Source organism: Artibeus jamaicensis, unplaced genomic scaffold (genome assembly GCF_021234435.1).
Source record: "Artibeus jamaicensis isolate MK-2021 breed Jamaican fruit bat unplaced genomic scaffold, CSHL_Jam_final contig_3192, whole genome shotgun sequence".
In the NCBI taxonomy this organism is placed as follows: domain Eukaryota; kingdom Metazoa; phylum Chordata; class Mammalia; order Chiroptera; family Phyllostomidae; genus Artibeus; species Artibeus jamaicensis.
Window position 1 is genome coordinate 63,402 of NW_026521748.1, and position 220,268 is coordinate 283,669.

Consider the following 220,268-nt stretch of genomic DNA (forward strand, 5'->3'; position numbering starts at 1 on the left):
TTTCTTTAACTTCTTTTTCTTAGATAAGTCCCTTTAACATTTCATATAATAAGGGCTTGGTGATGATGAACTCCTTGAATTTGATCTTATCTGAGAAGCACCTTATCTGTCCTTCCATTCTAAATGAAAGTTTTGCTGGATAGAGCAATGTTGGTTGTAGGTCTTTGGATTTCATGACTTGGAATACCTCTTTCCAGCCCCTTCTTGCCTGGAAGGTCTCTTTTGAGAAATCTGCTGACAGTCTGATGGGGACTCCTTTGTAGGTGACTGTCCCCTTAGCTCTTGCTGCTTCTAGGATTCTCTCCTTCATTTTAATTTTGGCTAATGTAATTATGATGTGCCTTGGTGTGTTCCTTCTTGGGTCCAACTTCTTTGGTACTCTCTGAGCTTGCTGGATTTCCTGGAAGTCTATTTCCTTTGCCAGATTGGGGAAATTCTCCTTTATTATTTGTTCAAATAAGTTTTCCACTCATGGCTGTGCCTTTCCCCCTTCTGGTACCCCTAACATTCGGATGTTGGAGCATTTAAAGATGTCCTGGAGGTTCCTAAGACTCTCCTCATTTCTTTGAATTCTTGCTTCTTGACTCTTTTCTGTTTGGCCATTATTTGCTTTCTTCTGGTCCACTCCATTGATTTGAGTCCCAGTTTCCTTTTCATTGCTATTGGTGTCCTGTGCAATTCCATTCATTTCAATTAGTTTCGCCTTCATATATTTGTCTAATTTGTGGCTATAATCAACCAGTTCTGTGAGGATCCTGATGACCAGTGTTTTAAACTGTGCATCTGAGAGTTTTGCTATTTCTTCATTGCTTAGATCTATGGGCTGTGGGGCTTTTAGTCTGTTCGTGCCCTTTAAGTGTGAGAAGTGGCACCTTGGACTCCCAGGTCGCTGGGTTGTGACACTGCATGTGGGGGCGCGGTCAGAGTGGGGAAATAGCGACCCGCTCTGCTGTTTCTTACAGCTGGGTGAGGAGCAGCGCCTTAGGTGGTTCACCTGGGTCGGGCCACTCAGAGTCGCTGGGTTATGACACTGTATGTGGAGGTGGGGTCAGAGCAGGGAAATGGCAGCGCCCTCCACTGCCGCTTGCCGCGGGGACCCACCGGGCCCTGGTCCAACCGCCCACTCCCTCGCCTGTCCACCCGCGCGCAAATGCGCGACCACAGTCAACACACAGCACCGCTCCCCCGCTGTCTCCCCCGTGGTCGCTCACTAGGTCCAACCCTGCGCCTGGATTCTGGGTGCCTGGATTCCGCGCGTCTGGATTCTGCGTGCCTGAGTCCGTCTGACCGAGTCCTCCTGTGCAACCCCGCTTCACCAGCCACTGGTTTCGCCCCTTACCGGTCAGGCTGAAGAATTTGTTGTTAACGGACTTCCGAAAAGTTCAATTTTCTGTGTTCTGGCTATGTTTTCTGTTGCTAATATTTAGTTGTCTCTAAACTTGGTTGTGTGAGAAGGCACGGCACATCCACCTATGCCTCCATCTTGGCAGAAGTCTCCTATATCTTCATTAATTTCTTTCTTCAGTGTTCTGTAGTTTTCCCAGTATAGGACTTTTATCTCCTTGGCTAAGTTTACTCCTAGGTATTTATTGTTTTTCTTGTTGCTGTAATAAATGGAATTTTTTCTTGTTGCTGTAATAAATGGAATTTTTCTTGTTGCTGTAATAAATGGATTTTTTTCTTGCTTCTTTTTATGATATTTTACTGTTAGTGTACAAAAACACCATTGATTTCTGAATATTGACTTTTTATCCCACTATTTTGCCAAATTCACTTATTAGGTCAACTAGTTTTTTAGCAGAGACTATTGGGATGTCTGTGTATACTATCATGTCATCTGTGAATAATGATACTTCTTCCTTTCCAATTTGGATGCCTTTTATTTTTTTTCTTATGTGATCACTGTGGCAAGCTAGCAATTCCAGTACTATGTTGAATAAGAATGGTGAAAGCAGACACCCTTGTCTTGTTCCTATCTTAAGAGGACAACTTTTAATTTTTGCCTGTTGAGTATAATGTTGGCTGCAGCTTTCTCATATATGGCTTTTACTATGTTGAGGAATGCTCCCTCCAATCCCACTTTGCTGAGTGTTTTCATCATAAATTGATACTGGATCTTATCAAATGCCTTTTCCCCTTCTATTGAAATGGCCATGTGGTTTTTGAGCTTCATTTTGTTTATGAGGTGTATTATGTTTATTGATTTGCAAATATTGTACCATCTTTGAACCCCTGGGATGAGTCCTACTTCATTATGGTGAATGATATCTTTAATGTATTGCTGAATCCTGATTGCCAATATTTTGTTTAGCATTATAGCACTTGTGTTCATTAACAATACTGTAGTTTTCTTTCTTTGTTGTGTCTTTATCTAATTTTGGATATAGGGTGATACTGCCCTTGTAAAAGAGTTTGGAAGTCTTCCCTCTTCTTGAATCTACTTTTTGCAGTAGTTTGAGAAGGATAGGAGTTAGTTCTTCCTTAAATGATGGGCAAAATTCACCTGTGAATCTATCCGGTCCAGGACCTTTTATGCTGAGAATTTTTTGATTACTGCTTCAGTTTCACTAGTTATTGGTCTATTCAGGCTTTCTGCTTTGTCTTGATTCAATTTTAGAAGATTGTTTCTAGAAATTTTTTCATTTCACCCAGGTTGCTCAATTTCTTGGACAACTACTATGTATATAGTTGTTCATAATAGTTTCTTACAATCCTTTATATTTGTGTGGAATCAATTAACTTGTCCTCTTTCATTTCTGATTTTATATATTTGGGGACCTCTATTTTTTTCTTTGTTAGTCTGGTTGAAGGCTTGTCAGTTTTGTATATCTTTTCAAAAAGGACCAGCTCTTGGATTTATTGATCCTTTGAATTGTTCTCATATTCTCTATACCATTTAATTCTCCTCTGATCTTGATTATTTTTTTTCCTACTTGCTCTGGGATTGTGTTTGTTTTTGTTCCTCTAGTTCTTACAGATGTAGGATTAGGTTGTTTGAGATCTTTCTATATTCTTTAGGTGGGCCTCTACTGCTATGAACTTCACTCTCAGTAATGTCTTTGTTGTGTCCCATAGATTTTGGGTTGCATGTTCATTTTCATTTGTTTCCTGATATTTTTTGATACCTTCCTTGATCTCATTTTGACCTGCACATTACTTAATAACATGCTATTCTGTCTCCCTGTCTTTGAATGTTTTTGAGTTTTTTCATTGAGGTTGGTGTCTAGTTTCAGTTCATTTTGATCTAAGCACATGCTTGATATGATTTCATTTTTCTTGAGTTTGTTGAGTCTTGTGTCCTACCATGTGGTCTATCTTTGAAAATGTTCCATGCGTATTGGAGAAGAATGTATGTATATTTCTCTTTTTTGGGGTGGAGGTTTTATATGTATATAAAAATATATAATTTATATATATATATATAAATTACCTATATAAATTATAGCCATAATATATATTATATGAAGATTATATATCTTAATATATAAATTTACATATGTGTGCATATATATACATAAAGATATTAACTTCATTTGTTCTTGAGTGTCGTTCAGTGCCACAATATCCTTTTGATTCTTTGTTTAAAAGATCTATCTGTTGTTGGCAGTGGGGTAATAAAATCCCCTGTGATGACTGTGTTGTTGTCAATATCTTCTTGAAGACCTCCAAGATTTTCTTTATATATTTAGGGGGGCTATATTGGGTACATATATGTTTACAAGGGTTATATCATTCTATTGGACCACTCCCTTAAGTATTCTGTGGTGACCTTCTTTGTCCCTTTATATGGCTTTTCTTTTGAAGCCCACTTTTTCTGATATAAGTATTACTATCCCGACTTTTTATTAGTGTCCATTTGTTTGGGATGTTCTTTTCCATCACTTTCAGTCTGTGTAGATCTTTTGTTCTGAGCTGGGTCTCGTAGATAGCATATATGCAGGTCACGTTTTGTTATTCATTCAGCTACCCTATGTCTTTTAATTGTAGCTCTTAATCCATTTACATTTAAGGTTATTATTGATAGGTACTTTTATTCATTGCCATTTTTACCATACCTTTGTTTCTCTTTCCTCCTCCTCCTCCTCCCCTCCTCCTCTTCTTCCCCCACCCCCTCTTTATTGTTCTTGTCTTCTTCTCCCCTCCTCCTCCTCATCTTCCTCCTCCTTTCTAATAGTCCTTTTAGCATCTCTTGCAGTGCTGGCTTAATGGAGATGTAATCTTTTAGCCCTCTTTTGTCTGGGAAGCTCTTTATTTTTTTTTCCATTTTAAATGAGAGCTTTGCTGGATAAAGTCTTGGATGTAGTTTTTCCCTCTTCATTACAAGGGAAGAAGAGAGGGAGAGAAATATCAATGTATGATTGCCTCTTGTGCATCCCCTGATTTTAAATGAGAGCTTTGCTGGATAAAGTAGTCTTGGATGTAGTTTTTCCCTCTTCATTACAAGGGAAGAAGAGAGGGAGAGAAATATCAATGTATGATTGCCTCTTGTGCATCCCCTTCTGGGAACTGGCCTGCAACCCAGGCATGTGTCCTGACTGAGAATCAAACCTTAATCCATTGGTTCTCAGGCCTGAGCTCAATCCACTGAGCTACACCAGCCAGGGCTGCCTCTGGTGTTTTATCAGCTCAGATAAGGTGATACTTGAGCAGAAATCTCCAGGGATGTGAAAATGAGGTAGGACACCATTCAATGTGTGGTGGATCATAAAAATGGCCACAGTTTTTTGTAGCTGCTTCCATCAAGAAATGGAGTTTATTTCTCCAACCCTTGAATTTGAGTAGGTCTTGTGAATTGCTTTGACCAATAGGATGTGGTCGATGTGACACTGTACCAGATCCAAGCATTGGCCTCATGAAGACATGTGACTTTCATGCTTGCTCTGCTTGAAATCACCTCCTATCCTGTGAAAAAGCCTGACTGGCCTAGTGGAGGATAAGAAATGTGTGGCTCAGCATTGCCAGTTAACAGAGGCAGAGCCACCTAGATGGCCAGCAGCTGACTGCAGTCATATGAGTAAGTCCCCAAGGACATCAGCAGAAGAGCCACTTCACTGGGCTTAGTCCAAATGCTGACTCACAGAGTCATGGGATAAGGAAATGAGTGTTGCTTCTAGCAATGCAGTTCCAGGTGTTTTTTCATGCAGCAAAAGGTAAGTGCTACAGACGGTTTTAAGGAATGAAATGCTGGAATCAATGTTTAAGTGTGGAAATTAGATTACAGCGGCATGACCTGAAGCAAGAACATCAGTAGGAGGTTGCTCCTCTAAATCAGATAAAAGAACAAAGTGATAGGGGTGAAAGTGATGAGGATTGATTTTTTTCTGAACATTTTTTGAAGTAGAACTGTTAAGATTTGCTGATGGATTAGGTATGGCATGTGAGAGAAAGAAAGGAATAGAGAATAAATTCCTTTGTTTGGCTTGAACCACTGGAAGACTGCAATTACCATTTCATGAGATTAAGAAGCTAGTATAAGTTGGGAGAGAAAATTGAGTGGGCTACTTTGTATATATAAAATTTGAAATACCTAATAAGCATTCGACATAAAGATATCAAGGAGACATATTCATAGGTGGATTAAGGAGAGAGATCCAGGATGAAGATGTAAATTTGTGTATCATCTCCACTGAAGGTATTTAAGGCCATCACCCTGGATGATGTCAATTAAGACATCTGTAGAGGAGAGGTGCAGACTAAGGAGAGGCCCTAAGCACTGCTGTTGCTTTGAGAATGGGGAGATAGGGAAAAGCCAGCAGAGGTAAGTGAGGAGAACCAGTTGAGTGATGTCCTGGAAGTCAAATGTAGGAAGAGACTTTAAGGAGAAAGGCATTGTCCAACTGTGCCACATGCTCTGTAAAATGAGAACTAAAGACTGACCCCTGGATTTGTCAACATGGAGGTCATTGGTGATCTTGATGTAAACCATTTGCTGGGGGAGAGCTCAGGGCAGAAGCCTAACTTGAGTGAGATCCAAGGAGAGAGGGTGGAGACAGTGGAAAAGAAAGTATAGACAGGTCTTTCAGAGTGTTTGCAGAAATAGAACCACCAGAGAAAATAGTATGCAACCTTCTGTGTGCTGATGGGAATTTCCAACACAGAAAGAAAAATATAAAAATGGAGGGATAAAGGAACAACAATTACAGCAACACCTTAAGTAAGTTAGAGAGGATGAAAATCCATGTGTTAGAGGATCCTATACACTGTTCATCCTTAAGTCTGAATCACTAGATATATTCCCATTCAGATAAAGAATAATTCATCACCTGACATCACTACTGTTTTTTAATTGTGTAAGAAGTTTTGTGTAATGCACTATAGCAGGGATTAAGCACAAATATTGCAAAGGCAAGGACCAAATTGTTTTTATTTTTAGATAATATACATGATAAGACTTTAAAATAATTATATATTAAAACTTCTTGAAAAGTTTTTTGTTAATAGAAAGCAAGAGCAGGAGGTTCATTCATTTTACTTCAAAAAACATTCTAAGGAACTAATTAAGAGTGACTAATGGGAGGCATTAGTGTTCTTCACAAATATTGAGGTCTTTTTGCCTTCCCAACACACAGAAAACTGCACTTTTGAATCTTCTTGCAAGTGATAGAGACATATGACTAATTCTGGCTAATGAGGTATGAGGGAAAGTGAAGTGTGTCACTGCTGAACCAGACTATTTAATGGCTAGAATGAGATATTTTTTCCAATCTCTTCTCCAGTCTGGCAAAGTAACCAACAATATTTGAGAGGGTGCTACTCTGCCTGCTTGGAACCCTGAGTGACTGCAATGAGTAGAGACCCTCCACTGCTCTTCAATGAACATGTGGCTAAAGCAAGGAAGAAATCTTTGCTGATAGTTCAGGGCTGTTTGTTGACATAGTTTAGCCTGAGTGCTACAATGATAGATGGTTATTGCTCTGGCCATAATTTATAATAAAACTATATTATATATTTTGAAGAAACCAAAATATCAAACAGTAAAGAGTTTAATAATTATAAACCCTGTCCATTCCAACATCATTTTTATTAACAAATATGATTATCACCCTTTTATATCCTCCAACAAGATTAATAGAGTATATTACCAACCTATGCACATAAACTAAACAAAATTAATACATTGCTCTCACTTTAATATAAAGAAGAAATAAAGGAAATTTTTTAAAATAAAATAAAATGTGGATCAATATGTAGGTAGTGGGAGAGCTGAGATTCTACCCAGACTCTGGAGTACTATTATGAATTCCAGATTTTGGTCACAACAACCACCAAATCAGGGGATTCAATTGAAAAGTAAGCAAGAATTGATCAGGGCCTGTCTAGGAGAGCTCATGTGCTTTGGGCCCAGCCCATTAAAGGCTCCAAGGACAGACTTTTTAAAAAAAATTGTGGTAAAACACACCTAATGGAAAACTTGCCATCTTAACCACTTTTAAGTGTACTGTTCAGTAGCATGAAGTGCATTCACAATGCTGTGTGAACATCACCATCCATCCACAGGCCTTTTTCATCTTCCCAAGCATGGGCTTAGTAGCAATGATAAATGAAGTGACTCAGAAAACTGAGATATCGCTCATAGAAGGGGAAAATTGCATATTATGCAACTTTAAATACCTGCCCTTTTACTACAAAGTACACGGCAATTTAGAATTTTTTAAAAACCTGCAATGATTTAATCCTAGCATAGTTATGTTACATTATACTTTGAGCATCAATGTATTCCATATTGAAAGTTCTGTACCCAATGGGGGGGTGGTGTGGAGGGAGGTGTCAGGACACCACTTGGATACCAGCTGCATATCAATTTCAACTCAGTTCTGCACTGTTAACCTAGAGATAGTGTCAGATCCCACAGATTAAGAGCTCAGTCCCACAAAACTGCCCTCCCTCACCTGTACTTCAGGTGCCAATTGCAAGCCCAGGTTATCACCTGTGCTTCTGCACGGACCAGCTGGAGATCCTCCCAGGTTTGATTAATTTGCTATAGCAGGTCACAGAACTCAGAGAAACATTTATAGGCTACTAGTTTATTTCTGTGCTGCTCCAGCATGCCATTATCCCTCAACTTCCATGTGTTCACCAGTGCAGAAGCTCTCTGAACCCTGTCCCATTTGGGTTTTATGGAGGCTTCATTACGTGAACAGAAACATCTAAAATGGAACCGCTAATATCAAGAGGCCCTAAAATAGGGTCAGGAGGCCATTAGGGAATTCAAATTTAAGCACATCAACACCTGAAGGAGTTTGAACTTTTGAACTTGAGCACTTGCTGTAGACTCACATGATGGACTTTGCATACCTCAGCGTTTCACCATCAGGACCTGACCAGACCTTTTATCAGCACACTGTATTAGAAGCAGTAGGAAAAGTTTTCTGTTACAATGTTATAGGAAAATGAAGCAACCAGACACCGAGGGATTCTGGAGTACGTGGTTTATTAGTTAACGTGCACAAACCCAGAGGAGTCAGTCTCCAAATTCTGAGCCTCGAACAAAGGATTCTTGGGGAATATATAGATTAGGGGTCTTTCTGTCTACGTGACAAACGTGGGATACAGAAGCAGAATGTGATCATTGTCCTATCAGCGGGGGTGCTAGTTCCAGTCCTACTGACTATCCAGCTATTTGCTTTCCCAGCAGGGTGCTAGTTCCAGTCCTGACTATCTGGCCACCCGTCCTCCCAGATGGCCCCATCATTCTCCCTAGGGCACCTGGGGCCTGGGCAAATAAAGGTTAAACAGAGGTTTTTCAAAGTTTCCCATATCATTCCCCCCTTTTATGCTAAGCAGCACTAGTTGCTTGTTTAAGCATAATATATTTTTGTAGGAATAAACAAGTCCCCCCTTTTCCTGGATTTAGAGTATTAATGAGGTTTCTTTCCTCATCATTTTTCTCCTCCTGTGATCTACTATCAGGGAGGGGTTCTGAGGCCTATATTGCAACTAATCACTCATAGGCATAGGCAGGTCATAGGCATATGCCCTATTAAAACAGAAGAACACACAAGTTAATTCACACAACAATCCCCAAACCAGTCTTTGCGCCTGTGAGACTGTCTTTTGGGAAGACATTCCATTGCAAGGTCCTTTGCACCTGTAGTACATCTTCAGTAACATCACAAACCTGGTTTTAACTTTCAAATGAAAGCAAACTTTCAAGACAGTTAGCCGCGCCATTCTGATGTCCAATACTGAGCATTGTGATTTTCCTTGAACTACAATTTTTCTCCTCAAGATCACCCTCACTGTCATTACAGGGACTCCTTTGGGTCCCGCTTTTGATTTTTGATTGTTTGTTTGCATAAACACACCAAGAGCAGTCTGGATCACTTATGATCCTTAAGTCTGCTTTGCTGGAACTCACACAGGGAACCCTTAGATTGACTTCTCAGTCCGCCCCTCAGGGCACAGAAGCAGAATCACACACCTGCCATCAGGCTTCGCCTGTACCAGTTGTTTCACTCAAGTCCTTGAGCCTCCATTGTGCCTTCAGGTTCTTTTTAACCATCTTTCAGAAAAGCAACCTCCGTTCCTTCCCTGGAAAGACTGGTACGAACTGCACAACTAACCAGAGTACGAGGCTTTTCTTGTGGGCTTTCACTAGCTTCACAGGTCAATCCCAGTTCCTCAGGGCTTTCTGGTAATGACCAGAACCTATGTATGCCTCCTTCAGGCGTGACATTCCAGTCAAAGTCCTGGTTAACAAAACTACTATTGACTGGTCTTATTGGTTTTATGCAAAGAAACCTTACAGTGGCATTATTCCTTCAGAATGTCAAATTCTGGAGGAATCAGGTAGGGAGAAAAATACAAAGCATGATGGAAAATCCTTTTCCTTCTGATACCTACTAAGATTGCATCTCCATGCCTTATACCTTCTATTACTAACCCTACATAATTTCTTTCTAAAACTTTCACATCTCTATTTCTTTTTATAACTTCTCACAGACTTTCTGCAATATTCACAAACCTTTTATAGCCTTTTTACCTATCTATATAATTTACTTTTAATCTCTGTTCTTTTCTTACACTGGGAAGGACTCTACTTAAACTCAGTATCTGGCAGCTAAAAGTCCCTAGTAGTATAGGCATTTTCTATAGGCATCTTCTACTAAAAGTCCCTAGATTTGCAGGGACATTTTTTTTTTTACCTTTCTGAAGCTTAGACTTTACAAACACCCTATAAATCAGATGGTCAGCCTTGGACCTCAGTTTATGACTTTCAAAACTAGAGCTATTCCTATCAGAACCAGTTACACAGAGAACCTGACTGCTGCAGTGTCCACACAGCAGCAGCATACAGCTCATAATCGGAAAAGAAGCCTTAGCCAGTTCTAAGATGGTGATGCCCATGAATGCTCTGTCCTCCAGGTGGTTCACTCACATGGCTCATCTATTTTACCTAAAATAGCAGTACTCTGACTCTGGTTCTGCCTACCTGCAAAGGTCCTAGGACTCCGATTTAAGGAATCCCGGAAGCCCCCAAGGCCCCTTCTACCTGTGGGTGTAGAGACACCACAAAGCTACCCTCCACCCACTGGGGTGGTTTACTGAGGCTGCAGTCACCAGTGGAGGCAGGGCAGAGGTCCCGCTGGACTCTGAAGCTGGGGGCCCTGCAGCTCGGTTGTCGGGAGTCAAGGAAGACTGGGTTAGTTTTCCTCCCTGTGAACGACTCCAGATCTCTGGCCAGTCCCCACCCCAGGGGAGTGGGAGAGTCTCTGAAGCCCTGTGGCAGTCTGGTCTGGGTCCAAGACAGCTAGGCTGAGGGCTGTAGGCGCCTGTAACCCTGGCTTTTGTCACCTGCTAGTGGGCTCCTTCTTTTTCCTTTCAGAGTAGACATAGAGCAAAATCCAAAACACAGTTTCAAAACAACATATAGGTAGAGGCACTCTCTTGCACCAATGGGTTCACTGGTGCCTTGCAGAGGCGTGCTGCTTTGTCTCTGGCTGAAGCACACAGCAGACCCAATTAATCCTTCCTGGGCAGCAAAGATTAAACAGTAGATAATGTTTCAAAGAGGTCTGTGGGAATGTCTGTCAGGAAGAGAGTTGCAGAAACCCTGGGAGATGCACCCATCCACCCTGGGACCCTTATCATATCAATGAAAGCACTCCTAGCAGAGCAGATTTTACAGGTTTATCAGCAAGTCTTTGTGATACTAGATTTTCCCCAGGAGCTGCACTTCTCCCAGAGTACATGGGTACTCAGGGCTTTGTCAAAGCTGGGGGCGGGGGGCGAGAGTCCATTGCTCTTTGTTGTAGCCCTCCTGAGTCCCTCCATGAAGGCCTCCCAGGTGATCAAGCCTGACCCAGGCTGCCCCCCCACCCCCTGCCCCAAGGTGAGGGGTCTCACCCGCCACCAACTTCCGACCAAGCTCTGGGGGCAGGGAGAGGGACCCGAGGCGGCACCTGACACCAGGGACAAGCCCCGTCTCCTGCTGCCGGCATTCTAGAGGTTGTCTCTCGCCCTTAGCCCCAAGGGGTAGAGGTACAATTCCTGAAATCAGACAGAGCGGTCAGCAATATCTCTCTATTCTTGTTTATAAAATTAAATCAAAATAGGCCTGTGAAATCTGTTATTTGTTATTCTTGAATGCAATTACAAGGAACAACTTCTATATACATCACAGAGTACAAACAGGAATTAAAATAAGGCATTCCCGGGTTGTTATAACTCAAACTCTTAAATTCAGTCAGTTGAAAAATGATATAAACACATGGGATAGACAAAAGTAACAGGTCTGGTTACATTTCAATTTTGGAAAGAATTAGCACAGACTTTACAAAGTTACTTTCAACATGAAGAATCTGAAAAAACTCCTGCTTGGTTAAGTGTTAAATGTCCTGCAGCATTAATTTAGTCCCTTTAAGTTGGTAGGAAAAGTCTCTCTTAGGTGACCACTCCAGGGGTGTTGGTTGGAATTCCACACAGCTTGGAGAAATATGGATCAGGAGAATTTAATGTGTGGAGTTCCGTCACCCGTTGGTGAAGCCTTTTCTGTGATATGGCTTCACTCTCATCGCCTGCAGTTCTAAAGGTCATTCTGAAAAGCAAATAGCATACCCTCTTCTTCAAGTTAAGAGTTAAAATGGCCAATAAAATTAAACTTGGGGGAAAGGCTCAAGACTCTTTTAAAAGTATGATGAGCCCGTTTTACAATTGCCAGACTAGTTGGATTGTAAGTCTTTATTGGCAAATATCTTAGAACTCAAAATTTCTCACACCGCAAGTCGCGGAGCTTGGAAAACCAGCTTCAATGCTACCAGCTCCTCCCACTGGCTGAAATCTTACCTGTTGCTAGGAAACAGCTAGCGGGAGTCGCTGACCAAAGCAGCGTTCTAAATCTCTTTGGTAGTAGCCCTCAGGGGCTGCGGTTGGCGCGCTGAAGTTGCGCCAGGACCCCGAGAGGCAGCGGGTCACCACCGGGCCCACCCAGGCGCAACCAGCACAGTGGGGGTCCACAGTGCAGCGCTCGAAGTGGAGGGCACTCCCAAAGAAGACCGAGGCCTCGAGGCCTCGAGCCAGTGGGGAAACCTCCTCCTGATCTAGGCCGACAGCGCGACCAGCTGGTGCGCACTGCGGACAGTCCACCCTGCCCCCAGCAGCGCCGGGCCCCTGGCTCCCCCCCACCGACCCTATCTCGGGGCCGGGGGTGGGAGAGCAGTAGCGCCAGGAGGGGCGGCCGGCCCTTTGGCAATCTCGACTGTCCAGCCTCTTGACCTGAGGAGATAGCCCCTCTCCCAGCCTGCCCTTGCTCCGGGTGCGCGCACTTTTCCAATCAAAGAAATTCTTTTCTGAGTTTCGGGTTTACTTATACAGCTGAGAGGGCTCGAAGCGCTGGATATGCACTTACCCACCGAGCCCCGAGATTGGGTGCAGACACACAAAGGACAGGGCCACATTCACTCATACTTTCACTCTCAAGCACTCTGAGTTTAAACAATCCCTCCCCAAGTGAGGGTCAAATGGTTGGACTCAGCATGAATCCGACCCAAATTTCTGATTTGAGGTGATCAGCCTCTCTCCAGTCTCGGGTCAAGTCCCCAGGGCACTTACCGATTTTGGCGCCTCTGGTCTTGGGTCAGGTCGTAGTCCAAATCCCTCGCTTCCCGCCTGGAGTTTGGGCTGGCGGCCGTTGCCCCAACTGGCTGAGGCCTGAGAAATCTCAGGGCATGTGCACCCCCGCTTCCCCAGTTGGACCTCCGGCTGCCTCCCTGCTTACCCAGTTGGTGGCCAGTCGCCCGAATTTGTGAAAGGTCGCCTCCTGGCCAACGCACCAAACGTTATAGGAAAATGAAGCAACCAGACACCGAGGGATTCTGGAGTACGTGGTTTATTAGTTAACGTGCACAAACCCAGAGGAGTCAGTCTCCAAATTCTGAGCCCTGAACAAAGGATTCTTGGGGAATATATACATTAGGGGTCTTCCTGTCTATGTGACAAACATGGGATACAGAAGCAGAATGTGATCATTGTCCTATCAGCGGGGGTGCTAGTTCCAGTCCTACTGACTATCCGGCTATTTGCTTTCCCAGCAGGGTGCTAGTTCCAGTCCTGACTATCTGGCCACCCGCCCTCCCAGATGGCCCCATCATTCTCCCTAGGGCGCCTGGGGCCTGGGCAAATAAAGGTTAAACAGAGGTTTTTCAAAGTTTCCCATATCAACAACTTGGAGTTTTTTACTTTTTAAGCTCTGGCTTTCTTTGTTTTCACAAGAGAATGCTTCAGATCTTTTCTGAATGTGTCTCCAGCATTCAAATCTTTTAAGACCCCAAATAAACTTTCCATTTCTTTTACAACCTTAGTTTTTTAATGGTTGACCATTACATAGGCAGATTGATTAAATCATTGGTCACTGGCAATTGATTCATACTCCAGCTCCTCCCTGCTTCCTGGAGCTTCATGGAGGTAGTGCTGAAAGTTCTAACCTTCTACTTATATGATTAGTTCTTCTGGCAACCAGCCCCCATCCTTAGGTGGGAGTCCAAAAGTTAACTCATTAACATAACAAAAAACTTTAATGCTCTCATTTCAGGAAATTCCAGGGGTTTTAGGTATTCTGTGACAGAAACAATGGACAAAAAACAAATATGTATTTCTCTTTATTGTGGATGAAAAAGGGACCACATGCTAAACCTGACAAGCCCAGGGGAAGCCTGCATGGTGGGCCTTACAAACCCAGAGACCAAAAGTAACCAGAAGGGATGGTCTGAATATAAAAATTCCTCACTAAAAGCTGGCAATGGCAGGTACATCCTAGCCCTGTAGCTTCCTTGACAAAGGTCAGTTTTTATGTTAAGTGACCCTGTCTACTGTATTTTTGCATCTAATATATTTTTTAAATGTCAGAATAATTTTCTTCAGACCCCCAGGGTACAACCCTAGGCACTAGAGTTCAAGACCATAGAACCCCTCATGGTTTCTTATTGACTGCATACTATCTTTATGTGCTGTAAATGTTAATTATTAACTATCCTGTACCCACCAATGTGAAAGAAACATATGTTTCTCCATTTTTCTTTTTATTCAGTCCCAGAGATTTCCTCACTTTGCTTTCTCCTGCTTTCTTAATTTACAATCAAGGGATTTCATGTAACCCTTTTTATGTTTCCTCCTTTTATTCAAATGTATAAAATAAGCTGCAAAACTGCCATTGTCTGGAGCATTTTCTTAATCCCTGAGATATTGATTCTTGGCAGTTGTTGTCAGTTTGACTTTAATAAACTAAAAAAAATTCTCTATAGGTTTGAACATTTTTATAAATCACAATGTCACATTAGTTGACATTTAAAATGCACCACAAGTTTTGTTAGCTCATTTTGACTTCTTCATCTTCTTAATATCTACTAACCTCCCAAGCATGGCAGTGCTCAAGGCTTCTTGAGCCTTTGGAAGTGCTGGGGAGGAAGCAACCTGCACCTTACAGGTAAGGAGACAGATTTTCTTCAGGCTTACCTGCCTGATGAGTGGCTGACTCTGGAACTGAAAAGTCAGCATTCATGCTGCCTGTCACCACCAGAACTAATAAGTAGAGGCAAAAATTGAATCTTTTTTTAAAATTTATTTATCTTTAGAGGGGAAGGGAAGGAGAGAGGGAGAGAAACATCAATGTATGGTTGCCTTTTGTGCGTCCCCTGCTGGGCACTGGCCCGCAACCCAGGCATGTGCCCTGACTGGGAATTGAACCATGATTGGTTCGCAGGCCCGTGCTCAATCTACTGAGCTACACCAGCCAGGGCAAAAAATTGAATCTTTATGGATGCTTTATTTAGATGGCTGGTAATATGAAAAGATGGCAGTTATGTACGCTACACACTATCTTACATTTCATTTCAAACCAACCTTTTTTATAAGAAAAGTATGGGTAAGTGATACAGGGTGCAGCCGTGGGGGGGGGGGCAAAAAAATATTTGGAATGGTGTCCAGAATTCAAAGTGTACAGGAATAATGGAGAGACATATAAGATGTCCTCACCCCTTCCTCCCCCCACAGGTGTGAGTTGTGGGGAAGGGACACATGGAGCAGGAACATGCAGGGCTGTTTTGTACAGCCACAGCCTTGCAGCTAATCCATGGCATTGTCTTTTAACATACCTATAGCCTTTGGCGGTCACTTGGATATGTTAAATGGCTGTGGCCAGGCTTGGAGCTAGGGGGATGAAGTCACTTCCCCCAAGATGTAACTGGGGGCAGGTCCCCCAAGTTACAGCGCCTGCATAGGGGCTTGGAGAAGATTGGCTCAAGGACATGGGATGATTACTGCCCAGACTAACGATGGCAGCCCAGTAAACTTGTATTGATACAGAAATACTGGCAGGTGTAACTGATCTTGGGAGGAGTCAGAAATAGGGGTACAGAGGAAGATGGGTACAAGGATTTAAAAGCCAGACACAGCAGCCACTGAGGGAGAGAGCCACACAGTTTCAGCAGAGTGAGGACCCCCTCTTTGTGAGGTGAAAGAGGGAGCCACGTGGTTTTGGCAGAGTGCGGACCCCCTCTTTCCCAGGTGAAAGGGAAAAACAGCTTTGCCAGAATGGAGATCCCTGCAGCTAGGTGAAGAAGAAAGCCACATGCTTTTGGTGGAGTGTGGACCCCTGCAGCTTTGGTAGAAGAGGCCCACACGGCTTAACGGTGCCCCCTTTGGCCGCGGGGCCTGAAAAGTAAGAGAGACTTTGACTAGAACTTGGTAGAAAGAACTCTTGCCAGTGGACCATGAGAAGGTGCCACATGACTGGATTAACTCGAGATCCTGCCTACATGGTGATACAGCTGATGGTGCCAGCAGCCTGAAAAAGGGACGTGTGCTCTTTTCCTGATTTACGGTACCCAGAGTTGGGACAGTGGGAGAAGAGCTGTGTGGGTGTAGGTGTATACCCTAAAGGACTTTGATATTTTAGTGGAGGCATTAGGCCTGAGTAGCATTAAATAAACATTTTGTTTCCTTTTCACAAATCTCTGGCATTGAGAGATGTCTTTCCAATTGGTGGCAGACAGAAGAGCCCAGCAGATATTAGTATTTTGTCCTTGGGAGGGGCCCATGTTGTATAACAGTTTTTGGCATCCCTGGGTGGGCCAGATATATTGCCCCCTCCCTCGGACCTCTTGTTCTGTAACATAAGGGGTTCGGAATTCAGGGAATAGCTTAATCAGATCAAAGCTACAGTCCAGCAATTTCTCTAGCATCCTTTTATTTGTTGACCTGTGATTCTTTACCTGAGTCCTGGGCAGTGGAGGTCTCTCCCTGGAGCACAATGGCTCAGATCCACCTTGATATCTTGCAGTCCTCCTGGGACACAAAAGTGGAATTGCTTGATGGTCTCCTGGAGTGAGGGTGGGCCATGCCTTCAGTTTCTGGAATAATAGCTTTTTACATGCATTAATTACTAAGTTGTTCCCCCACCAATCCCAAATCTCTTCCCTTTTGCCAGCTTCCCTTCAAATCAAAACCTACATGGCTATTTTTAGCAGTTGGCTCAGTCACCACAGGCCCTCCAGGTCTAGGTGTCTTCCCAGAAGCTGTGGGAGATGTCTAGTTCTTGGGGATCCAGAAAACATTTGTGTGGCAGTAGCTGGGTACACACTAGCTGTCCTCTTTCACAGGGCTGCTATGGCCCTTCTGTGGCCCTGGGTCCTAGAAAGTTAGATCAGTTGCTCCTGACATTCCTACCTCAAGGGAGACCCAGCAGCTTCACTGAGGGGCAACCCCATGCGTATGCCCCTACATGAGTGCTATACGTCTTTCTATGTGTACCTGAACAAAAAACTCAGCTCCTGGCTGTTAAGCAATTTGAGGGTGGAGAAGACCTCCAAGTATGCTGGAAGGAGGTTTTCTAACAGAGGCAAGAGTGTCCCTCACATCCTATGTTCGATACTGCCAGACACTCCCTAGTGGGAAATCTTAGTTGTCACATGTAAGAAAGAGAATGACCTATCCCCCAGGCCTGTCATGATGATTCTGTGACATCACAAATATGAACATGTGTTGGAAAGTCCTCATAAAATGCGAGGTGCTATTTCCAATTCAGTATGTTCATGGTTCTGCAAATTACAGGAGGGTTTTAGTGGTGGCACTGTTTTCCTTTCTGGCAGCTCTGAGCCAGGATGCACAAAAGTGGTATGGTCTGGGTTTAGGGTGAGATGAATTGCTGAAGGCCTGCCCCACCTTGAGGCCCCATGTAGCTCCTACTAGCATCACTGAGTCTCTGTAAGTTCTCTGCAGAGCTCCTGGATGGGGTTCCTGATTTGGCAGGACAAACAATAACAACTTCTCTGTGTAACTGAGTGAAGCATAGGACAGATGAGGGAAAGCTAAACCAGCCCTGGCTTATTCAGCATGCCAAGGGGGAATGTGAGGGACAGGGCCCTGGTTATCCTGAAATATTTTTGTCAACATCAGAAACCAAATTCTATTCCTTGGAATTTTACTGTTTCATGTCAATAAATTTTGATATTACAAATTTGATATAAAAAAGCAGATAATCCACAGAGCAGTCAGTCATCTTTTAACAGAAACACTGAATTAGTCAGAGCATCTCTTTTTAAGCACACATTCTTCCATTCACTGGTTTCCTTGTTCAAGAGAGGTAGCCCAATGCAATGGAAAGTGTCATCTTTAGTCTCAATCAGAACAGAGTTTGAAGCCCAGCTCTACCACTCAAAGCTGTGACCTTGGGCAAGTAGAGTAATTCTTTGAGACTTAAGTTTCCTCATCTATAAAAAAGGCATGGAGATAGTAACCTCACAGTCTTGCCCTGAGGGTTAGCAACTATGTTGCAGAAAGAACATTGCATCCAGAGTGGTGCTGGGAAGTTGCACTTTTACTCTTCATCGTTGCACTTACTCATTTATTTCTCTGATCAGCAAATCTCTTTCCATTGCTGCAGTGGTCCCTACCACTCCCCTGCCTACCTCTCCCTTCCAGGGGCACACCTGCCTGACTTCTTAATGCAGTGATCCCCAAGAGGGCTTCTCTGCCCGTTGTAGCCACTTGGCCCACATCCCCTGAGGATGTGATCAGGCCTGAAGAGCCAGAGCACTATTGTCCACCCAGAAACATCCCTCATATAAAGAGTTGCCAAAGTCAGGGTTACCCACCCTTCAGATAGGATATGTCTGAGGCTCTCAGAAGTCCTGGCAAGACTGAGCTCCTAGCACCTATGGTGGTGACTTGCTTGACAAAGAAATTTATTGGCTCCCTTTCATTCTCTGTCTCATCTCCTCACTCTTCTGTGACTGTTTTCTGGGATCATGTCCCAAATAAACTACTTGCATTTGAATCCTCATCTCAAGGTCCATTCCAGGGACTGGAGAGCAACATAAAGTAAGTGTCTATTATGTACTAGCTGTAACAGTAGGGAACTGTAATCCACCCCGCCATTTTTTGCTCACTTTTTCTGTAAATGTTGACTCTTGACTACCATGTAGCTTATAGATAAATAGCAAGTTTTTATAAGAATATTAGGAACTAACTTTGAAAGATACAGACCCCAACCTTCAGGCATCCCAGCTCTAGCAGATTTGCTGACCTTTAAATGTGAAGCCAGAATGACTAAACCAGTATGATGCACACCAGACTATCACCTGCCTTATAGGAATGGACAGCACTTATCAGCTGTAGAGAACTTTTACCCCCCCATTTGATCTCTTTTTTTCTGCTTCCCCTCTCCCTCCTTACAAAAACCTCTGCTTGCCTGAAATGTTAATATGGGCTTTGAGACAAGAGTTCCCCATCTTCTAGGTTGCTGGCACCTGAAAATAAATCACTTTCCTTTACATCCACACCTGTCCTCAAGTATTGACTTTTGAAGCAGCAGGTTGTTGGACCTGCATTTGGTTACTCAGTGATGTGCCAGGAATCCAGAGATGAACATACAAGGTCCATTGGAGAATTCATAGTCTAAGAGGCAAAAATATCCAATCTAATAGAGCACAGTGACACAGTTAAAAGATGTTGGGGATTATGAGTAAGGAGGCCAAGAAACATGTGCTTGACACTTCCAGGGGAGGACAATCTCAAGTAAAGTCTAACAGGCCTTGAAGAGGGCAACTTCTTCAGGGATACAGCTGGGTAGGAGGCTGACCTCAATAAAAATGGTCTCTGAAGGGATAGTTGTATGGCAGCACAGGGATAAGTGGCTTTGTTGTAGAAGAAGCTGAGGACCTAAAACTCCAAAGACATTTTGTGGGATCAGTCTGTGAAACCTGTCCACATACCTTCACTCAGTGCAGAGGTAATGGTAGGGCTTGGCCACCCCATCCCAAGGGCCTCTGCCCAGCAGAATTGTCTCACAGTCTCTGAGATGTTTGTTGGGCAGTGGAGGTACAGGAGGAAGGGAGGGAAGACTGATAAGCTATGATCTGGGGGTGTTGCCACCAAGATGAAGGCCATTTAGGAAGGATAAGGACTGGCCAGGAATTCAGGGTGGATGCTACAGAAGCAGAGTGATAGCACGAGACTGGGACAGACAAGAGAAAAGGCATGGTCAGTGTCAGGCCTGCCTGGATGCCCATGTCCACCTAACTGACAGGCCCTTCTTGTGTCCCCAAACCTCACCCAATGGGCAATCCAGGTGCCTGTAACCACCCCTTCAATGGCCCTTTCTCGTGTTAGAACTTTAACAGTAATAATGGAAAAAATAAAGCAAGAATTGCTAAGAGAATTACTCAAAAATAGAGCCAGGACACTATGAAGGTAGTAGAGCTGATGCACATCTTGTGCCTGAGTTCTCAGAGCTGGAATTAAGTTGTTAACCTATTATAAACTCAGCTCAAGGCTGAGCCATAAACATTCTGGTACAACAGCTGCTACATATATGGATTTGACTTCCTCCAGTAGTTTTCAACTCCCTCATTTGCATATTGCATCTAACCAGCAGTCCTTAATTTTCATGAAAGAATCACATTTTGTGGGTTTTGCCTTAAAATCCATTTTTCAGAGTTCTAGCTGAGATGCAGATGAGTAAATGCTGTGCTTGCTGCCTCCAATGACCACAACAAAACTACAAACAAATTCTAGAACAATCAACCCAGACAACCATCTAAAGACTAGTTGAACAGAAGGTATATCAAGGCTGATATGAGGGGAAGAGACATGAAACAGCTTGATTCCACACCCACATGTTGAGGTTGAAAATTGGGGGGGATTCTCAGCTGCAGTGGTTCCCCTGTAACCTGAGGAATGAGTGGTACCAGCCACACATGGGGCTGTCCTGCCCAGAGCACCAGTGTGAGTAAGGGGAGTCCCCACAACATCTGGTTGTAAAAATCAGTGGGGATTCTCTCTGGGTGAGACTGAATGCTACTGGAAACCCAGGCATTTCTTAAAGCCAATGCACAAACTTGCTTGCTTGTAGGCACTCACTCTGGGCTCTAACAAAGAAATAGCAGCTCAGGGGAACCAAAGACATACAGGGAGAAACTGATTTGTGTGGCCTCAGGGTGAGGGCAGGAGAGACAGCTGCCATTATCCCTCTGTTGAGCCAGGAGGAATATGCCATCTGTACTGTGTTGAGTTCTCTCCCTACATGACCAAATCTAAATCTACATTAGCCTGGTGAAATCCACTAGTTCCACCCTATAATGAATCTCTGAGACCCTGTGCCACCCGACACTCAAAGCACCAGAACTCTTTTCATGACAAGTAGCTGGGCTTAGCCTGAGTTGTCTTGTAAAAACACTCACGGGTCTACAGGCCCCAGGTAGGCAGTGGCTGGCCCCGGGGTTCTTGTGCCTTTTGCTGAGTGACCCCAGTCTCAACACTAGTGCTATGTTGGAATCTGCATTAACCTGGTGAACACTACTTTCCCCACCCTGGTCACTCCCCAAGAACCTGCTTCACCCAATTCACATACTTCCTGAGGCTCTCTCAACTGCTGAGCCTTAAAGCTAGCAGGCAGTGGCAGGCCTCAAATGACCTGTGCCTTCTGCTGAGTGGCCTCAGGCCCAGTACTGGTATTAGCCACCCTCTGTTTGAAGTGTGTCCTTTTCCTCATACTTCCTGGCCCAGCACAGGCAGCTACCAACATCTAACAATTTTGTAGCTCCTAGTAAGTAGCAAAAGCCCTGTCATAGGGAGCAGCTAAACTTGGCCTGGAGGATTCTGCCATGCACTTCTGAGGGCTAGATTCTGGCCTTCTGGCTGCGTGCCTCTTCACTCAGAACCAGCACTTCCTTCTGGACTTCTCTCTCCAGGAGACCATCTTTTGAATGATTTCAACATTTTAAAAGTAATATTGAGATGACTTCCAGTCAAGATGGAAGCATAGGTAAACACAGCTCACTTCCTCATGTTACTGAACAGCAAGTGGGGTCCTGCAGCCCCCTACCACCCTCTGGGCAAAATTTAGGAGGCAAAGTTTTGGAGATAAAGGAAAGGAATCTTTATCCAAGAGCTACAGAGTTTTGGAATAACAGCTTTCCACATGCATTAGTCACTTAAGTCTATCAACTGAGGCTAAAATCTTCAACTCTTGAGTTCCAGCTCTAATCACTTAAGCCTATTAGTTAGGGCAAAACCTTTAACTCCTGAGTTCCCCTATTATTCCCCTTGTTAGTTTTTAATTATCTTATTTCTACAGGATTAATTAAAAATTAAAATGACATAAGATACAAAAGCTACACAATTTTAGAAGAATAGAAGCCTTCTGACCCAGAGCCTGTCCCTTCTAGAACACCCAAAGAAGCATGACCCTGCCACGCTCTCCCAGGCCAGCCTGATTCTAGTCTGTTCCTGGTGCTTCTTCTTCCATCCAAATCATCCCAAATACAGTCTTGTGGGAAATTCAGGTAGCTACAGCACAATTATCCAGGCATCCTCAAGGAAGAGAGATAGAGCCAGTCTCTGCCCTATTTTCAGTTTAAATCTTATGGCCCATAATTCCATGTGCTCCAGAGGCATTCAGCTTCTCAGCCAATCCTGTCCTAGGCTGTTTACCTCCTTCTATGGCCCCTCCTTACTCCTCTCCAGTGATCTGATCAGATCTCTTTATATCACTCCCTGTAACATCAAAATTACAACTAAACTATAAAATACCCATCCAGAACCATGGAAAATTGAGTTGAATAGAAATCCAAAAACTATGGAATTAAAGAAACCACATCCATAGAGACTAGTAGAAGGGGCAGAGAGAGACAAGGAAATGCAGAAAAGGCTGGCCCCAGATCCACATGTATTGGGTCATAATTCAAGAGGGATATCTCAGCAGTGAGGGGTCCCAGCTCCACAGCAGGCCCCCCCAACCCAGGGTTCCAGTGTCAGGACGATAAGTCCCCATAGCTCTGGCTGCCAAAGCCACTGGGAATTGAGTCAGTGGCAGAAACTCCTGGATTGCCACATAGCTCCTCATAAAGGACCCACACACAGACTTACTGAAATTCACTCCCTCTGAAGTCCAGCAACAGGGTAGCAACTTTAAAGGCACCAGTGGTTACAGGATGGAACTAAAATTTTTGGCATCAGGCTAAGAACTGGGAACAGCTTCCTACTAGAGAGAACCATGGGCAGAGCCCATTGTTCCTTTGCTGAACCATCCCCCGACAGAGCAACAGACCGGCAAGTTGAGTGCCATATCAGAAACTCCATCAACCTGGCGCACACTGTTTACCATGCCAAGCTGATTCCCAGAGGCTCCTCCCCACCCAACTTTCAGGCCAACCCAACCTGTTAACAGTGGCTTTTTTATATGAATGGCTTGTTTTGGTTCATGCTTCACATCTTCTTTTTTTTTCTTTTATTGATTATGCCATTACATTTGTTCTATTTCCCCTCCTCCATTCCCCTCCACCCTGCACACCCCTCCCCCACCATTCTCTCCCTTTAGTTCATGAACATATGTGTCAAGTTCTTTAGATTCTATATTTCCCATACTATTCTTACCCTCCCCCTATCTATTTTCTATCTACTGTCTATGCTACTTATTTTCTGTACCTTCTCCCCCCTTCTCCTTCTCCCACTCCCCTGTTGCTAACCCTCCATGTGATCTGCATTTCTATGGTTCACTCCTGATCTAGCTCTCCTCTTAATTTGCTTTTGTTTTAGGTGTGGTTGTTGATAACTGTGAGTTTGCTGTCCTTTCACTGTTCATCTTTTTTATCTTCTTTTTCTTAAGTAAGTCCCTCTAACATTTCATATAGTAAGGGCTTGGTGATGATGAACTCCTTGAATTTGACCTTTTCTGAGAAGCACTTTTATCTGTCCTTTTATTCTAAATGAAAACTTTGCTGGATAGAGCAATTTTGGTTGTAGGTCCTTTGCCTTTCATGACTTGGAATACTTCTTTCCAGCCCTTTCTTGCCTGTAAGGTCTCTTTTGAGAAATCAGCTGACAGTCTGATGGGCACTCCTTTGTAGGTGACAGTTCCCTTATCTCTTGCTGCTTCTAAGATTCTCTCTTTCATTTTAATCTTGTGTGATGTAATGATGATGTGCCTTGGTGTGTTCCTTCTTGGGTCCAATGTCTTTGGCACTCTCTGAGCTTCCTGGATTTCCTGGAAGTCTATTGCCTTTGCCAGATTGGAGAAATTCTCTTTTATTATTTGTTCAAATAAGTGTTCCACTCATGGGTGTTCCTCTTCCCCTTCTGGTACCCCTATAATTCGGATGTTGGAACATTTAAAGATGTCCTGGAGGTTCCTAAGCCTCTCCTCATTTTTTCTGAATTCTTGTTTCTTTATCCTTTTCTGTTTGGTCGTTTTTTTCCTGTATCTGGTCCACTCCTTTGATTTGAGTTCCAGTTTCCTTTCCATTACTATTGGTTCTATTCATTTCAATTAGTTTAGCCTTCCTGTGCATTTACATTCATTTCAATTAGTTTAGCCTTCCTATGTTGCTGTAATTTGTGACTATAATCAACCAGTTCTGTGAGCATCCTGATCACCAGTGTTTTGAACTGTGAATCTGAAAGTTTGGCTATTTCTTCATTGCTTAGATTTATCAGCTCTGGGGCTCTGAGTTGTTCTTGAGCCATGTTTTGTTCTGTTAGTGCTTGTTACATATGAGGGGAGGTGACTTGGTGTTTACTGGGGCGGGGCCACCCAGGTTGCATGTTTGTGAGGCTGTATGTGGGGGCAGGGTCAGAGAGGGACGATGGCGGTCCTCTCTGCTCGCCCAGTCCGCCTCACTGCTCACCCCCTCCTGCTTATCCGAGTGCAAATGTGTGAGTCTGCCACCCTGTGCCAGTCGCTGGGGCCTGCGAGATCTGTCTCAACGCTCACCTCTTCACTGGTTTATCTGCGTGCAAATGTGTGACTGACTGCAGACAGCCAGCAGCACCTCTTCCCTGGGTTCCGCCCATAGCTAGCCCACACCTGGGATCTGTGGCCCTGGCTGCCTGTGCACCACCTGGATCTTTTTTGCCTGACCAGCTCTGCTGCTGGTTTCACCCCTCTCACTGGTTTAGCTGAGTGGTCCGTTGTTTCTGGACTCTGTATTCAATTTTCTGTGTGGTTTCATTATGTTTATTATTGTTAAAACTTTGTTGTTTTTAGATTTGGTTGTGTAAGGACAAAAAGTGTTCCCACCTATGCCTCCATCTTGGCGGAAGTCCACATCTTCTTAAATACTCTCAAACAAGCAACAGCCAGCATCTGTGAGCCTCTAGCCCCTGTACCTCTTGCTAAATGGCCCCAGGGTCAGCACTAGCAGCAGGCAGCCTAGGTTCACAGCTTTGTTTTGCCTGGGAGCATTCAAGCCCAGCAAAAATAGCTGCCATCTGCAGATTGCTTTGTAGCTCATGCTGGATGGCCCCTCGCAAAACACAAGTGGGGGCTGATGTTGGCCAGCATGACCTGGCAAACTGCAGAGTCTGCACACCCAGTGGACAGTTATAGGCCATGTAGGAGCACCACCACCCCACCCCTGCACAGGTGATCCTTCTTGAAAGGCAGGGGTTAGAAGTTAGTGATCATAGCCAGTACATGCAGATGTCTGACTGAGATAAATCCCTCCCATAGACCTGCCAACAGCATTCAAGTCTAAACTATAAGAGGAGGGTGTACTCAGCCTGTATGGAGGGTGCACCTTGAGTACTCAGCCTGGATAGTAAGGGATGCTGTGGCACTGGACCTTATAGGATATCTACTATGTTAGGCCACACTAACAAGACAGGGAGTCATAGTAGTTTGGCCTAATACATAGAAAAAAAAACATAGGAAGACTGACAAAATGAGGAGATAAAGAAACATATCCCAAATGAAAAGACAAGCAAACTCCAGAAAAGAACTAAACAAATGAGATAAGCAAACTATCATGCCGCATTCAAAACACTGGTTATAAGGATGCTCAGGAAACTTAGTGAGAACCTCAACAGCATAAAAATTATTCAGTCAGAAACAAAAAATACACTAATTGAAATAAAGAACAATTTACATGGAATCAAGAGTAGATTGGATGAAGCTGAATATCAAATCAGTGATTTGGAACATAAGACAGCAAAAACAACCAATCAGAACAACATGAAGAAAAAAGAATTCAAACTAATGAGGACAGTGTAAGAAGCCTCTGGGACAACTTCAAGAATTCTAACATTCACATCATAGAGGTGCCAGAAGGAAAAGAGAAAGAGTAAGCAATTGGAAATCTTTTTGGAAAGATAATGAAAGAAAATTTCCCTAGTTTGGTGAGGGAAATGGACAAGCAAGTTCAGGAAGCACAGAGTCCCAAACAAGATGGATGCAAAGAGGTTCACTCCAAGACATATCATTATTAAAATGCCAAAGGTTAAATATAAAGAGAGAATCTTAAAAGCAGCAAGAGAAAAGGAATTAGTTACCTACAGGGGAATTCCCATAAGATTGTCAGCTGGATTTTTAAAAGGAACTTTGCAATCTAGCAGAGATTGGGAAGAAATATTCAAAATCATGAAAAGTGGGGACCTACAGCCAAGATTGCTGTACCCAGCAAAGATATCATTTAGAATCAAAGAGCAGATAAGAGCTTCCCAGACAAGAAAAAAAATACTAAAGGAGTTAATCACCACCCATCCATTATTATATGAAATGCAGAGGGACTTATTTAAGAAAAAGAAGAAAATGAAAACTATGAACAACAAAATGGCAATAAATACATAACCATCAATAACTGAATCTACAAAACAAAGGAAACAGGAAGAGCAGAGACAGAATCATGGATATAGAGAGCATTTTGATGGTTGCTTGATGGGAGGTGACCTTGGAGGAATTGGTGAAGAGGTGAGAGGATCAAGAAGTTCAAATCAGGGGATTCAGAAGATGGGGGCCAAGTGGGTGGGAGCCTAGTCTATTTGCTCTTGCACTCAACTCGGACACTTAGCTGATCTTCCAAAAATAAAGTGAACAGTCAAACGAATCTTAGCTGATAAGGAGTTTGGAAGCTAAAGAGTAGAGAAGATGCTTCAAAATAGGCAATAAGGAGGTTTTATAGGTGAATGGGACAGGTCCTAGAACATGCCCCCAGCAGCCATACCTGCTGTGGAGCCTGCAGCCCTCACACCTGCATCCATGCAGAGCCTTATCAGACATATCAGCCTAGTGGGAATCCCCAGCCCCAGGCTGGAAGCAACTTGAAAATGCAAAGTAGTCAGAAAGAACCAGTCTACACACACACACACACAGATAGTGTCACAGCTATAGTGTGGTGGTGGGTGCCAACCAGGAGAGTGCCAGAGAGTGAGAGAAATACTGTCTGCTCCTGGATATGATGGAGGAAGAGGGCCATGGCTGGCCATGACTGTGATAGACTCGACTTTTTTGAGAGGTGGAGTGTGTGGAAAGCCAGACAGTGGTTTGGTGCTGCAGTGGGAGTGCCTAGAGAGACTTATTTTAAAAGGGGGACTTTCAGCCAGGATGGAGGTATAGGTAAAACACACTGTACCTCGTCACACAACCAAAATAAGGACAACAACAATTTAGAAACAAAATAGCAACCAGAACTCACAGAAAATTGAACTGTATGGAAGTCTGACAACCAAGGAGTTAAAATAGACACATTCATCCAGACCAGTAGGTGGGGCAGAGTCGGATGGCAGGCAGAGAGGGGTTGTGGCACAAAAAGCAGTGGCACTGGACATGCAAGTCACCCTGGGAGCACAAGACCACAGTGGGAGGATCCTGGGTGCACAGGTGGCAGCTGGCTGACCCCAGGTGCGGGCTGGCAACAGGCAGACCCGTTGGGGTGGTGATTGTGAAGTAAGGCACTGCATGCCAGGAGGCTGGCTGACCAGTGGTCCCACATTTGTGTACAGAAAAACCAGGCAAAACTGGGAAGTGAAACAGACTGTGCAGCCCAGGGTCCCAGCGCCAGGGAATAAGGCCTTGAAACACCAATTGATAACACCTGTGGGGGTTGAGGCACAGGGAGAGACTCCCAGCCTCACAGGAGAGTTCGTTGGAGAGACTCACAGTGTCCTAGAATGTACACAGGCCCACCATGTGGGAATCAGTGCCAGAAGGGCCCAATTTGCATCGGGGAAGTGGCAGAGGTGACTGGGATCCCACAGAGAGCAGAACAGGCGCCATTGTTCCCTCTCAGAACCCTCCCCCCCATATATAGCATCACAACTCAGCAACTGGATTGCCCCACCCTGGTGAACACTTAAGGTTCCTCCCCTCATATGTAACAGGCACGTCAAGACAAAAAAAAAAAAAAAGGCCCAAAAGGAGGAGCAGATCAAAGCTCCATAGCAAATATAACTAAGCTACGAAGAGATAGCCAAACTATTAGATACACAGTTCAAAGCACTGCTGATCAGGATACTTGCAGAATTGGTTGAATTTGGTCACAAATTAAATGAACAAATAAAGGCTATGCTAAGTGAAATGAAGGGAAATGCACAGGGAACCAATAGCGATGGGAAGGAAACTGGGATTCAAATCAATGCGGTGGATCAGAAGGAAGACAGAAACAACCAAACAGAAAAGAAGGAAGAAACAAGAATTTAAAAAAATGAAGAGAGGCTTAGGAACCTCCAGGATATCTTTAAACGTTCCAGCATCTGAATTATAGGGGTACCAGAAGGGGACGAGAAAGAGCAACAAGTGGGAAACTTATTTGAACAAATAATAAATGTGAACTTCCCCAATCCGGCAAAGGAAATAGACTTCAAGGAAATCCAGGAAGCTCAGAGAGTCCCAAAGAAGTTGGACCCAAGAAGGAACACACCAAGGCACACCATAAGAATATTAGCTAAGATGAAAATGAAGGAGAGAATCCTAGAAGCAGCAAGAGATAAGGAGGCAGTTACCTACAAAGGAGTTCCCATCAGACTGTCAGTTGATTTCTCAAAAGAGACCTTGCAGGCAAGAAGGGGCTGGAAAGAAGTATTCCAAGTCATGAAAGACAAGGACCTACATCCAAAATTGCTCTATCCAGCAAAGCTTTCATTTAGAATGGAAGGGCAGATAAAGTGCTTCTCAGATAAGATCAAATTCAAGGAGTTCATCATCACCAAGCCCTTATTATATGAAATGTTAAAGGGACTTATCTAAGAAAAAGAAGATAAAAAACATGTATACTAAAATGACAGGAAACTAACAATTATTAACAACTACATCTAAAACAAAAACAAAAACAGACTAAGGAAACAACTAGAACAGGAACAGAAACACAGAAATGCAGACCACATGGAGGGTTAGCAACAGGGGAGTAGGAGGAGGAGGGGGGATAGGTACAGAGAGTAAGTAGCATAGATGGTAGGTAGAAAATAGTGGGAGCGCAAGAATAATATGGGAAATGTAGAAGCTAAAGAACTTATGACACATGGACATGAACTAAAGGGAATGTGGGTGGGAGGGGGTGTGCAGAGTAGAGGGGAATGAAGGGGGGAAATGGGATAACTGTAATAGCATAATCAATAAAATATATTTAAAGAAATTAAGAATAAAAAGGGGAGCTAGGGCACGCTTGGCAGGGACCTCATGTGCACAGCTGCACTGCCAACAAGGAGGGAGCAATGTAGGTGTGAATTGCTACCACTCAGTACAGCTGGACAAATTGATCAGGGTAGTTTATCTGCCCTAGCCCAGTGCAGCAGCGTAGAGGGCAGAGTGCAGGCCACAGAGTGCTATGAGGGTTGTTAGCTGAGAATTGTGCACCTGAGATTATTTGAGGCCAGACTGGGTCCCTTTCTTTGCCAGAACCTCTAGGAAGGGAAAGTTGTGGCCCTACCCATGTCCTACAAGGGCAGGGAAAATCTGCAAAACTGAGTGAGCAGGCTCAACAGCCCCACAGGGGGCATTTCCACAGGAGAAAGACAGGAAAATGGCAGTCCAAAAGGGCCTATTTTGAACTCCTCACAGGGAGACAAAGTACACTGGTTCCTAGGGACTTATTCCACTGAGGCCATCAAAGCAGGAAGTTCAGAAAATGTGCGGCAAGGGGGATTCAGGGCTCTGCCCAACATTGGCTTGCAGACACAGCTGCTGCCTACACCAAGCAGGAGAGAGCGGACACTCTTATACAGATTGTTCCAGTCACCCCCATGAAATGAACAGCTATTTAATCAGAAGCTATACATTACTGGAAATAAACTGAGACAGACTACAATGGGAGGTATAGGGGAAGGAAATGCACCCACAATTTTCCCAGAAGACTGAACAGTGCCTCCCAGGGGAAACACAGAAGACCTACCCTCTTGATCACAACAGAAGCTTTCTTTAGAGGCAAGTGAAGAAGATACAGGCAGGGTTGCCAGAAGTTGGATGACATACCCTGGGATCTTGAGCTGATTAAAAAATCAGAGATGGATGTAGAAAGAAGTCAGAAGGCAAACACCAACAGCTGAGTTTCACCACACTCTTCCTCAGAATTTGCATGTTGTTTTTTCTTTCTTCTTTTTTCCTTTCATATAGCCTTTTAATATTTCTTGTTTTAGCCCAAAGCAAGTAGAAGGAAGGAAATAACTAAGATCAGAGCAGAACTAAATGACATAGAGACTAAAAGTACAATTCTAAAGATCAATGAATCCAGGAGTTGGTTCTTTGAAAAAATAAACAAAATAGACAAGCCTTTAAGTAGGCTCATCAAGAAAAGAAGGGAACGGACACAAATAAACACAATCAGAAATGAAAGAGGAGAGATTACAACTGATATCACAGAAATAGAGAGGATTGTAAGAAATTACTATGAAGAACTGTATGCCAAGAAATTTGAGAACCTAGGGGAAATGGACACATTTCTAGAAAAATATAATCTCCCAAAACTCAATGAAAAAGAAGTAGAACACCTGAATAGACCAATAACAGCAAAAGAAATTGAAGCAGTAATCAAAAAACTCCCATCACACAAAAGCCCTGGACCAGATGGATTCACAGGAGAATTCTACAAAGCATTTAAGGAAGAGCTAACCCCCATTCTTCACAGACTATTCCAAAAAATCCAAAAGGATGGAAAACTCCCTAACTCCTTTTATGAAGCCAGCATCATCCTAATTCCAAAACCAGATAGAGACACAACAAAAAAAGAAAACTTCAGGCCAATATCGCTGATGAACATAGACGCTAAAATCTTCAACAAAATATTAGCAAATCGCATCCAACAATATATCCAAAAGATTATACACCCTGACCAAGTGGGATTCATCCCAGGGATGCAAGGATGGTTCAACATTCGCAAAACAGTAAATGTAATTCATCACATAAACAAAAGCAAAGACAAAAACCACATGATCATATCAATAGACGCAGAAAAAGCTTTCGATAAGGTACAACACCCATTTATGATAAAAACACTCAGCAAAATGGGAATAGAGGGAACATTCCTCAATATAATAAAGGCCATTTATGAGAAACCTACAGCCAATATCATACTCAATGGACAAAAACTAAAAGCTTTTCCACTAAGATCAGGAACAAGACAAGGATGTCCACTTTCACCACTTCTATTCAATATAGTATTGGAAGTTTTGGCCACAGCGATCAGGCAGGAAAAGGAAATAAAAGGCATCCAAATAGGAAAGGAGGAAACAAAATTGTCACTGCAGATGACATGATAGTGTACATGGAAAATCCTATAGACTCTACCCAAAAACTGCTCAAACTAATTAATGAATTTGGCAAAACAGCAGGATACAAAGTCAATATCCAGAAATCAAAGGCATTTTTGTATACAAACAATGAATCAGCAGAAGCAGAAATCAAGGAAAAAATCCCATTCCATATAGCAAAAACAAAAATAAAATATCTGGGAATAAACCTAACCAAAGAGGTAAAAGACCTGTATGCAGAAAACTACACAGCACTGAAGAAAGAAATCAAGGAAGACACAAATAAATGGAAACATATACCGTGTTCATGGATTGGAAGAATTAACATCATCAAAATGTCCATACTACCCAAAGCAATATACAGATTCAATGCAATACCTATTAAAGTACCAATGGCGTATTTCACAGACATAGAACAAACACTTCAAAAATTTATATGGAATCATAAACGAGCCCGAATAGCAGCTTCTCTTTTGAGAAAGAAGAACAAAGTAGGAGGGATCACAATACCTGATATCAAACTGTATTACAAAGCCACTGTAATCAAAACAGCCTGGTACTGGCATAAAAACAGGCACATAGACCAATGGAACAGAACAGAGAGCCCAGAAATCAACCCAACCCTCTACAGTCAATTAATATTCGACAAAGGGGGCAGTAACATAAAATGGAGTAAAGATAGCCTCTTCAGCAAATGGTGTTGGGAGAACTGGACAGCTACATGCAAAAAAATGAAACTTGAGCACCAACTTACACCATACACCAAAATAAATTCAAGGTGGATAAAAGACTTAAATATAAGCCATGACACCATTAAAGTCCTAGAGGAGAACATTGGCAAGAAAATCTCAGATATTCCACGCAGCAACATTTTTACGGATATGTGCCCTAGAGCAAGGAATATAAAGGAAAGAATAAACAAATGGGATCTCATCAAAATAAAAAGCTTCTGCATGGCTAAAGAAAACAGTATTAAATTAAAAAGACAACCAACTGTATGGGAAAACATATTTGCCAATGATACCTCAGACAAAGGTTTAATCTCCAAAATATACAAAGAACTTACACAACTCCACTCTAGGAAGACATCGAACCCAATTAAAAAGTGGGAAAAGGACTTGAACAGACACTTCTCTAAAGAGGACATACAGAATATCCAGAGACACATGAAGAGATGCTCAATATCGTTAGCTATCAGAGAGATGCAAATTAAAACCACAATGAGATACCACTTCACACCAGTCAGGATGGCTGTAATAGACAAAGCAACAAACAACAAATGTTGGAGAGGGTGTGGGGAAAAGGGGACCTTAGTTCACTGTTGGTGGGATTGTAGACTGGTACAACCATTATGGAAAACAGTATGGAATTTTCTCAGAAAAATAAAAATTGACCTGCCTTTTGACCCAGCAATTCCACTGCTAGGGTTATACCCCAAGAATCCTAAAACATCAATTTCAAAGAACCTATGCACCACAATGTTCATAGCAGCACTATTTACAATAGAGTTGGAAGCAACCTAGGTGCCCATCAGTAAACGAATGGATCCAAAAATTGTGGTACATATACACCATGGAATTTTATGCAGCAGAGAGAAAGAAGGAGCTACTACCTTTTGCAACAACATGGATGGAACTGGAAAGCATTATGCTGAGTGAAATAGGCCAGGCATTGAAGGACAAATACCATAGGATCTCACCTTTGACAGGAAGCTAAAGAATAAAACAAACAAGCAAACAGAATAAAAACAAAGACGCTGAAATAGAGAATAAGTGGGCAGCGACCAGAGGGGAGAGGGAAGGGAACTTAAGGGGAAAAAGGGGGAGGGATTTTGAGGAACAAGTATGAAAGACACAGAGATGAGGACTGGGGGGGGGAATGGGAGGGAGTGGGGAGACCGGGCGGGGGGGGAGAGAAAAAAAATGTACTTGAAAAGTAACTAAATAAAATTTAATATTTAAAAAAAACTGAGAGGAAAAAAATATTTCTTGTTTTGCTTCATTGTATTCCAACTAACTCACTGTTCTTGGTCTTTTTTAATTCAAATTATATATTTTTTCATATTATTTCAAATCCCCCATAGCACCCTTTCTTGGCCTTACTCCATTTAGCCTTCTTCCTGACTTTTCCTATTGTTGTAAACTTTATTTCCTCTTACACTATGCCATGTTCCTATGCATCACTCTTAGTATTTCTCCTCAACTTACCCCTGCAAAAGCATTCTTTCTTCCTTAAGTCAGCTCATATTCTTCTTTCCCCTCTTATAATAGTCTTACTTCCTTTCCACCTTTAAAAATTGTGGCTAGTTGGGGAAGGATATCAATGTTATTGCTGTTATTCTCCAATGGAATTACTATTTGTTTACTATTTGTTTGTACTTTAAATCTCATAGGATACTCTCCTCCTACCTTACTCCATTTTGCCTTCCCCCTCCCCTTGAACAGTTGAGTTAGAAATTTTATTTTAATTTCTGCCATTTTTACTTTGGGTTCTATTTCTTAATCTTACTAGTTTTCCTCCCTCACCCTCGCCAAATCACTTTTTAAACTGTAGACATCTCATATTCACTTTTCTCTTTTGTACAATATTTTATTCCCTTTCCACCTTTATTAATCTTTGCTCAGCTGTCATTATTGACCCTGTTGTGTTTCTTCTCATTTTGTTCCCATTGGTTCAATACCTTTTTGATTTTACTGCAAACCTATAGTATACTCTTCCCCTTTCTTAATCCATTTTTTGCCATTACCCTCCCCTATTTTACTTATGTTTTAAACTTTATTATCTTTCTTCACCTCATTTATGTACCCTACCTTTATTATTTATCCTCCCTCTTCCCACTCAAAAACATTTTTCTTTTAGTAATCTCATATTCCCTCTTTCCTATCTTAAATATTCTTAATCTCCACCCACTTTTATTAATCTTTGCTCAATTGCTATTGATATTACTGATGTGATGGGGGTATATTTTGCTAGTATGAGTTTGGTTTTCTGGTAATGTTGTCTTGTTAACCAACTAATGTACAATAGCATACAAGATACAAATGGGAGTTGTGACTACCAGTCAGCCAGGCAGAGGGGAAAATTCAACATGATGAGCCACCCAATGAATGAGCTACCAACAAGCAAAGCCCCAGTACAACAAGGGAGCCCACACAAACTGAATAAAGGGCAACCCTAAAACATCCAGATCAGTAGATCAATGAGACTGCACCACTGAGTCCCTATGACAGAAGCCTACCCCACAAAGACAAGCAGGCAAGGAAGAGCACCCTGAGATGCAGAAACTAACAAAAAGATTCACCTAAAATGGGGAGACAAAGAAAGAATGCCCAATTGAAATGAATAGAATAATCCCCAGAAAAAGAGCTAAATGAAATTGAAGTAAGCAATGTATCAGATATAGAATTCAACAAAATTGTTATAAGGATGCTCAAAGAACTAAATGACAACTATAAAGAACTTAGTGGGAACTACAACAACATAAAAAAGAAAATAGAAAGTATGAGCAAGAACCAAGAAAAATGAAGAGCACAATGCCTGAAATGAAAAATACCCTGGGAGGAATTAAAAGCAGGCTGGATGAAGCAGAGGACCAAATCAGTGAATTTTAAGACAAGGTAGAAGGAAATACCCAGGCAGAGCAACAAAATGAAAAAAGACTGAAAAACAATGAGCATAGTTTAAGAGAGCGTCAGACAACATGAAACATCACACTTGCATTATAGGAATATCAAAAGTATACAAAAAGAAGCAAGGGATAGAAAATCTGTTTTAAAAATAATGGCAGTAATCTTCCCTAATTAGTGAGGGGAAAAGTCACACAAATTTAGGAAGCAAAGAGGGTCCCAATAAAGATGAACCCAAAGAGGCCTACTTCAAGACATATCATAATTAAATTACCCAATGTTAAAGACAAAGAGAGAGCTTTAAGGGTAGCAAGGGAGAAACAGCAAGTAACACACAAGGTAGCTCCAATAAGGCTATCAGTGTATTTTTCAACAGAAACACTATAAGCCAGAAGGAATAGGCATGAAATATTCCAGATAATGAAAAACAATGACCTACAACCAAGACTACTCTATCCAGCAAGGCCCCTATTTAAATTAGATGGTGAAATAAAGAGCTTCCCAGAAGAAAGAAAGCTAAAAGAGGATGTCTCCAGCAAGCCACTATGGCAAGAGATGCTAAAGGGATTGCTATATAAAGAATAATAAAGAGAGAGAGAGAGAGAGAGACAGACAGACAGGAAGAGAGCTAGAGAAAGAGACAAAGAGAGAGCAACACAGAGATAAAAACACAGGTATGGAAAAATGGCTAGGAATAAGTATCTATTAACAATAACTTTAAATGAGAAGGGATTAAATGCTCCCTTCAAATGATACAGGGGAGCTAAATGAATGAGAAAACATGACCCTCATATATGCTGTCTGCAAGAAACTCACCTCAGGAAAAAAGATCTACACAGACTGAAAGGGAAAGGCTGGATAAAATATTCCAAGCAAATGGACATGAATAAAAAGGTAGGGTAGCAATACTTATATCAGATAAAATAGATTTCAAAACAAAGGCTACAAAATGAGACCCAGAGGTACACTTCATAATAATTAGGGGAAGCACCCATCAAGAAGATATAACCATTGTAAACATATATGTACCCAACATAGAAGTACCCAAATATATAAGGAAAATCTTGGACGACTTCAAGAAACATGTAGACAGCAACACTATTATAGTAGGGGATTTTAACTCCCCACTTTCAACAATGGATAGATCTTAAACAAAATATCAACAAGGATATTGTGGCACTGAATGACATTCTAGATCATATGGACTTAATTATATACAGGACCTTTTGCCCCAAATAAGCAAAATATACATTCTTTTCAAACACATGGCACATTTTCAAAGATAGACCACATGGTAGGACACAAAAGAAGACTCAACAAATACAAGAAAATTGAAATCATGTGAAACATTTTCTCAGATCACAATGGCTTGCAACTAGAACCAACCTCAAGGAGAAAACTAAAAAACATTCAAATTCATGGAGATTAAATAGCATGCTATTAAACAATGAATGGGTTAATAATTAGATCAAGGAAGAAATAAAAAAACTTTCTAGAAACAAATGAAAATAGACATAGAAGAGCCCTAAACTTATGGGATGCAACAAAGGTAGTTCTGAGAGGGAAGTCCATAGCAGTAGAGGCCTACCTAAAAATGATATGCATTATGAAGGGCAATATATGGTAAATGACAGACCAAAAGAACAATTCAAAGGATCAATAAATACAGGAGCTGTTTCTTTGAAGAGATAAACAAAATCAACAAGCCTTTAAGCAGGCTCATCAAGAAAAAAAGAGAGAAGACCCAAATATATAAAATCAAAAGTGAAAGAGGAGAGATTACAGCTGATATCCCAGAAATACAAAGGATTGTAAGCAATTACTATCAACAACTATATGCCAAGAGATTTGACAACCTGGATGAAATGGGCAAATTACTAGAAATAGTCTTCCAAAACTAAATCAAGAAGAAGCACAAAGCCTGACTAGACAAATAACAGCTAGTGAAACTGAATTAGTCATCAAAAAACCCTCAGCACACAAAAACCCTGGACTGGATGGCTGCACAAGAGAATTTTAGCAAATGTTTAGGGAAGTGCTAACTCCTATCTTTCTTAAACTATTCCAAAAAATTCAAGAAGAAGGAAGACTCCCAAACTCTTTTTATGAGGCCAGTATTATCCTAATTCCAAAACCAGGTAAAGATGCAATTAATAAAGAAAACTACAGGACAATATTGCTGATGAGTATAGATGCTAAAATCTCAACAAAATATTGGAAAACCAAGTCCAGCAATACATTAAAAAGATCATACACCATGATCAAATGGGATTCATTCCAGGGATGCAAGGATGGTACCATATTCACAAATGAATAAATATAATACATCACATAAACAAAGGCAAAGACAAAAATCACATGATCATATCAATAGATGTGGAAAAAGTATTTGATAAAGTACAGTACCATTTATGATTTAAAAAAAAAACTCTCAACAAAGTGGGAATAGGAGAAGCATACCTCAACATATTGAGACCATATACAGAAAACCTACATTCAACATCATACTCACTAACCAAAAACTAAAAGTCTTCCACTAAGATCAGGAACAAGACAAGGATGTTCACTTTCACTACTTTTATCAACATTGTATTGGAAGTCCTACATACAGCAATTAAACAAGAAATCAAAATAAAAGACATCCAAATTGGAAAGGAAGAAGTGAAACTATCTTTATTTGCAGATGACATGATACTGTATAAAGGGGACCCTAAAGATTCCACCAGAAACCTATCAGAACTGATAAGTGAATTCACTAAAGTAGCAGGATAAAAAGTTACTATTCAGAACTTGGTTGCATTTTTATACACTAATAACAAACTATCAGAAAGAAAAACTAAAAAAAATAACATTTTCAAGTGCATACAAAAAATGAAATAAAATAACTAGCAATACATTGAACTAAACTCTTAAACAACCTGTACTTGGAAAATTGTAAGACATTAAGAAATAAATTAAAGAAGATACAAAGAAAAGGAAGTATACACTATGCTCATGTATTGAAAGAAGTAACATCTATAAATGTCCCTAATACTACAGATTCATTAAACCCCTATCAAAATACCATGACATTTTTCACAACCAAAACAAATAATTCTAAAATTTATATGGAACTACAAAAGACTCCCAATGGCCACAGCAGTTTTGAGAAAGATTTAAAAGTTTGTGGTATTACACTACCTGATACCAAACTATTACCTGATATCAAAATGGCATGGTACTGGTATAAAAACAGACACATAGCCCAGAAATAAACCCATGGTTGTATGGTCAATTAATCTATTACAAAATGGCAAGAATATACAATGGAGTGAAGACAGTCTTTCAATGAGTAGTGTTTGGAATAGTGGAGAAAATATGCAAAAGAATTATACTGGATTTCTTTCTTAGACCATATACAAGAATAGACTAAAAATGGAAGAAAGATTTAATTGTAAGACCTGAGACTTCTGGCCAAGATGGAGGCATAGATAGATAGACTTTGCCTGCTTACACTACCAAAAGAAGGAGAAGAAATTTAAAAACAAAAAATAACCAGAAATGCCAAAAATTGAACAGTATGGAAGTCCAACAACCAAGGAGTTATAAAAAAGCATGCATTCAGACTGGTAGGAGGGGGCGGAGATGGGTCGCTGGGGAAGAGTGGAGTTGTGGCAAGGCAGTAACTGGCAGACCAAACAGGCAAGGTGGTGGTTGGTGGACCAGGCAAGCCCACATTTGCATGAGGATAACTGGGAGAAACAACTGGTGAATGAGAAAGACCATGCAACCCTGGGTTCCAGCACCAAGAAATAAATCCTCTACACCCTGGCAGTAAAAATCTGTGGGGGTTGCAGTGGCAGGAGAAACTCCCTCAAAGAGAGTTTGTTGGAGAGATCCACAGGTCCTAGAATTTACACAGACACATCCACCTGGGATTCAGCACCAGAAGGCACCAATTTGCTTGTGGGTAGTGGGAGAAGTGACTGAAAGCCTTCCAAGAGCCAACTAAGTGGCATTGTTCCTTCTCTTAATGCTCCCCCACATATAGCAGCACCACAACACAGCAAAGTGGATTGCCCCACCCTGGCAAATACCTAAGGCTCTACCCCTTACAACATCACGGCTGTGCATGAGGCAAATAAATATGGCCCTAATGAAAAACAGTTGAAAGCTTCAAAAATACAACTAAGGGATGAACAGAAAGCTAACTTATCAGATGCAGAGTTCACAACACTGGTAATCAGGATGCTCACAGAAATGGTCGAGTATGGTCACAAAATGGAGGAAAAGGTGAAGGCTATGCAAAGTGAAATGAAAATGTACAGGGAACCAAGGGTTATAGGAAGGAAACTGGGACTTGAATAAATGATTTGGACCAAAAGGAAGAAATAAACATTCAATCTGAACACAATGAAGAAACAAGATTTAAAAAAAAATAAGAGGCTTAGGAACCTTCAGGACATCTTTAATTGTTTCAACATCCAAATCATAGGGTTGCCATAAGGAGAGGAGGAAGAGCAAGAAATTGAGAGCTTATCTGAAAAAATAATGAAGAACTTCCCCAATCTGGCAAAGGAAATAGACTTCCAGGAAGTCCAGGAAGCTCAGAGAGTCCCAAAGAACTTGCACCCAAGGAGGAACACACCAAGGCACATCATAATTACATTACTCAAGATTAAACTGAAGGAGAGAATTCTAGAAGCAGCAAGAGATAAGGGGACAGTCACCTTATCAGACTTTCCCATCAGACTTTCAGCTGATTTCTCAAAAGAGACCTTACAGGCAAGAAGGGGCTGGAAAGAAGTATTCCAAGTCATAAAAGGCAAGGGCCTACATCCAAGATTACTCTACATAGCAAAGCTATCATTTAGAATGGAAGGGCAGATAAAGTTCTTCGCAGATAAGGTCAAGTTAAAGGAGTCCATCATCACCAAACACTTATTATATGAAATGTTTAAGGGACTTATGTAATAAAAAGAAGATGATCAAAAATATGCACAGGAAAATGATAACAAACACAACTATCAACAGCTGAACCTAAAAACAAAAACAAACTAAGCAAACAACTAGGATAGGAAGAGAATCATGGAAATGGAGATCACATGGAGGATTATCAGAGGGGAGGGTGAAGGGAGGAGATTTGGGGAAAGGTACGGGGAATAAGAAGCATAAGTGGTTGGTACATAATTGAAAGGGGGAAGTTAAGAAGAGTATGGGAAATGGAGAAGTCAGAGAACTTATATGTATGACCCATGGACATGAACTAAGGTGGGGGGGAATGTGGGTAGAAGGGCAAGTGTAGGGCAGAGGGGAATAAAGTGGGGAAAAATCAGACAACTGTAATATCATAATCAATAAAATATATTTTTCAAAAATAATTGTAAGAGTTAAAACCATAAAACTCCAGAAGAAAACATAAATAGTAAACATTTTGACATTACTCTTAAGTAATATTTTTTCTGATCCCTTTCTCCTGGCAAAGGAAAGAAAACAAAATATTAAAAAAATGAGACAACATCAAACTAAAAAGTTTTTGCATAGGAAAGAAAACCATCAGCAAAACAAAAAGACATAGCATATGGAAGACAATATTCACCAATAATAAATCTAATAATGAGTTAATATCCAAAATGTATAAAGAACTTTTGGTACTTAACACCAAAACCCCACAAACAATCCAATTAAAAATGTGCAAAAGACCTGAATAGACATTTTTTATGGTGGTTTCTCCTCCATAAAAAAATATACTAGAACAACCTTATTTTAACCAAAATGCAGGCTGTCTGCTGCAACAAAAGCCAAACTCATGAGACAAGTGATGTTTTGAAGGAAGGGAGGAAGGGAGGGAGAGAGGGAAGGAAGAAGAAAAAGAAAGAAAGAAAAGAGGTTGATTCTCATTTCAAACAACTTCCTTTTTTCCTGTTCAAACCCATGGATCTTATAGTGTTATGGAGGGGGAGGCTTGTTTTCTATCTTATTATCTTGCTAGCTTTTGATAGGCTCTAGTCTTGTCCATAAATCTTTCTAGTTTTTGGTGCACTGAGTGTAAGAACATCCCCCTGGGCCATCTTCACCAATGGGGGAGGCTCACTGTCTCTACAATATCAGATTCAGTGGGAAGGAATGCTGCAAAAACAACTTTTAGGAAGCCTGGAGGTGCCACAGCCCTCAGCCTGTCTCCCAATTCAGGACATGGTGTGCATCCTTTGTGTAGCCCCTGCATGGCCGGCACCTGTGAAGTGGCCAGCTGGTCTGTACTCAGCCTGCCACTGGCTGCATACACTCTGATTAACTGTCTACAGTAACAGTTCTCCCCTTCAAAGCTCTGAATCTTTTATAATCTTACAAGGGTGAATGAATGGAGGTCTCATTTTCTGTAGTTTCTTACTGCTGCCAAAAGATACAGTCTTACCTATCCCCAGGTCCAGAGATTCTTGTTATTTAGTAAAGGAAAAGTGGGGGGGTGGATTTTATGCAAGAAAGGATTGCTGTCGTTAGAAGATGGTATAGGCAGTGTCTAGAGCAGAGATGTCAAACTCATTTTTACCAGGGGCCACATCAGTCTTGCAGTTGCCTTCAAAGGGCTGAAATAATTTTAGGACTATATAAATGTAACTACTCCTTAACTATTAAGGAGTTGAAATTACATTTGGCCACTTGAAGGCAATCGCAAGGCTGATGTGGCAATGGTGAAAATGAGTTTGACACCCCTGGTATAGAGGATGGTACTGCTGAGGAAGTAAACTGGTAGAGGGCTTCATATTTCAAGAGGCAGGGTTGCAGACAGGCTTCCAAAGAGAGACCTATTGTGTAAACAAGCAATCATGTATTTAGGGAGGGCTATGCGTAGTAGTGCAGGGGGAATTGTAGTAAAACCAGAAACTAGAGAGACTAAAAGATATCCATGATCGAATCCTGAATGAGGTATTGAGTGGCACATCCAATAGTAGAATAAATTTGCTGAGGAAGCCACTGTCTGAGAAACGTGAACAAAGGTAGTATCAATTCAAGCATGGGCATAAAGTATAGCAATTGTCAAAAAATAAATGTTAACATTGTCATGTAGCTTTGGGAGGCACTGTCCCTTTCCAAAAGAGAAATTTTAAATCTCTTTCAGAAGTGCAGTTCCACCTTTCCCTTGGAGTATCAACAGTAGCAGCAAGATCCAAAATCTCCTTGGATGGTGCCTGCTTTATCTGTGTGTCGTGAATCTAAGGCTTGATTCGTGAGCTTTAGTAAAGAGTGTGTTGTCAGAAGGATGTCATGGGGATGAGTACACTGCTCAGCTAACTGTTGTTCAAGACCTTGAGTCTTCTTCCAGGTCTTTAGTAAGACTGAGTCTCCCAGCCAGAATAGGTGAAAGGGTTTGGTAGATGGGTAGGTAGGCCAGCAATAAGCAAATGTATGTAAAGTTTAGTGTTTGCCCTAAATATTGCATATATCATCTGATTTTTGATTCATGTTCTAAATCTAAAGGGAGTGTCCCTGAATCAAAAACTTGGAAGGGTATCCCATAAACTATTTCAAAAGGGTTTAATAAAAAAAAAAAGATTTTCTTTATATACTTTTAGAGAGAGGGCAAGGGAGGGAGAAAGAGGGAGAGAAACACCAATGTGTGGTGGCCTCTCACGTGCCTCCCACTGGGGACCTGGCCTGCAACCCAGGTATGTGCCCTGAATGGGAATTGAACCAGCGACCCTTCAGTTCGCAGGCTGGCACCCAATCCACTGAGCCACACCAGCGAGAGCTCAAAAGGACTTAATTTAAGTGCACTCCAGGGTTGTAGCCTGATCTGGGTCTTCTTTGTTGTGTGGTTCATTTTCTCAGTCTTTCTTGTATATTGAGGTCTCCAAGATGCATGTAGTTTCCATTGAATCTGTAGTGCCTTTCCTATCTTCTGGGAGATTTCTGAAGTGAATGACAGTCCACTGTTGCTTGGAATGCTATAAAAATGTCCAAACCTAGGGGTTATTTCTTAGAGTAGTTTTGATACCTCAGTTGCCTTCTCAATTCTGGTAGGGTATGCCTCTACCATCCAGAAAAGGTGTCTATAAGAACTAATGAAAATTTAAGTTTCCTGTTTTTAGGCATCTGTGTAAAGTCATTGTCCTTCTGTTGTCCTGGGCATTGAATCATGGCAATCTGGTTTGGTAGATTCACTGCATCTTGCAATTTTAAAATCTCTTTTGCATGTTTGCTTTGAGAGATAGGCTCTGTGTTGAGGTATACTTCCCACGGACTGGGTTAGTACTCCAAGTCAAATTCCTTGCCTTTCATGAATGTATAATTGAAACGTTTATGTAATTTGGCTCCTAGAACAAGGGCTAAAACTAGTGTTTCCTTCAAGGTGTCAAATGCTGCCTGACAAGTCTCTCATCCATTCAAGGGGTGTAGAATCTACAATGACTTCACTATAAGGCCAAAGTGTAAAATCCAAATTTAGCAAAATCCTGTAATCCCTAAGAATCCATGAAGCTGCCTCTGGATCTCTGGGATTTTTATATTCGTGATGGCTTGTTTATCACGCTCCTAGTGCCTTGTTTCAATTGGAATTCTAGGTATGCCAAATTTTGTTTGCATACTGGGCCATGTGAGGCAATAACTCTATTATCTTCTTTTTGCTAAAAATTCAGGACCACGATGGTGTTGAGCAAACAGTCTTCCTAAGTATTGCTAGCAATTTGCAAATTGTCTATATATTGTAGAAGAATTCCCAATTTCAATGCAATATTCCTTAATTTTTTTGGCTAATATTTCCCCAAATATGGTTGGGGAATGCTTAAATCCTTGCAGCAATGCAGTCAAACAGTATTGGAGCATGGCTTTAGTTTTTGGGCCCTGCCATTCAAAGGCAAATAATAGTTGAATCTGTTCATCTATTGAGATGTAGAAAATAGTATTCTTCAAGTCTAGGACTGCAAACCATTTGCTACACCCATGCAACATGGTCAACAAAGTATAAGGGTTGGGCACTGTAGGACAAATGCCCTGGCCAATATCATTTATGGCCCATTTTTCCAGTACAAATGGATATTCATCCAAATAAGCCTTTTTGACTGACAAAATGAGGGTGTTATAAAGGAGACTGGCATGGTCAAATGAATCCTGATTTTAAGAATTTCTGCAATATTGGTTGAATTCCCTCCATAGTTTCTTTTTTAAGGGGATCCACAATTCTTCTTTTAGGTTTATTGTCATGGGTTGGATGTTAACTGCCCTACCTGGGGTTCCTTCAGCCCAAACAGTTTCATCAATCTATTCATAGATCTTGGGTGGGAATAGTTCAGCTCTGGGTATTTCCAGGCATCAGGAGCTCTGAGAGCTGGATTTCCAGGCATCAGGAGCTCTGAGAGCTGGAGAGCATGTTTTGGCAGGACTCCTAAACATAATTGCTGCTCCTTAGGGGCAAAGTTATTTGTGGATGTAATTTACAAAGTAAATCTCAGCCCAAGAATGCAGTGAGGCAGTCTGGCATGTAGAGAAAACAATGTGTAAGTTTTGATCACCAAGTTGGCATTCTTTAATCTAGAGATTAAAGAAATGCTTGTTTTTATAATTGTGCTATCACTACAGTAACCAACTCTGCAGCTGAACTTTTCTTGGTTAGTTTTGTATTTAGCGCTGAGTATGTAGCTCCCATATCTACAAGGAAATTAACTGGCTTAGCTTATTCTCCGCTGTCAGTTGTAACCAGGGCTTTGCGGGAAAATAGTAGTAGGTCAGGAGTTGTCTACAAGAGCCTGTGGGTCTCCTCATTCATCATCAGATTCATCATTTCTTTCTAACATTTCTCAGTGAGGGTTTCTATCCTTTTATTTTTCTTTTTGAGTTCCAGAAAGTCTTTATTCAATGGTCTTCCTCTTTGCAATAGGGACACTGATTGGTGCCTAGTGGGCCTTTCCCTTTTCCTTTAGGGTCCAGACTCTCCTTATGGTTCCCCGTGTTGTTTCTAAGAAAACAGTGGTCTGATTTAATTTCCTTGTTTCCAGGGCATGGTAAACTTAATTTTAAAAATATATATTTTATTGATTATGCTATTATAGTTGTCCCATTTTTTTCTCCCTTTTACTCTCCTCTGCCCTGTGCTCCCCTCCCACCATCATTTCCTGACCTTAGTTAATATCCATGGGTCATACATATAAGTTTTTTTGGTTCTCCATTTCCCATACTATTCTTAACCCCTCCCTGTCTATTTTGTACCTACCATTTATGCTTCTTATTCTCTGTACCTTTTCTCCCATTTTCTCCTTTCCCCTCCCTGCTGATAACCTTCCATGTGATCTCCATTTCTTTGATTCTTTTCCTATTCTAGTTGTTTGCTTAGTTTGTGTTTGTTTTTGTTTTTTAGGTTCAGTTGTTGATAGCTGTGAATTTGTTGTCATTTCACTGTGTATAGTTTTGATCATCTTCTTTTTCTTAGATAAGTCCCTTTAACATTTCATATAATAAGGGCTTGGTGATGATGAATTCCTTTAACTTGACCTTACCTGGGAAGCACTTTATCTGCCTTCCATTCTAAATGATAGCTTTGCTGGATAGAGTAATCTTGGATATAGGCACTTGCCTTTAAACACTTCTTTTTTAAATATAGTTTATTGATTATGCTATTACAGTTCTCCAATTTTCCCCCTTCACTCCCCTCCACCTTGTACACCCTCTCCCTCCCACATTCCCCTCCTTTAGTTCATGTCCATGTGTGTTTAGTTCTTTAGCTTTTACATTCCCCATACTATTCTTGCCCTCCCTGTCTATTTTCTGCTTGCCATCTATACTACTTATTCTCTGTACCTTTCCCCCTTCCCCTCCTCCCACTCCCCTGTTGCTAACCCTCCATGTGATCTCCATCTGTGGTTCTGTTCCTGTTCTAGCTGTTTCCTTAGTTTGTTTTTATTTAGGTGATTGTTAGTAATTGTGAGTTTGCTGTCATTTCAGTATACATGTTTTTTATCTTCTTTTTTCTTAGATAAGTCCCTTTCACATTTCATATAATAAGGGCTTGGTGATGATGGATTCCTTCAACTTGACCTTATCTGGGAAGCACTTTATCTGCCCTTCCATTCTAAATGAAAGCTTTGCTGGATAGAGCAATCTTGGATGTAGGTCTTTGTCTTTCATGACTTGGAACACTTCTTTCCAGCCCCTTCTTGCCTACAAGGTCTCTTTTGAGAAATCAACTGACAGTCTGATGGGAACTCCTTTGTAGGTAACTGCCTCCTTATCTCTTGTTGCTTCTAGGATTCTCTCCTCCATTTTTATCTTGGCTAATGTTCTTATGATGTGCCTTAGTGTGTTCTTCATTGGCTGCAAGTTCTTTGGGACTGTCTGAGCTTCCTGGACTTCCTAGAAGTCTATTTCCTTTGCCAGATTGGGGAAGTTCTCCTTTATTATTTGTTCAAGTAACTTTTCCACTTGTTGCTCTTTTTCTTCTCCTCTGTCTATAATTTTGATGTTGGAACCCCTATAATTTGGAACCCCCATAATTTGGATGTTGGAATGTTTAAAAATGTCCTGGAGTTTCCTAAGCCTCTCCTCATTTTTTGGAATTCTTGTTTATTCCTCCTTTTCTGTTTGGTTGTCTCTTTCTTCCTTCTGGTCCACTCCATTGATTTGAGTCACAGTTTCCTTCCCATCACTATTGGTTCTCTGCACATTTTCCTTTACTTCACTTAGCATAATCTTTATTTGTCCATCTAATTTGTGACCAAATTCAACCAAGTCTGTGAGCATCCTGATTAACAGTGCTTTGCACTGTGCATTTGATAGGTTGGCTATCTCTTCATCACTTAGTTCTATTATTTCTGTTCTTCCCCAAGGAAATGATCAGTTTTTACAGGTACTGTGTTAAAAATAGTACTTAGTCTTCCATTGAGAAGGGCTAGTTCTCCCCAGGAGACAGTACACCTATATTTCATTTTTACAATAAAGGGCCATGGCCTCGGCATAAGGTAGGAGGTTTCTTAATATTTCTTCAATATGTCACACCCCTCATTCCACTTATAGCAGCATGCTTTAAGATTGACAACCTTATGAACACATTGATAACTTTTAGAAACAGTTTTTTCTCCACTGGCAAATACATTTACTTTTTTTGTTGTTAATTCTTATTGATTACTGCATTCCTTGAATGTGCTCAAAAGTGAGCTACCTCATTATCCAGTGCCCTTGACAAATTTAGGGAGGCTGAAAAAGAGGGATGGAGGATGCTAAGCCCCACATGCCTTATTCTTAGGACTAAAGCAATCTCTGGGCCTCCAGAAGAAGGATTCAGAGTAGTTAAAAGATATATTTTCTCATTATTTTTCTTCCTACAAGTTTACTGTCTGAGGGACGTGAGATCTTTTTCCTTCTTTAAACAATCAGTTTAAATTATTTCTGAGTAGAATCCTTATGATGTAACAACATTAGAGATCTTATTCTATTTATCAGAGGTTTAGCAAAATATTTTGAAACTGAGCTGTTTCTTTCAAAACAAAAAAAGAAAATTCAAGCAAACTACTATTTTCAAATTAAATCCTCTAAAAGAGGGAGTGAGACATTAACCTTAGAATCTTATCCCACATCACCTGGTGTTATTTCAACTTCTGCCCAACTTTTTCTTAAATAACTAAGTCTAAAGATCCCTTATCAAGGAGCCATTCACCAGCAGCCCCAAAAGCTTCTGAACTAACCAAACACATTGCTCTTGTTCCTTATAAAACTTGTTCCCAGTGGTTGAAGATTCTTAGAAACTTTTAAAGAAATTCCTTAACACATAAAAGAACGTTTTCTGAAATTCCTCCCACTGCAAGCATGGCAATTACCAAATCAGTTTCAGTTTTGCTTTCACTCCGCCTGCACCCTCAGATCCTATTTCTTGCTAGTGAAAAGAATGTAGTGGGTCAGAAATGTGCTATTGGTGGAAGACAGTCAGGAAAGTGTACCGGACTTTCCTCATACCCCAACCCTGCTTATGGGTTTCAGGTCCTCCCCCAAGATTTTAAGACTGCGATGGGGGGGAGGGGCTTGAAGTGCTAGGTGACCAGCCTTCATATTGCGCTTTCCTGGACAAGCCAGAAGTTACATTAAGTGGTGTTGGAGGACCCCATAAGGCCCCTGCACATTTTATGAATGGATCCCAGACACTCTCACAAGGACTCGATTTCTCAAGGTGATGGGAGGAAGTGCCTTTTGTCTTCAGAGCTAAAATGCCAAAAACTCTGATACAAAACCTGTTACTAACACTAAATTCTTCTGGAAAGTGATCTTTGGAGTCCTGTTGAAACCGAAATACTCATCCACTATCTGCTTTTCCTTATGCAGGCAGATGGAAAGAAAAGGCAAAATCAAAAGGACTGCAAGAGGCAGCTTGAAAGAAACAATTTGCTGATGTGCTTGTAGACAGCCATTAACTAGTTGCTGTTTTTAAAGCTGATTAAAGGGAAAGTCTTTGTCTTTTCTCTGAAGCCTAGACTTAGTTGGGGGTTGTGCTGCAGGGATGGGCTTCAGAGTGTTTTTCACAGTGTTGTGGAGAGCGCCATTGTGGCTCTTAACTGCTTCACCCATGCCTGCGAGGTTGTGGTGAATACTTGGGACAGAGAGCAAGGCTCCTGCTTACTAAAAAAGGTATAGTTGCAAAGCAGTCCAAGAGAGAGTGACCTAGGAAGAAAACTCTTTACTCTGAAGTTCAACACACCCTATGACCTAACCAAAAAGCACTCGGTGTCATCAGCCCTTACCTGGAGTGATGTGTGTGTACTCCCACCAAGTTGGTGTGTTGTCCACAATGATGGCTCGTAGCCCTGGGTCCCTATTTGGGTGCCAGATGTGGAGTGGCTCTGCCTGCAGGGCCCCCCCAGCCACCAAGGATGAGAATAAGTCTACCAAGACATGATCTGCTTGGGGTGGAAAGGTGGCCAATCTTTCAAAGGAGAAGAGCCAAGAGACTTTTCCTCAGTGGGCTGTAAAAGGGTTCATTTTGCTGGGTTCATTTTGCACAAGAATACAGGTAAAGCTCATTAATCATTGTCAGGCAGTAAGGATCAAACAATAGATAACATACAATGAACTACTAGGGCTTATTCTGAGTCAGGGTCTGTTAGCTAAAGGACTACAAAATTTTGGGAAACAAACTCATTTCCTGCTCAGACCCTTATCATTTAACAGAGGACATTCTTAGTGAAGCAGATTTCATAGGATTTTATGTATTCTTTCTTAGGCCTGATCACCCAGGGAACCTGCCCTTTCCAGCACAGGGCTGCACTGCCCTTTGTCATTGTTTTGGGCTTAAGTCAGGCAGGGGAAGTAAGGCAGCCAAGAGATCAGGAGACTTCTTGCTGACAGAATGAGGACTCAGGCTATGTCAAAGCTGAGGGGGTGAGGTTCCATCACTCCCTTTTGCTATAGCACCCTAAGTCCTTCCCTGGGGCCTCCCTGTGATTGTGCCTGTCTTAGGTCATTCCTCCCTTGAGGAATCTTACCCGTCACTGGCTAACCGATCAAGCACTGGGAACCAGGCAGGGTGAAGAAAAAGGAGAGAAGTGGCACCCCTGACAGGGAGATAAACTTTGCCTCCTTAGTGGCTTATGGTCCAAAGGTCGCTCACTCAGCCTTAGCCATAGGGGGGTTATAGCTTCTGAAACCAGGCGGGATGGTTCCCAACATCTCCCTCTTTTTTGTTTTTTAAATCTATTGTAGTTGTTAAGCCTGTGAAACCTACTATTCATTGTTTTTTAATGAGATCACAAGAAAACAACTTCCATATATATCATAAAGCACAAATAAGGATTAAGACAAGGGGGCACCCAAGGGCTGCTAGGACCCAAACTTGTAAATTCAGTCCATTGAAAAATGTTGCAAATGCAAGGGAATGATAAGAGTAACAGGTCTGCTTATATTACTTGGGAGAATTAGCATAGACTTCAGGAAGTTACTTTGAAGATATGCAGCAAGGGCTTTCTGCCTGAATTCAGGGTGAGAGAATTTTAGCAAGAGCAAGTCACAAAGTAGCCTAGGTATAATGCAGGCCTGATTTCCCACAGGAGAACTTCTTCATGGGTGTGGTCCTGTGTGCTGACTTGCCCCCCACTGGTTTTGCACATGGATGCTGGGCTACATTTCCATGTCTCAAGAAGTGGTTCCCTACAGTCCACCACATCTAACTTACAGGCCCACCCAAGCAACCCTCCTATGCTGCTAATAGTGGCTTTTCCATATGAAAGGCTGGGCTAGGTGCAGGCTTCAGACTTTCCTTAATCTGCTCAAACAATAGCTAAGCCCAGCCCCCACACCTCTCATTGAGTGGGCCCCATGCTCAGCACTAGCAACAGCCATCTGCAGATCACTGTATAGCTTATGCCAAGGGGACCCAGACTGAACACAGGTGGAGGCTGACCTTGCTCAAAGCCCAGAACCTGCACACCCAGCGTACAGTTACAGACTATGTCAGAGTACCACCCAACCACCTCCCTGGTTGCTGGCCAGGGGTCACAGTCAGTCTTACCAGCTGTCTGGATTGGGTAAATCCCTCCCACTGACTTATTGACAGCAATCAAGACTCATCTATAATAGGAGGGAATATTCAGCCCAAAGAGAGGGAGTACCTCAAGTACACAGCTTGGGTGATAGGGGAGGCTGTGCCACCGGACTCTACAGTACACCTACTACATTCGGCCATGCTACCAAGGCAGGGAGTCATAGTAGCTCTACCTAATACACAGAAACAAACACAGGGAGGATGCCAAAATGAGGAGACAAAAAATTTGGCCCAAATGAAAGAACAGAACAAAACTCCAGAAAAGAACTAAACAAAATGGAGATAAGCAATCTATCATGCTGAGTTCAAAATGCTGGTTATAAGGCTGCTCAAAGAACTCAGCATCAAAAGGCATAAAAAAGACCCAGGCAGAAATGAAGGATATACTAACTGAAATGAAGAACAATTTACAGGGAATCAAGAATGAAGTGGATGAAGTCAAGAATCAGATCAATGATTTGGAACATAAGGAAGAAAAAGGCATCTAATTAGTATAGCAAAAAGAAAAAAGGATCCAAAAAATCAAGGATAGTGTAAGGAACCTTTGGGACAACATCAAATGTTCCAACATTTGCATCATAAGGTGCCAGAAGGAGAAGAGCAAGAGCAAGAAATTGGAAATCTATTTGAAAAAGCAGTGAAAGAAAACTTCTCTAATTTGGTGAAGGAAATAGACATACAAGTCCAGGAAGCACACAAAATTCTAAACAAGATGGATGTAAACAGGACCACACCAAGACACATCATAATTAAACTGCCACAGGTTAACAATAGAGAATCCTAAAAGCATCAAGGAAAAAGCAGATAATTACCTACCAAGGAATCCCATAAGACTGTCAGCTGATTTCTCAAAAGAAACTGCAGGCTAAAAGGGATTGGCAAGAAGTATAGAAAGTATTGAAAAGCAGGGACCTATAAGATAGATTACTCTGTCCCACAAAGCTATCATTTAGAATTGAGGGGCAGATTAACTGCTTCCCAGGCAAGATAAACCTAAAGGAGTTCATCATCACTACGCCATTATTATATGAAATGTTAAAGGGACTTATTTAATAAGTTGAAAACTATGAATGTTAAAATGGAATTAAATACCTAATGATCAATAACTGAATCTAAAAATCAAACTAAGCAAACAAGCAGAACAGAAACAATCATAGAACATTGGGATCATGGGCAGTGGGGATAGGAGTCTGGGGGAATAGGGAAAAAGGTAAAGGGATTAAAAAGTACAAATTGGCAGTTAAGGAATAGGCAGAGGGTTGTTAAGAGCAAGTATAGGAAATGGAATAGCCAAAGAACTTACACGCATGACCCATGGCATAAACAAAGGAAGGGGAATCACCAGACAGGATTGGGGGGTGCAGGGTGGATAGGGCAAAGGGGGAAAAATTGGGACAACTGTAATAGCAAAATCAATAAATATAATAATTAAAATTACAAAAAGATGCAGACATAATTGAAGTTGGCAGATGGTTGTGAGGCCATTTTATTGTCCCACTTTTGTAGGTCTGTAAATTTCCATACTTAAAAAGTTAACCACAACAGCAAAAAAACTAATTCTGGAGACTTTATGGCTGCAGGCCAGACACCTATGTCTCAGGAATGGCTGGTCTTCACATATCCTTTACAGGAGAAATTCTCACGTTCCTTTTCTCCCCTGAGGATTTCTCAGCAGGAAATTTGGTTTCCACCTTTGTAAACCAGACTCCGAAGAGACGCTTCTCCAAAGTGCAGGGGATGTGGATAGCTGGGCACACTCAGGAAACCTTCTTTTACCAGGTGACTCCAGCCTGGAGCTGCTGCGTGACTCTAGCACTCCCCACCTCCAATTCACGGCGCTTCGGGCTGGAGGGCGGGGCCTGCTGGGCCCAGCTTTCCGGCTCCGGCCAGTCTCCTCCTAGCACTGACCCGCCAAGGCCGTGCTCTGGAGGGTGGGGCGGTGGGACGGCTCACCCTTTGCGGTTTCCTCCCTTAGCCCTCCCAACTGCCCCGCTCGTCATAGTCCTGACCCAGAGGATTCAGCTTTCAGCTTTCCGCCTCTAGTGAGCGGTCTGGTAAGCGCGCTACTGCGGTTGACTGGGGCGGGGGCCCAGGAGGGGTACGAGGAGTGTGAAGCCCAAAGGGGAGCCCCGAGCGCTTGAGGGCGGCCAAGGGTAGGGGAAGTGTCGGAGCTGCATCGGGAACAGGTTTGCGCAGGAGATAGAGTAAACGTTGGGTGGGAAGACCTCCAAGGGGACTCTGGGGCCGGGCGGGGGCACATCGGGGGTCCCAGGCTTGGGGAGCATGGATCATAATGTAAACGGCGGGAGCGGGGATCCAGTGCCCACAACCCAGAGTTGTGGGAGCTCAGAGTAGGGACACGCGGCTGAGAGGTAGGTACTCGATAGGTAAACCTAGAAGATAGGAAGGACGCTTGCACCTGGGAAAGGAGCCAGATTGGGGCCAGAGGCTGGTTAGCTGAGGTGCTGGATGGGGTACCTAGTACGGGAGGGACACCAGGGCCCAAGGCGGGAGCGTTGCCTGCGGGTTGTGGGTGCAGGGGCGTGCTGGAGAGGGGTCCAACAGCATGGAGGTGGTGGCAGGTCCTGTTCCAAGGTTCGGTCCCCCACATTGTTTACCCCACTCATCTGGTGTATGGGCCTACTCGACCTGCTCCCCATGTAAATTCTCCAGCTTCCTCCCCAGCTGATCAGAGACTTCTCTGGTGGGTCCAGCAATGCATTTTTTTTAGTGGGTACTCTAGGTGATTCTGAGGCTGCAGTAGTTTAAGAACCACTTATCTAAAACATTGGAGCTTGGGGCAGTTTGAACTGGAGATTGGGACCAGCCAGATGTCCTGTGATGCAAATGAATTATTCCTTGCAATCTTCATAAATCTTATGAAGTAGGTGTTGTTATCTCCATTTAACACAGAAATTTAGCTTCACCAAGGACACACATCTCTGAAAGGGTGAAAGTGAGATTCCAATCCTTGGGACAGGCTGCAAAGCTCTCCCACTGAATCAGGTCACCTGTAAAGCCCAGAGAACTGAGGCCTCACAGCATCTTGAGCCACCCCCACACCCCAGAGTTTTGAGGAATGGCTCTGCCTCCCACCAGTGCCAGAGCACTGGGGTGCCCAAAGATCTGGGAGCCAAGGCTGGCTTGCTCTGCCCTGAGTATCCCGTTGGGTGAGACAGTGCCACAGTCCTAGGTCTGATCCCAACAGACTTCCTGTGAAGCATCTAGAACAGTGACCTTGCAAACTTTATCTGACTGGGACTTCCCCTGCAGATAGGGAGGAGGGGGGTGGGCACTCTCTGGTTTTCTTTTGCTACTTTCATGTCCACCTGAGTACCTGTCATTGCTGAGTTCTCCCCTCAGCTTTTCCTGAATCTGTAAAATCCTGTGGAAAAAGTTTTACTGGCAGCTGAGTGGAGTAAGCCCACCATTTCATTCCTTGCCTGAAACTGTCTGAGATCAGTTGTCAAGGATGACAAGAGAAGGCAAAAAAATGACTTATACTGAAAATAGGGATGGAAAGAGATACACATTTTATTAAACAAAAAATAAAAAATAGCATCTAGCCCTGGCTGGTGTGGCTGATTTGGTTGGAGCACGCTCTGGTGAACCGAAAGCTCACAGGTTCGACTCCTGGTCAGGGCACATGCCTGGGTTAGGTGTTGGGGCACTTGTGAGAGCATCCTATTGATGTTTCCCTCACATTGATGTTTCCATCCCTCTCTCTTTCCCTCCCTTCTCCTCTCTCTATAAATCAATAAGCATATCCTCAGGTGAGAATAAAAAGAACCCAGCATCTAGACATACTGTATGAGAACGCATGTGTGCGTTCGTGTGTAGTTTGGAAGGATATACAATAGACTGAAATTAGTAATTTTGGAGCAGTAAAATTGCCGTGATTTAAACTTCTGTATTTATACCTTTTTGTATTGTCTAAATTATATTTTTATGACTATGTTGCTTTTGTAATGAAAAACAAGTTATTTTTATTTTGGAAAGTTTTGATTATCCTTCAAGAGTAGAATAGATGAATGAGTTGTCATATTATACAGTAATATATTTTATATAGCAAAAAATAAAAATAGATTCAGCAATATGGCTGAATCTCACAAACATAATGTCAAGTGAAATAAACAAGACATGTAAAGAAAGTATGGAGTGTGATATTTGTGATCCAAACTGCAGAGTATGCAAAACACTGCTATATTATTTAGGGCTATACTCATTGTATTAAGGTACAAATCACATATCATAAAATTCATCCTTTAAAAATATATAATTCACCCTGGCTGGAGTGGCTCAGTGGATTGAGGGCCAGACTGCCGAAGCAGAGGGTCAGTGGTTTGATTCCCAGTCAGGACACATGCCTGGGTTGCAGGCCAGGTTCCCCGGTGTGGGGAGCACAAGAGGCAACCCCACATTGATGTTTCTCTCTCTGTCTTTCTCCCTCCCTGCCCCTCTGTCTAAAAACAAATAAATAAAATCTTAAAAAAGTGTATAATTCAAAGGAACAGAAGATACATGTTCACAAGAAGATTTTCACATGAATATTCATAGCATTATTTAGAATGTCCAAAAAGTGAAAACAATCTAAATGCCCATTGTTTAATAAATGGATGAACAAAATGTGGTCTATGCATACAATGAAATATTATTTGGACAGTAAGAGGAGTGAAGTACTGATTCATACAACAACATGGTTAGACTTTAAAAACATTATGCTAAGTTGTATCTTAATGTGGTTTTGATTTACATTTTCCTAACAACTAATAGTGAGCATTTCATAATGTGTTCATTGGCCATTGTTTATCTTAGGAGATATATCTACTCAATTATTTTGCCAATATTTATTTAGTTTTATTTTTCCCAAATATATTTTATTGATTATGTTATCACAATTGTCCCATTTCTTCTCTTCATTCCCCTCCACCCTGCACACCCTCTCCCTCCCACATTTCCCCCCTTTAGTTCATGTCCATGTGTCTTAAGTTCTGTAGCTTTTACATTTCCCCTACTATTCTTGCCCTCCCCCTGTCTATTTTCTGCTTGCCATCTATGCTACTTACTCTCTGTACCTTTCCCCCCTCCCCTCCTCCCACTCCCCTGTTGCTAACCCTCCATGTGATCTCCATCTGTGGTTCTGTTCCTGTTCTAGCTGTTTCCTTAGTTTGTTTTTATTTAGGTGATTGTTAGTAATTGTGAGTTTGCTGTCATTTCAGTATACATGTTTTTTATCTTCTTTTTCTTAGATAAGTCCCTTTCACATTTCATATAATAAGGGCTTGGTGATGATGGATTCCTTCAACTTGACCTTATCTGGGAAGCACTTTATCTGCCCTTCCATTCTAAATGAAAGCTTTGCTGGATAGAGCAATCTTGGATGTAGGTCCTTGTCTTTCATGACTTGGAACACTTCTTTCCAGCCCCTTCTTGCCTACAAAGTCTCTTTTGAGAAATCAACTGACAGTCTGATGGGAACTCCTTTGTAGGTAACTGCCTCCTTATCTCTTGTTGCTTCTAGGATTCTCTCCTTCATTTTCATCTTAGCTAATGTTCTTATGATGTGCCTTGGTGTGTTCCTCATTGACTACAAGTTCTTTGGGACTGTCTGAGCTTCCTGGACTTCCTGGAAGTCTATTTCCTTTGCCAGATTGGGGAAGTTCTCCTTTATTATTTGTTCAAGTAACTTTTCCACTTGTTGCTCTTCCTCTTCCCCTTCTGATAACCCTATAATTTGGATGTTGGAATGTTTAAAGATGTCTGGGAGGTTCCTAAGCCTCTCCTCATTTTTTGGAATTCTTGTTTCTTCCTTCTTTTCTGTTTGGTTGTTTCTTTCTTCCTTCTGGTCCACTGCATTGATTTGAGTCCGTTTCCTTCCCATTACTATTGGTTCCCTGTGCATTTCCCTTTATTTCACTTAGTGTAGCCTTCATTTGTTCATCTAATTTGTGACTTAAATCAACCAGTTTTGTGAGCATCCTGATCAGCAGTGTTTTGAACTGTCCATCTGATAGGTTGGCTATCTATTTGTCTTTTAGAAGTATTGGCTCTGGGGCTTTGAGCTGTTTTTCTGCTTGAGCCATAATGTTTTGGTCTGTTCTCACCTATTATGTATGAGGGGCTGAGCCTTCGGTGTTCACCAGGGTGGGGCAACCCAAGTCACTGGGTTGTGACACTGTATGTGGGGATGCGATCAGAGAGGGAAAAAATGGTGCTTTGCTCCCCTCTCTGTTGCACCTCAGCCTCTTCCACCGCTTCCCCCAAGCAAATTGGGTTTTTCTGATGCTGATTCCTATATAAGTGGGCTTGTATGTGTTTTAGGTTCCTGCGGGTTTCTCCAGTGAAGTTTCTTGTGGGGGTGGGAGACTCTCCCTGTGCCTCAACCCCCACAAGTATTTTCTATGGGTGTTTTGAGGCTTTATTTCCCGGCAGTGCTAGGACCCTGGGTTGCGAGATTTGTCTCCCTCCCCAGTTACTGCTTGTGAATGTGAGACCTCTGCAAGGTCAGCCAGCCACTTTGCACACCGTGCCCTACGTCTCAATCGCCGCCTCACTAGGTCTGTCCTTTGGCACCCCATGCCCGGGGTCTTCTAGCCACCGCCCGGGTGCCTAGGGTCTGCCTGGTACCTCCTTGTTCGCCCTTTTGCTGCCTTGCCCACTCTGGGTGCCTTGTGCTCTGGTGTCACCACTTCCTGTGCCCCGACCCTTCTCTGCTCCACTGCCCGACTGCGCCCTGCCTGCGGGTCTGGATGAATGTGTCTATTTTAACTCCTTGGTTGTTGGACTTTCATGCAGTTTAATTTTCTTTCAGTTTTGGTTGTTACTTTGTTTCTGAATTGTTGTTGTCCTTATGTCAATTGTTTGAGGAGGCACAGTGTGTCTACCTACACCTCCATCTTGGCCAGAAGTCCTTTTATTTTGCCAATTTTTAAATTGGATTTATTGTTGAGTTGTTAAGTGTTTTTTTATAGAGTCTATATACTAGGTCCTTGTCAGATATGTGATTGGCAAATAGTCTTTCTTATTCTGTGGGTTGTCTTTTCACTTTCTTGATAATGTCCTTTGAAATACAAAACTTTTAAGTTTTGATCAGGTTTTGGTTGTTTGTATTTTAGATATATCTAAGAAACTATAACCCAATACAAAAATCATGAAAATTTATATATTCAAAGAGTTGTATAGTTTTAGCTCTTAGGTTTAGGTCTTTGATCTATTGTGAATTAGTTATTGTATGTGGTTTGAGGTAGGGGTCCACATTTTTTTTCTTTTGCATATACATATCTAGTTGTCTGTTTGTTGAAGAGGGTATTCTTTTCCCATTGAATGGTCTTGGGTTGTTGCTGAAAATCAATTGACTTTAAGTGCACAGGTTTATGGACTCTTAATTCTATTTTCTTGATTTATATTTCTGTTCTTATGCCAGAACCATACTGTCTTGATTACTATAGCTTCATACTTACCGTATTTTGCTGTATATAGTGAGCAGTTTTTTGCTCAAATTTTTTTGGAAAAATAAGGATGCACATTATACATGGGTAGTACTAATTCCATATCTAATAAATTGTTTTTAATTATTCTATTTATGCTTATGTGTTAAAAGTGTAATTCTAGAAATTAATAACAATAACCCTATGCAAAATAATACCCTGGAATATAATAAACAAGTTTGTTTCTAAATATAAATAAATAAATAATTGAATTAAAAAATTACAATGAAGATTTTTTTCCTGAAAGTTTGGGCCAAAAACATAGGTGCACACTATACACAAGAGTGTATTATACATGGCAAAATATGGTAAGTTTTGAAATCATGAAGTGTTTGTTCTCCAACTTTGTTCTGTTTTTCTAAGATTGTTTAGGATTCTGGATCACTTGTATTTCCATATATATTTTTTCGGTTCACCTTGTCATTTCTTCAAAAAAAAAAAGGCCATCAGAATTTTAATAGGGATTGCATTGAATCTGTATATCAATTTCAGGAGTATTGCAATCTTAAGAGTATTGTCTTCCAATTTATGAACACAGAGTACCTTTCCATGTATTAGGTTTATAAATTATTCTTTCAACAATATATTTTGTTTTTAGGGTAAAAGTTTTTCAGTATTTTATGACATTTTTATTGAATATTTTGGTTTTTTTTAATGCTTTTGCTGATACAGTTGTTTTCCTAGTTTAATTTTTTGTATGTTGCCAATATATAGACATAAAATTTGGGGGTTTTGTATTGATCTTTATATCCTACAATCTTGCTGAGCTTACTAGCTGTAATAATTGTCTCGTGTGTGTGTGTGTATGTATTCCTTAGGACTTTCTATGTACAAGATCATGTCTGTAAATGTAGTTTTATTTCTTCCTTTCCCACTTGGATACCTTGCCTTTTATTCCATTGCCTTATTGAACTCTGCGGGTTAGAACCTCAAGTACAACGTCTAATAGAAGTGGCAAAGACAGGTATCCTTGTCTTGTTCCTAATCATAGGGGGAATACTTTTAATCTTTCACTATTGAGTATGTTAACTGGATTTCTCATGGATGTTCTTTACCAGGTTGAGATACTTTCTCTTCCTAGTTTTTTAGTGTTTTTATCATGAAAGAGTATTGGATATTGCCAATGCCTTTTCTAAGTCTATTGAGCTGATCATGTTTTCCCACCCATTATTCTATTAGTATGGTGTATTACATTGATTGATTTTCATGTACTGAACTAACCTTGTATTCCTGGGATAAATTCCATTTGGTCATATTGTATAACCTCTTTAATATGTCATTGCATTCAGATGGTTAGTGTTTTATTGAAGATATTTGTGTCTAGATTCATAGACATGTTGGTCTGTATTTTTCTTCCTTGGGTTTTCTTTGTCTGATTTTAGTATCAGGGTAATACTAGCCTCATAGAACAAGTTGGGAAGTGTTCCCTCCTGCTGTACTTTTTGGGGAGAGTTTGTGAAGGGCTAGTCTTAATTCTTCAGATTTGGTAGACTTTACCAGTGAAGCCATCTGACTTGGACCTTTCTTCATAAGAATATTTTTATTACTAATTCAAGTTTTTCAATGTTATAGGTCTATTTAAAAATTTAAATTTCTTGAGTTAGTTTTGTTTGTGTGATTCTAAGAATTTGTCCATTTCATCTAGGTTTTCTAATTTGTTGATGTAGTTATTCATAGTATTTTCTCATAATCATTTTTATATTTGTAAATTTAGAAGTAGTGGACCCTCTTAAGTATTTGAATCTTATCTTTTTATTTCTTTGTCAACTTAGGTAAAGTTTTGTCAATTTTGTCAGTTTTTCCAAAGGTCCAACTTTTGGTTTTGTTGATTTTCTCTACTGTTTTCTATTCCCTATTCCACTTATCACTACCACCACTCTTATCTTTATTACTTCCTGCCCTCTAATCTTTTGTTTGTTCTTTGTCATGATTTGAAAAGTTGATTAAGTTGAGCTCTTCTTTTCTAATATTGGCATTTTACAGCTGTAAATTTCTTTCTAAGCACTGAGTTCACAGGCCCTGGGAGTTTGGATATGCTGTGTTTTTATTTTTATTCAATGCAAATATTTTTCTGATTTCTCTTATGATTTTTTCTTTGATCCATTAATTATTTAAGAGCATATTGATTAAAAAATATGTGAATATCCCACACTTACATTTGTTATTTATTTCTCATTTCAATCCATTGTAATTAGAGAACATACTTTGTATGATTTAAATCCTTTCAAATTTGGGACTTTTTTAAAAAAAGTGATACTTTTATCTTTTTAAAAAGATTTTATTTATTTACCTTTAGAGAGGGGGAAGAGGAGAGAAAGAGGAAGAGAAACATCATCGTGTGGTTGCCTCTTGAGCACACCCTACAGGGGACCTGGTCTGCAACCCAGGTCCCCTGTAGGGACTCAAACTGGTGACCCTTTGGTTCTCAGGCTGTTACACAATCCAGTAAGCCACACAAGCCAGGGCTTGTTTTTGTTTTTTTCCCCTCTGATATAGGGTCTGTCTTGGAGAATGTTTCATATACATTTATAAGAATGTGTATTCTGCTGTTACTGAGTAGAGTGTTCCATAGATGTCTGTTTGATCTAATTAGCTTATGGAATTTTTCAAGTCATCCATTTTCTTACATATTTTTTGTCTAATTGTTCTATTCATTATTGAAAGTGTAGTATTGAAGTCTGCAGCTATTATAAAGACATTGAATTGTCTTTTTCTACCTTCAATTCTGCCAGGTTTTTCTTCATGTATTTTATGGCTATATTATTAGGTGTATATATACTTATAATTGCTGTGTCTTCTTGGTATGTTGAACCTTTAATCATTTCCATATGTTTTTCTTTTTAATGACAATTTTGTCCTAGTATCTCTTTTGCCTGATATTAATAAAGCATTCCAGCTCTCTTTGGTTATTGCTATCATGGTATATCTTTTTTTCTTTTTCTGTTTTTCATAGCATAGCTTTCAAAATCCTTTTACTTTCAACCCATCCACTTATGTTAATGTTATTACTTATAAGACAGGATTTATAAGTCCCATAATGCCATTTGTTTTCCATGTTTTATGTTTTTTTCTGTTCTTTAACCCCCATTACTGTCTTCTTTTGAATTAGATTTGTATTTATCTAATGTATCATTGATCTAGTATATCATTTTTATTCTTTTGTCCTTTTAAATATATATATATATATATATATATATATATATACATACATATATGTTATATTCTTAGTGGTTGCTGTTAGGATTATAATTAGTACCTTAGTTTATAACATTCTAACTCAAATTAATAGCAACTTAATTTCACTAGTATATAAAACTTTGCTCCTGGTCAGCTCTATATACTTTCCCTTTATACTCTTATGGTCATATAAATAGCACCATTATGCATTATGTGCCCATTAACACTTATTTTTAATTACTGTGTTATGATGTTGTCTTTAAATGAAATATGAGAAAAAAGTTAACAAAAATGCATTTATATGGTTTTTGTATTTGCCTGTGTAATATCTGTATATTGCTCTTTATTTCTTTATGTGGATTTGAAGTACTGTCTAGATCCTTTTATTTCACCCTGAGAAGTACCCTTTGCTGTGTTAATGACATATTCTCTCAGTTTTTGTTTGTCCAAAAATCTCTTAATTTCTCCTTCATATTTGAAATATATTTTTGCTGCTTATAGAACTCTTATTTGACAGCATTGTTCTTTGAGCACTTCATGTATATCCTCTCATTGCCGTGGCCTCCATGGTTTCTCATGAAAAAAAGAGCTATTAACCTTATTTAGGATTCCATGTATATATGATGAGTTATTTTTCCTTGCTTTAAAAATTATCTCTTTGTCTTTGCCTTCTGACAGTTTGATAATGATGTATCTTAGTGTGGATCTCTTTAAAATTTATCCTACTTAAAATTTGTTGAGGGCTTGAATTAGTAAATTTTAAAATCAGATTTGAGAAGCTTTTGCACATTATGTTTTCAAATATTCTTTTGGACCCGTTTAGTCTCATCTCCCTTTTCGAGACCCCCGTTACATGTATACGGGTATGTTGATGGTATCTTACAGGTCAGAGAACTTGTTCATTTTTCTTTTTGTTCTTTTGATTGCATAACCTCTGTTCATTTATTTTTCAGTTAAACGATTCTTTTTTTAAAAATTATTTATTTATTTATTTATCTTTAGAGGGGAAGGAGATAGGGAGAGAAACATCAATGTATGGTTATCTCTAGTGTGTCCCCTGCTGGGAACTGGCCTGCAGGGAACTGGCTTGCAACCCAGGCGTGTGCCCTGACTGGGAATTGAACCTCGATCCTCTGGTTCGCTGGCCTGCGCTCAATCCACTGAGCTGCACCAGCCAGGGCCAGTTAAACAAGTCTTTATTCTCTTTGTGCAGATCAGCTGTTGAGCTCGTCTAGGGAATTTTACATTTCAGCTATTCTATTTTACAAGTCCAGAATTTTTATTTGGTTCTTTTAAAAATAAATTTTTGTTGATATTCTCTATTTGGTTAAACTTCATTTTCATACTTTAGTTTTTTTTATACATGGTTTCTCAAGGGTTTTTTTTGTCTTTTTAAAAATTTAATTACTGTTCAAATACAGTTTTCTGTCTTTTACTCCCATCCCACCCCACCCTCCCCATGCTCCCCCCTCCCTCCCATTTCCACCCTCCTTAGTTGTTGTCCATGTGTCCTTTATACTAGTTCCTGTAAATCCCTCCCTTTTTTCCCCTTAAATTCTCTCCTCTCCCTCCTCTGGTCACTGTCCCCCTATTCTCTGTTTCAGTGTCTTTGTTTTTATTTTGCTTGCTTGTTTGTTTTTTAGCTTCCTGTTAAAGGTGAGATCATGTGGTATTTGTCTTTCAACACCTGGCTTATTTCACTCAGCATAATGCTTTCCAGTTCCATCCATGCTGTTGCAAAGGGTAGGAGCTCTTTCTTTCTTTCTGCTGCATAGAATTCCATTGTGTATATGTACCACAATTTTTGGATCCATTCATTTACTGATGGGCACCTAGGTTGCTTCCAGCTCTTGGCTATTGTAAAATGTGCTGCTATGAACATTGGGGTGCTTAGGTTCTTTTGGATTGGTGTGTTAGGGTTCTTACGGATATAATCCTAGCAGTGGAATTGCTGGGTTAAAAGGCAGGTCCATTTTTATTTTCCTGAGAAAATTCCATACTATTTTCCACAGTGGTTGTACCAGTCTGCAATCCCTCCAACAATGTATTAGGGTCCCCTCTTCTCTACAACCTCTCCAACACTTGTTGTTTATTCATTTGTTCATGATGGCCATTTTGATTGCTGTAAAGTAGTATCTCCTTATGGTTTTAATTTGCATCTCTCTGATAGCTAGAGATATTGACCATCTTTTCATGTGTCTCTGGATCTTCTGAATATCCTCCTTGGAGAAATGTCTGTCCAAGTCCTTTGCCCACTTTTTAATTGGGCTGCTTGCCTTCTTTTTTTTTTAAATTTTATTTAGTTATTTTTCAAGTACAGTTTTTTGTCTATTTTTCCCATCCCAGCCTCCCCCGCCCCTTGCTCCCCACCTCCCTCCCATTTCCACCCCCCTTAGTTCTCGTCCCTGTGTCCTTCCTATTTGTTCCTCCAAATCCCTCCCCCTTTTTCCCCTTAACTTCCCTTCCTTCTCCCCTCTGGTCACTATCCCCTTGTTCTACATTTCAGTGTCTTTGTTTTTTTTTTTTTCTGCTTGCTTGTTTGTTTTGTTGTTTAGCTTCCTGTTAAAGGTGAGATCATATGGTATTTGTCTTTCAGCACCTGGCCTATTTCACTCAGCATAATGCTTTCCAGTTCCATCCATGTTGTTGCAAAGGGTAGTAGCTCCTTCTTTCTCTCTGCTGCATACAATTCCATTGTGTATATGTACCACATTTTTTTCATCCATTCATTTACTGATGGGCACCTAGGTTGCTTCCAACTCTTGACTATTGTAAATTGTGCTGCTATGAACATTGTGGTGCATAGGTTCTTTGATATTGATGTTTTAGGATTCTTAGGATATAATCCCAGCAGTGGAAGTGCTGGGTCAAAAGGCAGGTCGATTTTTATTTTTCTGAGAAGATTCCATACTGTTTTCCATAATGGTTGTACCAGTCTGCACTCCCACCAACAGTGAACTAAGGACCCCTTTTCCCCACAACCTCTCCAACATTTGTTGTTTGTTGCTTTATTTATGATAGCCATCCTGACTGGTATAAAGTGGTATCTCATTGTGGTTTTAATTTGCATCTCTCTGATAGCTAACGATATTGACCATCTCTTCATGTGTCTCTGAATGTTCTGTATGTCCTCCTTGGAGAAGTGTCTGTTCAAGTACTTTTCCCATTTTTTAATTGGGTTGGGTGTCTTCTTAGAGTGGAGTCGTGTAAGTTCTTTGTATATTTTGGAGATTAAACCTTTGTCTGAGGTATCATTGGCAAATATGTTTTCCCATACAGTTGGTTCTCTTTTTATACTGTTTTCTTTAGCCATGCAAAAGCTTTTAATTTTGATGAGTTCCCATTTGTTAATTCTTTTCTTTATGTCCCTTGCTCTAGGGGACATATCAGTAAAAATGTTGCTGTGTGAAATGTCTGAGATTTTCCTGCCGATGTTCTCCTCTAGGACTTTAATGGTGTCACAGCTTAAATTTAAGTCTTTTATCCACCTCAAATTTATTTGGTGTATGGTGTAAGTTGATGCTCAAGTTTCACTTTTTTTGCACGTAGCTGTCCAGTTCTCCCAAAACCATTTGTTGAAGAGGCTATCTTTACTCTTTTTTATGTTACTGTACCCCTTGTCAAATATTAATTGACTGTAGAGAGTTGGATTTATTTCTGGGCTCTATGTTCTGTTCCATTTGTCCATGTGCCTGTTTTTATACCAGTACCAGGCTGTTTTGATTACAGTGGCCTTGTAATACAGCTTGATATCAGGTATTGTGATTCCTCTGACTTTGTTCTTCTTTCTCAAAATTGCAGCTGCTATTCAGGGTAATTTATGGTTCCATATAAATTTTTTATGTGTTTGTTCTATGTCTGTGAAGTATGTCATTACCAATGACATACTTATTGTATGTCTTAAAGTACCACTTTAATAAGTATTGCATTGAATGTGTAAATTGCTTTGGGTAGTATGGACATTTTGATGATGTTAATTCTTCCAATCCGTGAACATGGTATATGTTTCCATTTGTTTGTGTCTTCCTTGATTTCTTTCTTCAGTGTTGTGTAGTGTCCTGCATACAGGTCTTTTACATCTTTGGTTAGGTTTATTCCTAGGTATTTTATTTTATTTTATTTTTTTGCTCTATCAAATGGGATTTTTTTCTTGATTTCTGCTTCTGCTGTTTCATTGTTAGCATACAAAAATACCTTTGATTTCTGGATATTGACTTTGTATCCTGCTGTTTTACCAAAGTCATTTATTAGGTAGAGCAGTTTTTTGGTAGAATCTATAGTATTTTCCATGTACACTGTCATATCATCTACAAACAATGCCAGTTTTGTTTCCTCCGTTCCGATTTGGATGCCTTTTATTTCCTTTTCTTGTCTAATCGCTGTGGCTAAAACTTCCAATACTATATTGAATAGAAGTGCTGCAAGTGGACAACCTTGTCTTGTTCCTGGTCTTAGTGGGAAAGATTTTAGTTTTTGCCTACTGAGTATGATGTTGGCTGTAGGTCTCTGATATATGGCCTTTATTATATTGAGGAATGCTCTCTCTATTCCGATGTTGCTGAGTGTTTTTATCATGAATGGGTGTTGTACCTTATCAAAAGCTTTTTCAGCATCTATTGATATGATCATGTGATTTTTATCTTTGCTTTTGTTTATATGATGTATTACATTTACTGATTTGTGAATACTGAACCATCCTTGCATCCCTGGGATGAATCCCACTTGGTCATGGTGTATGATCTTTTTAATGTATTGTTGGATGCAGTTTGCCAATATTTTGTTGAGGATTTTAGCGTCTATCTTCATCAGTGATATTGGCCTGAAGTTTTCTTTCTTGGTTGTATCTTAATCTGGTTTTGGGATTAGGATGATGCTGGCTTCATAAAAGGAGTTTGGGGACTTCCGCCAAGATGGAGGCATGGGTGGATGTACCATGCCTTCTCACACAACCAAGTTTAGAGACAACTCAATATTATCAACAGAAAACACAGCCAGAACACAGAAAATTGAACTTTTCGGAAGTCCTTTAACAACAAATTCTTCAGCCTGACCGGTAAGGGGCGAATCCAGCGGCTGGTGAAGCGGGGTTGCACAGGAAAACTCGGTCAGACGGACTCAGGCGTGGAATCCAGACACGCGGAATCCGGGCGCAGGGTTATACCTAGTGAGCGACCGGGCGAGAGACCAGCATCATAACCCAGCGACTCTGAGTGGCCCGGCCCAGGTGAACCACCTAAGGCGCTGATCCTCTCCCAGCTGTGAGAAACAGCAGAGGGGGTCGCCATTTTCCCGCTCTGACCACACCTCCACATACAGCGTCACAACCCAGCCACCTGCGAGTCCAAGGCGCCGCTTCTCACACTTAAAGGGCCAGAACAGACCAAAAATGTAGCAAGAAGATCTCAAAGCCCCAGAGCCCGTAGATCTAAGCGATGAAGAAATAGCAAAACTCTCAGATGTACAGTTTAAAACACTGGTCATCAGGATCCTCACAGAACTGGTTGATTATACCAACAAATTAGAGAAACATATGAAGGCGAAACTAATTGAAATGAATGGAATTGCACAGGACACCAATAGCAATGAAAAGGAAACTGAGACTCAAATCAATGGAGTGGACCAGAAGAAAGCAAATAATAGCCAAACAGAAAAGAGTCAAGAAGCAAGAATTCAAAGAAATGAGGAGAGTCTTAGGAACCTCCAGGACATCTTTAAACGCTCCAACATCCGAATTATAGGGGTACCAGAAGGGGGAAAGGCACAGCCACCAGTGGAAAACTTATTTGAACAAATAATAAAGGAGAATTTCCCCAATCTGGCAAAGGAAATAGACTTCCAGGAAATCCAGGAAGCTCAGAGAGTCCCAAAGAAGTTGGACCCAAGAAGGAACACACCAAGGCACATCATCATTACATTAGCCAAGATTAAAATGAAGGAGAGAATCCTAGAAGCAGCAAGAGCTAAGGGGACAGTCACCTACAAAGGAGTCCCCATCAGACTGTCAGCAGATTTCTCAAAAGAGACCTTCCAGGCAAGAAGGGGCTGGAAAGAGGTATTCCAAGTCATGAAATCCAAAGACTACAACCAAGATTGCTCTATCCAGCAAAACTTTCATTTAGAATGGAAGGACAGATAAGGTGCTTCTCAGATAAGATCAAATTCAAGGAGTTCATCATCACCAAGCCCTTATTATATGAAATGTTAAAGGGACTTATCTAAGAAAAAGAAATTAAAGAAACATGAACAGTGAAAGGACAACAAACTCACAGTTATTAACAACCACACCTAAAACGAAAGCAAACTAAAAGGACAGCTAGATCAGGAGTGGAAACATAGAAATGAAGATCTCAAGGAGGGTTAGCAACAGGGGAGTGGGAGGAGGAGAAGGGGGAGGAGGTACAGAAAATAAGTAGCATAGACAGTAGATAGAAAATAGATGGGGGGGCAAGAATAGCATGGGAAATATAGAATCTAAAGGACTTGAGACACATGGTCATAAACTAAAGGGGGGGTAATGGTGGGGATGGGGGGTAGGGTGGAGGGGAATGAAAGGGGGAATAGAATAACTGTAACAGCATAATGAATAAAAATCAAAAAAAAAAGAGTTTGGGAGTTTTCCATCATTTTGGATTATTTGGAATAGGCTGTGAGGAATAGGGGTTAGCTCTTCCTTAAATGCTTTGTAGAATTCTCCTGTGAAACCATCTGGTCCAGGGCTTTTGTGCTTTAGTAGATTTTTGATTACTGCTTCAATTTCATTTGCTGTTATTGGTCTGTTCAGGTTTTCTGCTTCTTTTTCATTGAGTTTTAGAAGATTATATTTTTCTAGAAATTTGTCCATTTCACCTAAGTTTTCAAATTTCTTGGCATACACTTCTTCATATTAATTTCTCACCATCCTTTGTATTTCTGTGGTATCAGTTGTAATCTCTCCTCTTTCATTTCTGATTGTGTTTATTTGGGTTCTCTCTCTTTTTTTCTTTATGAGCTTGCTTAAAGGCTTTTCAATTCAGTTTATATGTTCAAAAAACCAGTTGCTGGATTGATTGATTCTTAGAATTGTGCTTTTAGTCTCTATGTCATCTAATTCTACTCTGATCCTGGTTATTTCTTTCCTTCTACTTACTCTGGGCTGTCTTTGTTGTTGTTCCTCAGGTTCTTGTAGTCATAGGGTTAGGTTGTTTGTTTGAAATGTTTCTATGTTCTTTAGGTAGGCCTTTATTGCTATGAACTTCCCTCTCAGGACTGCCTTCGCTGTGGCCCATAAGTTTTGGGTTGTTGTGAGATCATTTTCTTTTGTTTTTAGAAACTTTTTGATTTCTTCCCTAATTTCATTCTTGACCCATTCATTGTTTAATAGCATGGTATTCAATCTCCATGATTTTGAATATTTTGGGTCTTTTCTCTTGTGGTTGGTTTCCAGTTTCAGTTTCTTGTGATCAGTGAAAATGCTAGGGATGATTTCAATATTCTTAAATTTGTTGAGGCTTGTTTTGTGTTCTATCATGTAGTCTATCTTTTTTTATATATATTTTTTAAAATTATTTTTAGAGAGAGGGGAAGGGAAGGAAAAAGAGTGAAAGAGAAACATCAATGTGTGGTTGCCTCTCATGTGGCCCCCCCCTTGGGACCGGGCCCACAACCCAGGCATGTGCCCTGACTGGGAATCTAACCAGCGACCCTTATCTTCACAGGCCCGTGCTCAATCCACTGAGCTACCATCCGGGGCTCATGTGGTCTATCTTTGAAAATGTTCCATGTACATTTGAAAGGAATGTGTATTTAGCTTCTTTGGGATGAAGGGCTCTATATATATCAGTTAAGTCCATTTCATCAGGACATCGTTTAATTCCACAATATCTTTGTTGATATTTTGTTTGGAAGATCTATTTTTGACAGTGGGGTGTTAAAATCCCCTACTATAATTGTGTTGCTGTCAGTATTTTTCTTGAAGTCCTCTAAGGTTTTCTTTATATATTTGGGTGCTCTTATGTTGGGTGCATATATATTTACATTGTTTATGTGTTCTTGGTGGATTCTTCTCTTGAGTATTTTGAAATGACCTTTGGGTTTTTTTTTATGGCTCTTTTTTTGAATACTGTTTTGTCTGATATGAGTATTGCTACCCGGGCTTTTTTTTCCTGGCTCTTTGCTTGGAATATTTGTGTCCAGCCCCTCACTTTTAGTCTGTGATGGTCTTTTGTCCTGAGGTGGGTCTCTTGTCGGCAGCATATGTGTGGGTCATGCTTTCTTATCCATTTAGCTATTCTATGTCTTTTGATTCGAGCATTTAATCCATTTAAGTTTAAGGTTATTATTGATAGGTACTTATTCCTTGTCATTTTTATACCTGTGTTTCTCATTGTCCCTCTCTTTTCCTTCCTTTCCTTAAAGCAGACCTTTTAGTATTTCTTGCAGAGCTGGTTGGGTAGAGGTGTATTCTTTTAGACTTCTTTTGTCTTGGAAGCTCTTTATTTGGCCTTCTATCTTGATTGAGAGCCTTGCTGGTTAAAGTAACTTTGGTTGAAGGCCTCTGGTTGTCATTATTTGGAATATTTCTTTTTTTTTTTAAATAAATTTATTTATTTTTTTTTTGTGTTTATGCTGTTACAGTTGTTCTATATTCCCCCCTTCATTCCCCCACCCTGCCCCCCCAACCCCACCATTACCCCCTTTTAGCTTATGTCCATGTGTCTCAAGTCCTTTAGTTTCTATATTTCCCATACTATTCTTGCCCCCCCATCTATCTACTGTCTATGCTACTTGTTTTCTGTACCTTCTCTCCCCATCTCCTCCTCCCACTCCCCTGTTGCTAACCCTCCTTGAGATCTTCATTTCTATGTTTCCACTCCTGATCTAGCTGTCCTTTTAGTTTGCTTTCGTTTTAGGTGTGGTTGTTAATAACTGTGAGTTTGTTGTCCTTTCACTGTTCATGTTTCTTTAACTTCTTCTTCTTAGATAAGTCCCTTTAACATTTCATATAATAAGGGCTTGGTGATGATGAACTCCTTGAATTTGGTCTTATCTGAGAAGCACCTTATCTGTCCTTCCATTCTAAAGGAAAGTTTTGCTGGGTAGAGCAATCTTGGTTGTAGGTCTTTAGATTTCATGACTTGGAATATTTCTTTCCAGCCCCTTCTTGCCTGTAAGGGTCTCTTTTGAGAAATCTGCTGACAGCCTGATGGGGACTCCTTTGTAGGTGATTGTCCCCTTACCTCTTGCCTGCTTCCAGGATTCTCTCCTTCGTTTTAATTTTGGCTAATGTAATTATGATATGCTTTGGTGTGTTTCTTCTTGAGTCCAACTTTTTTGGTACTCTCTGGGCTTCTTGGATTTCCTGGAAGTCTATTTCCTTTGCCAGATTGGGGAAATTTTCTTTTATTATTTGTTCAAATAGTTTTTCCACTGGTGGTTGTGTCTTTCCCCTTTCTGGTACCCCTATAATTCGGATATTGGAGCGTTTATAGATGTCCTGGAGGTTCCTAAGCTTCTCCTCATTTTTCTGAATTCTTATATCTTCATTCCTTTCTGATTGAACATTTTTTTCTTCCTTCTGGTTCACTCCATTGAGTCCCAGTTTTTTTTTCATCTCTATGGGTTTCCTGTGGAATTCCATTCATTTCCCTTAATTTAGCCTTCATATGTTTCTCTAATTTGTGGCTATAGTCCACCAGATCTGTGAGGAAGCTGATGACCAGTGTTTTAAACTGTGCGTCTGAGAGATTTGCTATTTCTTCGTCACTTAGATTTATCTCCGGGGCTTTGAGGTCCCCCTGCCACATTTTTGGTCTGTTCTGGCCCTTTAAGTGAGAGAAGCGGCGCCTTGGAGTCCCAGGTCGCTGGGTTGTGACGCTGTATGTGGGGGCGTGGTCAGAGCGGGGAACTGGCGCCCGAGCCGGTCCGACCGCTCACTCCCTCACCCGCGCGCAACCGGGCAACCACAGTCAACTCGCTGCCACCCCCTCCCCACTGACTCCTCCGTAGTCGCTCACCCGGTGGGCCGCTCGGTCGCTCACTAGGTCCAATCCTGGGTTTGGAACCCGTGCGACTGGATTCGCGCGTCTGGATTCCGCGCCCGGGTCGATCGAGCTCTCCTTTGTAACTCCTCACCCGACGCCGGTTTCGCCCCTTACCGGTCGGGCCGAAGAATTTGTTGTTAGCGGACTTCCGAAAAGTTCAGTTTTCCGTGTTCTGGTTGTGTTTTCTGATGCTAATATTTAGTTGTCCCTAAACTTGGTTGTGTGAGGAGGCAAGGCACATCCACCTAAACCTCCATCTTGGCGGAAGTCCCGGAATATTTCTTGCCATTCTCTTCTTGATTGAAGTTTTTCCATTGAGAAGTCAGCAGCTAACCTCATTGGGGCTCCCTTGTATGTTACTTCCTTTTTGTCTCTTGCTGCCTTTAAGATTCTCTTTTTGTCTTGAAATTTTGCCATTTTCATGATGATGTGTCTTGAAGTGGGCATCTTTGGGTTCCTCTTGATTGGGACTCTGTGTGTTTCTTGGATTTGTATGACTTTTTCTCTCATTAAATTAGGGAAGTTTTCCATCATGACTTTCTCAAATAGATTTTCTATCCTTTGTTATTCTTCTTCCCCTTCTGGTATCTCTATTATTCAGATATTATTACGTTTCACATTGTCTTGCATTTCTCTTAATCCCTCTTCATTCTTTCGGAGTGTCTTTTTCTTTTCTTGCTCTTCCTGGGATTTTTCTTCTACTTTATCTTCCAACTTGCTGATCCAGTCTTGTGCTTCATCGATCCTTCTTTTGATTTCTTCCACTGTGTTCTTCAGCTCCAAAATTATATTCTTCATTTCCACTTGGCCCTTGCCGATAGTTTCTATTTCCTTTTTTATGTTGATATAGTTTTCAGTGAGTTCATTGTAGCTCCGCTGTAGTTTCTGGTAGCTCATTGTGAGCTCTTTGAACTTCCTGATAACCAGTGTTTTGAATTCAATATCTGACAGCTGACTTGCCTCTATTTATTTCATGTAGCATTCTTTCTGAGGCTTCCTCCTTTCCTTTTTTGGGGTGGTTGTTTCTTTGTCTTCCCATTGTTTGTGAGACTCTTCTTGTTAGCTTCAGCTTCTTAAATTGATTTGTTCTGGCTTCCTGGGTTTATGGTGTGAACTTCTGTTGTATAGTACATGTGAGATTCAGTGGTGTAGTCTCCTTGATCTCCCCAGCTGGCTGGGCTTGAGCTGTCCTTTATGTTGGCTCTGACTTTGTCTTTGGGTTTTTTTGTTTCTGTGTCTTTTTCTTTTTGTGGGTCCTTCCCACCAGCTGGTGAACTGATGGTTCCTCTGTCCACTACCTTTTTTAGTTTACTGTGCTGGTGAGGGTGGGTTGCATTGAAGCTACTTCTCCTGTGTTTACAGGGTTTTGAGGATTTTCTTTTTCTCTTGTTCAATTGTTTGCCCTGGGTAGTTTCTCCACTGTTTAGTTGTATTTCCAGATAGGTCTTGGGTTGAGGTTTGTGTGGTTTCTACTCCCTCCTTCACCTTCTGTTGTTATCTGTTGGTGGTTCCTTTTTTTGTTTGGTTTCCTCTTCCTTTGAGTATCCGGTGTTCACCGCTTCCACCTACTCCTTTTTTGTGTGTGTGTGATAGTTGGAGGGGACAGCCAACTGGTTTATGACAGCAGGAGAATATTCTATGATATTTACAGTAGCAGCAGCTAGAGAAGAGATAGGTGATCCACTGACTATGTACAGAGATAGCCATAATCTTCAACCCAACTAGCCACTTTTTAGAAAAGATGGAAAGAAGGTAAGGCTCTTGTTGGGGACGGAATGTTTGTGATTTGGATCTAGAAAGGAGTGAGGTTGAGGGAGGTCATATTCTGGGGTAAGGTGAGAATAAAGGATGGTAAATAGGTGTTACGTGAGAGCAAATAGAGTTAACCACTACAGTATTATAGTTCAGGCAACAATGAAGTGGGCTATGATCTGGGGGGGGGTATTGTGTAGTATTTACAATACTATGTAATAACTATTATTTACAATAATATTAGAGCAACAATCATATGACAGAATCTATGATATACCAAGATTGGGGAGTATTGGACCTTCAATAGTGTGCTAACTGTGCAAGGGGAAGTAAAGGACAGTAAATTAGTAATACACTATGATTGAAGGGATGGGGAAACCTGTCAAGTGATACAATATATCCAGCTAAGGTAAAGAAGACTGTACAGAAAGAGGAGGAATACAGAGATACTATTAACATAAAAGATGTAAGAATAATGAAAAAATACAAGTATGCAGTAACTTGTAGTTTTTCTGTTATAGCAAAGTGAATTTTGTCTGTCTGTCTCAACTTTTGGGATGCCCCTCTTAGAGTCCAACTGTGGTCTTTTCGCCATTCCAAGTCTTTTGTCTCACTTAGGGGGCTGGGGTGAAAAGAAAGAAGAAAAGGTAGCAGAAGGGAGGAAAAAGCGGTAGATTTGGAAAGAAAGGAAGAAGGAATAAAACAAGAAAGGAGAGAGGGTAAAAGTATTAAAAGATAAAACAATACTAAAGTTAAAAAAAGTAAAAGATTTTTTTTTAAAGCAAAAAAAAACTCCACAAAAAAACCTCTTGTTGGTTTCCAGCTGGTCAAACCATTTTTTCTGGTCACACTGGCTGCAGCAGTCTGAGTGAGCGGCGATTGGTGTGGCCTTTCTCCCTTCTTGGTGAACTCAGCTGGTCTCAGGAGTGCTTTCCCAAGATCCGGACCTGCACCTATCCCCAGCGCCCCACTGAGAGCAGACTCTCCCCAGGATTCTCTGTCGGAGCCTGGGGTATGGGCGCATGCTCCCGGCCAGGCTTCCCTGGTCCCACAGGCTTGGGCAGGAACCTTTCCCAGTGCTGTGGGGGATCTCAATGGCGACTCTAAATTCTCCCAAGCCTGCGACTACAGACTCCACATGTGATCAGTGCTCTCTGGTTTGCTTCCTGATGCCCACTCCTCTCTGACACTCCAAGTGAACAGATCTCTCCTGGAGTTTTTGAAACTGCGCCCAGCCAGGTAGGGAGGGAGCTGATGACTGGCTCTCTCCCGAGGACCTTGCTGCCAGCCCTTGGCTCCCAGAGACCGAGGCAGACCGCCCCAGCAGAGGGCCTGTGGCTTCTGCACTGTTCCCTCAGACTTTATTGACCTGCAGGCATCTTCTCTCCTCACCGTCTGGTCATTCAGAGTCTGCTCCAATTTCTGGAGTCCTACCTTCCTATATACTGGGTCCCTGTTGGCTGTCCACTGCGCTCCTCCACAGATCAGCCCAGTTTTTCTCTGGTGCATGGGGGGAAGCGAAATCCTTTGTCCTGCTCCACTGCCACCTTCCCATGTCCCTCAAGTTCTTTAAACATATTTAAAATAGCTGATTTAAAGTTTTTGCCTAGTTAGTCATCGTCTGGGCTTCCTCAGGGGTAATTTTTGTACTAGCTTTTTTCCTGGTATATGGGCCATAATTTAATGTTTCTTTGCATATCTTTTTTTAAAGTTGAAAACTGGACATTTAAAGTTATATAATGTGACCACTGGGCAAATCAAGATTCTCCCGTCTTAGGGTTTTTTGTTATTGCTGCTTGTTATAATTGTTATTTGTTTAGTGACCTTTCTGAACTAATTTTTAGTCAGTATTCTTGATTGTATGTGGTCACTGAAATCTCTGCTCGGTGGTCAGGTAATGGCTAGTTAGAGATTTTCTTGAATACCATGCTCAGAACCAGTAAGCCTCGTAGTCTTTGCCAAGTGGTTCTGTGCACACCTTTTACATTCAGTCAGGTAGTTACAACTGTGCCTTAACCTTCACTTTCTCCCTGTGCAGAGCCCCCAAATTAGCTGGGGATGAGAGAGCTTAGGGCCTTCTCAGGTATTATATATATATATATATATATATATATATATATATATATATATATATTCAGCTTACTGTGGGTGGCCTTCTAGATTCCCAGACATAATGTAGGAACTTTTAAAAGCCTGTATAGATATCTCATTCCCTAGCTTTTCCTTTTAGGTTTTTGGTTAGTGTATTGTTTTTAAAAAATTTTTTATTTATTTATCTTTAGAGGGGAAGGGAAGGAGAGAAACATCAATGTATGGTTGCCTCTCCCGTGTCCCCTACTGGGAACTGTCCTGCAGTGCAGGCATGTGCCCTGACTGGGAATCAAACCATGATCCTCCGGTTCGCAGGCCCACGCTCAATCCACTGAGCCACACCAGCCAGGGCTTGGTTAGTGTATTATTTATCCCAACTATTATTTACTGTTTCAGGCAGCCACAAAGTGCCTATAATTGTTTTCAACAAATATCCCCAATGGAAAAACCTTTTTACACTAAGCAATCTATAAGTCAGGTGAAATATAGACTGTCTGCAGGTAGATCTTCTATTGAACCACAGAACAGATCTAATAATGAAAATTCTTTTGGAATGAGGCTTTGAAAAAGCTCTCCAGGGGTGTCCAACCTTTTGGCATCTTTGGGCCACACTGGAAGAAGAAGAGTTGTCTTGGACCACACATTAGAATATATTATGACACATAATCACAAAAAATTTCATAATGTTTTAAGTAAATTTATGATTTTGTGTTGGGCCTCATTCATAGCCATCCTGGGCTGCTTGCAGCCCATGGCCCACAAGTTGGACACCCACCACTTCGGTTCCTTCCTGTTTTTAGGGTGGCTGAAGAGGGAAAGAGCAGAGGATGGGACTAAGGCAAGTTGAAACATTTTGGACATTATAGTGTTGCTGTTCTTCCTGGGACTCAGCATTTTCCCTCAAATAAATCTGTGTTGCTTCAAGTCTTTGATTTCCAGAATTTTGAAAAAGTTTATTCTGAAAATTTTCTGTTGCTTTTTTTAATTGGAAAAATATTTAGTTTATCTTAAGACTCCTATTTTCTAAATAACAAACCAAGTCACAAAAAAACCCAACTTTGCTATATAAAAATTGAAAAGTCACTCTGTCAAGAACAGCAAATTAATAAAGAAACAGCTGGTGAGATGAGAAAATATCTGTGGCAAATATTACAACTAGGGATTCATATCCTGAACATATAAAGGGTTCCTAGAGACATAGAAGGAAAATCTTAAGTTCCCAAAAGCTTGAAGAAAACAACCATAGATATTTTTGTTCATATTTCTTTCAAACAGATAATGAAAAAATAATGAGATGTTTCTCTTCACTGGTAAAGAAATATAAATTGAAATATTATTTTGACTAAATACTTAGAAAACATAGAATAAATTAAGTGACAAAAAGGCTTTGGTAGAATAAGAGAATTCATATATAGTGTATTTGGTACAGGTTTTCTAGATCAGTTTGGTCATACATATTGAAAATGTCCAAAAAGTTCACAGCTTTTTAGTCAGTTATTTCCATTACAGAAAATTATACTACAAAAATTATCATGTGAACAAATTTTCAGTCCAGTGTTATTTATGATAAATAATCCTAATTCCAATGATAAGAAAATGTTTATATAATCTAGTCAACCACTGTGTAGTCTCCCAACCAGCAAGGCCAGCATCACCAAACACATTATTAGAAATGCCTGTTCCTGGTTCTACCTGACACCAGTTTACTCAGGAACTCTGGGTAAGCCCAGCAGTCATGGAGTCTTTAAGATAAGTTTGATGCATACAAAAAGCTTGAGAATTGCTGATGTAATGAAGTATTTTACAGATATTCAAAGTGTTTTCAAAAAACATTTAACATAAAAAATTCTTAAAATGTGACTTCCACCAAGATGGAGGCATAGGTGGAGATGCCTTTCTTTCTCACACAACCAAGTTTAGAGACAACTAAATATTAGCAACAGAAAACACAGCCAGAACACAGAAAATTGAACTTTTTGGAAGTCTGTTAACAACAGATTCTTCAGCCTGACCAGTAAGAGGGGTGAAACCAGCAGCTGGCGAAGCAGGGTAGCACAGGAAAACTCCGTCAGACTGACTCAGGCGCCTGGAATCCAGGCGCAGGGTTGGACCTAGTGAGCGACTGAGCGAGCGACCGAGGATAAACAGCGAGGGAGCAGGGCTGTGGGTTGACTGTAGCCGCGCATTCATGTGCAGATAGACAAGCGGGATAGACAAGCGAGCGAGTGGGCGATTGGACCAGGAGCGAGCAGCAGCGGAGGGCGCTGCCATTTCCCGGCTCTGACCCCGCCTCCACATACAGCGTCATAACCCAGTAACTCAGAGTGGCCCGGCCCTGGTGAACCACCTAAGGCTCTGCTCCTCACCCAGCAGCGCGAAACAGCAAAGGGGGCCGCCATTTCTCCACTCTGACCACGTCCCCACATACAGCATCACAACCCAGCGACCTGGGAGACAAACGCTCTGCTCCTCATACTTAACAGGTGCGAACAGGCCAAAAATGGCTCAAGAAGATCTCAAAGCCCCAGAGCCTATAAATCTAAGTGATGAAGAAATAGCAAAACTCTCAGACGCACAGTTTAAAACACTGGTGATCACGATCCTCACAGAATTGGTTGATTATAGCCACAAATTAGACAAACATATGAAGGCAAAACTAATTGAAATGAATGGAATTGCACAGGAAACCAAAAGCAATGAAAAGGAAACGGGGACTCAAATCAATGGAGTGGACCAGAAGAAAGCAAATAATGGCCAAACAGAAAAGAGTGAAGAAGCAAGAATTCAAAAAAAATGAGAGTCTTAGGAACCTCCAGGACATCTTTAAACGCTCCAACATCCGAATTATAGGGGTACCAGAAGGGGGAAAGGCACAGCCACCAGTGGAAAACTTATTTGAACAAATAATAAAGGAGAATTTCCCCAATCTGGCAAAGGAAATAGACTTCCAGGAAATCCAGGAAGCTCAGAGAGTCCCAAAGAAGTTGGACCCAAGAAGGAACACACCAAGGCACATCATCATTACATTAGCCAAGATTAAAATGAAGGAGAGAATCCTAGAAGCAGCAAGAGCTAAGGGGACAGTCACCTACAAAGGAGTCCCCATCAGACTGTCAGCAGATTTCTCAAAAGAGACCTTCCAGGCAAGAAGGGGCTGGAAAGAGGTATTCCAAGTCATGAAATCCAAAGACCTACAGCCAAGATTGCTCTATCCAGAAAAACTTTCATTTAGAATGGAAGGACGGATAAGGTGCTTCTCAGATAAGACCAAATTCAAGGAGTTCATCATCACCAAGCCCTTATTATATGAAATGTTAAAGGGACTTATCTAAGAAAAAGAAATTAAAGAAACATGAACAGTGAAAGGACAACAAACTCACAGTTATTAACAACCACACCTAAAACGAAAGCAAACTAAAAGGACAGCTAGATCAGGAGTGGAAACATAGAAATGAAGATCTCAAGGAGGGTTAGCAACAAGGGAGTGGGAGGAGGAGAAGGGGGAGGAGGTATAGAAAATAAGTAGCATAGACAGTACGTGGAAAATAGATGGGGGTGCAAAGTAGTATGGGAAATACAGAATCTAAAGAACTTGAGACACATGGTCATAAACTAAAGGGGGGGTAATGGTGGGGATTGGGGGGGTAGGGTGGAGGGGAATTAAGGGGGGAATAGAACAATTGTAACGGCATAATCAATAAAAAATAAATTAAAAAAATAAAAATTAAGAAAACAACAACAAAAATTCTTAAAATGTTATTTTAAGTGAATAAAGCAAGAATAAAAATTGTTCCTATGTAATGCGATTATGGGAATTATTTATAACATGATTTCCATTTTGTAAATACATATGAGTATTTACTTCTAAAACAAAATCTTCATGTATATGTACTCACATATGTACCCACACATATATATACTAGCAGAAGAAATTGCTATTCTCAATATATCAGAGGAGAGGACTTTGAATTATTTCCTTTTTGCCACTTTTTGTATTTTCCAAATTCTCTTCTATGATGATATATTATTTTCTATTAGTAGTAAAAGGTCTTGACCACAAACACCTTCACATGTATATGTAATTCTCAAAGCTCCAAGTTTCCTATAATTTGAAATGTGTACTACCCTTTCATGATAACATTGATTTATTGCAAAGAACGACCCCCTTCTTCAATAGCAAATGGTGTTTTATCATCCAACAAAACAGTAGGATGTGATACCTGGATTGACCTAGCCACAGGCAGGATGTGGCTACTAGAGCAGAGCTCTAAGTCTTTGAGCAAGGAGCCACATCCTCCTCCCACTAGTTCTTTTTTAGCTGATGGCAACTCCCAGGATTCTAACATTAACCAACGTTCACATCTTTGTATTGCTATTTTACACCTCTCCTTTATCAGCAATTTTGTTGATAATTTTAGTACAGAGAAAGGGTATAGAAATAATGAAACATTAGAAATTGGAAATTTCAAATAACCTAGTTCATTTAGCCAAAAAGCTCTACTGGGGGTGGGGGGAGAGGTGGTCACGGACCAAGAAAAAAGTGATAAACAACAATTTTCTGTTGGTTTTTTGAAGGAGAGAATTTTCATGGGTCCTTATATCACTGGTTTGCTGGTTCCAGTTCACATATTTTAATGCTCTGTTCTGTATTTGTATTTTTCTCAAATGTGTGCATATTAAATTTAAAAGTTTGTAAATTGGGGTTGTAGGAGACCATATGGAGTAGTCACCAAATGAAGGGCTGTGGATTGACCAGAATAATGCCAGCCTCTGTTAGACAGAAGGGCCTGAGGACTTACAGTTATCAGCCCCACTGGGGGTCAAGAACTCTGTCCTACCATCCCTGTTGCTTTGTGTCTCCAGGTTAAGGCTACAAGGAGCTCAGCTGTGCTCGCATGGATGGGACAAAAACCCGACAGCGGAGGCCAGAGGTGGTAGGGCTGCCATACACCCTCAACCCAAGAAGACTCGCTGCAGCCTCAGAAGATGGACCTCGAAGTATCCCTGAGAGCCAGAAAGTGACCACTAAACCACTGAGGACTGAGCTCAGTAGGGAGACTGCCTTAGCCATTGGCTTTCAGGTGACAGTGCCCTTCATGTTTTCAGGCCTGGGACTGTCTGGGGCTGGCATACTTTTGAACTATTTCCAGGTAAGAGGGAACTAAATGTGGATGATGGTGGTGGGGGCACTGTCCAATCTCACCCTAAAGCACAGGTGGCACGCACAAGGCCTGCAGGCTGAATTCGGCCCTCCACCTTATTTTATCTGGCCCAGTACCTTGTTTCTACCTGGCAGCAGCACGGAGCTCCTTGCCCCTTGTTAAGGAGTACTTACAGTTTCCTAAAGTTTATACAGTCCTAAAATTACATTTGGCCCTGTGAAGGCAGCTGCAAGGCTGATGTGGCCCCCAGTGAAAATGAGTTTGACACCCCTGCCTTAAAGAATGGCAGCTACATGTTGGCTGCCAGCTTGAGGAACATGGGCCAGGGCATCCTCTTCTCAGATACAGCTGTTTTATAAGTTGGTAAAGGTTCTTCTAATTACTGGTGACAGAGACTAAATATAACCTAGATTAAACTTTGAAAGACAATTTATTAGCTAATACAATGGAAATATCTAAGAGTTTGAATGTAACATATGGCATAATCCAAGTGCTTAAATGATATCAGGATGCTGGCTCTTTCTCTCTCAGCTCTGGGTAGGGTGGCCCTTTGCAATCTATCCTTTGCATGTGTACTTTTTAAAAAAAGAGATAGATGTCTTTGTCAATATCCATATCAATTGCCAAAAGTGTGATGTCAAATGTCCACTCCTATTCCAGTCACTGTTCTCTGAGGGATGGCATTCTTTGTTTGGCCAGTCTGACTTATGTTGTGTTCACTCTCTGAGGTGAGGCAGGCGTCCCTTGGTTTACACCTTACCAGAACCCCATAGAGTGAGGAACTGGGTGTTACCCATCAGATACAAAAGTTATCCACGGGAGGAAGGAAGATGGCGTCGGAGTAAGAGGGAGCGGATTCTAGCTCCCGCACTCGTGGGTGAAAATCCTGGCAGATCTGTAGAAAAGCAGCACACTAATCCATCAGTTATCCAGCATTTGTGAAATTAAAAGAACAGAGACTGTGTTGGACGCTGAAACACCAGAAAGCAGCAGGTCAGTGGGGTTTTGGGGACGAGAGTAAAGACAAAGCGGCGGGGGCTGGCGCCCCAGGCCAGGTGGCCCGGGTGCTGCCTCTATGGCCGGGATCCAGAGCCATCGGTCTGAGACCAACACCAGAGAGGTCTACCACAGGAGCTTGGGCACCCAGCGGCCCCAGTGGCCACCAGCACGGGCCAGCAGCTCCCCCGCTTCCCGTATAAGCAAAACTGGACAACACCGGGCAGAGACCTGTCAGCTTGCCAGCTTGCATTTTTGGGAAGGGGTACACAGACACAGGGCCCGGTTCAACTGCAGACTCTGTGATCGCAAGCCTGGAAGAATCCAGAGACGCACTGGCATCACGGGTCTGGTTGGGGACTGAGCGGGAATGAGAGACAGGCTGTCTGGAGAGTTTTGTTTCATTTTGTTTTTTTATTGAAAGTGGACTGAGGTGTTCTCCTGCCAGGGCAGCTTGGCTTGCTTCCTATCTGGCCTTGCAGCGAGCCAGGGGGAAAGTGGAGGCAGTTGGGGACTGGCCATGGGAATGGGAGGTGCCCTGCCGGTTACTCCAGGTCCCAGAAGGCCTGGTGGAAGCGGAGGCCTCTGAGCCACCACCGGGGGACTGGGAAGCCCACAGCCGGTTACGCAGGTCCCAGAAGGACCAGCGCACGCGGGCGTAGAGAGTTCGGGCCGGCGCCACCAAACAAAGAAGCTCCCTGCCGGTTTCTTGCTGGCAGGCACGCGCTGGGTACGGAGACTTCGGGGCCGGGGCCTAAGATCCAGGGAAGCGCATTGCCGTATTCTTGCGCACACTGGCGCAGAGATCTTTGGACCCGTGCTACTGGACCGGGAAGCGCCAGACAGTTTCTCGCCGATGCCACTAGGATCGGGAAGTGCTTTGGGGCCGGCGCCAGAGGACCTGGAAGCGCAGGTGGCGCAGTCCCGGACTGCTCCGGGAGTGTGCCCAGCAAGTGTGCAGGTGCCCACACCCCAATCTGGTAGCCTGGCTGGTGCGCGCACTTGCGCCAGCATCCCAGCACACAGATCCTGCTACAACTAGAAAAACCAGTCTGGACAGTTTGAAACCAACAAGGGAAGGGTTTCTCTGCTGTTGTTATTGTTTGTTTGTTTTTTGCTGTTTGCTTGTTTGTTTTGGTTTTTTTTTAAATTTTGGTTTTTCTTTCCTTTTTTTAGTAACTTTTTTGTGCATTAGTTTAGTAACCTTATATATTTTTAAATTTTATCACTGCTTTATCTTTCTGTACTTTGTTCCTCTTTTTTTCCATTTTAGTCCTTCTCCCTTTCCTCTTAAACTAATTGCTTTCGTATCCCCTCTCCTGCCTTTTCATTTGATTATATGTTGCTTCGTTTCCTTTTACCCGCAAGAGACACAAACAACTAGGAACTGTGAAAGGACCAGAATGGGACCCAAAGAGGGGGCATGTCAACAGTAGAGACAGAGAAACAAACTTCACCTTCCTATAGCAGAGAAGCCACGAGGAGATGTATATTTTTTTCATTATTTTCACCTCTTTTATATTCTAGTAATATCTCTGTATTCCTCCTCTTTCTGTAGAGGCTTCTTAGTCTCTAGTAGATATATTGTATTATTAGACAGGCTCCCCCTGTCCTTTCCTCCACAGTGCTTTGCTGACCCTCTAAACTACACACCACTTGTTTTCCTTTAGCACACTACCTAAAGCACTATACCCCCTACTCAGACAGATCACATAGAGATTGTTATATGAGTGCTGCTCTAATATTAGTGTAAATAATAGCTGATCTATACAACAGTAAATACTTCACAACACATCTCCCGGATCTTAGCCCATTGTACAGGTCCCTGAATTCTATCACTGTAGTGGTTAATTTGATTTGCTCACACACCACACCTATTTACCGATCCTTACACTCACCTTACCTCAAAATCTGACCATCTAAAACCTCACTGCTTTCTAGTTACAACTAACAAGCTTTCCCTCCCCAACAAGAGGCTTATCTTTTGTCCATCCTCTCCTAAAAGTGTCAAGTTGGGCTGAAGAATACCATTAATACAATATACACTCTAAAGATTGCCTATCTCCTCTCTACCAGCTGTGACTGTAAATATCATAAAAAACTCTTATGCTGTCATAAACCAGTTTGCCTCCTCCTACAACTGATTACACATACACAATAAAAGGAGGAGGTGGAAACGGAGAAAGAACATCAAGATACCTTAAGGAGTCTGCACCACTGAAATTCACAGGCAGTATACCACAGAGGTTCACAGCATAAAACCAGGGAGTCAGAACAGATCAATTTTAGAAGTTGAGGCCAACAAGAACAGTCTCACAAACAATGGGAAGACAAAGAAACAATCCCCAAATAAAAGAAAAAGCAGAGGCTTCAGAAAGAATGTTAGATGAAATAGAAGCTATCAACTAACAGATGGTGAATTCAAAGGACTGATAGTCACGAAGTTCAAAGAGCTCACAATAAGCTACCAAAAACTACAGGGGAGCTACAGTGATTTCACCACAAACTATATCAACATGAAAAAGGAAATAGAAACTATCTCCAAGGGACAAGAGGAAATGAAGAATACAATTTCTGAATTGAAGAACACAGTAGATAGTTTCAAAAGTAGGATAGAAGAGGCGGAGGATAGGATTAGCAAGCTGGAGGACAAAGTAGAAAGCATCTCACAGAAGGAGCAGCAAAATGAAAAGAAACTTAGAAAGAATGAAGAGGGATTAACAGAAATACAAGACAATGTAAAACGTAATAATATCCGAATAATAGGGATACCAGAAGGAGAAGAAGAACAAGGAATAGAAAACATTTGAAAGAGTAATGAGAGAAAATTTTCCTAATTTGATGACAGAAAAAGTCACACAAATCCAGGAATCACAGAGAGTCCCAATCAAGAGGAACCCAAGGAGACCCACTTCAAGACACATCATCATCAAAATGGCAAAATTCCAAGACAAAGAGAGAATCTTAAAGGCAGCAAGGGAGAAAAAAGAAATAACATACAAGGGAGCCCCAATAAGGTTAGCACTAACTTCTCAATGGAAACACTCCAAGCAAGAAGAGAATGGCAAGAAATATTCCAAGTAATGGGAACCAGAGGCCTACAACCAAGGCTACTTTACCCAGCAAGGCTATCAATCAAGATAGAAGCCAAATAAAGAGCTTCCAAGACAAAAGAAGTCTAAGAGAATATGTCTCCACTAAACCAGTCCCACAAGAAATACTAAAAGGACTACTTTAAGGAAAGGAAGGAAAAGTGAGAGACAGAGAAGAACACAGGTACAAAAATGTCAATGAATAAGTACCTAGCAATAATAACCTTAAACGTAAATGGATTAAATGGTCCAATCAAACGACACAGAATAGCTTAATGAATAAGAAAGCATGACCCTCACATATGCTGCCTACAAGAGACCCACCTCAGGAGAAAGGACCATCACAGACTAAAAGTGAAAGGCTGGAAACAAATTTACCAAGCAAACGGACAAGAAAAAAAAGCTGGGGTAGCAATTCTCATATCAGACAAAATAGACTTCAAAAAGAGGACCATAAAGAGAGACCCAGAAGGTCACTTCATAATACTCAAGGGAAGAATCCACCAAAAAGACATTAACATCGTAAATATATATGCACCCAACATAGGAGCACCAAAATATATCAAGAAAATCTTAGAGGACTTCAAGAAAGATATAGACAGCAACACAATTATAGTGGGGGATTTTAACACCCCACTATCAAAAATGGACAGATCTTCCAAACAAAATATTAACAAAGATATTGTGGCATTAAGCAACACCCTAGATGAAATGGACTTAACTGATATATATATAGAGCCCTTCATCCCAAAGAAGCTAAATACACATTCTTTTCAAATGCACATGGAGCATTTTCAAAAATTGACCACATGATAAGACACAAAACGAGCCTCAACAAATTCAAGAAAATTAAAATCATACCAAGCATTTTCTCTGACCATAAGGGACTGAAATTGGAAACCAACCCCAAAGGAAAAAACCCAAAGCACCCAAAATCATGGAGACTGAATGGTATGCTATTAAACAATGAATGGATCAAGAAGGAAATTAGGGAAGAAATCAAAAAGTTTCTGGAAACAAATGAAAACGAACTCACAACAACCCAAAACTTATGGGCCACAGCCAAGGCAGTCCTGAGAGGGAAGTTTATAGCAATACAGGCCTACCTAGAGAAGATAGAAACATTCAAACAAACAACCTAACCCTACGCCTACAAGAACTCGAGGAACAACAACAAAGACAACCCAGAGCAAGCAGAAGGAAGGAAATAACCAAAATTAGAGCAGAACTAAATGACATAGAAAATAAAAGCACAATTCTAAAGATCAATGAATCCAGGAGTTGGTTTTTTGAAAAGATAAACAAAATAGACAAGCCTTTAAGTAGGCTCATCAAGAAAAGAAGAGAGAGGACTCAAATAAACACAATCAGAAATGAAAGAGGAGAGATTACAACAGATACCGCAGAAATAGAAGGGATCGTTAGAAATTACTATGAAGAACTGTATGCCAAGAAATTTGAAAATCTAGGGGAAATGGACACATTTCTAGAAAAATGTAATCTTCCAAAACTTGATGAAAAAGAAACAGAAAATCTGAACACACCAATAACAGCAAAAGAAATTGAAGCAGTAATCAAAAAACTCCCATCACACAAAAGCCCTGGACCAGATGGATTCACAGGAGAATTCTACAAAGCATTTAAGGAAGAGCTAACCCCTATTCTCCACAGACTATTCCAAATAATCCAGAAGGATGGAAAACTCCCAGATTCTTTTTATGAAGCCATCATCATCCTAAGTCCAAAACCAGAGAGAGACACAAGAAAGAAAGAAAACTTCAGGCCAATATCGCTCATGAACATAGGTGCTAAAATCCTCAACAAAATATTGGCAAATCTCATCCAACAATATATCAAAAAGATCATACACCATGACCAAGAGGGATTCATCCCAGGGATGCAAGGATGGTTCAGCATTCACAAATCAGTAAATGTAACACATCACATAAACAAAAGCAAAGACAAAAACCACATGATCATATCAATAGATGCAGAAAAAGCTTTTGATAAGGTACAACACCGACTTCCGCCAAGATGGAGGCATAGGTGGATGGGCTGTGCCTTCTCACACAACCAAGTTTAGAGACAACTAAATATTAGCAACAGAAAACACAGCCAGAACACGGAAAATTGAACTTTTCGCAAGTCCGTTAACAACAAATTCTTCAACCTGACCGGTAAGGGGCGAAACCAGCGGCTGGTGAGGCATTGCACAGAAGGTCTCGGTCAGACGGACTCAGGCTCAGAATCCAGACACGCGGAATCCAGGCACAGGGTTGGACCTAGTGAGCAACCGAGCAAGCCACCAGGCGAGCGACCGTGGGGGAGACAGCCGGGAAGCGGTGCTGCGTGTTGACTGTGGTCGCCCATTTGTGTGCGAGCGGACAGGCGAGGGAGTGGGCGGTTGGACCTGGGCTCGGCGGGTCCCCTCGGCGAGCGGCTGTGGAGGGCGCCGCCATTTCCCAGCTCTGACCACGCCCCCACATACAGCGTCACAACCCAGCGACCTGGGATTCCAAGGCACCTCTTCTCACACTTAAAGGGCCAGAACAGACCAAAAATGTAGAAAGATCTCAAAGCCCCAGAGCCCATAGATCTAAGCAATGAAGAAATAGCAAAACTCTCAGATTCACAGTTTAAAACACTGGTCATCAGGATCCGCACAGAACTGGTTGATTATAGCCACAAATTAGACAAATATATGAAGGCGAAACTAATGGACATGGATGGAATTGCACAGGACACCAATAGCAATGAAAAAGAAACTAGGACTCAAATCAATGGAGTGGACCAGAAGAAAGCAAATAATGGCCAAACAGGAAAGAGTCAAGAAGCAAGAATTCAAAGAAATGAGGAGAGTCTTAGAAACCTCCAGGACATCTTTAAACGCTCCAACATCCGAATTATAGGGGTACCAGAAGGGGGAAAGGCACAGCCACCAGTGGAAAACTTATTTGAACAAATAATAAAGAGAATTTCCCCAATCTGGCAAAGGAAATAGACTTCCAGGAAATCCAGGAAGCTCAGAGAGTCCCAAAGAAGTTGGACCCAAGAAGGAACACACCAAGGCACATCATCATTACATTAGCCAAGATTAAAATGAAGGAGAGAATCCTAGAAGCAGCAAGAGCTAAGGGGACAGTCACCTACAAAGGAGTCCCCATCAGACTGTCAGCAGATTTCTCAAAAGAGACCTTCCAGGCAAGAAGGGGCTGGAAAGAGGTATTCCAAGTCATGAAATCCAAAGACCTACAGCCAAGATTGCTCTATCCAGCAAAACTTTCATTTAGAATGGAAGGACAGATAAGGTGCTTCTCAGATAAGATCAAATTCAAGGAGTTCATCATCACCAAGCCCTTATTATATGAAATGTTAAAGGGACTTATCTAAGAAAAAAGTTAAAGAAACATGAACAGTGAAAGGACAACAAACTCACAGTTATTAACAACCACACCTAAAACGAAAGCAAACTAAAAGGACAGCTAGATCAGGAGTGGAAACACAGAAATGAAGATCTCAAGGAGGGTTAGCAACAGGGGAGTGGGAGGAGGAGATGGGGGGAGGAGGTACAGAAAATAAGTAGCATAGACAGTAGATAGAAAATAGATGGGGGGCAAGAATAGTATGTGGAATATAGAATCTAAAGGACTTGAGACACATGGTCATAAACTAAAGGGGGGGTAATGATGGGGATGGGGGAGTAGGGTGGAGGGGAATGGAGGGGGGAATAGAACAACTAACAGCATAATTAATAAAAAATTTTTTTAAAGAAATGGTACAACACCCATTTATGATAAAAACACTCAGCAAAGTGGGAATAGAGGGAGCATTCCTCAATATAATAAAGGCCATATATGAGAGACCTGCAGCCAGCATCATACTCAATGGGCAAAAGTTAAAAGCTTTTCCACTAAGATCAGGAACAAGACAAGGATGTCCACTTTCAGCACTTCTATTCAATATAGTTTTGGAAGTTTTAGCCACAGCGATTAGGCAACGAAAGGAAATAAAAGGCATTCAAATAGGAAAGGAGGAAACAAAACTGTCACTGTTTGCAGATAACATGATAATGTACATGGAAAATCCTATAGACTCTACTAAAAAACCGCTAGAACTAATTAATGAATTTGGCAAAACAGCAGGATACAAAGTAAATATCCAGAAATCAAAGGCATTTTTGTATACTAACAATGAATCAGCAGAAGCAAAAATCAAGAAAAAAATCCCATTAGATTTAGCAAAAAGAAAAATAAAATATCTGGGAATAAGCCTAACCAAAGAGGTAAAAGACCTGTATGCAGAAAACTACACAGCACTGAATAAAGAAATCAGGGAAGACACAAACAAATGGAAACATATACCGTGTTCATGGATTGGAAGAATTAATATCATCAAAATGTCCATACTACCCAAAGCAATATACAGATTCAATGCAATACCTATTAAAGTACCAATGGCATATTTCACAGACATAGAACAAACACTTCAAAAATTTATATGGAACCATAAACCAGTTTAAATAGCAGCTGCTCTTTTGAAAAAGAAGAACAAAGTAGGAGGCATCACAATACCTGATATCAAACTGTATTATAAGGCTACTGTAATCAAAACAGCCTGGTACTTGCATAAAAACAGGCACATAGACCAATGGAACAGAACAGAGAGTCCAGAAATCAACCCAACTCTCTACAGTCCATTAATATTTGACAAAGGGTGCAATAACATAAAATAAAGATAGCCTCTTCAACAAATGGTGTTGGGAGAAATGCACAGCTACATTAAAAAAAATGAAACTTGAGCACCAACTTACACCATACACCAAAACAAATTCAAAGTGAATAAAAGACTTAAATATAAGCCATGACACTATTAAAGTTGTAGAGGAAAACATCGGCAAGAAAATCTCAGATATTTCACACAGCAACATTTTTACTGATATGTCCCCTAGGGCAAGGAATATAAAGGAAAGAATAAACAAATGGGATCTCATCAAAATAAAAAGCTTCTGCCTGGCTAAGGAAAACAGTATTAAATTAGGAAGACAACCAACTGTATGGGAAAATATATTTGCCAATGATACCTCAGACAAAGGTTTAATCTCCAAAATATACAAAGAACTTACACGGCTCCACTCTAAGAAGACATCTAACCCAATTAAAAAATGGGAAAAGGACTTGAACAGACACTTCTCCAAGGAGGACATACAGAATGTTCAGAGACACATGAAGAAATGCTCAATATCATTAGCTATCAGAGAGATGCAAATTAAAACCACAATGAGATACCACTTTACACCAGTCAGGATGGCTATCATAAATAAAGCAACAAACAACAAATGTTGGAGAGGGTGTGGGGAAAAGGGGTCCTTAGTTCACTGTTGGTGGGATTGTAGACTGGTACAGCCATTATGGAAAACAGTATGGAATTTTCTCAGAAAAATAAAAATCGACCTGCCTTTTGACCCAGCAATTCCACTGCTTAGGATTATATCCCAGAATCTGGCTTCCCACTTAAAGGCCAGAACAGACAAAATGTCGAGGGAAGACCTCAAAGCCCCAGAGATAAATCTAAGTGAATGAAGAAATAGCAAAATCTCTCAGACGTACAGTTTAAAACACTGGTCATCGCTTCCTCACAGATCTGGTGGACTATAGCCACAAATTAGAGAAACATATGAAGGCTAAATTAAGGGAAAATGAATGAATTTCACAGAAAACACAGAGAAAAAAAAACTGGGACTCAAATCAATGAAGTGGACCAGAAGGAAGAAGAAAAAAATCATCAAACAGAAAGGAATGAACAAATAAGAATTCAGAAAAATGAGGAGAAGCTTAGGAACCTCCAGGACATCTATAAACGCTCCAATATCCGAATTATAGGGGTACCAGAAGGGGGAAAGACACAACCACCAGTGGAAAAACTATTTGAACAAATAATAAAAGAAAATTTCCCCAATCTGGCAAAGGAAATAGACTTCCAAGAAATCCAAGAAGCCCAGAGAGTACCAAAAAAGTTGGACTCAAGAAGAAACACACCAAGGCATATCATAATTACATTAGCCAAAATTAAAATGAAGGAGAGAATCCTGGAAGCAGCAAGAGGTAAGGGGACAATCACCTACAAAGGAGTCCCCATCAGGCTGTCAGCAGATTTCTCAAAAGAGACCTTACAGGCAAGAAGGGGCTGGAAAGAAATATTCCAAGTCATGAAATCTAAAGACCTACAACCAAGATTGCTCTACCCAGCAAAACTTTCATTTAGAATGGAAGGACAGATAAGGTGCTTCTCAGATAAGACCAAATTCAAGGAGTTCATCATCACCAAGCCCTTATTATATGAAATGTTAAAGGGACTTATCTAAGAAAAAGAAGTTAAAGAAACATGAACAGTGAAAGGCAACAAACTCACAGTTATTAACAACCACACCTAAAACGAAAGCAAACTAAAAGGACAGCTAGATCAGGAGTGGAAACATAGAAATGAAGATCTCAAGGAGGGTTAGCCAAGAATCCTAAAACATCAATTTCAAAGAACCTATGCACCACAATGTTCATAGCAGCACAATTTACAATAGCCAAAAGTTGGAAGCAACCTAGGTGCCCATCAGTAAATGAATGGATCAAAAAATTGTGGTACATATACACAGTGGAATTGTATGCAGCAGAGAGAAAGAAGGAGCTACTACCCTTTGCAACAACATGGATGGAACTGGAAAGCATTATGCTGAGTGTAATAGGCCGGGTGTTGTAAGACAAATACTATATGATCTCACCTTTAACAGGAAGCTAAACAACAAAACAAACAAGCAAGCAGAATAAAACCAAAGACACTGAAATAGAGAACAAGGGGACAATGACCAGAGGGGAGAGGGAAGGAAATTTAAGGGGGAAGGGGGGAAGGATTTGGGGGAACAAATGTGAGGGATGCAGGGACGAGGACTGGGGGAGTAGGGGGGAGGTGGGGAGTGCGGGACGGGGTGGGCTGGAATGGGAGAAATAGACAAAAAACTGTACTTAAAATATAACTAAATAAAAAAAATGAGAAAAAAAAGTTATCCACGTACCGTATGTTTCCTGTTCTCCCTCCATCAAAGCCCCATTCCTTTCTTCGGCATGATCTTCAGAAGTCTTCCCCAGAAAATCATATTACCCAAGAATACTTTAAGTCATTACTGGCTACATCTTTGCTGTCAACAAAGATGGTCTTGAGTGGGACAAGCTGGGAGAAGCAGGGCTGACATGTCCAACAGTCTCCGTGTCTGCCTCACTCACAAAAACTCTCTGCACCACAGGGGTCTCTGTGTCCTGCTCCTCACTGATTTGGAACCAGTCAAGGTTTGAATCCTAGTCTGCCACTTAGTTTTAAGGCTGGTGGTTTAATTTTTTTAAAGGAACACTTAAAAATTAGGACATTGCATGTAAAAATCTGAATTCCTATTTTATCTTGAAAACCTGGCAACTCTTGAAACATTGTACCCATATTCCCTCATAGTCACAATCAGTGGTTGCTGCCTATTCCAGGTGTCTCGACTGGGGTTCTTGGTGACCCTCCCAATATCCTAGCTTTCCAGTTCCTCGAAACATCACAGCACCAGTGACTGTGAACTACACTCCCAGGTTCTACCTGGACCTCATCAGGCCCCGGGATGGCTGTCTCTTGGAATTCCTGTCCCAGTCTGACTCATTCCTGTTCTCTGTGTTTGGTCTGTCTGTGACCACAGACCCTCATCCGTGTTCTTCCTGCCAATGGCCTGATGCCCCCTAACCCCACAGTCTTCTTTAGTCCATGGTCCATCAGCACTGCTATAACCTTGAGTACATCCACACCTGACTTTCATGTCCCAGTTCTATATCCCAAAGATTTCCTCCCATGGATTTCCTACTCTACAGCTACCTCCCACCACCCTCACCACCAGCCTCCAGCCTCCTTACCTCCCTCCTTACTCTGGCCTTATTCTCTGCAGTCCATTCTTTATACCAGTGATTTTCAAGAAACCTATTTTATCGAGTGTTTCTACCAGTATAACATAATGAGTGTTATACTGGAGTGTTTCTACCAGTATAACATAATGCGTGTTATACTGGTAGAAACACTGGTTAACACAGACACATTGATGTACATACCCACATATATATCACAAATATGTGTATATTTATATATACATTGATATTATATGCATATTCATATATATAAATCCCCTATACATATATACATTGGTTTAGAAATCAAACATACAGACACAAGCACATACACACGTAGGTTTATGAATTACATATGAGGAGGCAGTGTAATAGTATACTGTATTACTTAAGAGCCAAAACTCTGGTGCTCAACTAACTGGGTTTCAGTTTGACCTTACTTACTTAAACCAGTTGCTCTCTATTTCCCAGTTTTCTCTCCTGTAAATTAGAACTTATCTATAAGGTTGTTAAGAGGGCTATAAAATGCTTGTAACAGTGCCTCCCATTAGAAAGCACCAAGTGAAGGTTAACTGTTGTTATTCTTGTTTTCATTAATAATCTGTTACATCTAGTGCTGTGCATATTCTCAAAAACTTACACAGAAGAAGAATAATTAGGTATAAATATTAATCCCAGCATTTCTTCCATGTGCCATTGGATTGTCTGCATCCTACATGGGATCACTGCCTGAGTGCTCTGTCGGGAATCTCCACGATGCAGATCTTTCTGAATTGTAAAATCTCTTTTGATTTCTCTATTGCCAATGGGATAAAACCCAGACTTCTAAAATGGACACCTGAGAGTCTTGGGCTCACATCAGCTGTATCAGTTAGGATAGTTTTAGCCTCAAGCACCAGAAGACACAACCAATATTGGGTTGAATAAGAAGGGAATATGTCATCTCCCAAAAAGAGATTTTCAGGACACAGTGATTCCAGGTTGGAAAGTGATGTCATCACCAACCAATGATATCTACAATCCAGGATCATTCTGAATTCCTGCCAGATCAGCTTTGTTCTCATGGCCATGTCATGTCCAGAAAGAGATGAGTGGGCCACCTGTTCTGGTTCCTCCTTCTTAAGCATAAGGATACTTCCTTATGAGAGCTCCCAACTTTTTAGCGGCCAGATTTGAGGCACATCCTACTTTGAAACCAAACACAGGCAAAGGGAATGGAATGGCCGTAACTGGCTGGGTCTGATTGAGCTGAGCAGAAGAGAGGGTCATCTGCCCCTTGAGGTGGGTTCCTTTGTTCACTTGGGGTCTGTGAGGAAGGATAAAAAGGTTCATTGATGCCCTACAGGCTCAATGCTGGCATGGCTGCCATTCTGTGGCTCTACCCAGCCAGGCTGGCTTTCATCACTTGGGCTGTCCCCTCTCTTTCTACTAACTATGATTTCTTTTCTACTAACTATGAGTGGAGAGGCCTCCTGTTATCCTCCCTGGCCCATTTCACATAGGCAGTGTTTCATGGTGCCTTTGCTTAAGCACTAGCCCAACATTTCAACTTCATGCAGGGCATCACTTCTGCATCTCATAGAATATTTGCCATATCCTGTTGCTTTATGCATTGATCTGATGCTCTGCTCAGTTTGAATGTAAACTGTCTGAGAATAGAGGATGCACTTTTTTATTGTTTCTTTTTTTCTGGAAAAGATAAAATATTCATGTGATTTAGTGTTCAAAAGGTTCACAAGTATGCACAGGGAGAAGGCTCTATAGTCTACCCAGAGACAACCAGCAGACCTCAGGTGTTTGCCTTTTCTCCTGAAAGTATTTTATGCATGTACGAGCAAGTATCTATATCTGATCACCTGTCCCTGTATATTTTTTCTCGAGTGGTATCATATACAAACTGTTGAGTGCTATGCTTTTTACACTTTGTAATACATCTTGGAGATTATTGTAAAAATATATACTAAAAACTTCCTTTTTTAAATGGTTGTTCAGTATCCCATCATATAGATATATGAAAATTTATTTAACCATTTCCCTCTGATGTGCTTTTAAGTTTAACAATGTATTTAGTTTTCTTAGGCTGCCATAAAAATATCACATATTCAGGGGCTTAAACAACAGAAGCTTACTTTTTCAGTTCTGGATTCTAGAAGTCCCACTTGAATGTATTAGCAGGGCTGGTTCTTTCTATGGCTTCTCTTGGTATATATATGGCTGTGTTCTCCCTGTGTCTTCACATCGTCTTCCAAATCTTTGTCTAAATTTTCTTTTCTTATAAGGACACCAACCATCTTGGATTAAGGCTAACCCTAATAACCAGCAACTTAAATTAGTATTTCTAACATACTACAGTGAATAACCTTGACATTTGATAAATGAATAGGTTAAACTGTTGCAAATAGAAGTGCTGGGTCAAAGGGTATATGCATTTGTGACTCTGATAAACAGCATCAGGTCACCTGTCCTAGGAATGGGACCAGTTATACTCCCTCTAACTCGAGCACCCATTAGCATAGTCTATTTTCAGCCTCATTGATCTTTAACAATCTGATAGATGGAAAATTGCATTTCATTTTATATTGTATTAGTTTCTATTGCTGTGTAACAAGTTATCTCCAAACTTAGCTACATGAAACATCACTCATGTATTATTTCCTGCTTGCAGTGGGCCAAGATCCAGCTTAGGTGGTTTTTCTGCTTCATGGTCTCTCATGAGGCTACAAGCCAAAATGTCAGCCATGAGCTTAGTCATTCTCCTGCTCACTCAGTGGTGTGGGCAGAATTCAGCTCCTGGACAGTTATTGGACTGAAGGCCTCAGTTCTTCACTGGTTGTTGCCCAAAGGTCACTTTCATTTCTTTCTCCTGTGGATGTCTCCAACATGGCAGCTTGCTCTGTCAAAGTATATGGTCTGAGAAGGAAATAGAGTTTGCTAGCAACACAGAAATCACTCCTTTGAAACCTAATCACAGAAGTATCATCTTTGCTTCTTGGCTAGAAGCAAGTCATTGAGCTCAGCTCACACTTGAGGGAAGAGATTACATGCAAGGTCAGTACATAAAGCAAGGATCACTGGGACATCATTGAGGCCTGCCTACTATGTCCATTCTAGTGTAATTTGCATTCCTTATAAATGAGTAAGCTTGAATATCTTTGGATATTTCTGTTTTATATTCTTTGCTCTTATTTCTGTGGAGTAGGTATTCTTTTTCTTATTGCTACCTAAGCTCTCCTTATACATTAGGTGCTGGGGTCCAGCCTTGGTAGGTCTCAGGGTCCTGAGAAGATGGACAGTGCAGGCGACAGATGAAGAGTCAGACACCCGACTGGATGCTGGAGAACAGCCAGCCTCTGTGGGTCTGACCAAACTCTCAGAGTTTGATTTAGGCTTTATTTTTATAGGGATCGTTACATAACATTAAAAAACAGGTACATGGTATGATCAGTTAAGCAGAAAAAAACAATACAGAGGTAACCAGGAAAAGTACAAGAATTTGCATAGTTTCAGTTATGTTAAACAAAGATTGTTTTGACCAGGAGAACCATTAATCAGATAATTGGAAATAGCTGTTTGTACAGAATTTAAATGTCTTATCATTTATTAAAGTTCCTAGAATTTGACATGGGGCAAAAGTATAGTTTAGACTGAGCAGAGGTTATAGGAAATGTATTATAAGGCCTTTGTGATGTCTAACTTAGCTATCTTTCTGTCTAAAATGTTTCTTTATGTAATATGGACTCTGACTCATTGGTAATTGTTTCTATGTGCTTAGTTTGTAATAGTTAACCAGCTTCTCCTGTTTCTTAGCCTGTCTAATTCTAATTAATATTATTCCTGTCCAAGGTAGAGGATGAGCTGTTACTCATCAACTTTTAGATATTCAGGGGCTACTTCATTAGGCGGGACTTTGTTCTCTGGCCAAGAAATCATTTTGTACAACTTCATTGGAATTCTGTGGATCATTGGACCTGAAATACAGGTGTCTAAAAATCCCACCACCTATTAATCGCAAAAGCAATCATGCAAGGAGAGATAGACAGGAAATCCAGCCACAGTTGCCTCTGCTGTGCAGATGCATCTCATCCTTCCAAAACTGTGTCAAGGGATGGCTGCTGGTCAGCTCCCGACAATTAGGGTAGTTGGCCATTTAACTGTGATATGGATTGTAAATATGCTTTCCATTTTTCTACTTATCTTTTAACTTTGCTTTTGGTGTTTATATCTATATCTATATCTATATATTTATATAGTCAGATTAATACTCAGCCTTTTAAGGTTCTGAGCCTGTGTCCTCTTTAGCAGCAGAAGCTGCCTCTTAGTTCTCCAGCCCCTACATGCCACACAGGCCAGCATATATTATGGAGTTAGGGAATGTGTTCATATGAAGGCAGTATTTGTTCTGAGTCTGCTCTGTTTGTGCTATGTATGTATATCAGAAGCTCAGACTGGCAAGCCTCCAGCATTGTTCTGGTATACCTAGTGGTCAGGGTCTAATGAGGGTGGGGTGCAGATAAAATGGAGGGAGGGTCCAATGGATCACATCTCAGCAAAGATATGGAGCAGCCTAGGAATACAGGGAGGGCAAGTGGTCTGGCTGAGGGGAGAGGCAAGGGGATAGAGAGTTATATGAGGGAAGAAATTATCGACTGTATTGGGTTATGCAGCTGGTAAGGTGGGCCTGTGGTGATTGCCTTCTCTTCACTCTGCTGGTGAGGGGGGGATTCCTACCCTAGTCTTGTGGGGATGGTTGAATACATGGCACCCAACACCGGACAGCTGAGATCAACAACAGGTTATTAATCACATATACTCGCAGCCTGGGAGAGGATAGTGCATGTCACACAGGAGCCAAAGGAGGGTGCACTTGGGAACATATAAACCCACAGGGACTATAAGAGGTACTCTGTGACATCGAAAGGGTGGGGGAACACCTGTATTCTGCAGGAGGTTGTGACTGGGTTATTTACAGCCTAGTAGGGAACTAGAGCTTCCACTCAGGGATAAGAAGGCACAGTCCCCATGAAAAGAAGTATTGTGGGCTAGGGGACCCTACTGTGGGAGCAGAGTGAGAGGAGCCTTGTTCTTAGGCTATTTAGGGACCACCTGTTTTTTCCCAGATGTCACAACGACATATAATTCTACTAGTTTTAGGCCTTATACCACATCGACCCCTGATGCCTTGATGCCAACTTAAACCTTGTTGGTGACTGGGACTTCTAGGGGGCAGATGAAGTGCCTCCCTAGCAAGTGAAGCAGGCTCTTGACCAGGAGGGAGAGGGCCCCATAGTGAACTTAAATGGGTCCCCCTCTGTGGTTAATAGTTGCAGTTGAAGGACTTGTGGGAGTGGTTGTGCAATAAGTGTATATCCCCAGGAAGCATGAATTCACATTAATCAATGTCAGATTTATTAATTGCCTTAGCAGGGGTCCACTTGCCACCTTGTAACTTAAATATGTGGATAAAAAAGGAATTCTATGGAGAGTAATGCCACAGGGTGATTGGACCGTAAATTCCTAACTGGGCAGTCATGGTGGGTAATCATACCCCAGGTAACTTCTTTAGTGAAACATTTTCAGCCAGCCCTATCCATTGTTCTTGTGCATCTAGTATAACACACCTCTGAAATACCAGAAGTAATACCCCTTGAAGTGGGTATTAATCCTCATGAGTACATATAATTTAAACTATCCTATAATTCAGTCCCCACTTTGCTTTCTCCAGTCTTCCTTATTTCCCCTCCTTAATTTCAAATGCATAAAAGAAGCTACAAAGCTGTTATTCATGGGAGCATTTGAAATTCTGCTCCCCAGCATATATTGTCAGTTTGGCTCAAATAAACTCTTATAAAAATTCTCTGCAGGGACTTCCGGCCAAGATGGAGGCATAGGTGGAAACATTGTGCCTCCTCGCACAACCAAGTTTAAAGACAATAAAGTTTTAATAACAAAAACGCAGCTAAAACACAGAAAATTGAACTGTACGGAAGTCTGACAACAATGAACGATTCAGCCAGACCAGTAAGAGGGGTGGAGTCAGCAGTGGAGAAGGGTTAGGCAGGAAAGAATGGTGGATGACCCAGGAGTGCAGGTGGCGGTTGGCAGATCCCAGGTGTGGGGTGGCAACGGGCAGACCCAGTGAGGGCACAGAATGGCTGGCTGACCATGGTCACACATTCAAGCTTAGATAAACCAGGTGAAGGAGCAAGCAGTGAGACAGACCGCTCAGGCTAGGGCCCCAGTGCCTGGAATTAGAGCCTAAAAGCACCAATTGAAAAAACTTTTGGAGTCGAGGTACTGGGAGAGTTCGTTGGAGAGACCCACAGGGTCCTGGAGGGTACACAAGCCCACACATCTGGGAACAAGCACCAGAAGGGCCCAATTTGCTTGTAGAAAGCAGCAGAGGGGACTGAAATCCTAGAGAGAGCATTATAAAAGCCATTGCCCCTCTCTGACCCTGCCCCAACATACAGTATCACAACCCAGTGATCTGGGTTGCCCCACCCTTGTGAACACCTAAGGCTCTACCCCTCATACATAACAGGTGCAAACAGACCAAAACATTATGGCTCAAGAACAGCTCAGAGCCCCAAAGCTCATAATTCTAAGTGACCAAGAGATAGCCAACCTTTCAGATGCATAGTTCAAAACACTGGTGATCAGGATGCTCACAGAACTGGTTGATTTTAGTCACAAATTAGAGGAACATATGAAGGCTAAACTAATTGAAATGAATGGAAATGCATAGGAAACCAATATTAATGGAAAGGAAACTGGGACTCAAATCAAGGGAGCAGACCAGAAGGAAGGAAAAGATGACCAAACAGAAAAGGATGAGGAAACAAGAATTAAAAAAAAAATGAGGAGAGGCTTAGGAACCTCCAGGACGTCTTGAAATGCTCCAACATCCAAATTATAGGGGTACAAGAAGGAGAAGAGGAATAGTCACAAGTGGAAACCTTATTTGAAAAAATAATGAAGAACAACTTCCCCAATCTGGCAAAGGCAATAGATTTCCAGGGAGCCCAGGAAGCTCAGAGAGTCCCAAAGAAGTTGGACCCAAAGAGGAACATACCAAGGCACATCATAATTATATTAGCCATGATTAAAATGAAGGAGAGAATCCTAGAAGCAGCAAGAGCTAAGGGGACAGTCACCTACACAGGAGTTCCCATCAGACTGTCAGCAGATTTCTCAAAAGAGACCTTATAGGCAAGAAGGGGCTGGAAAAAAGTATTCCAAGTCATGAAAGGGAAGGACCTACAACCAAGATTGATCTATCCAGCAAAGCTTTCATTTAGAATGGAAGGGCAGATAATTGCTTCTCAGATAAGGTCAAGTTCAAGGAGTTCATCATCAGTAAGCCCTTATTATATGAAATGTGAAAGGGACTTATTGAAGAAAAAGAAGATAAAAAATATGAACAGTGAAAGGACAGCAAACTCACCGTTATTAATAACCACACCTAAAACAAAAGCAAAGTAAGAGGACAGCTAGATCAGGAGTGGAACCATAGAAATGGAGATCACATGGAGGGTTAGCAACAGGGGAGTGGGAGGAGGAGAAGGGGGAGAAGGTACAGAAAATAAGCATAGATGATAGGTAGAAAATAGGGGGAAGGACAAGAACATTATGGGAAATATAGAATCTAAAGAACTTGTGACACATGGACATAAACAAAAGAGGAGATGGTGGGGGAGGATTGTGCAGGGTGGAGGGGAATGAAGGGGGGAATAGGGCAACTGTAATGCCATAATCAATAAAATATATTTAAAAAGTAAAAAAATAAATTTTCTACAGGTTTGAATGTTTCTTTTTTTAAATAATTAAAAAAATTTTAGTGATTTTTGAAAGAGGGAGAGAGAAGAGAGAGGGAGAGAACTATCAATTTGTTGTTCCACTTATTTGTGCATTCATTGATTAATTCCTGTATTTGCCCTGACCAGAGATTGAGCTGGAACCATGGAATATTGGATTGATGCTCTAACTAACTAAACTGCTTGGCCAGGGCTTGGGTGTTTCTTTTGCTGACATTGCTCACTCAGTTGAACCCAAGTTGATCCCCACATAGCCAAGGAGCCTGGGAGAGGGATGACTCCCTCTGGCACTATGGCATCTGGCAAGGAACTGAGGACAGGGAGGCAGCCCCCACTTGCTGGTGGAATATGCTAGAAGGTGGCTTCTTCCCGTATTGAGGAGGCCTCAGTAACTGTGCCTCCCAAGGCTCATTGGGCATCTGGGTGCTCATGGTCAAAGACCAGGGTCTGTGAGAACCTGGACTTTTCAGGAGTGCCCAGTATGCAGCCAAGAACTGTTGCTCTGTTGATGTATATAGGGCAGGCAAGGAGGGCAGTTTCTTATAACAGAAACCTTTAGGCAACTTACTGTAGGTGGTCCAGACACTCCTGGAAGCCTGGGTACAGATTGCTACAGTTTCTCTCTACAGTGAAAGAGTCTCTGAGGGCACTGGTAGGAGTGCTGGCTGATTTTAATTTGGACAAGATTTTAGTCGAGAACCTTTCATTGGAGGTGCTCATTCACAGCAGGCTGCTTTGCAAGTGACAGCATTAGTGGCCATAAGTAACATTTGTAGATCAGGACTGTGTTGCCTCCAGAATCCAAAAAATGACAAAAAGATGTTGGGCATTGTGGATGCTGAGAGGTCAATATCTCTTTTTTGACAGTGTCGAGGATAGAATTGCCCTTGGTTTACCAAATAATTTTTAGGAATTTGACCAACGTGGCAAATTGCCCCACATGTAGGATAATGGCCTGTCCTCTTGTGAGCTCCATTCTATTTGATGTCCGTAATTAGTGTGTGCAAGTGAGTCTTCCTGGGGAGGGGTGTCTTAAAGGTAATGTCAGACCTGTGTTCCTGGAGAAAGGCACATGCACTTAAGATCTTGCCTGTAAAGTCTGTGATGGCAGAGTTGATGATACTCCATGAGAAACCTGGAAAGGATGCATCGTGTCCCTTCAGAGCTGAAGATCAGCTGTGGCTGAGAGACTGTTGAAATAGGAACTGAGCAGAACACATTATCCAAATCTGTAGTAGCAAATACTGGCTGCTGATTGGAATCAGTTATCTGAATAACATTAGATATTGGGAATGGACATCTCAGGGATTGGAACCACAGCCTATGGTAGTGGTCATCCACAATGAAGCATATGATATTCTTTCTGGGTTTAAGAACAGGCCAAATTGGACTTTTAAAAGGAGAAGCAGTGCGGGTAATTTTGCCTTCACTAAGTAGGTTTCGTATGAAAAATTTCAGTCCTTGAAGGCCCTGTGTTAGTTTCACATTGGGCTGTATTAACTATTTTAACTGGGTGGTGGGTAGAGGGGGTGGTCCATGGAGTCCCATTTTGTCAAGCCAACTTTTAAGTCAGACTAGGTGGCAGGTGTGCTGTAGAGCACCTGCCGACACAAACCGTACCTGAAGGCACCTGCCATTGGGATATGGTCCGTTAACAATAGTTCTTGCCTTAAGAGCAAGGATGACACTTTAGGGTGGGAGGAGATGACAGTGGCAAGGAGAGGTGACCAAACATGGAGCAGTGTAGGCACAAGCTGACCAATAATTAGTGGCTCCATTGCAGGTAGTCTACGTTGTGTCAGGAGCTAGTTAGCAAAGAATAGTGAAAGCTGATCAGGTACCCTACATCAGGGCTGGGCTGTCCTGTTTCTGATGCCAGTTGTTTTGAATGCCTCTTCTTCACTCCATTGGTGAGGGTGGGATTCCAGCCCTAGCATTATGAGATGCCTGAACTAATGACCACAACACTGGACAAATGAGACCACAGAGTTTATCAGTCATGTGTATTCACAGCCCAAGGGAGAAGGGTACTGCTTACCACACAGGGCCACAAGGGTTGTGCTTGGGAGTAGAGTGAATTGCCAAGAGCTGTGGGAAGCAGGCTTTGTAGTAACAATAGGGTGAGGTGCCCACTGGTTCCTGTGAGTGGGTGAGATTAGCTTGTTTGAATAATCTCATGGGCTGGCAGGAACTAAAATCTACTGCTCAAGAATAATCAGGAATTGTGCCCCATCCCCCTTATAAGAGGCATTGCTTAGCTAGGGGACCTTATCCACCAGAGCAGAGACGGGAAAGAAAGTTGCAGTTAGACCATGGTTTCACCAGATATTAAGGCAGCAAATCATCATAATTTTAGGCTTCACACCCTCAACCTATGTAAGGCTGACTGGGTTTCTTTTTCTCTTTGTACCATTCTGTTTATTTTTCATTCATTTATTCATTCATTCACTCATTCATGTAACATTTGTATGTGTGCCATGGGTCAGCACTGTGCTGGTCATTGTGGTAGACACAATTACCAGGCCCTGCTCTGATGACCATCAAAGTTGAGAGGGCAGAGACAGACAGTAGATGTATAAGCCAATGTGAGAAAGCCATAAGGGGTCTGAAGAAAATAAAGCTAGGTGATATGCCCCAGCCTTGGAGAGGGAAGCCAGAGAAGCCTTTCTGAGTAGATACTGGAGTAAGGCCTGAGTGACATGAAGGAGCTGCTTGGAGAAACTTCATGAAAGCAAATTGGACAGGGATGGGAGCAAGTGAGTGATTCAGTCTATTTTTACTTGTGGGTGGGTTCTGTTAGCCAAATCAGAAGCAGAAAATAAATATTTCTTTTTCTTGTTTTTGAAGATATAATTGGCTTGATTTCTGAGAACCTAACAGGATGGGGAAGAATTCATGCCTTTGAGACTGACCATTGGCCCTGGCTGTGGGGCTTAGTTGGTTGGAGCTTAATCCCATACATCAAAAGGTTACAGGTTCAGTTCCCAGTCAGGGCACATACCCAGGTTGTGTGTTTGATTCCTGGTTGGGCCATGTACGGGAGGCAACCAATCAGTGTTTTTTTCTCACGTCAATATTTCTGTCTCTCTTTCCTTTGTCTAAAATCAATAAATGTTGCAGACTCTGTCCAGCAGAGTCCACCTGTTGTGGTTGACAACGAGAATCAATGCACGGGTGACAACAATCCTGTGTGGAAGAAAGGAACAGGCAAGCTTATGGTGCCTTGGCCACTCCCTCAAGAGGGAAGCGTCCTGACCCTTGCCTAGACAGGCTTTTATTGTTTTCCTGAGGTCTTAAATCATACAAAGATTTATTATCTATCACATAGAATATTATTGTCTACATTCTAGGTACAATCAAGGAAATAAAAATAACATGCAAAGGGGAATGACGATGAGCTCATTAGCTCTGTCCTTGGGAGAACTCATACAGGCTTTGAATATTACCTTGAAGATAGGCAATACACATTTGTTGTTTTAGACCAGGGTGATGGAGTTTTAGCAAGAACAAGCCATAACAATCTGTGTGCATTTTCTAGGTCTTATTCCCACTGGAAAACTCGGTTTGAAGATCTGGCTCCTACCCACCACTTTGCATCTGTAGGTTTTCCAAACAGAGCTGAGTCACATTTTGCCAGGCCAAGACAAACCAGTCCCCTACAAATAAACATATCCTCAGGTCAGGATTAAAAAAAAATAAAAAAGAATGACCATTTTGGCTCAAAACCAGCCCAGGTTCAAGGTGACCCATGAAAGGAATAGGAGGCCTTTTGAAAGGTATACTCCTGGGAAAATAACCAGTTCCCACTGAAGAATAAGAAGTTCAAGCTAGCAATGGCAGTATGCATTCCAGAGCTCTTTGCTCTCCCGCTGCAGACCCTCCTAACTGTTATGCAGTGACATACCTCCTGAAAATCAAGGGGCAGTTGGAATAGATGAGTTGTTCTGATGCCTCAGGCTTGGGGATTGGACTCATCAGTCTATGTGGGGGTTGGGCTGCACATTTCAGGAGTTCCCAGGTAATTCTGTTGGCATTGTGGATTGAAATCCACTGTTGTTGTCCCACCCATATGTTGTTGGGCTGTGGGTGGATTAGAGGCCCATGAAAGGGCAGGAACTTGTTAGAGGTCACCCAGAAAACCACCTGATGTTTGACCCAGATTCTACCCTTTACCTGGTACAGACCTGGAATTTATTTCAATAGTTTAAAACTCTTTGAGGTTTTCCACTGTGCTACTGAACTATTTTAAAAATAACATTCTTGATTTTTTTGGATTATGATCCAATAAACTGTGTTGACATATTTTATTCTTAAGTTGCACAGAAAGTAATTTTTCTCAATAATGATATCTTTTATTGTGGTGACATGGTTATATTTCTATGATTATAAAAGCAAATAATCAAAATAGAATATACTGAAAATTGTAAAATAAAGGTCACTTACACTTCTACCACTCAAACATAACCACTTTGAGTATTTTGGTATATGTCCTGCTGAACTTTTTTATTCTTATACGTCTGTGTGCATGATTGTATGTGTGTGTTTATCTTTATTTCTCATTTGATTTTTTAAATAGAAATGAGAAACATTTTTGGAATGATTTATAACCTGCTTATTAGGACTCTCTATATGAAATTATGCAAGTGATTATTTATTTTCACATCTTTTGTACTATTGAGAATGGTTCAGGGTCCCATTGTATATGATTACATATTATATTATGATGTCTGACCACATTCAAAACTATAAGAAAATCACAGGAGTTGCCGAAGTCAAAAGAAGGTGATTGCTTTTTGAGGCCTCTCTAGCTGTGTGCCATGGGAGTGGTGTGTTGTCTCAGGCTAGCTGAGAGGGGTTCTGTTTTAAATCACTTAGTTCCCTTAAACCAGTGAACATCTAACTTCCATAACTCTTTTCTCAGAAACTTGCCGTTTCTTTCGTTCTCCTACTTGTTTAGACTCTTTTTTTGAACCAATAGACCCAAAGTACTGATGGCAGATAATGGCAGATGGGAGAAAGGTCAGGGAGTGGACAGTGGTGGCTGGCAGTGGAGGCAGTCTGCACTGGGAAGTCAAGAGCTGAAGGTCTTAGTCCTGCCTGTGATATTAATTGGGCGAACCTTTCAGGGCCTAGGGAAGACAGTGCTTGCCAGTGAACATCCTGGAAATATTTTGGTAATTGATTTAACATGAAATGATTCATTGTTAAAGGAAGTTGAGAAGTAGGGACTGCTACACAAAAGAAAGTGAAGATCTGTCATTCTTTCATTCATTTGTTCATTCACTGGTCATTAAGTACTTATGTGTAGTTGACTCTGTGCTATGCTCTCATCCTCGTCTTTCCTCCTGAGCACTTTTCACAGGTCATAATTACATTTTCATTTTATGATTATCTACTACATCGGAAAGCTCTATATATGCCTGTTCCATTAACAAATGCACAGATGCACTGCATCATATGGCATATGTTAGGACCTGAGTACTAATTTGTGGAGTAAAATAATGAATTTCCGAGGGGCGGAGGGAAGATGGTGACAGAGTAGGACGTAGCGGATTCCAGCTCCTGTACTGGTGGGTGAAAATCCTGCAGATCTACAGAGAAACAGCTCGATAAATCATCGGTTCCCCAGCATTTATGAAATTAGAAGACCAGAGATTGTGACGGATGCTGAAGGACCAGACAGTGTCAGGTTACTGCGGTCTCAGGGACCGGAGTAAAGACAAGAGCGACGGCGGGGCCCGCAACCCCGGCCAGGTGGCTCCAGTGCTGCCTTTGTGGTTGGGGTCTAGAGGCATCAATCTGAGATCAGCGCCAGAGGTGTCTGCCACACCCAGCGGCCTTGGTAGGTGACCAGTGCTGGCCAGCAGCTCCCTCCCTCCCCATCTAAGCAAGGCTGGACAACACCAGACAGAGATCTGTCTCCTTGCTTGCTTGCATTTACAGGGAGGGTTACAAAGACAGAGGGCCGTGTTCAACTGCAGACACTGTGGACACCAGCCCGGGAGAATTGAGAGGCACATTGTTGTCACCGGTCTGGCTGGGGATTGGGCTGGGCTGAGAGGCAGGCTGTCTGGAGAAGTTGGTTTTTTTTTTTGAAAGTAGACTGATGTGTTCTCCTGCCAGGGCAGCTTGGCTTGCTTCCCAACCAGCCTGGCAGTGATCCAGGGGGAAAGCGGAGGCATTTGAGTCCCACCACAGGAATGGGAAGGACCCTGTCAGAACCCGCAGGACCCAGGCAGCCTGGCAGGTACACGGGCACCCGCACCCCAGTCTGGTAGCCTGGCTGGCACGCTTGCTTGCACTGCCATCCCTGCTGCAACCACAAAAACTGGTCTGCACAATTTGAAATCAACAAGGGAAGGGTTTTTTGTTGTTGTTGTTGGTTTTTTCCCGTTCTTAGTAATCATATATTTTTAATTTTATTATTGCCTTATCTTTCAATACTTTGTTCCTTTCCTTTCTTTTTTCATGTTTTAGTCCTTCTTCCTTTCTTCCCAAACATTGCTTTTGCCTCCTTTCTCCTGCCTTTTTTTTGTATGTTTGTTTGTTGCTTTGTTTTCTTTTACCCACAAGAGACAAAACAACTGGGAACTGCAAAAAGACCAGAGTGGGACCCAAAGAGGGGGCATCTCAACAACAGAGACAGAGAGACAAAGTTCACTTTGCTATAGCAGAGAAGCCACAAGTTGATGTATATTTGTATTATTATTCTTTTCATTATTCTCACTTCTTTTATATTTTAATAGTATCTTTGCATTCCTCCTCTTTCTGTATAGGCTTCTTAGTCATGGCTGGTTATATTGTATTATTTGGCAGGTTTCCCCTGTTCTTTCCTTCACAGTGTATTGCTAATCCTCTATAATTCATGCCCCTTGTTTTCCTTTAGCACACTACCCAAAGCTCTATACCCCCTATTCAGACATACCACATTTAGTCTGTCATATGATTGTTGCTCTAATATTAATGTAAATAATAGCTGTTCTATACAACTATAAATACTTCACAACCCATCTCCCAGATCTTAGCCCACAATACAGGTTCCTGAATTCTATTACTGTAGTGATTAACTTTATTTTCTCACACACTACACCTATTTACTATTCTTTACTCTTACCTTACCTCAAAATCTGACCATCCCGCCACCTCCCTGCTTTCTAGATCGAAGTCACAAGCCTTCCTTCCCCAACAAGAGACTTATCTTTTGTCCATCCTTTCTTAAAAGTGGCAAGTTGGGTTGAAGATTACGGTTAACACTATATATAGCCTAAAGATCTTCTATCTCTTCTCTACCGGCTGTGACTGTAAATATCATAAAATATTCTTCTGCTGTCATAAATCATTTTGCTCCCCCCCACCAAATGATCACACACACAAACACACACAAAGGGAGTAGGTGAAGTGGAGAACATCAAAATACCTGAAGGAGACTGCACCACTGAATTTCACACGTATTCTACCACAGAAGTTCACACCATAAACCCAAGGAGTCAGAACAGATCAATTTTAGAAGCTGAGGCTAACACGAAGAGTCTCACAAACAATGGAAAGACAAAGAAACAATCTCCAAATGAAAGAAAAGGAGGAAGTTTCAGAAAGAATGTTAGAAGAGATAGAGATAAGTCAAATATCAGATATTGAATTCAAAGCACTAGTTATCAGGAAATTCAAAGAGCTCACAATGAGCTACCAGAACTACAGGGGAGCTACAATGATCTCACTGAAAACTATATTAACATGAAAAAGGAAATAGAAACTATTAGCAAGGGACAAGAGGAAATGAAGAATACAATTTCAGAGATGAAGAACAGTAAAAGGTATCAAAAGCAGGATTGATGAAGCAGAGGATCAGATCAGTGAGTTGGAGGACAAAGTAGAAAAAACTCACAGAAAGAGCAAGAAAAGGAAAAGAGGCTCAGAAAGAATGAAGAGGGATTAAGAGAAATGCAAGACAATATGAAACGTAGTAATATCTGAATAATAGGAATACCAGTACAAGAAGAAGAAGAAGAAGGGATAGAAAAACCTAGTTGAAAGAGTAATGATGGAAAATTTCCCTAATTTGATGAGAGAAAAAGTCACACAAATCCAGAAATCACAGAGAGTCCCAATAAAGAGGAACCAAAAGAGGCCTACTTCAAGACACATCATCATTAAAATGGCAAAATTCCAAGACAGAGAGAATCTTAAAGGCAACAAGGGAGAAAAAGGAAGGAACATACAAGGGAGCCCCAATAAGGTTAGCTGCTGACTTCTTAATGGAAACACTGCAAGCAAGAAGTGAATGACAAGAAATTTTCCAAATAATGAGAGCCAGAGGCCTACAACCAAGGCTACTTTACCCAGCAAGGCTCTCAATCAAGATAGCAGGCAAAATAAAGAGCTTCCAAGACAAAAGAAGTCTAAAAGAATATGCCTCTACCAAACCATCTCTGCAATAAATACTAAAAGGACTAAATTAAGAAAAGGAAGGAAAATAGAAAGACAAAGAGAAACCCAGGTATAAAAATGGCAGTGAATAAGTACCTGTCAATAATACCCTTAAACGTAAATGGATTAAATGCTCCAATCAAAAGATATAGGCTAGCTGAATGGATGAGAAAGCATGACCCACACATATGCTGCCTACAATGGACCCACCTCAGGACAAAAGACCTATACAAACTTACATCAAAGGGCTGGAAACAAATTTTCCAAGGAAACGGACAAGAAAGAAAAGCTGGGGTAGCAATTCTCATATAAGACAAAATAGACTTCAAAAAAACGGCCATAAAAAGAGACCAAGAAGACATTAACATCTTAAATATATATGCACCCAACATAGGAGCACCCAAATTTATAAAGAAAATTTTAGAGGACTTCAAGAAAGATATTGACAACAACAGAATTATAGGAGAGGATTTTAACACCCCACTGTCAAAAATGGACAGATCTTCAAAACAAAATATCAACAAAGATATTGTGCCATTAAACAACAACCTAGATGAAATGTACTTAACTGATTATATATATATATATATATATATATATATATATATATATATATATATAGCCCATCATCTGAAAGAAACTAAATACACATTCTTTTCAAATGCACATGGAATATTTTCAAAGATACACCACATAATAGGATAGAAAATGAGCCTCAACAAATTCAAAAATTGAAATCATACCAAGCATTTTCTCTGACCACAAGGGATTGAAATTGGAAACCAACCCCAAAGGAAAAAAAAACAAAATAATCAAAATCATGGAGACTGAATGGTATGCTATTAAATAACGAATGGGTCAAGAAGGAAATGAGGGAAGAAATCAAAAAGTTTCTGGAAAGAAATGAAAATGAACTCACAACAACCCAAAACTTATGGGACACAGCAAAGGCAGTCCTGAGAGGGAAGTTCACATCAATGCAGGCCTACCTAAAGAAGATAGAAACATTTCAAATAACAACCTAACCCTACACCTACAAGAATTCAAGGAACAACAACAAAGACAGCCCAGAGCTAGTAAAAGGAAGGAAATAACCAAGATCACAGCAGAATTAAATGACATAGAGACTGAAAGCACAATTCTAAGGATCAGTGATTCCAGGAGCTGGTTCTTTGAAAAGATAAACAAAATCATCAAGCCTTTAAGTAGGCTCATTAAGAGAAGAAGAGAGAGGACACAAATAAACAATTAGAAATGAAAGAGGAGAGATTAAAACCGATATCACAGAAATAGAAGGGATTGTTAGAAATTACTATGAAGAACTATATGCCAAGAAATTTGAAAACTTAGGTGAAATGGATAAATTTCTAGAAAAATATAATCTTCCAAAACTCAATGAAGAAGAAGCAGAAAGCCTGAACAGACTAATAACAGCAAATGAAATTGAAGCAGTAATCAAAAAACTCCCATCACACAAAAGCCCTGGGCCATATGGTCGCACAGCAGAATTGTACAAAGCACTTAAGGAAGAGCTAACCCCTATTCTTCACAGGCTATTCCAAATAATCCAAAATGATGGAAAACTCCTAAACTCTTTTTATGAAGCCAGCATCATCCTAATTCCAAAACCAGATAGAAACACAACAATGAAAGAAAACTTCCGGGCCAATATCACTGATGAATATAGATGCTAAAATCCTCAACAAAATATTGGCAAATAGCATCCAACAATACATCAAAAAGATCATACACCATGACCAAGTGGGATTCATCCCAGGGATGCAAGGATGGTTCAATATTCACAAATCAGTAAATGTAATACATCACATAAACAAAAGCAAAGACAAAAATCACATGATCATATCAATAGATGCAGATAAAGGTTTTGATAAGGTGCAACACCCATTTATGATAAAGGCACTCAGCAAAGTGGGAATAGAGGGAGTATTCCTCAATATAATAAAGGCCATGTATTAGAGACCTACAGCCAACATCATACTCAATTGGCAAAAAATAAAAGCTTTTCCACTAAGATCAGGAACAAGATAAGGCTGTCCACTTTCTCCACTCCTATTCAATATAGTATTGAAAGTTTTAGCCACAGCTATCAGACAAGAAAAGGAAATAAAAGGCATCCATATAGGAAAGGAGGAAACAAAACTGTCACTGTTTGCAGATGACATGATATTGTACATGGAAAATACTACAGACTCTACCCCAAAACTGTTCAAACTAATCAATGAATTTGGCAAAACACTGGGTTACAAACTTTATATCCAGAAATCAAAGGCATTTTTGTATACTAACAATGAATCAACAGAAGCAAAAATCAAGAAAAAATCCCATTTGATATAGCAAAAAGAAAAATAAAATACCTAGGAATAAACCTAACCAAGGAGGTAAAAGACCTGTATGCAGAAAACTACACAGCCCTGAAGAAAGAAATCAAGGAAGACACAAACAAATGGAAACATATACCATGTTCATGGATTGGAAGAATTAACACCATCAAAATGTCCATACTACCCAAAGCAATATACAGATTTAATGCAGTGTCTATTAAAGTACCAATGGCATATTTCACAGACATAGAACAAACACTTCAAAAATTTATATGGAACCATAAACGACCCCAAATAGCCGCCACAATTTTGAGAAAGAACAAAGTAGGAGGTATCACAATACCTGATATCAAACTGTATTACAAGGCCACTGTAATCAAAATAGCCTGGTACTGGTATAAAAACAGGCACATAGACAAATGGAACAGAACATAGAGCCCAGTAATAAACCCAACTCTCTACAGTCAATTAATATTTGACAAGGGGTACAGTAACATAAAATGGAGTAAAGGTAGCCTCTTCAACAAATGGTTTTGGGAGAACTGGACAGCTACGTGCAAAAAAGTGAACTTGAGCACCAACTTACACCATACACCAAAATAAATTCAAAGTGGATAAAAGACTTAAATATAAGCCATAACACCATTAATGTCCTAGAGGAGAACATTGGCAGGAAAATCTCAAATATTTCACACAGCAGCATTTTTACTGATATGTCCCCTAGAGCAAGAGAGATAAAGGAAAGAAAAAAGAAATGGGATCTCATTAAAATAAAAATCTTCTTGGTGGCTAAAGAAAACAGTATTAAAATAAAAACAGAACCAATCATATGGGAAAGCATATTTGCCAATGATACCTCAGACAAAGGTTTAATCTCCAAAATATACAAAGAACTCACACGACTTCACTCTAAAAAGACGACTAACCCAATTAAAAAATGGGAAAAGGACTTGAACAGACACTTCTCCAAAGAGAACATACATTGATCCAGAGACACATGAAAAGATGCTCAATATCACTAGCTATCAGAGAGATGCAAATTAAAACCACAATGAGATACCACTTTACACTCATCGGAATGTCCATCATAAACAAATCAACAAACAACAAATGTTGGTGTAGTTGTGGGGAAAAGGGGACCCTATCTCACTGTTGGTGGGATTGCAGACTGGTACAACCATTATGGAAAACAGTATGGAATTTTCTCAGGAAAATAAAAATGGACCTGCCTTTTGATCCAGCAATTCCACTGCTGGGATTATATCCTAAGAACCCTAAAACACCAATTCAAAAGAACCTATGCACTCCAATGTTCATAGCAGCACAATTTACAATAGCCAAGAACTGGAAGCAACCTAGGTGCCAATCAGTAAATAAATGATCAAAAAAATTATGGTACATATACACAATGGAATTCTATGCAGCAAAAAGAAAGAAAGAGCTCCTGCCCTTTGCAACAGCATGGATGGAACTGGAAGGCATTATGCTGAGTGAAATAGGCCAGGTGTTGAAAGACAAATACCATATGATCTCACCTTTAACAGGAAGCTAAACAACAAAACAAGGAAGCAAGCAAAATAAAAACAAAGAGACTAAAATAGAGAACAAGGGGGACAGTGACCAGAGGGGAGAGGGAAGGGAATTTAAGGGGAAAAAAGGGAGGGATTTGGAGGAACTAGTATAAAGGACACATGGACAACAGTTAAGGGGGGGTGGAAATGGGAAGGAGGTGGGGAGCACGGCGGGGGGATGGGAAGGGAGTAAAAGGCAGAAAACTGTACTTGAAAAATAATTAAATAAAATTAAATTAAAAAAAGAATTTGCCATGCTGTGAAGATTGCAGCAGTGAGTCAGCCAGAATCCATTCTCAAGAGGAGCCCAGGCCACTAGGGACAGTAGATTAATGTTCAATTCAAGCTTGCATTAAGTGAATTTGTATTCAGATAGGTTCAGAGAAAGTACTTTGGGAATTCTGGTGAAGTAGATATTAGATTGTGCCTGGGAAGCTTGGGAGGCCTCAAAGACAAGATGGCACCTCAATTGGCCATGAGGCTAGGCAGGAGTTCCTCCTAGGCCATGTGTAGATCCTACAGAAGGAACTTCATGAGCACAGGCACAACCCATGGGAGGGTCTGCAGGAATTTCCTTCTTTGGAGTGTAGTATTATATGACCAGGGACTAGAAAGAGAGAGAGCTCAAAAGGATGTTTTTTTACCCCTTAAATTTAAAAAGCCTTGGCTGCCTGGCCACAAATCTCAACTTTCTTGGGTAGTAAGTTGACAGCTAATGATACTGGGGCAAATGGCTTGGAGATATACTGTATACTGTAAGTATGAAGAGCATGTTTTACTATTGGTGGGCAGATGGGTTAGGAAGTAATAAGGGCCATGGTGAAGGTCCTGTCCATGAGCTGGTTAAAGGGGCAGATGCAGAAGAGATTTGGGGACAGGCAGACTGGATGTGCAATTGAAGTTGTCAGGGGAGGGGCCATGAGTGAGTTTTGAGTTTCTGGCAGAACCATTCACTGAGTCTCGAAACTTAGAGAAAGAGGTTTGGAAGAAATGATCATGAAAGTTGAGTTTGAAGTACTTGTACCTCTCCATAATGGGACTAAATACAGTCTGAAAGCTTGGGATAGACTATCTGGGCTGGAGAGAGAAGGCTGGGAGTTGTTGGCTTATCTGAACTGAGTAAAGTCAAGGGTGAGGATCAGGTTCCCCAACATGTCCTAGTTACATACTGCTATGCAACAAACCACACCAAAATTTTGTGACTTATTTGAAGCCAGTCATTCAGTTCGATCACAAATATGTAGGTCTTTGGGTTGGGCTCAGTGAGAATAGTTGTCTGCTCAATGCAGCATCTGCAAGGGTGGCTTGCTAGCCACTCTACCTAATCCAAGATTGTTCACATGACATGACAGTTATCATCTGGCTGTCAACTGGAACCTCAGCAAGGGTTCTGAGCTGGAACCCCTATATGTGGCCTCTCCATGTGACCACTTGGGCTTCCATATAACATTGTGGCTGGGTTTCAAGCATAAATATCTCACAAGGTGTGAAGTGAAAGCTGTCAGTTTCTTAAGATCTGGGCCCAGAATCAGACTGGCACAGTGTCTCTTCCACTGTGTTTTAAAGTCCAGCCATCCCAGATTGAAGAGGAGACAGAACTTTAACTCTGAATGGAAGGAATGCCAAAGAAATTTAGAGCTCATTATATCTGGCTCCTGGGAGGGGCTTAAAAATATCTGTTGAAAGAATGAGTAAATGAATGGTGTGGGGGAAGATGCAGTGAAAGGAGTATCTGGGGCTTGGGGGAAATGATTACTGGAGACATTTGGCTAGAGTTGGTGAGGAAAGAGGATAGGAATGGGGAGTCACTATAATCTAGACTGGTGAGGGTTGTGAATATTAGGAAAAGGGGGCAGGACTTGAGACTGGGATGGACAGGGCACCAGTTAAGTGCTTAAGTGGACTGTGGTTTAGGAACAGGAGCAGAGGTTAGGCCTAGACCATATTCAACATGAGGTCCTCAGGTCCATGCGTAAGAGTGCATCCAACCCTCAACTGTGGGCTTCTGCTGGCTGCATCCTTGATCTCTGCTCCAGTCTGCCCTCAGGGCTGGACATTCTGTTCCTGGCACCTGTAGAATGCACAGTGGACAAACTCAACAGTAGAATTCCTGGAGGGCAGAAGTGGCACCATAAGCCCTCTCTGGGTCAGGTTGGTCTTACCTCTGTAGCAGATAAGAGAGTGTGGTCCCTTTGGAAGCATGTTTAAAAATCTCCTGGGCCCATGAGGGAACAGCACTATAATTCCTTTGAACACAACTTCATGTGGCTGTGACCCTCTGGACTTTGAAGTCAAGCTGACTACAGGTGTGTCTTTCTTGGGGACCTGCAGACCCTCAGAGGGCTATAGGCCTGGCCTAGGGAGTGGGTTGTTCATGCAGATATTTCTCTAGGTCCTTATCTGCCAAGAGTCGAGGCCACCCAGGGCACACTTAGAGAGGTGGGTAGGCCTCCACGTGGTCCTTACTAAGGCCAGACCTCACATGGCTCTATTTCTGTGTTCACCCTGAGCCACTGTGGGCCAGAGGGGCTGGATGCTCTCAAAGTCATTCTAAGAGACAGCCTTCTTGTGGCAGGCTAGCTGATGGAGGTCCTGGCTGATGTAGCAGCCACTCTCTGAAGAAAACTTGATCTGCAAAGAGCAGATGAACAGCAGGAGTTGGCTGAGGCCCCAAAAGAGGCTCTGAGTCACGCTGGCCTCTTTTCCTCACTTGTTTTCTCTGCCCCTTGGCTGAGGGGCAGTTGGGGAACCCTCCACAGACACAAGGCCCTTGGCCGCTCTACATTTGTGGACTTCTTAGGAAACATATCCTGGTGAAGGCGAGGAGGACAGAGGAGGGAGGGCTCCCTTGCCTTGGACATCTTGTTCCTGGGAATGTGGTCGGTGGCCTGATCATGGTGGACACCCAAGTGACTCTGGAGTTTTGCTTTCAAGGCAAGAAGCTGTGAGGCTTCAGCTGTGAGCTCACCTGGTCATCCCATGGGGTCTTCCCTGAGACTGCCTTCACCATCATTTGCCAGATCATGGTGCCCCTTCTGCTCTCGGGACTGGGCATGATGACTGCTGGCCTGGTAATAACACCATCCAAGTGTGTACTGGGCCTCTGTGGGGCAGTGTGGGGCCCTGAATTGGGGGGCCAGAGTTCCCAGGAGTGGGGCTGCAACCGTGAACTAGGCCTCAAGGCCTGAGAGTATGGGTCCTCCAGAGACCTCAGTGTCTGAGATTTACAGAAGCTTCTGATGACCCTCTCTGAAGGTCAGCCTGTATGAGCCATATTAACCACAGGAGCACAAACCGTTTTCTTTCCAGGGAATGTAGACTTACTGGCCGGGCCTGAGGGATTCAAATCCTGGCTGTGCTGTTTGCTCATATCTGAGGGAACTCATTAGTGTCCCCCTGCCTCAGTTTCTCCATCTGCATAGGGGGCTAATAAATGTACCCACCTTGCAGGATTGTGAAGATGGATGACTGAGTGCACCTTGTGTTGTGATTTGAGGGTGATGGCTACTATTCCCTCCTGCCCCCAGAATCTTCATGGGGCTCTTCTGTGGGAGGACAAGGGACAGAGGACAGCCTGAGGGTCCAGGCCAGTAAGGGGCTGTGGTGGTCTCCATTGAGTAGAGGCATTTGTTGGGAGACCCTCGAGTGATCTTACACTGGTGTTTGCTTCTCCCAGTCTATTTATGTTCTTAGGTTGGCTCAAGTAATGCTGTTTGAATCATTGAGGTTTTGTTCTGTGTACTTAAACATTTCTTTTGCAGTTAGTGTGTTATTTTAGAAAACTTGAAAAATGTACATAAATGAAGGAGGGTGGGTGCCTATAACATTTGTCAATATCAAGAACATCTAAACACATAAATTTGTGGTATCATAGTACATAATGTGCTTTTTTTCTTATTTATTTATCTTTAGAGGGGAAGAGCAGGAGAGAGGGAGAGAAACATCGATGTATGGTTGCCTTTTGTGTGTCCCCTGCAGGGAACTGGCCTGCAAACCAGGCATTTGTCCTGACTGGAAATCGAACTGCGATCCTTTGATTTGCAGGCCCGCGCTCAATCCACTGAGCTACACCAGCCAGGGCCCATAATGTGCTTTTTAATATGTAAAGTTCAATTTAGTTTTTTAACATATGGGACATCCCAGACAGCATTCCTCCTTCCTCAGTACACACAGCATCTCTTTATTAATGACCACCCAGTATAACCCTTTGCGCCTCTCTCTGAGTTGGAGAGGGATGATCAACCCCCAGCCTGGTCTCTTGATCTCTGAATGAGGCTCATGATGCCTCCCATGTGGCCTCTACTCGCACATCTCAGTGGATGGGGCACTCGTTCTGGGAATGGGGTAGCTATTGCATACTGGCCAGCTTAACATTAGAATCAACTGGGCTTGCAACCTAGATACCCATCTCTCCTGCCTTTGAGCTTCACTTTTGGAGCTGCTTCAAGAATCTGTCACCCCTACCCTAACACCCTCCTGCAGATACTGGGAAAAGAGATTCTGCCCTGAGTCACCTCTTTTTGACCTCCACAGCTGCCTCAGGTGGAGCACAGCTTGGAGCCTCTTCTCCCCACTGTTATGTCCCCCAGTTGCTGTAACTTGGGAGGGTGTCTGTCAGCTGAAAGAGCTTGGCAGAATCTGGAAGATATGGTGGGATGTGGGGGAGAGAGGATATGGGATTGAGCCTGACCATTGGCAGAAGTGGCACAGTAGGCCAGTCCAGGAGGAAGTCTAGTTGGAGAGCAGAACAGCTTTCTGGATTGTGTGTTAAGGCACCATTTGGGACACCAGCGTGAAGAAAAAGGTGTGTCTTGGGGAAGGCTGTGTACAAATTCAGTCTTTCAGCCATTCATTTTTAGGAGCCAGCAGCTGGGAGAAAGAGAAATAGCTCTGAAAGTCACAGCCTTTTCCTTCTTCTCACTTTGCAGTCATGGTTCTATGATTCCAGTTTGATGTGAGGTTCAAGGGTGTTTGAGTTTCCCTGGCTCCTGAGCCTCTACCACCATTTTTCTGCTCACCACCGCTCAGCAATGCAGAAAACACCCTTGATAACACTACTCCAAAGGGAAGTCCCTCAGCAAGAGATGGGGTCCTGGATCCTAGCTTCCACTGTGTCCAGACTATGCCTGCCCAGAGGAGGCTGCATACTGGGGCCTGAGGCTTAAGAGTTTATAGCAAGTATGATCTCCTGACTTGGCAGGCACACTTTGTGGGCCGTCCCTGGCACAGTCCTGAGACCAAGGGTACTGGTAGGGTTCTGACTTCACCTCCTGTCAATTTGGGGCCAAAGGTCTCTCTCCCTCTTTTTGTGGTCTTTATTCAGTCTATGGTTGGGCCTAGGGATTGGATTGAGGTCCACTATGTGGCCAGAGTATCAGCTGTTTTTTTTGCCCCCAAGAAACTATTTATACAAGAAAGGTATAAATATTTCTCTTTCTCATAAAATAAGTATTGGAGGTGAAGTTAAGCCCTCTTTGAACACAGCCTTTACTCTCAGTTTGTTTCTGTATTATGAGGTCATGAATGTTCTTCCAGACCTTTTGGGGTTTATGTATACATGTGTGTACCTGGAGACAATAAAAGTGTTTTTTTTTTAGATTTTATTTATTTATTTTTAGAGAGTGGGGAAGGGAAGGAGAAAGAGAGGGAATGAAACATCAGTGTGTGGTTGCCTCTTGCGCCCCACTACTGGGGACTTGGACCACAACCCAGGCATGCGACCTGACTGGGAATTGAACTGGTGACGCTTTGGTTCGCAGGCCCACACTCAATCCACTGAGCTACACCAGCCAAGGCAGAATGTTTTTTTTTTAAGATTTTATTTATTTATTTTTAGAGAAGGGGGAAAGAAAGGAGAAGGAAAGGGAGAGAAACAGTAATGTGTGGTTGCCTCTTGTGTGCCGCCTACTGGGGACCTGCCCAGCAACCTAGGCATGTTCCCTGACTGGGAATTGAACCAGCAGTCCTCTGGTTCACAGGCCAGAGCTCAATCCACTGACCTACACCAGCCAGGGCAAGTAAGAATGGCTTTCATTGTTGTTAGAGGGTATATGATCCCTCTTCACTGAATCAGAGACAAATCAGACAGAGTCCTTGCCTTTGAGCAGCTGAGAACCAAATGCTGTGGAGTACAATAGGTGAAGTCACTTGTTCATCTGGTTCCTCCTTTATTCATTCAGCACATTTTGTTGAATGAACTCAGCTAGCTGCTTTTGGGCCCTGAGGGTGCAGTGGTGAGCAAAAGCAGACCAGCACCAGCCTTCATGGCATTTGTAGTCTAATAGGTGAGGCAGATGCTCATTAGATTACCCCACAAATGAGTGAGTGAGTGGAGGCAGTGAGCAGACATTTGCCTCTGAAGGAGGAGGGAATAATCCATTCTTCCTAAAGGAGTCAGAGAATTTACAGTTAGCAGGACAGTTGGAGTTGAACCTTGGATAATGTAGCAGTTTCCAGGATGATGTGAAGAATAGTAAACATCCCAGGTGAAGGGATCAGCGTGTGCATAGATATGGACAGATTAGTGTATGTTTGTGAAGAGTGGGGAACATGAGTACCACTGTCATGGAGATGGAGCTCTGGGCAGGCAGTGAGGGACAATGTCAGCTCTGCTCAGGAGTTTAAGTTACATACTGAGAGCACAGGGGTTGTTGATTTTGTTGTCATTCTTTGTTTTAATAATAAATATCATGTACTTGTTTTATTGAAGTATAGCACAGAAGTATAGAACATTTCACAACTCATATATATATAGTTTGATTAACTATCTCAAGATTAATTTACCTCAGTAACCACCACCTGGGTCAAGAGCATTCTCATTTCTCCATGCCTGGCCAAACCTAATTCTTCTGACTTAATAATACTGTGGATTTGTTTTGGCCATTCTGAAGGCATGATACTACCAGGAACATTTTTGCATATGTTTTTTTAGAGGGGAGGTAGGCATATGTTTTTAGGGGGGTGGCTTGGCAAAAGGATTCTACTGGGTATATGTCCAGGAGTGGAATTGCCCAAGGTTAGAAGGGGCTGGGTGACATGGTCATATATGTGCAGCAGCACTCGACCCTGGCACTGGGGTCAGAGATGCCCTGGAGGGTGTGGTTCTGGCCATAGGGCAAAGCTGGGAGGCTTTGTGATTCAGAGTCCAAGTGCAAGAATCATTATTGTTTATTTATTTCGGCTTTGCCAGTGCCCCAGATAGATGTCTTTAAAGTGTTGATGGGGGAGCTAGTGGCAGAAGACAGTTGTGAACATTTAGATGCCAGGATGTCAGGGAACACAACAGGTTATTTAAATCCTGGCTGGCAGAGCAAGAAGGATTCTTGGAACTACAGAGGGTGGAGCAGAGCAAAGGAGGCTTGGTGAGGAGGGCCTGTGGGATATCCAAACAGCTGGGTCAGCAGGTATAACACCCAGAAGGCAGATCTGAGCCAGTCACTGAAAACATTTATGATCCCTGTAAAGAAGTCTGTAAATGAGACAGCTCCAGCACAAGTTAATTCATTGGATTAATAGTGTCACCAGTATCCAGACTTTTACTCTTTTTCCACTTTACATTTCCATGTTTGTTGATTTTGTCCCTTATGGTTGAAAAATGCCTCAGGTGTCTAGACATGATTTCTCAAATCTCCTTTGCCATGATTGTGTCCCAGCCCACACCCAACTGACTACTTATAAGAAGGATGGGACCCCCACAAAAGGTTAACCTTTCAGCCTTTGCCTCTTTCAGGCTGCTTGTTGATGGTGAGTGGGGTGGTTGTGGAAGGTAACTTAAGCCTTGGAGAGGAGAGGATGTGGAAAGAAAGGAGAAATGAAGACGAAACATGAAGGGAAGTCAAGATTACAACAGAAAGTCTACCACCTTGGATTTCTGAAACTCTGGGTTTTACTTTTGTCAGAAAGAAGACTTTGAATGGGTTGGGGTGCATCCAGAGCTGGGAAAAAATTGGTCAGGAGCCATGTGTGACACAGGGTAGTCAGTGGTGTGATGGCAGCCTGATCTCCTTGGCCTGGTTCAATCTGTCCTTTAAGAGGGAGTTTCTCAGCTGTAGAATTGGAATCTTGAAAAAGATTGACCCTGTGTTTTCTTGAGATAGGGTATTAATTCTGGTTGAATAAGTCCCACAAGGCTATCATATGACCTGAGGACTGGCCAGAGTTGAAAAGCCTGTGCCCATTTAAAATCAAGGATTATTAGATTTTGGTGAATTTCTAACTTTGTAGCTTTCCTATTTGGAGAAAGAAATAAAATCCTTTAAATTAAATTCAAAAAATTAAAAGGTCAGGAGGAGGACAAGGAGCCCTCAGTGGAAGCCAAGATGGAATGATTACAGAGGCCAGCATTACAGGGTATGTGGAGATCTGATAGGTGTGCGGTCTCACACTGGGAGTCTAGTACATGTTTGGGTAGTAGTTGTGGGGTGGAAGGCTCCCTAGCATAGAGGGAGCAGCAGAATGGATGTTAAGAGAGCCAGTGGAGTCACCCATTCAGAGGTCACTGCTTCCTTTATGGCAGGGGTATCCAGCCCACAGCCTGCAGGATGGCTATAGATGTAGCCCAACAGAAAATTGTAAATTTACTTAAAATATTATGAGATTTTTTTTGTGATTACGTGTCATGATGTCATGTAAAATAAACATACGTACATTCTCGCTATTTGTAGGCATATGTGGCTTCAGTTTTACAGCTATGTGTAGCTCCCAGTGTGTTCTCTTCCAAGCACAGACTTGACATCATCAGACATTAACATGTGCTCCTGGTGATATTGTGAGGTAGCCATTATCAATAATATTTCCACCTTCCTTTGCAACTTTAGGGCATTTAATGTTACTTAGAAGTCAGATAAGTATTCTTATTTGATTATTAAAGGCTCTTTCACACCTCTGCAGTGCCTCACACATCACTCACCATGTTTTACAATTTGATCTCTGTGTTGCCCTGGAGTGGCAGCCGAGAAGGCTGTGGTTTGTTTCTATTTTCCTGTCAATTAATTTTTATAATAAAAGTAAATAAACTCCCTTATCTATTATTATTATTATTAAGCATATTTTATTGGTTATACCATTACAGTTGTCCCATTTTTTTCTCCCCTTTATCCCCCTCCACCCTGCATCTCCCTTCTTCCAGCATTCCCCCCACCTTTACTTCGTGTCCATGGGTCATACATGTAAGTTCTTTGGCTTTTCCATTTCCTATACTATTCTTAACCTCCCACTGTCTATTTTGTACCTACCATTTCTGCTTCTTATTCTCTGTACCTTTCCCCCCATACTCCCCCTTCTCCTTCCCCTTTGATAACCCTCAATGTGATCTCCATTTCTCTGATTCTTTTCCTGTTTCGGTTGTTTGCTTAATTTTTCTTTTGTTGTTGTTCTTTTTTTTAGGTTTATTTATTGATAGTTGTGTTTGTTATCATTTTCTTGTTCATATTTTTAATCTTCCTTTTCCTAGATAAGTCTCTTTAACATTTCATATAATAATGGCTTGATGATGATGAACTCCTTTAACTTGACCTTATCTGAGAAGCACTTTATCTGCCCTTCCATTCTAAATGATAGCTTTACTGGATAGAGTAATCTTAGATGTAGGCCCTTGCCTTTCATGACTTTGAATGCCCCTTCTTGCCAGCAAGGTTTCTTTTGAGAAAAAAATCAGCTAATAGTGTTATGGGAACTCCTTTGTAAGTAACTCTCTCCTTTTCTCTGGCTGCATTTAAGATTCTCTTCTTATATTTAATCTTGGATAATATAATTATGATGTGCTTTGGTGTGTTCCTGGGTCCAACTTCTTTGGGACTCTGACCTTCCTGGACTTGCATGAGTATTTCCTTCACCAGATTGGGGCAGTTTTTCTTCATTATTTTGTCAAATAAGTTTTCAATTTCTTTCCTTCCTCTTGTCCTTCTGGCACCCTTTTGATTTGAGTATTGGAACATTTAAACTTGTCCCAAAGCTTCCTAAGCCTGTCATTTTTTTTGAATTCTTGTTTCTTCATTTATTTTCTGGATGAATGTTTATTTCTTCCTTTTGTTGTAAATTGTTGATTTGAGTCCCAGTTTTTTTCCCTTCACTGTTGGTTCCTAGTATATTTTGTTTTATTTCACTTTGTATAGTCTTCACTTCTTCCTTTATTTTGCAACTGCACTCAGTCATTTCTGTGAGCATCCTGATTACCAGTGTTTTGAACTTTGCATCTCATAGGTTGACTATTTCCTCATTGCTTAGTTCTTTTCTGAAGTTTGATTTGTTCTTTCATATGGTCTGTATTTCTTTGTCTTGGTGTACCTTTTATGTTGTAAGCTGTGGAGACTTAGGTATTCGCCAGGGCAGGGCCACCCACTTTGCTGCCTTGTGACACTGTATGTGAGGGAGGGATCAGAGAGGGAACAATGCTGTTTGCTTGGCTCTCACCCCGCTTTCAAGAAACTGGCAGTTTCTCCTGCTACCACAATCCCCATAGATTTTTACCACCTTTATTTTTCCCATGCTGGAACCCTGGGTTGTGCAGTCTGTCTCACTCCCCAGTTGTTTCTCCTTGTTTATCCTCATGCAAATGTGGGAAGGCCTGGTTTCGCCAGCTGCTACTTGGCCACATGTCCTCTCTGAGCTGGTTTCCCTCCTTCAGCCCCTCCTACCAGTCTAGATGAATGTTTCTTTAGGTCCTTGGTTGTAGGACTTCCATACAGTTTGATTTTTGGGGCAGTTCTGGTGTTTTTTTGTTTTAAATTGGTTGTTATCCTTCTTTTGTTTACATGAGGAAGTGAAGTGTTTCTATCTACACCTCAATCTTGGCCGGAAGCTATTTTTATTTTTTAATCCCAGCCTGACTTCTACAATGTCTCAAAAGAAAAAAGAACCCCCCAAAAGAAAAATTATGGATGAAGGAATATTGGTCAGTGAAAAATGGACAGGTGACCACTTTTTTATTGAGGTGAATAGTAAGGTACTATTCACTTAATTTATAGGGAATTTGTGTACATTTTCAAGACTATAATTTCGAAGGCATATATGCAAAAACCATGCTACCAAATTCAATGCATATGAAGGATTGTGTCCTAAAGACAAACTAGTGGAACTGAAAAAAATTTTTTGTCTTCTCAACAAAAAATTTTTCAAAAACTTACTGCTTGGATGGATTCCATTGTAAATGCTAGTTATGTGGTAGCATATTTAATAGAAAAATATCAAAACCATTTCCTGATGGTGAGTTTATTAAGCAATGTATAGAAAGCATGGCAGATATAATTTGCCCTGAAAAAAAGGGGAATATTTCTAAAATCAGTTTGTCTCAACAGATTATAGCCAGGCAAATTGATGATATTGGAAAAATATTGAAAGAACTTTGGAGAGTAAAGCTACTAATTTTAAATTTTATGCTTTGATGATAGATGATAGCGCTGATGCTACAGATACAGAGGCTCAACTTGCCATTTTATTCAAGGTGTTGATGATGAATGTAATGTCACTGAAAAAAATGGCTTCTTTAGTACCATTAAAGGACACAACTAAATCAAGAGTTTTATATGAAGCAGTAAAAAATATGTTAACATGATTTTCTTTGTCTGTTGTCAACATATCTTCTGTAGTTACTGTGGTCCCCGGTGATGGTAGGTAAAAGAGAGGGACTTGTAAAATTAATAGAAGATGATGCAATTGCCACCCAAAACTCACATTTGATGAAATATTGTTGCATAGTACATCAAGAAAACTTATGCACAAAGCTTTAAAAATGGATAATGCCGTGGAAATTATCATCAAGTCTGTGAATTTCATAAGAGCCAGGGATTGAATCTTCCAATTTCAGGAAATCCTTAAAAGTATTGACACTGCCTATGGTGACATCATTTACTTTTCGGAAGTAGCATGGCTAAGTCGAGGCCAAATGTTGAAAAGATTTTATGATTTGTGACATGTTATCAAGTCGTTTATGATATCAAAACACAAATTTGTGCCAGAACTTTGAAACAAAAATTGGCTTCCAGATTTAGAATTTTTAGTGGATTCAACCACTCATCTAAATGAGTTAAAAATGCATCTTCAAGATGAAAACCACATTATAAATAGCATGTTTCAAACCATAACAGCATTCCAAATGAAACTGAAATTATGGCAAGCTCAAATGAAGGCAAATGACTTTATGCATTTTAACACATTGGCTAAACAGTCCTGTAACAGTGAAAAATATGCAGCTTTGCTTTTTGATTTGATACAAAAATTTGAAAATGTTTCAGTATTTCTGGGAAAATAATCAATATTTTGCTGTATTTGTGTCTTGATTTTCAGTTGACATAAATATGTTACCTGCCAATTTTCAAATGAAATGCAGAGAGCTGCAATCTGATATTCACCTTAAAGAAAAATGTGATCATGTCTCCTCATTGGACTTTTATAGGTCCTGTCTTCCCAGAGACAAATGTCCCTTGCTTCACAATCATACCTTATTCATGCCATCGCTATCTGGCAGCACTTACATTTGAGAGCATCTATTTTCAAGTATGAAACACACAGGTAAAATTAGAACTGAAATGTCTGATGAGTACCTTGAGAACTCACTGAGAATTATAACTACTTCTGTCAAACCAGATATTAATGCACCAGTTTTTCAAATATAGTGTCAAACATCCCACAAGTTTTATGTTGCCCTCTTTTACTTTTATAATAAAAACATTTAAAAAATCAATTGATGGCTTTATTACTTAGATGTGTACATTTTCTATATTAATGATCACAAACTTGGGACCTGCTCGATGATTTTAAAAGATTATCGAAAGGGCCACTGCATAATTGGGTTATTGCTGCAGGGTAATGTGGTAGTCAGAGGCTTGCAAAGCATTTAATCATGATAGGTGACAACAAGAACTCCTTCAAAATTTGGTGATGCTGAGTAAGAGAGAGGGAAGGCTTCTGTGGCAGGGAAGGCTGAGAGAGAGCTGGGGTTTGTTTTTACTTTTGGTTTGGTGGGTACTTGATTTGCATGTAAGCAGGAAGAGAGAGCACATAGGAGCATGCCAATTTGCAGAGGCAGTAGGAGTATGTTTAGGGTGGCAGCAGAGAGGGCCTTTGCCCATGAATTTATGGGAGATCACACTCTGCTGGGTAGAGTGTGGTAGCTGATTGGACAGCTGCCTGGTTGCACTGGGGCCAGAGGCTTCCCACAGATTGGTACTGTGATCATGGTGCACCTCCTTGCCTGGTGACACAGCTTTCTTCTGAACTTTTAGGAGAGGGCAGACTCATAAATCCATCAGAGCAGGTAAGGATTCTGAATTTCACAGCTTTGTAGATAAGTAAAGGGAGTAATCAAGGAGTGAAGATCATAAACAATGGGTCTTTAAAGGGCCTGGCCTAGTCCCTTCACCTCCAGGCCTGGTGAAATGTTTTGTTGAGCTGCTTTACTGATCATGACTCTCCAAGACCCAGAGGTGAGTGGATCCTCACACCTTCACACAGCTCTTGTCCTAGGGAATGGGGGACCCCAGGCCTTCTGTCTCCTCATTGACAAAGTTGTTTTTTTTCAGGTCTAGCATTCCAAAACCATGAGGACCTTCTAGTATAGGGGTCACAGATATCTGTAGGGGCCAGGGAGCTCCAGTAAGTCAGTAGGATCATTGCAGATTGATTGGAGGGATAATCTAGTTGTATGTGAAACAGGTTGGAGTAGTTTTCACTTCACAAATAATTTTTTTCTCCTAGTTTTCTTGAAACCTACATCCCTTTCATTACTTTAATTTTTAATTTTTATTTATTTACATTTGATGGAGACCTGTGTAGAGACACATTCTATCTGTTTTGACAAATGCAGAGCCCCTTGCATGATGCCCCAGGGTAACTTGAACTGCAGCCTTGATGCAGGCCTGGGGCCGCCTGGAGACTCTGTCCCTGATAAAGCAGCACCACTCTTCAGCCCCTGCTCTCCCAGTTAATGTGAATCTCCCAACTTTGAAAATTGGTGACTCATTCCTATTTCTATAAACACATTAGCACTCCTGACAAAGCATGTTCACAGGCGAGACCGAGCCTATTCCCCAATTTTCCCAGGTGCTGAGGACCAGAGAAAGGAATTCTTTTTGAGGCAACTACAGCTGTTCATTGAATAATAGTTTTAAGAAAATTTCATGGCTTCATCATTATTTTTACTTAAAGTCATTAAAGAAACAAGTTAGTCGTATTCATTTATTTTACAGGAAGTAAGAAGTAACTTATGGAAAGCTTCTCTCAACAAATGTCCAAGATATGCCAATATGTGTGTGTGGATTGACTTCTTATTCTGTCCCCACCAGCACTGGCCAGCATTTGTGGAGATTAAAGACCTGTTGACATTGGTGCCACCCTTAGTGGGCCTGAAGGGGAACCTGGAGATGACATTGGCATCACGACTCTCCACAGCTGTAAGTGGGCATCTGGGCCACTTTCCCCTGGGGGAGGGAAATGTCTGCACCACCAGGTCTCCCTGAAGTAGCTTGTAGGTGGGTGGGTTGGACTCTCTAAAAAGACAAGTGTTGAGTTTTGTTCTTTCATGATGCCTGTCATCCTGGTTTTCCATAGCTAAGTCAGACTGCTTGTCTGCCAGGCTCAGCCCCTATGTGCCCTGAGTTTCTCCTTTAACCCCATGTCATGTAGGGCTCTGTGTCCCTGTGTCCAGTTTATGTGCTGCCATTGCTTAGCCACCTGGACCTTGAGCCCAGCTGTACACATTCACACTGAAGCCTTAATCAACACTACAGGCTTGATGGAGGATTTCAAAGAGGAGACAGAGTATTAAATGGTGTTAATGACCTCTGTGAGGTGTTTTGTTCTCCAGAAGGGTTCCTTGAATGTCCCACAAGGGGTATTATCAGAGGTAATTACCAGAGGTAAATACCAGAGGTATTGCTGTGGACTCAGTCTCTAACTAGAAGGTTCCTGACTTTGCCCCTCTTCTCTCTCCCAACTCTTCTGGGAATTGAAATTCTTTTTCTCTCTCTGATGCCCATTTAATATCCAGTATTTGAAAAAGGCCTGTGGTGACAGGAAGTGTGGCGTGTTCAAGAAACTGCAAGAAGAGCCACAGATTTAGCTAGAGTGCCGAGGGTGAGGGGAGAGGGCTGCCTGGAACAGGAAGCTAGAAACATATATGAGGGGTGGTTGGCTGAACAACAGCCCCCCAAAATGTCCATATCCTGATCACTGGGATCAGTGAATATTACTTTATATGGAAAAGGGTTTTGCAGATGTGATTAAGTTAAGGACCTTGACATAGGAGAGCATCCTGGATTATAAGAGTCCTTATATAGGGGAGACAGAGGGAAGTTTTAGACAGAAGAGAAGAAGAACTGAGAGAAGCAGAGTCCTAGAGAGAAGATCCTCTGCAACTTTGAAGATGGAGAAAGAGTCACAAGCCAAAAAATGTAGCTCTGCATACTGGCAAAAGAACAGATTTTCCCCTAAAGCTTTCGGAGGGAGCAAGGCTCTACTGATACCTTGATTTTAGCCCCATAAATTCAGGCCCCGGCCACTGGAACTGTAAGAGAATAAATTTCTGTTGTTTTATGCAATAATTTGTCATTGCAATAACAGGGAACCTGGCACATGAGACCAGATCATGTTGAGCCCTGTAGGACATCAAAAGGTTTCAAGCAACAGGTAACATGAAGCAGGCACACACAAATATACATTTACACACAAAAACATGCATGCCCATGTATACATGTATACACTGGCATGCCCAATTATATTGATCAGTGTCTGGGAGGGAAAATGATGTTGATTGTTACCTCTGCCATGCTGGCTTTCAAGGTGTTAGGTTTTTATTTCATAATGCTTAACTCCATTTCTCTGCAATGATCATATCTTAGTGTTGTAATTATTTTAAAATATGTAAAACATGGAGGGAAAACAGAATGGATTCATATAAGTCATTACAGTGATCTTTCTAAGGAGAGCAGTTCCCTTTATCATCACGTAGAATTTTAAAGGCATTCAACATCCATTCTTAATTTTTAATCATTACATTAAAGTATAAATTAATATAATAAAAACTCACAGATTTTCAAATTTTTTATAATCCTCACCTGAGGGTATGTTTTTTAAATTGATTTTAGAGAAAGAGAGAGAAAACATTGATGTGGGAGAGAAACATTGATCTCTTGCCTCTTGTATGCCCTCTGATTGCAGGTCAAACCCACGACCTAGGTATGTGTCCTGGCTAGGAATCAAACCCACAACCTTGTGGTGTCTGGTTCAATGCTTCAACCAACTGAGGCACTAGGCCCAGGCAAAACTCACAAATTTTGTATGTACACATGAGTGACTTTTGACAATAAGTTAAATAAACACATACATACATACCAATGTACTACTAGCCAAATCGAGATATAAAACATTCCCCTCTCCATACAAGTTTCTCTCATTTTATTTTACAGTCAGTCCAGTCTCTCCCAGCATTTCGCCCTGGCAGCCTCTGGTCCAGTTCCAATCTCTGTAGATTACAACTTCCTTCAAACTGATTCATAATTTTTTTAAAAAAGGAAACTTTTAGTGTAACTTTCAACAGAAGAATATTTTACTGATATTGTTCTGGACGTTTCACTAATGTAGTAAGCCACAGAAAGCAAATGAGAGCCTTAAATATTGGAAAGCAGGAGAAAAACTTGTTATTGATATGCTTGTATTCTTGGAAAATTCTAAGCAAATTAACTAGAAAACCATTCAAGATAATAAGCTCAGTAAAAAGTAACCTGGTTTTAAAATATTTGGATGAAATTCGAAATATACATTAACATACATATGTATCTATGTACTTTTACAGCCACTAAAAATAATTACAAAATACCATTGGAAAAGAGCTATCTTTCAAACTGTTAACTGATTTTAAAGCATTTTCAGCATGAAGCCTCAAAAGGAAAGGTACAGGGCCTGTGGAAATAAAACTCTAAAAAAGGAAATACAAATACAAAGTTTCTGACTGGGTAAAGTCAGTGTTGTAAGTTACCAGTTCTCTTTGTTTTAGTTTGTAAAGTTTATACAATTATTATTAGCATGCTAAAGGGGGTTTAGGGAAATTTATATGGAGGAATGAGTGAGAGTACCCAAGAAAATATTGGTAGGAAAAAAAAGAAAGACTACTAATGGTAAAATTTGATTTCCAGATTTTAAAATTTAATTTAAAGTTATAATAATTAAAATATTTTGCAACCAGTCTCAATTGGTATTATCATAGAACAAAACAGAGCCTCTAGAAATAAGCTCAGATATATGCAAATATAATCTATTATGTGATAATACTGGCATTTTAAACAAGTGACAAAACTGAGTTATTAATAAGTGAGTCTGAGATAATTGGTTTATTCTTGAAATTAATTTTTATTTGTCGTATGTAAATGTATATTTTTATTGAAAAACTGAATAATTTTTTTAAAGATTTTATTTTTAGAGAGAGGAGAAGGGAGGGAGAAAGAGGGAAAGAAACATCAATGTGTGGTTGCCTCACATGCACCCCCTACTGGGGACCTGGCTCACAACCCAGTCATGTGCCCTGACTGGGAATCAAACCAGCAACCCTTACCCTTTGGTTCACAGGCCTGCACTCAATCCACTGAGCTACACCAGCCAGGCCAAAAAGACTGAATAATTTAAGTGAAGTATGTTACCAGAAAAGGACACCAGTATTTTTAGAATCTGCAGATAAGAAATGCTTTTTAAGTATCAGAACAATGCAAAATCCATAAAGGAAAGATGATGGCCTGTCTCATTTTAATTGGAAGTCATGTAATAATTTTAGTTTCCTAGGTCTACTTGTAACAAAGTTCTGCAGACGTAGTGGTTTAACAGAAATATATTGTCTCAAAGTTCTAAAGGTTATAAGTTGGAGATCAAGATGTTGGCAGGGTTGGTTTCTTCTGAGGCTGGAAGTGAATGAAAATGTTCTATGTCTCTCTCCTAGCCTCTAGTAGTTTTCTGGCAGTCTTTGGTGTTCCTTGGCTTGCAGACATTACCCTCATCTCTGTCTTTGTTTTCATTTGGTTTTCTGCCTCTTTCCTGTATGTTTCCAAATTTCTCCCTTTAAGGACAGCAGTCATATAGGATTAGGTACCCACCCTATTCGAATATGACTTCATCTTAACTAATCGCACCTGCAGCAATCCTATTGCCAAATAAAGTCACATTCTAAGATACAGAGTTAGGACTTCAACTTATTGTGGGGCCGGGTCACAATTTTACCCATTACAATTTCTTTGCATAAATTTTAAAGGAGAATAACCCAAAGGAAAAAAGTATGTATAAAATAACAGAGTTTGTATCCTCAGGTATCTATATAACTCTTTCACGGTTGTGGCTGCCCTTTAGGTAACAGTGATTCTTAGTTGGTTAAGCACTGTTGTATTTTAGACTTCCTTTTACTCTATTTGTGAATGCTGACACCTTTAGAGCAGGCTACCCCTGTGATTTGAGGTGAGAGTCAGATGCATTGCCCGGAGATGTGCTCCAGGAACTGGTGTTACAGATCTGGGGGCTCTGTGTCCTTCTAATGGTCACTATAGGCACTGCTCTGCTTTTTTTTACCCCAACCACATACACTCTTGCTGCTTGTGCTTGGACCCAGGTGGCCAGGGGTCCCACTGTTGGTACAAACCAGGCAGGCAAGAGAAGAGGCCAGCCCTCCTTAAAGCTCCTGCTTTGCTTTCTGAACCAAATATTCTTTCAGTTGTCCTAGTCACCCTTCTGTTCCCATCGTCCCCAGGGCCACCTGTACTTTGTGCATTAGGCCTTTCCTGCTTTCATTTTAGGTTATGGGTTCTTCTATCAGCCTAACTCTCATCTGCCTTCCAGTGATCAGAGTTTCCTCTGAATTTGTGTTATACTATAGATAACTCTTGTTTTCTAGCACTCTTAAAAAAAAAACAAAACCCTGTCTCATCAGTGCTAGAATGAATCCTGTGATACCGTATCAGAGACAGAGATACCAGTATGGACTCATGTTCATTTTAATATGTATGCAGACAGATACAAAAATATGGATGTTTATGCATACATACATGAGTTAGTGTACATATATACATTTCCTTGTTCCATCCACCAAGAGGACCTAGAAGCAATACTAGCCCAGTAGCACCTAGCACACCTGGTGCCCAGACCTTGTTTTCTGATACCATGCTCCACTAAAAGGAACCAGCATCCTTGAGAAAAAGGCTGGGGCAGAGAAAATGTGAAATGAATCTGGAATATCTGATAGTACCATGTAATAAGGCAGTGCTAAAATGAAGGTGAGGCATGGCAGAAAGAAGTAGGAACCAAACTGAAAGAGCTCACTTTGCCCATAGCTGGAACAATTTTAGCAACAAAATAAATAGTACTGTATTATGACCTCAAGAATAAAATAACTATACATGAGCCCATATATATCATATAAGTAAATAATAAATGGGGGGGAAAGTATAGCTCTTAGAGAAAAATTTAAATTAATAAATGTGGAAAGAAAGGCAGAAATATAAAATCACCATTAGAATACCACAGTGACCATTGTTGCAAGCAAAATCTGCTGATGAAGTAGTAGGTAGCACTTTTAGGAGAAATAGGATCCTTGCATAGCCTCTAAGTATCTCCCCAAATATTTGTGAATTGCTATGGTAGTTTTAGTACATTTCCTCAAATCTATGAAATGCAGTCCTCTAGGAGGTAAAGTTCAGTTCCCCTTTCCCTGAGTGTGGACTGGACTTAATGACTCCTAATTAATAGAGTATGGGAAGGGAAAAATAGTTAAGTTTACAGTGGAGAATTCTGGCAGATATCACCTTCCCCAGTGAACAAGGTTAACATCACATGTGATCAGCCATATTGATGTCATGTACCCCTAGATACTAAAGAGAAGACCACTTTGCCTTTGCACTCTTCTGCCTCAGAACCCATAATCTCAGTTTAAGCATGAGCAAACACCTGACAAACCCAAGTGAAGGACACTCTGCAAAATATTTCACCAGTGTTCTTCAAAGGGGTCAGGGTCGTGAAAGACAACAAAAGATGAGGAACTTTCACAGACTGGAGGAGACCAAGAAGAGTGATAATTAAATTCAGTGGGCCATTCTGATTTATTTCCTGAAACAGAAAAAGACGTTAGTGGAAAAACTGGGCAAGTCCAGATACATTCTGTTGTTTAGTCAATAGTGTCATACTAATCAGTGTTAATGTCTTAGTAGTTAATGATTGTCCCGTGGTAGTGTAAGATGTTAATTAACATCAGGAGAAGCTGGAGGAAAGCTGTAGGGGAAACTGTTAACTTTGGAACAAGTTAAAAGATTATCTTTCCCTACTCCAATTTGGGTAAGGAGAAGAATAGCAAAACTTATGTTCACTTATTCCTCCATCTTAATGCAATAAATATACAAATATTTTGTTATTAGAAAAAATATACAAAGCAGTGAGCAATGTTTTTTGCTGCTCCTGAAGATATAACTTACTGGGTAAGTCAGGATCCTGGCAGGAAAGAGGTGGCACACAAATTGGATTTGAACGGAGAGTTAAGTGAGTTCATTCACCAAATTGTGAGCAAGGGAGTGGCAAACCAAAAAGGGACAATGAAATACCCCAGGACTGGCAACAATAGAAAGTAATCACTCAAGGCCTAAAGAGGCAGGAGGTGGGTTTTTTTTTTTGCAGAACTGGGCATACCTGAGCCTGTAGCTATAGGAGAAGGCCATCTGGCTGGAGCTGCAGATCTGGGTGAGGGAACACAGCCACTAGCCAGTGAGAAGGATGGAGAGATACACACCCCGCCAACCTCACTCTTCTAGCCCTCCAGTATCTTTCCATGGTTCCCCATTGGCCAGAACCAAGCAGAAACATTACAAGGGAGCTGGTACATGTAGCCACACAGGTCACTCTTCTAGGCACAACCCAGAACCAGAGAGGTGCCTGGAGAATATTCATCACACCATGGTCTGAATCAGTGAAAGAAGACTGTTTGATGCAGACAGTGAGGAAAAGTTTAGAAAATCTAGAACTGAGAAAGGATTCCGTAGGATTTCTCATAGAAACCTACACGTAGGAGGTAAACGAGATTTAAAATATGTAACTATATGTAATCAAACACACATTTAGGAAGGGCTTTCTCTAACCTCTTCTGTTGAAATGGATGTGGATTGATGTCTGTAAAGGATGCTCCAACTTTCCACAAAATTTCTCTTTGTAGTCTTAGCAAAAAGCCACCAAGCCTGTGCTTACTTAGACTGGTGCTGCTCTTCAGGCTCTTACCCTGATATCTCTAGGACCACCATTTAGGGTTAAGAAATGTCCCTCTATCTTGATGGAGACCTGCCTCCAGGTCTCCTGGAGGACTTCTACCTGTGGTTTATCCTGATGGCCTTGTGAGCTTGCTGCAACCTCACCATCCCGTTCTGCTCCCTCCCTTCCTTTGCCACTTGGTTAGTCCCGCACAGTCCTGGAAAGTAGGCCCTCTAGCGGTCTTTAACTTCACACCAAATTCTACCACCATCCTGGATGATTTCAGCATTCACGTGTATAATTCATTCAAAATGCAAGCCTCTCAATTTTGGGACAGCTTCAGCTCCATTGACCTTCACTCACATTCCACACAGCTGCCGATTCCCATCTCCTGGCCTAGAAATGCTTCTAGATGTTCCAAAATCCTAGTTCCTTAACATGCTACCTCTTCCCAGTTTCTTCCCCTCTGGCACTCTTCTTCCCTCCTCTCTGTGAGATCTTTAAGCTTCCTCAACCTTTTCCTCCCTGTTCTTCAACATATCTCTGGACACCAGCAGACACCTTCACACAGAAAAATGGCTGTTGCATGGGTCATACAGGTTATAGATTTGTATATTTTAACCATTTTATAGAGATGGAAATAAAATGTCTTGAGAAAGGAATACTTTTCAGATTCATACTCAGGGTTCTTAAGCCAGTAGCAAGACCTTTATCTGATAAGAGCAGCACCAGCCTTGTAATGTAATTAGTTGATTGATAGGAAACACTGAGCCCCAGGAGTATACAGTGCAGGCATGTAGCAGAGAGGAGGGACGAACCTGCTGGCCTCGTGTTTTGGGTGCATTTTGGAATCTGCTGCTATGTTCTGCTCTACTTTGTGTCTTTGTTCCTTGAAGTGGGTATTTGTCTGTAGGAAGAGGTGACTCAGTCTCTGAGATATATCCCAGACATCTGTCATACTGAAGACAAAAAGCATGCCCCCCCCTTATTTGTACAAAGAAATGTGATTATATTTTTCCAGTGTTGTTTAGGAACTTAATAAACTCAGTACAAAGGAACTAGGAAAATATGTTTGTTTTGAAACTTTTTCTTATCTATGTATTGAATTTTGCTGGCAATGCTATATTTGGAGCTGACTACCATTTCTAAAGGAGAAAATTGTATTTCTGATCCTGGTTTTTTTTTAATCCTAAGAGAAGAGAGACTTAAATGCATTTCTGAAACAGGATCATTTGCAGATATAAAGTTGGGGTGGTTGGTTGTCCTTTGAAATATGACTCACTGGAGCGGAAAGAAGAGACCTGCAGGTGTTTGGGAGAACGTGGCCAAAGGTCTGGCTGAGGGCACAGGCCGGGTTCACAGAGACATCCTTCCCTTTTGGGCTGTGGGTGGACTTGGCAGTAAGGTGGCCCTGAAATTGTGGGTGACATGCTTGTATGCATGTATATATGTGTGTGCATTTGCACACTTGGGAATGGGAGTCATGCATGGCTCATGGCACCATCTGATTCTTAAAGATGTCTTTACCTCTACTCCTGAGTCATTCTTTGGAAAGCTGATCAGAATAATTTGTTTTGACTACAGTGAAAAGGTATTTGCTAATTACTCTTCTGACAGACTGCCTTTTCTAGGAAGGACTGACCTAGTTTTGGACCTAGCCATACTTACCCTTTGCCCCTTTCTTTCCATGCTAGGTCAATACTGGGCAAATTGATGACCCCCAGAAGCAACACAGAGTCATCAGCAGTAACCTCGCCCTCATTCAGGTGACTTTTCCTTTTGTCAGATTGATGGATCACTTCCCCGCTTTTGAATCTGCAGTCAGGCCCACTCCAGGTAGCAAGGGTGAGGGCAAAGTGAACCCTTATCCCTGTGCTCTGGACTGAGTTTTGGGGATGAGAGTCACTCATCCAGTCACTCCATGCCCAACAGACCACAAGTAGCTGGAGGCTTCTTGAAAGATTCACCTGTACTTGCTTACTTCTCTTTCTTGTAGCCTGGGGTGCTAACTGCCTTCTCTTCCCACTCTACACAAACTGTGCTTGCCAGGATTGCTGCCATTCCCCTGTGATTGCCTTGTGCATGTGATTCTACTTATTTTTTCTGGAGCATCTTTACATCATTCCTACCTGAAATTTCCTCCTTGGCCCCATTGCTGCCTCTCTACCTATTCCTTCTCAACCTTTGCAAAACCCTCTCCTTTGTCCCTTATATATTTCCTGCTCGTTCAAACATATACATCCCTCTAGTAGACCCTACTTGGGTTAAGTGTTCATCCTGTTCATTCAGGAAGCCTGACTCTGAGAGCCTTAGAAGAGATTGACTTAGGGGCTCAGGCAAAGGCAGAGTTGGATCTAGACAGGAAGTGATTCCTTCCAGTACCTCCTAGGCTTCTCTGGCTGGGGGTAGCCTGTGCCTGCACAAACAACCTGGACTCTGAGATCAGACAGGCCTGGAGTTAAGGCCATTATGTATTAACTGGCAACATGGGCAGGGCACACAGACTCAATTAGCCATATCTCTGTGTTCATCAAATTAGGAGGATACTGACTTTACCCCTCATCTCCACTGCCGCTATCTGTAGCTCTCTAGTGGATATCTCTATCTGCCTGTCTGAAAAGATCCCTAAAACAGCGTAGCTAGCTCTGGCCTGTCACCTTCCCTCCTCACACTCAACTGTTCTGAAGTCCCTAAATCAGTCTAGTTTCATGGTTGAAAGCTCACTCTAAGTGTCAGCTGGGAACATTCAGAATTACTTCCACTTACCTGTAAGGTAGGTTATTATGAACTGTGGATCATGGGAGAGGTATGGTGTCTAGCTTGCACATACTAATCAGTCACGTTAGCTATGCCTACTGAGTATTCTTACTGTTTAATCAGTTGAAAACTGAGTCACCTTCAGCTTCTCTGCCTTTTGTCCTTTTAGCCAGTAAATGAGCATCCTGCCTTTGAGCTATGCTGGAATCCAGTCCTGCCCTCCTTGCCATAGCCTCTTGGTCCCTTGACTTAACTGCAAACCTCTTCACTGCTTTAACTGCTTCAGGCTTCTTGACCTTCAGCTCACCTCTGCTTAGCCACCTGAACACCCTTTTCTAAAATATAATACTGATAAGTCCTCTTCTTTAAGCCCTTTTGTTGGTTTCCCAGTCCAGGTGACACTGGCTTAAAAGGCATTCATGGTCTGGTCCCACCTTCCCCACCAGCTTCATGTCTTGCATATGTGGTTATTTGCCCTTGGAGTGTCCTTTTCTTCTTTTGTTCACCTGGCAGGGAAGCCCTCTAAAGACTCCAGTCAGGTCTCAGTTCCAACCTGACTCCACGTATAGCTCCTTGGTGCCTTGTGTGTGTTGCTGGGGCTGCCTTTGTTGTGATTCTGTGTTTAGATGTCTGCATCCTCCACTTCAGGTGATTTGCATGGGCCTGGACCACCAGTAATATATTATAAGGTATATGGGTAATTTACAGCCAAATTAAGCCTGCAGGTGAAGAATTTGAGAAATTAAATGAGACACTCATGGCATTTCTAACAGTGGGTCTGAGCACAGGCAGGTAATAAATACCTCAGCTACAATTCACTGGTTTTACTTTTCTATTTTACACCAAATCCTTGTTTGTATATGTGTACATTTCCACATGATTGATGCTTAACAAACATTTATTAAGTCCTGCTCTGGGCTAGGCAGCAGCTTTGCACATGGTCCTAATATTAGTGTGCATATAATTTTGTCCCCTCTATTTTTAAAAAGCTGAACATTGAAACAAATTGTGTAGTAAGTTTCACAATCAAATGTTTTAATAATTTCAGCATACTCCATCATGTAAATAGAACCAAGAGTGTTATTTAAAATTGTTAATGTCTAGTAGGGCCTAGAAATTTCCAGTGAGATTGAAAGGGCAGTCATTGAGAGCTGGCCTGGCAGATCAGTGCAAAGCTCAGCCCTGTCCCACTTCATTTAACTAGCAGCCTGTGGGTGCACCTGCAGTTGTTTTGAAGCTGCTACTTAATAAATTATACTGCAACAAAAATGTTCTCTTTTTGCACACATTTCTTAAGAGAAATTTCCACAGATTCACCAAGTTATGAACAGTTGAGGACTCCACATTTTTCCCAAAAGCATCACAAAATATTTGATTTCTTAATACTAAATTATAGGAGTAGTATTAATATTTGAAGTATTGGTTTCTCCATAAGCTTACCAGCATTGAAAGTATTTTTCTAAGCCATAGATAATATATGATGACTTTCCGTGTTTTTAAAAATAAAAAATATTATGTATATATATATATATATATATATATATATAAATCTGTAATTTGTACTTTTAATGATTTCATGAATGAAAATTACTTAAAAAGGCAAATAGTAAACACTCGGACAATAGCAACTCTAAATATCATTATCATTATGTGTCTTTGTTCACATTTGCAGTTGTTTCCCTGGGAAATGCTAGATTATAAGGTGTATGGGTAATTTACATATAAATTTTCCTCCAAAATTCCTGTATCAATTTTACAACCATCAGTGTATATGAGACCATTTTTCCATATACTTGTCAATGTGTATTTTGTTATCAACCTCTAAAATTTTAATTTTACCTAATCCGATGGGTCAAAATAGTGTATCCTATCCATTCATAGACTTATTCATTTATTTATTTGGTGAGCACAGATGACGGCTGAAATCCAGGTTCTCTTCTCAGAGCTGAGGACCTCAGCTGAAAATAAAACACTACTTAACTTTCAATAGATGAAAGCTAACAGTGGTTACAAATAAATAAGATGCCTTCAGATTGTGATTTTATTTAAAATTCCCCTGACTACTAGGGAGGCTGACCATCTTTTTGCATGTTTCTTGGCCATTTGTGTTTCCTTTTCTGCGAGTTCCCTGTCCACCTCCCTTGTGCATCTTTCTATTCGGTTATGTTATTGTTGTTGTCTACTTGTAAAATGGACTTAATTATTCTGATACCAATCCTTTATTGTATATGTTGGATATATTTTCTCCAAGTCTACCTCTGTCTTTGAATTTTGGGTTATCTTGTGTTAAGTCATACTTGGACTTAAAGTTTATCTATAGTTTATTGATTTTAAATGATGTATCTTTAGTAGTAGTAATTTAAAATCTGAAACATATTATTCTATATTTTCTCTTATTTTACACTTTAGATTAAAAATTTTTTCTTTAATCCTCACCTAAGGATATGTTTATTGATTTCAGAGAGGTAGAGAGACATCGATGAAAGAGGCAAACATCAATTGGTTGCTTCCTGTTTGTGCCCAACTGGGAATTGAACCCTCAATGTTTTGGTGTATTGGGATGAAGGTCCAACCAATTGAGCCACCTGGCCAGGGCACACTTTAGATTTTTATGTTTAGTTATACATGTTTGTGAATGGTATAAAACAGGAATTTTAAAAAATACTTTCCAAACAGATACTTAGTTTCTCTTACTCTATTTGTTCATTAGTCATATAGATTTGAAATGCCTTTTATCATATTAAATTTTCATATATTCATGATTCTATTTCTGAACTCCATTCTGTCATATTGATCTATTTTTTCTGCCAATATGCCCTATTTTAATTACTAGGTTTAAAACATGTATTGATAATAAATATGCCAAAACTCTCTCTTGATCTTATTTCTCAAAACTGTTTTGGTTATTTTCACACATCTACTTTCTTTGTGAAATTTGAAATGTGTTATGTTTCATGCAAAAAAATGTTAGGACTTTGATTGGAATTATATATGTGAACTTGGAGGGCACTTTTCATCTTTAAAGGACTAACTCACCCCACCTATATATATTGTAGAATTCTTAGTTTATTCAACCTTCTTTAATAACACAACCTGTTTCCACCAAGATGTTTTTGACTACTAAGAGCAGATGCTAATATTGATACTTAGATCTGGGCACCCTTGGTACTGTCCTGAGTGGATACAGAGATGTGTCCCCACATGGATACATCCCATCTGGATGAGATGGAAACTGTGTCTGGGGACAGGAGAGATTGCAGAGAACAGGGGAGCATCTACCCAAGGACAGATCCACAGTTTGTGCTGCTGGAGGTTGACACAGACACCGGTCCGCAGTGTCTGCAGTGTTATGGATGAGATCAGACAAATTCACACGGACTACTGGGTCCTATGGAGAAAAAGGGACGGCACGGCCACTTTCTCAAGGGGAGAGCACCCTGACCCTTGCCTTGACAGGCTTTTATTGGCTTTGTAATAGCATATATCAAAGAAGGTTTTCATTCATTATGCTTAGGTTTGCTTTAGGTAATTACTTTTTACAGCTAGCAACAGAAGGGATGTTACTGATTACTTCTTACAGGTTAACAAGGAAAAATGTTGCAAATGCAAGGGAACAATAAGAGTAATTGGCCTGGTTATACTTCAGTCATTGGGAGAATTAGCACAGACTTTAGGAAGTTACTTTAAAGATATGCAGTAATGGGTGGGTGTGCTGGGATGGGAGTAAAAGACAGAAAACTGTACTTTAACAGCAATTAAAATAAAATGTAAAAAAAAAAAAGATATGCAGTAAGCATTTCTGCCTTAACTCAGAGTGAGGGATTTTTAGCAAGAACAAGTCACAAAGCAGCCTAGGTATAATGCAGGCCTGGTTTCCCGTAGGAAAGCTGATCCATGGGTTTGGCTCCTGTGTGCCACCACAGGCCTATGGGCTTTCCCATAGGGCTGAGCTACAATTGCCATTGCCAGGAAGATCAATTCCCTACAGGAGGTTACAAACACTTGCCCAGAGCAGTGAAGGAGGAGCTGTGGGCCAGATCCTGGTGGCCTTTGAGCAAGGGCTGAGGGCAAGATGAAGAGCTAGATTCTCTGATTGAAGGTGACATGGAACAGAAGCGTGAAAAGTAGTAGTTTTCAGAGAAACTGGGTTGAAGGAAGGTGTTTGTTTTCCCCTGACCTCTCAAGGTCAAAGAGGAGGCATGGTGAAGGGCAGGGAGGCCAGTGATAGTCAGAGGGACACTTCCTCACGTTTCTGATTTCTGCCTGACAGGTGCAGGCCACCGTCGTGGGATTCCTGGCTGCTATGTCTGCCCTGCTGCTGGGAGCTGTGTCTAGGGGGGAATTAGACTTTGCCACCATCACATTGCTGTGTGCCAGCAGTGTCAGCACTGCCTTTCTTGCAGCCTTTGCACTTGGTGAGCTGTGCCCCCAGCCAGCCCCCTTCCTCCTCCTACATGGCTGCATGCTATACTTCTCAGAGCTCCACTGTCAGATCTTTGTGCTTTTGATTTTGAAAAATGAAGCACTAGTGGTAGAGCCTTGGTGTCCTGCTTGGGAATGAGGATGAGCCTGCCATGTCATGACCCACCTGATTGGCAGGTAAAGAGGACAGTTAGCCCCCGCTTGGTTAGGGTGTATGTGCCAAGGGGAGCTGCTAACTTAATTTTTCTTCCCTCTGTTTATTTAAAGAACTGGCCTGTGCTCTGTAAACATAGTCATCTCTTCATTCATTTATTTATTCATTCAGTCCTTAACCATTTCTCCAGCATGGCTTACATATGGGCCAGTGGTGGGCACTTCAGTTTGCCATCATTGTGGAGAGCAAGGCTTGGTTTTTAGCTTAAATTTCATCTCCTAGAGAGGTGTTGCCTATCTACCCTTTCACAAGTACTGTTCTCCACTCTCCCCTTCCCCACTGCTGCCATGTTCTAGTGTACCATGCCAGATTCCTTTTAGAACACTTGGGAAACTGCATTTATCTTGTTTCTTTGTTCATTTTCTATCTCACCTTCTTGCTACAATATCAGCTTCTCCAAGCTGGAGGCCCCATCTCCTGTTTTCCATCTGCTGCTCCTATTACACTGCCTGCCACACAGGCAGATGCTTCCTATGTGTCAACAGAAGGTGGAAAAACAAAGGCATTGGCAGACATAACCTGTCCTCAGAGCTCACATATGTCAGTAGAGAACCAGTTGGCTATGCAGTTATGATAGAATGTCACCCATTCATTATTACTCAGTATTTACTGAGTGTCTGCTGCAGACCAGGCACTGTTATGGTGCTAGGGATACACTTGTGAGCAAAATGCACAGGGATCCTGTGATGTCTATATTTTAGTTCAGAGTGAGACATCAGTACGGGAGCATATAGATAACTCTAGTTGAGTGTCAGTTTCTCTTCCTTTCTGAGGCTTTCTCTAATTAGCTCTCTGGAGTAGCACTGTTCACAGTCATGCTTTATTTTTAAGTATCCTATTTATTTATTTTAAATGCTTGTTCACTTCCTTGTATACTGTCTGTTTTTCCATCCAAGAAGCATGTAAATGTGAGAACAGAGCTCAGTGGTTCCTTAAAACAGATCCAGGCATATAACCAGCTCTCAAATGTTTGCTGCATGGACGGACTTTATTCTGATTCTGTTGTGGATTGTGCGTCTGTGTATATTGCCACATGTGCCAGTGCAGTAAGGAACAAGTAATGACTTTATGAATTGGATTTGTTTTTACACTTCTGTCCAGCCATCTGACTGCCCACAAAACACCTTTGAACTTAGCTTTCTGTAAGTTAATGCAGCTCTCTATATGTTAATCCAGATAGCTGCTGATTAATGGACTGACGTTCCTGTACCGGGCACATGATTGGGAGGGAGAGGTAAAAGTGCAGAAACCTAGGAGCAGATTCACAAGCTGTGCTTTCCGGGTGTGATGTTTGCACCTGGTCACATGTCTATGCATGCACATGGGGTGGCACAATTACTCATTCTGGTCAAAGGAAGGACAGGGTGAATATATCAAACCTTCTGAAGAAATAGAGCCCAGGAGATACTTGGCATGAAGTTTTCTCTGAAGACAACACAATCAAATGATTCAGAAGGCCAGCCCTGTTCCTGTGGGGCCTTGTACAAAAATGCCATAGCTCTCCAGTTTACAGAGGAGGAAACTGAGGCGAAGAGATGGGGTAAATCTCAGCTGCTTGCACATAATTGGGGTCATCCAAGGATGTATGGATGGTCAGAAACATGGCCAGTGTCTCACAGTGTGACCATGACATGACTGTGCCATGGAGTCAGGTGGTGGTGGTGGTTTTCAATAAGTGCTCTCCAGTGGGTGGTGCCCCTATCTATAGTTCCAGTGGGATTGTCAGGAGACCACCACCTTAGCCATGCAAGTTCAGATTCACTTAGAATTTATATTTTGAAAGAGATTAAAGTAGCTATGACCTGGTCACAAAATAGGGCACTAATTGTGGCTGGTGGTGGCAGTTTTAAATAAAACAACATTAAGTCCATAATTCTAACTATTTTTAGAGTTACAAAATACTGGGTAAAGTGTTAAAACACCAATATCCAAGATACAAACTGTCTTTAAAAACCCACATGGGATGCTGTTGGATTAAGTCCCAAGCAGCAGATGGGGGCTACAAGTCCACATGTGACTGTCACCTCAGAACAGAGTCAGAACAGAAAGCAGGACCTGGAGAATTGACAGCTCCTGAAAGGTACCTCTCAGGCCTCTAGCTGGGGAGCAGATCTTAAGTGCTGCACCCTAAAAGCTATCAGCCCTGCAATCAGAGGCCACATGCTGGCTCCACTCAGTGGTGGCCCTGCAGAGCCCCTGAGATGGGCCTTTTCCCCAGAGACATGGACTCATCCACATGTCTTTGGCTTGGGGACCCCTGGCAGTCATGCTGGGCTCCCCAACACTGCACTGTAGTCTGCATGTGCGCCTCCTCCTCCCTTTCCTCTCTCCTGCCATGAGGGCTGCCCTGCATTGGCACCCCTCCCATCTTCCCTCATAGGCTTTGACCCTAACAAACCCCTCACACAGCTAATTCCACTCCGGCAGCGACTTTTCCATGGACCCCAACAGACATGCAAGGCCATGCTCAGTCCCTGGGGCTCCTACTGCTCAGAAGAGTTTTGGAGTGTTTCCCTGATGCGAGGGGCTATGAACTTCATGTCTGTAGTTCCAAGTGGCTTGGAAGCCAGGAACCACAATGGGTTTGAGTGTGCCATCAAAGCTTTCAGGCTACTCCTTAGCATCATGCCAGAAAGTCACAAAGCACAGTCCAACACTCCCAGCATTTTCAGGTGATCTGGCTTAAGTCTAGGCTTGTGCTGATAGAGGGAAGTTCCTGAGCAGCATCCTGGCCAGCTTGCCATTCTGTGCCACTTCTCAATTGTTTGGCTGATCTTCCTTGGAGTCATTTGATTCCCCAGGGTTTGAGTCTCCTCTCTCCTCTGCAGGAGTGCTGATGGTCTGTGTAGTGATTGGTGCTCGAAAGCTCGGGGTCAACCCAGACAATATCGCCACACCCATTGCAGCCAGCCTGGGAGACCTTATCACGTTGTCCATTCTGGCTTTCATTAGCAACTTCTTCTATAAACACAAAGGTAGGGGGGCCCCCAAGGAGGAGGGGGAATGTTTGCACCCAGCCTCAGCAAGGCTGAGTGGGAATGTTTGCACCCAGCCTGCACTATTCAAATCAGGCACCACAGGAAGGAACCTATGGGGCCTGTTATGAAATCAGAGAGCCTCCTTTTACAGAAGGAAAGCCTAAAGTCATTGAAAAAGTCAAGGTGTTCTCTAGCAAGTGCCTCAAGCTCTCCCAGTCGTGTTAGATGGGATGCAGTGCTCACATCAGCAGGTATATAGGTTGTCCATTTCCACCTTAGGACCAGGATGTACGAGGAGGCCAGGGACATGCTGAGGCTGGTCTGGTCACTTCAGCACAGTCTTGCAGGTACTCAGAATATATTTTTCAAATCAAACATGACTAACCTGTACCTCCTTGTGAAACGCAGTTCACACTGGACACATGGGAACTGCCCAAGAAGTAGCTTTCAAAGAAGAATGTCTCAGTTACAGGCAGCAGCAGCATTTGCTGTCCCTCTCATGAGGCAGGGGAAGCCAGGGCTCCTCAGCCACCTGTTTAGCAGCTGAGGGAGCAGTTTACACATTTTGTAGCAACAGGCCCTCACCAGAGGTCTCTCCACGTCTGCCATGGAAACACAGAGGTTGCTCATGCCTGTGGCATTGTGAACAGGCAACACCACCCTTGCCCAGAAGGTTATTTCCTTTTGAAATTCAACAGCTGACCTCTTTTCTGAGTGTCACATTGTTTACTTTCCACCTGGAACAGTCTCTCCAAGATGACTGTACACAACTGTTTACAGCTAGCAAGCATGGATTCTGAGTACAGTCGGGACCCAGATGCTTTGATGCAAGTAGCATAATTAAATGGAGTGTGTGGTGATGAAGACAGTGGGGAGTACTGAGGCATGCAGTGACAGTGGGAGGAAATGCCCCAGACAAAGGAGCAAGCTGCAGCACAGCTTCAATTAATTATTGCCCTGTGGGAACATGGACCCAAGGATTTGAGATATCACCCTGTTTTTACATACTGGCAACTGAAGCAGAGCAACAAAACACTTCTGATTTAGTGTTCAGGCACCAGGACCCTTTCTGTCTCAGCCCTGGGACTGGCTTCTTGCCATCCTGGGAATTAATTGCCTACCACCAACAATATTTAGTGATTTGGGAGATTCTCAAAGTTTATGTCAGTGACAATGAAGAGTTAATATTACCTAATTTTATTTTTAAGCCAAACTGAATTTAAAACAAGATTTGTGTATTAGTCATATTTTTGTGTTTTGTTTCTTTTTCAAAAAAATATCCTCTTCATATTTAAAAAAATTTTAAATTTATTTTTAGAGGGAGGGGTAGGGAGGGGGGAGAGAGAGAGAAACAATGTATGGTTGCCTCTTGCATGCCCTCTACTGGGAACCTGGCATGCAACCCAGGCATGTGCCCTGACTGGGAATTGAACCAGTGACCCTTTGGTTCATAGGCCAGCACTCAATCCACTGAGCCACACCAGCCAGGGCAGGTTAGTCATGTTTGATTTGAAAAATAAATATGAGTCACAGATATCCCCAGACCTTTTCTCTGCACCCCTGCTACACCCCTACTGAAATCGTGTGTTTTAACATACAACTGATTAGATGATGAATTATTGTTGGATTGTCCATCTCTCCAATTACACTGTGAATTTATCGTGGGTGAACTGGATGGGTGTGGGAGTCATGGCCTAGCATATTGTCAGATAAATCTTCACTGACAAGGTGTGAGCCATCAACTGTCACATCTGCCGCTATAGTCCGGAAGACAAGCCACATGCAGAGCAATGGAAGTATTCACCACCAGGCTCAGAGAATATGAGGTAGAACCTCTGCTGATGCTTCTTGGGAGTTCTAGAAGAATTATACTAGATTTGAAAATGTCCTGCAAGTTGGCATTCCTATAGGCTGCTGTCTCCCACAATGTTTGATACTTGCTTAGAGCCTACTGGGGTGGGAGGGGGCAGAAGAGGGGACAGTTAGGAAAATAGCAAAACTAGAAGTGAAAGTAAAGATGGCAGGAATTAAAGACAGAGAGGAGCTTTTCCAGTTGCTTAACAGGATGGAGAAAATACTTTGGAAGTTATGGTAGGACAGTTCACCCTAAACTGATGAGGACAGAAGGGTCTCCTCAGACCTCTAGCGCCTTTAGTTCCCAGCCTACTTATCTCTACAACCCAGGCCTCAGCTCACAAGGCCATGTTGTGTGCTCTGGCCCTGGCCACATGGCTGCATACATCCCCTTTTTTCTTCTTTTTCTTCCCAGACAATCAGTTTCTGACTCCATTGGTTTGCATTGGCTTCATGGCCCTGACCCCAGTGTGGGTCCTCATTGCAAAACAGAACCCACCCATCATGAAGATCCTAAAGTTCGGGTGGTTCCCAATCATCCTAGCAATGGTGATCAGCAGGTGAGCATGAATTGGGGTCTCTGCCCCTTGTCTGCCTCCCCGTGCCATTCTCTGGCTCTGTGTTCAAGAGAGTGGTGTGAGGGCCAACAAACCCCTGGAGAAAGGTGAGGCTCACTTCCCCATGGCCATGGTTAGACTGAACTGCAGCTGTGGGCTCCTTCCCTAATTCCCAGTGCTGGTTGTCATACGTCTTTACTCTTCATCTCTGTTATTCTCACCAAGAACCCTAAACTTGTTTGTTCTGGGAGGCAGTCTTATTTACAGTTGCCAGAGCACCAGAGAGCCAGGAAGAACTGAATATGGAAACATCAGATAAGTGTACCAGTGCCATGGCTCCTGCCCTGTCTTGGTGCTGTGGGATATTGGTCTTTGTTTCCCTGCTGCCATAGCTCTGACTGACCTGGCCCCCTGGTTAGGCTGCAGGGATTCCCTCACTTGTCCTCAAGACAGTGACTACATGAATACCATTTCACAGCATGGATGCTGGTGGAACCTAAAGGGGCTGAGGGATTAGTTTCTGTGTAGCCTTGGGCCTTTAGCTGAGCCCAGGTCTTTTACCCTCCAGCTTTGTTCTCAAGGGCCCTTCCCACTAGCAGACCCTGATGGGGACCACCCCAGTCCTTTCTGATGTGCTTTTCTAAATTTGACTCTCAGAGAGGAGAAGGTATAGTCTAGGTATGTGTCTGGGTTCCTTACACAAATTGATTTCACTTCTTTAAGGCTCTATGGGTGGGGCAGCCTGTGCCAAACTACAGGGACTGGTGGGAGTGAGGTCTTGCTGCAGCATCTTCCAAGAACAAGGAGATGATACTCATGCAGGTGCGTTTTCTGCTAAGGAGCAACTCACTTGCCGTTCAGAGGCTCTCATAAGACAGAGCCAGCCAGCTAAGAGGCCTCAGAAAGGAGTTTGTTGCATTTAGTGGACTGACATTATCTGAAGGGCCTTATAGAACAGGTAAGACTAGAATAAAGATAAAAATGCATGTGTGGGGTGCAGAGGACACTGAAGAGACCAGACTGGCTACAACGGGGATTTTGCATAGGGGTAAGGAAAGTGTTTGCTGAGAGGAAAAGATAACCTGATTAAGCAGTTTGTTTAGAAAATATTTGCAAGGCCTCTTACAAGTCTAAACTCTAATCATTTGACTGCCATTTGCTCTCTCCCCAGTTTTGGAGGGCTCATCTTGAACAAAACCATTTCTAAAGAGCAGTACAAAGGAATGGCCATATTTACTCCCATTATATGTGGTAGGTATTGGCAATCCCCATCACCTCAGGTTCTTGGACTGTGTTGGTCCCCTGGACCCAGGTGGTGGGACCTGAGTAGCAGTGATGTCAGAGGTCTGGTCCCAGGCTCTCAGAGGCAGAGTTAGGAAACTGAGTGCTCAGAGACTACTGAGGCTAATTTTCCTCAGATAGAAGGAGACCCCATGGGAGAAGCCATGCCCATTGCTCCACCAGATCACATGCTGCTCCTCATAGAGGCCACTGAGACCTGAGCTTTCCCACAGAGCTTGAATGCACAAAGAATTTAACCCAGGATTCTCTGGCACCAGCAGAATGAATGTGGCTTTCAGAACTGGAGTGTTTACCTCTCATGGTCTCTCTTTTATTTTTAATTTAGGTTCATTGGTGACATTTAAAACTCAGACATTTACACAAAAATATCTATTTCTGTCTTTTCAAAAAGCAAGTCTATAACAATACTGGGTTTACATTGGGGGTAGGGCAGGAATCAGCTGCCACTGAGACAGGACTTGTGCTGTCCAATTTGCCTCATTTTTTTTCCATTTCCTATTGTAACTCTTCACTGATTCATTTTCTAGACTTAGATCCTGTGAGCATTTGTGTGAGAATCCCCCTTTTAATCAAAGCTCGGTATGAATCTGGTTTCTGGAAAGGCTCTGTAAATAAGACCAGTGGCCAGGGGAGGAACCAAACATAGTAACTGATTGCACGGTTTGCTTGCTACCCAGGCTCTGGCTTTCTGGGTCTTCGGAAACAAGCTTCACAGGTTCTTGGGCCAGCTTCCCTCTCTCCACTTCAGTGGGAACTCAGGCCTGTGTTCCTTGCATGTTAGTAGGCCACCCAATAGGCCTGTACCTCGACAGAGTCCAGTAGGTCCCATTCCCAGCACAAGGTCTGGCCACTTTGAGTGAGGACAGCAACAGCTAAGTCAGGTACAGATGGACATAAGTTTGGAAAGATATCCTTGGATGGCATCAACTCAAATACCTATAGGGGTCAAGCAAGCAATTTGAACGAGTTAAGCAGGTAAGACAAGAGCAAGGTAGTAAGGAGTGATGGAGAACGGGGCGTGTGTTTCTAGGGTGAAGGGAGTAGTGCCTGTTTCTCTCTGGCCCCTTGTTACCTGGTAGGCACTAAGGTCCAGAGTTGCTTGAGCTGACTTTTCAGGAAAAGCTGGAAATCTGTATTAAAGGTCTATTTTGTAAATGCTACCAATTAATTTGAGTTATTTTTTTAATCATTTGTGGGCAAGGAAAATAGATCTGTAGCCATCCTCTGCCCACAGACCTTTTTTGCATCTTCTGGAAGCCGAAGGCAGTTGGTCTTTGCCCCTGGAGATTACTGGGATACATCTGGCCCAGTGAGAGATTGTTCTCCACAGAGCTGAAGAAATAGAATGAGGGCAACCCAACTCGGTCTCAAAAGGAGGTGGTCACTATCAATGGTCCCTGTTCTCTGCCAACCCCAAAGTCTGTCCCTGCATAGAGTTCAGCATGGCACTGGACACACCATCAGCTCCCTATGGAAGCCAGGAGTCTCAGCAATAAGCCCCAGCTCTGTCACCCTGTGATCACCTCTCCTCCCTTGCTGATCTTTCCCACTGTTCCCTTTCCTTCCTACCTTGAGGTGAAAATCCCTTTTTCCTCCTTCATATATTCCAGTCTGTAGTCTGGTTCCTGTCACTTCCTCCAACTTTGAGTACCTTATCAAGATATTCTCTCATAGACCAAGTCATCTGCTCTCCTCCCTCTCTTGTCCTTCCTTTTTTTTTTTTCTGAATTTCCTTCCTTCCCACCATTCATTCTCCCTCTACCCAACAAATATGTACTGAGAATCTACTTTGCCCCACTTTCTTTACCTGAAGATCTATCAAAGTGATGCATTTACTACCTGACACCAAACAAGATCTGTGGTCAAGTGAGGAGTGTAAGGAGATCAAGTGCTGAATCAGTCAAGGAAGAATTCCTGGAGAAAGTAAACTTAAAATAAGGGATAGAATTCAGAGACTGGCCTAAAGGAGGGAAAACAAGATTCTTTTTCTTCTCACAGGTGTTGGTGGCAATCTGGTAGCCATCCAGACTAGCCGGATCTCTACCTATCTGCACATGTGGAGCATGCCTGGGGTCCTACCCCTCTGGATGAAAAAAATCTGGCCTAACCCATGGTCCACTTTCTGTACTTCAGGTGGGTCTGATATCCTTCAGAGGCCATTTGGCCATTTCTTTGAACAAGTAAAAATTAATGTCATTGAAATGTGGTGTTTATAACAATGATGTCTAAGACTATTGCTGACCTCAATACAGATCATCTTCAAAGACACAGCCCATTATCTCAGATACCTGACTCCTCACCTTTGCCTTTAGTTGATTGATTCATTCAGTCAAATATTTATCAAATGTTGACTGGGTACTAGGTGTGAGGTTACAGTGGTGACAGAGAAAGTTGTTTCTTGCCCTTCCTGTATGTATATGTGTGTGTGTGTGTGTGTATGAAGACGAATAGGTGAACACACCAAAAAATTAATACATAATTACAAATTGCAATGTTCTAAAAGTAAAAAAGTACAGGGTATAATGAAAAAGAATGATAGGAAATATATTTGGGGTTAGAAAGTTCTTCTGTGAGGATGAGCATGGGTCGGTTGGGGAGGAGGCATGCTGAAACAGGAGGAGTATTTGAGGCAGAGGGGCAGGATGGAGCTTATTAGCAAGTTTGAAGAACTCAAAGGCCAGTGAGACCTGAGCATAACAAGCAAGGGAGAGGATGAAGGGAACTGAGGCCAGAAAGATAGGGAGGAGTTAATCACCTTGGGCCTTGTAGCTTGAGAAAGGTGACTGGAATTTATTCTGAGAACCATTGGAAATCACTGGAGGTGTTTTATCTTTTTCTTGCTTTTAAAAAATGGATCTTTCTCCAATTACATTTTCTTTTACCATTTCCTTTCTGTTTCAAGAAGTGCCTTTAGCCATTCTTTTGGAGTGGGTCTGCCTGTGCATTCCTGAAGGATACTTTCATGGGATATAACTTTGAGGGTTAATAGTTTAACACTTGAAAAATGTGCCACCCTTCTGACCTTGTTTTCTGATGAGAAATTGCCGTCATTTGAATTGTCTATTGTATACGTGAGGTATCATTTATTTCTCTGTTGCTTATTTTCTTTATAGGCTTAGTGTTATGATATACATTGGTCTGGATTTCTTTAGGGTTACCCTGCTTGGTACCTGGATACATACTATGTTTTGCCAAATTTGGGAAATTTTAAGCCATTATTTCTTTAAATACTCTTTCAATCCCACTCTTTCTTATTTCCTTCTGGTTTTCTGATGAGGGGAATGTTTTATTTTTGTGATAGTCCCACAAGTCTCTGAAGTCCTCTTTAATTTTTTTCCAATACATATATAACTCTCTGTTATTTAGATTGGCTGATTTCTATAGTTTTTTTTTTTCCATCACATTTATTCATTCTTTTCTCTGTCCTCTCCAGTCTGCAATTGATGCTTTCATTGAGTCGTTTGGATTTTTTGGCTATTGTATTTTTTTAAATATAGTTCTCAAATTTCCATATGGTTCTTTTTTATCTCTTCTGAGATTTTTCTATTTTTACCATGTGTTTCATGTGTGTTTGTAATTGCTATCACCGTGATAAACCTAGTAACACTTGTCACCATATATAGTTATTACAATATTAAAATTACATTTTAAAGATGGATTCTTTAAAATCACTTCCACATACATCTGCCATTTGTGTCATCTTAGTGTTAGTGTCTGTTAGTTGTCTTTTCTCATTTACTTGAAATATTTCTTGCTGTAATGAGTGCTTTTACATTGAATCACAGACATTTGAAGTATTATGTTATAAGACTCTGGATCTTATGCGATACTTGGGGGAAAGGAATGCATTGCTTTTCCTTTCTACAAGGCAGGAGTGAAAGTCCAGATTCCGTGGCCTTCTCCAGTGATGCCCTAAGGGAAAAGGAGCACCTCCTTACCCTAGTAGGGTAAGAATCCATGTTCCCCTGACACAACTTTTGCTGGGAGGTAGAGGGATGCCTTATTATTGCTCCCACATGGCCTTCACTGATATGGTGAGTGTGTGGCAAGGAGTCTTCTTTACCACTAGGCAGAGTACCACTTATTTTCTATTACTCTGCCTTCTCTTATATGACTTCATTCAAAAGGTGTGAATACTAACATTCCATCTGGATCAGGGCAGAGACAAGTCCAGGCTCTACTCACTTGGCCTTTGCTGATAGAGGTGGGGCTGCTGTGGTATTTGGCTTGAATAAAGTGGTTATTGTCTAAGAATTTCTGTTTTGCTAGGCTGCCCCTTTTCTGGACCTTGTGCTATAGAAAGCAAACTTCTGTTGAGTCTTTTTGGTCAGTGCCCATTGGTAACTGAATTCTCCAGCATCCAGTCTCAGGTATATGAGGCCAAAAAAAAAAAAACCAATTTGGGGAACAATGCCATATTGTTCCTTGGACCCTGAGTTCCCTAGGCAGCTTGCCTTTTTTCCCCCACCTTTCAGAATCTTCTTATGTTTGTTTTTATATAATGGCCAGGGTTTTTAGTTGTATTTAGTAAGAATAGGAATAAGTGTGTCTGTTTCATCTTGTCTAGAATGGAAATCACTATTATAATTTGACTTCCATTTGTATATAGAAAAAGTATGTACTTTCCTTTTGGGGGGGAAGAAATAATTTTTAATGTTTTTTTTCTTTACAAATACACTAGAGAATCATTCAGTGCTGGCAGCATTGGTTGCAATCCTGGGCCACAAATCTGCACACTCCTTAGCAACTTGTCATGTAATGGCAGAACCTTTCATTTCACCTGTATTGTTTGCTGTGACCCCTGCATTGTCTTCAAAGGAAAGAAACACACAGTCTTTTCTCCAGTATGACTTTTGTTGTCAAATTACTACTGCTGGATGTACCTTCTTTTTGAGCTCTGGTTTGCCTTTTTTGATGGTGGCCATTGCCATGTCACCCATACCAGCAGCAGGAGGCCTGTTCAGTCATCCCTTGACCTCCTTCACGGAGGTGATATACAGATATTTGGTTCCTGGGTTGTCAGCATAGTTGATCACTGTTCCTACCAGAAGACCAAGGGAAATCCAGAATTTTGCAACAGAGGGCCCACCACGTCCTCTCTTCGACATCTTGATTGCTGGAAAGAGATAAAAAGCTACTTTCTCTATTATTTAGATACTTGTCTCAGTTCAGGCTGCTATAACAGAAACATAAAACAATAAACAGAAATTTATTTTTTTATAGTTCTGGTGGCTGAAAGTCCAAGCTCAAAGCACTAGCAGACCCATGTCTGTTGAGGGTCTGCTTCCTGATTTATAGACAGCTGTCATCTCACTGTGTCCTTATGGGGTTGAAAGGGTGAGAGCATGTTCTTGGGTCTCTCTTATATGGGCATGAATCCTGTTCATGAGGATTCTACCATCAGGACCTAATTACTTTACAAAGACCCCACCTCTAAATATTATCACATTGTGAGTTAGGTTACAACATGGGTTTTGGGTGGAAACTCTGTAGAATCACCTAAATACTTGCTAAATTCTTTTTTTAAACATTTAAAAAATTTAATTATTGTTCAAGTACAGTTTTCTGTCTTTTACTCCCATCCCAGCCTAACCCCCCAGTGCTCCCACCTCCCTCTCATTTCCATTCCCCTTAGTTTTTGGACATGTGTCCTTTATACTTGTTCCTGTGAATCCTTCCCCTTTTCCCCTGAAATTCCCTCCCCTCTCCCCTCTTGTCCCTGTCCACCTGTCTATTTCAGTGTCTTTGGTTATATTTTTTTGTGTGGCTTTGTATAAATTTTCTTGGTTTTTATGCCAGCTGGTAATAATAGTTATTTTGCTTACTCTAAGTTTTTTGCAACTTGTCTAATTTTTCTACACCTTGTCTAATTTGTCATCCTAAATAGATTTTGGTGCTCTTGTGTGTTTCCATTCTTTCTCTGTATATTATTTTATAGTAGACTTTTCAGCTTCTAAGCTACATATTATTTTTTTCCTTTTCCTTATGAGGCTAATAAAATACATTATATTAACTCATAAGCAAATGGAGACTTACTTTTCATTGAAACTCTTCATGTTTGAAAAACATATATACATGTGTTACAGTTTTAAAGAGATGGGCAAGGTAAATCACATTTCTTTCAGAGTCTCAAACTCATAGAGTGCTAAATCCTGAAGAGAGCAGTGATCACTCTCACCCACCAATGTGCCAAAGGCCCAATGAGTGCACCACCCTCCCCGATCACTTAACTCCACGTGCTGAGCTTTTGTTTTTCAATACTCTCAGGGTCTTCCCACCTTGAGCTCCTTGCACATTCTCTTTCTTCTGACCATAATATTTTCCCCCCAGAGTCAGAATTTAGCTTAAATGTCATCCCCTTGAGAGAGTATCTCCTTGAGAGAGCTATCTCCAGTAGCTCTTTTCTATCACATTACCCTGGCTTATTTTCTTCCTAGTACTTGTCCCATTTTGAAATGACCTTTCTTGTTTGTTTCTGCTGCTCAATTCCAGTTTTTCTCTCTTCTCTTAAAAGTTTCAGCTCCATTAGGGAAGGGATGGGACTATATTCCCATCTACAGAAACATGCCTGCAACATAGTCCACCAGGGCTGTGGAAACTACCCTTTGGCACATTCAGGAAATAGTGGATGAATGTGGATGCCTTATTAAACTGTCACATTTGTAAGTGGCCTCTGCTGTCAGGTAAGTCACACAACCTCCTTGGTCCTGTTTATTCCAGAAATCAATTCCATGTCAGCTCGAGTTCTGATCTTTCTGGTGATTCCGGGCCATCTGATTTTCTTCTATGTTATCTACCTGGTGGAAGGCCATTCGGTCCCAAACAGCAAGATCTTTGTGGCATTCTATCTGCTAGCAGGCCTGATCCAGGTAAGGACAGCTGTTGTAGCAGCAAAGCAGCATTCAGTGGTTAGGCAGCTAGCAAGCTTTGTTGTTCCCTGTCCTGAGAGAGATGCTAAGGAGGTGGAGTTGGGTGTTCCTGGACATGCAGGGCACAGTTCCCATCAGGTTAACTTGTTCAAGGCCAAGGGCATGATCCAGACCCAGAGGCCACTTCACACTCCATACTGGATACTCCATACTACACACTCCACATAGCATACTCCATGTTGCACACTGCATAGGCCACCATCCACACAGTACACTCATTAGTCCACCCTTCACAAGGCACAGTTCTTATTGCATACAGCTCACTTCTCACCAGAGGATCAGAAGAACCATCCTGAAAATGCAGAATGTTACCATGGAGCAAGATCCTGCTGATAAACTGGCCCATGTGCATCACGCCACACCGACAGGAGGTGGGCAGGGACCACATCTCTGCTGGGGTGTTTCTAAAAGGCATGTGTGGACTTTAGTCAGTGCTGGATGGTGATAAGGACATGAAAGATTAAGCTGGTGCCTACTGGTACCTGCCTCAGAGATTAAGGACACAGCAAACTCTGCCAAGCTGGTTGGTTTTCCTGTGGGCCTGGGGCCTCTGCAGGTATTACTGTGGGCATTGTTGGGCAATTCTAAGGGACTAGCATTTTCAAATCCTTGATATGTAGCATTTGTAGTCACAGCATGCCTCTGACCCTGAAGAATAGGCTAGGGCAGTCTGAGAAACTGTTCTGAGAAGCAGCAGAGAGGTGCTTGGATCAGCCTACAACAAGAGACTGAGAAGCCCCGAGACCTGACCAGGGCTATGTGAACTACCCCATAGCACCTTCAGGAAAGGCCAGCCATCCAAAACTGCCCATGCGAGGGTCTCCAGAAAACCCAAACAAGTCTGAGCAATTTTTGTGTCTAAGGTTCTGGGATGTTGAGTGGAGCTGATGCATCAGAGAAGATGAAAGCTAAGGAGTAGCAGCAGGTCTGTCTGACTCTTCAGCATGCTAGGAGCAGGGCCCAACTACCGGGAGGGAGGCTAGGCAAGAATGGAAGAGAGTGAACTTCTTTGGCCCCTGCGTGAGCTCATAGCTGGGTGTCAGACCCCAAGAGAAGCTCGGGGAAGGGGAAGTACCTGGGGTTAATGTGTCCATATCGGTGTCTGCCCTTAAAATCTGATACTGTTCCTTAGTGACACTTGACTTTCTGACTTGGTCTTTGTCTTTTGTGTCTGCCTGCTTTTATGACAGGTGACAATCCTGCTGTACCTGGCAGAAGTGATGGCTCGGCTGACATGGCATCAGGCCCTGGATCCTGACAACCACTGTATCCCCTACCTCACAGGGCTAGGGGACCTCCTAGGGACTGTCCTCCTAGCACTCTGCTTTCTTATCAGCTGGTTATTGCAGAGTGAAGCAGAACTGGATAGAATTTCAGGATCAGCACCTGAACCTTCCTAATGAGACCAGGCAGTTCCAGTTAGTCAATAAATTTTTTCTTACACGAGTGGGGTACAGAATGCAGTTCCTCCTTGGCTGAGTTCTTAGGTCTCCCTGCCTTTAAAGTGGGCCTATGTCAGTCAGCTAAGGAGACTGAGCCATACACTTTGGCCCTGGCATTGGAAACTGAGTCCATGATGGAGCCTAAAATTAGAAGCACTCTTTGTTTGTGAATGTGACTGAATGTATCTAAGTGCTGGACAAGCTTGTGAATGAGTGCACATAAGTGTAGAGAGCGGGGTACTGAGGCCTAAAGATCCTGAAGGAAGAGGCATGTCCAGTGCACTTTGGGGAATGTGTGGTCCTGTTTCATACAGTGCAGCCCACTGGGGTAGAGCAGGAAAAAATCCATGTGAACCTTGAACTCCATGAACCACGGACTCCCTGAACCTTGGCTTAACTGCTGTCTTCACCAGGTTCAGCTCCATGGGCCATTTTTGGTGTGCCCTGCAAATGTGTGCAGCTCTTCCTAGAATGGGGCTTACGCATCCTCTCATCTGCTCCCAGCTGTTATTCCTGTCACTGCTTTTTTTTTCACCTCTTGCTCTTTTCTTTCTTTCTATTTTTTTCTCTAAGAAAAACCTCTATTTAGATTTTAGTGATCAGAAAAGTATAAAATAAATCATAGAATATATTACATTTGGCATTTTGTATTTGTAAAAATATTAATGTAGCCATGAGACTTGGATCTATGTGTAATAGAAACCTCTGGCATTTCTCTAGTGCAATGTTTGTAATAACTGTAGTCTCCAAGCCTAGAAGAATCAACATTACCAGAGAACTTGTTAGTAAAGCAGATTATAAATCTTCCCTTTCCCCAGGCCCAGAAATGTTTAACCAGCCCTTCAGGTGGTTCTGATATACTCTTTTATTTGAGAACCACTTCTCCAGAACTCTGTCCAAAAAAAAACAAATTTATGCCCGGCTGGTGTAGCTCAGTGGATTGAGTGCTGGCCTGCGAACCAAAGGGTCACTGGTTTGATGTCCAGTCAGGGTACATGCTTGGGTTTCAGGCCAGGTCCCCAGTAGGGAGCATGACAGAGGTAAACACACATTGATGTTTCTCTCCCTGTCTTTGTCCCTCCCTTCCCCTCTCTCTAAAAACAAATAAAATCTTTAAAAAATTATTTATATATACATATAATATATATGTATGTATGAATACATACATATTCATGAATTATTTTCTATAAGCTCATCGTAACAATTTTAGCCATAATTTAACTGAAATAATTTTATTTATTTTATTTTATTAATATATTTTATTGATTATGCTATTACACTGGTCCCGTTTTCCCCCTTCACTCACCTCCACCCTGCACACCCTCTCCCATCCACATAACTCCCCCCTTTAGTTCATGTCCATGTGTCATAAGTTCTTTAGTTTTTACATTTCCCATACTGTTCTTGCCCTTCCCTTGTCTATTTTCTACCTACCATCTATGCTACTTATTCTCTGTACCTATTCCTCCTCTCTCCTTCTCCCACTCCCCTGTTGCTAACCCTCCATGTGATGTCCGTTTCTATGGTTCTGTTCCAGTTCTAATTGTTTGTGTAGTTGGTTTGTTTTTGTTTTAGGCATGGTTATTAATAACTATGAGTTTGCTGTCATTTTACTATACATGTTTTTTATCTTTTTCTTTTTAAAAAAATTATTTATTTTAATTATTGTTCAAGTCCAGTTTCCTGTCTTTTACTCCCATCCCAACTCAACCCCTCAGGGCTCCCCACCTCCTTCCCATTTCCATACCCCTTAGTTATTCTCCATGTGTCCTTTATACTTCTTCTGTAAACTCTTCTTCCTCTTTTCCCCTAAAATTCCCTCCCCTCTCCCCTCTGGTCCCTGTCAGCCTGTTCTCTGTTTCAGGGTCTTTGGTTATATTCTGCTTGCTTGTTTGTTTTATTGTTTAGCTTCCTGTTGAAGGTGAGATCATATGGTATTTGTCTTTCAATGGCTGGCTTGTTTCACTCAGCATAATGCTTTCCAGTTCCATCCATGTTGTTGCAAAGGGTAGGAGCTCCTTCTTTCTTTCTGCTGCATAGAATTCCATTGTGTAAATGTACCATAGTTTTTGGATCCATTAATTTATTGATGGGCACCTAGGTTGCTTCCAGCACTTGGCTATTGTAAATTGTACCGCTGTGAACATTGGGGTGCATAAGTTCTTTTGGATTGGTGTTTCAAGGTTCTTAGGATATAAGCCTAGCAGAGGAATTTCCAGATCAAAAGACCCATTTCCAGTTTTCTGAGAAAATTCCATACTGTTTTCCATAGTAGCAGTCTGCAATCCCACCAACAGAGCACTAGGGTCCCCTTTTCTCCACAACCTCTCCAACACTTGTTTGTTGCTTTGTTTATGATGGCCATTCTGACCCATGTAAAGTAGTATCTTATTGTGATTTTAATTTGCATCTCTCTGATGGCTAGTGATATTGAGCACCTTTTCATGTGACTCTGGATCCTTTGTGTGCCCACCTTGGAGAAGTATCTGTTGAAGTCTTTTGCCCACTTTTTAATTGGGTTGTGTGTCTTCTTAGAGTGGAGTTGTATAACTTCCTTGTATATTTTAGAGATTAAACCCTTGTCTGAGGTGTCATTGGCAAATATGTTTCCCCATACAGTTGGTTCTCTTTGTATCTTAATACTTTCTTTAACCTTGCAGAAGCTTTTAATTTTGATGAGATGCCATTTGTTTATTCTTTCCTTTATGCCCCTTGCTCTAGGGGACATATCAGTAAAAGTGTTGCTGTGTGAAATATCTGAGATTTTCCTGCCAATGTTCTCCTCTGTGACTTTAATGGTGTCATGGCTTATATTTAAGTCTTTATTTCACCTTGACTTTATTTTGGTATATGGTGTAGGTTAGTGCTCGGATTTTATTTTTTTGTACGTAGCTGTTCAATTCTCCCAACACCATTTGTTGAAGAGGATATCTTTACTCCATTTCATGTTGCTGTCCCCTTTGTAGAATATTAATTGGCCATAGAGACTTGGGTTTATTTCTGGGTTCTCTGTTCTGTGACTAGTCTATGTGCCTGTTTTTATGCCAGTACTAGGCTGTTTTGATTATAGTGGCCTTATAATACAGTTTGGTATCATGTATTGTGATTTCTCCTACTTTGCTTTTCTTCTCAAAATTGCAGCTGCTATTGGGGGTCATTTATGGATTCATATATTTTTTGAAGTGTTTGTTCTATGTCTGTGAAATATGCCATTGGTACTTTAATGGGTATTGCATTGAATCTGTAAATTGCTTTGGGTAGTATGGACATTTTGATGATGTTAATTCTTCCAATCCTTGAATACAATATATGTTTCCATTTGTTTGTGTCTTCCTTAATTTCTTTCTTCAGTGTTGTATAGTGTACTGCATACAGGTCTTTCACCTCTTTGGTTAGGTTTATTCCTAGGTATTTTATTTTTCTTTTTGATATATCGAATGGGATTTTTCCCTTGATTTCTGCTTCTGCTGTTTCATTGTTGGTATACAAAAAGGCCTTTGATTTCTGAATATCGTCTTTGTATCCTGCTGTTTTGCCAAATTCATTTATTAAGTCAAGCAGTTTTTTGGAGGAGTCTGTAGGATTTTCTGTGTACACTAACATGTCATCTGCACACAGTGACACTTTTGTTTCCTCCTTTCCAATTTGGATGCCTTTCATTTCCTTTTCTTGTCTGATTGCTGTGGCTAAAACTTCCAATACTATATTGAGTAGAAGTGGTGAAAGTGGATAATCTTGTCTGTTCCTGATCTTACTGGAAAAGCTTTTAGTTTTTGCCCACTGAGTATGATGTTGGCTGTAGGTCTCTAATACACGTCCTTTAATATGTTGAGAAATGCTCCCTCTATTTCCACTTTGCTGAGTGTTTTTATTAAAATGGGTGCTATACCTTATCAAATGCTTTTTTCACATCTATTGATATAATCATGTGATTTTTGTCTTAGCTTTTGCTTATGTGATGTATTACATTTACTGATTTGCAAATATTGAACCATCCTTGCATCCCTGGGATGAATCCCACTTGGTCATGGATATGATCTTTTTAATGTATTGTTAGATGCTGTTTGCCAATATTTTGTTGAGGATTTTAGAGTCTATGTTCATGAATGAAATTAGCCTGAAGTTTTCTTTCTTTTTTGTGTGTCTTTATCTGATTTTGGGATTAGGATGATGCTGGCTTTATAAAAGAGTTTGGGAGTCTTCCATCATTTTGAATTTTTTGGAATACTCTGTGAAGAATAGGGGTTATCTCTTCCTTAAATGCCTTGTAGAATTCTCCTGTGAAACTCTCTACTCCAGGGCTTTTCTGTGTTGGAGCTTTTTGATTACTGCTTCAATTTCTTCTGCTGTTATTGGTCTGTTCAGGCTTTCTGCTTCTTCTTCATTGAGTTTTGGAAGATTATATTTTTCTGGAAATTTGTCCATTTCACGTAGGTTTTCAAATTTCTTGGCATACAGTTCTTCATAGTACTTTCTTACAACACTTTGTATTTCTGTGGTGTCATTTGTAATCTCTTCTCTTTCATTTCTCATTTTGTTTATTTGGGTCTTCTCTCTTTCCTTCTAGATGAGCTTGCTTAAAGGCTTGACAGTTTTGTTTATCTTTTCAAAGAACCAGCTCCTGGGTTCATTGATCCTTAGAATTGTGCTTTTAGTCTCTATGTCATTTAATTGTGCTCTGATGATGGTTATTTTCTTCCTTCTACTTGTTCTGGGCTGTGTTTGTTGTTGTTTTTTGAATTCTTGTAGGTGTAGGGTTAGGTTGTTTCTTTGAAATGTTTCTATCTTTTTTAGGTAGGCCTGTGTTGCTATAAACTTCCCTCTCAGGATGGCCTTCTCTGTGTCCGATAAGTTTTGGGTTGTTGTGAGTTATTTTTATTTGCTTCCGAAAACCTTCTGATTTCTTTCCTAATTTCATTCTTGACCCATGCATTGTTTAATAGCATGCTATTCAATCTTTATGATTTTGAGTGTTTTGGGTTTTTTCCCTTGGGGTTGGTTTCTAGTTTCAGTCACTTGTGGTCAGAGAAAATGTTTGGCATGATTTTAATTTACTTGAATTTGTTGAGTCTTGTTTTGTGTCCTATCATGTGACCTATCTTTGAAAATGTTCCATGCCCACTTGAAAAGAATGTGTATTTAGCTTCTTTGAGATGACGGGCTCTATATATATCAGTTAAACCCATTTTATCTAGGGTGTTGCTCAATCCCACAATATCTTTGTTGATATTTTGTTTGGAAGCTTTGTCCATTTTTTACAGTGGGGTGTTAAAATTTCCTACTATAATTGTGTTGCTGTCAATATTTTTCTTGAAGTCCTCTAAGATTTTCTTTATATATTTGGGTGCTCCTATGATGGGTGCATATATATTTACAATGTTTATATCTTCTTGGTGGATTCGTCCCTTGAGTATTATGAAGTGACCTTCTGGGTCTCTCTTTATGGCCCCCTTTTTTTTAGGTCTATTTATTCTGAAGTGAGTATTTCTGCCCTGGCTTTTTATGTGTGCATGTCTGCTTATTTGGAAAATTTGTTTCCAGTTACTCACTTTTAATCTGTGATGATCTTTTGTCCTGAGTTGGGTCTCTGGTATGCAGCATATGTGTGGCTCATGATTTCTTATCCATTCAGCTATTCTGTGTCTTTTGATTGGAGCATTTAATTCATTTACGTTTAAGGTTTTTATTGATAGGTACTTATTCATTGCTATTTTTGTACCTGTGTTCCTCTCTGTCTCTCTCTTTTCCTTCCTTTCCTTAAAGCAGTCCTTTTAGCATCTCTTGCAGAGCTGGTTTGGTGGAGGCATATTCTTTTAGACTTCTTTTGTCTTGGAAGCTCTTTATTTGGCCTTCTTGATTGAGAGCCTTGCTGGGTAAAGTAGCGTTACTTGCAGGCGTCTGGTTCTACTTACTTGAAATATTTCTTGCCAATCTCTTCTTGCTTGGAGCATTTCCATTGAGAAGTCAGGAGCTAACCTTATTGGGGCACCCTTGTGTGTTACTTTCTGTTTGTCCCTTGCTGCCTTTAGGATTATCTCTTTGTCTTGGAATTTCGCCATTTTAATGATGTTGAAATTTGAAGTGGGCCTCTTTGGGTTCCTCTTGATTGTGATTCTCTGTGTTTCCTGCATTTGTGTGATGTTTTCTCTCATCAAATTATGGAAATTTTTCTAATTTGATCATTACTTTTTCAAATAGGTTTTATATTCCTTGCTCTTCTTCTCTTCTGGGTATCCCCATTATTTGGATATTATTACGTTTCATATTTTCTTTCATTTCTCTTAATCCCTCTTCATTATTTCTGAGCCTCTTCTCCTTTTCTTGCTCTTTCTGGGTGGTTTTTTTTTTTTTTTTTACTTTGTCCTCTAACTTGCTGATCTGATCTTCTTCTTCCTTCCACTGTGTTCTTCAGACCAGAAATTGTATTCTTCATTTCCTCTAGGCTCTCGTTGATAGTTTCAATTTCTTTTTTCCTATTGATGTAGTTTGCAGTGAGTTCAGTGTAGTTCCCTTGTATTTTCTGGAAAAATATGGAACACTTCACGAATTTGCGTGTCATCCTTGTGCGGGGCCATGCTAATCTTTTCTGTATTATTCCAATTTTAGTATATGTGCTGCTGAAGCAAGCACTATTTTCTTTTTTTTAGATAAGTCCCTTTAACATTTCATTTAATACGGGCTTGGCGATGATGATCTCTTTTAACTTTACCTTATCTTAGAAGCACTTTATCTGCCCTTCCATTCTAAATGAAAGCTTTTCTGGATAGAGCAATCTTGAACTTAGGTCCTTGCCTTTAATGACTTGGAATACTTTTTTCCATCACCTTCTTACCTGCAAGGTCTGTTTTGTGAAATCTGCTGACAGTCTGGTGGGAACTCCTTTGTAGGTAATTGCCTCCTTATCTCTTGGTGCTTCTAGGAGTCTCTCCTTCATTTTAATGTTGGCTAATGTAATGATGATGTGCCTTGGTGTGTTCTTTTTTGGGCCCAACTTCTTTGGGACTCTCTGAGCTTCCCAGACTTCCTGGAAATCCATTTCCTTTGCCAGATTGGGGAAGTTCTCCTTTATTATTTGTTCAAATAACTTTTCCATTTGTTGCCCTTCCTCTTCTTCTCCTGGTACCCCTATAACTCAGACGTTCGAACATTTAAAGAATGTTCATATGGTAAAAAAGCATTCAACAGATATTGACCAAGAATCTGTTGTATTAGTCAGTGTCCCAGAAGGAAAGAGATGGAAGCTGAGTAATTGGGCAGAGTGTAAGGAAGAGACATTCAAGAGATTCTTGGGAATAATGAGTGGTGACCTGCTACCACCACATATTCACTTGAACTGGAGACTGGTTAATAGTTGGTCCCTGGAAGATGGAGGTATATGTAGACACACTGTGCCTCCTCGCACAACCAAAATAAGGACAAAAAAAATTTAGAAACAAAAAACAACTAGTACTGATAGAAAATTGAACTATATGGAAGTCCAACAACTAAGGATTGAAGGCAGACACATTCATCCAGATGGGTAGGAAGGGTGGAGTCGGGCAGCCGTGCAGAGTGGGGTTGCTGGCAAAAATTGGTAGCTGGCAGACCCAGCCAGGCAGCAGATTGAGGAGAGATGTAGCACACAAGGTGGCTGTCAGACCAGGCGGTCCCACATTCACACGCAGATAAATCAGGCAAAACTGGGGAGTGAGACAGACCACACAACCCAGGGTCCCAGCACAGGGAAATAAAGCCTCAAAACACCAATTGAAAACATATGTGGGGGTTGAGGTGCTGGGAGGAAATCCCAGCCTCACAGGAGAGTTCTTTGGAGAGACCCACAGGGTCCTAGAACGTGCACAAACCCACCCATGTGGGAATCAACAGGAGAAGGGCCTAGTTTGCTTGGTAGAAGTGTGGGAAGTGACTGAAATCCAGCAGAGAGCAGAGGAAGTGCTATTGTTCCTTCTTAAACCCCTCTCCCACAAAAAGGGTCCCAATGCAGTGATATTGTTGCCCCACCCTGGTGAACAACTAAGGCTCCGCCCTTCACTACATAACAGGTGCATGAAGACAAAAAACATGCCCCAAATGAAAGAACAGATCAAAGGTCCAAAACAGATACAACTAGATGACGAAGAGATAACCAATCTATCAGATGCACAGTTCAAAGCACTTGTGATCAGGATGCTCACAGAATTGGTTGAATTTTGTCACAAATTAGATGAACAAATGAAGGCTACCTTAAGTGATGTATGGGAAAATGCATAGGAAACCAATAGTGATGGGAAGGAAACTGGGACTCAAATCAACAGAGTGGACGAGAAGGAAGAAAGAAACGTCTAATCAGAAAAGAAGGAAGAAATAAGAATTCAACAAAATGAGGACAGGCTTAGGAACATCCAGGACATCTTTAAATGTTCCAACATCCGAATTATAGGTGTATCAGAAGGGGAAGAGGAAGAGCAACAACTGGAAAACTTATTTCAACAAATAATACAGGAGAACTTCCCCAATTTGGCAAAGGAAATAATAGACTTCCAAGAAGTCTAGGAAGCTCAGAGAGTCCCATAGAAGTTAGAGCCAAGGAGGAACACACCAAGGCACATCATAATTACATTACCCAAGATTAAAATGAAGGAGAGAATCCTAGAAGCAGCAAGAGATAAGGAGGCAGTTCCCTATAAAGGAGTTCCCATCAGACTGTGAGCTGATTTCTCAAAAGAGACCTTGCAGGCAAGAAGGTGATGGAAAAAAGTATTCCAAGTCATTAAAAGCAAGGACCTACATCCAAGATTGCTCTATCCAGAAAAGCGTTCATTTAGAATGGAAGAGCAGATAAAGTGCTTCTTAGATAAGGTCAGGTTCAAGGAGTTCATCATCACCCAGCCCTTATTATATGAAATGTTAAAGGGACTTATCTAAGAAAAAGAAGATAAAAAACATGTATAGTAAAATGAGAGCAAACTCACAATTATTAACAACTACACCTAAAACAAAAACAAACAATCCAAGCAAACAGCTATAACTGCAACAGAACTACAGAAATGTAGATCACATGGAGGGTTAGCAACAGGGGAGTGGGAGGAGGAGAGAGGGTGAATAGGTACAGAGAATAAGTAGCATAGACGGTAGGTAGAAAATAGACAGGGGGAGGGTAAGAATAGTATGGAAAATGTAAAAGCTAAAGAACTTATAAGTATGACACATGGACTTGAACTAAAGGGGGGTTATGTGGATGTGAAAGGGTGTGCAGGGTGGAGGGGAGTGAACAGGGAAAATGAGACAACTGCAATAGCATAATCAATAAAATATATTAAAAAGAGTTGGTGCCTGAAAGGTGGTGTCTAATCAAGAAATAGAAGTACTACTAGCTTCCAGCCTGGCTTGTGGGCATGGGAATAAATCTTATTCAATGTGTACCTTTTTACCTTCTACCAGTGTATTGCAACAGACAAATCCAACCAAAAGTCAGGTGATTAGGGGCGTCACTTATGGATGGTTCATAGATGTCTCAGACTCCTGGGACATATAATCAGGTGAGGGTGGAGAATGAATCTGTAAGGATAAGTGGAGAATATTCAGCACACCTATGATGTTAAACCCCAACCTAAATACGGGGAATGCATTTGTGTACAAAGGATCCATCTTTGCTGTATCAAGGGTCCACTGGGGAGAGAGTTAATCAGCATCACACCAATAAGTAGCAAAGATCTAGCCCCAATAAGTTCTGTAAAAGAAGTACATAGTGCTGTAAAAGCATGTAATGATGAGAGCTAATATTAATTAAGCACTTATTATGTCATTTTCTGAGCACTTTACATGTGTAACCTCATTAATAACTGCACAGCAATTTGATACAATAGATATTATCCTGTTTTTAAATTTGGAAACTCGGGCATTATTGTAAAAGTGAAGTGCTCAGCCTCTCTGATTCCATCTTAAGTTTGCTTTATTCCCATGGCCTTATATGCTAATCACAAGAATTCTGCTTACATCTTGAGTTTTACAAAAACAGCCCCTTGCCAGAACTGCCTCTCCTGAGGAGATGAGGGAAGTATGTACAAAAATAATGATTGTTTATTAAATATTGGTAGGAAGCTCGTGACTGGACTTACAACAACTGGAGACAACAGACTAAAAACAAATAAGTTTTATAATCTTCCTCAGACCCCTGCTGGCACTCAGATGTCTTAGGTCATCAATCAGTCTCAACACCACCACCCCTGCCATTTTCCCATTTCCATGATATAAAAGAAGGATGAATTCTGTACTTTCTTTAAGTATATTTTATTGATTATTCTATTACAATTGTTCCAATTTTATTTCTTCCCTTAATTTCCTTCCTTGCTGCACTGCCCTCCTCACCCTCCAGCATTTTCCTTGCCACAGTTCATGTCCATGGGTTGTATATATAAGTTCTTTGGCTTTCCCATTTTCTTTACTATTCTTAACCTCCCCCTGTCTATTTTGTACCTACCTATTATGCTTCTTATTTCTGTACCTTTTTCCCCATGCTCCCCCTCCCTCTTCCTGCTGATAACTCTCCATGTGATGTCTATTTCTGGATTCTGTTCCTGTTCTAGTTGTTTGCTTAGTTTTAGTTTTTGTTTTTTAGGTTCAGTTGTTGATAGTTGAGAGTTTTTTGTCATTTTATCCTTCATAGTTTTGATCATAAGTCCCTTTTAACATTTTGGTCAAATGTTAAAAGGGACTTGTCTTTCTTCTCTTAGATAAGTCCCTTTAACATTTCATATAATCAGGGCTTGGTGGTAATGAACTCTTCTAACTTAACCTTATCTGGGAAGCACTTATCTGCCCTGATAATGCTGCTGGATAGAGCAATCTTGGGTGCAGGTCTTTGCCTTTCATGACTTTGAATACTTCTTTGCAGTCCCTTCTTTCTGGTAAGGTTTCTTTTGAGAAATCAATTGATAGTCTTATGGAAACTCCTTTGTAGGTCACTGTTTTCTTTTCTCTTGCTGCTATTAAGAGTCTCTCCTTATCTTTAATCTTGGATAATGGAATTATGATGTGCCTAGTGTATGCTTTTTTGGGTCCAGCTTCTTCGAGATTGTCTGAGCTTCCTGGATTTCCTGGAAGTCTATTGCTGTTGCCAGATTGGGGAAGTTCTCCCTTATTATTTGTTCAAATAACCTTTCCAATTGTTGCTCTTCCTCTTCTTCTTCTGCCACCCCTATGATTCAGATGTCAAAAGGTTTAAAGTTGTCCCAGAAGTTCCTAAGCCACTCCTCATTTTTTTTCCATTCTTGTTTCTTCATTCTGTTCTGGTTGGATGCTTATTTCTTCCTTGTGTTCCAGATTATTTATTTGAGTCCAGTTTCATTCCTTTCCCTGTTGGTTCCCTGTGTATTTTTCTTTATTTCACTTTGTGTAGTCTTCATTTCTTTCTTCATTTTGTGACTGAGCTTAATTATTTCTGTGAGCATCCTGATTACCAATGTTTTGAACTATACATCAAACAGATGGTCTATCTCCTTGTTGCTTAGTTCTTTTTCTGGAGTTTTGATCTGTTATTTCATTTAGGCCATAGTTCTTTGCCTTGGCACACCTGTTAGTTGGTAAGGGGCAGTGCCTTAGGTATTCACCAGCGTGGGGCAACCCTGGTTGCTGCATTGTGGCTGTCTGTAAGGGAGGGGTCAGTGTTGCTTGGGAACAAAGGGAACAATGTTGCTTGCTCTGCTGTCATCCCACTTTCCATCACTTCCCTCCCTTTCCACAAGCAAACTGTGCCCTTTCAGATGCTGATTCACAGGTGAGTGGGTTTGTGTATGTTTTAGGATCCTATGGGTCTCTCCAACAGACTCTCCTGTGAGTCTGGGAGTTTCTCCCACCACCGCAACCACCACAGAGTTTTCTACCGCCTGGGGTTTTGAGTCTTCAGTTTCCTGCACTGAAACCCTTGGTTTTTCAGTCTGCTGTGCTCCTCTGTTGTTCCCTAGGGCTTCTCTGCTTGTGAATGTGGGATTGCCCATACAGTCTGCCAGCTGCTGCCTTGCCACTCATCCTCTCTGCCCAGCTGCCATTCTCCACCCCTCTTACTGTCTGGATAAGTGTTTCATTAAGTCCTTGGTTGTTGGACTTTTATGCAAATGTTTTCCTGTCAGTTCTGGTTGTACTTTGTTTTTAAATTGGTGGTTAACTTTCTTTTGGTTGTACAAGGAAGTGAAGCATTTCTGCCTACACCTCCATCATGGCTGGAGCTCCCTGTACTTCTTAAGATTATTCTTTAGCATACTACTCCACTGTCTCAGCTTGCTGACTTTACAAGTAAGGTTTTTTCCTTGCCCCAGTACCTTGTCACTTAACTCATTGGCTATTGTGCAGCAAGCCATATGAGCTTGGACTCAGTTACATTATTAGGTATCTCCAGTTTTCTATGGTCCTATGTCCGTTGAGTGATTGAGTCAGGATTTGAATTTGGAATCAGACTCAGACCCAACTTACACAAGTAGTACAGAGGTTTGACAAAGACAAAAGTTCAGGAAGATCTTTTCCATCAGGCAATATTATTTAAGCTGAGATCCACAGGTGAGTAGGAGTTAATTAGGCAATAAACAGAGATTTGGGGTTGAGGGTGAGTGGAAGATAGAACATTAAGGAAAATATGTATTTTAATAGGAAAAGGAAAGCAGAGGAGAGGGCCCAGGAAGCCTGAGTTCCTATAAGATTTAATGACCAATTAGAGGAGAATGATCCTATAATGCAGAGGCAGAGGGGAGACATCAAGAAAAGTAAGAAAAAATTAAAATATAATCTTTCTTCAGTGGGGGAAGAATGTTTTGGAAGAATAAAATGGTCATCAGTATATAATGTTACTCAGATTCAAGGAGCTTGAGGATTTAAAGACAAGAGGTCCTTGATGAGAACTGTCAAACTCAAAAGAGTCTGGAGGCTTTAGATAGAAATACATAATACAGATTTATTCATTCAAGGGTCTTAGAGTTTGTAAACTGGGAATACCCTCACTCATAGCTGAGATATCTGTGAGACTGAGGTCAACACTGGAGATGAATCCAGCTCTTTGGCTAAGGGCATCATCAAGTATATACCATCCTGCTAGTATGAGGTCAGTTTCTGCAATCAATTTGTCTGCCAGGCTATGGTCATTTTAGGGAATGATTTTTTTTTTCTGTAAGGATTAGTTAATCTTCAAGATTGAACACAGTTTACACATTGAAATCATCACAGATGAATCTATGTGCAGGTTTGAGATCACCATCAGAGATCGTGGGATGGTGATCACCAGCCCAACTGTGGAAATGAGATTATCATTGGGAATGACCCCTAAGGCAGAGCTGAGGTCAGCATTTAGGGTGAAATTTTCTATAAAGATCAACATAGGTGATAAAGTCAGCTGTGGAACTGAGTGTCTATGACCCACTGTGGTTTGTTGGTCTTAAGCATGGAAGTATTCAAATGTAAGCCAGCATAGAGTTTAAATAAAAGTGAGTTTATTAGTGAAGCAGTGAGACAGAATGGGATACTGCACAGACATAGCAGCCCCCTTTTAGCAGAATTTGCTTCCTTTATTGAGGTTCATTTGATTCTGAGGTAGGGTATTCAATAAGGGGAAAGAATATGTGAAGTTCTCATTCAAGTGTAGACATACCTGACAGTCTGGGACTGGAAGTGGATTTGAATTGTGGACAAAGTCATGGTAAAGTTCAAGTTTAATATCCAAGTCAGGTTTGAGTTCTAGTTCAAAGTCTGGACCCTCAGAACATCCGCATCACTCTGGAGTTTTTGAATCTTAAATTTGTCTACATTCTGCCTCCGCTGATTTGTCAATTACAATTTGGGTTTATCTACCCTGTTAATGGTCCCATCTGAAGTTTCTGCTTAAGTATTACTTTCCGATAAGTTGTAATTCTTTGTATCCACCTGTCTGTCTCTCCAGTATTGGAGGCAGTAATTTGTACTGACCTCAATTATCTCATGGGTCTAAGAAGACACAGTTGTTGATTTTCAGTTTGCTTATTTTTTTCTTATTATACAGGTAGATGGCAGTGATGACTTCCAAGATTCTTACATGCCATTGGAAAAAAACTCATCCTTAGTTTCAATGTTAAAATTGTCTCAAATTTGGCCAGTGGTAGGCCATTTAATCTGTCTCCTGTTCCCTATTTACCTGCCTATTCTTTTTGTATTTCCTTACTTTCTAGCAAAAAAAAAAAAAATGGCCCGGGCTAAATTTTTACTCTCCCCCCACTTGCTAACCTCAATCTTGTACTCCCCTACCTCAATCAAACATTTTTTTCCAAAGAGACCTGGTTTCTATTATTGGAAAATAAGACTTAGAAACCAACATTTGGATGGTGATGTGCTCACTGTTACCAGGCCCTTTAATAGATAGAGCTAGGAAATGGACATGCACACTTTGAATTTATGCTAATAACTATAAGACCAATTTAACACCCTGGAATTTATCTTTTCCTTCCCCCTTAAATTTAGTTTTTTTTCCTCTTTATGTCATTTTTAAATTTTCAATTACAGCTGACATAAGTTATTAGTGTCAGCTATACACCCCAGTGATTAGACATTATAGTATAACTTAATAAGTGACCATCATAAATCTCATACCCATCTGGCACCATACATAGTTATTGGTTAAATTCCCTATGCTGTACTTTACATCCCCATGACTATTCTGTAACAACTAATTCGTACTTCTTAATCACTTCACTCTTTTCATCCATTCCCCATCTGGAAACTGTCAGAATGTTCTCTGTATCTGATTCTGTTTCTGTTCTGTTTGTACATTTATTATTTTTTTTCAGATTGAATTGTAGGTAGATCAGTATTTATTGCTGTTTTATTGTTTGTATTTTTTATCTTCTTTTTAATGAAAACCCTTTAACATTTTAATATAATACTGGTTTGGTGGTGATAAACTCCTTTAACTTTTTCTTGTCTGGGAAGCTCTTTATCTGTCCTTTGATTCTAAATGACAGTTTTGTTGCATAAAGTAATCTTGGTTGTAGGTGCTTGTTTTTCATCACTTTGAACATTTGTTGCCACTCCTTTCTGGCCTGCAAAATTTCTGTCAAGAAATCAGCTGACAATCTTGTGAGAGTTCCCTTGTAAGTAACTAACTGCTTTTCTCTGGCTGCTTTTAAGATTTCCTCATTGTCTTTAATTGTTGGTATTTAAATTATGATCTTGTTGGGAACTCTATGCACTTCCTGGATTTGTATGTCTATTTCCTTCTCCAAATTAGGGAGGTTTTCTGCCATTAAAAAAAAAATTGGTTTCCGGTTCCTTGCTCTTTTCTCTTTCTGGCACCCTCATGATGCGAATGTTGGTATTCTTGAAGTTGTACCAGAGGCTTTCTTAAAAAGATTATTTATTTATTTATTTATTTATTTATTTATTTATTTATTTATAGACAGAGGGAAAGGGAGAAAGAGAGGCAGAGAAACATCAGTGTGGTTGCCTCTTGCATGGCCCCCACTGGGGACCTGGCCTGCAACCCAGGCATGTGTCCTGACTGGGAATCAAACCATCAGCTCTTTGTTTGCAGGCTGGTGCTCAATCCACTGAGTCATACCAGCCAGGGCACCAATGGCTTTTTACACCATCTTCATTTTCTTGGATTATTTTTTCTTTTTGCTTTTCTGAGTGCTTTTCTTTTTGCTTTTTGCTTTTCTTTTTGCTTTTCTTTTGCTTCCTTATATTCCAAATTGCTGATTTGATTCTTGACTTCATCTACTCCACAGTTGATTCCCTATACATTAGTCTTCATTTCACTTAGTGTATTTTTCATTTCTAGCTGATTCTTTTTTATTCTTTGAGATTCTCGGTAAGTTCACTAAGCATCCTTACAACCAATGTTTTGATCTCTGCATCTAGTAAGTTGCTTGTACCCATTTTGTTTAGTTCTCTTTCTGGAGTTTTGTTCTGTTCTTTCCTTTGAGTGGTGTTTCTTTGTTTCCTGTGGCAGCCTCCCCAGGCACGGTAGAGTAATCTAATGTAGAAGGTGTTCTATAGGGTCCAGTGGCACAATCTCTCATTACCCAATCTGGGTACTCTATGTGTGCCCTACCTGTGTAGGCTGTGTATACACTCCTCTTGTACTTGAGTCGTGATTGCTCTTGTCACACCAATGGGACAAATTTACCAAGACAGAGCAGCTACAAAGACTGGCTGTGGCCACTGACCTCTGACTACTATGGAGGCCCATTCTGCACAGCAGGACTTACTTCATCAGGGCTCTTGTTCATGCTGAGTTCACCCCTTGAATGTGCCTCTTATAGAGGTAGTTGGATGGTGCTGATGTGATATGAAGCTGTCCGAGGGTGTGCTGACTCTGGGGCTTCCCTGGCAGTTCAGGCCAAGGTCAGCTACTGCCTCTGTTCTTCCCAAGGCCAACTGACATGAGCTACAAAGTGATCTGCAGATGTCTGCTACTTGTGTTGGGTTTGGAGGTGCCAAGGAGAGACCAGGCTGTGAGCTAAGGCCAGCTACTGCTAATGCCAGGCGTGGGACCACTTAATGTGAGGTATGGGGCTTGCCGAGGACAGATGCTGCTTGTTTGAGAGAATTTAGAAAAACTTGAAGTATGAACCAAGACATGTCATTTGTATGGAAAAGCTACTGCAGACAGCTTGGATGGGCCTGAAAGTTGAGTGGGATGGGGCCTCAGAAAATCACCAGGGTGGGGCAAACAGTGTGAGCCAGGTGGATGGAGATTCAGATATGGCATCCACCTGTCAGAAAAAGCTGCCCCACAAGCTCTCACCCTGATGCCAAATAATTCAGTTCCTCCCTATGTCTCCAGTGCCATTAAAGCTGCTGCCCCACACTTGTAGTCAGAGCAAGTGAGTCTAAGTCTGTGCACAGGCCCTTTAACAGGAACTGCCAGAGGCTCCAACAACTTTCATCTTCCTTAGCTTCATTCCCCACTGGTTTTTACAACCAGAAATTATGGAGACTTCTTTTCCTGGCTCTGGAACACTAGGCTGGGGCTGGGACCCATTGCTCCTTAGTGGGGGCTTCTGTGCTTAAAAATCCCTGTAGATTTTTATCCAACACACATTGGCATGGTACCAACTCATTCAGCAACTTCACCCATCCTGTCACCCTCAATGTGGTTTCTTCTTTAATTGTGTGATTATAGGACTTCCATTCAGCTTGATTTCAGGTGGTTCTGAATGATGGGTTTTCTGTAGTTTATTGTAATTTTGTGTTGCCATCTTGACTAGAAGTAGCTGCCTCCTAATATTTCTTCACCTCCTTTTCTGTTACCATGATACCTATACTTTACAACTTCAAAACCTTTAAGCACGTATTTAGTCATACTTTACATACAGAAATTTCAGAATTGCTACACCTACACCACTGAAGAAAAGTAAATGGTTAAGTAGACTTAAAAATTCTGTGCAATTACTATTGTCTTTTGCCTGAATATATTTAATACAAGTACTGTGTTGAAAAATTACTTTAATTGATTGTTTTTGTATATTTATTTTGTGTGATTATATTTATTATTTGAAATACAATTAGCTTCATTTATTACTTTGTTTTATTACTTTGTTTTTAATTTGAAAGATTTTTTATCCTTGATTTAAATTCATTTTTTAATATATTGTACTAAAAAGTTTCAAATTCAAACTGTACAAATAGTATAATCACAAGTGTCATTCTATCAGTTTCACTTTATTCCCCCCCCTCCTGTATTCAGCAGTTTTAACAGTTATTGGTTAACCTTCCCTTGATTATTTTTTTAAAGCCAACAGGTTACTGTTTCTGGCTCCACATACTCTGACTTTCTCTGTGTCTTACTTGTACACTCTTTTAAAAGGGATAACCATGAGGGAAATCTCCCTTTTAACTATTGTAGTCAATTGATTAGGGGGCTTAAGTACATCTTTAAGATTCCTTCATCTTTGCTATGCAACATTACCTTAAGAGAATGACATGCCACCATATTCGAAGGTCTCAGCCACACTGACACTACAAATGAGGTGTGTTTCTGGATATACCTCACATGAATCCAGAGTCCACATCAGCTGAATCATACTTGGGGCACTTGTAGGACATCTGTTTTGTTAAAGAAAATATTATTAAAGACACTTGTTAGTAATTATAAGGATGACTTTATTTAAGGGTGTACTATTGCAATACGGACCACTGAAATGGGATCTTGGTGTAGGAGGAAAGAGATTGGAGTCAACTGTGAATACAACAAGGACAGGTGGGAACTTATAGCCATAGATTGGGGATGAGAGGTGGGAACTGGTGGATTGGAAAATGCTAAGAGAAAACACCAGGAGAAAGGAGGTATTCTGGCTAAATCCACCTAACAAGATTCTTGCTGAAAGCAGGAGAGGGCGATCAGACATCATTTGAGGGAATGATCAGGGATGAGGAATCTGATCAGATATTGGAAGTGAAGGAGTTTGGATAAATTTACTTTAGAAGGATTCTTGCTGAAATTGGAAGTGCAGAGAGGAACAGGAAGCCCAGATACCAGGCATAGCTGAGAAAAAGTCCAGAAGAGCTTAGTTGAATTTGTTGAAGGAGAGACTTTTTGTCAGTTTCCATCATTCACAAAAAAAGGATTTTTAACTTAAACCTTTTTTTGATTTGTTGAAAAGGAAACTTAGCTTTCAGTGCAAGTGGTCCTCACAATTCTATGATTTTTTCTTTTCTTTAGGAAAATGTATTTGTATCTCTAGAGCAGAAATAGGGAAATGGAATGTCTGTACAAACCATACTTTTATGAAAATGGATCCTTGTCCTAGCCAGTGTGGCTTGTTTGGTTTGAGCATTGTCCCATAAACTGAAATGTCATGTGTTTGATTCTCACTCAGGGCACATGCCTAGGTTTTGGGTTTGGTCCCTGGTAAGGGCACATGAGAAGCAATTGATTGATGTTTCTCTCCCTCTATCTCTCCATCCACCTCTTTCTAAAATCAATAAGCTTGTCTGCAGGTGAGGATTAAAACAATGGCTCCTCATACCATATTCTTTTATTTTTTTGTAGCCTTGTATTTTTATTTTTTAACTATATTTTATAAATTATGCTTAGTGCAGTTGTGCCACTTTTTTCTTTCCTTTATCCCCCTGTGCCCTGCACTCCCCCACTCGCATTTGCACCCCCTTAGTTCATGTCCATGTGTCATATATATAAGTCCTTTGGCTTCTTCATTTCCTATACTGTTTTTAACCTCACCTGGTCTATTTTGTACCTATGCTTCTTATTCCCTGTACCTTTTCCGTCATACTCCCCCCTTGCCCTCCTTCTCTCCACTGATAACCCTCTATGTGATCTCCATTTCTGTGATTCTGTTCCTGTTCAGTTGTTTGATTAGCTTGTTTTGTTTCTGTTTTTGTTTTTTAGGTTCAGTTGTTGATAGTTGTAACATTGTTGTTATTTTACAAAATGAATCAGAGCAGCCCCAACTGGAGTACTCACAGGCTGTGACATCAGCCTCTACTGACCCGAAAACATGATCCACCAGCTATACTGGCCATGGCTCCTGACCCAAAAGTGGATGTTACATAAGCCCATTGGCCCATTGTGATTGGCGCAAGCATGGTGCCCATTAGAGAATGGGGACACAGACCAGTCTAGCTCACAGAAGGCATGTGCAAGGCTGAGGCACATGAACCCCATCTTGTGGGGCACAGAGAGGCCTGTGAATTTGTGGGGACAGGGGCTGCAGGACTGTTCTAGGGAGAGAGAGCATTGCTCTGCATTAGGAGCTATAACAAGGAGACATTGTTTTAATACAAGAGAAGCTTTCCTCCCCGTAGATTGTCATGATGCAGTTGGACTCCCCACATAGGTGATTCTTGGTGCAGAGACAGAAGTGAGTGGTCATGTGTCCTTAGAGATCCTAAAAGTCAGTGGGCTCAGAAGAACCCTCAAGTACTATCTATGTATACCCATCAAAGTGCAGATACCGCAAACCCACCCCAAAAATTCAGCTTCCGTGAAGTGGGGTCTAGATATCTGGTGATTGTCTTGGGGCAGCCAGGGTTATGAGCTGCTGCCCTGGGATCTGGCCCTGGGTACCACTCCAAGCTCATCCGCTGCATAGTCCAAAATCACTGAGCCTATAAAACACCTTCATTGAACTAGTGGGGAAACCAAGGCCTGGAAGGGTCAGAGGTTGGCCAAGTCATATCATGAATTAGTGACAGGGCCCAACATACAACCTGGCCAATTTGAGGACAACGTCCAAGGAATAAGAGAGTTGATGCTGTCCTAGGATCAGTGCCATCTACTACAAAAGGATGGAAGCCTCAAATACTAGCCACTTACATAGTGGCATTTTTATTTTCAGTAGCCACATTAAAAAAAAAAACAACTAAAGTGAAACTGGTGAAATTAATCACAATATACTTAATTTAATCAAAATAATAAAAGTAATTTCAACTTGTAATTGATGTTAAATTATTAATCAGGTGCTTTACTTTGTGCGCCAAGTTTTGAAAACCTGGTGTTTTTTACAGTCCCCAGCACATTTCAATTCAGAGTAGCTGAATATTCCAAGTGCTCAGCAGTCACACGCAGCTCTTGCACCTCACTGACCCAAGTGAGCTCCCCAGAGCGACCACCACTGGCCATACCAAGCATTGTCATGCACTTGGGATCAGAACCTGCCTTAACCTGGCCTCTGGGAACAGCTGTGCACACGGAGGCTTGAGGAGCAGGATGCAGCTCACACACAGAACTATCCAAGCCCAGAGGCTGTGACCAGAGACACGGCTTCCATGGCAGTGCTGGCCTCACCCCCACACCCCAACCACCTACCTTTTCATGATATGCTTTCCCACCTCTGTGGAGCCTGTGAACCCAATCTTCCGCACATCGGGATGGTCTGAGAGTCTCTGGCCAACCAATGAGCCTGTGGATGGGCAAAGGGTGGGGGTGGTGAGAGAGTCAGGGAGGCATCTGAGGTGTCAGAGTGGGGAGGGATGAACCCCGTTACCCCTCACATGTCCACCTGAGACCAGAGTTCTGGGCTGTGCCCTGTGTGTTTAATGCCATCAGTTCCTGGGGCTCATTGGGTCTTGCTCCCTGTTAAGGGCATAATTGTATTCCCTCAAAATCCATATTTATAGATGTAGATGTGAACAACACCAACTCCATATCTGTGTCCTAGATTTCATTTCATTTTTCTAAGATTTCATTTATTTATCTTTAGAGGGGAAGAAAAGGAGAGAGGGAGAGAAATATCAATGTGTGGTTGCCTCTCATGCGTCCCCTGCTGGGAACTGGCCTGCAACCCAGGCATGTGCCTTACTGGGAATCGAACTGCGTTCCTCTGGTTCACAGGCCCGTGCTCAATCCACTGAACTACACCAGCCAGGGCGATTTCATTTCATTTTTAAGTTTCATATTGTGACCTTTGACCAACCTCACTCTCCTTAGGAAGCCTATCAAAGCTTTCTAGATGATGATTATCTGTTTTCCTTAGAATGTACCCATAAATATTTTTGTTAGTAGCAGTCATAATGGCATGACAACCACAATAGATATCAAAGTGGTAATAATAGTACCAATTAAAACAATCATCCATCACAAGACCATTGGAGGTGGTCTTGTCCCTTTGTGTTGTCAGTCTTTAGCACCTCAGTCATACTATTAAACAATTACAGTAACGGGTCTATTAGAGGAGAATAGTCTGTACAGAGTTGCTGGGTCATCTCTTCCACTCTGATCTATCTTCCCATTAAGTAAATTCTGTTATATTCTATGGAGTGGCCCACTTCACCTTTCTTGCTATGGTGGCCATTATACCTTTGCCCCACCATCAGACGCATATGTTGAAGCCCTGAGCCCTAGTCACATGTGACTGTATTTAGAGACAGGGTTTTTAAAGAGGTAATTAAGGTCAAAAAGGTAATTAACCAAGGGTTATTATCCCTAGTCCAATCTGACTGGTGTCCTTATAAGAAGAGCAGGTTGGACACACACACACACACACACACACACACACACACACACACACACACACAGGAAAGGTCCTGTGAAGACACAGGGAGAAGATGGCCATCCGAAAACCAAGAGAGAAGCCTCAGAAGGAACCAACCCTGCTCATGCTTTGATCTTGGACTTAGAGCCTCCAGAACTGTCAGAAATAAAGTGTGTTGTTTAAGCCCCCAGTCTGCGGTACCTTGTTACGACAGCCCAAACAAACCTTATACCATCTACATGTGGCTTTCTATCTATCAAGGTAGACACCAAGGGTGCAGGCACCCAGACATCCAGCTCTCCCATTGTCTCCAGCAGAGACCCAAGGATTGCCTGGTCTGGCTGTGGGGGCAGTGATGCCCAGGCGTCACAGACTCCAATAGGCCTTCCTTGGGGATGCAGGCTGGCCAGGAAGGTCCCAGGCCTGGAGAGACTGGCTGTGGGGGGCCCTGGTATGCAGAACCCAGGCATTTGCTGCCCTGCCTATTTGCCCCATCTATTGGGAATGCTTGGAACCTGACTTGCCCCTTACCCTGTGACCTTCTCACTTCACCCCAAGCTCTGCCTACACCCTGCCCCCAAATGTGGTGAATTCCTATTCACCCTCAGATTTCCCCTTTCAAATGAGGCTTCAGAGTGACCTCTCCCTATCCCACTGGCTCTGCACTGGGTTGCTCTGCCTGCCAGGGCACATCATGTAGCAGTACTTGTTCTGACTAAGTACATCTCCAGCTCCTGGAGCCCTGGCTCCCCCCACTTATAGCCCTTACCAGATCCTGGGAGGATGTTGACCACACCCTTGGGAATGCCCGCCTTCAAGGTCAGCTCTGCAAACTTCAAGGCTGTGAGTGGGGTCACCTAAGGAGGCAGGAAAAAGACTGGGTCAGGAGGTATTGGGAAGAGGGGCTCTGTCATTCTCAGCAGCCTAGGTAGCAATCAGGCACGGGCAGCTGTGGCAGGAAGACCCATGGTGGAAGACATGTTCATGCCTCACCATAGTGGGTATCAGCAACCCAGCCAGCTTGTCAGGGGACAGGGCCTGCTAACCTTAGGTACCTTTCTACCACCTTCTCCTGGTAGGGTTCCAGCCCCCTCTGCCAGGCCTGGGCCCCTCCCTGCATGTGTCACTGTTTACACTGATCCTTCAGGGGGTACAGAGTCTGAGGACTGTGCAGTAGGGCATCACTCGCAGAAGGTTGCGGGGCATACCCTCTCCCTGCCCCCTCAGAAAAACTAGCCTCCTTCTCTCACTGTGGTGCTGCCTTAGCAGCCCACCTGCTGGGCCCTGGCAGCACCTCAGCCCAGGGAGGGCGTGGTGTTTCAGGGTCCAGCTGAGATTCTGATGACCACTGCTGGAGATAGTGCCCTGCCTTTGACTAGCCAGAACTGATCCTCCTCTGCAGAAGAAGGGAATAAATTTCTGGTTGAGGTAACTGTCCTAGTCAAGGTAAGGTTGTGCTCCACCCACCACCAGGCCTCAGGCTGAGGGGCCAAATCTCTGGGGTGCTGGCCCTGGGAGGAGGGTCTTTGTGTTTCCAAGGACAATGGGCTAATGCGGGTCTTCCAGGGACAACAGCTCCCCACATGAAAAGGGGAAGGTTAAGGGTCATCTCAGGGGTTGTTTTGATGTTTAAATAAGCAAATGTATGTAAATTACTATTCTTGTGTTATATATGTTAAAATGTTCAAGGAGTGCCTAACTCTAGGCACTATACTACTATATATGCTAGCTATCATTATTATTTGGCAGAGGTGCAAATTGCCCCAAAGAAGCTGGGGCAGTGGGAGACCTCCTGGCTACACTGTTCAGAGTCACATGCCAGAGGATCTCACATCAGTTCCTAACTCCCCCCTGGAGGCAGGCAGGGAAGGAGCTGTTGTTGTCAATGTGCAGATGAAGAAGCAGAGGCTCATGGAGGAGGGGGTGTTTTCACCCCTGGAGGACCTTGTCCATGCCCTCCTGGCCTGCATGAGTAGCCCCTGATGTCCCACCTCTATGTCTCCTCTGTAAGGGGTTGGGGTGGCAAGTGCCCAAATCCCACTGCTCACCCCATTTCCCTCCAGAACTTTGGTCTCTGAGGCCAAATGGGAGATAATGGCACCAGCTTTCCTAATAGACCACCGTGGGGTGTCTCAGAGCATGGCGCCAGGGCAAGGGACAGCAAGCAAGGCTTCTGCTCCCCAGAATCCAAAATTCTGGAGCTGTGGAGAAATCCCTGACTCTGCTCACCAGGCAGCTGCAAACAGCATAGTTACCCTGAAGCAGCCAACCCATGGTGAAAAGAACACAGAACCTGCTTATGGCTGGCACTGGCCCTGTTGCACACTGCCTCTGCCCACTGTGAGCAGGGCCCACAGCAGGCTGGCTGTCATCAGCAGTACCCTTTCTCCCTTGAAAAGAAACCAGGACCACTGTTGGTAAAGGGGCTCATGGGCCATCTGGCTCCTCCCTTACATGGTGCTTCCCCATAACACCTCTACAGCCCATGGGCCCTGCCTATACCCACCTGGGTAGGCTTGATCACCACTGTGTTCCCAGCAGCCAGGCAGGCAGCTGTCTTCCAGGAGAGCATCATCAGGGGATAGTTCCAGGGGATAATAATGCCACAGACCCTGCCATACAAAAGAAGAAGGCCTTCATCTCTCCACTCAGCTGGGGTACCCACAGTGGACCTACCAGCTGCCTCCTCACTCCCAGGCCTGCTATCTTCTCCAGAGCCAGACTTCTGCTGATGGAAAGGTGGAGAGATGGGGAAAGTTTCCTAGATGAAGCAGTGTATCCAGTCTGACAGGAGCTCTTCTTTCCAGGGCTTGATGGCATGGGACACTGGGCAGTTTCTGATGGGAGCTATGAGACCAGTCTAGGGGGTACAGCTAGGTAGGGTGTGGTACCAGGCAATGGGGTTGGTGATAGCAGACAAGCATGGGTAAGAACCTGGCAGCTAGCAGGGACTGGGAGAGGGCTCTAGCTGACACAGCAGGCTGGGGGGATGTGTGATAGGGCCCAGGGTCACACAAGTAGGCCACAGGTGTGGGAGAGGGTTCTCCCATGTGTGAGGTCAGGGCTCAGTCCTATGAAGAAGAGAAACAGTCATCCTGGAAGACCTGATAAGGTTTGCCTGCCTTGAATTAAGACATGGCACCCAACTTCCGCCAAGATGGAGGCATAGGTGGATGGGCCGTACCTTCTCACACAACCAAGATTAGAGACAACTAAATATTAGCAACAGAAAACACAGCCAGAACATGGAAAATTGAACTTTTCGGAAGTCCATTAACAACAAATTCTTCAGCCTGACCGGTAAGGGGTGAAACCAGCGGCTGGTGAGTGGTTGCACAGGAGGACTCGGTCAGACGGACTCAGGCCCGGAATCCAGAGGCGCAGAATCCAGATGCGCGGAATCCAGGCGCAGGGTTGGACCTAGTGAGGGACCGCGGAGGAGACAGCGGAGAAGTGGTGGTGCTTGTTGACTGTGGTCGCCCATTTGTGCACCAGCGGACAGGCAAGGGAGTGGGCGGTTGGACTGGGCCGGCGGGTCCCCGCAGCGAGCAGCAGTAGAGGGCGCCGCCATTTCCCCGCTATGACCACGCCCCCACATACAGCCTCACAACCCAGCGACCTGGGAGTCTAAGGCACTGCTTCTCATACTTAAAGGGCCAGAACAGACCAAAAATGTCGCAAGATCTCAAAGCCCCACAGCCCATAGATCTAAGCGATGAAGAAATAGCAAAACTCTCAGACGCACAGTTTAAAACACTGGTCATCAGGATCCTCACAGAACTGGTGGATTATAGCCACAAATTAGACAAATATATGAAGGCGAAACTAATTAAAATGAATGGAATTACACAGGACACCAATAGCAATGAAAAGGAAACTGGGACTCAAATCAATGGAGTGGACCAGAAGAAAGCAAATAATGGCCAAACAGAAAAGATTCAGGAAGCAAGAATTCAAAGCCATGAGGAGAGGCTTAGGAACCTCCAGGACATCTTTAAACACGCCAACATCCAAATTATAGGGGTACCAGAAGGGGGAAAGGCACAGCCACTAGTGGAAAACTTATTTGAACAAATAATAAAGGAGAATTTTCCCAAGCTGGCAAGGGAAATAGACTTCCAGGAAATCCAGAAAGCTCAAAGAAGTTGGTCCCAAAGAAGTTGGACCCAAGAAGGAACACACCAAGGCACATCATAATTACATTAGCCAAGATTAAAATGAAGGAGAGAATCCTAGAAGCAGCAAGAGCTAAGGAGACAGTCACCTACAAAGGAGTCCCCATCAGACTGTCAGCGGATTTCTCAAAAGAGACCTTACAGGCAAGAAGGGGCTGGAAAGAGGTATTCCAAGTCATGAAATCCAAAGACCTACATCCAAGATTGCTCTATCCAGCAAAACTTTCATTTAGAATGGAAGGACAGATAAGGTGCTTCTCAGATAAGATCAAATTCAAGGAGTTCATCATCACCAAGCCCTTATTATATGAAATGTTAAAGGGACTTATCTAAGAAAAAGAAGTTAAAGAAACATGAACAGTGAAAGGACAGCAAACTCACAGTTATTAACAACCACACCTAAAACGAAAGCAAACTAAAAGGACAGCTAGATCAGGAGTGGAAACATAGAAATGAAGATTTCAAGATGGGTTGGCAACAGGGGAGTGGGAGGAGGAGATGGGGGGAGAAGGTACAGAAAATAAGTAGCATAGACAGTAGATAGAAAATAGATGGGGGGGCAAGAATAGTATGGGAAATATAGAATCTAAAGGACTTGAGACACATGGTCATAAACTAAAGGGAGGGTAATGGTGGGGATGGTGGGGTTGGGTGGAGGGGAATGAAGGGGGGAATAGAACAACTGTAACAGCATAATCAATAAAAAAATTAAAAAAAAAGACATGGCACCCAGTGCTGCACCATCTCTCAGTAGTGGAGAAAGCCGCTGTCTGAGCAGTGTCTCCATGGAAGGGAGGCCACCCCACAGTCCTGGGGAACCTGCAGGTGATACATGTGGTCCCAGCGCACATTTGCCCCCGCCATTCCCTTTCCTCTGCAGGAGTTAGTGCACACAAGAGCCCCACACTGACTATGAGACTGTATTCATCATCACCATCATCAACTTCATGACCACTATCACCATCAGAGAACACTTCCAAAAAGGATGACTACTTCGCTGAACCCAGGCAGTGGGAGTGGGTGATGAGAAGCCACAGGGTGTGGGGGCTGGCAGAGTAAGAGCAAGGGGGGTGCTGAGCAGGCATAGAGGCTGGCTCGGGGCCCCCCATGCCATCCTGTGAGTGATGGTGGCACACTGAGGGGTTAGAAAAGCCACTTTTGCATACCATATACACCCAGGAAACTCAAAGGGACAAGACAGGGAGAGGGACCAGAGTGAGTATTCCTGGGGAAGTGGTGAGGTCACCAGGGAAAGAGAGGGCTGGATGTGGGGTTTTCAAAACAGAAAAAGATGTTAGAGAAATAAGTCCCACTGTCATGGGCTGAATTGTGCCCTCCAAAATTCATATGCTGAAGTCCTAATTCCAGAGCCTCGAATGTGACCTCATTTGGAAATAAGGCCATGGCAAGTGTAATTAGTTAAGATCAGGCCTTACTGAAGTAGGGTGGACGCCTAACTCAATATGACTGCTGTCCTTGTGAAGAGCATGCTGTGTGAAAAGGCAGAAACACAAGAGGGAACTCCACGTGAACATGCAGAGTCAGACAACACCAAAGATTACCGGGGAATCACCAGAAGGTAGGGGAGAGGGCTGGAGCAGTTTCTCCCTCATGGACTGAGAAAGAGCCAACCCTGACAAAGACACCTTGATCTGGCACTTCCACCCCCAAAATGCTAAGAAAACAAGTACGTGTTGTTTGAGCCTCCCAGTTCTTTGTTATGGTGACTCCAGTAAACCTCTGCGTGTATCAATATAGAGGAAAGGCTGTGTCCCCTGAGACCGGAGGTCTGCAGAACAGGTACTTGCATGGGGTCAAGGCCAACGGGGGTGGAGGACACAAGGACAAGATGAATACATCCTTGGCTAAGCTACCACTAGAAGGCCTTTCCGTTAGCCTCTGTGCCTCCTCTATTCCTGGTGACCTTTCTTAGTGGGACCCCATGGCTTTGGCTCCCCCAGCGTTGAGGCCTCTACCTCCCAGCCACGGCCCTGCTGCGCTCTGCTTCATTGGGCACTGCAATGGGGTGACTCCTGCCTGTCCCAGGGTTCTGTCTTAAGCCAGTGCATAGCTGAGGGTGGGGTGAAGTGGCTGTGGCCTCGCTCCCCCAGATCAGTGCCCCATGTTAGCCCACTCTGCACTGGCCAGGGTAGCTGGTTGGTGCACACTGGCTGGAACTATTCCCTCCTCTGTCAGCAGACATTTTGAGAATGCCCTACGTGTGCCCTGGGGGTATAGCAGCCTCAGTTTGCATGATGTGTGTCATCCGGAAAACAAAATACGATTGCAGGCTGCAGAGTAGGCTAATGTGGGGCACTGGTCTGGGGGAAAAGGCTGCCACACAAGTAACATCGAAATGACCGGGGACTAGAGGCTGGGGAAGGGGTTGGTGCAAATACACAGAGGGCAGCATGGGTGTAGAGGATCCAGGGTCCATGAGGAGGCCAACGTGGCTGAGTGCCGTGAGGGGATAGACTCAAGGGCACAAGGCCAAAGTCAGGAGTCTGATTTCGTTTTAGGTGCACTGGGAGCCAGTGGAGAACACTAAGATAAGCAGTGAGATGGACTCACAATGTTTTTAATGTTTTCTAAACATCAGAAAAAGCTGGCCTATTGTCTTTCTCAGCACCAGGTAAGCATTCTTCTCCTCTCCCCATGGCTTAAGCTGTTTGGCCTGGTCTGGGGAACCCCTGCCCTGGAGTCTGGGCTGCCTGCCTCCAGCCTCACCCCTCCCTGTGGGCTAAAGGAGGGGTTTTCCTACATCCACAGCCCACTCTCCCTGGGCCATTGGGCCATCTAATGGTGAAACAAAGCCTCTTGTTGCTGGGTTCCAATCCTTCCCCTGTCCCTAGTTATGCCTATGCTGACTGGACACTCTCCCTGTCTCTGTCTCTCTCTCTTTTCCCACTGAGCACCTGTCTCTGCTCTCGCCTCTTCTCCACCAGTTTTTCTGTTCCTTGAGGTTGTGTAAGAGTCTTTCATTTTTAAGCACATTGATTATTCTCTTTTTAGATAAAACTTTTTAAAGATTTTATTTATTGATTTTTTAGAGAGAGGAGAAAGGAGGGGAAAAGAGAGGGTAAGAAACATCAATAGGTTGCCTCTCACACATGTCCCCAACCAGGGACCTGGCCCACAACCTGGGCATGTTCCCTGACTGGAAATTGAACCGGTGACCCGGTGACCTTTCAGTTTGCAGGATGGCCCAACCCACTGAGCCACACCACTCAGGAAGCAGATAAGTTTGGGGGGTATTTCCCACTGTAATGCCAACTGATACAATCTTAGTGTGTGGATTACATAGGATTTATATTTATAAAGTAGTTAAAATAGTGCCTGGCACAGAACAGGTACTACGGAAGTAGAAGTTGTTTTTATCCTGAGAATGGGCATTTTCATCAGTTTTGATCATTGTTGTACTTCCAGCTCCTGAAATGTCTGGCACATAGAGTTGACAAATAAGTAGATGTTCAATAAATACAAAAACAGAAGACGGTATCAGTGTCCCACACAGCGTGTTGCGTGAAGAGCATCAGCGGTGTGGCCACTCTCCCCTCTGTTCTGTGACTCACCCAATTGGCTCCTTCCTGGTCAAGGTCAGGTTTCGGTTGGGTCTGGCCTGGTTGATGGGGATGGTGGAGCCCTGGAAAAAGCATGGAGGGTGTCAGTGGGAGGGGGCTCCAGTTTGTCACACCTTCCCTCTGGGCAGCCAGACCAAACCTGGGGCCCAGGGAAGAGCAGGGTCTTCTCTATGTCCTGATGCCCCCACTACCCAGATGAGGAGGAGACCCAAACCTCCCAACTTATTATGTATAATGGGACATCTGAGTTCAGATACAGGTGGGGCAGACAGCCCACCTTTGTCACTGACTGAACCCAGCCCCGCTGAAACAGACGGGAGGCACAGAGCCCAGACCTGACAGAGGCACTGTGAGCTCTGCAGTCATGGGTCTCCCAGGGGAAGAGATGACCCATCACTGCCTGCAGCAGGCAAACTTCTGATAATAGCCTAGATGATGCCCTGATACCTGTGACCTGGGATACCACTAACTACCCCTTCTGGGATGATTAGGATGAGAAGATATGCAGGTGAGCCTAGCATAACAATAGGAGCCCCCATAAAAGCAGACAGTTTTCTCCAATTAGTGGCAGATAAGAGTCAGAGAGATTGGGGGAATGAAGGGCTTGGGTAAAGACCAGAGAGGGTTCTGCAGGAGCTGAGAGCAGCCCTGGTCGGCAATCAGCAAGGACCCAGGCCCTCAGTCCTGCCACGGAAGTGACCAAACTCGCCAAAACCAGAATGGGCCTGCAAGCAGGGTTTTCCCCAGAGCTTCAGGATAAGGCCCAGCCCCCACACCTTGATACTGAGCTTGTGATACCCTGTGGTAGAGCCCAGTGGAGACCACCTGGACTTCCCACCTGTAGAACTGGGAACTACTAAACAGTGTTGCCTTACACACTGAGTTGTGGTGGCCCACCTCCCTCACTGCTCACATCCTTCAGTCCTGTGGAGACAAGAGGAAGCATGAAGCCCAGACTTGACAGAGACACAGGAGGCCTGCAGCCATGTTACACAGCATTCAGAGTAATGTAGAGCCCTTGGAACTCCCTGCCGGGCCGGGCCTGCCTGTGTGAGCTCTCATGCAGTGGGTGGGAGCCTCGTGCCCACCTGGATCTTGTCACACCAGCCAGCAAAGTAGCGGAAGGTCTGGATGGACATGCCCACATGGGTCTTCAGGGCCAGTGTGTAGACAGCACCTGCATCCAGAGCCTCAATGGTGGCCAGCTCTTCCCGATGCTCTTCCATGAGGTCTGCCAACCTGGCCAAGGCATGGAGGAAGGAAGGAAGATGGGTTCGGGCCTGGCATGCTTTCTCAAGGCCCCTCTTCAAGGAGTCAGGAGTCCTGCCCTGCACACTCCAATGTGCTGACATCAGTTTCCTCATCTATGAGATGGAACAGTAACATTTACTTCACTGGATGGGTGAGAATGATGCCTTCTGTTCTGCTCTCCACCCCTCTCTCCTTTTCTTCTTTCTCCAGATCTTGGTGAATTGACTACCTTATCATAGCCCCCAACACATGACCCTGCAGAGGAGGCTGCCTGCCTCCAACAAGGAAGTCACCATCCCAGGAGGCCAACCTCTCTCTTTCCAGATGGCCTCCACCAGGGGAAAGCCTGTCCAGCTTCCAGCACCAGTGAATCCAATGGAAACTGCTTCCAAGGCTGGTGTCTCCAGGGATGGAAAGAGGGATGACAGGAGAGATGTGAAGGAAGGCATGTCTACACAACTCTCCTGGAGTCTGAGCAGAATCATGTCCAGTTGTTCTCCCATGATTCTGGTGGGCATGCCGCTACGGTCAGCCTAGGAATTAGAATAGTTCCCCCCCTTCCTGGTGTGAGGGTCATATGCGCCTGGCAGGCAGGGTGAACTGGCAAAGGTAGGGACCACTGATCTAGAGGAGCCCTCAATCTCGTACATGGGGAAGGTCGAGCTCAGAGACAAGTGTGTGATCAAAGCCTACTGACCTCTTCCCGTTCTTTTCCTTTCTACGTACAGCCACTGGCAAGGCCCTAATACTACCAGGTCTTTTTCAGTCTTCCTGCCTACACCTCCAGTTCTCCCAGTGGCTGCCCACAGCACTCAGGATGCAGCCCCTACCCTGTGTCTGAGTGACTAGCCCCAAGGGCCTGCATAATTCCCCTGGGGCTATGGCACCCACTTGCCTGTGATCTTTGGGAGCCATGTGGCATGTCATGGGCCCACACCGCTCTTCCTGTACTCGTTTCCCCCCTCAACCTTCTGCACCTCTTTCAGACCCTCTGGAAAGCTGACCTTAACCCTACCCACTGCAAAGCAATCAATCCTGTCTCCCTGCAGTGTCCTCATAGCATCCTTGCCTTTTTTCAAACCTCTCCCAACTGCCACTGACATTCACTTAGATGAGTATTTCAGTACTACTGCCTCACCCATGAGGGCAGGGACAGCATCTGGTCTCCTGCTCCTCACCAGGCACATGGGCTCCATGCCGTGCAAGATTGGTGAGTGAAACTGTGGACTGAATAAGCACAACAAATTAGCAGCAGAGCCACACTGTCACCTCAGAAACAGTGCCCAGGTCACTCTATGGGTAAATCACTTTTTGAGAAGAATTATAGACCAATTATTGAAAACACAATGTTGTGTATTTCAAGGACTAGGGTTCTATTGGCTACAAGGACAAGTGAGCCAAAGACACAAATCTATATTACAAATGACCAAAGATAGCCCCTAGGTTGCCAGGGAAGTTCTATGTTGTCTCCCTGGAGTGCCGGAGGGCTGGCTGGTAGCTTTCTCTAACTCTCCTTTCTGGATCTATCTTTCCAGCTTCTACAATTTCTAGCATCATGTCTTATTCCTATAATGCCTTCCATATTCCATCATACCCATGGTGGTCCTACTTCCCTCACTGAACCAGGGGTGTTCTGCAGCCACTTCTCTGGGGAATTCTCTCCTGCCCCCTTCCAGGGCAGCAATGGGCACACCTCTTCCCTGGGGATGGGGAGGCTGATGAGGCAGGGAGCAGGTCTCTAGGAGATTTCAGGCATTGAGATATCTGTCTACCCAGTTGGAGTCTCCACTTAAAGCTCTGCAGAGAAACAGCTCCTCATTATCTTTGTTGTTAGTGGGGTTATTACATGTACCACCAGATGGTAGGAGAGTATTTCAAGGGAAGGACACTTTCTTCTGGGCCAGTGCCATCCACCACAAAGGTTCCTATTCCAGGGCCTGCAGGTCACCACCAGCAGCCTATACATGCACGTTTCACAGTTCTGACTGACCTTCAGAGGCTCTAGGTCACTAGCCAATGGCTTCCTAAAATTGATAGGTTCTCCAAGAATCCTAGCAACTACAGTTAAGGCAGGCTGGGTGTGAACTTCCATAGCTCTCACCTGTCCTAAACCCCACCATTTCTATTCCACTTTGCAACCCATACAGGCCTCTCTCTTTGCCTTCCTGCTTTGAGGACTGCTGTGGCATGTTTTACCTCTGAAATAGAAACAAAAGGCATTCTGACTGTGTGGCCAAGGTGGGGTCCCTCCTACCAGATGACAAGCATACTCAGGCTACATTATCATCAGGCCGCGTGCCAGAGAGCTTCCCAGAACCCAAAGCGTCAAAGCCAGGTTCCTGAAACTGTCTCACCAGGTTCTAGATACTGCTCAGTTCATCTGTCCAGCACCCTCCCCCTCTGTTGGAAACATCACTCCGCTTTCTTGTAGTGATTGCTTCCCCCACACTGGGACCACCTAATTCTAGAGGAACAGCTCCTTTCCTCCGGGTCTCACTTCCACCTTGTTGTCACAAGCCAGAGAAATCCCAAGTCCTTCCCTAAGACTTCTGATTGGAGTTAAAGAGAGAGAGCCCTTTACACCTGACTTTAAAAAGAAAAAAGGAAAATGTGAGAACGAGCCCCACCTCTGCCCTTGCCAACTGTCTGAGTCTGCCCAGAACCAGCTGTTAGCTTTGCCATTTTGTAGCTCCCATCTGAAGCACTGCCTCACCTTTGTACCTCCTTATCTTTGCTCACATTGTCTCCTCTACTCAGGATACCTTTCCCCTAAGGCCACTTGTGAAATCCCTCTTGCTTCCCAAGTCACTTCCTCCAAGCAGCCTTTTATGAGCTTCAGGCCTCCGTGACCTGTCCAGAACCCCAGCTCCTCTTGACAGGACCATAACATCCACCCTCACCCTGAGCTGAAGGTGGTGGTGGCTGACAGGTGGGTGTGTGGCTCTTACCTGTACAGGAGCTGGCCCCGGTCCCGCGCGCTGATCTTCCCCCACAATCCGTTCTCAAAGGCCTCTTTTGCAGCAGCCACTGCCTTGTCAACATCGCTGGCCTGGGCCAGGGACACCTGGCAGATAACCTGTGGTGGAGCAGAGCTCTGAAGCCCTCCCTAAGCTCAGTGGACACAAACACAGACACAGCACCTCCCTGCTCTCCTGGCCACCTGGTGAGCTCAGAGAAGAAAGTTTGCCAGAAGAAGGGCACTGGAGGGGAGCAACAACGAGAGGAAGATCGTTGGGTCCTAGGAAAGGTCTGTTTGTATTTCTACACACCAGGGACCTTCTCTTCACTTTCCCACTGAGTCCAACAGGGCAGCAGACTTGGGCTGCAGATTAAGTCTGAGTGTTTTCAAACCAAAAGCATGGACTCATTTCACCAGAAGTTTTCTTTCTTAAGTGGAATAGGCGAGACATTGGAGGAAACTGGACAGGTCCCCTCGCTGCATGGCACACCCCAAGGGTGCCAATATTCTCTACAGCACAAGCCTTGGCACAGGTGAGAGAGAAGGGAAGGAGGGGTGAGGTCAGCACTTCCTTGCTGATCAGTACAGATGGCACCTGCTGGGCAGCCCTGTCCCTATAACCTCCAGTCCAAGACCCCCAAAGTATGTTTTGAGGTGGCAAAAGTGCTCAATGTTGCTGTCCAAGGGCACTGTACCCCTTGTCTATGTCCCCACAATTTCTTCATCTCTTTGGGAAGAACTTTCTTTACACTCCCCTCAGATGAGCCATTTTGAGTGTGCTATCACTTTTCTGCAGGAACTGAAGTGATGCTGCAGGATGGGACAGAATAGGAAGTGATCAGAATATACCTGTGAGAATATATTCTGTTGTTCCAGGTATGCACATGTGTGCATGGGTCATGATGTAAGAGGGCAATAATCAAGAACCTTGACAAACGCAGGATTCGAGGAAGAATTTTCTGATGTTGGGGTACAAATATTTGGGAAGGTGGGGCCCACACTGGGATAATTGTTGAAGTGTGGAGGAGGGAATGGTCTTCTTGTCTTCTCTGGGAGGTTGTAACTCTATTCCAGGTCTATGAAGCCAGCTCAAGCCCCTGTAGAGTGCTCTGGTCCCCAACCCCTGCCAACCTCTCCACTATGCCATTCCTGTAATGAGGTCTGGAGAATGACTACAGTCCTTTTGTGTCTAAGCAGAAGTCCCCTGGGACAGGACCCCCAGAGATCAGATAGGGGAGTAGATGGGAGAACACATCATGGAAGGGGCAGCAGTGGCAGGGGGGAAAGAAGGGGATGCTGGGCATGCACTCACACTTCCATCTGTCGGGTTGATAGTGTCATAGGTCTTGGCACCCTCAGCATCCACAAACTTGCCCCCAATGAAAAGTTGGTGAGGCATTTGGAGGACCAGCTTGTTCACTGCTTTTTCCACCTGGGAAGGAACATTTCACAGGTTTTAGCTGTAGTGTGGATTCTTCACAAATGGGCATCAGTGAGTGGCACAAACCCACATGGAGGCATAAGAAACACTTAGGTGGTGCTTGCTTCAGCAGCACATATAGTAAAACTTGAATGATACAGAGAATATTACCATGGCCCCTGCACAAGGATGACAAGCAAATTCATGAAGCATTCCATATTTTTATGGATAAGTACCTATCAATAATAGCCTTAAATGTAAATGGATTAAATGGTCCAGTCAATAGATGTAGGGTAGCTGAATGGATAAGAAAACATGACCAGCACATGTGTTGCCTACAAGACACCCACCTCAGAACAAAAGACCTACACAGGCTGAAAGTGAAAGGTTGGAGAACAATATTCCAAGCAAATGGACAGGAAAACAAAGCCGGGATAGCAGTATTCGTATCAGACAAAAGTAGACTTCAAAACAAAGGCCATAAAAAGAGACCCGGAAAGACAGTTCATAATCCTCAAGTAAAGAATCCATCAAGAACACATAAACATTATAAACATATATGCACCCAATATAGGAGCACCAAAATATGTAAGGAAAACCTTGGAGGACTTCAAGAAAGATATATACAGCAACACACTTATACTAGGGGATTTTAACACTGCACTGTTAAAAATGGATAGATCCTCCAAACAAAACATCAACAAGGATATTGTAGCATTGAACAATGCCTAGATCAAATGGACTATATCTATGTAGATATATAGATATATATGTTTCATCTATATATCTCCTTTCATCCCAAAGAAGCAAAATACACATTCTTTTCAAATGTACATGGAATATTTTCAAAGATGGACCACATGATAGGACACAAAACAAGCTTCAACAAATTCAAGAAAACTGAAATTGTATGAAGCATTTCTCAGACCATGTGGGCCTGAAACTAGAAACCAACCTCAAGGGAAAAACTCAAAAATATTCATATTAGTGGATATTGGTTAGCATGCTATTAAACAATGAATGGGTTTAAAATTAGATCAAGGGAGAAATCAAAAGCTTTCTGGAAACAAATGAAATTGAACTCACAGAAGTCCAAACCTTATGGGACACAGCGAAGGCAGTATTGGGAGGGAAGTTCACAGCAATACAGGCTTACCTAAAAAAGACAAAGATTTCAAATAAACAATCCAACCCTACACCTACAAGAGCTGGAAGAACAACAACAAACAAAGCCCCTAGTGAGTACAAGGAAGGAAATAACCAAGGTCAGAGCAGAATTAAATGACATACTCGAAGGGTCAGTAAATCCCAGATCAGCAAAAGATAAGCAAAATCAACATGCCTTTAGTCAGGCTCATCAAGGAAAAAAGAGAGAGGGCCCCAATAAACAAAATGAGAAGTGAAAGAGGAGAGATTACCACTGATACTCCAGAAATAGAAAGGACTGTAAAAAATAACTATGAACAACTATATGTTAAGAAATTTGACAATCTGGGTGAAATGGACAAGTTTCTAGAAAAACAGAATCTTCCAAAACTGAATGGAAAAGAAGCAGAAAGCCTGAACAGACCAATAACAGGTGATTGAATCAAAGCAGTAATCAAAAAACTCCCAGCACATGACGGCCCAGGACCTGATGGTTTCACAGGAGAATTTTAGGAAACACAGAAGGAAGGGCTAACCCACATCCTTCACAGACTATTCCAAAAAAAATCCAAGAAGAGGAAAGACTCCAAAACCTCTGTCTATGAAGCCATCATCTACTAATCTAAAAACCATATAAAGACGATGAAAGAAAACCATAGGCCAATATTGCTGATGAACACAGACACTAAAATCCTCAACAAAATATTGGCAATCCACATCCATCATTACATTAAAAAGATCATACACCATAATCAAGTGGGATTCATCCGGGGATGCAAGGATGGTACAATACTCTCAAATCAATAAGTATAATACATCACATAAACAAAAGGACACACAAAAATCACATGATCATATCAATACATGTGAAAAAAGCATTTGATGAGGTACAGCACCCATTTGTGATAAAAAAAAAAACTCAGCAAAATGGGAATAGAGGGAGCATTCCTCAACTAAAAAAGACCATATACAGGAAACCTACAGCCAACATCATACTCAACGGGCACAAACTAAAATCTTTTCCACTAAGATCAGGAACAAGACAAGGATGCGCACTTTCACCACTTCTATTAAACATAGTATTGAAAGTTGTAGCTACAGTGGTCAGACAAGAAAAGAAATAAAAGACATCCAAATTGGAAAGGAGGAAGGAAAACTGTCACTATTTGCAGATGACATGATAGTGAACATAGAAAATCCTATGGACTCCTCAAGAAAACCTTCTTGACCTAATAAGCAAATTTGGCAAAACAGTGGGACACAAAATCAATATTCAGAAATCAAAGGCATTTTTGTACACCAACAATGAAATACCAGAAAGAGAAATCGGGGCTGGGGGGGGGGGGAATCCCATTTGATGTAGCAACAAGAAAAATAGAGTACCTAGGAGTACATCTAATCAACGAGGTGAAAGATCTGTACTCAGGAAACTACACAACACTGACAAAAGAAATTAAGGAAGACACAAATAAATGAAAGCACATACTGTGTTTATGCATTGAAGGAATTAACATCATCAAAATGTCCATACTACCCAAAGCAATTTTTAGATTCATACAATCCATAGTAAATACCAATGATATATTTCTCAGACATAGAACAAACATTTCAAAAACTTATATGGAACAATAAGTGACCCCAGATAGCCATAGCAATTTTGAGAAAGAAGAACAGAGTAGGAAGGATCACAAGACCTGATATCAATTATATTACAAGGCCATGGTAATCAAAACAGTCTGGTACTGGCATAAGAACAGACACATCGATCAAAGGAACAGAATAGAGAGCCCAGAAATAAACCCAAGTCTCTATGGCCAATTAATATTCAACAAAGGGGAAAGAAGCAAAAAATGGAGTAAAAACAGCCTCTTCAACAAATGGTATTGGGCTATCTGGACAGCTACACGAGAACAAAAAAAGGACTCAATCACCAACTTACACTATACACAAAAACAAACTCAAGATGGATAAAAGACTTAAATACTTAGAGGACAATAAAAGTCCTAGAGGAGAACATAGGCAGGGAAATCTCACATATTGCACACAGCAATATTTACACTGGTATGTTCCCTACAGCAAGGGACATCAAGGAAAGCATAAACAAGTGGGACTTCATCAAAATATAAATGTTCTGCATGGATAAAGAAAGCATCAGCAAAATGAAAAGGGAACCAATGATATGGGAAAATATATTTACAAGTGATATCACAGACAAGGGTTTGAGCTCCAAAATATGTAAAGAACTCACATGACTCCAGGAAGACAAATAACTCAGTTCAAAAATGGGTAAAGGACCTGAATAGACACTTCTCCAAGGAGGACATACAGAGGGCCCAGAGACATATGAAAGGATGCTCAGCATCACTAGCCATCAGAGAGATGCAAATTAAAACCACAGTGAGATGCCACTTGACACTGATCATAATGGCCATCGTAAACAAATCAACAAACAAGTGTGGGAGAAGTCATGGAGGAAAGGAATCCCCAGTGAACTGTTGGTGGAAGTGCAGACAAGTGCAGCCACTGTGGAAAACGATATGGGATTTCCTCAGAAAACCAAAAATGGAACTGCCTTTTGACCCAGCAATTCCACTGCTGAAACACCTATTCAAAAGGTCCTATGCACCCCATTGTTCATAGCAGCACAATTTACAGTAGCCAAGTGCTGGAGGCAACCTAAGTGCCCATCAGTAAATGAAGTGCCCATCAGTAAGCACATTTACACAATGGAATACTATACAGCAGAAAGAAAGAAGGAGTTCCTACCTTTCTTTACAGCATGGGTGCATCTGGATAGCATTATGCTAAGTGAAATAAGCCAGGCAGTGAAAGAGTAATACCATATGATTTCATCTATAAGTGGAACCTAATCAACAAAACAAATAAGTGATCAAAATATAACCAGAGACACTGAAATAAAGAATGAACTGACAGTAAGCAGAGGGGAGGTGGGAGGGGATAATAGGGGAGGAGGTGGAAAGTTCCTCAAGGAACATGTATAAAGGACACATGAATAAAGCCAAAGGGGGGTAGGATCAAGGGTGGGAGGTAGAGTTGGCTGCACTGGGGGCCAGTGGTAGAAGGAACATGGAGACAACTGAACGTGAACAAGAAGAAAAAAGAAAATACAAGATTATTTCTTACTGCCAATGATGGTCAGATTGAAGTATCTCTACCAGCCCCATTTTTAATATTATCTCACAATATTTTCTACAGTGTTAATAATTTGGCATATTTTCTACAGTGTTAATAATTTGCATTTCTAGAAATAAAAGCTTGATGCATAAAATAAATAAAGAAACACTTAAATGGATATACAACCACTGACATGTTTGTGCACACACACACACACACACACACACACACACACACACACACACACACAACTGGGCTACAGTCCGTGGGCTACAACTGAGGGATCTACTGTGGGGGAAGGCTAAGGATCTGATTGGTAAGAAGAAATGAAAAGCACAGACTCTGAGGCCAAACTGCCTTGACTAAAGCTCCAGCCCTGCTACTTACCTGCTATGTGACCTCAGGCTGTTTGCTTGACCTTCACACATGGAAAGTAGGTGGACAGGTCCCTGTAAACTGCCACACTTGACACCAGCCCCACCATGTACTTCTCTACAGATCTGCAACTACATGCTGAATGCACGAATCTCTGTGATGCTGACTCCTTCCTGAAACCTGTTCATCAGTCATTTCTCCGCAAACCCAAAGCCAAACTGAAGTCCATCCTGTCAACCTGTACTTTCTTCATCAGCCTTGGTCTCAAACTACCAACCAAACGAATTACCCCAAAGCTAATTACTACGGGAGTTTGTAGCTTGCCAAGATAACCTGGCAATAATTTTCAAGAGTTTCTTTAAGAAACGGATTTACAAGTACTTCATCACTCTTCCATAACACAGGTGAAATGTATAGGAACATTTGGTTTCTTTATTGAGAAAATAATCCAAATTTCTTTTCCTCTTGCTTTCTTTTTGTTCTAGCATTTCAAGAAACATAATTTTATGCAGAGAATTAGTTACACAGGTGATGGAAGAGCTGATAAGCCATGGGTCAACCCAGAGATCGCCAATAGCAGGAAGCCACTGCCATCACCAAATTAAAGGGACAAATGGAGGAGATGGTTGTACCAGAACTCGGGGCTAGGGCCACTCAGGGGAGCCAGAGTCAAGGCAGGATAATCTGGGAGAGGATGGAGGCACAGTGAAGATGAACTTGAAAAACCCACAAAAGGTGAAAGAAAGAGAGAAGTGCTCTGTACAAGCTTCTTATTATTTTCCTAGTTTCATGTCTTGGAACTCAGAACTTGCCCTATATACTGAGTCTTAGGAATTTCTTCTGTTGTGTTTTCCCTACTGCCAGGCCTGGCATCAGGTCATCCAGAGCTGCCAGAGAGAGCTTGGGACACTGAAAAACGGGCTCTTGGGGGTCCTGTCTTCCAGTTCATCCATGTTACCCCCATGTGTCATTTTGGGTCCGTAGCTGTCAATGCCTGAAGTGTCTACAGAGCCATGCCCATGTAGAGGGGCCCAGAACTCACGTAGTCAATGATGCACTCGCTCTCTTTGTCATCCCCTCGAAGCTTTCTCACTAACAATTGGATGAAGTCCTTGAAGGTTGTTGCCATGTAAATGTCTTCATTTTCTAACTCCACACCGTCACACAGCTCTTTCACTTCTTCCACCAGTCTGAAGGAAAGGAGATTTTAAAGAGTAGGACCATGGAAAGAGGCATGGCAAGCATGGATTCTTCTAGCAGCAGAGGTGCTGGTGCCCAGCACATTTATCCAGAAGAGACTTTCATCCCAGCACCTAAAGCATGAGTATTAGTCTAGAATTGAGGCTAATATCTCAATCTATGGACTGAGAAGGCCTTGGTTTCAAGTTCTGGCTCCACCACTTACTAATTTGTGATCTTGGGTAAGTGACAAACTCTTCTGAGTCTCAGTTTCTTCACCTGTAATATGGGAGTAATAATAGCTCCACCATTATTTTGTGATGAGTAAATGAGATAATCTAACTATTAATAATAACTAATATCAGAGCAAGAATAATAATTTTCAAAACACACTGTTAAACATGAAAAAATCAGCCACAGACTGGGAGAAAATATTTCCAAATCATGTAACTGATAAAGGACTTTCACTCACAATATATAACAACTTTCAAAATCCAACACTAAGAACAAAACAATCTAAGTAAAAATGGTCAAAAGATTGATCGGTTATGTTACCAAAAAAGAAACATGGATAATATATGAAGAGATGCTGAACATCATTGGTCATTAGGAAAATGCAAATTCAAACCAAGAGGCATGGCTAGATACTCATTAGAAAATCTAAAATTATAAAACCTGACCATACCAATTACTGGTAAAGATGTAGAGCAACTGAACTCCCATAAACTGTTGGTAAGATTGTGGAATAGTATTTTGTAAAGCAGTTTGGCAGTTCCTTAAAAATTAAACACACACTTCTCATTTCACTTTCAGGCATCTACCCCAGCAAAATAAATGCCTTCATAGAGATAGATGATGACAGAGTAAGAAGATCCAAAAGTCCATCCCTCCACCTAAATAATTATTGAACTTGCAGAAACTGCCTCAATCGAATGTTTAGGAAATCTGGAGTCAAGTGAACTCTTGCAGTATCCACGGAAAAGCATGACGAGGAGCTGGCAAATATCAGTAAACTTTAGTGAATTTCAGCCTTTCAGTGAGGTACTGGCTGCCATCTCGTATCTCTCAACTTTGTGGCAGGAAGCCATGCAGGCAGCAGGCCACACTCCTGGTTGCAGCTGGCTGGAGCCAGGGTGGGCAATAAGAACTCTGTCTTTTGTAACTCAAGATTATGTGTTCTGAGTGTTGATACTGAACACTGAGGAGCCAGCACAAAGTCTGGCAGTCATTGTTTCAGTCTCCCAAGGCCGAAGCAGCTTCCCTGGGATTTAAAGAGGCAGTACATTTGTTTGCTTGTTTGTTTTTTTACTTTCTTTCCCTTTGGGGAGCCAGACATTTAACAAACTCTTTGCTAGGTAACAGGCTGACTGTAGAGATAACAGAATAGAAACTTTAATAACTGACTACAAACAAGAAATACCCACTTTGTTTAAAAAAAAAGTTGGGGTAAGTCACAAGTGAATGGCTCCAGCCCTCAAGAAACTTGATTTTGCAAACGCTAAGAAGTGAGAGAATTAGACTTTCAGAAGTATCACAATAAAATACTCAAAATATTGTTTTAAACCAAAAAAAGCAAAAATATAAAAAGTATAGTCCATTCACAGGAAAACAGGAATTTAAAACAGGAAATCCTAAGGAAGAACACATACTGAAATTGTTAGTCAAAGATTTTAAATCAACTGTCTTAAATATGTCCAATAATTTTTTAAACCATGAACTAAGAACTAAAGGATATCATGGAAATCATGTATGAAAATGACAGTGTTAACAAAGATAGAAATTATAATAAACCAAACAAATTCTCAATCTGACAAGTACAATTATTGGAGTAAAAAGTCTCTGGAGGGGTTCAACAGCAGATTTAAGCTGGCAAAAAGAAAGGATCAGTGAATTTGAAATTATCTAGTATGAGGACCTAAAAATAAAAAGAGCGAATAAAAATAATTGAGCCCGAGGAGCCTGTGGGACATCATAAAACATATCAACATGCTCACTATGGGAGTTCCAGCAGAAACAAAAAAAAATTATCTAAGGTATAATAATTAGAAAAGTCCTAAATGTGAGAAAACATGAATATACGTGTCCATGGAGCTCAGTGAACTCCAAGAAAGATAAACTCAGAGAAAACCACAATAAGACACATTACAGCCAACTCACTGAAATGCAAAGACAAAGAAGAAAGTGGGAAAGCATCAAGAAAGAAGTGATTCATCACATACAAAGGATCCCCAATAAGGTTAAAAGCTGATTCTCCTCAAATACCATGAAGAACAAAAGCAGTGGGATAGAGTCATGAAAAAATTAATAATGAACCAAGAATTAATGATGGGGACATTAAGACATTTCTAGACAAACAAAAGTTGAGGGAGTTCATTACCTGTAGACCTGTCCTACACTAAATATTAAAGGAAGCCTTTCAAGCTGAAAGGAAGGGCACTCATGACGAACTCAAAGCCATTAAAAAAGGAAAAAAGAAAACACTGGTAAAAGTAACTACACAGATAAATGTGAAAGCCAGCAGTACTGTATTTTTGATATGGTATATAACTTCTCTCTTTGTCTTATGTAATACAATAGGCAAATGCATGAAACAGTAAGTTAAGTTCTACATTAATGTCTCTTTTTAAAGATTTTTATTTCTTTATCTTCAGAGGGGAAGGGAAGGAGAGAGGGAAAGAAATATCAATGTATGGTTGCCTCTCATGTATCCCCTACTGGGAACTGGCCTGCAACCCAGGCATGTGCCATGACTGGGAATCGAACCAAGATACTACGGTTCTCAGGCTTGTGCTCAATCCACTGAGCTACACCAGCCAGGGCCATTAATGTCTTTACAATGCATAAGGATGTAATCTGTGACAATAACAATATAAAGGGGGAATGACAGAGACGCATAGGAGTAGAGTGTTTGTGCGCTATTGAAACTAAGCTGGTTATTATAGGGTTAAGATGTTAATTACAATCTCCAAGGTGATAACTAAAAGAAAATAAGAAGGAACAAAATTATACACTACCAAAAAAAGAGCAGCAATGGAAAGACTGAGGAATATGTGAAACATACAAAATGCAAATTAATAAATGTCACAAGTAAATCCTTTACCTGCAGTCTGGATAAATGAAATGGAAGAGTGAGTAAAAAACAGCATCCATCCATATGCTATAAAAGATTCACTTTAGATATAATTATACAAAAAAGTTGAAGGTACAAAATGGAAGAGATATTACATACAAATAGTAAACAAAAAGGGTTGGTGTGGCTACATTTTGGCAGACAAAATAGATTTTAAATTGAAAAAGTTTAAAAGAGACAAAGAATATTGAGAAGATTGATATCAAGTTTAACACAAGAGAATACAGCAATCATAAACATATATGCATCTAAAAACACAGCCCCATAATAAAAAATTGGCAGAATTGAAGAGAGAAATATATATTTTATAATAATAGTTAGATTGTAAATTCCCAACTTTCACTGATAAATAGAAAACCACAGAGAAGATAGAGAAATAAAGGACTTAAGGAAACACTTTAAACTTGGGGGGCGGGGCAGGGAGGTATAAGGGGACTAAATGGTAATGGGAAAAAAATACAACAAAAACCACCCCCTCTATAATCAATTGTATGCATACAGAGTATTCCACCCAAGTAGAGCAGAATTCACATTTGTCTCGAGTCCACATGAGATACTCTCCAGGATAAGTCATTTGTTAGCCACACAAGTTTTAATAAATTTTAAAACACTGAAATCTTATAAAGTATCTTTTTAATCACAATGCAATAATACTAGAAGTCAATAGCACAAAGAAAACTGAAAAAAATCACAAATACGTGAAAATTAAATACACATTCTTTCTAAATTTTTTATTTTTTCCAGTTTTATTGAAAAATAATTAATATGTATCACTGTATAATTTTAAGGTGTTGGGCATGATGTTTGATTTACATATATTGTAAAATGATTGCTATGATAGGTTTAGTTAACGTCCATTGCCTCATTTAGATACAAAAGGAAAATTTTTAGACTACTTTTAACAATTTTTCTATATATCATACAGCAACATTAAGTATAGTCATCATGTTGTACATTACATTCCTATTACTTATATATTTATAGCTGGAAGCCTGTACCTTTTAACCACTTACCTCCAAAACCTTTTCCCCAAACTCCCCTACCCCACACCTCTGGTAACTACAAACCTGATCTCTTTTTACATGAGTTTGGAGGGTTTTGTTATTGCTGGGTGGGTTTTTTTTGTATTTTTTGGAAGACTTCACGTATGAGATCATACAATAAATTATTCTTTCTTTCTTTAAGATTTTTTATTTATTTATTTTTAGAGAGGGGAAGGAAGGGAGATAGAGAGGGAAAGAAATATCAATGTGTGGTTGCCTTTCACATGGTCCCCACTGTGGATGTGGCCTGCAACCCAGGCAGGTGCCCTGACTGGGAATCCAACCAGCGACCCTTTGGTTCACAGGCCATGGCTCAGTCCACTGAGCCCCACCAGCAAGGGCTAAACCACACTTTCTTAAACAACCAATGGGTGAAATACGAAGTCACAAAGGAAACTGTAAAGTACCATCAAAGAAAAAGAGAATCACAACATACCAAATCTTATATATCACAACAAAGATAGTGCTAAGAGGGAAATTAACTGTAAAAGTATACATTAAAAAAGAAGAAAGATGTCAAGTCAATAGCTTAACTATATACCATGTAATTAGGAAAAGAAAAGCAACCTAAAGCCAGAAGGGAGAAGTAAATAATAAAGATTAGAACAGAAATAAATGAAATATATTCTTTTTCTTTTTTTTCAGTGTCTTTGTCTGGTTTTGATATCAGGGTAATGAATGCAGACTTTGTAGAATAAATTTGGAAGTATTCCCTTTTCTTCAATTTTTTCTGCAATAATTTGAGAAGGATGGATATTAATTCTTTAAATTTCTAACAGCATTCGCCTGTGAAGTGATCTGGTCCTGGACTATTGTTGGGAGTTTTTGTTTATTTATTTTTTTATTTAATGGGGTAACATCGGTCAGTAGGATTATATAGGTTTCAAGTGTACATTTCTATGACACAACCTACATATTACATTGTGTACCTACCACCCAAAGTCAAATCATCTTCTGTCACCATATATTTGACCCCCCTTTACCCTTTATGACTCCCCCTACTCCCCAACCTTCTGTTAACAACCACACTGTATTTATGAGGTTTTGTCTCTCTTGTTTATCCATTTGTTGCTTTCACTTTTCTGTTCCACATGAGTGAAATCATATGGTTCTTAACTTTTTCTGTCTGACTTACTCTGCTTAGCGTAATAGTCTCAAGGTCCATCCATGCTGTTGCAAACGGCAATATTTTGTCTCTTCTTTTGGCTGAGCAGTATTCCATTGTACATTTGTAGCAAATCCTTATTTAATCATCTATTGAAGGGCAGTTCAGTTGTTTCCATGTCTTGACCACAGGGAATAATACTGTAATGAACATATGGGTGCATACATATATGTGAATAAATGTTTTCAATTTCTTGGGCAGATATCCAGAAGAGGAGTTGCTGGGTCATCTGGTAACTGTATTAATGTTTTGAGGAACTTCCATACTATTTTCCATAGTGGCTGTACCAGTTTACATTCTCACCAGCAGTAAGTGAGGATTCATTTTTCTCCACAATCTCTCCAACACTTGCTATTATTTGTCTTGTTGATAATCGTCATTCTGACACATGTGAGGTAGTATCTCATTGTAGTTTTGCATTTCCCTAATAAGTAGTGAAGTTGAGGGTTTTTTTCATATGTCTGTCAGCCATTTGTATGTGTTCTTGGGAAAAGTGTGTGGTCAGGTCCTCTGAGCATCTTTTAATTGGATTGCTTCTTTAGTGTTCAGTGGTATGAGCTCTTTATTTTTAAATCATTTTTATTGTTATTCTACTACAGTTGTCCCGATTTTTACTTCTTTGCCCTCCTCCTCCCATCCCGCCCCCTGCTCCACGATCAGTTCCAATAACGTTGTCCACTTGTCCATGCTCATGGGTCATTCATACATGTTCTTTGACTAGCGCTGCCACTTTCTTTCCACTTTTATCTCCCTCCCCCATCCCTTCTGGTCATTTTCAGTCTGTTACATGCTTGTGGTTTTATTTTATTCATTAGTTTATTTTGTTCGTTAGATTCCTCTTATAGATGAGATCATATGGTATTGTCTTTCACTGACTGGCTCATTTCACTTAGCATGGTATTTTCCAGTTCCATCCATGCCGTTGCAAAAGTTTGGAGTTCTTTCTTTCTGGTGTGTAGTATTCCATTGTGTAAATGTGCCACAGGTTTTTGATCCACTTATTTACTGGTGAGCACTTAGGCTGTATAATTTGGATATTAACCCCTTGTGGAAGCTACTGTCTGTAAATGTCTTCTCCCATTTGGTTGGTGGTCTTTTTGTCTTCTTGTCAGTTTCTTTTGCAGTTCAGAAGCTTTTTAGTTTGGTATAGTCCCATTCAGTTATTTTTGCCTGTACTTCCTTTGTCCTTGGGATCAAATTCACAAAATCTTCCCTAAGATCAAGGTCCACAAGTTTAGTACCTATATTTTCTTCTATGCAATTTATTGTTTCAGGTCTTATAGTTAGGCGTTTGATCCATTTTGGGCTAACTTTTGTATATAAGGACAAAGTGTAGTCTAGTTTCATGATTTTGCATGTGGCTTTCCAATTTTCCTAGGACCATTTATTGAAGAGGCTTCCTTTTCTCCATTGTATATTTTTGGCTCCTTTGGCAAAAATTGTTGGTGCATATACATCTGGGTTTATTTCTGAGTTTTTGATCCTGTTTCATTGCTCTGTGTTTCTGTGTTTTTCTGCTAATACTATGGTGTTTTAATGGCCATCCTTTTGTAATATAATTTGAAGTCAAGGAGTGTGATACCTCCAGTTTTGTCCTTTTTTTCCCCTCAGGATTGCTTTGGCTATTTGAGGTCTTTCGTGATTCCATATAAATCTGATGATTCCTTTTTTGGTTTTTCTTTTTAATGTCATTGGGATTTTAATGCAGACTGCGTACAATCTATATATTGATTTGGATAATATGGACATTTTTAACTATGTTGATTTATCTAATCCATGAACACTGACTATCTGTCCATTTCATTATGCCTCTTTCAATTTCTCTTAATACTGCTTTGTAGTTTCTTGTATTGTTGGGATTTTGTGACTACTGCTTCATTTCATTGCTAGTAATCAATCTGCTCAGATTTTTCTTTCCTCCTAGTTCATTTTTGGAAGGTTGCATGTTTCTAGAAATTTATCCATTTCTTCTATGTTATCCAATATAATTGTTTACGGTATTCTTCAATGACCCTTTGCATTTCTTTTTTTATGTGTTTTTAAAAGTGTATTTTATTATTTTTTGAGGTTGCAAATTAATTTTAATGAACAGGTGAATTTGAAAATACAGAATCTGCAAACAATGAGAACAATCTATTAATAATGGGTAAAAGGCTATGCAATAACAATATATCTGAGTTTTAAAAATATTTTTATTTTATTTTTAACATTTTTTTGTTGCTGTTCAAGTACAGTTTTCTGTCTTTCCCTCCCTCCCTTCTTTCCAATCCCCCTTGTTATTGTCCCTGTGTCCTTTATAAATTGTTCCAGGAAGCCCTTCACCCTTTCCCCCCATTATCCCCTCCCCTCTTCCCTCTGGTCACTGTCAGCCTGTTTAAAGTATATTTTATTGATTATGCTATTACAGTTGTCACATTTTTTCTCCCCTTTATTCCCCTCTATCTTGCACCCCTCCTCCCACCAGCATCCCCCTCCATTTAGTTCATGTGCATGAATCATGCATATTAAGTTATTTACCTTCTCCATTTCCTACACTATTCTTAAACTCTCCCTGTGCATTTTGTACCTAACATTTATGCTTCTTAATCCCTGTACCTTTTCCCTTCTTCCCCCTTCACCTCTCCCACTGATAACCATCCATAGCATCTCCATTTCTGTGACTCTGTTCCTCTATTAGTTGTTCACTTAATTTTTTTTAGGTTCATCTGTTGATAGTTGTGAGCTTGGTGTCATTTTACAGTTCATGTTTTTTGATCACCTTCTTTTTTTTAGACAAATCCCTTTAACATTTCATAGGGCTTGGCAATGATGAATGCCTTTAACTTGACCTTATTTGGGAAGCAGTTTATCTGCCCTTCCACTCTAAATGATAGCTTTACTGGGTAGAGTAGTCTCGGAGGTAGGTCCTTGCTCTTCATAACTTTGAATTCTTCTTTCCAGTTCCTTCTTGCCTGCAGGGTTTCTTTTGAGAAGTCATTTGATAGTTTTATGAGAACTCCTTTGTGGGTAACTGTCTCCTTTTCTCTTGCTGCATTTAAGGTTCTCTCCTTGTCTTTGATCTTGGGTAATGTAATTATGATGTGCTTTGGTGTATGCCTCCTTGAGTCCAACTCCTTTGGGACTCTCTGAGCTTCCTGGACTTCCTCAAACTCTATTTCCTTGGCCAGACTGGGGAAGTTCTCCTTTATTATTATTATTTTTTAAAGGTTTTATTCATTTATCTTTAGAGAAGAAGGGAAGGAGAGAGGGAGAGAAACATCAGTGTATGGTTGCCTTTCATGCCTCCCCTGCTGGAACTGACCTGCAGGGAACTGGCCTGCAACCCAGGCATGTTCCCTGACTGGGAATCGAACCGCGATCGTCTGGTTCGCAGGCCTGCGCTCAATCCACTGAGCTACACCAGCCAGGGCTCCTTTATTATTTTTTAAAACAAGTTTTTAATTTCTTGCTCTTCCTCTTCCCCTTCTGCCCTCCCTGTGATTCTGATGTTGGAACATTTAAAATTGTCCCAGTATTCCTAAGCTTCCCCTCATTTTTTTTGAAATCTCGTTTCTTCATTCTGTTCTGGTTGAATGTTTATGTCTTCTTTGTGCTCAAAATCATTGATTTGAGTCCTGGTTTCCTTCCTTCACTGTTGGATCCCTGCATATTTTTCTTTATTTCACTTTGCATAGCTTTCACTTTTACTTCTATTTTGCAACCATACTCAACCATTTCTGTGAGCATCCTCATTACCAGTATTTTGAACTCTGCATGTGATAGGTTAGCTATATCTTCATTGCTTAGTTGTTTTTCTGGAGTTTTGATCTGTTCTTTCATTTGGGCCATATTTCTTTGTCTCAGAGCACCTGTTAAGTTGTAACGGGCAGAGCCTTAAGTGTTATGTGGGGCAGGGCAATCCGCATGGATGCATTTTGATGCTGTATGTGGCGGGTTTGTCAGAGAGTGAACAATACCTCTTACTTGGCTCTCAGTCACCTTTCAGTCACTTCCCCTGCTACCCACAGGGAAACTGGGCCCTTCTAGTGCTGATTCCAAACTGGGTGGGGTTTTATACGTTCTTTGACCCTGTGGGTTGTTAAAATGACCTCTCCTGTGAGGCTTGGAGTTTCCCCTGATGACACAACACCCAGAAGATTTTACATCCAGAGGGTTTAAGGCTTTCTTGTCTTGTGCTGGAACCCTAGGTTGCACATTCTGTCTCACTCCTCAGTTGTTCCTCCCCAGTTGTTCCTTCCAGTTTATCCACATTTAAATGTGGGCCTACCTGGTCTGAAAGCTGCCACCTTGCTGCACGCCCTCTCCTTGCTGCACTTCCTGTCCTCCGGGCTGCCTCTCCTACCAGTCTGAAAAAATGTTTCTTCTTTAACTCCTTGGTTGTCGGACTTCCATACAGTTCAGTTTCCTGAGAGTTCTGGCTATTTTTTGTTTTTAAATTTCCTGTTGTCCTTCTTTTGGTTGTACAAAGAAGCAAAGTGTATCTACCTGCACCTCTGCCAGAAGTTGACCCTTTGCATTTCTGTGGTATTCGTTGTAACCTCTTTCCTTTAATTTTTTAATTTTATTTATTTGGACTCTCTTTTTTTCTTACTGAATCTAGCTAAAAGTGTAAAATTCTCAACAGACTGTTAGCAAACTGAATTAAACAACACATTAAGTTATACACCGTGATAAAGTGGGCATTATCCCAGGGATGCAATGATGTTTCAATATCCACAAATCAACATTATACACTGTACCAGCAAAACCAAAACTGAAAATTGTATAATCATTACAGGAGATGCAAAAAAGCATATGATAAAATCTAATACCCATTTATGCTTTTTAAAAAATCTCTGAACAAAGGGGGTATAGAGGGAACTTACTTCTATGTAATAAAGGAAATATGTGACAAATCCACAGCTAACATCATATTCAATGGTGAAAAGCTAATAGCTTTTACTCTAAGATAAGGTACAAGACAAAGATGTCCACCTCCACCACTATTATTCAATATTGTATTGGAAGTCCTAACCATTGTAATGAGACAAGAAAAAAGTAAAAAGCATCTAAATCAAAAAGGAGAAAATAAAATTGTATTTGCAGATGACATAATATTATATATAAAAAAATCTTAGGACCTGGCTGAGTGACTCAGTTGGTTAGAGTCTCATCTTCTATACCAAAAGGTTGCAGGTTCAACTTTCAGTCAGGGCACATACTTACATTGCAAATTCAATCTACAGGTGGGGCACACATTGGGGGAAACTGACCAATGTTTCTCTCACATCAATGTTTCTCACTCTTCCTTTCTCTCTCTCTCTAAACACAATAAACATATTCTCAGGAGAAAATTAAAACAAAATTCTAAAGACTCCACCAAAAAAACGACTAGAATAAATTAACTCAGTAAAGTTTCAGGATACAAAATTAATATACAAAAATCCACTGTGCTTCCATACACTAATAACAAATGAGCTGAAGGATAAACTAAAAACAATTCCATTTATAATTGCATCAAAAAGAATAAAATACCTAGCAATAAATTTACCCAAGGAAATGAAACATCTTTACTCTGAAATCTCTAAGACATTGAAGAAATTGAAGTGGGCGCAAATAATTGGAAGGCTATATTGTGCTCATGGACTGAAAAGATTAATATCATTGACATGTTCACACTATCAAAGAAATTTACAATTTCAATGCAATACCAGTTAAAATACCAATGGAATTCTTCTCAGGAGCAGAAAAAGTAATCTTAAAAATCTATATGGAACCATGAATGATTCCAAATAGTGAAATCTTAAGAAAAAGGAACAAAACTAAAGGTATCATGCTCCCTGATTTTAAATTAATCTATAGTGTTGTTAAAAGTAAAAAAGTCTGGTACTGGCACAAAAATGGACACAATGATCAATGGAACAGAAAAGAGAGCCCTTAAATAAACCCTCATGTATATGGTCAATTAATCAAAGGAGGCAAGAATATACAATGGAGAAATGACAGTCTTTTCAATAACAAGTGTTGGGAAAAGTGGATACCACATGTAAAAGAATGAACCTGGACTACTTCTTATATCATATATTAAAAAACTCAAAATAGATTAAAGGCTAAATTTAACACATGAAATTCTGAAACTCATAAAAGAAAGGCAGTAAGCTCTTTGAAATGGGTCCTACCAATACCTTTCCAGACAATTCTCCTTGAGCATGGGACACAAAAGCAAAAATAAACAAATATGACTCCATCAAATTAAAGAGCCTCTGCACAGCATAGGAAACTATCAACAAAAATGATATTCAAAATGTATATTCATAGGAGCTAATGTCTGAAATATGTATATCAACAAAATGAAATAAAGAAGATATTCTCAAATGGTATATTCAATAAGGAGCTAATGTCTGAAATATGTCAGAAAATCATACACCTCAACATAAACAAACAAGCGACCTGATTTAAAAATGGGCAGAGGACATGGATAAACATCTCTCAGAAGAAAACTACAGATGGCTAACAGACATATGAAAAGATTCCCAGCATTAATAATCATCAGGGAAATGCAAATCAAAACTATGAGATACCACCTCATACCTATCAAAATTATTCTTCAAAAAGTAACAAAAAACAAGTACCAGTGAAGAGGTGGAGAAAAGGGAATACTTGTGCACTGTTGGTAGGATTAGAAATTGATTCAGCCTCTACAGAACTACCATATGATCTAGAAATTCCACTTTGGGGTATTTATTAGAAGAAAACAAAAATACTAATTTGAAAAGATGTTCATAATGGCATTATTTATGATAGCCAAGATATAGAAGCAACTTAGGTAATCATCAATAGATGAATGAATAAAGATTTGATATGCATATACAATGGAATATTACCTAGCAATAAAAAGAATAATATCTTGCCATTTGTAACAACACAATTGGACTTAGAGGTGAAATATGTTAGAAAAAGACAAATACCTTATAATATGACTTTGATGTACAATCTAAAAAAGAAGACAAACAAAACAACAAAAACAGACTCAGAGACAGAACAAATTTATGATCTCAGAGAGGTAACCAGGAGAAGAATGGGTGTAAAAGATGAAAGGGAATAAGAAGTACAACTTCCAGTCATAAAACAAATAAGCCACAAAGATATAGTATAAAGCCTAGAGACTATAGTCAATAATATTATAACAATTTTTCACAGTGACTGTTCCTAGATTTAGTGTGGTAATCACACTGTGTAGTAAGGTACATACGTGAATGTTGAATCACTATATTGTACACCTAGAACTAATATATAATATTGAATGCCAACTATACTTTAAAAATTTTATTGATTATGCTACTACAGTTGTCCCATTTTCCCCCTTCATTTCCCTCCACCCTGTACACCCCTACCCACCCAAATTCCTCCTCTTTAGTTCATGTCCAAGGGTCATACATAGAAGTTCTTTGGCTTCTACATTTCCCATACTATTATTACCCTCCCCCTGTCAGTTTTCTACCTACCATCTATGCTACTGATTCTGTGTATCTTTTCACCCTTCTCTCCCAATCCCAGTCCCCTGTTGATAACCCTCCATGTGATCTCCATTTCTGTGGTTCTGTTCCTGTTCTAGTTGTTTCCTTAGTCTGTTTTTGTTTTTGTTTTAGGTGTGGTTGTTAATAAGTGTGAGTTTGCTGTCATTTTAGTGTACATGGCTTTTATCTTCTTTTTCTTAGATAAGTTCCTTTAACATTTCTTATAATAAGGGTTTGGTGATGATGTACTCCTTTAACTTGACCTTATCTGAGAAGCATTTTATCTGCTCTTTCATTCTAAACAAAAGCTTTGCTGCATAGAGCAATCTCAGATGTAGGTCCTTGTCTTTCATGACTTGGAATACTTCCTTTCAGCCCCTTCTTGCCTGTAAGGTCTCTTTTGAGAAATCAGCTAACAGCCTGATGAGAACTCCTTTGCAGGTGACTGCCTCATCATGTCTTGCTGCTTCTAGGATTCTCTCCTTCATTTTAATCTTGGGTAATGTAGTTATGATGTGCCTTGGTGTGTTCCTCCTTGGATCCAACTTCTTTGGGACTCTCTGAGCTTCCTGGACTTCCTGGAAGTCTATTTCCTTTGCCAGATTGGGGAAGTTCTCCTTTATTATTTGTTCAAATAACTTTTCCACTTGTTATTCTTCCTCTTCCCCTTCTACTACCCCTATAATTCAGATGTTGGAATGTTTAAAGATGTCCTGGAAGTTCCTAAGCCTCTCCTCACTTTTTTTTAAGTTTTGTTTCTTTCTTCTTTCTGATTAGATATTCCTTTCTTCCTTCTGGTCCACAGTATTGATTTGAGTCTTTTTCCTTCCCAACATTATTGGTTCTCTGTACATTTTCCTTTATTTTACTTAGCATAGCCTTCATTTTTTCATCTAATTTGTGACTATATTCAACCAATTCTGTGAGCATCCTGATTACCAGTGCTTTGAACTGTGCATCTGATAGGTTGGCTACATCTTTGTTGCTTAGTGGTATTTTTCCTGAAGCTTTGATCTGTTCTTCCATTTGGGCCTTTTTTTTTGTCTCTACATGCCTGTTAATGTAGTGAGGGGAGGAACCATAGGTGTTCACCAGGGCAGAGCAACCCACATTGCTAGGTTGTGATGCTGTATATGGGGCAAGGGTCCGAGAGGGAACAATGGCGCTTCTTCACTCTCTGCCCAGTTTCAGTCACTTCCCCCACTACCCACAAGCAAATAGGGCCCTTCTGGTGCTGATTCCCTGGTGGGTGGGCTTGTGTATGTTCTAGGACCCTGCGGGTCTCTCCAACAAACTCTCCTGTGAGGCTGGGAGTTTCTCCTGGCTCCTCAATCCCCACAGGTGTTTTCTATCAGTGGTTTGAGGCTTTAGATCTCTGCACTGGGACTGTGGGTTGCATGTCTGTCCAGATACCTAGTTTTGCCTGATTTATCTGAGCGAATGTGGGACCACCTGGTCCACCAGCCGTTTAGTGCACCATGCCCCTCCACTATGTGCTGCCTCACTGGGTCCACCAGCCAACACTCTGCAGTGAGCCCCTCTCTGTCCCAGCTGCCTGTCTCTGCCACTCCTACCAGTCTGGAAGAATGTGTCTTCTTTAACTCCTTGGTTATCGGACTTCCATACAGTTCGATTTTCTGTCAGTTCTGGTTGTTTTTTATTTTTAAATTGTTGTTGTCCTTCTTTTGGTTGTGTGAGGAGGCACAGTGTGTCTATCTTTGCCTCCATCTTGGCCTAAAGTCCTGCTTTAATAAAAATTTTTAAAAACAAATGAAAAATAGGCCAGGTGTTGAAAGACAAATGTCATATGATCTCACCTTTAACAGGAAGCTAAACAATGAAACAAACAAGCAAGCAGAATAAAAACAAAGACACTGAAATAGAGAACAAGGGGACAGTGACCAGAGAGGAGAGGGAAGGGAATTTAAGGGGGAAAAAGGGGATGGATTTTGAGGAACAAATATGAAGGACACAGAGACAAGAACTAAGGGGGGTGGAAATGGGAGGGAGGTGGGGAGCACGGGGCAAGGGGGCCTGGGATGGGAGAAATAGACAAAAAACTGTACTTGAAAAATAACTAAATAAAATTATTTTTAAAAAATGAAATAGTGAAACAAAAGAATAGAGGAAATCAATGAAATCAAAACTTGGTAACTTGGAAATATTAACAAAACTGACAAACTTTTAGCTGACTGACCCAGAAAAAAACAACAAAACATACTCAAGTTATTAGAATTATAAACGAGAGAGGAGAGCTTATATCAATTTTGCAGGAATGAAAAAGATCATTAAAGAATACTATGGCGAATTATATGACAAATTTGATAACATATATGAAATGGAGAAATTGGTAGAAGCAAATGATACATCAAAGGTGATGCACTCAGATCCAAGATGGCTGCAGAAGAGCTGGAAGCTCTGTCCATTTCCTCCTAGACCCAGGCTGGTTTTGCAGCTAAACCACAGAGCAATCAACTAAAATACCCAGTGGAGAGTGAATGAGAGCACATGTGAGTGTCTATGTGGACAAGTGTGTGGGGAGTGTGTGTGAGTGTGCAAGAGCCTGCCCACCTGCATGGCACTGGGGGGCAGGCAGCCCCCCCAGGAACCATGAGCTCTGGGTGCAGAGAAAGACAGCTGGAGAGGTGCTGACTGAAACAGCGTGGAGGTAGCAGGCCTGCCCAAGGCTGTGAATCACTGGAAGGAACAGGAAGAGAGCCCTGCCACTGCCCCATGTTATAGTATCACTGAGAGACCTTCCCTGTGCCACTCAGGAGAGATCCAGAGAGAAACTTTACCTAAAATTGTTGGAGGCTCTGACAGGTTGTGGCAAGCTCTGATGGGTTGTGGCCAGCTCTGACTGAGAGAGACTCTGACTGTGATTTTTGAGGAAAGGGAGCATGCAGAGAACAGACTCCCCAGGGCTCAGTACTGCAGTGCAGTGTCACACACAAACTCTTTTAAAAGAGGAGCTGAGGCAAGACTTGAGACTCAACAGAGACCTGGTGCTCAAGTACATGTGAGTTTGTGTGCAGCAGCTCTCCCAACAAAGAACTCAGAGAGTTAGAGTCATGAAGGAACTGTAGGACCCAGCACAGCATGGCTGGTGAGCAGAGGACTGTACAAAGTGGAGAGAATTCAAACCCAAGTCTCCTGTGAGAGAGGGGCAGGCTGGGGACTGGATGGCCCAGAAGCTGAATATTTGAAATTTGCTACAACCAGGAAGAACCTTTCACAGAAAGATGAGGCCAACACTCACCTGAAGGATTATACAATTTGCAGATCAGTGAGGCCGAGCTCAGAAGCCCGTGGCTGGGTGCATTTCCAAAGAGGAAAGAAGAAAAAAGCTCTAAAATGGCCCTTTACCAGACACTACGAGCTACATATTCCATAGACCTTGATCCACTGAACACTGTAGATCAGAGAGATTAAATACAGAAACAACAGTGGGTGTTGAGGACCCTGTCCAGCCTCGGCACCTAGACAGAGCTGCCTTCCATGTCCAGGAAAGAGCTGCTCCTTTTACAAAGAGTGGCCCCCCACCAGAAACAACAGCTAATTCACCATAAACCAGACAATATTAGAAAGAATCTGGGACAGAAAAAGATGTGTGGGTGTGTGGTGAGGGGTAGGGAAACACTCCCACCATCTTCCCTGAAGACTGAACAGTGCCCCCTGGGGGTGACCCAGAGTTCCCACCCTCCAGATTGCACCAGAGGTCCCCTCTGGAAGCAGGTGGAGAAGGTCCTGGCAGAACTCTTGGGTCATTAAATGAATCACTCCTGGGCCCTGGGCTGATGGAAATCTGGCAGGGAAGAACAGAGAGGACCAGCCAAACCAACAGGAGATAGCCACAGACTGTGGATTACTTTTACTCTCAAACAAGCTGCCTACACCCAGACTAGGACACCATCTGACATTACCAGGTGTGGAACCAGAAAGAAAAAAAAAAAAGTGATAAACACTGGATTCTATTGAGACAAATTCCAAAGTGGTCTTCTTCATGATTTACATTATTTTCTCTCTTTTCTGTCCTTTTATATGCATTCCAAGAGCGTCCATGTCAGGAGACTAAGGAGACTACACCATTGAGTTACACAGGTTTGCCACCACAGAAGGTCACACCGTGAAGACAGGGAGTCAAAGCAGATCAATCTAATATGCAGAAACAAACAAGAAGAGTCACTTTGATTGGGGGTTGTTTCTTTGCCCCCAATCAAAGGAAAGGGAGAAATCCCTAGTACGAGTGCTAAGTGAAATTGAGGTAAGAAAACTACCAGACATTGAGTTAAAAATAATGGTTGTATGAATGCTCAAGGAGGTCAGTAAGAACTACAGGGAACCTAACATAAACTATACCAGCAGGAAAAAGGACACAGAAGCTATCAGTAACAGCCAGGAGGGAAATGAAGAATAGAATATCTAAAATGAAGAACACAGTAGAAAGGGTTAAAAGCAAGCTAGATGAAGCAGAAGATTGGATTAGAGAGTTGGAAGGCAAGGTAGCAAAAGACTGCCAGGCAGAACAACAAAGCAAAAAAAGATCCAAAAAGAACAAAGAGTATTTCAGAGAGCTGTAGGACAACATGAAATGTAATAATACTTGTATCCCAGTGATACCAAAAGAAGTAGTGGGGCAAGGGACCAAAAACTTGTTTGAAAAAAGTAATGACAGCAAACTTCCCTAAACTGATAAGGGAAAAATTCACACAAGTCCATGAAGTATAGAAGGTCCTAATCATGATGAGCCCAAAGAGACCTGCCCTAAGACACTTTGTAGTTAAAATGGCAAAATTTAAAGACACAGAGAGAATCTTAAAGGCAACAGGGAAAAATAGCCAGTAACATAACAAGGAAGCTCCGATAATCAGCTATCAGCTGATTTCTCAACAGAAACACTACAAGCCAGAAGGGAATGGCAAGAAATATTTCAAGTAATAAAAAGCATAGGCCTGCAACCAAGACTATTCTACCCAGCGAAGCTCTCATTTAAAATGGAAGGCAAAATAAGGAGTTTCCCAGGCAAAAAGAAAGGCTAAAAGAATACATCTCCACCAAACCAGCATTGCAAGATATGCTAAAGGGCCTACTTTAAGAAAATAAAGGGGAAAAAAGGGAGAGAAAGGAACAGAAGTACAAAGGGAAAAAATAGCAATGAATATGAATCTATAAATAATAACCTTAAATGTAAATGGTTAAATGCTCCAATCAAAAGACATAAGGCAGCTGAATGGCTAAGAGAACATGACATGCATAGATGCTGTCTACAAAAGACCCATAGCAGAACCAAAAATCAACACAGACTGAAAGTGAATGGATGGAGAAAGATATACCAAGCAAATGGACATGAAAAGAAAAGCTGGGGTAGCAATACTTATACCAGACAAAATAGATTCCAAAACAGGCCATAAAAAGAGACAAAGAAGGCCATAAAAAGAGACAAAGAAGCAAATTACATAATAATTAAGGGAGTGATCGATCAAGAATATATAACCCTTGCAAACATATATGCACCCAACATAGGAACACCTAAATATTAAAAGAAAATCTTGGAGGACTTCAAGAAAAATGTAGGCAGCAACACACTCATCATAGGGGAATTTAGCATTGACAACAATGTACAGATCTCCCAAGCAAAAAATCAAGAACGATATTGTGGCATTGAACAACACTCTAGATTAAGTGGACTTAATTGATACATTAAGAACCTTCCACCCCAAAGAAGCAAAATGTACATTTGTTCTCAAATGCACGTGGAATATTTTTTAAAGACATACCACATAGTAGGACACAAAACAAGTCTCAACAAATTCAAGAAAATTGAAATTGTATCAGGCATCTTCTCAAATCCAAATGAACTGAAGTTAGAATCCAATCTCAAGAAAAAAGTCAAAAAACATTCAAAGACATGGAGACTGAATAACATGCTATTAAATAATAAATGGTTTAACAATGAGATAAAAGAAGAAATCAAAAAGTTTCTGGAAACAAATGAAAATGAACATGTAACAGCTCAAAACCTATGGGATAGTGAAAGCACTTCTGAGAGTGAAGTTCATAACAATACAGGCCTACACAAAAAGATAAGAAAATCTCAAACACTCTAAGCCTACATCTAGAAGAACCAGAGTAACAAGAAACAAAGCAAGAAGGAAAGTAGTGATCAAGATTAGAGGAGAATGAAATGACACAGAGACCAAAATAACAATTCAAAGGATCAATAAATCTAGGAGGTGATTCTTTGAAAGATACAAAAAACTGACAAGCCTACAACCAGTCTCATCAAGAAAAAAAAGTTATTAGAGGGCCCTAATAAGAAAATCAAAAGTCAAAGAGGAGAAATTACAAAAGATACCACCAAAAGCACAAAGGATTGTAAGAAATTACTATGAACAACTATATGCCAGGAAACTGGACAATCTGGGTGAAATGGACAAATTTCTAGAAACATTAAATATTCTAAAACTGAATTGAGAAGAAGCACAAAGCTTGAACAGACTGGTAACAACTAGTGAAATTGAAAGCGTAAACAAAAGTACTGCCAGCACACAAAAGCCCTGGAGTGCACAGCTACACAGGAGAATTTTACAACATTTAGGGAAGAGCTAACCCCTACCCTGCACAAACTATTCCAAAAAGTCCAAGAAGAGGAAAGACTCCCAAACTTTTTTTATGAGGTCAGCATCTACCTAAATCCAAAAACAGATAAAGACACAACAAAGAAAGAATACCACAGGCCAATATTGTCAATGAACATATATGCTAAAATCCTCAACAATAAACTGGCAAACCAGATCCAGGAACACATTAAAAAGATCATACAACATAATCAAGTGGGATTCCTCCCAGGGATATAAAGACAGTACAATATCTGCTAATTAGTAAACATAATACACCACATAAACAATACAGAAGACAAAAATTACATGATCATATCAATAAATGTTGAAAGTTTATTTGATAAAGTACAACACCCATCTATGATTAAAACACTCAGCAAAGAGGGCATAGAGGGAGCATTCCCCAACCTTGTAAAGGCCATATGTGAGAAACCTACAGCCAACATTATACTCAACGGGCAAAAACTAAAAGATCTCCCCTCAAGATCAGGAACAAAACAAGCATGTCTGCATTCTCCACTCTTATTCAACATAGTACTGGAAGTCCTAGCCACTGTGATCAGACAAGAAAAATAAATAAAAGCCAACCAAATTGGAAAAGAGAAAGTAAAACTGTCATTATTCACAGGTGACATGATAGGGTACATAGAAAACCCTATAGTCTCCACCAAAAATTTCACCTAGTTTTCACCACTCTACTTGACCTAATAAGTGAATTTGGCAATATAGTAGGATACAAAGTCAATATTCAGAAATCAATGGCATTTTTGTACATCAGCAATGCAATATCAGAAAGAGAAACTAGGAAAAAATCCCATTTGATATAGTAACAAGAAAAAATAAAATACCTAGGAATAAACCTAGCCAAGGAGGGAAAAGACCTGTGTTTGGAACACTACCAAACACTGAAGAAATAAATTAAGGAGAGATACAAATAAATGGAGGCTTATACTGTGTTCATGGATTGAAAGAGAATTAATTCATTAAAATGCCCATACTACACAAAGCAACCTATAGATTCAATACAATCCCTATTAAAATATCAATGGCATATTTCGCAGATCTAGAACAAATATTTTAAAAAGTTATATGGAACCAGAAAAGACCCCAAATAGCCTCAGCAATCTGGAGAAAGAAGAAGAAAGTAGGAGGGATCACAATACCTGACATCACACTATACTACAAGGCCGTGGTAATCAAAACAGTCTGGTACTGGCATAAGAACAGACACATAGATCAATGGAACAGAATAGAGAGCCCAGAAATAAACCCATGTCTCTATGCTCAATTAATACTTGACAAAGGGAGCAGGAGCAAACAATGAAGCAAAAATACCCTATTCAATAAATGGTGTTAGGAGATCTGGACAGGAAAAGAAAGAAAAGGAAAGGAAAGGAAAGGGAAAGGGAAGGGAAGGGAAGGGAAGGGAAGGGAAGGAAGGGAAGGGAAGGGAAGGGAAGGGAAGGGAAGGAAAGGAAAGGAAAGGAAAGGAAAGGAAAGGAAAGGAAAGGAAAGGAAAGGAAAGGAAAGGGAGGAAGGAACTGGACCACAAACCTACTCCATACACTGGAATGAACTCGAGATGGATAAAATATAATTCACAACATGTTGGGAACCTCCCTGCCTGGTTTCAGAAGCTGTAACTCCCCATGGCTAAGGCTGAGTGAGAGTGAGCTAAGATGTCCGAGCTTTCTTGCCCACTTCAGATTGGGATCCTAAGCCACTAAGAAGACAAAGCTTATCTCCCTGGCAGGGGAGCACCACCTCAGCCCACTTCATCCTGCCTGGCCTCCAGTGCATGACTGGTTGTAGCCAATGACAGGTAAGATTCCTCAAGGGAGGGACAACTTAAGACAAGCACCGTCATGAGGGGCCCTCAGGGAAGAACTTGGGGGCTAGAGAAAAGGGTGATGGACCCTCACCCCATGGCTTTGACATAGCCTGAGATCTCATTCTTTCTGCCAGAAGTCTCCTAATCTCCTGGCTGCCTTACTTCCCTGGCCCAACTTAAGCCTGAAACAATGCCAGAGGTGGGTGCAGCCCCTGTGCTGGAAAAAGCAGATTCCCAGGGTGATCAGGCCCAAGAAAGAAGGCATAAAATCCTGTGAAACTGGCTTTGCTAATACCCTCAATTTAAACGATAAGGATCCAAGCACGATGTGAGTTTGTTCCCCCAAACTTTTATGGCCCTTCAACTATCTGACCCTGACTCAAAATAAGCCCTCATAGTTTTTTGAATGTTATCTATTGTTTGATCCTTACTGCCTGACAATGATTGATGAACTTTACCTGTATTCCTATGCAAATAAACCCAATAAAAACCCATTGAGGAAAAGGCTCCTGGCCCTTCTTCTTTGAGAGATCAGCCACCTTTTCCCCCCATGCAGATCATGTCTTGGAAGACTTATTCTCATCCATTGCAGCCATGGGGGTCCCTGCGGCTGGAGCCTCACACATCTGCTGCCCAGAACAGGGACCTGATGAATTGGGACCTGCTTTGAACAGAGGCTATGAGCTATCATCACGGATGGCATGCCTAAGAGGATGGAAATTAGCCCTTTCATCCCCCCCAGGGACAGGGTCATTTCTTGGTAAGACTCCCAGGTTTGTTACAGATAAGAGGAAAGGTTTCTGTCATGCTGCCCCACAACAACACCATAAAAGTATAGACAGAAAACTGTACTTGAAAAATAACTAAATAAATTTTTAAAAATTTCTGATATCCCATGCAGCAATATTTTCATCGGTATATATCCTAGGGTAAGAGAAATACGGGAAAAAAACATGAGACTACATCAAATTTAAAAGCTGCTTTATGGCTAAAGAAACCATCATCAAAGTGAATACGGGATCCACCACATCGGAAAACATATTTGCCAATAATACATCAGACAAGGGTTTGATCTCCAGAATATATAAAGAACTCACATAATTCCACACCAGGAAGACAATCTAATTAAAAAAATGGGCAAAGGACCTGAAAAGACACTACTGCTTGGAGGACAAACAGAGGGCCCATAGAAATATGAAAAGGTTCTCAATATCACTAGCCATCAGAGAGATGCAAATTAAAGCCACAATGAGATACTACCTCACAACAGTCAGAATGACTGTCATTAACAAAACAACAAACAAGTGCTGCTGAGGATGTGGAGAAAAGGGGTAACCCTAGCGCACTGTTGGTGGGAATGCAGACTGGTGCAGCCACTGTGGGAAGCTCTGTGGAATTTCCTCAAACACTTAAGATGGAACTCTGTTTTGACACAGAGATTCTACTGCTGGGATTAGACCCTCAGAATCATGAAACATGAATTCAAAAGAACCTATGCACCCATATGTTCACAGCAGCATTATTTACAGTAGCCTAGTACTGGGAATAGCCTAAATGTCCATCAGTAAATGAGTGGATCACAAAGGTGCTGGTACATTTACACCATGATTCCATAGTGTAAATTCTGTTTCTTTCTATACAGCAGAAAGAAAGAACTCCCCAATTTTGCAACAGTGTGGGTGGAACTGGAGAATATTGTGCTAATTGATATAAGCCAGTTGGTTTAAGAGAGATACCATATGACCTCACCTATAAGAGGAATCTAATGA

At 41.5% G+C, this 220,268-nt stretch overlaps 2 protein-coding genes, 2 non-coding genes and 1 pseudogene across 7 annotated transcripts; 2 read left to right on the plus strand and 3 right to left on the minus strand.

The window, feature by feature from the left end:
- The first annotated feature begins 52,465 nt into the window (after positions 1 to 52,465).
- Positions 52,466 to 156,698, plus strand: SLC41A3 (solute carrier family 41 member 3). 4 transcript variants are annotated; one of them, XM_037153054.2, is made up of 11 exons: positions 52,466 to 52,619; positions 79,955 to 80,172; positions 126,694 to 126,801; positions 135,304 to 135,375; positions 140,637 to 140,781; positions 143,831 to 143,977; positions 146,250 to 146,394; positions 147,563 to 147,642; positions 149,692 to 149,826; positions 154,414 to 154,562; positions 155,813 to 156,698. In XM_037153054.2, the coding sequence occupies exons 2-11, from the start codon at positions 79,987 to 79,989 to the stop codon at positions 156,020 to 156,022; spliced, it is 1,377 nt and encodes a 458-aa protein (XP_037008949.2). In that variant the 5' UTR covers positions 52,466 to 52,619; positions 79,955 to 79,986; the 3' UTR covers positions 156,023 to 156,698. The 4 variants fall into 4 exon arrangements, with proteins under 4 accessions (XP_037008949.2, XP_037008958.2, XP_037008966.2 ...); XM_037153045.2 differs by having other exon boundaries at positions 52,467 to 52,619; positions 79,955 to 80,241; XM_037153063.2 differs by lacking the exon at positions 135,304 to 135,375 and having other exon boundaries at positions 79,955 to 80,241.
- LOC119054997 (60S ribosomal protein L23-like) lies at positions 152,379 to 152,801 on the minus strand (annotated as a pseudogene).
- Positions 156,699 to 162,588: 5,890 nt separating the features above from the next.
- Positions 162,589 to 162,694, minus strand: LOC119055045 (U6 spliceosomal RNA). The gene has a single exon (XR_005083615.2). It is a non-coding gene; the product is annotated as a U6 spliceosomal RNA (small nuclear RNA).
- A 14,111-nt stretch (positions 162,695 to 176,805) lies between these two features.
- Positions 176,806 to 197,539, minus strand: LOC128627122 (cytosolic 10-formyltetrahydrofolate dehydrogenase-like). Its single transcript, XM_053663516.1, has 8 exons — positions 197,078 to 197,539; positions 191,272 to 191,391; positions 189,949 to 190,076; positions 186,838 to 186,988; positions 185,741 to 185,811; positions 180,500 to 180,605; positions 178,763 to 178,850; positions 176,806 to 176,922 (listed from the first exon to the last, which is right to left on the minus strand). The coding sequence occupies exons 1-8, from the start codon at positions 197,162 to 197,164 to the stop codon at positions 176,825 to 176,827; spliced, it is 849 nt and encodes a 282-aa protein (XP_053519491.1). The 5' UTR covers positions 197,165 to 197,539; the 3' UTR covers positions 176,806 to 176,824.
- LOC128627123 (U6 spliceosomal RNA) lies at positions 191,497 to 191,603 on the plus strand. The gene has a single exon (XR_008391237.1). It is a non-coding gene; the product is annotated as a U6 spliceosomal RNA (small nuclear RNA).
- Positions 197,540 to 220,268: the final 22,729 nt, after the last annotated feature.

Coding starts and splice junctions, on each gene's coding strand:
- LOC128627122 (XM_053663516.1), bottom strand. CDS start 197,164: ATGGCAACAACCTTCAAGGACTTCATCCAATTGTTAGTGAGAAAGCTT. Junction 186,989..189,948: donor CGGGGCCAGCTCCTGTACAG/GTAAGAGCCACA, acceptor TGCCTTGGCCAG/GTTGGCAGACCTCATGGAAG. Junction 180,606..185,740: donor ACCAGGAAGGAGCCAATTGG/GTGAGTCACAGA, acceptor TTTGTATGGCAG/GGTCTGTGGCATTATTATCC.
- SLC41A3 (XM_037153045.2), top strand. CDS start 79,987: ATGGATGGGACAAAAACCCGACAGCGGAGGCCAGAGGTGGTAGGGCTG. Junction 135,376..140,636: donor GTAACCTCGCCCTCATTCAG/GTGACTTTTCCT, acceptor TCTGCCTGACAG/GTGCAGGCCACCGTCGTGGG. Junction 140,782..143,830: donor TCTTGCAGCCTTTGCACTTG/GTGAGCTGTGCC, acceptor TCTCCTCTGCAG/GAGTGCTGATGGTCTGTGTA.